General features: G+C 41.6%; 12 protein-coding genes across 20 annotated transcripts; 8 read left to right on the top strand and 4 right to left on the bottom strand.

The window, feature by feature from the left end:
• Positions 1-3,960: 3,960 nt before the first annotated feature.
• On the top strand, positions 3,961-9,484 carry LOC115037876 (adenylate kinase 7-like). The gene is made up of 19 exons (XM_029496637.1): positions 3,961-4,044; positions 4,124-4,219; positions 4,670-4,784; positions 4,956-5,050; positions 5,114-5,224; positions 5,376-5,459; positions 5,536-5,624; positions 5,780-5,870; positions 6,044-6,121; positions 6,342-6,491; positions 6,830-6,958; positions 7,131-7,230; positions 7,600-7,728; positions 7,815-7,880; positions 8,004-8,201; positions 8,330-8,547; positions 8,807-8,965; positions 9,055-9,118; positions 9,433-9,484. Exons 1-18 carry the CDS (start codon positions 3,961-3,963, stop codon positions 9,100-9,102), a joined length of 2,040 nt encoding a protein of 679 aa, XP_029352497.1. The 3' UTR covers positions 9,103-9,118; positions 9,433-9,484.
• A 12,240-nt stretch (positions 9,485-21,724) lies between these two features.
• Positions 21,725-36,893, bottom strand: scara3 (scavenger receptor class A, member 3). Its single transcript, XM_029496763.1, has 12 exons — positions 36,406-36,893; positions 30,040-30,075; positions 29,683-29,727; positions 29,113-29,232; positions 27,181-27,261; positions 26,599-26,717; positions 26,267-26,511; positions 24,756-24,975; positions 24,466-24,554; positions 24,140-24,332; positions 23,593-23,770; positions 21,725-23,518 (listed from the first exon to the last, which is right to left on the bottom strand). The coding sequence occupies exons 1-12, from the start codon at positions 36,410-36,412 to the stop codon at positions 23,028-23,030; spliced, it is 1,824 nt and encodes a 607-aa protein (XP_029352623.1). The 5' UTR covers positions 36,413-36,893; the 3' UTR covers positions 21,725-23,027.
• Positions 36,894-41,362: 4,469 nt separating this feature from the next.
• On the top strand, positions 41,363-48,472 carry clu (clusterin). Its single transcript, XM_029496098.1, has 10 exons — positions 41,363-41,427; positions 44,027-44,191; positions 44,682-44,830; positions 45,005-45,175; positions 45,264-45,434; positions 45,561-45,777; positions 45,987-46,127; positions 46,760-46,986; positions 47,372-47,556; positions 47,989-48,472. Exons 2-10 carry the CDS (start codon positions 44,074-44,076, stop codon positions 47,999-48,001), a joined length of 1,392 nt encoding a protein of 463 aa, XP_029351958.1. The 5' UTR covers positions 41,363-41,427; positions 44,027-44,073; the 3' UTR covers positions 48,002-48,472.
• Positions 48,473-50,919: 2,447 nt separating this feature from the next.
• reps1 (RALBP1 associated Eps domain containing 1) lies at positions 50,920-66,397 on the bottom strand. Of its 4 annotated transcripts, none has more exons than XM_029496094.1 (19): positions 65,691-66,397; positions 63,941-64,064; positions 61,535-61,764; positions 60,850-61,012; positions 59,652-59,782; positions 58,880-59,042; positions 58,732-58,795; positions 57,973-58,127; positions 56,730-56,851; positions 56,228-56,308; positions 55,173-55,260; positions 54,584-54,685; positions 54,232-54,292; positions 53,648-53,846; positions 53,360-53,554; positions 52,504-52,593; positions 52,194-52,351; positions 51,997-52,102; positions 50,920-51,887 (listed from the first exon to the last, which is right to left on the bottom strand). In XM_029496094.1, the coding sequence occupies exons 1-19, from the start codon at positions 65,841-65,843 to the stop codon at positions 51,819-51,821; spliced, it is 2,454 nt and encodes an 817-aa protein (XP_029351954.1). In that variant the 5' UTR covers positions 65,844-66,397; the 3' UTR covers positions 50,920-51,818. The 4 variants fall into 4 exon arrangements, with proteins under 4 accessions (XP_029351954.1, XP_029351955.1, XP_029351956.1 ...); XM_029496095.1 differs by having other exon boundaries at positions 52,194-52,348; XM_029496096.1 differs by having other exon boundaries at positions 56,228-56,305.
• Positions 66,398-68,086: 1,689 nt separating this feature from the next.
• abracl (ABRA C-terminal like) lies at positions 68,087-72,395 on the top strand. Of its 4 annotated transcripts, none has more exons than XM_029496345.1 (3): positions 68,087-68,176; positions 69,080-69,164; positions 69,792-72,395. In XM_029496345.1, the coding sequence occupies exons 2-3, from the start codon at positions 69,104-69,106 to the stop codon at positions 69,974-69,976; spliced, it is 246 nt and encodes an 81-aa protein (XP_029352205.1). In that variant the 5' UTR covers positions 68,087-68,176; positions 69,080-69,103; the 3' UTR covers positions 69,977-72,395. The 4 variants fall into 4 exon arrangements, with proteins under 4 accessions (XP_029352205.1, XP_029352204.1, XP_029352207.1 ...); XM_029496344.1 differs by having other exon boundaries at positions 68,095-68,180; XM_029496347.1 differs by having other exon boundaries at positions 68,101-68,176; positions 69,093-69,164.
• Positions 72,396-73,821: 1,426 nt separating this feature from the next.
• heca (hdc homolog, cell cycle regulator) lies at positions 73,822-83,077 on the top strand. The gene is made up of 6 exons (XM_029497053.1): positions 73,822-74,318; positions 76,735-77,809; positions 78,854-79,020; positions 79,976-80,130; positions 80,324-82,287; positions 82,460-83,077. The coding sequence occupies exons 1-5, from the start codon at positions 74,180-74,182 to the stop codon at positions 80,486-80,488; spliced, it is 1,701 nt and encodes a 566-aa protein (XP_029352913.1). The 5' UTR covers positions 73,822-74,179; the 3' UTR covers positions 80,489-82,287; positions 82,460-83,077.
• Positions 80,654-83,349, bottom strand: mtif3 (mitochondrial translational initiation factor 3). The gene is made up of 4 exons (XM_029497054.1): positions 83,305-83,349; positions 82,432-82,881; positions 82,120-82,271; positions 80,654-81,722 (listed from the first exon to the last, which is right to left on the bottom strand). Exons 1-4 carry the CDS (start codon positions 83,315-83,317, stop codon positions 81,477-81,479), a joined length of 861 nt encoding a protein of 286 aa, XP_029352914.1. The 5' UTR covers positions 83,318-83,349; the 3' UTR covers positions 80,654-81,476.
• Positions 83,350-85,058: 1,709 nt separating this feature from the next.
• Positions 85,059-94,463, top strand: LOC115038204 (adhesion G-protein coupled receptor G2-like). Its single transcript, XM_029497076.1, has 19 exons — positions 85,059-85,133; positions 85,226-85,300; positions 85,551-85,679; positions 86,543-86,581; positions 87,024-87,068; positions 87,154-87,282; positions 87,458-87,502; positions 87,769-87,852; positions 88,687-88,834; positions 89,209-89,371; positions 89,652-89,786; positions 89,880-89,990; positions 90,086-90,122; positions 90,416-90,516; positions 90,676-90,797; positions 91,493-91,761; positions 91,842-91,935; positions 92,006-92,289; positions 92,988-94,463. Exons 2-19 carry the CDS (start codon positions 85,237-85,239, stop codon positions 93,140-93,142), a joined length of 2,154 nt encoding a protein of 717 aa, XP_029352936.1. The 5' UTR covers positions 85,059-85,133; positions 85,226-85,236; the 3' UTR covers positions 93,143-94,463.
• Positions 93,090-95,739, bottom strand: knstrn (kinetochore localized astrin (SPAG5) binding protein). 2 transcript variants are annotated; one of them, XM_029497077.1, is made up of 9 exons: positions 95,682-95,739; positions 95,275-95,348; positions 95,037-95,172; positions 94,837-94,866; positions 94,636-94,735; positions 94,369-94,483; positions 94,226-94,287; positions 93,826-93,900; positions 93,090-93,683 (listed from the first exon to the last, which is right to left on the bottom strand). In XM_029497077.1, exons 2-9 carry the CDS (start codon positions 95,294-95,296, stop codon positions 93,555-93,557), a joined length of 669 nt encoding a protein of 222 aa, XP_029352937.1. In that variant the 5' UTR covers positions 95,297-95,348; positions 95,682-95,739; the 3' UTR covers positions 93,090-93,554. The 2 variants fall into 2 exon arrangements, with proteins under 2 accessions (XP_029352937.1, XP_029352938.1); XM_029497078.1 differs by having other exon boundaries at positions 93,092-93,683; positions 95,037-95,154; positions 95,682-95,734.
• Positions 95,740-95,992: 253 nt separating this feature from the next.
• On the top strand, positions 95,993-108,376 carry knl1 (kinetochore scaffold 1). The gene is made up of 32 exons (XM_029496318.1): positions 95,993-96,125; positions 96,804-96,846; positions 96,978-97,014; positions 97,099-97,158; positions 97,237-97,319; positions 97,403-97,458; positions 97,540-97,561; positions 97,673-97,716; positions 97,802-97,854; positions 98,007-98,751; positions 99,046-99,098; positions 99,398-99,893; positions 100,055-100,107; positions 100,284-100,830; positions 100,980-101,032; positions 101,339-103,804; positions 103,946-104,075; positions 104,210-104,268; positions 104,351-104,449; positions 104,606-104,721; positions 105,010-105,100; positions 105,256-105,372; positions 105,448-105,535; positions 105,710-105,772; positions 105,854-105,893; positions 105,981-106,085; positions 106,293-106,393; positions 106,507-106,566; positions 106,861-106,970; positions 107,110-107,231; positions 107,518-107,643; positions 107,766-108,376. Exons 2-32 carry the CDS (start codon positions 96,818-96,820, stop codon positions 107,860-107,862), a joined length of 6,321 nt encoding a protein of 2,106 aa, XP_029352178.1. The 5' UTR covers positions 95,993-96,125; positions 96,804-96,817; the 3' UTR covers positions 107,863-108,376.
• Positions 108,377-117,689: 9,313 nt separating this feature from the next.
• Positions 117,690-133,000, top strand: nudt14 (nudix (nucleoside diphosphate linked moiety X)-type motif 14). The gene is made up of 5 exons (XM_029495822.1): positions 117,690-117,828; positions 125,534-125,577; positions 129,495-129,559; positions 130,395-130,689; positions 131,547-133,000. The coding sequence occupies exons 1-5, from the start codon at positions 117,748-117,750 to the stop codon at positions 131,794-131,796; spliced, it is 735 nt and encodes a 244-aa protein (XP_029351682.1). The 5' UTR covers positions 117,690-117,747; the 3' UTR covers positions 131,797-133,000.
• Positions 133,001-145,920: 12,920 nt separating this feature from the next.
• On the top strand, positions 145,921-181,679 carry jag2b (jagged canonical Notch ligand 2b). Of its 2 annotated transcripts, XM_029495820.1 has the most exons (25): positions 145,921-146,350; positions 147,076-147,396; positions 161,118-161,172; positions 165,825-166,085; positions 166,934-166,994; positions 169,275-169,405; positions 170,545-170,664; positions 170,916-171,029; positions 172,106-172,219; positions 172,686-172,732; positions 172,833-173,006; positions 175,493-175,655; positions 175,735-175,896; positions 176,114-176,227; positions 176,361-176,474; positions 176,569-176,682; positions 177,005-177,121; positions 177,597-177,624; positions 178,192-178,277; positions 179,041-179,154; positions 179,272-179,387; positions 179,698-179,955; positions 180,043-180,174; positions 180,693-180,849; positions 180,975-181,679. In XM_029495820.1, the coding sequence occupies exons 1-25, from the start codon at positions 146,282-146,284 to the stop codon at positions 181,487-181,489; spliced, it is 3,657 nt and encodes a 1,218-aa protein (XP_029351680.1). In that variant the 5' UTR covers positions 145,921-146,281; the 3' UTR covers positions 181,490-181,679. The 2 variants fall into 2 exon arrangements, with proteins under 2 accessions (XP_029351680.1, XP_029351681.1); XM_029495821.1 differs by lacking the exon at positions 172,106-172,219.
• The last annotated feature ends 22,436 nt before the right edge of the window (positions 181,680-204,115 follow it).

Below are 204,115 nucleotides of genomic sequence, written 5' to 3'. Positions count from 1 at the left end.
ATGAAAATATGGTTTTTATATTTGAGTGCTTCATCTTAATTCTATATAACATGTTAAAACTCGAGACAGCAGTGTGTTATTGGTATTGTATTATTCTCAGATGATTCATGTGTCTCCCTTAATAATGAAATTCTGCCCTTTAGAGCAACTCACGCTCCTTTAATTCAAAGCTGCAGCGGGTCAAGGACAGTTATGGAAATCATTAACTGTATCATCATCAATAATACATTCAGATTCCTGCTTCATACAGCATCTCTCCTCCACTCATTTTTTTTTTTTCTGGAGCTGCTCTTCATGTCCCGGATGAGTTAATATGACTAAGCTCAAACAGGGCACCAGGGATGTGATGGTAATCTGAGATCCCGTCTGAGCAATCTGGTTAAGGAGCCGTCGAAGGGAACCCGCTTGAGTGGGCCTGCCAGTGTCGTGGCATGAGACAGCTGAGAACCAATGTTGTAAGACAAGTGCCCAGACCTCCGGCAGACGACAGATCCCCAGGACCGCCTGTGCAGGGAGCAACGAGCGACCGTTCTCAGCTCTGATTGGCTCCAGTGTCTCCTTTTAGGGGAATGGAGTGTAGCAGGTGCCAGTGGCTGCATGTTGCTGCACACCCATGGTAGGATGACGGGGGCTCGGGCTCCTTATTCGTCACCTTATACTGCCCCCGCAGCACCTAGATCTCCATGCTGGAGCCCTATCAGGCCACTGTGAGTGCAGTAAGAATGTAAATACCCCCCACCCCCCCACCCCACCTCATGCCATCAACACTTTGAAATATTCCATTTGTAGCCATGTGCTGTAATGGACCTCAGAGAGAGACGCTACTAACCTACTTGTCTCTTTCTATTCCAAGCTTTTACATAACAGACACCTCAGATACATTCAAACCAAACCTCCTGCTAATTTGAATATAATATATATTTTAGAATATGTTGTCCCTGATCAGTATGTCTTCACCTACTGTGGAGGAGTAGTGGCCTGATTAAAACTCAGTAAGCGTGAGTTTGGACAAACTTTCAAAGGCTTTTTTGCAGCAGAAACCGTTTTATTATTTTATATTAAACTTCTAATGAAAGACACAATCGATCCTTTTAGATATTGAAAAGAATAAAATATAAAGTAAGTGTCCTCGGTCCAATAGTAGTCTATAGTAGGCGAACCTGAGGTTACTGTTAGGTGGTCACATTTGAACTCAGTGTTGTCCTTCTGGCTAAGTAAAGCTTCAGCATATCCTCTTTTTTTTTTTTTTCAGCGGCAGCAGTAGAGATAGTGAGGTTGGCTTTGACCTCTGATGCTCTGCAGCAACAACTGAACCACAGCCATTTCCTCCACGTCAATACAGCTCTCTCCGTACTTGGAGACAGTTTGATCCAAAATTCTTCACATCATTCACTTTCCAAGTTTGGTAGCATTTACACAAAAACTAATTAACTCCATAAGTGTGGAGAGTGTTGCCAGGTCCAGTAAAAGAACAACCTCTGCGCGTTGTTGAGCATAAAGTGTGAGGCCGGGACATCCCGTTGGATTTTTGAGGGGTGAAGCTGGTGCTGTGTTTTGTCAACAGCTCCCTTCGAGTCAAAGAATCACTTTTTGGCTGAGCGCTATCTTTATCACCAGGTCTTTATCAGGATGAAGCAGTTTGGTCTTAAATGGGTCACGGTTTTGAGGGACATTCATCCTTATAAGGGCACGTAGGAAGCACACAGTTTGTCTGTCTTGACAGCTGCCCCCTGTTCTGCCCCCCCCCCAACCCTAACCTCTAACACACACACACATATGCACACATATGCACACACTTCAGCAGTTGTTAGCAACAACTGCTTCTTTACAGCCAGTCCACCTTAGACAGTCTTGTTTATCATTTGAAGAACAATAAGGTATTTTTAAAGAGACTTGGAGTTGAAGAGATGTACCATAAAAGAAGTAGGACTTCTGTGTCAAATAAATAAATAGACAAATAAATGTTGTGCAAAATATTCAGACATATAACTGCAAATGATAAAATGAAACAAAAGTAAGACAAAACAAAATTACTCACATCATCATTTACATATAATGTTGTATCTCTCAATGCCAAGCTGTTTTGTTTTGTTTAATTTTTTTCATGCCAAAAAATTGCTCCAAACCAATGAAAGTTAAATGTCTGTAACCTGAGTAAATTTATTTCTGGTAGAACTAAATGAAAAATCAGGTTCTGTATGTTATCTTGTGGGTTTTGGAAATATTCTCTGGTCACACCATCCACACCAACCCAGTGTAGGATGCCGTCACATCTACTTCCTGCCCCTTCGTCTGTTCCTGGATAATTAGGAAATATTCGTATACTCCTAATATTTTAGGGTTTGGCTTTGTTGGTAACTTATGCTTCAATGTGGGATAATTTTCTCATCATATATATGTTGTATGTGTCTCTCTTAAAGTTTATGAAGAGCACATAGTGTAGTTGTCAGTCTTCTTCAAAATAAAGGCTTTAAGCTTGCTGCCTAAACTAGCTGCCCAGAGCAGTGGATGACTATTGATGCCAAACCTTTGGCACTCCCGAGGGGTGAATTATGGAAAACAGCCCCTGACAAATAACAATGTCCTATTATCGGTTCTGCGATGTTGCTGTTGGCACCAACAGCTGTACCTCCTAATGTGCCACATGCTGGCTGTAAACAGCTGACGGCTGTGAAATGTTTAAGAAGCTGTGTGTTGGTGGACATGTTAATCAGTACAATCACACAAGGAGCTATTAAGTTCTGTGAACAGTCAAATGTTTTAATCGTAATAATATGACTTACACTGTTTTTCTCAGACTAACCCAACACAGCACAAAGAAGTATGACACCTTACTGTATAGTTATGCACTTAGTAAATGACTCATTCTAGGATTTTTCCACTATAATGCTGTCAAACATACTGTAGTAGGTGAGGTTGGCCAGAGCTGCTGTATGTGCTATGGTTAAAAATGTCCTTGTAAAATATGCTATGCCAAATTATCAACGTGTGACATTTGCAGAATAGAGTATGCTGGTTAAGATAAAAAAAAAAAAGAAAAAAGAAAGGAGATTACAAGTAAATTTAAATTAAGGGATTTGCTATACAAGGCAAGAACCAAACATCACCCCTGTAGCAGCTCACTGGTATCACTCAGCTTTGAATAAATAGCAGTGTGTGTTACTGATTGCTGAGAATGCGTAGAGCAAGCATTGTCAAGTACCACAAGCAGTTTCCCAGATAATGTCAGCTCTATAAATAAATGGGGTGCTTTGAAAGTTTCCATGTCAGCACTCTATTGTTGTGTGCCACAACGGATCTACAGAGGTGTGTGTGGTTTGTTTGGATGATCCTTGTTTAAGGGTACAGCTATTGCATGATGGGCGCATCAGCAGAGTGAAGGTGGGTGAAGTTTGTGGTGCTCTTGGACTTGATCAAGTTTTAGAGATGTTTTTTGTGTGTGTCTTCACTGATGCAAACTATGTCCTCCAAAGTGACCATCAAGTCAAATCAACAGCTCTGTAAAAACCGAATAATTTGAACTTAATGAAGCTTGGAGCCGTTTGCAGAGCTGCTGTTATAGAGCATTTAATTAATTATTAATAAATAATACAAATTCACATTTTGCATGTATATTTCGTTAAAACTGATCACATTTGTATTTGAAATTATACTGTTGAAAGAAAATTGTTATTTTGCCACAATTTAGTACATTAAAAAGCCAAATAATATATATATAAAGCATTTTTCGAAAATAAAATTCACATTAATTTTGGCACCCACTTCCGGGATGACGTCACAGCACGTTTCAACATTTATTGGCCGAGCCTTAGCAACCGGACTGAGGCCGTAGCAACGGAGCGAGCTGTGTTTGTCAACACTGTAGCTAGGCTACCGGCTAAAGCCTTAATTCACTTATTTTAGCGATAAAGTTGAAGTTTTCACAACAACAGCTCCGAGTCTGAATCAACTTTAAAACAAATGGCCGACGAAAAGCAACAGACTCGTCCCAAACGTGTCTTTGTCAGCGACGTCGACAGCTTTTCCTCCCGGCACGTCGCCGAGGTAAAGCAGAGTAAAGTCGGGCTGTTCTGTGGAGGATGTCCGTAAGATGCTTCACCGTCATCTGTCTGAAATATTCCAGCTCCTGTCGACCTGTGAGGCTTCAGCTTTTCTCTTCGTGGGAACCGTCTCTGCCCCCGAAGATGGTACAGCAGCCTTTCTGCTGGAGAAATATTTGGTGAGTGTGAGAAAATACCTTTGGAAACAGTCTTTACTTCTTCTTTTGGTTGAGCTGTTTCCATTTATCCTTTTGCAGCCTTCTTTTACTTCACATCATTCAAAAAGTACATATTATTTATTATTTCGTCACTCAAAGCTATAAATAGGTCGTGCAATATGTTTTTATTGCTATAAATTAAGCTGTACTACGATGTACTGCTTTTTGAGGTAAGCATTAGTAGTCTACTCATATAATAGGTTCTTCTGAGTACTTATACTTGAATAATTTTAAATGAATACTTACTTGAGCAAACATGAATAACGGATTCAACTTGAAATCGATGTAAGAGTAATGAACTTTTTTAATTGATGCAACTCTTTTCCTAATTGGACTATCTGGCTGTGTTAACAGATTTAAGCCATGTCTGTTTCTGTATAATACAAACAAAAGGCTAAATTTATTTGGTAGTCACCCAGTCGAGACGAGCTCCTTGAGCGCCTGCTGCAGTGTGATGTGGTGGTGTACAACATCTCAGAAAACGCAACACCACAGCTGCTTGAAGAGGCAACATGGGCAATCACATGTAAGGGAATCGTTATTTGGTCTCACAGCTTTATTATGCCTTGACCTTGGATTTAAGATATTTCATCATACCCTGTTATCCAAAAATGTGATTAAAATGTAAGATACATTTTGTTTCCTTAGATTTTTCTGTAAGCCCCCTTTTCCCTTTTCTTCTTTTTTGTGCAAACAGCCCTTCATGCTGAGATGCAAAACTTCAAGTCTCGGAAAATGTTCATCTTGATCTCAACAGTGATGACTTGGGCCATGACCAAGCCACAGAGTTCGGTGAGCCTGAAGAAAATTGTGCGTAAAAGAAACAGCCAGCGTTATCAAACTTTCTCTCCACAGCACGAAACAGATGTTCTGCTTACGGAGGAAGAGTTCAGAAGGAGAAGGCCTCATCCCAATTTCAAAAACCACAACAATTTGGAGAAACTTGTACTCAAATTGGGTAGAGGGGTAAGTAAATGATAATCAAGATAATGGAAACAATTTATGGCATAAAAGTATTTTTGTGGAATCTTAGTTTGAAAAACCAGAAATACTTTTGACCTATATTGATACAACTGTCCTCTGACTTCATAATCATAATCACATGCTCTGATTGCAGAAGAAGTCCAAACTTAGTGGCTATGTTGTAGGTAGTGGTCTTCAGTATGGAAAGGGGGAAAGCCTCTTTCACTACTTTTTCAAGGTAGATATAAACATCACAATACACTGTAAGTCTGTATTTGTACTGTATGCAAAATTTACAATATGTTTTTTTAAAGGTGTCTTGGTTGATGCAGTCTCCAGAGGTTCCCTTGTTTGGAGAGGGAACAAATTACATCCCCATGATTCACATATATGACCTTGCAAGGTAATTTTTTATTAATTGTACTTCAGGAAATGTTCAAACCACTCCACATTTTCATATTTTTGATAAGTTGCAGTGTCATGCTGAAATTAAATTAAATCCACTCAGTACTCTGTGACAACAACGTGAAAACAGAACAATGGATGTTCCTTTTTCAGAGTGATTCAAAATATCATTGAACTGAGGCCGAAGTCCAAGTACATCCTTGCTGTTGATGATTCCAAAAACACTTTGGAGGATATAGTGAAGGTAACTATGGAAGTATAGCTCTATATCAAAGAAAAGGGTCGATACATTTGTAGTAAAAATGCTGCTGTATTCTCCATGAGAGTTAAACTGCAACCTAAACCTCACTCTGCTGTGAAAAGTTAAAAAGATCCCAAACTCATCTCTTTCACTCTCTCTCGCTGTCCCTTAACAAGATGATAAGTAACTCTCTTGGGCCAGGGAAAATTAAGAAAGTCCCAGAGCAGGAAGCCATCGCCATGAAGGCTTTTACGGTAAAGTGTTTTTTACTAAAAATGTTGAATGTTGCTTTCCTTCGTTTGCTTTAGTAATGCCTACTGTCTGACACAGTTTCAGCAGGTTTCAGGTTGTCGCACACATTGTATCTAAGTTGTTTTTACAGTAGGGAAGAAACCACCTGATGTTGTTTATATTTGCCATGAAACTTTACAGAATCATCATCAAGTTTATTAAAGCGCCTTTTTGCCATTTCAGCCAGAGGAGATGGAGTACCTAAATATCAACCTCCGCCTGGATGCTTTCATTATAAAAGACACCTTCAGCCTCACATGGACGTCTGAGTCAGGGATTGTTGAGAACATGGAGACCATTGTGGAGGAATACAAAGACACCCGGCAGCTACTTGTGAGTGCTCGACTCAGAGAAGGATCTCAAATCCTGTTTTTGACGAGATTTACACAAGACTTCAATGCTACCACTGATTCATCGTAAAACTTTCAGCAACACTGAAGGACAAGAACGTTGGAGAGATGAAATTTTGTTTTTATAGATAGCAGGCAATTTTTTACATTTTAAATATGTTCTTACTCTGATCTACAGTATAAACAGACTCCATAGTCCAGTAAAGCAGCCCACAACAATACAACTCAGAGGGGTATAAAGGGTGTGAAAATATAGTTTGACACCAGATAAAATCTTCCATGATTTGTTCAGGCAAGTTTCTTTCTCCTCCATCTTTGTAGCCCATCAGAATCTGCCTGGTTGGACCTCCATCTGTGGGTAAAACCACAGTTTCAGAGAAACTCTGCAATCATTACCAGATACACCACATCAAGCTCAAAGAGGTCATTGAGGAAAAGATTACACAACTGGTAAGTGGAAGCCAAGAATTTCATTTGCCAATCTTTTTTTTTTTTTTTTTTTTAGGTGGGGAGCAGTCATGCAACTAAAGGAAATATATACTGCCCTCTTGTGGAAGTTTAAGATAAAATGTTGGTGTGATGTGAAGGTCTTAATCAGAAAGCATCTTCCTGTATGTTTCAGAAGGACATGGTGAATGGAAGCGACTCTGTCAGTGGAGAGGGAGCAGCTGCTGCCCACAAACAACTGGACAATATTAACACAAGCATGAACATGAACGCTGGTGAGAAAGATAATAACCAAAGTGCCAGTGTGTCCACTGTTACTGTAAAGATCACCACTTTTCTTTTTTGTTTTGGTTTATTAAACACTGGATTGGATAGTGTCACATAATGTAAAAGTGAAAGAACTGTATAAATAACCTGTTAAAACACTTCCAGAAACAAGTGAAATGTTGAATCAGAGGCAACATAACATCAGATTTGTTCATTAGGAGCGACATTTCATTCTGACAGTTCAAACATTTTCTTTTCTTGGAAGCTTAAACAAAGATTTTGTCACATGATACCGTTGTTGTGGAGGAAAGTAAATTACAGGGTTGTGAAAAAGCTGCTTTTAGTTTCCTCCTTTTTAAAAGCACCATCCTGATCAGGTCGACTGGAAGATCATCTACTTTTTGACATCTTACAAGAAAAGCTGAATTCAAAGCCATGCAGCAACCAAGGTTTTGTTCTTGATGGCTTCCCTAAGACCTATGAGCAAGCAAAGATGATTTTCACGGGTAAGTTTCATCCATGCATTTAACTGCACTGTTCCTCTGTAAAACATTTGTTCCTCACAGTTGTGTGATGTACTTTTGTTGCTCAGGGCAGGACTCAGAGGACCAGGATTTGACAGTTAAAAGGCCTGTGTACAACAAGACGATCACTCCAGGTTAGTAAAATACTTTACTACACTGCAAACCTATAATATATATAAATAAAACTTGCATATTAATCTCATTACCAACAGACTGAGCTCATTAAAACACGTTGTCCCCTTTCTTGTGTTTTGCAGAGCATGTTATTGCCTTAGATGCATCTGATGATTTCCTGATAAAAAGAGTACAAGGCCTTCCAGAAGCTGTAGCACAAAAAATGCGATACACTCAAGATGACTTTCCTTCTCGCCTGATGAGATACAGACAACTCAGTACTGCTGAGGAAACCCTGCTGGACTACTTTGATGAGCTGGAGATCCACCCGGAACGTATCGGTACTAACCTCAAAGCCACATCATACAAGAATGGCTCACATCAGGAAAATGAAGTTGTTGAAAAGCTAAAGGTGTGGTCACTTGGGTTTGTGTGAGTTGAGATGTGGTCATGTCTTGTTCCTCTCCAGAGGTCAATACAGACGATCCAGAGTACACAAAAGTTGTGAAGAAAATCACTGAGATGGTTGGGATTCCCAAAAACTACGGCCTGAGTCCAGAGGAGCAGGAGGAGGAGGACAGAAAGAAGGAAGAGGAGAGGAAGCAGAACCTGGCTGCAGAGGCCACTGAGAAGAAACACAGGAATGAGGCTGCACTGGCTGAGATGGTGGCCCAGTATGAGGAGTGGGTAAGATGATAGGAACAACAAAAAGGAACAAATAAAACTGGTGAATATCTCCAAATCACAAACTCAGCAAACAGATATTTGGAAGACATTGTTGCAAAAATGAATGAGTAGATGATTACCTTAATCAAATAAATGTTGTTATGCAAAATGTATTTCATATATTACTGGAAACTTTTTGGGAACTTCGACTCCAAAATTCAAGGAAGCAAATATGAATATGTGAAGTAACCACAAATTTAATTTTTCTACAATGTATTAGCAGAAGAATTTGTCCGAGGTGAAAAAACAGGAAGGCGAGCGGATGGAAGCTCAGTCTCTCCCTCTGAGGAACTACCTGATGAAGTATGTGATGCCCTCACTCACTGAGGCCATGTTAGAGTGCTCTAAAATCAAACCAGACGACCCTGTCGACTTCTTGGTATTCCTCAGCGTTTATCATCACATCATCACACACCAGTGAAATAAAACAAAAGTTACTTACTTTATATTGGTTCTTTGTTTTTCCAGGCTGAATATCTTCTGCAGAGCATCCAACAATATTCCTCCAACGGCTGATGGTATGCTTGTTTTGGTATGTGTATGCATGTTTAACTAACATAATGAAACCATAAAGCCACTAAGCCAGTAATAAAAATCTTTCAGATACCAGGTTGTCTAAAAAAACAAACAAACCAAAAAAGAAACGTGTGTATTAAGAGTGAATACACATCAACAGAGCTTAACAATGCCTTAAAATAATCAAAGATCTTCATAAAACAGCAGCAAGTAGTAACTAACTTAATATTTTGGCTTAGAAATGATACTGGAGTGCAACAGTGACAAGCAAAACATTCAAAATGGAAAAAAAAAAAAAAAAAAAAAACTTTTACTGGCTCTTTTTCACAGAAAAATCAGAGGAGTCCTGAACAGTTCAGTGATTTCATCACACAGGAAGAGCTACATTAAGTTTAAATGGATGAAACAACATTCAAAGCTCATTAAATGTGCAACACACATTTGAATACACACACAGTGTAAAAAATTCATCACACTTTGTGATTGGCTCAGTTTTTGTGAGATATATCACTCAGCCAGGTTTCCACACATTACAAATCAGAGGCCTCATCTGGTGCGTGACTCAGCTCCCGCTGTGTTTTAGAGTCAACACTTACTGGAAGAAGCATTCCGACATCCGCCACATCTTAATCCACCAAAGATGTAAGCAGCTGTCATCAGAAACACTGAAATCTTTTGCAGTGCTTTTTGGCTACTGGTGATAAATTGTTTAAAAAATGTGTTTATGAGTTTTACCACAAAGCATCGCTTCACTCAGGAACATGTTGCACATGCACAACGAAAGCAAAACTCTGTTTTTGGCACTGCACAAGATTAAATTAGTTAACAATAGTTCATTGTACATGCTATCACACAGACATAGAGGCTTCAACCTTTTTATTATTATTTTTTTAATGCCTGCTCTGTCAACACCAGGTGGCACTGCGATTCTGTCTAGAAGCTTCACAGAGAAATAAGCCTGAAGGTCTCTGTGTCTGTTTGAATTTGTATATGCTGTGCTCCGGGTGTGAAATGCATTGAATAGCATCTATGCAGAAAATGTCTGGCTGTGGTGAAGGCCTTTGCTCTAATATGGTTGTAAAATACATCATAAAGTGAGAATGTCACTTCAGTTTGATGTGGATTATTAAAACTGTCTGGAGTTTACTTTGTAGTTTGTTTGGAACTGAAGAACCTAAATACAGACTGTCTGCAAGTTTACTGAGTATATTTTTTGTATGTACTATTCCGTGCCACAATAAATTCCTCTGGCGGTAAATGAACGCTCCATCTGGAATGCCAATCTCTGTGACTGCCCCCATAGTTTTACATTGACTTTACCATCCATATTGTTAAACAACATCTTCTTTGTTTTATAATTAACAGTCATTTTCATACTCTTTTATACAAGCTTTGAATTGAAGCTCAGGAGATTTATGTCTGTAAAGGACAAGTGTCATCATCAGGTTCTTTGTCTGATGCTGATGAATACTTTGGCTCTTTTACATCATTCAAAGTAGCAACTCAAACCATGGAAACCTCCACATGTTTTTCTCACTCAGGTGTTCTGCTCTTGAATAAGTGAAAACAGCTGTGGAGGCGTGCTGGGCTTTTAAATTTACTGAGTGACTAAGCTGAACCCTGACATTTACAGAACATTGTATTTAATACTTCATATTATTTATGTCGCAGCAGTTTACATTGTAGGTTTAGGTGGATTTACCTCCAGGAGCTTCTTCGCCAGCAGTTTTTTGTATTTCTCCAGGGGCCCACAAACCAACAGCACTTGATTCTTAGCGGACATAAATAAATAAATAAATAAACAAACTGGCAAGAGTTGATCACACTTGAACCAATGCCCAAACTTAACTTGTTCCATTTCCTTCAATTGTTAAAGTGTCCTAATTTTGAAGTTTTTCTCTGATAGTTAACGTCTTCGGTCAATTTGAAGAATTAATCAGTAAGCGATTAACTAAGAATATAACTATCAAGTGATTTAAGACTAAAAACTATTTTCAGACATTCATTAGTGGGAGGAAGAGGACAATGTCGGGGCTACGACATGGAAGACAGAGGGCCTGCTATAGCTGACACCATCTTTATCTTTGTCCAGCTGGTAGATCGGCCTTAATGTGAAGAGTGACTTCAGTATTGCCTGTGAAAGTAGCTGGATTGCTGTTGATTAAATTTTTAGTGTTGTTCCATTTTAGTCTGACGCTGGTCTGTATTTAATGTGAGGTTTGTTGATGAATTATGTTGCGAATTGGCTGCATTTGTTCATGTTGTTTGTGCAGCGTACCATGAAAGAGGTGCTGTTAGTAAGTTTTGCTGAAATTGTTCCAGTGATGGAGGGAATGACGGTGTTATTTGCAGGAGAGCAAAAGGTCGCCTCAGTCAGCCACAGTACACGTGTTGGTGGAGACTGAGAGCCACAGTGGTTTGGCCCGACGAGCTGCTTCCCCGGCAGGAAGCAGGCCCAGCTCTGTCGCTGACACTTAATTTCATATTTATGCGCGAGAAATGACGAGATGTTCCAGCCGAACGCCCACCGTTCCCGTTTTTCATGCCCGCACTGAAAGTATAATTGTCATTTATGTTCTATCCTGTCCGCCGACATCTGACAGCTTCTTCCTCATATCCTGCATTTTACTGCTGAAAGATGAAGATGTCATTTTGCCAGCGCTCTTGCTTATTATCCACTCAGGCAGGTTGGAGGTTAGCCAAGTCTACATTTTGATAGCTGTGGCAGAAGCCTTTAGTTATTGCAAACTGATCCCTCGTAGTATTAGCACACACTGATGGATACAAAGCAGTGAACTCTGCTCATCTGGCACGGCAAAATAAATGAACTAGTTGTATTTGTATCCATCTGGAAAGCCTGAGTCATCATCCCAAAGGTCTCCTCTGTGCCGATACTCCTGACCTGCTCCAAAGCTTCTCAGGTGATAATGTCAGGCTGCTGATTTAGGCTGCGCTGTCTCAGCTATCAGCTAACGAATACCATCCACTTGCACAGTTTCCCTCAATTACATTGTGAGCTGTTGTCAGGATGTCTCAGGACCCCCAGCAGATTCCTCTAGAGCAAATTAAATAGTGTATAAAAAGATTCCCCTCAGTAAAAGTCTCTAAACCCCAACATCAGTGAGAGCCAGAGGTCACTGTGTAGTCTGCCACGGTGGCTGCTCTCCAGTGGAAAACCTCTGATCCAGGAGAGCAGAAATAGTGAAGTAGTGAGGACTTTCACCTGGACAAGCGAAGAAGAAGAAAGGTCTCTTTCTGTGGTGCAGGGCGTCAGCTTGGCCAGCCGAAACACAGAAATCAAATCTCTGTCTTTTTTACATTATTCATCTTTATATTCGTCACTTTTCCTCCTTTGCGCTTCATCCTGTTATCCGCTCTTATGAATGTGTTACTGTGAGCTGTTTTTTTTTTTTTTCCTCTCCTTCTCATTAATATGTGCGTCTTCCTATAAACAGGAAACATGCTGTCACCCTCTCCACCCTGCAGTCCATCCTCCACCTGCAACAAACAGAAAAGAAAAGGAAAACATTCAAGCAGTACAGTTAGCCGCGGTGCCAAAGGGTCTGCGCTCAGTGCTGTGTGTGACAGAGCAGTCGGTGTGAGGTCTGTGGTGGTCTCCGTCAGCCATTTGTTGTTCCACTCACAATAACCTCTCCCACACTTGTAGTGGTCTCTCTCCCAGACACACACACACAGGATGGAAATAGCACGCACTGGTGGTAACCCTAACATCTGCGGCTGGGTGCAAACGTTAGAGGACCACACACACATCTACATACCACGGCGCAAAGTGGACAGGTATGTGTAGTGAAGCGTGTCAGTGTTTCTCTTCACACACACACACAAACGCACATAAATGCCACGGATGCCAAGAGTAGCTCTGCATATGTTGTCTTCACATTTCAAGGAAGAAATTATTGATTCCTGCCCCCCCATGTGTTGGCCAGATTGACCTAACTCACACCAGAACATGGTGTGTTTGCTTTTGTTGGATAATGCGACTGACATGGCATCTCGAGGGTGCGTGTTTGCGTGCATGCGTGCGTGTGTGACATGCTTCATTGTGCGTGCAAACCACTCAGCTCATCTGGCGTCCAAAAAGATCAGCCTCCATTTGTTTCAAGCAGCACATTGTTTCTGTGTGTTTCTGCTAAAGATTTCTGATTTTTTTTTTCCCTCCAGTTCTGCAGACAACTTTGTCCACAGCGAGTCAGATTAAAGGTCAGCAACAGGAACAATTACTGCAATATCTCGTAAACAGCTGAGGAGGAGACGCTGTGTCCTGGAAAATCACGGAACATGATCACAGTCCATTCCCTTTGAAAGTTTTCTCGCACTGGTCTGCCACAGGAGCTTCAAAGAAGATGCAGATAAACCTCAAAGGGGCTCTCTGACACGATGGGGGAGATTTGCACACAGTGATGATGTCACCGGAGTCAATGCAGCTGAATCTCAGACTGAGTTTCAGCAACTGAGCTGCACTGAGGATAATGCAGGAGCCAGGTTTTGACAAATAGCTCTGGGATACAGATGTGAAACGGCAAAAGAGACTAAAGAGTATAATTACCGTTATGTCATTAAGCAGTCCTACGTATAAAACAACAGCACATATTCCTAAAGTTCCCGAAAGTGAGGCGAAAGCAAAGTGGGGAACTTTAGCCCCACACTAAAACCTGACAATCTGGGCTCTAAAACAATTCTTAGTTCACCCTTTGACCATGTGCTTCTAATTTTTAATCATGACAATGATCCAGACTCCAGTCAAAAATCATCACCTTTAAAACAGCCATACAGTATTACAACATGTGGAACCACTAAATACGGCTGACTTTATCTCCCCACAGCTAACACGAAATGACCCAGAGGTGCAGATTATAAATAATATCCATAATTGTTTCAACAACTCGTCACACCCTTAAAGAGGATACGATGATTAAACCGGTCTGGGGAGTCACATCGTTGAGGTTCATCCTTGGTTGGAAGTGTCTGAATGACTAATAAATAATGACAGTGGGTTAAACACCTCTCCCTCTCCCCCCCTTGAAAAGTGACCGCAGTGACTCTGCATCGTTATTTTTTTTGTTCTCAGTTTAGCTCAAAATTAAGATCAGACGACGTGGAGCCAACACGAACCATGTGATGTTCTGCAGCTGAGCCGTGTGTACTCCTTCTGTTCGATCTGGCTGCTGTTTATGTATTTGTGCTCGTTGGAGTGAATTTACCGTAAGAGCACCGGGAGATGTTTAGCAAAAACAGCGTCGACCCCCTGACCCCCCCTCCCCCTCCTCCTTTTTTTTTTTGACAGCCTAATAAAACCGATCTGGGTCAGGAAATGGGCTGAAAAGCGTGGCCAACATTTGCTCTAAATCTCTTGGAGTGTCGGTTCGAATTGAGGAAGTGTCAGCAGTTTGACTCATGACTTGTCGGGGGTGAACACAGCCTCTCGCTCAATCACAGACATCTGAAGGGTTTCCAGATCCATAATGGGAGCCAGGTCCTCCGAGTCCGTACGAGGAATGTTTGGACGGCGAGGAAACCACGTTCAGATATGAAGGTAGATGTGAAGTGTGACAGCGCAGAAAGAATTTCCTGCAGAAAAACGGACATCCATCATCCCAATGAAGCAGGATAGGGATCAAAAACCAGGATCAGACTTTAACTCTGTTTACATGTGTGTGTGTGTGTGCAAGAATGTGTTGTGTAGGTGTGTGGTTGCGTGAGCGTGCATGTTTGTGACATTGTGAACATCCCATAATTATCTCTGATTGCCAGGGGGACCCCTGACTCCTACGTGCCACAGCTTTTCACGGCCCTCGGGGCCTCATCTGCTCCCCATGCAAATAATTCTCTCTGTTGATCTGGATTTGTTTACGTCCCGTCTTGTTTGTCTCGTTTCATCTTTTCACCCAAAAATAGGATTTTTTTTTCAACACACAGCACGAACATCACATCTGGCTCTACAGCCGATTATCCCAAACACAACTTTTTATTTTATCCTCAATTTGTAGTGAAGTTTCCTGTTTTCTTTCCTTCTTTTCTTCCTGTCAGGTCACATCTGATTGGCTCTTGGAGACCACACCCCCCCTTTAGCTGATTGAGTTCACCTGGTCACCACGAGGGTATTTAAGGAGTTCCCTCAGGGTCGTTCTGGCTTTCGCTAAGAGATGTTTGTCAAGATGTTTTTCTCCTTAAAGGTAACAATTAGAGGTATTCACTGATCTTTGGCATCAGTGACAAACAAAAAGCATTAAATGCAGCGTGGATGTCTGTCAGTACAGTCAGTGTGAGGACAGTCTGTCTGGTGTTAGCAGCAGCCAAGTGGATTTTGTAGCACAAGTCACTTCCACTGTGATCATGATGGGCTTATTTGGGCTGCACGTGTCTCAGATCTATCTGTTGAAGAGGCTCTTATTATTATTGTTATCATGTTTTTTGTCGTGGAGACAGAGTGAAGAGTCTGAAGTTAGCGGTTTCCATTTGGAGCAGCTGGACTCGTGTTATTCTGAACGCGGGGAGGGAAATGAAGAGATGCTTTTTCTGCACACCGCTGCCGTTTCAGGCTAAAAGTTAGATCATAAATGGAAGAGCTGTTGTCACTGATGGTGATTATATAAACTATACTTAATTAGAGCAAGCAGCTGCAGCCTCATGCTCCATGTTTGAAATATTTTAGATATTTATCTTGTTATTTTTAAGCATTTCATGTTGGAAGGCTTCAAAGTTTAAATGGAAAAACTTTTGTAAACACAATTAGGCCGAAGCCTTTTTACTTCAGCTGCTGGAATAATTATCTACTATAAAATTGAATCGTGAGCTTCAAGACAAACATCAGGCAGCATCAAGAACATTTTTATTGCTGAATGTTGTTGAATGAGGTAATGATAATTATTCCTGTGCATCGTCATCAGAAATCCTCGTTGTCTGATAAATCTGTCCACTGACGAGCATCAAACGAGATAATGCCAAATAGAAACATATTTTGACCTCAATGACCAAATTACGGTTCTTTAACGTTGGTACTGTCGTGACTCATCCACTCAGTCACCACAGCTGTCCTCCATGTGGGTGCTGCATGATTCATGCACAGTTTGGCCCGTTTCACCAAACAGGAAAAAGCAATGAGAGAAAACCCACCAACCCACAAGACCACCATCGTGTTGCCGGTTAATTGAAATGATCATATCCAGGACTCAGAGCTTTGGTGATCTGATGCATGTTGGTTGTTCGGCAAAAAGAAGAAGGGAGAAAAGCAAAACAAAAAATGGGATCATATTTTCTCCAGATTTTTTTTTTTTTTTTGGTCATTTGACAGTTGTTTTTTAGAAGAAACGTGCCAAAATGAAACCACGCACTTGTTGTGTGACGTCCTGTTTACGAGCCGCCAGGTTTCGGTAGACGGTGATCTAACTCAACCATTTCATGAGAGCCAGTATGGGACACGTTGGATCAATGTGCCAGAATTAAAACGAAGGAAAGCTAATCAGTCTGTATTCTCCAACCAGTGAGTGCAATTTGGCTGCAGATTCACTCCAAACTCCGAACACGTGCTTACGATAGTACGATAATACGCTCTACCCCCCCACACCTCCTGCCATGCAGAGCAAACAAACCTATAATTCTTTCAGTCTCTGTATTAAATGTTAGGTTACTTATTGGAATAGCTTGACCTCAGAGCAGCGTCTGGAGGAAGCTGTTCTGCAGGCGTGTCAGTTTCCTCTGGTGGAGAGAGAGGATTAAGAACTGGGCCGCTGGTCAAGGTAAACAGGTGGATGACGTGAAAACTGTAAGTCTGTTTTTTCACACATGATGCTCTCTCTTTCTGCATACTTGGGTGTTTTTTTTTATTTTTTTTTTCTTCCTTTGATCACGATCGTATTCACTCAGTCTTTCCATACAGATTTATGCTTGTACACAATATATTCTATTATATGTGTAGGACTCAGTGTAAATAGACACTCAGCCAGACCTGAAAAGAAAACAGACCTGACCGAAGCAGCATCAGCTCGTCTGCAGGAAAGAGTCCCGCCACAGAGGTTTCCGTGTGCTGTGGACTGTGGCAGCAGACCAGGGAGCACTGATGCCTGCTGCTGCACCTTCAGCATTCAGCCGGACGTCATAAAATGATGGCACGAAAATGTCTGAAGCAAACGCTGGTTTCAAGAAGTCATTGTTTGGGACATGCACGTGGAAGCTTTCTTTCTGAGACTTCGATAGAAGCATCGATACCACTCTGGTGTTTGTGAGCGTGGAGCTAAGGCACAACAGCAATTAGCTTAGCTTAGCATAAAGACTGGAAATATTGGGAAACTGCTAGCCTGGCTTTGTTGAAAATGTGAATTTTTTAATTATACATGAACAGAAATGTCAAAACTAAACTTTACGTAACTTTTCCAGGATAATCGTTGAGTTTGTTTCGTGCAACATTATGACAGCGACGTCATTCTTCTCATTTGAATCCAAGTAAAATCAGCACAGTTCCTGAAGTTTTGGACGACCCCAGCTGGCCACAGCTGGCTGAGATGCCTTCCAATGATGGCCCGCAGCTTTTTCTCAAATTCACAGAAACTGTGGCTGCTCGTGTCTGGGTCGAGCCTGCAGCGCTCCAGCCCTCCTCGATGCCATCGCCGCCTCCAGCTGGATGTCTCGGGGGCTTTGAAAGCTCTGTGCAGGCTTTTCCTCAAGTCCAACAGACACTCGTAAAATGCCAGTGTCAGTTCCCAACTCCAGTCTGATAACAAATATTTAGGAGTCAGTGGTGGCTTCCTCAGTCTGTATCCAAACACCTGAGGAGAGAGACCTGGTTGATGGATTAAAGCAGATTTAGTACAGCCCCATGCACACACGTCAGGTGATTAACAACCTGTGACTAAACACAAGGTGACTCATAACACATCGGTTTATTTTCAGAGCTCGTTGCTGACTTACTACTCAGGGTGCAGCAGGTGTGATCCCTGTTCTCACACACATACACAGTAACAGTCACCTGAGCCAAAGTGAAAGGCCAAGTGTGTTTTTACAGCTGCCAGCGTAATGAGCTCTTTGGGGGCCTGTCAAGTCAACGGTTAGCTAACGTCTCAAAATGTATGTGTGTGTGTTGGGGAAGGTTAGGTAACGTCTCCCTGTGTCACCTCCCACTCCAGGCAGATTTAATGTCATAATGGCTGACATTACATAACCTAGCCTGAGAGTGAGAGAGACAGCGGGGACGTTTGAATAATTAGAGAAATCGGTTGTTTTTTCAGTGTCATCGAACATCCTGTCAGGAAAAGACTCCTTTAAGCTGATTCTCTCACAGCATCTATGTATAATGAAAGAGTTGATTCGTTGGTCTTCTCACGTCAAGGTCCATTTCCCTTCAGCTTCACCTCACCGGCACAAGTTTGCTCAGCTGTCACCGTGAACTAAGTGTGGAAAGTCAGTGACGGCAGGTTTTTGTCCAAAGATGAGGATGTCAAAGATGTCTTCAGTTTGGAAAAAAAGTCTGCACAGAATAAGTGAGTCATTGACTGTTCTTGGCATGCATCTAACAGTTGTTGACATATTTAACTCAGAACCGTGAACATCCACCTCCGTGTGGAGAAAAACTGGGCCGCAACACGTCTGAAATAATGGCCACACAGGCATACAGTTTAAATATGAGGTGAACGGCGCACATTTTCTCCGTCCGCCCTGAAAGGCATTCAGAACTCAAAAAGCAAATCCCCAAAAAAATTGAGCAAAGAATGAAACGCAACCACCGACCGGTTGGTGCTGCTGTTTCGAAGTAAACTTCCCGCTGAAAACCATTGACACCATAAAGTCATCGTTAAAATGTTTACTGAGGTGATAAATCAAGTGAGAAGGATTTCAACACAAACAGCAAAACGATCATCGCCACCTCACGGTCATAAAAGGGATCCCTCGTTGGTCTTCAACTTACAGACCTCGTGTCTAAGTTCATGAAAATCAGCCAAATGTCTCTGAATGTCACATTGTCGGTTAATTAAAGCCTGTTCTTTTTCACAGAGGATGTTTCTGACGTCACCTTCGTCCAACGCCAGCTGGGAGAAGAGCGGGAAAGTCCAAAAACAACCATCTTCCTCACCTCTAAACAGCTGGACGCTCCCTCTCCGTTCAGACTTACAGATCAGATCACAAAGTGATTCAACCATCCAACAAGCAGTTTTGATGCTGAAGCTGAGGATGATGTTGATGATGGATTTATTACCTGGAAACCACGAATGTCTGGAAGGAATTTGCAGCCATTTTTATTTTTATTTTTTATTTTTTTGCAGCTGAAGCAAAGTAAAGTTAGAGAGTCTTCAGAGCCATTCTGGACCACAGTGCAGACGTCTCGCTTAGATCTCAGCCCTGCGTGGCCATGACGTCACTTGGCTGAGTCAGCAGTAAGCCATTACTCTGCTACAGCACATCACAGCTACTCAATCCACTTCACAGCCAATCGGGCCTGAGGCGTTCATGCGGAGGAAGGGAGGTGTTAAATCACATAGTTAGTGATTTACAGAAGAAGAATGACAGGAAAATTATGAAGTTATAGCTGTTGGGCTGAAGAAATGACACATATATGAATTAGTGAAATATATTCCACCAGGGGAAAGTCGGACCTGGCAGAGGTTTTCCGAAAACACATCTGGCTGCAGCGTTTATGCTGGCCTAACCTGGTGTTTTTCACCACAGCCTCAGCACGCCCCTCCCTCCCCGCACTTCACACTTCCTTTAGCGTAGCAATGAGCTGCGCCTCGGACGTAAAATTATGAACTTGAGGGTGCAAAGCAAAGACGGTTCTGTTATTCTCACTCACCAAAGAAGGTTTTCATCCCTCAACTCCTGACGAACATTTGTGGTGGTTTTTCTTGTCGAGGCAGTATGTTTACAGGAGTCTAGGATTAGAGATACAGAGCTACTATAATATGTAGAAAAACAATAATTAAGCTCTTCCAAAAATCCCCCTCCGGTGACCTCTGACAATATTAAAGTTCTCAAATGTACCTTTGCAAGTAAGCATGCGGTGTACAGGGCAAACCAAAATTAATGAGTGATTCCTGCCAGTTTAAACAGGCCTCTGTCCCCTGCCCCTTTTCCCACATTTCTCAAGTTAACTTCAGTTCACTTGTGGCCGACTGACAATGTGAAAGATAAACTGCTTCTCAGTCTAGATGGTGCTGAGGCTGGTAAAGGCTGAGGGATTGACTGAAGAGATGGTTTCTGTGTCTTTTGCTCTGCCTCATTCTGGGTCAGTGGGATTAGCCAAACTAAAATTTAATTTCACTGTCGTGGTAAAGCTTCTGTAGTTTAAGGTTTCATCCAGAAGACACGGATCCGCGTTAGAGACTGTCCTCCCAAGAAGGAAATGTCTCAAAACAACATCTGTTTGAGTTCAAGTGACAAAGCCTTGTAGCAGCTGGAGCAACTATGATGGGAGTAAAGAAGGAAGTCAAACGATGGTATTACACAGTGAAGCCTGTGGAGTCCGACTAACGGCATAAAAGAGAAAAAATAAACGTGGAGAGAAGAATAAAAATGGTCAACAGATATCTGCAGTTAGACCGTTTTAGAGTTGCTTCCAGTAAAAGTACTCGAAGGGTTCCTCCTGTCTTTAATCTTTCATGGTTGTGTGTTTAGAGGCTGCTTCATCGTTATGCATCCATGTGCATAGACAGGTTGGATGGATATGGACTGACCCCCCCCCCCCCCCCCCCCCCCCAGGCCATAGGTACATTTGGTCCCTTTTCCTTTTCACCCCTTCTGTTATTTTCTTTCTGTGTTTCTGTTTGTGTGATGTGGTGACATCTGTGGTACTGTGCCCTCCAACCATTTAACAGCAGTCCTGGTGATTTATGGCTCCACATGTGGAAATATTTGTCTGCTGGAGGTCCCGCAAGACAAATGCAGACAAACTGTGCCGGTCAGACTGACGGAAGACTAAAAAGGCCAAATACGCAACAAGTAAATCTGACATATGGGAGGCCGCGTTATTTTCTCGCTCCATAGATCAGAAACAGCGGTGATGTTAGTTTCAGGGCACCGAGGTGAAAACAGCCAGTGATTTAGAACAAATGTTCCATACTTATAACCAGCAGCCATGAAGACTCAAGGAATCAGGGATTTTGGGTGGATTCCTGAAGGAAGTTTTTGTTGGAGATCAGGTTTCTAACATCCCACAAGGCCTGTTATGTTCCAGCCCCAAGTAAGAGAGAAAGTGCTGCAAAAGTACCACTCAGCAGGAGATCTGGGCTGTCGCCACAACCTGCAGCACAGAGGTCAGCTGTTTCACGCACCAACCCATCTGCTCACGTCTGTGTCACATATTCATTTCACAGATGGTGATTTTCATTAAGCCGTGACTCTCAGTATTCATTTTTGCGTGCCCTATACTTTCCTATAGTCCACTATCAACCACAAAATGTAAATTACGGCCCACATTTTTGGTGGAGTGCTTCTATTAAAGCAAAAGGGCAAATCTAGACAATCGAATATCTTTGAGTCAGTGGTTAGAAACCTCAAAAATGTAATGGGAGGGGTTGACATGTGTTTTGAATTAATGATAAAAAACCGCTCCCTTTTTCTCCACAGGGCCAAAACAGCAATCTGCTTTGGTACAGTAGGACACTGACAAGATGGAGACTTTTCAAAAACAAATTTATTGAAGTTTGATGCAAGCCAGTCGCATTTCATCACAACACATAGGTTTACAAAAATAATGTTTCCATTTCAGAAAAGCTTTTTTTTTTTTTAATGAGCTATAATGATTGTTTATGTGTGTTATAAGACCTAAACACCGTCAAAACTAATTTCTCTGCTGCTGCTATCACTGAATGTTTAAACATGGGGGTGTCTAAATGGTGCTGGAAAAATGCTACAATAGTTCAACATTTTGATATCACGCTCATTTTAGTGAACAAAGTATTGAGCTAGATTGGAGGCTATTAGCTTATCATAGCTTAGCTTAGCATAAAAACTGGAACAAGCCCGGCTCAGTCTGATTAAAAATACATCTACTCTATCAAGATATCAAGAAATGAGATTTCAGCAGAGCCAGGCTAACCCTCACTTCCAGTGTTTATGCTAAGATAGGCTAAGTGCTTCCTGGCTCCGTGTCCAAGGTCAATTTTTCTACTTTAGTTTGTCAAACTCAGATATTTCTTTCTTCTGCCTCATGTTGAAGAAAAGGGTCTTCAGAGAACCCGCTCTGAAAAAGAAAATTAAAGCCAATTGACCTTAATTTTTACACTTGAAGAACCAATAAAGTGCTATCCACCAAAAAACAGATGTATCCTTGTATAAACTTTTTATTTTCTGTCCCCAGATAGCAGTGCATGGGAATATCAACCTTTGAGGAGTCTGCATGGGAAAGCACCACTTTGATCCAAATCTGTGGTTAAGATCCACAACGACAAACTCAAACACATTCTTCTCTACCAGTACATTCATCAAGGCAACAGTTAGTAATTCAATAGTGGATTTGTTTTTCTTCCTACTAATCTCATCATCCACGGTGAGTTTCTTGTGCAGACTCATGCTGAACTTTGTTACCTGTACGTGGACTAACAGGTGGGAAAGTCTGTTGGATTTGGGTCTAATAGAAGAGCGACACAATAACATTAGTTACAGTATAAGATCCATGCGTTGTATGAAGAACACAAAAGTCAGTTGTCAGCTTGTAATACTCTCACTCCTCTCTGCTCAGCAGCTCTTCAGTCTGTGGCTGAAAATTTTCAACCTTTTCTTGGTTCATTTCTTGTGGCCTCATCGTCTCTCAATCATCTCCAGTTGGTTTGTAGAGTTCTCCGCTGTCTTAGACAATCCCATACATGAACTATTGTGCGTCCAGTCACAATGGAAGACTTCAGTTCGTATCAGACTATGAATCTTGAGCTTCTCAGCGCTGGACTGATCAGCTCTGGTCTTTGTTTCCAGCCAGCTCTCTATTGTCTCTTGGACCCAGTAGCAGCCATCGGGGGTTGCTGGGTGATCCTGACTTGGCCATGGTTGTACGGAAGCCCTGGAGGCCCAGGGATCCCTGGTGGTCCAGGTGGCCCTGGTGGCCCTGGTTTTCCCCTTGGTCCTATTGGTCCAATGGTGCCCGGATATCCTGGCTGACCCTGGAACCCTGGAGGCCCTGCAGGTCCCGGCACTCCGTCTTTACCAGGGAGTCCTGTATCTCCTTTCTGGCCCATCTCACCCCGGAGTCCTGGATTGCCAAGAGACCCTTTGGCTCCTTTGACCCCGACTACCCCTCTATTGCCGTTGGGGCCTCGTTCACCTGGTGCCCCTTTGGGCCCAACAGACCCCTTCTCTCCAGCAGATCCACGGCTCCCTATAGGGCCGCGGTCACCTTTGTTCCCAGTGAGCCCCAAAGGCCCCTTTGGACCAGTTTCACCTCGGTTCCCTTTCGGCCCTGGAGGTCCAGGAGCACCTGTTGGCAAAAGAGAGCAAGGTTCAGGTGAATGAGCACACAGTCAGATTTTATCTTTAATATATCCGCACAACCTTTTAGTATAGTGAAGTTCTTAATGAGCTGCGTATGGTGAACGTCTACAAGCTTCAGCTCCTCCATCACCATGGACAAGTTCCTGACATCCACATCGAGTCGCACATTTAACAACATATTCCGCTGCCTCAGCGTGTCGGCTAAGTTGAGGAGTAACAGGACTGTGTTGTTCAGGTTCTGAGAGGACACAAAGAAGAGATGGTGACGTGAGAAGGCTTTGCTGTTGTTTCGAGGCGTAAGTCAGAAATATCCATTACTGTGCCAGCGACAACACCCAACAGTGATGTCATGCTGTACAAACACAGCCTGGAGAACACCGGAAGAAAACAAAAACAAGATGTTCAGCTGCTGTTTTAATAGGATACAAATGAAAGAATCAACCCAGTGGTGTAATAAGGCACTTTACAGCAGATGCCATCACATTGGGAGCCCAGACAGACGCAGAGGTGAGTTGGCTGCTTTGGTTGGTAAAAATGTGTTCTTATGAAGAACTACAGCTCTAATCTGCCTTTCATGAAGTTATTGTTGCTCTTGTTTGTTCCCCACCTGTAGGTCTTCTGTGTGTCTGCCCATGCGACTCTGGCAGGATGAGCTCTCGATGTTGATGTATTTGTACATGCTCTGAACGTGGCTGACGGTGGCGTTGATGCTGGAGGAGACGGTGTCGATCTCCATCTCGATGGAGTTCAGACGGCCATCCAAGGCGGAGAAACGTTCCCCCGTGCGGTTCTCGTAGTACCTGAAGATGACCGATGGGGACGGCCACAGCGTGAGTGTTGTACTCTTTTTGAGGACTAACCTCCAGTATGAGGACAAAATGCTGGTCCCCTCCTGTTTTTCTGTAAATCAGATGACTGTTCTTTAACGGTTACCTGGAGTGGTAGTGAAGGTCATGCATGTTCTCCTCGTGCTCATCCATGAAAGACGTGACGTTGTCGAGCTGCATCTGGAGGTTCATCACCTGCAGGACATGCAGACTCGTGTTGTGGTTTTTACGAAGAGGAAACTCGGTGAGATGTGTTAACCAGTCTTTGAGCCGATCCACGACTCCTCAGTTAACTTTGATCATGCTACGTGTCTAATAACATGTGATATCAGTCAAACAACCCTAATTTTCGTTTTCATTCAGCATTTTTCATAATAATGAACTTGGCAAACGCACCTGCTGAGTGAGGTCGTAGTACACCTCGGTGGACATGGCAATCCTCTGGTGATCTGCTACGATGTTGTTTTGGAGGAAGCGCACAGTTTGAGCCGTGCTGCTCGCGTTGGATTTGATAGCACTTAGGACTCGGCTGTAGTTCTGCCAGTCGCTGGTCAACCTCTGCAGGACCAGAGTCTCCTCATCAGCTTTCCTCTGCAGGGCGTCAATCCACATCGTACTAAAGAGCAGGGGGAAACAAGCCAAAGGTTCATTTGTGTTCACATCGTTCTGCTTTTTTTCAGTCATGGTACGGTGACCTGGCTCAGTCCGTCGGTCTGCTGCAGACCGTGCTTACGATTTCTTTGTAATTTTGGGCACTTTTGTGATGTTCTGAAATTTCTTTTAGCACCAAAAACAATTTGGCATTTTGGGTTTTCAGTGAAATGTTGCAACAATTACCATAATTTGGTACCAACTGTCTTCTGCCCTTCAGACTGAATTCTAATCACATGTAAGACACTTTGAATTTTCATCTAGTGTCCGCTGTATGTCAAAATCTTATTTTCTTCAGCTCTTAACAAAGGCAGTGTCAGCAGCATCACCTGGACATTGTTGTGTGGAACTGTTTTTCTTTTACAAACCATTCAGGCTCAGCTAATAAACGTTTGCTGAAAAATACTTGAATATCTCACTGACGTGCCCTCTGCCATTAAAAGCAAATAATAATGGAAGGGTGTGTTTTTCTTGTTACTTAATCATGTACACATTGCAAAAGATACCACTCGTTTAATTTTTCGGTTTAAATCAGCATTGAGTCCTGCAACTGAGCCCCAGCTGGGCCTTTTTTGAACAGGAAATCCCAGTTGTTGTTCTTTTTTTCCCACCCTGTACTTGCTTTCATACATAATGGCTTGCATATGAGGATTGTAAAATAACAGTACACTTTTGGCCATTAGACTGGCGTCTCGCCTGCTGTCATCTATTGATTAAGTTCCCGCTGAGCCGGTTCCCTCAGCGTTAACGTTGTGGCGATGCGGCCGATGAGAAATGATAATAATCCGTTTGGCCTGTCAGACTGGGCTGATAGAAGTTACTTTAAGTGGATTGATGATTGGAAAAGGGTTTGGATTTGGATTTGGATTATGACTTCAGGTAATCCGTTCCAGGTTCCTCTCTCTTCTGCCACGTGCTCCTGCTCAACACCTGCTGCTAACACGATTACCAGCTTTTATTTTCCTGTATTATTATATGTTCCTGTTTTTGCACATGATCTCCCTCTCGTGCTCTTCTCTCCCTTTTTCCAACCCGTCCAGTCGATGCAGATGGTCGCCCACCCAGAGTTTGATTCTGCCCGAGGTTTCTGCCTCTCAAGCTGTTCTGCTGCCAAATTGTTTCCTCTTAGTGGGAATTGTTGAACTTTAGATCTGTTCTATTTGGAAAGAGATTTGAGATGCACTTTCTGTGTGAAAATGAATCCAACATTCAGTGGATATCTATATTTTTAACCCCCCCACCCGCCTCTCATTCACCTGAGAGCCACTGTTGTGTTAACTTGCTGTGCCGTGGCTTTAATGTCGTACTGATCCTCTGTCAGAGTCTTCATCTTCTCCTCGGTTTCCTCGATCACGTCCTTCCAGCCCTCCACCCGATCCATGTATCTCTCCAGGGACTGATTAAGAAGTTTGATCGACATGAGGTGGTTTTGCATGTCGCGCATCAGCCGGCTGCTGGTGGCCTTGAGGGTGGCCTGGGCCTGGGACGCCTGGTCCAGGACCTGGAGGCACGATGACATAAATGAATTGCGTTCTAGCGGACCGTTGGTTGACGCCATCCGTCTCTCAGAGCTTGTGATCCACCGTACCTGCTCTTGAACCAGTATCATTCTCTGGATGTCTTCGAACTCTGTCTTCAGCCTGCGGATGTCTTCGGTGTACAGAGTCACATCCAGACATCCTGAACAGTTGGAGCTGGAGCTCAGGTCTGTGAGACAGAGGAGAGATGGTAAAACAGTGGATGTTAAATATCAAAGCTTTCAGCTTTCCTTGGCCTCTCCTTAAAAAGTTTTGGGGGTAAGAAAGTTCATTTGGCTTCAGAATAACTCCCCAGTGTAGCTCGCAGTGAAATAATTATGGTCAAGAATAAACTGCTGAGCGAAGTATTTTTTGGCCATCTTTCACAGAAAACAACAGTTTTTACGCTCATTTGATGCGATAAAGGAATCAAGAATAATAACTTTTTTCTTTTCAAATTATGCAAGAATATAAATATAAATATAATTTTTCATTTCATTTCATCAAAGTATTGAAGTTATTACACAAGGGTCCCTTTTTGTTGCCTTTAGATGTCTTTTTATTGCCTACGTCCTCATCTCCAGTTTTATTCTTCAAAATTGTGGACATCATATGAAATGTAAACTGTTTGCACGTCAAAGCGGCTGCTTTACCATCTATTCCTTGTTCGACTCTGGTGATCTTCTTGTGGTAAACGGATTCCTCATTGGACAGACTGTCAACCTTCCTGAACACTGGAAACACAGCGATGTGCGATAAAGTTAAAACATTGTGTTAATCATTTTGGATAAATCAGGCGTCGTGTTTCAGTGAAGGAATGAGATGAATACTCTGCTGAACGTGTTCCAGCCGACTGAACCCTGATAGAAAAACATCAGGGATGGGGGGAATGTAAACACCTGGAAGATGGCCCTGAATGTTTCTGCTATAATTAACATCGGCAGCACCGAGTTGTTGACAGGAAATAGGAAGTATTTAAAGAAGTCAAAACAGGAAATTGTAACGTAAGCCCCAATAACAAAACACATCAAGTTTTCATTAGCTAATAAATACTGATGAATGGCGGTCCTGCCTATGTCCTGCTCTCCCGACATATTTCCCCAGAGAGCAACAACAATTTAGCGTGTGTGAGTTTGCACAATGCGTGTTTTCAGCCTTTTTCAGCGTGACTCAGGAGACTAATGCTGGTCACAGCGTGTTTGCATATAAAAATACTTCCACATGCTTTCTGCAGGAACTCCTGCTCTGCTGGATTAGCTGCTGTGACAGTGACACTGAACATGCTTCTGGTGTAAAGAAAGCTTCAGCAGGATTTCATAAAACGCTACAATCACTTTGAAAACCAGCAGTACTGTATGAATACTGTGACGCAAAGAGCTGAGACATAAGTCACTTCAGTGGCTTGTTATCTCCCAGATCTGAGCAGAAGAACATGTTTGTTGTAAAACAGATGTTCAGCGGAGAATGGAGAATCAGAGATTTGTGTTTTTCCCTGAGCGCATGCACAGTTAGCTGCTGCAGCCAAGTTCAATATTTTTGCTGTTGATACTGAGGTTTTCGGTGCTTTGGTGTCGAGCAGCTGTGCTCCAATTTGAGAAAAACATGCGAGAAGTGCTGTTTCAATGTAAGGTTGGAGCATGAGGAAAGGCGCAGTAAAGCGGTGTGTTTATAAATGATGTCGGTTCATAAATGCTTTGCAGTTGATTTGTGTTTGGTTCAATTTCAACTCTGACACAATTGTCTTTATTTACATTTAGACAAAACTACCATCTTTTGTTTTTCCAACCACGTCCGGGAATTGCAATTACCTCCTGCAACTAAATGTAGCGCTTAATTGGCTTGAAAAACGTTGCCACTGAACATAATCCAGCTGGGGATCATGGTGCCTCCGCAATGTGGTTCATTTCCAAATCCAGACAATGTTTACAAGAGTGAGTAAATACGAAAGTCAGAGTTACTGAAAGCTGATTTACCAACACACGAGCCTCAGACGGTCGAGTTTGTTGGCTTAGATTTAGAAGTTAAATCTCTTATATGGCCAACAAGAGTCAAATAGAGCCAACTAATGGAGCCAACAAAGGTGTTTATGGGTAAAAAGGTGCGTCCATATATATATTTGGTTGGTGACAGATTTGACAAAATGTTGGATGTGAGAAACTGCAGTGAACATGAACAGCACGTCTACACGTTTCCAGCCAGTGCAGCTCGCAGGCGGCCTACAATAAACCGGACTTTATCACCTTTCCTCTACATGCATACCTGAATACAAGCGTGTGTGTGTGTGTGTCTCACTCTCTGAGATCCCTGGATGGCAGTAAAAGATACAGATTTATGATTTTCCAAACCCATTAAAAAAACTCATGCTAATGTGAAAAGTGCCTGTTGGTGCAGAGCAGCTGTCAGGTGAAACACAATCATCGGATCTGTGGGAGTTAATGGGCACACAAGCGTTCAGAGCAGAGTGTGATTTCTCTTGGACTCTTTTCAAGGTAACATCCTGGAAAGTGCAGCTCCTTTGTGATGATTGCTGGAACATCTGTGGCAGTTATTATATTAGAGGCTGGGAAGTGAAAAAATGAGCTCACCAAGTGACGCCAGCACGGCCACTGTGATGATGAGGAACACAACAAATCCATACAGGACTTTGACAGCCAGCTGCAGAGAGTGACTCTGCTGGCACCTCACACAGCCGCCTCTGGTTCGCCCTGCAAACACAGGGAGCGCATATTAACACGTGTTTCACAGTGTGTGCCTCACTGATCAATGAACTAGAGCCTTAATAAAAAGGAGTAGATGGGTACACGTGGCCCTTCTTCTGTTGCTTCAGCTGTTTAGGGCCTTTTCCACCTTTAGCCAAACAGCAGTGATTTAATAATATAATAAACACACCACTTCACTTTGACAGTAAACCACTTTTCTTTTTTTTTTTTCTTTTTTTTTTTGGATGTTAGGTTTAAAGCCACATTCGTCATTTTCTTTATTATTAACAACACCACATTTAGGTGAATGTTTCTTTATGTTCTTGGATCATTCGACCGCTAACATGTTTGTCTTTGGACAAATCTTTGAAGATAAGAAGAACGTGCAAAGGGTGTGTACATACCATGTCACCGTTGATACAAAATGAGTTGTGTGCATGTGCATGTGGCCTTCACCTCTAAATGAAGGAATTTCCTCTTCCTCTCCGGTGAAGTCCTCATCTGGAAACAAGAAAATGATAGATGACACACAAACTGGACTTGTTGAAGCTGTCAATTCAAAGTATCATAAATCGTTCTCTTGGTCGAGGTGATATGGATTTAATCAGCTTTGGGTGGGCTACCGTGGCATGAATGATTTAATGATTTAATGATTTAATGTGTTGGGTTTGAAGGCACTTTGGCATTGAGAGTGTTTTGTGGATTACTGGATAAAAATGTTGTGAAAGGAAGGTTGCGGAGATTCAACACGCACAGACAATATTGAGTGACAATCATGTATGATGAGCTGGTTGATGTGAACGTGGTCGTTACCTTTGAAAAGCTGGTTCTCGTATCCACCATAGTTATCTGCCAAAAAAAAAAAAAGAAATAAAAAGAAAGAAGACGTACAATACGAGAAACAACCGACAACTTTTATCCCTCCTGTCATTAATCATAGGAACCAGCTGCCCCCCCCAATGTGTTCAGTATGAGGCTGCTATCTCAGAAAAACACAACAAAAAATGCCTGTTTTTGTTCCACTTGAATGTTTTCTCTGAGCCGATCCTCCTCTTCAGGAGAAACAGCCCCGCAGTTGTTGGTTTTGTTTTGTTTTGTTTTGTGCTGCTTCTAGTGGGGAGTATTTGTGTGTGATTTGTGTGTCCAAGGAGGTCGCCAACACACACGAGCTGGGGAAAAAAAAAAAAAAAAGAAAAAAAAAAGGTCCCAGTAAGCGTGACTGAAAAGCAGAGGGCTTCGTGATTTATTTTAAAGGCCCAGAATGCATTCAGCGTCATGTTTTTCTAAGTGGCTTTATACAACACCACACCTGAGGGACGGGGAAATGGAAACGCTCGGCGGGACTGCAGGGGAGGTGTTTTGTGAAATAAAAGCTCTGGGAGTCTCAGCCCGGCGCGGGGAAAGAGGAAGTTTGGCAGGTTGGTGACAAGCCGAAGACAGACAGTTGAAATGCGGCCTGGCGTCTTTTCAGCCTTGAAGCAAAAAGCTGTGCGACGTAACGGACGCAGACACTTTTGCCTTTGCGGCTGTACTTGCTCAACTTTGCGCTGAATTCCTGCGATTGTGGAAAATGTGGAAAGTGTTTTGGCTGACTCCAGATAGATGTGGTGGAATTTAAAGGAATAGTCCAACAAACATCTCCGGTTTGACTTTGGTAAAGATGCTTCAACCTTCTGACGTCCTTTTCCACCTTTTGTTGGACTCAACTGTGGCTGAGCACCAAACTCACATCTGTTTCTCCGTTAATGCAACAGAGTGTTGGCGCTGCAAAATGCCAATGAGCAGGATTATAAAACCGCTTTTGCTGTCTGTCTTTAGTGCGTTTTCCGTATCTGTTGAAACTGTGAACGTGGATTTCGAGTTGTAAGAAGATTTTAATTTTTGCTCTATTCCAGGTTCCTTTCTGAAACCAAAACGTCTGCAGCGGTTTAGCCGCATAATCAGCTCAACACAAACAGGGAAAATGCGTTGTAGCAATTCTACACAAAGTGTGTGAGTCAGCAACACAACTGAACATGTATGTTCAGGTGTGTAATTCAAACCTTGACTCACTGAAGCAAATAACAGTGCACACGTAGCGCGATGGTGACCGATAAGAAGGGTTTGGTTTTAACAAGTGAGCTTTTTGTTTATTATTTGGCTCGAACCAAATAAAGACATTGTAATTCCAAAAACAATGTTAGCAAAATGCTGTTTAAGATATCAAAGTACAGCTGCCTTGCAGACGCTGCTGTGAGGGGAATGTTTACATGAGTCAGTGGCTGACATAATGATGGAGGAAGGAGAGGTGGAGGCAGTTATCGGCAAAAAATAAACTAAAATACAGCCACGACACAAGAGAGAGAGTATAACAACACCGTGCTCGACGTCGCAAAGAAAACCTCCTCTAGACACGTAAGACATCGTAATGTTAATAACGGAGAAGAAAAACTGTAATTTCTGACCTTACACACCCAACTAGAACCTGTGAATTCAAGTTTTTTTGCTTCTCTGAAATGTTGATCTGTGCTAAGGTGCGTTTTTTGTGTTGACAGTCGATAAAATGGTTCAACTCAGCCGTCTCCCTTCAGCTCTGCAGAGCACTTCAGCTTTCATCACTGTTTAGTGCAACTTTAACCCATTTAGCTTGTTTAGAGCAGCTGGACAAGTTCAGATAAATCCACTGCACACAACAAACCATGGATGGACGAATTTCAAACGATGCCAGTGAACATCGTGGGGCGATTAGTGGGTGAACACGCAGCTAAAAGCAGACTAAATACTGAATTCAAGTTTGCTCACAGCCCCCCCCCCCGCCCTCAAAAAAAAAAGACTTTTGTTTATTAAATTTTCAAGCAACTTTTGTAAAAGTTGTTTTTTTTTTTTTTTTTATCTTTTGTTCTGCTGCCCCAAGAGTTTGTTTCCCTGCTGCTTTAAAGGCGGAGCAGACCAAACTGTTGTGTTTTCAAAGAGCAGAATGACATATAGAAAAGGCAGAGTAACAAAATCAAACCTCAACAGGCTGTTTTTCCGTCTCTCAGTTGTCCCACCCTGATTACCACCCCGTTTCTGTGGGAAAACTGAGTTTGTGTCTTTTTTTTTTTTTTTGGACTCTTGTGACACGATCAGATTCAGACATTTCAGAGAGGAAATTCCAAAAATATCACAACCAATATCTCCCCCTCAAATATCCATTGGCTCTTTGATTATACTTCTTCTCTTCCCTTGCTGCTCGTTTCTCCGCTGTCTCTCCTGCGCTCTGTGGAAAAAACCCTCAGGTCTGTCTCGTTAGAGAGGAAGTTGACCTCACACACACACACACAAATGTGCAGGAGTAATGAGTCGATGTGACACAGCCCCACCAGGTCATACCTACACAGTCAGGTCATGGCACAACCGAGTGGAGCCACTAAATATGCATCTGTTTAGTCTGAATCAGCAGGTAAACTTGTTGTTGTTTTTGGTTTGACTTTGTTTGTGAATTTAAGTAAAGCAAATTGGTGAGTTAGACGGTTCGGCACGTCATTTTATCTCCGATTAGACATCGGCATCATCATAAACCGTTCACGAGGTGTTTAGCAGATCATTTAAAACCAAGAAAAAAAAAAAAACAAAACAAAACCAACAACAACAGCAAAAAAACCCCACCATGAATAAGCTTCAATTTGTGACAGATGCTCAAACTGAAGCCAGCCTGCCAGTCTGGATCCAAACACCAAACAGGATTAATAGCTCGTGTTTCGGGTATCGTTAAGGCCGGGCAAACACGCGGTTAGGATCGGGGAAAGCTTGTGGTCACAGTCGATGCAAAAGCAATTAATTAGAGATCTGTGATGGGAAACGAACCCTGAGCAAGAATGTCAGATGCACTACACCCCCCCCACCACCACCACCACCACCCCCCGACCCCAACTTTCCGCCTCACCACGTTAAAGGAACCTCTGCTCTGCAAACACAGATTTCTTATGATGTGAACTTAGCTGAGGAAAAGTAAAAAGCTGGACTGATTTTATAGGTCTATAGGTTTAGTCATGTCCTCGTCCTGTAAACGCACAACTCCAGACCAGGAGTCTTGTTGTTCTGTATCCAGATGGAGGACAAAGGTTGGTTTTAGTTTGAATGCACGCAGTCCACTTAACTGTAAGGAGCAAAATTTGTGGCACGGGCAGGTGTCGAATGGAGGAGAGGGCTTACAAAACCAAACATTTCCAACAGTTTTTACAATGATGATCAGTTAATAATCCAATAAAAGCAGAATAATGCCAGAGAAATATTGTCGTAATCAGCCAGGAAAACTCTTTTAGACGAGCTGGATCTTTCAGCTGTTAAATCTTGTTTTGACAACTGCTCCTTTTGTTTGGTAACTAATTGGAAAGGAGCGGCCAAATCTGCTCAGGTCAGAGTTACTGGACTGAAAAGACACGGCTGCTCTCTTTTGTTTGGATTTTTATCAGTGCACGCTCTCGCCTGTGTCAAATTAAACACTAATAAGAAATAAGGAGGCTGCACGCACGTCACCATGCTGCATACGTGATTGTTGAGTGTTTTATTCAAATATCTCGACCTTTAATCTGCTCTTTTGAACAGGTCTGACACTGGCTTTCACTTTTATCCCAAAAAGTCAAGTTCTCCCACAACAAGAAAGCCAGTTCTGTTATGGCCATCGTGTCGGGAAAGTAGGAAATCTCTTCCTTAGACAGCGGATTTACATTTAAACCAGCGCATCAGCAATAGAAGATTTCCTCCTGTTTGGATCCGAGTGTGGCAGCAAACGAGTACTAACATTTTCCCTGAAGTGAACAACTTGGCTAACTGCTACGTGTAGTACAGACCTTTGTAATTTCATTCAACCTTTTCCTGACTGCTGTTCGCCACGTTCACCAAATCCTCCGTCCCCTTCAGCTCCCTCAATGCAGAGCGGCCCGGCACCAGTTTCACCATTTATTTCTGCCTTTTGAGGATGTAAAGCATTAAACACAGGGTTACGGCCCAGGGAAGATAAACTGTCCGCAGTAAAGGAAAATAAATACAGTAAATATCAGGATGTTTGTTTTTCGACCACATGGAGTCAATCAGCCCTCCCTCCATCCATCAGGGCTCTGGAGGTTTGAAACACAGTGCCAGGCAGCTAACCATCAGTGCCACTTTATGTTTGTGGTTGTGTCTTTCCGGAGGGGAGGGGGTGTTTAGACTTTCCAAACCAGATTCCCCGACCTCTCCCTCTCTTCATTCTCATTCCGGACTACACTTTGTGTGTCATCTTCAGTGAGTAACACGCCTCGAGTTTCCTCTAACCTCACCAGGTGGCTCCAAGATGGGATGCCCTCGTAAACAGAAAGTCCTTCTCCACCAGATCCAAGCACGAATGAAAAGCAGGAGTCGGAGGTCACCGACTCTCTTCGGCCCGGTATGTGCTGCTGCTGTGAAAGACGAGCCATTACGGGTGAACGCTCGTTTAATGTGGTTCGGCAGTGAAACGGGATCTTTTCAGAGTCACGATCCCACAAACGTATCATGTTTTCTCTGGACAGAACCACTTTGGACAGCCAGGCTGAGACAGAGAAGGAAAGTCCTGATTGGGTTTACAGGACTGTGAGGCCGAAGGGTGTGGGCCGTCTCCTCTAACGCTTTATTTGAAGGCTTCCTGTTATTTTTTTCAGCACAAACGTGTTGATCTAAATGATCGAACTGCTGTAGTTACGACTTTGCTAAAGCCTTCCGTGGCCTTAGATTGTCTGAAAACTCTTCTAAATTTCATCGACATGCAGAGATTCAGTCTCTTGTTTTGGTCTTTTCACCTTCACTCATTCTTTCCTTGTCCCCTGCCAACCATACACCTGCCTCCTACTCCTTCACCAGCCCCGGCAGGAATGTATGAGGCAGCATGTTTTGTTCTGGTTGGGCTGGGCTGGAATGGTTTCTCAGCAAGACTGGAAACCACATCGACAGACCTCCTGCACTGTGTACATTCTGGGAGTTAACTCACTGTGTCGTCCTGCGGCTCGCGGCAGCTTCATTCATCTCAGAAAGAGCAGAGAGAGAGAGAGCACCAAAGTAACCAGCGATTTGTCACATGAACGATTTGTGACATCAGTTTGACCAGAAACTGCCGTTTGGTTTCCAATAATAAAACTCCGTGGCTTGTCGAGGAATTATTTTATTTTTCAGTGAGTAAAATGAATTTAAAAGCAGTAGTATCCTGAGAAAGCAGTCAAACTTTCTCAGTGTGAGACAAAACTGACTTCTGGTTTTATGGCAACAACTAACATTGAGACGAGACAGGTAGCTGAGCAAACTTCAGAAAAGGGTTTGAAATGGCTTTTTTTCTTCTTTACATCTTCATTTTGAAATTTCAGCTTGATGATGCTTAAAGCTGAGCCGAAAGTTAAGCTCTTGCATTGCATTGTAGCACGAGTTAATGTTGTAATAGGAAAAGTGTGATGTCATTATATTTGGATGTGTGGATGAGCGGATGATTAATTTGGTGAACGTAATGCGATCTCGTGCAACATTGGCAGAGTGTGCCAACCTCAACAATAGCTCCTGAGGAAAGAGGTTTCGTTAATGATCAATAAAAATGAGACAGACAGAAGCAGATCAGATATTATTTCGATTTTGAAGCAATAACGGTAAACACCATACAGGTAAAAATCCCTCATAAGCAAATTGCTGCTAATAAATACGACAACATCTTCCCAAGCTGTTAATCCACATGAGCTTCCTCTCTCAGCCCTTCACGTCTCCCACTGTAAGTCCGGGAAACATGTTCGAGTCAGTTCAAAGCCACGGGCAGCTCTCATGTTGTGAAAAGTGCTCAAATTCACATGCTGTGTTTTCACTCTGCCTCTTTTTAAATGGGTATTAAGTCCATCTGCAGCAGGTCGGCAGGGCGAGGGAACATTTTATGTTTTATGAAACAGGGCACGCACTCACACACACATCGACACTTAAAGCTGACTGATCAAAGTCTCGCGTCCAAGACCAACAAGCCGACACTTTCTCAGGATCCGCAGATGAGAAACACATGTGCTTGCTGTGCCCTGCGCAGGTGCCTGCCTGCATGCCACCTCCTGTATTTTCTGTTATTGATGAGATATGTTCTGTTTTTTTGATTAGGAGATAGCAGGACGAAGGAAATTAGTAGTAGTAGTAGTTGCTTTTTCAGAAATAACACAAAAGAAATCAGAAAAATTGCCCCACCTTTCATGATTCCCAGCTCAAGAGTGTCAAAAACAAAACAAAACGAAAAACTTTCCCAGCTTTGGTGAAGGTCAGCTTGACGAAGGTGATGCTGCAGTCTTCACTCTTTTCCCCCCACAAGGCAAATGTCCAGGGAGTGCAAAAAGTGGTCAGAAAGTTACCTTCCAACCGCCAGCAAAATCACTCCTGAGGCATTTTCCATTTGTCTCCAAACTTTTCCCAAGAAAAGAAAAGAAAGTCCCAAAATGACTTCCACAGGTTTAAAAGTGGAGAGGAACGCCTCAGGATGTCAGCCCATATGAGCAGAAGCATGCACAGATTATTACAAGTGTTGTGCTAAGTCTAACAGTGCCACAGCAAACGGGACAAAGCTTGGAACGTGTGTGTTTGCCTGCAGCAGTCTGGCATCATCCCGCTCCCATCCAGAGCCTGAGAAAACTGAAAACCCCTCAGACAGAAACCATTTGCAACTTTAGGGAGGGAGGGAGGAAGAGTGGCAAGAAAGAAAGAGCAGAGCAGAGTGAGAGAGATGGGAGGGGGAACAAAGAAACTGGAAAAGGAGGGAGGGACTGGAAAAGGGACAGGATGAAACAGAAAGAGAGAGGGAGGGAGCGAGGGGTCTGTGTTTTGTTGAGTTGGTTTTGTGGCGGAGGCTAATTGCTAACAAATGTTGGAACACTGCGGAGTGAGCACCTTGGATATCCGTGGCCTTGGCCTGCGAGACGACAAAATATGCCCTTCCAACACACACCTACGCACACAAATGTCAACGCCATAATCCCTCTCTGGCACCGGCCGGCAGTCTCCTGAGCTCGCTCCCACTAACCCCAGCTACCAGCGGCTCACACTGACAGCAGGTGTAACTCAGAATATACGCCGGTCCTGTCTGCAGACAGTTAGATACGCAGAGGTTGTATCCATCCACCCATCGTCTATCCTGAGACAAACAGACCTCCATTCTCTCACCGAAGCTGTTTAAAGCCAGCAGCTGACCTGAAGGTGTCTGCAGGTTTTATTATTATTTTTATTCTTCACATCCACGAGCCTCGTCTGAACAGGCAAGAATCAGCTGCCTTTGGTTTTGTTGGCGACACTTTGACCAACCACCGATGTAACTAATGGGTCTTCTGACGGGGAGAAAACATTTCTGATCGACCATCTTATCACATTCATACCAGTGAAGCTGACTTATTGCTGAGATGTACATCTTATGATTCCCTGATTGGGACCGGGTACGTTAATAATCTCCGCTGCGGCTCCTCGTGGTTTCGGGGAAGGCGAAGGGCTTGACAGCACTGAACTGACGTAATGCTCGGCCAATTAAGGAAATCTATTTAGACAAAGATTTTCCAGAACCGAGAAGGATATTCCTCTCTGCGATTACTCTTCCACTGTCACCAGGACATTTCAGCGCTGCCAGACTCCTTCAGAGCAGCACTAAATGCCCTTTTGAGCTTTATTTCGATGCCCCTGAAGAGTTTTGAAGGCACGTTCTTCTTGCTGTTACAGCCCTGAGCCTTCAGTTTGTAAAAAAAAAAAAAAAAAAAGAATCAGAGAAGTCATTTAATTAGCGATATTGCCGGGCTGGTCTTTGATCATGAAGCCACCAGCCTTAATCAGCTCAGTTCACATTCCAACGTGGTCGCATGTACGCACGCAGAGACATAATTTCCCCCAAATTGATACCAGAATCATCCAAATGTTTGAAGTTCATCTATGGCCCATCGGCCCCCGGGTCGGTCCGTACCACCAATGGGACCAATTAAATCTGTTGATTGCTGCGTTTGGCGTGAGAGGCCGGCGGAGCGGCTCAGTCGGAGCCCTGTGTTTCCACGTGTGTGCTGAAATGTTGGGAATTAACGCCACCCGTTGAGGATTGGCTGCAGAGCTGCGTGGTTTCAGATGAAAAGCTGGCTAACTCGGCTAAACTCGAGCCACTTGGCACATGTTGGAGTCGCACTCGCTCACAACAGACACGCACATTCCTACCTGACTAACAAGGACTCAGGCTCCGTCGACCGAGCGGCTCATTTCTTTCATAAGAAGATTGCAAAACCTCAGCTGGCACACATTGTAGTGCTCCAGCAGCTTCAGGTCTTATGTTGCTAATTGATATCAGTAACTGGAACAAAGTCTTAAAATTAACAACAAGCTACTTTCAGGAGCTTTTAGGAATTTCCCTTTTTGTGGATGACCTTTAATGGGAAACTAACAAGGCTGTAAAGATTGCAACTTTTCCAGCAGTTTTGCAAAAGCATCCATCTTGGCTGGATGAAACTTGTGAAACAAACACGTGTACGAAAGCAGAGACAGCAAGTGAGGAGGAACAAATGACAGACAGAGACAGAATAATATGTAATGAACGCCGCTCCACGACATCTGGAGAGTATCAATCGAGTGTCAGATTATTTCCAAGTGTTTTGAACTTGCTGTTTAATGAGGGATGCTGCGTCACAGCTGACAACGGCCATAATGGATATGTCCATTATCATTATCATTACTGATGTGTGCAATTAATTCAGAATTTCATGTTACGCTTTTAGTAAATACAAAGAAAAAAATCACTGGGTGCTTCGTAACAGCCAGAGAAGGAGAAGTTGGTCATCTTACTGAAGTAAATGTGTATCTAAAAAAAAAAAAAAAAAAAGCCTATAAGCAAAAAAGGACAATTAAAAAGTCATATTATTGTCAGTAATGAGAACATGACAGAGTTCACAGGCTCAAAAAGGAATTTACTCAGTCATATTTGTGCTGATTTGTGGTGATTTGGGTTTGTGGACACCCCCTCAGTCAGCAGATGGCCCTGAACAAAATGAACAGGGAAAGATAAGAATGAGGTTCCTGCCATCTAGTGTTGGATTTGACTTTTACACCGACGGAGCAAATCAAATTCCTGAAGAGTCATGACATGAAAGTGAACACGTTTGAAACATCATGGAGCTGCACTGTCATGGAACAAAGTGCTTCGTCGGATACTGGCCTAATTTTTTACCTTAAATGCACCAAATCAGTGTCATTTTAAAATAAATGTATCATGTGATATCAGACATATCATAGATTTTTTTTTTGTACTTTTGTAATTGTGAGGGCACAAACACAGGTCAAAGATGATCTGATTAATAAAACATTTAACAATAGCAAAGAAAAGAGGAAAGTCTCGTAGATGGATAATTATAACTACAAGGATGGAAACACAACCAGATAAATAACAAAACTATCTACTATTAGATTTATCAGGAATGATTGTTAATCTGTCATTGTACTGCTATCCGTACCCGTGACTTGCATTAATAACAGCACGTCTGTGTTCACATCTGCAGAGGCGCTTCACTCACCTACCAAACAGCCCTGTTGTGTGTGTGTGTGTGTGTGTGTGTGTGTGTGAGTTCATGTCCACGTTCAGCATCCTTGTCCTACTGTTTTAGATTCCTGAAAGCTTTCTCACTCCCTCTTACGGAAAGTGCTGCTTGTTGGGACAAGCTGCCTTTTGTCCGTCAAAACAACTGGAGGATCTAAAGTGATGGATCTCTCAGTGATCTTAACAATGAAACAGTCTTCATGGCCGTGATAACCAGAGACTTCAGTTTTATTTCAAAGTTGATAAAACCTGGTTTGTGAGTCTTTTAGTTGTAATTTAAACATTTTTCTGTTGACATTGTCCAGCAGTTTTGTTCCCAAAACAAAAGCGTGTAATTCTTCAGAGGCTGTGATGCATTTAGGTGCCTCCGTGTCAGAGCTTCGAAGTCGTGCAGCTCATTGGCCGAGCTCACTCAGAACTCTGAATGTTTTAGTTACATCTGCGCTTGTCTTAAGTCAAAGTCTGTGCTGTGAGGAAAAAATGCACAAAAATCACTTTATTAAATAAAAATAAGCATTGCAACAAAGATATTGAGAATCCTACATGTTTAAGAAAGGACAGTGGCTGTAATGTAGACGTGACGATGAATTGAAATATTTGAATTTGAATTCTCTACAGCAATGAAACTATCAAAGTGTGTGTGAGTAAGTGGCTTTAAAGGTTTGTATGTAAAATTTATGCTGTAACAAAGAGCAGATGATTCACATGCAACCATGACAGGGTTGCATGCTTTTGCGGTTGTTTTGCACATTTTGTAGCCCTACATAGACCTACATACATCCATTAGCTGTTCCTGCTCCACCTCCTTGTGGTTGTTTTTCTGTCAAATTTTTATTGTGTGGTGTTTTTGTGTTTCTTTGTGGTTGTTGCATCCCCTCCAGGATTATAAATCCAAGGCCCAGTAAAAAAAAAATAATTGACAGCCGTCCCAAAAATATTTATTATTCCATTATGGTTATATTCAACATCACATTCCAAAGGTTTGCTTAATCCCTTAATCACAGACTCTTTTTTGTCGTTGTAATAATTATTATTATTTGTGTCTGCCTTAATCTTTCTCGCTCCCTAAAACAGAATATAATGTGGTGATTCACTGAATGTGCTGATAGTGACAGATGAGAGCGAAGTTAGTAAATGTTGAGTCACGCTCAGGATGAATCAAATGTTTGTCTCTTTGCTCAGAAGCTCTGAGAGCTGCTGCCAATAAATTACAAAACTTCTGGAAAAGTCCTCAGGTTCAGAAGCTGTCAAGCCACCGAGTCAAACGCCACATCGACAGGAAAACAGATTCTCATTTCCAAACAAAAGCTGGAGGAGTAACTTATTTATATTTATATTTGAACCCCAAAAACCTTTTTTTTTTCACGCCAAACTTTGACTGCATTATTGTATTTCTACATGCTGAGCTAAATATTGTGAAGCATTAAAAGTAAAATCTTTTTTTAGGCTGATCAAGGTGGCTTGAAAAGTGCTCTGTGCTGGTTTTATTTTGAAGAGGCAGGCAGGATGTTGTCCCGTCTGTCACAGCAGTTTGACAGAAAGATGGCTGTTCAGTGAATCACATGGTCCATCTGCACCGGCCCCGTTATCCAGAGGTATAAATAGGAGCAGCAGTGAGCCTGGAGCAGCTTCAGACAGTCTGGAGTCTCAGAAAACAAGCAGAGGTGAGTCAGAAGGCTTTTATTTTTCACAGTCTGCTGCTCTGTCATGCTCACAGATAGATCAATTTAACTTTAAGACTTAATGTGCACGTATGTCAATATATGTGTCATCCTGATGTGATTTCAGACAGCTAAGGTCTTCCTGATGTGCATCTCCTTTAAGTGATGCTGGTGCCTGCAGTTGTTTTTCTTCCTGCAGAAACACTGACCTCATGTCTGACCGCTCTGGGTGCTGTTTGTGTTGCTTACTCATGGGTGTGACCTCCATCTCTGGATCAAAACAACTGGATTAGGGCAGATGACGTCATCACACTGTGGCCGCTTCACTTGTAAACACTCTGTACTTGTAAATAGTTATTGTAGTGATGAACAGTTGCCAGCGGAGGATTCAGTTCGTGTCAAATGTGGGCAGCCATGCAGGATTCAAGGGTCATTTGTCATTTACAAACACCGTAGAATAACTTCAAAGCATCAGAAGATGGATTTGAGGGAATTTATTAGTTTTAGGACTGATCTGAATTTAGCAGAACTGTATGACAAGTGAACCCTCTGGGTGAGAAAAAGTCCCCGATCACTTAAAATGAGGCCAAATGTCCCAGTGTCCCATTCGCTGGGATGATCCAGATTAGTTCTGTGTTCCTTCTTCTTTTTCTGACGTTGTGTAGATATTTCTGTTTTCAAAACTTCTAACGGAGAGAATGAGACAGAAACGGCAAGATTGTTACAGAAATTATGGCTGAAATCCCTGAAGTATATCGGACAGAGCAGTTTAAAAAGATGAAATAAGAGAACTACTGAGTCAGATGAAGACAAATGATATTAAATTAATGTCCAATGTATGTATGAAACTGAATCATCACTTTAGTTTCGACTGCACCGATTCGAACACAGCGGTGATATTGTGTTGATATGTAAGTGACATAATGCAAAGCAAAAGAAAAACACTGCCAGGAGGAGAAAATGAATCAGAAATTGCTCTCTAATCTGGCGCAGGGCTGGAGGTGACCTTTCTGGACGGCCATCTGGAGGGCTGGTGGACAGTTTGTATTCTTTCTGTTGTGTAACCAGAGTCCCTGCAGCTGCTATTCAGCAAATACCGTCTGATTGTAAAATAGTTTCTCCTTTTTCATTTCCGCCTGTTTACCTTTCCTTCTCTTCCCTCCTCCTCACTCTCTCTTCGTCAGACCTTACTCATTGATGTTTGTTTTTATTTGCCTGTTTGCAACCCTTCCACTTCCTGGCATGCCGTAATGAAGTGAGGGGTTGATTGTCGCATGAAGAACGACCTCATTGTGCCAGCGGCCGCAAGTGTTGCAATCAGCAAAACATGAGCTCATATGGAGCAGAGAAAGTGGGACGTTTTCTGAGCTCCCAGGTGGGCGTGCGGTCCTGCTGGGTTTGGAACAGTTGGCGACATTTTTCTGATTGAAATAAGGAGCAGAGATTCAGAGAACTCGGAGCAGGTCATTATTTAGATGAAAGATTATCGTCTCGTGCATTTGCCTGACTTTGGTTTCTTTTCATAAATTCAGAAGTTTTTTTGCAGGTTGGTTGACTGTAGAAGAAAACCACACAGTGGTTTCCATAGGAACAGGAGATTGTGGGCGAGCACACATAATATAGTTGCATAAGATTTTTTTTTTTTCTTTTACTTTAACTGTTCAAAATTTTGACAGGTTTGCACATAAAATACTTCTGTGGCATCTTATTACCATCTAAAACAAATCAGATCTGATACAACTGAATTCTGCAGAATAGCCAAAAGTTTGTGGACACTTGATCACCTTATTATTATTATTATAATTTTTTTTTTTTTATGTACCAAAGCTCTGGAGGAGTTTTTCCTTTTTCTTTCACACCTGGAGTTTGATTCATTTGGACCAATATGGTGAAACAATAGCGCAGTGTGTTAAGTTAAGTTCATTCTTCCGACACTGTGGGAACAGTTTGGACGAGAATCTGTCCAGTTTCAAAAGCCTCCTCCACAAATCTGGCCTCGTCATCATCATCAGTGTAATATTTCATTTAGAATTATTTCTTATTTTATTCCTGCTGTCTCTTTAATGGCTCATCGTGGCATGACAAACATTTGTATGTATATTGTCTGAGGTATTCCAGATAAATTAGAGTTAATAGAGTCTCACTCGTGTGACTACAGATTATTTACTGCTTTTGAGTCTGACCCTTTAGTCCCTCTGTCATCACAGACTCAGCTGTTTGGCTGCAGGATCTATGCACAGAGATTAGACTCACTGTCTGATGACTGTGAGGAGGAGGCACAAGAAAAGAAACCAAAACAGTCACTTTCTGCTGAATCTATCATGGTTGAGTTTACTGGCAGCCGACCAGGCGCACATCGGAAGAAAAGGGCCTGCTGTTCTCTTTATGTAAGCTCACAGGAAACATTGATCCGAGGTCATATCCGTGATAAAGTCCTTTGCTGGTGTTTTGTTTGCAGCGCCAGTGACTTTGAATTATTTATCTGCATTGATTGGGACGACTATTTTTAACGCCGTGCTGTCAGTTGAGAGAACTGCTGAGCGGGTCGGCGCTCTCTAGGGGAGCTTCAGGGACATTACAACAACACTGATGTTTCCTGCAGGTTTTTTCTGTCATCATTGCCTGCTGGCCCCCTGAGAGTCAGAGAGGATGTTAATGATGATGATGATGATGATGAAGAAGAAGGGCTTGAAGTCTCTGGCTGTGGTGGCGCTCTTCCTGGCTTCGGCCAACTGCATCCTGCTTCCATCCAAAGATGATCTGTACAGTAAGTTTCAGTGCACGAGAGTCAGAAAAAATTTTAAAAAATTATTTATTGTGTTTTTTTTTTTGTTTGTTTTTTTTAACATCATTTTTTCTGTAAAATTTACATTAAAATTCTAATTTTTAATACTTTCAAAACAAAAAAATTGCCTACAATATATTTTGGCAACTGAACCTCAAACACCAATAATTTTAAAAAGATGCACAAATATAATAAAAATTTCACAATTTCAAATGCTGCATATCAGAAGAGGTAATTAAAAATATGATGTACAGAAAAAAAAACATCAAGTGACTAATAAGTAGCAATTATGAAGTGATGTTTCAATGGAAATGCTGGAAATAGTTAAAATATGAAACATAATTCTCATATATATTTATACATATATTATTTTATTTTATTTTTATTAATATTATAATTTTTTTTAAACAGCTTCAGTTTGATCAGTGACTTGGTGACTTTAGACTCTCAGTGTGAATGTGGGTCTTTTCAGAGCTTTCCCAGGAGGGAGAGAAGTATCTGGACAAACAGATTGAAAACGCCATCAGTGGTGTGAAGGAGATGAAGAATCTGATGCAGAAATCTTCAGAAGACCACAAGAGGTTTTTGGACGACCTGGAGAAGACCAAGCAGCAGAAAGATGTAGGTGACTGCGGTAACTGAGGCCGCAGTCAGACAGCAAACCTAAAACTTAGAAAATCCAAATAGTGTTCTTTCTTCTACTCTTTTTTTTTTTTTTTTTCCAACATGTGACCAAAAGGGGTAATGATATTAATGACTTATAACAATCAGTTTGAATTGTGCGTTTCATGGCAGGAGGCGATGCGTTCGGCTCAGGAGATGGAGGCCAAGCTGGAGCAGGAGGAGGAGGTCTGCAACGAGACCATGAGGGCTCTGTGGGAGGAGTGTAAGCCCTGTCTGAAGAACACCTGTGTCAAATACTACTCCAGGACCTGCAGCAGCGGATCAGGACTGGTGGGACGCCAGGTGAGAGACAGACATGTCAGGTTTACTGGATATGGATGAGATAATCCATCAGTGACAGGAGATTTAAAAGGTTGTGTGTTGTCTTTAGCTGGAGGACGTGCTGAACCGAACATCTCCTTTCTCCATCTGGATCAACGGGGAGAAAATAGACGTCCTGGAGCAGGAGGGCCAGAGACAGCACGCAGAGTTCAAGAACCTGGAGGAGAAGTACTCTGAGATGGCCAGCGACGTGGACGGCATTTTCTCCGACAGCATGAAGGTCACAGACGCACACTCAGATCTACGTTACTGTGTGCTCACATGGATATAAAACATCTGAGTGATGGTTGTATTCCTTCACGTTAATCAGACGACACCACCTTTGGCTCTGTGTCTCTGTCTGCAGGTGGCCGAACAGGTCCAGTTTTCCCCTGAAATCAACCTCCCTCCCATGTACGATAACCGCTGGGAGCCACTTAAGATCTCCAAACCAATACCATTGCGTTTCAGCAATCCTTTCCACCACTTCGAGAATTTGTTCTCCCCCATGATTGGAATGGGCAGCAACTTCTTCGGATCTATGGGCTCCATGATGGACTTTGATGGCGGCTCTCCTAATGAAGGTAAGATTTCTGACATCTGGAGCACAAACCTCCACCCGCCCTGTCAAAGTCAAAGGATCTATTTTATATCAAAAATAGTTCAATGTGATCTGGGTGAAATGCTAAAAAACCGTTTGCTGTTTAAATTAATTTGAATTCTTATTATTTTTTTTTTTTTTTGTCTGAAATGAACACTGAACTGTTTTGTTTGTTTGTTTTCTTGGTTGCAGATGGCAGCGTGAACGAAGACGTGGTGATCACCAAACCTTTTGGCAACGGCAAGATGACCTGCAGAGAGATTCGCCGCAACTCCGCCGGCTGCCTCAAGTTCCGCAACGAGTGTCAGAAATGCAAGGACATTCAACATATCGGTGAGTTCCCAAGTGTTCCTCTTTCTTTGGCGCTTTTATTGATCCAAGACACAAACACGAATATCGGTGGTGATACAGAATTTAGAATAATAAAGTTATGAACATCCAAGCAGCATTAGGTAAACATGAAGAATTAGGAATTAAGTATTATTTAATAAAACAAATAATAACAGCTGTTCAAACTGTTAATCATTTAGACTGAGAGATGATTTCATTCAACCAACAGTAGAATGGACTCAAACAGCAATTGTGTGTCCGTCGGCTGGTTGAACCATAATGTGAATAAGAACCATCATGAAAGACAAAAGAGCTTAAAATAAAGTGACAAACAATGAGCGATTCTTATTTTTAGACTGCAGCAGCTCAGAATAGTACAAAGAGACTTTGATGATAATTGGAAAAGAAAACGCTCTTCGTTGGATTTTTCTGCTGATTGAATGTTTATGACCCTTTCATGTCATCTCATATGAAGTTCATCCTTCATGAGTCTGATGACACTTTTAATTAACAACTGATGGCAGTAAAAGCTCAGAGCTGAGCAGGTTACGTCCTCAGAGGCCAATGTTAGCCAGACAGCCTCATGAGAGCCAGGTCAGGTCGAACCGGCACCATGATGATGTGTTTCTCCGCAGACTGCTCCGGGAAAAGGCCTCTGGAGGGCCCCCTGAAGGCGGAGCTGGAGGAGGCGCTGGCCATGGCCGAGCGGTTCACCAAGGAGTACAACGGCCTCCTGCAGCACTTCGAGGAGAAGATGTTCAACACCTCCTCCATCCTGGACCTGTTCAACAGGCAGTTCGGCTGGGTGTCCTCTCTGGCGAACAACACAGACAGCAGGGACGGCATCTTCCGCTTTGAGACGGTGCGCAGGCCGGCTTTGTTCACCTGCCAGCCGAATCCAGATGAAGAGAAAGTGATAAATGTTGAGCGTTATCTGCCCTTTCATACCTTCAGGACACTTCAGTCAGGTCTTTGCTCTAAAGGCAGACATGTTTGTTCACAGCAGGCCTACAAATAATTTACTATTATTTAATTTGGTCAATCATCTGGAGCTATTCATCGAGAGAAAATGGTAAAAGCGTCCATCCAGATTTCCTCAAATGTGATGTTTGGTTCATTGTATTGACAGAAAACAGAGAAAAGCTGCAAGTCGTTCAGTTTAAGTGAAAGAATATTCAAATGATTCATCGGTTATGAGTCACTTCAGCTTTAGTTTGGGTGATGTGAACTTCCTGTCTCTGCGGCAGGTGATCTGCAAGGACGGCGAGGAGAGAGCAGGTGAAGAGACGCAGCCCAACCAGACAGACGTGTCCGTGCAGCTGTTCGACTCCCCCATGAACTTCAGCGTGCCGGGCAACATCCCCTGGACTGACCCCAAGTTCTCTGAGGTGGTGGCCCAGGAGGCTCTGGACCGCTACAAGGAGACCAGCGTGTGAGTAAAGAGCACATCTGTTCTCATCTGAAGGACGGGAAATGTGTTTGCTCTCTTGTTGATTGTTTGGCGTTCACCCATGAAAGTGGCATCTAAGCCAATAAACAAATTTCCCAAAATGTCAAATAAGTTCAACTGTATAAAATTATAAATATTTTTCTTTTAAATCCACATTTCAGATGGAAATGTTTTTTTTTCCCCCCTTATTCTTTTTGTCGTCTTACATAAGTTTACTTCCTTTATTCCTGTTCTTTTCTTACTTTCTTCATCTTATCTGAAAAGATATAAACAAAGAATAAAAGAAAAATATCTAAAATAGGATGTTATATTTCCACCTCATGATGAAAGATTTAACTTTTACTGTGTGCTTGTGCACACAAGGGAGTTTAAAGAATCTATTTTAATCTATGATCTTTTTTTTTTTCTTTACAGTGTGGTTAAATAAATTCAGTCAGCCGTGCTTCAAGAATATTTTGGATTCATCAACACGCACCTGGAACAACTAAAACACACAAAAAAAAAACAACAACCTTGAATCCAAGCCATCAATCTTGTTGTAAATCGTCTCAAAGTCCTGCTTTTGCAAATGACACAGTTCTCAGAGGTCACGTTGTTGTTACAACATGATGGTTTATTTTCTGCAGTCAGTTAAGATCAAACACTAAAGCAATACTCTGATTTGTTGCTAAAACTGAATTTGGGCTGTTTCAGTGGCTTCAATGAGCTCACCGACCCCTCTGCAGATCTCCGATAGCTCTTATTGGAGTTGGCTGACTCGGTTGCTGGAGTTGAAGTCACTGATCGGGGAGATTTGATTGTGAGAAAATAGATGTTAGTTCAGGAATGCTTTGAGTCCTTCTGTAAACCGGCCTAGCAATGAAGCAATACATAGAGATTTAATAAAAATCTGCTCAAACCGGCTGTCTCTGTTTTCTTCTTTCTAAATCCTTCACATCACCGAGCAGTTTTAAGAGTTTAATTTTTGGTCTATTAAATTAAAAACATTCAAAATAATGTGATTGTGAACATCGAAATATGAGCGCAACATCTGCTGGCAGAAATACTGCAGACATTACAGTTAAGGCCCCTGCAGAGGCAAAACTAAGGACCCCGTCTTTGGTAAAGTCTCTCTGTTCCTAATTTAGACCTGTCCACCCACTTTTCCTGCAGATCACTGCTGGCTGAGATATTTTTGGGCTGCCTGCAGACGCAGCGTGTTTCTATATCCAACAGACTGTGGGTGATCAGGCCAGACAACCCTGAGGGCCGCTCAAAAGCTTCAGATCGTTGTCTTGCTGTAAACCAGCCTGTTTAGTTTAGTTGAACCAATTCTTCAAGAACCAAGTGGCCAGTGAGTGTGTGTGTGTGTGTATATAAACACACAGGAGGAAATCAGTAAGGAGAGCGGAGTTTAAAATATTGTGCCGTTTTTATTTTTGTGTAAAAATCACACAGCTGCTAGTTGACTCTGCAGAGATACAGTACATCCATGCAGTTAAACATCTAGGATCCCACAGCCAAGAGAGAAGGAATTAAATAGAATATTCTTTCGCTGTTAGTCAGCAAATAATGCAAATTTACATATGAGTCCAAAAGTGTGTATCATTTACAATATACAACACAGCTCTGGGAGCGAATAGCATTCAAAATCCCATCAAAGACTTCTTAGATGACTGATTGCTTCTGCCTGGATTGCCTTTTGGGTTGAGGGATGAGGAGAGAGCTATTGTGCTAGCAAACATAAATCAATCCCACACGAAGGTGTTTAATAGGGTTTTAAATGGTATTAGTTCCAGGTCAGGAAACAATATAACACACACGCACACACACCTGGCTGCACACTTACACACACCAAGTTATCATCGTCCTCAACAGCAGAAAAAAGAAGGCGGGCCTTGATACGACAAGGTAGAGAGGTCAGTCAGCCACCGTGGAAACCTGAATGCCAGTCAGGGGAGTAAGGCTTTAGAAGAGGACAGATTCTTCACCTACACACAGAAAGATCCAGGGACAAAACTTTTCTAGCAAAAGAAAAGAATCAACCAAGCAGGATGTTTGAAGGTACTGGCAAAGTTTCCAGGTTAAAACTCAAGTGGTTCAAGATTTCTTTTTTTGTCTTAAAGCATAGACTTTAAATATACGTGACGGACAAAAACAACATGCAGGGTTTAAAAAGAAGAAGGAAAAAAAAAAAAAAAAGTGGGAGCGACGGTAACAAATAAAAATACAAACGAGGTCAAAGTGCTGTCGGGTCATTCAGGTCTTCCATTCTGTTGACTGGTCTCTGTTTTTAATGCTTTTAAGTTTCATCTTACAGTTTTCAGGTGGATCTGCTCTGATAAAACACTGATCTGGAGTTTATTTCCCTCTAGAGCTGAAAGCAGGGGACTGTCTGTCAGCACCAGAAGGAGAAAAAAAAAAAAAAAAAAGGCAAAATGAATCACAAAACATACAGTAGATGGTTTTCTGGAAGATCTACGATACAAAATTATTACTGTTCACACAGTTGCTACTATCACAGTACAAACAGCTAAGTATCGTCGGTCTGTGGAGATGTATCGCCTGTACTTGCATAGTGTCGACTGCCCAGGTGGAATACGGTTGAACTCCCAAATCAGTATCGACTATTTGCACCGTCGGTTATCAACGGTGCACACGTGTTTGCTGAGCAGGGAAACTTCTTCATCAGCAACACAATTCTTCATAAATGCCGCTCCGCACAGTCAAGCGGTGGGGGGGGGGGGGAGAAAAAAAAACAAAGCCTTCAGGTGAACGTCTTGTTTCAACTAATGCGTTCCCATCCAGGTGAGATGGAGAATAACCTCAGGTATGAACAGGCATGAACAAAAAATAAACAAAAAGAAAAATCAAGAGGTTTGAAGAAAAGTTGAAATGTGGAGCCACAACTTTGTTGGAGAGGGAAAAATGTGAAGTGTTTTTTTTTTTTCCTCTCTCTCTTTAAAATAGCTGAAGTAGAGAGCAGAGTGAGAGTTCAGTCATTTGGCATTAACGTTAAACCATTCAGTCACATCAATCTGCACTGTAACAGAAAAAGGGAAGGAGGGGGAGAAAAAAAGAAGCAGCAGATAAAAGCGTTCATTCATCCGTCATGGTCACACCATCACACACACACACACACACAGACTTCAAGCGGCAGTAAGGAGATGGATGTGGGCTGAATTAATGTCACAGATGAGTCAAAAAGCCTTCACCATGAAGATGACACCATCAAAGGCATCGCAAAAACACACACACACACACACGTCCTGTGCAGAGGTAGCCTAATATGTCTTATGGGGAGACCAACCACACCAAATTCCAGTCAAAAACAAGCCGACTTTACATCCCAAGCTTCCTGGCTCCATCTTTTTCACGTTTGAAAATGTTGCCAGCGATTCAGGAAATGTTCAGTGAAGGATTATATTTCAAACATTTTTTTTTTTATTAGAGTTGAATGAAATATGTTGGCATGTAGCTAAAACCACAGTTTTTTTTACATTTCTTTTGTGAAGGATTGAACTAGAGTGAATCATTGTGTTTCTTAGTGGATTTTAAAAGTGCATTTTTGAGCTTTGTAGTGAGCGAGGCTAGCCGTCTCCCCTTGCTTCCATCCTTTATGCTAAGCTAGGCTAACGGCAGATTAAATTTCTGTACTTAATTCACATAGATTTTCCTGTTTCAATCACGAATAGCTAGCATTTTTGCTTACTTCCAATTTTTTTTGCCTGATTTTTAAATTTGGTGTGGCAGAGTCTATAGCCCACGAGAGAACATGCTCGCCCCAAGTTAGTCACAAAGCAGGAACACAGATACACAGCAGCCACACAAACACCCGAGTCTCACACTCTGCCTTTCTTCTTCCGTCGCTCAGAGAGTAAAGTAATCAGACAGCAGCGTTCGCAGCGGCTGTCTGCCCTCCTAACCATTTCTCAATTCACCGTCGTCCTCACCTTCACCTCTCTTCGGAGAAAAAGTGCCAGTTTGTAAACCCCGCCCACTCCCCGTGCTCCCGTCACCTCCTCCCTCTTTCTTAAGACTACGCTCTCAGGTCCTTACAGGCTGATGAGCAATGATTGTGTGACTGAGCATGAGTTTTAACGGGACACCTCGCTGCAGGTCGGAGCCTCAAGTGAAAGCCGGGAGGGCAGAAGAGGGGTAGAAAAGGTTGGCGGGGGGCTAAGGAGGGATGGAGGGGGGAGTCACGCCAAGGCCCACGGCCTTGCTTCAGATGAACTACAGCCAAGTTTCCCTCTTTGCGTTGGTTAAAGATGAGAGAAAGGTCTGAGCTGCTCCAGCTGGACCTCCAGAGATATTCTCTCCTCGAGCAGATCCTGGAAAAGGATGCGACAAGTCATTTTTTATTTTTATTTATTTATTTATTTTTTATTGCAGAAGCAAATGAATCAAGCAAAAAACTTAATAAGTTCATATCCTCCATACCTTCAGCTGTTGCTGCAGTTCACTGTTAAGTCTTGCCAAAACTGTGTTAGTCTCCTTGTTTCTTCTGATTGAAGCTTGTATTGCCTTTTTGTCTTTTCCTACTGACCTGAAGACAAAAAAAAAAAAAACACGTTTTACTATCCGTACACAAAAACAACTCCAAAAAGCCTCATTAGCCGGCTGGCTGCGGGTCCCACCTGGGGATGGATGGCTGAGTGGCCAGAACAGCAGCTATGACGTTTGATTTCTGCGGACCGTGCTGCTCGTCCTCCGGCCTCAGCTCATCTTCCGATTTCAGCCTCCGACGTACAGGTTTAGGGGGAGGAGCTAGTGGACCGGACGAACCTTTGGCCTGCTGAGAAAACATGCGTGCAAATGACTGAATGGACAATTTTGTTGAGCTTTCAGGCTTCTAACTGCAAAAGATATTGCGTGCATTTCTTGAAATTTCCCCCTCACTCAACTTTATCAGGGCTTAAATAATGTGTTTAGCTGATGTTTACATACAGAGTTGACTGTAGTTGGGACTCTCTCATCTGCTTGGCCATCACTCTTCACTGTTCGCAATGGACCAGCTCCCTCTGGTGCCTTATCTGCCTGTGGACACAAAAACATAAAAAAAAAAAAAAAATAAAAAAAAAAAAAGCAATGGCATGTTGGACTCCAAACTTCCAAACAGCTACTCACACACAGAATGTGTGTTAGTGAATCAAAATGGTACCTCCTCCTCAAAGGGACTGCGAGCTTCAGCTGTTGTTGAATATTTCATACAAGATGTTATGATACATCTGCTGCCAGACAGAGACCGGCAGGTTAGCTTGCTAACTTTAGCAGAGGAAATTAAGTGATAAGAAGATTTCTGCTTTCCACCAACTGGAAGCGGATCTCCGTGTCTTCAGGGCTTCTTACAACTTGCTAAGTAAATAGCGACTTAGTCAACGTGCCACACTAGTGAAAACTGCAGACAGGACAGTTTTTTTTTTTTTTTTTTTTTTTTACTGTTTTATAGTTTGAATAGCTTTGAAAACCGAGCCAGCCTCTCACATCATCATGATGAGTGGCAGTTTGGATCAGATAAAAACACTTTCAGTTTCCAGCTAGTAAAGAGCATACATTTGGCTTTTACAGGCTCAGTGTTTGCATCATGCTCTTGGTTGTGAAGCCTTTGATCATAAGCTGGCAGTAAAGACGTTAGTAGATCTGTGTGAAAACACCTTCAGGGTGCTGGCTGTGCATTTCTCACCGTGTTGTCAAGTATCAAGACTCATCTGGCTTGCAAAGCTCTGAAATGATTTTTCTTTTTACATTTATCATGTAGAAGCACAGAGAAACTCTGACAAGCAGAGGCTGGGTAAATACTTACTTGTCCTGCCTCACTGTGTTTGTCTACCTCCGGCAAACTGGAAGGCTGTTCTGAGGCAGCGAAGGCTTGAAACTGACTGAAGTCTGCAAAATTGGGCTGCTGAGGGATCTGCTGAGGGGAGGTGGTGGTGAGCACTGTCCCGCCTCCTGGTACAGCCTCTGCCTCAACACGATGCCCAGTGTGTGGTACTGATGTCTGCAGAGAGAAGGTCATCGCTCCTGACATCGCTATTCGTAAATACATTGTAAAAAAAGCCATATCAAGTTTCTCTGTTGGTGTCTGTCTGACCTGTGTCGGTAGCGGTCGAGGAGGCACAGCAGGCGGGTAAGCTATTGTAGAGGGCTGCGGTTGCCCTGTGGCTGATGCGGCAGCGAAGGTGCGATTCATGTCCAGAGATGAAGAGCGAGAGTGAGAGGCATGAGGACGAGGTGGTGGGGGAGGAGGGGCGACCACCTTCAGAGCCTCTGGAGAGGTGCCCGACTGAGACCTGGGCACAAACAGTTTCTGAAATAACGGCTTGAACACAGACATTTACCAAGTGTGGTTTTTCCAGACAAAATCCCACTAAGGAAAAGTAATCTAAGACAGACTTGACAAAATGACCTACTGATAACAGAGACAAATAATAGTGAGAGCAAATATATAAAATGCTACATGTAAAGAAGGGATCATCTATTCATCCCAATCTGGGATGAAAAGTTCAAAAGACATTCACTTTAGTTATTATATATATACACGACAGTGACTTAAACATTTAAACAATTATCAAACTAGTTGCTTATTTCCAGTTACTGCTGGATTAATAGATAAATAGTTGTAGCTTTAAATATGAGCAAGATAAAAACTAAATCACTGAAAAGGCAGCTACTAACCTTTGTCTTGTAATTGGCTCCTGGTCTGACGTGAAGGAGTCTGAACTGCTATAACCATCACCTCCAAGGAGACAAAAAGACAAAACAACCAAACAACTTAGTCAACCCAATGGAATACAAACCTAATTATGTTTTACTTCCCGCATAAAGTCCAAAGAAATAAAACAGCACAGAGCAATATTACAAGACAACACTGAGCTGTTGGAACAATTTATGATGCATTTTCAACATTTATATAAAAACACATCTCTCCTATTCTATAGTTCTTTTTGGATTATTTTTTATTTTGGCACACTTAAAAAAGTTGAGTGGGAATTAGCCTTTGATTCAGCGTGTCCTCTCTGGTACTCACCTACAGTGTTGGCAGCTACAAACTTCATGGAGGCAGGTAATTTGGCTTCTTCTGAGAGGTCTGGAGGTTTGGCAAGCAGCGGACTGGTGGGGTGATTGTGGTCTAAAGGTTTGAGAAATACCAGGGAAGGAAGACGTGCTGAGTCACCATAATAACAGGTAGCAGACACACTATCAGTTCGACCACGAAACACTTACAAGTCGTCTTTATAAATAAAATACCTGTTGGCTGATTATGTTTAATGACAGTTTCTGTTTACTTTGACCTAATAGCAGCCTTTTGAGGTGTCACCTTCCCGATGCTGCAAACTCAGCAAGGCATAGAGTTTTAAGGTATTAAACACACACGCCCATACTGACTGTACTGTTGGAGGTATTTTTTAATACTGATGTTCATACATACTTATGAAATGTGTTGATATGTCTTCTAATGCAGGTTTCAATTCTTTTTCTTATTGGATTGAAATCATATTCATACGTGCGCTTCTAAAAGCCTGTGTTATAAAGCTACACACATGGAATGATAAAAACATTTATGAGATAGGAGTCAGGATGGCGTCAGCTAAATGTGAGGACGCATGGTGTCTCACCACTGCCAGTCCTCTTCAGCTCCATCTCCTGCATGTGGATCTTACTGGGTGTCATTCGGATGGGAACCGGGTGAACAATGGCTGTGTCCTGGAGGAGAGACCGATAAAAGCGTCAGTGAGACGTGAGGTGAAACGGGCGGATTAATGGAGGGAGACAGAAAGAGATGTGATCATCACTTGATTTGGTTTGATGAGTAACAACCCTGCTGCCTGTACCATGTAGAAATAAGTAATTATTTTCATCGAAAGGTCATCGTGGGTCTACGTTTGTCAATTATATGACTTTGGCTGTTGTGAAGATAATACTGACTTTGCACAATGACCTTGCTTTATTTTATATGTTGATGCGTAGTTAAAGTGTAACTAGTCATATAATAATATAATGTTTTGTATATTTGTCGTTCCGGATTGTGAGGAAAAAAGGAAAAGTTATAAATTAAATGTTTCAAAGGTTTTATGTCATTGTTAAAGTTCTGCTAGGTGATTTTTATGTTGGGATTTCTGCCCAGAATTACTGAAAAAAAGATGCACGCTTGCAAATTGTGGTAGTCAATAATGCACTTTTCATCAGATTAATTGTGCAGAGCCATTCCAGAGCCAGTTATTGCTCAAAGGGGAAGAAATTCAGCCTGTGCGGCCAACCCCCCCCCCCCCCCAAAAAAAAAACAAACAAACAAAAAAGAAACTTCACAAAGTACTTTGACAGTTCAATGGTAAATGACAAAGCACCGCACAATTTTAAATACTTACAGCAATGACCATAAACAGAAACATTTATTTGTCACAATCTGCAAATGCACTAGTGATTGGTGGATGTCACTGTAGAAAAAACAAAGGGTGATGTCCAATAGAAGCTAAGCCAGCCAAAATCACAACATACAGTATCCACTGCTGATGCAGTGGGCTGCATTTGGAAAGAATATCATGCATGGACAGAGAGAGTGAAAGAAGAAGAAGAGCAGTAGAGAAAAACAGAGTGAGAAAGAAAGAGATCCAGAGGGGGTTAATGTCTGTCCATTAATGGTGAAACCATGCATACTAAGTGATTGACTTACAGGGTCAGCTGGTGCAATGTTAGAGTCAAATTGGGTCAGAGTTTGTGAGCTGGAGGAGCGCTCGCTAAACGTCTCCCACTGCTGCAGGAGACAGACAGGACAGACAGTGAGAAAAAACATGTCAGTCAGCCAGTGCAGTGACATCACACAATTACATCATCAGTTTGAACCGCTAGCATCCTGACTGTGGCGTCACCAGTCACAGAGAGATGGCACGGTGACGTTACATCGCCGGCCTGGCGTGGAAACTTGAACACACGGAACCACCACAGTTCAGGAAGTGAGAGAAAAGGTGGTGAAATGTCAGGAATTATGTTTGATGATGAAGAGGATGGAGGGGGCAATCAAATCATGATGGATGGATAAAGAAAAAGGAAAAGTCACCTAATTAACCCTGGGCAATTATTTCAGATGAGTCAAACACAAACAAGCAAAAGCAAACAGATGTACGCGCTTACAATATATGTGAATCTACTATTAATAATCATGTGTATGTTGGAACCTCATTGCTCTGGTTCATCTCTGGCCAGGCCTGGTTCAGTGAAGGCATTGAGGGAGATTTGTTGGGCGTGACCTCCACTGGGGAGCCCGAGTATCCGACATCGGCCGTTGGCTCCGGGACCTCTGTGAGAGAAAAGTCTGAGAGTTTCAATTCAGATCACTCACAAATGTGGTAGATAAACTGCAAAAAACAACTCTAAAATATTATGCCAGTCAATTACACTAATTACATGGATCTGCATCTTTAAAAAAACGCTTGTGTCCTTTTTGTCTTTAATGGAAGTTAGTTTCTTCAGTTATTTGGTAATGCAATAATTCCCCTCCTGCTTAGTTTAGAGCACAGAATGGAATAAGTTGGAATCAGCTAACCTGGTTCTGACCAAAGAAAACAAAATCTGTCTGCCCAAAACACAACGCTTTGCTATTCAACAGGATTTAACTGGTTTCTTTGATCCACACAAAAATTAAGTGTAGAAACAACATGCTGAGGTTATCCACTGGACCATTTTGTGGCTGAGCATAACGGTGTGACGGAGTTTTCTCAACCAAAATGTCAAACTGTTCCTGGAAATACAAACTGAGGTACGACAGACAACCTTGGAAACTCATCAGCATGGCAGGGGAATACTGACGGCTCAGGCAGCCATGGGCAGCTTTATTTACGACTGAAGCTGCTGATCCAGTTGCATCAACATTCACGGTGATGATCTGCACTTTCTCTGCTATTATAACCTTTGCTCATCTGAAGTTAAAATATTAAGCAGCAGCAGTTGTCGCAGGCACTCTAAATTGAAACAAACACTTTGCACCATATTTGGAAAATTCAATGCTAGAAAGCAGCATAAGGAATGCAAGGCAGCATCAACTAAAATACAGAACACAATGTTCCTCTACAAAGGCTTATTACGCTTTCTTTTCTAATCTGACATTATCTATCTTTTAATATATCAACATGATGATAATTAATGTGCGATAATAACCAGTGGCTAGTGAGTGGCTGTCATGTTAAAAAAGGCAGCAGAGCATGCAGCTTCATAATGGAAATTGCAGCCAAGTTAAATAAATGAGCCACAACCAAAGACAAGCAGGTTCTGCACACTGCAATGTCGTCACCTGACAGGTTTTATGAGGCCTGATGCTGAAAAATTAGGGGAGGGAGCAACAGAGAGAAAAACAGAGAGAGCGAGTGTGTTTTTGTGTTTGTCTGTGTGTGTGTGTGTGTGTGTGTGTGTGTGTGTGTGTACCTGCTGAGTCATCCAGGTCAATCAGCTTTGGCATCAGGCTCTCGGGCAGCTTTTCGGGGAGGTCGTAGCCATTCTTCCGGGCCACAACCAGGTGGAAAGCGGCGCAGAACTCATCCAGGGTCAGTGCTCCATCTTTATCAAAGTCTGACAGCTCCCTTCAAAGCACATCATTACAAACTAGTAAGTCTCCAGTGCTGACAAAATGCAGAGAGCTTATTCATATTCTGACTGGATCTGTCTTACAATATCCAAAAAGCTGACTTCTGATTTGAGTGCAGTTTTATTGGCTGCATGAAGATCACCCGTTTATACACAAAAAGCTGGCTCCACACAACTTAGCGCAAGATACTAGAGGTAACTAGCTGCGCTCAAAAAAAGCTGCGACAGCTGAAGTTTAGGTTTTTTCCTACGTAAACAAACCTGTAAAGACGGTAATGTGAGCTGACAACAGTTTTTTTACATATGCTAATTACCAGAGTAATTATGCATTATTCTGTTACAAAACAAAGGCGTGTTGGCAGACTGCAGTATCAGACAGTCATCGGTTCCTGTCCAATGTACTAAAGCCTTAGGCAGCTTTCTGTATCGTATTCCCATTATCCTCCTCCAACCCACCATGTTATAAAAGAAATGAACTGTTAAAATTATGATGGTCAACAAGCTCTTTAATCGGTGGCCAGACGGTTCCACATTGACAACATACTAAGTCTCTTCAAGACAAACACAACAGAGACCGTGACAGTCAGAGTCACAACTCACCAAATGTGCGACAGTTCTAAAATCGGTAGTTTTGATTTGGTGAAGAACTCTTTTGCTGCTGAACCTGGAAACAGAAAAGGAGATGATTCAGTCTATTTATGTCTTAGAGGGAGATGATTGTGCATTCTGCTTTTATGCATTTTCCTACCAGGTATGAAACCGGTGAGGTCTGGCTGGATGGTTTTGAACTGGTTAATATAATACTGTCTCTGCTCATCCGTGATCTTCCACGGATCATCGTAGCCACTGGACTGTCGCTGGATCTCATTGGTTGTTGCTGCTGAGGCCACCGTTCGTATCGTTGTGCTTTCCTGTGTTTAAAGGGAAATGACTCAATATATTATTCATTAAAGTGGGTTCAGATCAAATCATTTGTGCGTAGGTTCTTTAGTAACTGAGGGTAATGGTTGCATTTTCCTGCAAACAGTTTGGTTTTAAAGACATTTCAAGTCTTCAAGAATGTGACACAGCAAAAGTTTTCCCTTTTTTATACTGAAGACAAAGGACAGACAATAATAGCATTACTTAGCTCTGAATAACAACTCAAGAAATATAACAGAATGATCTGAGAAGCTAAAAGTCTGAACTCTAAAATTAGCAACTGGGTGCTGAGGCCTTTGCAGCTTCTAGATTTGTCTGAGCGATGTCACACAAGCTGTGTGAGATTCAAGCTAGCAGCACTGGCAGACAGAGCGCTCATAGAAAATGTTGGCTGGCATCTGAGGCACCACTGCGGTTGGAGTGATAGCTCATGCTTTATGTTTGCAGTGTCTGACGGCCTCTTTCCACCTGTGTCGTGATTCCTGTAGATCACTGCTCCGTTGAGGCTATAAATGCATCCCTCTCCAATATGAAAACATATTTTATAGATGAAAACTGAGGAATGACAGATGTGTGATAAAACCATCACGCTGCCTTACCTGAACTGACGAGGGGTGCATTGCTGGAAGGGTGCTGGATGGCGGGGTGTCTGCTGTGAAACTGACCCAACTTTCCTGACCTGGAGGAGGAGGCGAGTGTGATGACCACATACCGTCACCAGGCACTGAACCTGGAGGATGTGCATAGTCAAATCTCATGCAAAACTAAATTACACTGCAAGCGTTGTTAGAAAAAGATGGGGGCATGCAACTGATGATTATTTTCAGTACCAATGTGTGCAGGTTTCTGTCACAGATAACAAAGAAAAGCTTCAAATTCTCCCATTTCATAAGGTGGAATCAGTTGGTGGTGATGTATAAGCTTTCACCCATTTCTTTTCTTAAGGTGACCTAATTCATTAGCAGTGGAATAGCTAAAAAAAAAATAATTTTCACATATTTGATGGGATTTTACCAACACATTTTGACAGAGGTGTACCAAACTTTGATGACACTGTGTTCCTATAATGACTAACTGCAGTAACAGCCACTCTCAGCAAGCATTGTTAACAGTGCGTACAAGCAGCAAAAACAAACTGCAAACAAACAAGCAGCATGATTCGAGTGCTCACTCCTTGTTCACTATAATCACAGCTAGTGGGGAATTTTCTGCCACTTGTCTCGCACTTTTTAATTTTTGGTGTCACCTTTTGTGTGTGTATGTCATCCCCTTCTTTCCCCCCCTGACTTTCATCTCTCTTTCACTGCAGCTTTTACAAGAAACTAAAAACTTTGACATTTAAAACATCCAAAAAAGAAAAAAAAATGTCCATCTGAGTAAATTTGAAACAATGGAGAAACTAACAAAGTATGAAATTATGTTCCTTACAAAAATGATTGGAAGATATCAAAGAAAGGACTAAAGCTTAACAAAAACCTTTCAGAGTATTTGGGTTTCCTTATTTTCATTTTTATATATTCCACAAGTGCACCTACAACACAAGCTGAGGAATATACATATGAAGATGATAATAAAAACCTGTTGTAACTCTGCCAGTCCTCAGTTACTGGTGTTTCTTCTACCTACGTCTACAATCTCAAAATGATCAGTTTTAAATTATGTATCTGGAAAATGCTGACACCACGAAGAACCATGAATCAGAATCAACCCATGGTTGAAGTTGACAACAACTCACTAATAACACTGTCAATGCAGCACAAAACTGCTGTTGAGCAGCAGCGGGTCAACGGATGGTACCTGTTTGTGGTTCTCTAAACTGCGTCCACACCGCTCCGGCTGCAGCCACCACCGGCTGTCTGTCTGCGTTCCCTCCACTGTGCTGTCGCTTGTGTTTCCTCCAGGAGGGAGGGGAGGTGGGGGGAGACTGGTGAGGGGAGACCACCGGGGACGTCGGTTCCGGCTGGTGATGGATAGAAATACAACCAAACACATGAGATACACCACCAGATTGTTTTTAAAAGCTTTCTGTTAAGAATAAAAAACTAAACTGAGTAAGGAGGAAAAAACATGCAATAAGCCTTCGCTCTCTTATTGGTCATGTAAAAAAAAAGTTCAGAGTGCAAAAGCTGCCGCTGTCTTACCACAAGGCTTCAGCCAATAAATGCTTATTCCAAAGATTTTTATCTGATATGGGACGATCAAGCAACCATTATATGAGCTATATATATCTATATAGATATATATAAAGATATGTCAGTCTATGGAACTGACAGGAAAAGGAAATCAGCAGCAGAAAACTTTTGACGCTATCAGTTGAAACGTGTCAAACATACACAGGAAATGCAATAGTGTACTAGTGTTATATCTGTCACTCTTGCTCTCAAGAAAGATGACAATAATGTCCACTTTTAATGCAGCTACTGCAGCACAGATGGGGGAGAAATGAAGCATGCCCAACCCTGAACTGATACTTCCAACACACCTGTGGTTCTATGCTGGGAGCCATGGGCTGGATGACCTCATGGACAGGAAGTGAAGTAGTGGATGGGGGACCTTTCTTGTTCTGTAGTCCCCTGCCTGGTGGTCTGGGTATTACTGCAGTGGCAGAGGCTGGGTACAAACCCTGGCTGTCTGTGTCCTGGTACAGCGCTGCATGCCTCGCCTCTGCCTCGTTCTTCCCCACCACGAACCTGGGCAGCGGCAAGTCTTTGACTGGCGAGACAGGAAGCCATCCAGAAGATTAGAGTAAAGATTTAATTTATATTGATTTTAGGAAAGTAACTTGAGGAGGATCATAATCATTCTTCGCTGCACTAAAACGGTCAGAATTTCATCAGCCTGTGAATTTTACTTTTTCAGTTGGAAAATTCATACACTGTCCCCCTCCATAAGAAGGGGCATGGACTTCGTGCAATCAACTGAATTATAAGTGTTTATGCAATCAGTGACAGCTGCATAATGACAACAACGTGACACTATCTCTCTAAGAGAGTTGTGCAGCTTCCTCAAAATGAACAAAGGCTGAATTCTGGTCGACTAGAGATAATGGTTGCAATGTTGAACCTACTGTGTATCTTTATGATGCTTCATGTCAGAGGCTTCTTCAATATTGCAGCAATGGAAGTTTATTATTCTTTAACCAATTTACAGAGTCTGTTGGGATCTCTTAATTTGCCCATATCAAAGTGATTTTTTTTTTTTTTTTGGCAACTGGAACAGTTTCTTCTCACTTCATACCAATCTTAACTCAGATTTCAGACATTTATAGTTAAATAGTTTCTGGTAGAAAAACTATAAGGTGAACTATTTGTCATTTCAGCAACAATTTTTATTCATTATTGACAAATTCACACACCTAAATTAATATATTGGCAACCAGCTAGTATTGCATTAAAAACAAACAAACAAACATAAAAACAATTTTCAGATCAATCTGTAATGATAATTTTCATTATCTTTGTAAAGGGTGAGTAGCATGACAGCACAGCTCAGCCCTGTGTGCTTCACTGAACTGAAAGAGTCAATGTGTGGTCCAACAGAGTTTAATGCAAGCAGCACAAAACAGAGGGCCAACATAGAACTGCGTCTTTTATCGACTGCACACAGTAACTGAGCCAACATTATATACATATTCTAGATATAAATAATGTTTTGAACTCTCAATAGTCTCCTGTGAAAGCTTAAGCTTAAAATGGTTTAACTTTCACTTTGAAACTGTAGCTCAGCTTGACTACGGTGACTGTATTTTTAATGGCGAAGAAAGTGTATGATTTTAACACATTTTGACCTATAATCCACTGTGTTTATGTCTGAGACAGCATCAACTTTAAGAGGGAAGGTTTTCAGAGGCAAACATTCTCATATGCAATAACGATCAAATTGTACACTGTGTCCATTTTGCTTGAGGGAAGTTGCTGGTCTCTGTGGTTCCTTATATTTTTTCTATCAAATTATGAAATCATTCCCACAACTTCGTGTTTCAACATTTCAACCCAAACAAGTAACTTCATGCAGCGGGTGGCATCTTCTCTGGTGTTTTTGATACAAGTCACACCAAAGGCAAACAAGACAAAAGGCAATTTTGCAGATCAGCCCTCAAGAGTTTACACATCAAACTGTACTTGGTTAATAAATGAAAATTATGAGAAGCGGCTCAAACAGTGGGTAACTGAACTGCAGTGCCGGGTAAGCTGACATTAAAGGTGGGAAATGGTTTCTGATGAGATTTTCTTGCCTGAAGGGATCAATATTTGTTTTCTCATTTATAATGAGCTATTTGAGTTTGCTCTGGGGTATGTGGAAAGGAGAAACTCCGGATCACACAACTAACTGTACAATTAATGACCAACTGATTAAACAAGGGATGATGTGATGTTTCCATTGTTCGCTTTCTTTTTTCCCCAATGTGTCGGGCTAATTTTGCTCTGATATAACAAAGACTGCTTTATTTGGTGCTTGAAAGATTTATGTGCAAATCGTCAAATAAATTAGAGCAAAAAGTAAGTGCTTCAAGAATTCATTTCATGCTGTTAAACCCTGGTAATTCCCTGTAAATGGCTTTAAGTGATTCAAATGTGAACAGCCAAATCAGTCTTTGAGAACATTATATGTTTTCAAAATATAAAAACACAATATCTGTTTGCTTCCTGCCCAATGATTTCCAAGAAGTAAAACATAATGAGCACATTTCACCAGTAAGGATAAGCAAAAAGAGAAAAACAACTTTACAGACCCAAAGATTTCAATGAAAAGAAAAGTCCGCCAGTGAACATAGTGTGATGGTGTTTTTGGGAATCTGTCCTTTGTGTTAAAAAGGGGGTCTGAAGAGAAGAGGCCAAAAGAAAAAGTGCCAAACAGTGACAGTGATTGAATTCAACTGCGGACTCACCCGAGTTGAGACTTTCCACCCTCAGGGGCAGGCCGGACTGAGCGATGGCTATGAGCTTGAGAGCAATGTAGAACTGGCTCCTCCCGAAGTGACCCAGACGAGTGGCTCCACACAGCTCTGTGATCTAAACCCACACACAAGGACAGGGAGGAACACTTAGCAACACTGTGCTCGTCTACAACCCTGATATAAACTGTTACCGATAATGAAAGAACTGTTTGTCTCTTTAATATTAACATTTTAAAACATTTAAGAGACATTATCCACAAGAGTAGGAATACTGTAAAGGTGGAATATGATGCACTGAAGTTCTTCCAAGGCTTGCTGACCATGATAAACAAGCACACACACAATTTATGTAGGAAATTTCATAAAAACAGCAGAAGATACAACTCTCAATTGGCAGATATTCAGTGGGCCTCACCAAAAAAAAAAAAGGCTTCTTATTACATATTCTGTCGCACTTGACTTAATATTGGATGGGCTTTGTGCAAAATGGAAGCCTACGCTGTGAAACAGAATATGTGAAATGCTTGAAATATGTAAACTTTGAAGGCATGGGTATTTCCTAGTGACAGTGTGCTGACATTATTGATATGTGGACACTATGAAACAGTGGATGATTAAAACCCAGGGAGTTAAACTTCATAACATTAGGATGATTCCTCATATGTGAGTCCTTTGGCATACTAAGTCACGGCACCAGCAGCCCACCAACAGCTGACCGATCCCTTTCTTGCTGACAAAGAACTTCTTCTCATTATGAGTGGATACAAAGCACAAGGCACTTTCCTCAGCCTGTTACAACATGACATGGTAGCTGAATGCGTCTCACGGGCCACAGCAGTGTTTGGTGCACAATTTGAAAGTGGAGTATTACAACACTGCCTAATTCTTCCACCACACAGCTCCCCTTGTTGACCTTGAAAAGGATGCTGACTCACAAACTGCAAATATTGGCCTGCTGAGAGACCTGAAATCACAAGAATGGGCTGCTGCTGTTTAACCCAAAACTCACAGTTAACACACACAGCAGGGAAAAGGTCTGTATGGGATTATTCATGGGGTAAAGACAAGGTGAATATTTTGACATGACACAACACATATATATTTGTCAGGACATATTTACAAAGTCTGTGAGAAACAGACTCATCTGTCAGAAAAGCTGTTTGTGTTAAGTGACACCTTCTAGAAATCACATATAGAAATGGAGGCTGGAACATTTCCAGCATGTCAGCTCTGCCTGGTAACAAACCAAAAAAAAAAAAAAAAAAGAAGAAGATGTTGATGGCGTGAAAAGACAGAAGAGAGTGGGCAGCAATATGAAGCAAAGGGCTGCAAAGAACGTGATTAGCTGCCATATGTTGCTGCTCAGCACATGTACACAAGCAGCAGAGAGACAGCAGCTTGTGATACATGAGCTGCATGTTAATGGGGGACATAATTTTCAAACTGGGACTCGCTGTGTGACTTGGCTGCCTACTCTCTTTTGGCTAAATGCTAACATTAGCCAGAAGAAGGTGTGTCTCTTTTGCTGCGCAGCATTGCTAACCAGCGAGGCTAACGATAGCTGACAGGTCAGCCCTGACAGCCTGGCAAGTTTGTTTCAATAATAAAAAAAAAGAAAGAAAGGGAAAGAAAAGCAAACAAAAAACAAAAAAAATGTGCACGGACAGATGTGGATTTCGTGGCCGGTCTCAGAGTGCCATGGTGAGACTTTGAAAACTGGCAGTCGCTAACGCTAGCTTACCTGCAGGACAACTTCGCTGGGTAGCTGGGCCGCCCGGAAAAGGTCAAGAACTCTCCCGTAGGAAGCGACTTTCTTCGTGTTGTCCGTGTCGCAGTAAACGAACAAATCCGAGTAATATTTCTGCTCGACATCACTGAGCGTTAGACTTTCCATCGTAGTGCCAGACGGACCCGAAAGCTAGACTAGTTCGTTGATTAGCCCCGAAAGCCAGCGGCTGGGGCAGGATCCAAAAAATGGGCGAGACTCCGGGATCCCAACTTAGCTAGCTAACGCGGAGGTTAGCGGGGGTGGTCAGGTTCAACAGCGCGCCGGGTCGGAGAAGTAGTATCTGTGGGTGAAGGGAGCCGATCCCCGCAGCTTTCGTGCAGTTAATCACTGAGTTAGTTTGTTGGGGCCAGCCGAGCCGAGCCGAGCCGAGCCGAGCCGAGCAGCCGACAGCTGGCTAGCAGCGCGGCGGAGCTAACAGCTACCTCGATTCAAAGTCAGCGGCAACTAACGTTGAGCTAACTGGCGAGTCGCTCCGGCCGGAACATCCGCCGTCTTCACGTCGCCTTAAAAAAGCGCCCCCTCTCCCCGCAAACCGCCGCCGGACGGTGTCTGAGCGTTTCGACGGTCACGAATTCCTCTGCGGGGCCGCTAGACGTAAAGTTTGGGGCTCTTTGGGTTCCTTCCTCCGCCGAGCAAAGCCGCCATTCCTGCTGCCAGCGTCAAGCCGCTCAGAGCTAACCGACAACATCCGGTACGGGTCTTCAAATTAAAAGACCTGTTTCATATGCACTTCAAACAGTGCTGATGAGACCTTCATTTTGAAAAGCATTTTTTTAATTTGACCTATTAAAGAAGAAATAATTTACATATTATTATAATTATTATTTTATATGTAATATACCACAGGGCGGCAGCGTGGCAGGATAGTGGTTAGCACTGTTGCCTCACAACAAGAAAGTTGCAGGTTCAGTTCCCAGGCCTGGGGCCTTTCTGTGTGGAGTACTCCGGTTTCCTCCCACCATCCAAAGACATCATGTTTGAGTTAACTGGTGACTCTAAACCTTTCCGTAGGTCTGAGTGTGAGTGGTTGTTGGTCTCTGTCTGTCTCTGTGTGTTGGCCCTGTGATGGACTGACGACCTGTCCAGGGTGACCCTGTCCTCACCCAGTGTGAGCTGGGATTGGCTCTGGCACTCCCCACTTCCTGGAAACAAATAAACTGTAGAAGATGGATGAATGAATGAAAGAACACCAGACGGCAGAAATCAGGTGTCATTAATGAGATCGAGGTCTCAGAAACTCATGTATCAAATATCTTACAATTGACTTTACAGGGTGAGTCACACTAACTTAGTTAAATACAATATTGAGTCCCATATCAACCAGTCTTGTAGAGGGACATTCTAGTTTTTATAGTTAGCTGTATTAGTTTATAATTAAATTAAGTATTATTAAATACGTTATTTTGCTCTCTGAGCCAAATGATTATCACAGAATATCTCAAGTGGTTGGATTCTTGTGTCAGATTTTAATGACCAAAAATATATTTTAACAGCATATTTGAACACCATCCCAACAGGAGTCTCTGATAGTTAAAAAAAAACGAATACTAAATAAATAAATAAAAACTCTTTATTTTAAAGTCAAATCCAACTGGCTTCCGGTCTAATCTCGTGTGTTTTGTGGAGAATTTATGTCTCGTGACGTCACCGGGCTAAGGTCCGAATCAGCGCGAGAGCTTGCTCGGCCAGCAGGGTCCCGGATGATTGATTTCAAAATAAAGCCCATGACTATGATTTTATAGTCCCAATAACAATTCGTCAGCTAAAACAATCACTAAAGAAATCGAACTCTACTGTTTTCATCTCAGTTTGGGAAAATATGTTGACAACATCAGGGCAAAAATGTGATAAATACATCACAATGTTTTAAGATAAAAAGTTACAATTTCAAAAGAAACAGTGAAAACAGCATAATGGAAAAGTAGGCAGCCCTATTTTCACAGAAATAAAAAAAATAAGTTTGTGGAGAGACGTGTGAGTCACTTTTTGACCGGCTTGCCTGGGATGACTAGAAAAGGTAAACCCTCATGTGGAGGCAGAAAAACAGGCACAAGGCATTTTTACCTCTTCTTTTCCATATATGGGGCCGTGAACGTCTCATGATGGATTCAAGAGAGCTGTGATGCGTTCAGGCGTATGGGATAGTTTAAGATTTGAGTATATGAAATATTAAAGCCAAAAAAAAACCCAAAAAATGTGTAAGTTTATGTGACACACACACACACACACACACACACACAAAAGCATAAAACAGTATTGAATGGAAAATGTCCGGACTACGTCGACCGGACAATTTGGACTATTTCATTTCTAAAATGAGAGTGAGGTGTGAAAATTTCCCAGCCGACAGTGAACGCGGTCAAATCAACCAGCGGAGGTGCCGATTCATCAGAAAGTGCATCAGCTCGTTACAAACAGGAAGAGTCGGAGAAAACGAGGCAGGTGTGCTCATTTTTTCTCATTTATAGTCTCCTTTTGTGTGTTTGTTTAGTTAGTTTTATTTCACCAACACATTCAGTGATCTCCGCCGATCATTGGGCTAAAAGCTAATGTTACCGGCCAGCTCATGTCTGCTGCCGGACACAGAGATATTTTTAATGAATGAAGTCGTTTAAAACATCACCGGGTACTGAATATAAACCGGAACATCTGAGTTAGTAACACACGCTGGTATTTCTGAGTTAAATCCTGTATTTGTGTCTAGTTGTAGCTAGCTCGGGATGCTAACTGTCCATTTCCGCATTGGCAGCACTTCCTGTTCGTGCTCCGGCTCGTCACTCATTCGTCCCAATAAATGTTGTTTTTTGTTTTTTGTGCTCCACCTTTTGTCCATTTTGATTCAATTGCTCCGAAACTGAATTTGCACCATTTCCCCAGTTACAAGTCCCCGTTTTCTTTTTTCAGGAGAAAACCACACTTCCAAACTCCGTTTTACAAATCGCCTAAAATTAGAAATGCCTTGTTGTCAATGCAAATTTGTCAGACAGAGAAATAAAGTAAAAAGTGTGACCAGAATCAGTCCCTTATTTTGGATTATTCATCTTCTAAATTATCATAGAAAAGCTAAATCAGCACGTCTAAAATAGTTCACTGGCCATGATGTCAATTAGAAAACGTTTTAAATGAAAAACGGGTTGTTGGATTTAGTCTATGGAGATTTGGTGAATAGCAAATTTAATAAGAAATCATAGTTTCAGAAAAACAAAGCAGCCTTTAAGTAGCACAATCTTGAGTAGCGTTTGGCACAACAACAGCGACAATCGCTCCAGTCCCATACACTGTACTGAGCTTTTAAAGAAATTAAAGGATTTATTCCAAATAAATGTGTTGTGTTCGTTAAGTTTTGTTTTACAGGTCCAGCAACAATGAACGTCTCTCATGAAGTAAATCTGCTGGTGGAGGAGATTCAGCGGCTCGGCAGTAAAAGTGAGTCCGGAGTGAGATTGTGTGTTTAATTTTTCTGTATTCCTTAAATACTTGGCCAGAGCTGAACTGCGGTGAAGTCTTGTCGCTGCATGACTTTTAATTACACACAGTCATGTGGTGATCAGTGGTTGTAGCCCACCAGCCTTAATGCAGACGAGTCAAGGCATTCACTCCGTTTTCCTTACCAACCAGTGTTGCTCTGTTTTGACCCTGAATTTTTGCTAATGCCAAAAACTCTGGGCCAAAATTGCTGCAAAGTCACTTTATCAATTAATTTATCAACAGTAACATAGTTAAAAGTTTGACTGTGAAGATTTAGATTTTTTTCTGTTATTTCATAAAAACAAGCAATTTGAAATCTGTTATGAACATATGCATCATCTCCTGATTTTAGTTTTGTGTCTAAATTTCAGCTTTTAAACAAACTAATCAATGCAAGCTTCCTTTACTGTTAGCACACTGCCACTGCACAACAGGTACAACTATTATAGCGGCTTTGTGTGACTTCCTGTAACACTATTGAGGTATTAATTATTCCAAATCGTCCAGTTTGATATTCAGGAGTATAATTTAAAGGATTGTTGGGAAATCAACCCTTTAACCGTTGCTGCTCACTTCTCATCTCAGATGCTGACGGTCAAACCAGCGTGAAGTTTGGCGTGTTGTTTAATGACGACCGTTGTGCGAACATCTTCGAAGCTCTGGTGGGCACGCTGAAGGCTGCCAAGAAGAAGAAGGTGATCGACTTTCAGGGGGAGCTGCTCCTGCAAGGCGTCCACGACAACGTCGATATCATCCTGCTCCAAGAATAAGAGTGATTTTTGGGGCTGTCAGTCTCACTGAATCTTTCCAAATACTGAGCTTCTGTAGTGTACCGGCTTGTCACCGAGCTTCTGTTTTCATCCATCATCTTCCATGTAAAAGCCTCAGTATTTGAAGTCCAAACAAATTACACCTAACAGTATATTAACGCACCTATCTGGCATGTCTGCATACGAATTCATTTGGTTTCAGTGTGCCAGATTTGAGAATATCCACCGGCTGAAGAACAGCCGTGTTCATAGTTTCAGATGACAAGGAAAAGTAGTGTTTCTCTCTTTCTCATGGCCGCTGCCATTTTAATCAACCACGGGTCTGAAATGCTGTTTTGATACACTTTTGACTATAAGACTATAATCGCACAAATCAGGAAAATAATGGTTTCTTTAACACATTAGCTTCAAAGTTTTTGGTAATATTTGGGAAAAGTGTAAGATTACTGTCACAACCAAATGCCTCGATTGATGGTGTCATTGTCATAATAATGGACACGCAGATTAGATTAGATTAGATTTAGCAACTTGAACAGAATTCTTTAAAGGCTTGATTGGAGCACTCTGATCTTTACAACTTGTTTGTAAGGGATACTTGTTTTTAAAGCTGCACTAGTAAATTCTTCATTTATCGGTTGGAGAATAAGGCCTCATCGTCAAAAAAATCATGTACGGTAATGATTTTTCTTTTTCTTCATATATTCGCCTAGTGCAGCTTTAAAACAGTGTTTTGTGTCTTCACCAACAGTGTCACTAAATGGCTGTTGCATTTACGTTTACATGAGCCATTTATACTACCTCTTGTGGACTTTTTAGAAATATGTTATTAGACCAGTGCTTTTGGAAATACGACAGCAATTCCTTCATACAAACTATGAAGACAAGTACAAGTGCATTTTAAATATCACTTTTGCACCTTTTTGTACTCATTCCAATGTCCAGGAGTGATTTTTAATCCATCTTTTTATATGTGGTCATTAATGAATTTTCTCTGCTGAACAAATTCCAAAACCTGCCTTTCGTAAGGAATCGTTGGTGAGCAAATGGCGAATGTATTTCTTGTGCAATTTCTATTGATGCATCTTTGCAGGGTGATTGGTGCCAAATCCGAAAGATGAATTTGTAACAATTCTCAGGACCAAACGCAACCAAAATATGTCAAATAGCTGTCCTATGAATTAAATTAGTTGTCTTACTTGTGAGACAAGATGTGGATTTATAGTTTTATAGTTTGTTTGTTTTACATTCGACACTTTTTTGTTCTGTACTGTAAATCCAATGAAACTTGCAGATCAGGTGTGACCACTTTGTAAGCAAAAATATCAGAAAAAACTGTTATCATTTCTTAGTATGGAAGCCCACAACTGTCAGAATTGAATAAATGTGTAAAACATTACAAATTAACAGTGACTGTATATTTAATAAAACAAGAAATAGTTAAATAATTTAACGTATTTTTGAACACAGCAGAACTATGTTCAATGTAACCTGTGTCTTTAGACAATAACTTTATTAAATGTCAAAATATTCCTTCTTGTAAGGTCCATTTCTATTTCAAAATGCTGTATTTCCGACCATTTGATTTCACATTATTGCTTTTCGTTTTTCATTTTACAGTATTTGCCTCAGAAGATTTCTTAATGTCATTTATCGAACAATGATTTATTTAATTTTGACCGTTTGGGTTTCCATAACTTTGATAACATCTACAAGCAGGAGGAAAAAAATCATTATTCTTGGCTGCTTTTATTTTGAGCTGCATGATCTCACATACTCATATATAACTTTCTCATAACATGTCGGTTCATTTTCATGTGACCTGATGCGATCCCTGTGAAGTGACACCTGGCCTGCAGGTTTTCTGTGGCCTCTTCCACGTTTATTGCTGTTTCACCAAACTAGCTAAATCTTAGTGTTGGTGGTTTTGATGGAGTTTGACTTGAGATGTTTTTTCTTAACCGCATAAGAGACCACTCACTTGATTGTTCTGTTAACTGTGCAGATGGACCAAAACGTGGTGAAATTAAGAGAATGAGTTTTTATCATATTCTAATTATTAATAAAAATCTATCTGGCAACGGAAAAGAGCAGTTAGGTGAAATGCAAACGTCAGTGGTCTGAGTTCAGGAAGGGACGGGGGTGCGAGAGAGGAAGAAACATGCTGCTTGCATCACTGTCATATTGGATTATAAGCTTATCCTGCTTTTGTTGCATTCACTGTGTCTCCCTGGTGTGAGTTTCAGATGGCTTTTGAAAAGTGCCAGTTCCTGAACTTACTAAACTAATGGGATGCCTGCATGATGTGCTCAAGTCCGTCAGTACTGTCTTTTCGTATTGGCAATAACACATTCCTAAAAGAACAGAGGTGTCTGTTACTGTGGAATACACTCTGAAAAATAAAACCTTTATTAATAATTTAGCTAAATCTGTGTTGTGGTGTGTTTCCTGATCTAAAAATAAGCTATGACTCACATTTTGTTATTCAGCTCACTGTCATAAAAGAAAAGGTTATGGTAATATTTGTAGCTATTACTCAAACGCAGTTTAATTTCAGAAGTCTCTTGGTGTCTTAACCAAATTAGAGATTTTTATTTGCATTTTCACAGGTTTCAAAAATACGTAAATAAGTAAGGAATCTTAAAATTGGCAGATTGAAATCTTGCCCCACATTTTGCTGGGGTTGGCCAAACTTTTAGTTGGTTCTTGTCTATTTGTGCGTAGGTGCTGCACTGACATTTGAATATTGTGTTTAAATTGCATATATAACCTGCAACTACAGTCAGTCGGGTCGATTTACTGCAATGCAGCAGCCGGAAAATGAGATTTCGCCACCCAGGCTGATGGAATCTCTGCAGTCTTAAGTGTTGAATAAGACACATACTTCCCACACAGGTGTGTTGCTCTGAGTACTTTTCATCAATCTGTTGTCTCCAGTCTCCTTGCTGAGTCTGCTGCTGCATTAAGGGACTGCAGGAATATCTGACACAGCAGATTTTAGTAGACTGAAATTATTCAACACCACCCACAACCTGCATTGTAGTGTCATCATGCTTATCTTTACTTCTATGTTCAGCGTGTCTCACTTAGAGAGCTGTGGTTATATATATGTGGTGTTTTTATGTATGAATTAAGTACATTTATTTGTAACAATGGTGCGCACAATGTGATGACAACCACAAAGTCAGAGTGTGGAGAAATGTCACATCACTAAACAACTGTTGTTGATTTTGTGGGCCATTATTTACAGAAAAACATAATGTTAGTTGAATTCCATGAGGATGAGAAGTTAAATGTTCCTTTAAGATTAATTTGATTCACATTTTCTTACAAAAGAAATGACAGTCAGTCAACATTTTACCATTCACTGAAACGCTATTTCATAATTTAAACTACATAAAATGAACCAGGTAAACTATATTAAAATTAAATAATAGGTTTCAAACTATTGTTGTGCTTTGGACATTATCATGCAATAGTTTCAACTGTTATTAGAATCAGAATCAGAAATACTTTATCAATCCCAAAGGGAAGTGAGGTTTGTTTCAGAAGCTCCATAATATAAATAGAAATATTACTAGGAATATGTACATAACTTAAAAGTTAATGTAAAATATAAAAATATGCTTTTTTCATTAATTCAAACTATTGATGTAAAAACATTTCATGGTGTCTTTGGTACATTTATCAAAAATTTGGTAAAACGGTAAAAACAAAAAAAAAAAAAACTAAACTAAAAAATACGAGCTTTCCCACGGACCGCGAAAGCGGCATAAGTCAATCGGCGGCGGCGAAGGGGGGCGGGGCCCCGTGACGTCAGAGGGTGGAAGAAAACAGCAGAGCAGGAATCAAAACAAGAGACGGACACGCCTTCAGGAGCCTAAAGGTTAAAGCTGCTTTCTCTGTGCAAACATCCGCCGGTCCATCCAGGAGGAGAGCAAAACAACAACAACAGCAACAACAACAACAAAGAGAAATCACTGCACAAAAGCAGCCCGAGCACGCTGCAGAAATAATGGAGTCCACAGAAATGTCAGGCAGCGCTGACAGCAGCTGCTGCTGATAGCTGCTGCTGCTTTCTTTTTTATTTCCCATACATATCATACACAGGAAGAAACAGAGCAAGCACAGTCCGAGCCGGGTTGGTGGGGTGGGGGGGACGACAACAACAACAACAACAACAACAAACAAACAAACAAAAAAAAAATGCCCAACCAGAAGAACAACAAGGGCAAGAAAAGCAAACGCACCAACAGCAGCGGAGATGAGCAGGAAAATGGAGCCTGTGCGGCCGCAACAGGAGGAGCGGCCGCGGCGGCTGCGCCCAGAAACGAGCGCTCCAGCGGTAAGAGAGAGAGAGGGGGGAGGAGGAGGGGAGCGGACTGAGATGTGGGGAAGTTTTCCTTTCCTTTTCTTTTCTTTTTTTTTTTTTTTTGTTGGTTTGTTTGTTTGTTTTAGGGCTTGGGGGTGCTGCCTGCCTTCCTGCCAGGGGGGGCCAGCTGTGTCTCTGTCTGTGCGACTGTGACATGCATGCACTGCGACGTCGGTTCATCTCTCCTTCTTTCACTTTGTACTCACCTACCTGCACACAAGTGTGCACCAAACTTCAGTCCGAAATGTTTAAATAGTTACTGACAAGCTGCAAATACTGATGCATACGTTACAGTCAGCTGCACTGAAATCTCGGATTTCTTTTTTCGTAGAGGCGCCCTGGCTGGTTTTTGGTGTGAAAGATTGTTGGAGCAGTAGGCAAATAAGTTGGGGTTTTATTTCAGCTGCTGGTTGCATGGTGTCTCTAATGTTCGCCGAAGTGTGCAGCGACTGATTTTGCACGGTTGAAAGCAGAAAAAGACTCAGTTAAATCATTTTAACAACTCCACGAAGCAACAAATCCTTAAATTGCAAAATCTGACAATGGAGTTTGGAGCCTCGCGGTCATCTTGCAAAAAAAAAAACAAAAAAACTAAAGACAAATAAATCCGATTAGCAGCCAATGAAGACAACATTTCATGTTGACTCATGTACTGTGAAGGCGTCTCGGTGAGCCGATGGTGCGTTTGTGTGAGTGCTGCAGCGCTCAGTGTGCAGGCCTCAGCTGTGTTTTCCTAACGCGCACCTTGACCACACAGCTTTTGGTCGTGGCCTTCTTCCTCCTCCTCCTCCTCCTTAAAGGCAATTCTGACACCTCGCCGCTTGTCTGCGCACTCAAATTCAACTTCATCCCAAACACACGCCACAGTTCTTGAAGGAAGTCACCCTGTTTTCCTCTTGTGCTCTTACAAACCATAGAAATACAGTTCAAATCTGCAGGTCACTGGTAAAGATGGCTCTTCTTCTTGATCTCCAGATACAGTGCTACATTACAGACCGAGTCTGCTCTTTACATTATAATAAAACTTATAAATGTCACAGTTGAACCCCAAATTTGAGAAAAAAATCACACATCAGTGCACTTCGCTGTTTAATTCAGCGGCGTAGTTACGTTTATTTATTCCCCTATGAGGAAGTCTGCTGCTTAATTCAGTTTATTAAATGACCAAGGATCAAATTGTAATTTTGAAGTTAATATGCATTTTAATTGAAGCTGCTTATCAACATCCCACATTCCCACTTTTTTTTTTTTTTTTTTTTAATGCAATCACTGACCAACAATGAATTAGTTCATTTAGAGAATAGCTGCAGTGTTGTCTTTTCAGGGCAGACAAATAAGATGAACTTAAACATGAATGAATGGTGAAGTCTGTCCCACCTTATCGTTTTTTTATCAAGCAAAGTGATTCATGGAAATAGGAATAAAAATAGAAATGCACACATCTGTATTTTTTTTTTCCTCCACTGTGGGGTGACTTGCTCTGTAACGGAAAAGGAAGGAGGAAACTGTCCTCCCCACACATGCCCACGCTGTTATCATGAGCTGCTCCTTGTGCAGACTGTGTGCCCACATTTGCTTGATACACATCCAGACTTGACAATTGGCAAGGCTTGAATAGAGCTGCTCACAGGCTTGGATGGCCTAGTTTGAATTTATAAAACGATGCCCATGCAGCAGAAAGGACGCTGAAATGAGCCTTTTTAACGTGTTGTGATTTTGCTGCGTGATCACGTTAATGTAACTTATGGTGGCGACGCACTGCTCTAACAATTTTGTGTCTCTGGAAATGTTTGTGAGTTTGTTCGGGCTGAAGATGTTGTTCTCTTGTTCAGTCGGTCAAAATATAGAAAATTACATGGAGGGGGGGAAAGCTATTTTAGGGCTGAAAGTCGTGTGTGGAAATGACAGTAAGCCCAAAGTGACAAACCCACATTGGAGAAGCTGGAGCTATCAGATATTTAGAAAAGCGGCTTCAAATGTGACTGCAATTTATTCAGTTTTAGCTCTGAATTTATTATCAAGAACTCTTATCGTCAACTGGTTCCAGCTTCTTAGACATGAGGATGTTTAGATTTTCCCTGATTTCTGTCAGTGCAAACAGCTTATCTTTGGATTTTTGGGCTGGTTTGCTGATTTAAATAAAAAAGGATGTGTCACTCACGAGTATTGTTCCCTAGATCGTTGTCAAGCTTCTGCCTAAGTTATTCAAATCGCTGCGTGTACTAAATCAGGATTTTCTGTCAGTTTTACAGAGACGGAAATTGAATTACAGCTGAGACTATTTGAAAACAATATGTTGCAAGATTGACTGGTGTGATAGTACAATGTTTTCTTGATCTAAATTTGAGGAGACGCTGTGATGACCTCATTGTGTCCTTTTCTCTTTCAGAGGTCCAGTGTGCGACCCCTCTGGGCTGCAGCCTCAGCCGGCCCATCGACCTGGAGAAGGACGACTACCAGCGGGTGCTCTGCAACAACGAGCTCTGCCCTCACGGCAACTGGATGCACCTCCAGTGCTTCTACGAGTGGGAGAGCTCCATCCTCGTCCAGTTCAACTGCATCGGCCGGGCGAGGTCCTGGAACGAGAAGCAGTGCCGGCAGAACATGTGGACCAAGAAGGGCTACGACCTGGCCTTCAGGTTCTGCTCCTGCCGCTGCGGCCAGGGCCACCTGAAGAAGGACACCGACTGGTATCAGGTGAAGCGCATGCAGGACGAGCGCAAGAAGAAGCCGTCCGAGAGGAGCGCGGGCAGGACTGGGGCCTGTGGAGGGGCTGTGGGGGCCGGGGATGGGCTTTTTGAGGAGACTAAGAAAAGTAAGACGTCTGGAGGAGCAGGAGGAGGTAAACTGTCCCACCGAGCCTCCAGTCAGGAGTTACCCCGTAGACAATCAGTGGATCGACAGAACTCCACAGAAAGAGGAGCAGCAGCGGGAGGTGGAGGCGGGGCACATGCTGCCGGAGCATCCTTTCCTCTGGGGCTTCCTCAGAAATCTCCATGTGACTCTCCTGGACAATCTCCCCCGACCGGCTTCTCCTTCTCCCCCTCCGCTGCCCTGGGATCAGCGGGCGGAGGAGCAGGTCTGCGGGGTTCCCGTCAGCTGGGTGAGTTCCTCAAATCCGCCGTCCACATGGACCCGCAGAGGAAACACCTTCTGGTCGGGGGAGTCCTCAGCAGCAGGGGCGGCGGTGGCAGCTGCTCGGTGGGGGCCTCTGGCGGTGGAGCTGCCGGCCCTCACCTCGACCCCGGGTCCGTTCTCCCCCTGCCGCTGTCCCTCGCCCTCCCCCTCCACCACCGCCTCACCTCCGGCAGCATGGGTGACGGCGCCCATCCTCACCCAGTGCAGTTCCTGAGGAGGCTGGACCTCTCAGAGCTCCTCACCCACATCCCCCGACACAAACTCAACACCTACCACGTCCGCATGGAGGACGACGCGCAGGCCGGCCAGGGGGAGGAGCTGCGCAGGTAGACACATTTGTCTTCTAACGCTCAGTGCAATCATGACATGAATTGCTCCGTTTGTTTTTAAGCGTTTTAATGTAGCTCATCTTCTACAAATGAATATAAAACCTGATTTATCTGCAGCGTATTAGACCATCAGAAATATGCAAGATGATTTAAAATATTTAATATTTTAAAAGGAACTTCAAATGTTGTGTAGAAAAAAAGGTTTCGATTTATTCTGCGACTTTTTGAATACATTCAAGTGTATTTGCAAAAGACATTTCAACAAAGTGCCTTAAAAGCTACACAAGCATGTAAGTGGAAACCAAATGCAGGTAACAAATAAAGCTGATACGAAAACAGTAGCGCTCAAAAAACCTCCAGAACCGGAGCAGATCTTCATTTTCCTCAGAGTTGATGTGAAAGAAGTGTAAGGATATTGTGAAACGCAGACACGTGTGTTCAGCTGCTAATTATTTCACCTAATTTAAGGAAGCAGATCCCCCAAGATTTCACAACAACCATCTCCAGCATCTTTTCTTAGAATAGTTGTCAAAGATGGTGCAGTTGGATCATTATGTTGTGCATGTGGTGATGGCAGTTTCATCCGACAGGTCAGCTGTTTATTCTTTGGATTTTAACTTTAATAATAAAGGAAACACACATTGTATGTAAAGGGGCTCAGTGACGAAGCTGGTGGAGACAAAAAAACAGGTGAAAGAGCGGAAATATTTGACTTCATACTGAATGCAAGATGCTATTCAGTGTTGTCACATAGCTTTAGTGGTAGCACGACATATACAGCAGACTATTAAAGCCAAAAAAGCAAACGTATATAACATACTGTTATCTAAAAGGAAGTTCATCACTGTATTAGGGGTTTTTAATTTGGCCAGTATCAGGTAAATGATATATGCCTCACGGATTAAAAGAAAGAAAAAACAGTTTTTAGTAAATTGTTCAGTTTAAGCACAACCATGAAGACATTTCAGCTGAAACTGTATGAGGATGGGCAGGGCACTTTTTACCTGAATCCTTTTTTCGTCTGTCGGTGTCGTCATGCAGGTTCATCCTGTCAGCCCTCAGTGCCAGCCAGAGAAACGTGGTAAACTGTGCGTTGTGCCACCGGGCCCTGCCAGTGTTCGAACAGTTCCCTTTGGTGGACGGGACTCTGTTTCTCAGCCCCTCACGCCACGACGAGATCGAGTATGACGTGCCCTGTCACCTTCAAGGTCAGACCGGCTTTCAGGCTTGTGGCAAGAGACCTGAGATTTAACAATAAAACCGCTCCCTATTTAAGTCACCTTTTCAAATGATATTCTGCTACTAAAAACATGCATATAAAGGAGCAATATTCATATTTTCATTTGAATACTTATATTACACATATTTATTTATTTGCAGAGGCACTCAAAGTAAGTAAACTTTATTCCTATGGCCCTTTAAACGCAAAGCGCGTCACATGATGGAACTAGTTATTCATATTTAAACTGAATAAAAGAATACACAAAAAAGAAAACAAAATATCCAGAAATAAAACAGCAAAAAGAATAATGGGCTCTGAGATATCACTGCGCTATGATTTAGAAACATCAATCTGCAGCAGCTCATCTGATCCAACTCCATATACAACAGACAAAAGCAACCGAAACAAGCTCTGTTTTCAAGCTCAGCCGCATGTCCCACATCCAAGTTCGTTGGGAGGGGGTCAAATAAACCACGTTATTTTTCCTCAATCACTTCTTCGAGCTGCTGGACCACAAGCTTTGATGTGCAGGCGCCTCAATATAGATCAGTGAAAAAGTGATTTGGTGAGCATTGGTCTGAAAACACATCAGGAGATCCATTATCACGACTCTGGTGTGATTAATGTGGACTGAATGCATTCAGACAGGCAGTTCACGTATACATAGATGAAATGTCTCATTTCTCATATGTGGCCTTTTTGGTTATTCACAGAGGATGTGCAGATGTGCACAGCTGGAACAGTTTGGTTTTTGCTTTTTCTAGACGAATATTTAGAAACTTAAATCACAATGGTGGGGAAATGTTGCATGATGGGAGCTGGCAGTATCCGTATCTGTGCCTCTCTTTGTAGTTTTGTTGCCTTCAGTAGCTGATATTTTATCCAGCATGATAAGTGTGACTTTTGTTCCTTCACTAGCTAATTGTGTTTGTCTCTAACAGGCAGGTTAATGCACCTGTACGCCATCTGTGTGGACTGTCTAGAGGGCGTCCACAAGATCGTCTGCATTAAGTGCAAGTCGCGGTGGGACGGCAGCTGGCACCAACTGGGCACCATGTACACCTACGATATACTGGCTGCTTCGCCGTGCTGCCAGGTAGAAACATCGATCAGTTTATGTTTAAACTGGGTCCATGTTCAGGGTTCGAACCCAGAACCCTGTCATAATGAAAATACAAGCTGTCGGTTCAGTCCCTTGTCCTGTGGCTATCACTTTCAGACTGAAGGAAGTTTTTAAGATGGACATCCCGTTAACTGACCCGTGTGTCCCCCCCCCGGTGTCTCCACAGGCTCGTCTCAACTGTAAGCACTGCGGGAAGCCGGTGGTGGACGTCCGAGTCGGGATGCAGTATTTCTCTGAGTACAGCAACGTCCAGCAGTGCCCTCACTGCGGCAACCTGGACTATCACTTTGTCAAACCCTTCTCCTCCTACAAAGTTCTTGAGGCTTATTGACAAATGTTGTTCATGCATGCTAGTCAAGCTGCTCCTGTTCTCATTGTTGTTTTTTTTTTTCTAACACAATATAGGAGAGATTTTATTTTTTTGCGCCTTAAGTTGGTTTTATGTTGTTGTTTCCCCCCGCCCCCTCCCCCCCTCGGTTTTATATTTTATGTACAGTAAAAGAAAAAAAAGAATCTAGTTTTAAACAATAAATAAATAAAATAATAAAGAAAAGTTTCGGGACAGTATCTCTGCTGTTAGAGAAAGGTGTGGAGCTGACATTCAAGTCCAGCAAACACATATCTGTGACAAGTGAATGTATCTGTACGGCAAAACTTGCTTTTATTTTTATTTTTTACCAAAAAACAAAAACGTGAATATAAATCTCAAATAAAGCAGAGAAAGCTACACGCCGGCGTGGGCTCGATATGTTCATCACACTTTCCTCAGTAAAACGGGGCCATGTTTTCACAGCCGTGTAGGCGCAAACACAAAATGCAGCTCACTGCTGGGTGATCCATCGTGTTGGCCGAATCGAAGTCTCCCTCTGTGATAGTGAAGACGTCGGCAGCTAGCTGACTCGTTAATGGTTGTTTATGTGATGATTGGCTGCTGTAGAACTGAATACAACGTTCAAACACATGAGATGGCTCCAGAAATTGGAATTTATTTAGATTACCTCAATCTGCGACCTTCATAAGTAGCAAAGTGACAGACTGCTTTTGACTGTTTGGCTCGTGGGATTTGAATACAGCATCTAAAGCTAAAAATCTTTTCAAAGGGGGGTCTGTGCTCTGAAACGTCTCAGTTCTGGGGTCCTTGTGTCAGAAAGTTTCAGAGGCAGAGCTTTAAAGTACTAATGGACAGGATTCATTCTCATTAAATAATCAGCTTTGTTAAATACTGTCACAGTAAAGTCTGTCGAAGATTTACAGACAAATCTTGATATTTAAGCACCAACTTTTGCTTGTTATTGTGAAAAGGTTTCACTTCGATCAGTTCACTGCTGTATAGACTGTCCTTCGGCCTCTGTGGTGCCAACAGGCGTCGTGCTGCTCTGAGCGGTCTTTGGCTTGGAGTCAGCAGACTGTGACGCTGCAGCGTTATTCCTTTTCAGCGCGAGTTCCTTCGCTGAAGGCGGACGGACGATACACATGGCTGCCTTTCCGTCGCGTATGACTTTCGGTGTGGCGACAAATCCCACCATTACTTCCATTTGTTGGACCATCTGCTCCAAAGCTTTGTCCTGAAGAGCGAGATATTGACAAGAGAAGGTTACACGCAAGAAAAAGACAATGACAAAAGGCACAACTTCTGTTATTTGCATTCAAAAGTTGTTTTTGAACAAATCCATTAACTCTGTGATTTAGGAGAGAATTGCCTGTTGCGGACCAACTGATGCTTTCTCATATTTCTTTTTGTGAATTTCATACTCAGCAGACAGTAAATGTAAGATTTATGTTTCACTTTCCAATATATATTTTTCATTTCAGTTTGAGCTATTTCTTTATGTGTAGCTGTGTAAATTGTTTATGATTACTGACGTGTAGTAAATCCCCTGTATCCAAACATCCTGCAGTTCCAAATACTATTCAACATCACTTTTTTTTTTTCTTCTGGCAGGACAGTGCGTTCTTCCTCACCAGGTCGACCGCAGAGTCTTTGCGTCCCGATCGGAGTGTAATCCTGACGTGGTGCTTCTTCTCCAGCCAGCTCTCCACTTGTTTCAGCTTGGTGCTCAGGTCATGTGATGAGATACCAGATGAAAAGACGAGTTCTTTCACCTGTACGGTAGCTGTGGGAAAAAAATTGTACGTACATTTGTGTTTCAGTAGATATTCACATGTTTTGAGCTCCAACTCCTCAATTTCTCTTAAAAATCTCAAATCTGATGACAGGTTGATCTTCAGAAGGCGTTTGTATGAAACTGAGGTGTGATTGAGGTCACCACACACCTGGTTTGACTTTCTGCTTCTCCCTCAGTTTCATCTGCTCTTGGTGGATCTGTTTGCCGGTCATCAGCTGGTAGACCGGAGGGTCTTTGTTTGCATTGAGCAGCACCAATCTCAGACCCTGCTCGTCCATCATCCTGATCACTTTCCCCCGCTGCATCGTGCCGAGGTCCTCGCCCGTCTCGCCCAACAGCTGTATCAGGCGCTGGGGGATCTTGTGGCCAACGTTGCTGTAGGTGGCGTGAGTTCTGGCATCCTGCTGCTTCTTCTTCTTCGGTGTGGGTGTCCGCTCCGTGTCATCTGCTGCTGTTGAGAAAGGACACCGGCTCCAGGAGGCAGGAATCACGTTTGAGCTTTCTCTGTGGCTGAGAAGCCTTGAAGCTGGAGTCCGGCAGGCAGGATGGAGCCCACACACAGCTGTCAGGGCTCGGCTCAGCACCCACCTCACACAACCTGCAGACACGAGGTTTTAAAGAACAGTCATCATTCATATCTCACAGGGCTGAAAACTGACATTACACCCTGAAGAAATGGATGTAAACCTAATAAAGCATCCTGCTTTAAATTCAAACTGTGACAGTCTCAGCTCCGGCCTGTTGTCTTCGTTTCATTAACATCAGAGTTAGCTGATAATAAATCCTGTGTGATTTTTTTAAAAACAATGAAGCAGATGAATAAACTCTCAGTGGTTTGTGTACAAACATGTCAACATTAAGCTGGACGGAGCTAGAAAGTAACGTTAATGAACGTAATCACACACACAAACATCAGATGGGTTGGTTAGTGATCAATGCAAAAGAAAAATAACAGCAGGAATTAAACTAAATAGTCTTAATGTGTGTGTCTATATAAATGCATTCATTTATTTCTACTCACTGTGAGTCAACATGGTTTACTTTTTCTGTCTCTCCTTCCGCCGTCACAACTTCTTCCTTTGTGGTGTTGAAGAGCTGTGACTGAAGGATCCTGCTGCCCCCTTCAGGCCTTCAGCCCAAACGACAGCACCCTTCTTCTCCCAAAGCATGATTAATAAAGATTAAAACCAATTTAATTCATCCGGTGGGAATAAAGCACATTTTGACGAGTCCGAGGCTGAAGGGAAATCCTCCTCCTCAAAGCCACGCCCACCGGAAGAGTGGCACAATCGGCGCCATCATTAAAAAAAAAAAAAAAAAAACATCCAGGTGTAAGATTAAAACATTATTTTAATAGCTGTACCGGGGAAAATACGGTACAATGAAAAACTCAAATATCCTCATCGCCCCTTCATTTTTATGGAGAAATGATCGAAGTACCAACTACCTGTAACCTGGTGGATAAAAAGTTAGTCTACATCCACAATACAAATTTTTTTTATAATCCAACCGTTTCAAATCTGCCCCACTTTATGGAGTTATGGGGTAAAAACCCTAACCCTAACCCTAACCCGAATGTAGGTTCTCACCGTTTCTTCACCGAGTCATGTTTTTTTTATATACAATAAATATGACACCTTCTGATCAACCCATTTCACTTTTGGGCTTAAAGATACAACTTTCGTATAAACCGCGCCCACTTCCGGTGTAAGCCCCGCCCCTTCTCATTATGAATACGGACGCATGATTTCACCGGCCCTGCTTGACCAGGCCGGACCAGGCCTGAGCTGTTCGAGTGTTCGAGCCCTTCTAAATGAATTTAATTATTTATTGAAGTTATTTTTAAGTTATTAATTATTTCAGTGGCTCAGCCTTCAAACAGCGCAGAAAGTATCACAGAACAAGGTCTGTAGCCTGAATGAGTTGAACAAACACAAATTGAGCAGGGGCAAAAATCAAGAAAGAAACTCTTGCAGGAAATGGAAATTTTTACTGAAATATGTATACATGTACGTTTGTGTCAATATTTAGAACTTATCAGCTGAAAAAAACCAGAGGGTACTTTGTTCAGCAGGAGAGACCAGAAGAATTCACGTCTGAGGATTCAGCTGCTTCCTCGTTTGTGCTGGATAATAAACCAAAGGACCAACATTAATATTGATACGTATTTATTTCAACTTTAGAAAATCCAGCTTTCTTTCAGCTGACTTTTCAACTAGCCAGTTTGTTTTGGTTTTCACATCAGCTTTCTTTGACCCTGAAATCATTTTCAGCTGTTTCTGCTGCATACTGACGCTTTAGACCCAACCAATTTTCCATTTTTTACCATTTGGCTGAGTCTGTAATTTGTATTGTTTCAGAAGGATTACATAATGTTGATCATAAAGGTTCATTTAATTGCAGTAAACATAGATTAAAGTCTCAATATGTTTTATTTTTATTAAGTAACTTCATTATAGTAACTTTAAATCTACAGTGAATATCTTTACTCTTTATTATTTACCAATTAATTTACATTTGAAAACTACAATAAAAGATTTTACTTTTTTTTTACATTCTACAATCACTTTTGTGTTTAACTTCTACATAAATCCATGTACATCTAAGTAGCATATTATTTTTATTTTTATTTATTTATTTATTTTTATTTTCTTTTTTTTTTTTTTTGCATAGTTAAACGTCACAGCGATGAATTCTTCTCGGGACTCTCGGGAACTCAGAATTTGCAAGACAAATTCTTTTGCAGGAGGCAGCTATGCAAAGTCAGCTGGGTAACATTAATTATCTGGTTCAGTTGCTCTTGTTTATTGCTGCATTTCAGTGCTTTGACATTACTTTGTCCTGAGAAAGGTAGGAACTAAAATAGCTAGTTTTTTTTTTTTGTTGTTAATAATTTCTGAAAGATGAGGTTAAGTACAATAATTGCTAGTCTTCTTCCACAGCAGTGAGAAAAATGAAGCAAAGACGTTGGGTAGCGTGGATTTTTCTGGCCAGCCTTCTGTGCATTCCTCCTGTTTGTAAGTAGACCCGAGTCCTGCATACATGAAGGCTGTTTTGATTTCCAAGTGTATGTGTTTTATCTTTATGTCATTCAGTAATAGAAAGGCATTCTTAGAAAATTAAAATAGACAACAGTAAAACTCATAACCTAAACAGTGGTTACAATAACCTGTAAGCACATTGCCTGAAGCATGCTGCATTTTTCATTTGGTATCTGATGTTATAATGTTTTTTCTTTTTTCTTTTTTCTTTTTTTTTTTTTTTTAGCTGGAAAAGTCTTAAAACGAAAACAAAAAAAGGCAAACAGTGAAGAATTTTGGGATGGAGGTGTCAGAATACTTGTGCCTGATAACTACAACGGCATATTGACAAATGAAACAATCTGGAGTGGAAACGGTGAGTCAAAACCATATTATTTATTTAAATGACAATAATTTCGGATTCATCTTAAACTATAATGTACATGGGTTGTGTCATATTTTAGAGAATCTCTTGTTGTATCGAGGGGGTATGTTTGTGTGGAGCTAATGAAAACCTGACTTCTATTTAATGAGGAATGGGGATGTAAACCCGCCAGCTGAGAGGAGTCCAGTTGTATTGAAGTCTTGAAGTCTATGGGAAAAGGGGTGTGTGTGTGTGCAGTCACTAGTCCTAATTTTTGCTGTCTTGCAGGAGTTTGTTACATTTTTGTGTCCACAGTGTTTGAATCTGAGATAGAAGATAGCTGTTTTTGTGTGTCTGGTCTGTGTCGATGGCTGTTTTCATTGTACATAACCTGTCCTGTTGTGTGTGTGCACGCGCTCAAGGTTCCGATGAAACAGAAAGGTCCAAATGACGTGACTTTAACTCCCACAGTAGGTTAACCAGAAGCCCATGAAAAAGCCAGACCGTTCCTGAATCCTCAGCTGTGTCTTGTTTGGTCTGAAAAGTAACTGTGTTCGTTTTTAGTCATAGATTATATGACCAATCTAAAAGGAGAGCTGAATGTATGTAGTGCCAAATTACGTATATCAACAATGATTCATGCTTGCTTCTAGACAGCAAAGCTACCATTATGGGATGAATTTGTTCTGTAAAAGAAATAACTAAAAAGTTAATGAACTGTTATCAAATATGATATGATATATAAAAGCCACATTCATATATTTTTTATGTGGCTCCTTATCATGACCTGTGCATTGTGACAGGATACACAGCAGACTAAATCTATAATCTGATTTCTACAGTAATTGCATAGAAATGTTTGAAATTCCTTTCAGAAATGATTTCGGAAGGATTTTGGCCAAGACAAGCTGACAGTGAGTACAACTTATCAAAGTTTTGTAAAACTTTTGTAGAGCTATTGGACCAACGCTAATGTCAGAATACTTGTGCCTGATAACTACAAAGGCATATTGACAAATGAAACAATCTGGAGTGGAAACGGTGAGTCAAAACCATATTATTTATTTAAATGACAATAATTTCAGATTCATCTTAAACTATAATGTACATGGGTTGTGTCATATTTTAGAGAATCTCTTGTTGTATTGAGGGGTGTGTTTGTGTGGAGGAATGGGGATGTAAGCCCGCCAGCTGAGAGGAATCCAGTTGTATTGACGTCTTGAATTCTATGGGAAAAGGGGTGTGTGTGTGTGTGTCTGTGTGTGTGTGTGTGCATTGTGACGGGATACACAGCAGACTAAATCTATTATCTGATTTCTACAGTAATTGCATAGAAATGTTTGAAATTCCTTTCAGAAATTATTAAAATAGGATTTCTGCAAAAAGACGGCAAAGCTGACAGTGAGTACAACCTATCAAAGCTTTTGTAAAGCTTTCATAAGCAACTGAATAAAAATCAAACTATATTTGTATTCTCAATTAACAGACAACACAGATGTAAACTGGCCGAAATGGATGGACAATATTAATGGCTCTAAATTTCTATACTTACGCAAACAACGTCTAAGGCGTGTGTACGTCCTGTTTGGGGAAAATTGCAGTGCTAAACTGGAAGGTGATTTCACATGAACTTATTTTATATTTTCACTTGTCAGTGTAAAATGTTACAATTTAAGTTACACTATACTGTAATTAGGCTGGTATCAGAAAAGTCCAGTTAATGTATTTAAAAAGGTTTTGTTAAAGAATGAAACTGACGACACTGTTACTTTTATGTATTTATAATCCAGGTAAAAAATGTGACAACAATCCTGAATGTAACTGCAATTCTAAAGGTAAGTTCATACGTCTAATGATGTATGTTACATTATATATGTATTATGTGTTGTTAATTATTGTTGTATCTAAATATAATTTTGAAATTGGAAACAAAAAAATAATGAGAATAAGAATAATCTCTGATTGAGTTCAGTAAAAACTAGTTTGTTTTTAATTGAATATTCCTCATAAAACCAGCTATTTTCATCTAGCTAAGTCTATTTTATGTTTCCTCTTTACTGTGGATGCAACATTTTAATAGTGTTTCCATTCATGTGTCCAGGTCAATGCCAGGTTAGATGCTTGAAAGGAAAATTCCTAAGACAATGTCAAGAAAAAGGCTATGATGACAATTTCTGCACACCTGGTAAGTTTTCTTTAAATAATAGATATGTTCTATTATTGTATTGTATGTACTGAGAGGTGCATCTCACCAAAAAACTATATTGTGGAAAAGTGCATTTTCTTGCATTTCAAAAAATTTTAATATCAAATCGTAAAGTGAAATGTTTCAAAACTTTTTTGTTGGTTTGTCATGAAAAGCAAAAATTGAGTATCTCAAAATAATTGAATATTTAATTTTGAGTTACAATATAAATGCTAAGGTACGAATCAAGGGAATCACCGAGAGGGCTGGCTGACAGGAAAAAGGTGCAAAAGCAGCCTCAACAGGATTGTCAGGCAAAGCTGAAGAGGTCAGAGAGCAGTGAATTAACAGTTAGCTCTGTTGCCTCACAACCAGAAGGGTGCAGGTTCTGTTCCCAGCCTGGGGCCACGTTCTCCACGTGCCTGTGTGGGTTTCCTCTCATGTTTGTGTTAACTAGTCTAGGTCTGAGTGTGAGTGGTTGTTGGTCTCTGTCTCTGTGTGTTGGCCCTGTGATGGACTGGTGACCGACGGGAGAGAACCTGAGAACCTGGGACACTGCAGTAACCTCTCAACCACACAGTTCTTGATCGACTGGCCTGACCTTAAACTTCTTGAGAAGATTTAGAACACTGTCAGGAGCTGAAAACCGCCTTCAAGGCAGCCCGGACTTCAGTCAGGCCTCAGCAGGGCCACAGATGCAACCATCAACGATTTCTTAAAACTCAGAACTTTTCCACAATATTCTGATTTGGGGAGCATCACCTGTGTACCTTAAACACCAAATGTTGACATGATGAAAATAACCCACTAAATTTTGATGCCCCTTCCTTTCAGAGCTGGAAGACAGAGTTATCATCAACGTTTCAGCCCCAGAAATAAACTGTTTCAGCTGTGTGAAATCGGTGAAAAAACCTGAAACGGTGATGGCCCTGGATAAACCAGCTCCATCCAAAGAAGGAAAAATTGATCCAGTTGAAGCTATGTAGGAAACAAATCATGACCCTAACCCTAACTGAACGTATTTAAGGGATGTACAGTTTAATTTGGCATTAAGATGTGGAATCAGGGAGAAACAGCAAACTAGGCTGTGACTAAAGTCTAAAAAAGACTTTTTCACTAGGAAACTACAGAAGGTCACTTTAATTAAGAGGAAGAAATAGAAAATGCGATTTGGTTACAAACTTAATTACGTTTTCTGTGAACTTCCTGAGGGCAAATGTATTTGTGCAGTCATGTACTTGCCAAAACGATGGCAACAACACAAATGATGAATTGTATTCATGTTGTAACGTGTTACTGTTCCACACATGATACCTCATATCCAGAAGGCCTTAATATTCTTTCATCTCTCAACAGCAAAGTAATGGATCAAATGTCGAATATAGCATCAAATCTCAATGGGTCCTCAGTTGCATTGTCAGCAGGAGAGGGAATCACCGGCATCCTTGTGAAGGAAACAGAGAGTGAGCCGATAGAGGAAGTCTCCTTTGCTTATTCGTCTCCAGATGAAAACATAAATGTGGGTGCATTACTCTGATTTGACCTTTATTCATTCATCGTTCTTTATCATTCCACTTAATTTCTTGACAATTAGTCCTCATTATAAGATATATTTTGGACAGAAAAATGCTGGATCCAAGTGATTGAAAAATAAAAACAAAACAGTTTCACTGGTACTTTGCTGGTGATGCTGGTGTAATCATAATGAAAGAATACCACGTAATGCTAGATGCTAGATGTATATTAACCAAAAGTTCAAATAATGCATTTCATTACAGACTGTGCATTCTTTTCTACAGATCATACAAAATAAAAAGACTCTGGATGACTTTTCAAGATCTGTTACAGTGTCAAAAGAAGCTTTTGATCAAGCTAGGAGTTCAAAGGGTAGCGGACCCTTTGCAGCTGTTTTCCGATTCTTGAATATGGCTGAGGTAAGACTATGCACTTTCACTTTCACTGATGGATACATAATGAACGATAAAGATTGTGTCAATATCTTGTGGAAATCACAATTTTTTTTCCAGGATGAGATGAATAGCAATATCTTAGAAAATGAAGTCATGGCCATTGAAATGGGAAGCACCATCAAGAATCTGACTGATAAAATAAAAATCAATTTCTGGAAAATGAAATATGTAAGAAAGTGCACAATCATTATTCACATCCCTTTGAGTTAAGTTCGGTTTAGCTAATGAAGCAGATTCTTAGTGGAGCTTTGTTCGATTTACAGACAGGGCTGCCACAATGTCACTCATGGAACGGTACCGGTATGTAAGGTTCAGCTATTAATGTGAAATAATGAAATTCTTGCATTTGTACGTTTTGGATACCTGAAACTGTAACGTAGATTCCTGTCATTCATTACAAAATGGCATAAAAATTAAGTAGAAACTTGACAAAATGTTTTATCTCCATCCCATTTTCTCCATTATGTTTCACATTTGAAGTTAAACCAATGTCTAAAATTTACCCTCAAAACAATCAGAAATTTGCGATGAGGAATACAAAAAACTTGACTCTCCACTTTCTGCACTGTTGACATGTACCGCTTATCTCACAGGAACTAAACCCCTTTGGACCAATGATGGATGCGAGACAGTGACAAATGGAACCAACATAACATGCCAGTGCTCACATCTGACGTTCTTTGCCATCTTGCTGGTGTGACTTCTTTTGTGATATCATGACTTTATGCTAAGCTTCACTCCTTTAATTGCCAGTTTAATAGAAATGTGTATTCCTCTGTAAGCCGACTGGACCGATTTGGACTCTTAAGTAATTAAGATTAATCATTTTTATCTTTTTATTTTACTTTTGCAGGCTCCCCTAAATGAAACGATCTCTAGTGGTGACCTGGCCAGGCTGACCACCATCACCCAAGTTGGCTGTGGCCTCTCCATGTTCTTCCTCAGCATTGCCCTCTTTATGCATTTCCTTTTTAGGTAAAAACAACTGTATTCTCTCTATTGCTATTTTATTCACTTTAATTTATTTTATACAGCACTTTCTGCTCAAGTAGATGCGATACACCGTGTTTCATAAGATTAAATGCACATGAAAAAAAAAAAAAACATACCGAAATGCAGAGGGTAGGCAAGGGCAAAAGGATTAATTAGATTAATCAGAATTTTTTTTCTTATAAATACATGCCTGTCAATTAGATTTTATACACTTCTATATTTAAGGAGGATTTAAGGAGGATCTGAGCTTACAAAAACAGATAAACTGTCTCAGATGGGTTCAGTCTTACTTTCAAAATAGAACATCACTTAACCCTGTATAGTGGAAAGAACATACGTCAAACACTCGACATACGAGGAGACCTAATAAAAGTTTTGCGTGTCGCAGTGGCTGATATGTTGAAAGGTCATGTAAATAAGGTTGACCTGCAGAAGAGCAGAACACTGTGGCTGTTTATATATCGCATTCTTCCCAAAAGCAAAATAGCATTGGTGAATAGCAGCTTGTTGGGGAGGTTATGTTATTTAAAATGCACTGACCAAGTAAATGCCTTATGCAAATAAAATGCTATCATGCCATCGCACCAGTTCGTGCAGCTCACCATGTACGGTCACATTTCTATAACTACAAACCTCTAAAAAGCAATACATCAACGCTGTTTTATCTCTCCTCATAGGAGGACCAAGGCCAACAAATCCACTAGGATCCTGATCCACATCGTCTTAGCCATGTTCTGGCTTAACTTCACTTTCCTGATCAACAACTTTGTGGCCAAAATGAAGAGCGATGTGAGCTGTAAGATCATGGCAGCTGCCATGCACTATTTCATGCTGGCCACCTTCACTTGGTTTGCCACGCAGGCCTTCCACCTCTGCCTGCAGCTGTACAATGCTGGCAAAATTCAAATCCCTCATTACATACTCAAGGTCTCCGTCACCAGCTGGGGTAAGTTCACGTCGGTCTGTTAACCTGCCTTTGCTGTTTGATCTGACACTTTAATTGCTCATCGACTTCGCCATTTCCAGCAATACCCAGTATAGTTGTGATTCTCCTGCTCATCATTGGAAAATACGGTGAACAAATCATCCACACCGAAAACGTTGAAGACAACGTGTCCATGTGAGTGTTTCATATGTTGACACTCAGAAATTTGCTGTTTTGCAGTACTGACACGTGCTTCTGTCCCAAGGTGCTGGATAACAGACAGCGACGTCCACTACATCGTCAACATCGGCTACTATGCGTCGGTCTTCCTCGTCACCTTCACGACCTTCATCGTCGTGCTGTTCTGGCTCTATCGTCTCAGGAGAGCTGACCTTGCCAAGACAAAAGTGCAAAGAAACGGCATCAGTATGGCAACAGTCTTGGGACTGTGTTGCATGCTGGGAATCACATGGGGTTTTGCCTTTTTCGCCTACGGTGCCCTACGGATCCCCTCCTATTACATTTTCACAGTCCTAAACTCTTTTCAAGGTAAACACATCTGAATCCGATCCTGTTGTCAAACCCACAACCAGTAAGTTTTACTCATATCGGTGTGTTAAACATTAACAATCACAGTACAAAGACTGTGTCTTTTTTTTTGTGAACAGGTTAGATGTGCTAAGTGAATAGAGCCGTTCCTGGTTAGAAAAGTTGTCATCTGTGTCATTTGCATAGTTTCCACCTGCTCCAGAGAACAGTAGCATATTTAGAAGGCATATATACATATTTCCCTCAGCAGCTGGCAGAAGCAGACAAAGAGCTATCAAAGAAGAGTTTCATTCGCACGATCGGTGTGCAGAGGAATGACTCCACAGTCGTGTTTACCTTCATCTCCTGCACAACTCGCATATCAGAAACAGAGTATCAGTTAATTCATTTAAAGACCAAAATGAAACGTATTTACTTTTATTTATTGAAAAGTTTTCAGTACGACCTAACGACTGCTACAGATCTGATAGTGATAAATAAACAGCCGCAATGAAAATAATTAGTAATATATAATCTATTTTGCTCTGAGCCTACTTAGTTGTTAATAATCCCCCAACAAATCAACCTGTCAATCAGACCTAGGACTTATATACACATAATGTATTTGTTTTAAAGCCCCAAAACCACACGGCAACAAAAAATAGAATGAAAAAAAAAAAAACCCAGTCTATTCTGACTATGTGTGTTTGTTTTGGCAGGTTTCTTCCTGTTCATCTACTATTACAGGACCAGCAAGTCAAACACAAACACTGCTACTACTACGGATTCCAGTAAAACGTCAAGCGTCAGCACGCTGAAAACTGGCCTTGATGTCCTCGAGAACCCATACAGCAATACGGGAAACAAAAAATGAAGCCTTGAAAGATGGATGATGAAGAGTTCACGCTCAATGTGAACAAAGGACAACCAAGTGCAAGGAATTAACAGGATATCATTTTATATCATATCATTATATATATATCATATTAATATAGTGCTGCAAAAACAATATGCCAATAATATTTTTCCTATTTTTTCAAGTATATACAATTGTAATAATAATATTAGTTGTAGTTGTTCTGCTTGAATTAACATGTCATAAATATGTCTGTCAGCTGGTGAAGTTACACACAGAAATGTGTTTTGAGTGAAATATGAAGATGAAGATGAGTAACATGAGGATTTTTTTTTTTATTGTTTTTCAATCACATTTAAAAAACCAAAACAAGCAAATTAATATAGACAAATTTTGTTTCCATTTTCAATTGAGAGATTACGGCGCACTTTTACAGTAAGAGAGCCTCAGCTTCCTTTAAAGCTTCTTCCATTTCTGCAGTTTCCAGACAGAAGTTCTCCCTTTCCTGGATCATGCGTTCTCGTGCCTTAGTGAGGTCTGTCATTGTTGTTCGGATTTCCTGCAAGTGCGTAAAACAAGGCAGGTTTAAATTTTCACTCCAAGCATCACTAAAATTGTCTCCATCTAATGAGAAAAATAAATAGATAGAAAAAAGAAAAAATCTGTCAAAACAAAAGTTTCAATCACAACTTTTGACTCACCTCCAGACGAGCACGTTGCCGTGACGCAGTATCACCAAATGTCCTTAATTCATTTAGCAGGTCCGAGGAGACTCTCTAAACAGAGACAAGGAAAGATGTGCAGAGTAAATGGCCTTGTCTATGACATCCAAATACCTGTGTGTGTTGACTGAGTTTATTGTGTATTTTGAAAAAGGGAAGTTGCTTCTTTGGTGGGACGGGTGGGGTTATGAAGTATGGAACAAATTCATCTATTTTTTTCTATATATCCATTTGAAGGATTTTTATTTGTGGAAGTTAAATTTAAACGTACCGTCATTTTAAGTTTGATCAAGAATTTCATATATATATATATATATACACACTAACACACATATATATACATAACACGACATAAGTAAACTCAAATAAATATATGTACCACAGCTTCTTTCCTTTGAGCTTCATTTTGTTCTGCAGCTTCTCCAACTCTTTCTCCTAATACTAACAATGAATGACAATTAATGTTAGTATTCATCCAGCACACATTGAAATCACCTTTGAAAACCAAGGATACTTATTCACCTGGGTCTATTTTTGCTGCAACAAGGAGAACATGGCAGTCCTTCAGCTGTTTATGTACCTCTGTATTCTCCTTTTCAAGGTCGCTAAACTGCAGCTCCAAATCAGCTAACCTTTGCTACAACAGAAGAAGAGCTTTTGTAAAGCACATTTTAAAGACAAAACAAAAATAAATGCTGCATTATTGACATTTCATCTACCAGGAGCTTCACTATTCATAAATAAAGTATTAAAGTATTAATACAAGAACTTATTCTGTTTTCAACTCACCTGTGTCTCCATGAGGTTTTTCTGCAGCTCCTCATTGACAGCGATTAAATGCTGATTTTGCTCCTTAAGCTCTGCCTGCTGCCCATACCTGGTGGAGACCCTATGGCATCGAGCAAGATAAAGCTATCAAACAAGCGCAGAGCCCACTCCATCATGTCGATGTGTTGTACCATGTATGACTCTGTATCGTTTAGGTCTTACCCTTTGTGAACTTTGGGTGGAATATTTTTCCTGAAAGACAAAAGAACGTAATACTATAACTGTGAGGGAAACGTGCGGCACGTAAGCAGGTGTATCGCCTGGTGTCTTAAATTTTGTAATATCTGTCGAGTTAAACACAGAGTGAAACTAATACCTGAATAAAACCATCTTATTGAGTGGCACACAGCTTTTTTTCTTACCTCTGTACATTTTCCCTCTGAGCTTTGAGGATGCCGTCTGATTTCTGGGCACCATTTGCTGTAGCAGATGCGGTTGCAGTGTCTTTGGATTCAACTTTATGACCCATTTTCTTCATTTCTGCAGGCAAATGCGTACCTGGGGGAAAAAAATTATAAAAATATCAATGAATAACTTCAGTAAATCAAGATTAAAAGTCATAAGAAGTGAAACTAATAATAATAAAATACTCCTGCTCACCTCTTGGAATTTTTGAAGACATTTTTCTTCCTCCAAAGCCAGAAATGTAAAGGATTCCTGCGTTACTCACAAAACTGCATACAGAATGATGAGTTTATTATATAAGACATTCATTTATTTATTTGTTTGAACAAGATGGATTAGTTAGGGAAAGAGATTGTGTTTATATGGATTGTAAATATCCGACAGTCGAGCTTGTGTGAAGACCTTCGTGTTTGTATTTAAGCTGATAATAAAGTTTGACATATTTTGAATGTCGTTTCTCGTTCACCACAAAAACACACACACGCACAAAACTAACGACACAAAGTCTACTTAGAAGTGCTTAGGAGTGAGTTGAGAGTTCATCATATCTGAAACATAACACAATGTGCGACACAGTACAGTGATATAACTTTAGTTCTTACCTTTTTGGACACGATTAATAGGAAACTTGTCAACAGTCAATTTTTTGAAAACGTCCCGCCCTCTGGGGTCAGTTCCGGTCGCATGACGTTATTTCCGGTGTAAACCCATTTACTATAACTCCATCTGGGATGTTTAATCAACGCATTTGTGACATTGGAAAGACATCAACTTTGTTTCCTAAAGCGTTTTGGGTTTTTTTTTTTTTTTTGGTGTTTTTTTTTAATCAAATTAAAAGTGAAATAAAACCGCTCAAGGCTACAACGCGCATGCGCCGGGGCGGCTAAATTCAAAACTGGACGTTAGCATCAAACGCTCGTTGACGTTAGCTCCCTGCTCAGGCACGAATAAACGACATGAAAAGGGATTTTGAGTCATTTAAAGACTAATAACAAACACCGCATTCCATTTAAAACGTGGAAAGAGTTGTTTGTAACGACTGAAAGGTATGTGCTGTAATGTATTTTGGTTTTTAATCGTTTCTTTGTTTCGCTAACATTAGCTTTATTCGAATAAATGCGCTTTCAGTCTGTTTCTTTTTTTTCCTGCCAGCAATGTTGAGTTTGTTTTCTACATCAACCAAGTCTAATACGAACTTATCAGCGATTTTAGGATGAAGTGGGTTTTTCTGTTCAGTAGATCAGGTTTGTTGAGAAGGGTCAAAGTCAGAGTATTTGCATGTTTACGAGGTGGTCATTTCAGCATCTTTTACTGTGAAGTATGTTTCCATGAAACTCAAGTAAGACACTTTCCTCTGATGTTTACATGAAGCTGGCTGAAACACAAGAGAGGAAACTTTATTTTCTGTCCACTGACACACAAAAATATGCCTTGTTATTAATTTGATGGAGTGCACTAAAAGTTAAGAACCTCTTCAAACTTGAGGTCGTGGACAATTTTTATTTATTGAATAACTTCGTGCAAACCACTTTAAGCAAAAGCCAGTGTTTGCTGTGTGTAAACCTTTAACTTTAAAATGGCTACAGTTTTCACTTCTCCTGTGCTCTCACAGAAGATACAGAGCTGAGACACACAGTTGTCATCATTTTATTAATTCAACATCAACTGTAGACCACTAAAGCTTATAAGCTTAGTTACTAACTAATAAAACCTTGTTTTCATAGTGTCGCAGTTCAAGATGGACCCCCAGGAACCCGTAAAGAATGAGTGAGTAAAAACAATGTCATTGAAAATACACCTTTGTTTCCCATTTTCCTTCCAAAACATTACCTGCAGGCCATTGCATTAAAGTCTTGCAGTGATTGTATTCACTTAACAACATACTTACTGTGTTGCAGTGAAGGCAGTGGAGTCTCCAAGCGGCGCATTTCCTCGGTTAGTGTTACAAAAACTTTGACTAACATACAAATATCTGTGCTTTTCTTTAATATAACTGACAAATGCCCACTGCCCTGCCAGATTTTGAAAGCACCACGGAAATCAGCCAGATTCCCAGATCCAGAGCAACAGGAAAATGTGGTAAAGGATTGCTTGATTTGAGACTTTTGCCTGCTAACCATAAGATATATAACTATCACATTAAACCTTTTTGTTAAGGTGGAATCTGCAAGACCTATGGAAAAAAGGAATTCAAGAAGAGTCAGCTTTGCCCCTGCCAATGATGTTCTTCTGTTTTCAAAGTGAGACACTTGTTGAGCCAAATAAATTTCATTCAACATAAACAAATAGATAATTCATCCCAATCAATACTTTATAATTACAGGGATGTGAAAAATGATCCTCCTGCCCGGAGTCCTTTACTAGAGTTAATGACAGCAGGTATGTTTCGTATTTCCAAATACATTTTTTAATTATTCATTCATATTTCAAATTTAAGCACCTTTTAATGTTATTCCACAGTAGGAGCAACCACACAGAATAGGTAAGGTGACTTAATCCTCTCAAGCTCTACCCATTCAGCTGTATTCCAAAATATGATTTCTTTATTTATTTTTAATTTTTCTTAACATTACTGTTTGTTTTACTACATAAGGGTCCAGTTGGCAGCTACTGAAGATGGGACTCAACAGATCATGGGTAGGGATATTCTTTTTTATTACTAAATGTTCAGACAATGTGTTGCAATTACCCTCCATTACTAAATTCAAGTGTCCAAATTTAGGAATGGCAACTCTTTTGAATGCGCCCCTACACGCTTCTCAGCAACAACATAAGGTGAGATTGAAGTTGCTTTGCAATATTGTCTCTCTTAATTATAATTCGATCACATAAATTGATACATTTCTATGTTATAATCACATTTATCATATAAATCACATAGATTTTCTATTTCATGACACTTACTAAAAGTAATTCAACTTCACCAGGTCAGCTTCGATAACGCTTGGGAGTTTGGAGAGAAAACAATGATATTTTCTACAGATGATGCATTTATGGATGTGACCCACAGTCACACTATAAACATTGCCAGTGATGCAAGTATTGCAGATATTTCACTCCGAAACTTTGATGTTTTACCCACTGGTGGAGAAAAAGCAGTGATGTTCGCTGCGGGTGATGCATCCATGGATACACCCCTAAGTCGTACTATAAACATGACCAAAGTGTCAGTGTCACTACCGACTGGCAGAAACGTGGAATCAAGTGTTGAGAAGAGAAACCTTGCTTCATCAATACCAAGTTTGGATCCTGGATTTGGAAACTTCCTTGCAAGTCTTTCTAAACCCAGTGGACCCACTTCTTCAGCCACCACTGAGACAAACCGCACCACTGGCCATATTAAAACACAAAATGCTGATTTGGACAAAGAGAATCAGATACCATCACAAGTTTCAGCTATGACAAAGAAGTCACTAAATACATCCGGGAGAACCAGGGAATCATTTCATGGAAGTGTCCTGTGTCCAGAAGTTGATGTTAGCATGGATATGACTGAGGCCCAAACTGGCCTTATCCTGGGACACACAGATGACGACGATGACCCTTTTCGGTGTCTTTTTCCCACACAAGACATGTACGCCCACTCTGAGAGGAGAGCATCAGAAACAACAGAGGTGTTGAAAACCAAACAGCAGCAGAGCGATAAAATGTTGGGATATTCTGAGCCCAAAGGTACCGAAGTCTCTGTCATTTAAATTACTATTTAAATGTCTGCTACACTTTTCTATTTACAATATGTGGAAAAGAAAGAAGATTTGTTTCCTCCATAAAATGTCAGATTTTCTTTATTATCTTAGTTAGTTATTTCAGACCCAAAAATGTTTATTTTGGTATAATTTACAGCAAATATTTGCTAAGTTGAAAGCAATTACTAGATGATTAAATCAAATTTTTATCTAATGAATCATTATTCCAGCTCTAATTGTTTTACTTAACTTATCCTTTTATTTAATTTTCCATATTTAGGTACAGCATCCTTGAAGGATTCTTCTGTACATATTCCTCATCCAGGACGCAAGGTAAATTTTCTAATTAGTCTGTCTGGAAATAATAATTCATTCTGAACTGACATCAACTGAAATGTATGAACATATGAAAAAAGTACCATCATAAAATTGAACTATATGCATGAGATGACTTTAATTTGTTATTGTATTGTTATTGTTATTTATCAGAAATATTATTATTAATATTAAATTAAATATTTAAATATTATAATTTCAATCCCCATTAAATATCATTATACCTAGTTCAGAGTAAGTTTTCAGTTATGTGGTAACAAGATGCCTTTTTTTTTTTTTTTTTTTTTTTTTTGCAGGTGAACTTTGTCACAGGAGATGAATGCAGAGAGAAGACAATAATATTTACAGCAGAAGATGAATTTATGGATATGACTCAGAGTCACACCATTAATATTGCCCATGGTCCATTAGCTTCTCCTCCTTCATCAGCAGAGGGTTTCGATCTAGGATTTAAGAATTTCCTTGCAAGACTCTCTGATGCAAATGTCCCCAGTGTTAACCCTGTGATCGAAAGAATCGTACCATCGACTGCAACATCCTCTAAAGATAATACCAATACAGTTAGTTCCCTGTCCTACATTGAAAAACCAATGGCTGATGTCTGTGAAGATGACATGAGCATGGACATGACTGCAGTCCACACAGGGCACATCACAGGAATCTCTGCTTCAGATGATCCTTTTCAGTTTCTCTTACCCACACAAGACCTGTACGTCCACAGTGAAAGTCAGAGGAAAGCAGAAGTGACCTCGGGGCAGAAGAGCAAACAAGCACCGGGCTCTCACCATGCAGGTATGGAAAACAGTGTTATGGCTTATTTTCATTTAAACAGAATCAAACACCAGACTAAAATTGTAACATTGTGATGATGTTGGTGAAAAGACCAACTTCACAAGAGCCAGAATTTCTATTGTTAAATGATTTGATGATTTAATTTCTTCCCTCCACATCAGGCATGGAAACCTCAATGAAGCCATCTTTAAAACCAAAGTTGCAAACGCATCAGGTGGGGTTAACTTTTCACTTACTCTGATTATTCATATATATTTATACTTGAATCATCACACTTTTTAGAAATGGTAGCATACTTTGTTTGTATGGTGTCTTTGCTTTGTTAAAATGTAATGATAGAACATTGATATCTTAAATCATATAAAGTGATTCTATTATCCTCATCACTAGGACAAGTTTGAGGATGACTGCAGAGAGAAAACAGTGAGGTTCTCTGCAGATGATGCCTGTATGGATGTGACACGAAGCCACACAGTCAACATTGCTACTGAATTCAAAGTGCAGTCACGCCAAAGTCTGGGCTTTTCATCTCCATGTAGAGAAAAAACCGTGAGGTTCAATGCAAACGATGCAGCAATGGACATGACCGAGTGCCTCACCGTAAATATAGACAGCCACTTAGCGTCAGAATCTGTTCACCCTGTGAAGAAACAAGAAGGTGAGATTTGTGGTCCACCTATAGATGGATCATCATCAGCACATGGTTTGGATAACATTAGAGATTCACCTAATGGGGATTTAATCGGTCCTGAAGATGATGTAAGAATGAATATGGAGGCTCAAACAGGAAAGATTTTAGGAATTCTAAATACAGGTGATGCTCCGCTGGGTCTTTTTCCCACACAAGCCAAATATTCCCAAAGTGGTCATTTGAAGGAAATGGAGATGCCTTCACAACTGCAGCACAGCAAAGTATCCAGATCATCTAACTATAAAGGTATGGAAACAACAATACTTACAAATTGTATAGTCAGTAACAAGCTAAAATCTTATTTTTTTAGACAATTAGAAGAATAAGAACACAAACTGAAGAATAATTGTCATCTAACCCTTAATAATTTAAAAAAATCTAATGTTCACATTTAGGTATAGAGAACTCAATGAAGACTTCTTGGAAGATGAAAATGGAAAGAGACCAGGTACCTTTTCAGATTCAGATTTTTGGGAGCATTAATTTATTACTGTGAAAGCTGATTCAGCAACATTGTTATTTTTAAATGTTTTCATGGAAGAGAAACAAACATGATTCTAAATGTCTGCTAGTGTTTATTGAATGTGTATGTGTAGTTGTTGGTCAACGGAGTCATTTACTATTTTATTGTCTTGTGTTTATAAAAGCGCTATATTATTAAAAAGGTGCTCTGATAATGACATTTTGATGGGACATCATAGTCATACTATAAAAGTCATACATGTTTCTTTTTTTTCATGACTATCTTCACCAGGCCGAGTTTGATGCTAAAGATGACCACGTAGAGAAAACTGTGAGGTTCTCTGCAGATGATGCCCCCATGGAAGTTACACAAAGTCACACTGTCAACATTGCCACTCATTTCGAAGAACCATCCCACCCGAATTTGGGCTCTTTACCTACATATGGAGAGAAGACCGCCACATTCCCTGCAGATAATGCCCATATGGGTGTGATGGGAAGCCATTCTGTAAACATGGCATCTGAGTTTGAACTGTTATCACACCACCATGTTGACCATCTGCCCAGTTATGGAGAAAAAACTGTGAAGTTTACTGCAGATGATGCAGCCATTGATTTGACACGCAGTCACACTGTGAACATAAGTCATCTGGTACCACACTCACAACAAAACAGGGACCCTTTTCCTGCTTCTGGAGAGAAAACCATGAGATTCAATGAAAATGATGCAGCCATGGATGTGACGCGCAGTCACACTGTGGCCATAAGTCATCTGGTACCACAGTCACAACAAAACAGGGACCCTTTTCCTGCTTCTGGAGAGAAAACCATGAGATTCAATGAAAATGATGCAGCCATGGATGTGACGCGCAGTCACACTGTGGCCATAAGTCATCTGGTACCACAGTCACAACAAAACAGGGACCCTTTTCCTGCTTCTGGAGAGAAAACCATGAGATTCAATGAAAATGATGCAGCCATGGATGTGATGCGCAGTCACACTGTGGCCATAAGTCATCTGGTACCACAGTCACAACAAAACAGGGACCCTTTTCCTGCTTCTGGAGAGAAAACCGTGAGATTCAATGAAAATGATGCAGCCATGGATGTGACGCGCAGTCACACTGTGGCCATAAGCCATCTGGTACCACAGTCACAACAAAACAGGGACACTTTTCCTGCTTCTGGAGAGAAAACCGTGAGATTCAATGCAAATGAAGCCGGTATGGATGTGACACATAGCCACACAGTAAACATTGCCTCTAACTTTGTACTGACATCGCACCAAAATTTGGACTTTGGACCATCTGAGAAAACAACGAGGTTCAATTCAAATTATGCAGCTATGGATATGACACAATGCCTCACAGTTAATATTGCCAGCAATGCAGTATCAGACTCAGCTCTGCCACACCAGGAATCAAACATCCCATCCACTCATGGCGATGCAGATTTATCGTTAATTTTGAAGAAGGGAGCGAGAAGCAGATCCTCTTTAGCACATGGTCTGGATCCAGGAATTAAAAACTGTCAATCTAAGATGAGTGACCCCCTGGCTGAACCAGTGATCACAGAAATGGTTACTCCACCTGCACCATCCTCTCTGGGAGGTGTCAGTAAAAATAGCTACATTAGCGAGCTTCATATGCAGAAGCCTGATATGAACACAAAGAATGTGGCTCCAGGTTTTGTTCCAGCTCCTATGGAGAAGCCACAGTATGAAGCCACGACAGACTGCCCAGAAAACAATGTAACAATGGATATGACTGAAGCTCAAACTGGACACAATTTGTGGCAAACCTGCAGTGATGGCCTCCCTCAGCATGCATCTTCAGCACAAGACTCATCACCCCAAACGGAGGCAATTTCTCAACTGAACAATGAAGCGCTGGGCTCATCCAGTCCGAATGATGTGGAAGTCACGAACTGCCCAGATTCCTCTGACGTAAATGAAATTGCAAACAGGAAAGAACCTGCTGAACCAAGAAATGATGTGTCTTCGTCACTAAAGCTGGAAAGTTCTCCCAGTGCTGCTGATCAAGATGCTGACATGCCAGATTCACAAAAGTCTAGACGAATGAGTTTAGCTGACATTGAGTCCAAAGTCAGGCGATTGAGCTACATGATAAATACAGCTCCTTACATTACGGCCGAGGAAAGCTGCACTCCACCTTTGGTTCAGCTGGACCACAACTTGGACGAAACCGCAAAAGATGAAGCCAAATCTCTGCCAGTAGAGGAGCCTGAACTTGAAATGGGTTTAGCAAATAGAGATAGCCAAGATAATACACAAGCTCAGTGTCTTAACCAAGGAGAAGAAGCCTCAGTCACTGCTACTCCTTTCAACTTGAAGACAAAACAACTTATGTCAAGACTCTCAGTGGGAGGCTTTAAGCCAAAGCTGCCCCAGAGAGCCAAAGCTGGTGATCCAAAGAAGGGGAACTCTGTGGGAGAGCAAACAAAGACTATGACTCTCAACTTGAAAAATCAAATGAGCAGCTTTGACAATGATGTGAGTGATATTTACGACGAAGAGCTCGGCAGCTGTGAAGACATGTCAGAAATGCTGGACACACGGAGTCCCCAAAAAGTGTCTGAAAAATTGAGTCATTTTGAGTTTGACATTGAGCTTTTAGAGGAAGATGTCTTTGAAGGGGACTGTATGAGCTCAGCCCAAGGAAAGAAGAGACCTCTGCCGGAAGATGAAGGCAAAATGGAGGATGAGAAGAGAATGAAAGCATCTGACACCACTGAAATGGTAAGTCAAGTTACAGTGCTGCAAATTCTCTAACCGTTATTGACTAATAACGTTTTGTTAACTGGCAGACAAATGCTTTCATTTTTGATTGGCAATATTTTACGTGTATTTTTACCTGCCTGTGTGTGTGTGTTTGACAAGGAATTACACTCTCATTTTGTGGAGGGTGATGGCAACATCAGCGCAGCTCCAAACATGACAGCACACACGGCTGATAGCTCCAGCGGCTGTCACACAACCAGCATCAGATGTGAAACTGCATATGAGTCAAGTAAGTTGTTAATTGTTTCGCAAAGATGGGATTAAGCTCATTGATTACCCTATTTTACTGATATAATTGTGCTTTTTGTCATGCAATGTTATTTTTTTCCTGTGTCTTCTTAAATCCCTGTCTTTGTTTTTCAGCTTTGAAGCACAGCTTGTTTGAATCTCAGCTCGAAGATTATGCAAGTGATGTACAGAAGGTGTGCTATTTCACAAAGATGTCAGGGACATTTAAACACCTTAATGCTGGTTACTAAGCTGCCTTCAATGTTTTCATTCCAGAAATTGGATGATGGCACCATTACAGTGTTGGAGTTCTTTAAACTGTTCAACATAGACTTTGTCATCCATAACCCTAGGCAAAGCGTCCTTCCAGGAAAAGTAGGTTAATTTTTTATTATTATTATTATTATTATTATTATTATTATTATTTTATATATTTTTTTATTTTTATTTAAATTGTTTTTGTTATTTTATAATACCATTCTTTAATTTAAAAAACATGTAATGATACGACATTTCCTTTTGTTTTTGCAGCTTTTGTCAGACAAAGATCGCACACCGATGGATTTATTAAAAGACAAGCATATCAGCCGTCCTAAGCAGATGGTATATGAGACGGATGTCCGAAGCCTCACAGAAAAGGTGGAAGGGTATGTAAGCTTCAGATTAAAGCTATTTCTACGAATTCACACAATTCGTTCAGTTTGTCAAATGAACTGTTTATCCTTAGGTCAAACTTCCAAGAGGGGACTTTATGTTTATGTCCTCCAAGGGGAAGAAAACTGGGGATACTTTTTAGTCACAACTTCTGAAATCTGGAAAGCTTTTCTTTTTTTTCCCCCACAAAATGAAAGAAGTTCACCGTGGCACTTCAACTGCTCTCTGGAAACTCAGATATTATGAACTGAACCTCTAAATCGGGCCTTTTCCTTCCACAGGTTGAAGGTGCGAATGCGAGACCTAGAAAAACCCCTGAAGATTGTCAGCAGACCTTTGTGGGAGGAGATGAGGAATTCTTCAGAGAAAGAGGTATTATGGTATAATCAAATTCCTATACTGAAGTTTGTTTTCCTAATTCTTACCTTAATGAGTGTGAATATTTCCCATAAATAACTGCATACAATAGAAATGCCATTTTTATTGTATCAATATTTCTACCCCTCACTGTTTGTTTGAATCCACAGCTAAAAGCTTTCGGTGCAAAACTGAAAGAGAGAAATAACGTCTTCAGAAAGATGAGCAAAGCTCAGTCACATGAAATGAAGGAGGTCCTGTACTCAGTTCTTGTACAGGCTAATCTGGTAAGAGCCGCCACCATTTGGAGCTCTTTGTTGTGTTTTCATGCTGAACATAATCGCCATTCGACACCTTTTCAGGAGGAGCAACAGAAGTTGAGAGGAATAATTGAGAAAGCTGATGAAATGAGAAAAAGTCTGGATGACTGTATTCGTGACTTAGAAACAGGTATGGCCACAGTGAGAAAATGTTTCCTTCTCCGTTCACTCATTGTGAATGGAATAAATAGCTCGGATCATAACAGAGTGACAGTTAAGGAAAGCTTTGGACTGGACCTGTTGCGCAGATGGAGCAGTAGATTAAACAGCTGCACCACCTTAACTGTGTTTTCTCCTCCTTTAGAACTTGCTGCAGTTGAAGAAAAGGGCTCTGTAGACAAACGAAGCCTGAAATCGTGCCAGGAAGGTAAACACAACTAACTTTTTATTAGAAATTTTATCAGGTTTATTTTCTTGCTTTAAATGATCATGCTTGTTTTTTGTACAGAGATGAGGAAAGTCACTGAAACTTTAGCTGACAGCGAGAGGTGAGTTGAGAACGTTGGTTTGGATCTATTTTGTGTAACATCTGACAGGAATATAGTTTCTTATTGCTCTCTTTGTTCCTGCTACAGACAAATATCCGAACTGGAGCTGCAGAAGAAGCAGAATTTAACTAAAATCAAAAGACTGAAAGCAGAAACAAAGAACCTGGAGAGTCATGTGGCTGTGCTGGAAATGTAGGTTAATGTTTAAAACATGTATAAACGTAAGACTGCATTTGCAAAAAGCTGTCATTTATCTTTTCTTTGTAGTACAAACGTTGTCCACTATCCATTTATTTAAAAATACTGTCCTCAGCTGCTCATTAATGACTCGTCTGCTTTATTTATGGCAATATTACAGAAACAAATTCAAGTTGTGATGTTGTACAATTCTTACTTTAGATTGAATGAATGGAAGTTTGGAGAGAAGAAGGACAACTGCACAGTTTATACTTTTCTCCATGACACCATGCATCTACAGTTAATATATGACACATACAAAGGTGAGATTAAAAACGTTGAGATTTCATCCTATTTGAATACTTTTTTTTGTTTTGTGTGTAAATGTTTGTTTTAATCAGTATTGTTTTCCCCTTTTGCTCTTTTGAATGAACAGATGATGATAATCAGGATGAGAGGAAAATATCTGACATCACCTTCAAACTCCAGCTTGATGGTGAGAAAAGAAAAAATTATTTAACAAATGACATATTTTTTCCAAACTACTTTTATTCATGTTTGAGTTAGCAGGGCTTTAAATCCTCATTCATGTCTATTTCTCATTGTCCTACTTTTCTGGCTGCTTCCATTTCCTTTTTGTATTAATTAAATCTTTGGTGGTTAATTGTTCGTCATGCCTCATCTTAATTGTTGAAACATTAAATTTCCACTTGTATTTGAAGTGCCAAAGGTTTTGCTTTAACTAGAAATTTGTGGAAACGAATTTATGTTTTTTTTGTTTTCCAACTAGATGAAAAGTCACAATGCCATTCACGCCTTGTTCACAAACTGGTCTCTCAGTACGTTGAGGGTGAAACCTCATGGGTGGAGAAGTATCCAACAAGCAGACATGTGCCAAAGGTAAGACAACTTTGCATGCAGAATGTTATATTTTCTTCATGACTGACCTTGTTGAAGTTTTTATTGTGCTTCCTGGAAATACCAGTGAAGAGCAGAGGCGGTCGTATCTTTCCGCTGACGTTTGTCTCCTGTTATGCAGCTGCTCCATGACGTCAGCCTGGTCGTGAGCCGCTGTCGTCTGCTGGGAGAGGAGCTGCGTCTGCTGAAAATGTGGGGAGGTCTCAGGCTGGACATCCTGGACGTCAGCTGTGTCCACACACAGTAAGATCTTTTCATTTGAAAGATGTTTTGCCCGTTTGCAGTATTTTAAAGGTGAAATGGAACAGAATGATGAGGATGACGGTTTGAATCATCAGACACATTTTGATTCAAAGCGCTAAGGTACCAAATTCCAAAGCTGACAGAACGGTCTTCATGAGTCACTATGCAGCAGATTGTTAACAACCATTAATGACTTAAACATATCATCAGCTGAAAAATCTGTTTTTGACCTTAATTTTTTTTAAAATACATTTTCACACTATAACGTCCTGTTTTCTTCTTCTAGAGTGCACATCATCTTCAGCAGTCTCAAGAAATTTTCCAAGTTTGAGGTGGTTTTCTCTGTCAGCTTGATCAACCACCTCTGTGTCCTTCAAATAGAGAGCTTTAAAAATGTGATTGGAAGCACAGAGTAAGTATGACCTTTTAGGGGTGCATGAAACATTAACATCTACTTAAAGCCTTTAATCACTGAATGGTTATAAAGAGCTATGTAAAGTGACTGTGATATTTATTGTTTTACTGCATTTCCAGGCTCAAGCAGATTGAAGATATTGTGGCTTCGTACAGTCCGGCCAAGAATGTCTTAACAAAGATTGTCAAAAAAATCCACAACGATCTACTCCGCTGAACATTTTAAATATCACAATATCAAATGTACTTTTCTTTCATTCCTACCTGCAGACTGAGGTTTTTCTTGTGCAGTTTACAAAGTCACCTCCAGATGGGGAGCATGGAATGATTTAGCAGGACTTTGACTTGCCTGCAGATTCATTCATGCACTTATAAATATATCAGATGGATCCTGAATTAGATATAATTCAGCAGGTGGTTAAATATCTGTCATGCTTACGTAGCTTTTGTCCAGAACTGCACATATGTAAATATATTTCACCTTATTGTCTCTATTGTAAATTGGTTTCTTTCTCATCTGAAGGTTTTTTTTCTTTCAGTCATTAGAAAATAAGAAATGTAAAATATATGTTCTTAGATTTCCATTTAAAAAAAAATCTTCCTCTTTTTTTTCTGTGCCGTGTTTTTTTTTACAGGGAATGGGATGTTTTGTAATATGATAAATAAGCATATGTAAAGTGTTGAAGTATTTCAGTAATGTGTCATTAACATTAAAGACCAATCTGCTGAATCTGAAATATGATTAGATGTGAGGTTTATTTTGATGTTGTACATTTACATGATCAGCTCTGACTTCTATCTTACCTTTTGTCTTTCTCTTGCTGTATTGCGGTTAGACTTCAGGTGGCGCTATGGGCTTGTGAAAAATAACATTTATTCAGACACTCCTGCTGCCTACCACCTTCCACTGTTGTTCCCATCACAGTGATGACCTTTTCATTCAAAGAGAAACAAACCGTGTCCATTTACCTCCACGTGTCACAGGTGGATTTTAAGCAGGTTCTCACATCGTTTCAGTTTACGGACTGGAGATACGTTTTCGTGACAGCTTGTTGTTGAATTGACTCATGACCCCTCAGACTCTGGGGGGTTTTTCCACATTTGTTCAATATAGTTTCTTGATTTAAAAATATGTTGTTGGTTTTTTTTTCTCCCCCATTTTTAAGGATGGCTGAAAAAACACCTCCATCACGTTTCTTTTGAAGAAGCTGATTATTTTGCTGAAAACGTTTTCAGGATGTTACTGTGTCCAAACCTGCTCTGAGACAGCCAGCACATGACTGACATGGACAGTGTCCAGGGGCCGTCTGGTGGGGGGGGCAACGACTGTCCACTCCTGAAGGGCTGACGTCAAAGGTCAAAGTGGACTTTCCAAACCGTCACCCTTGAGTGAGCCATCAGGGGAGACAAGTTCCTGCCTCCCTCCCCAGGGAGCCACAGCCGCTGTCAAACCAGATCGAGGACACATGGGGGTGTCCTGGCAGCGGTTACGTTTGACTGAAGTGACATTTGGGTCCCCCTGACCTCAGCCAGGGGGTCAACTTCATTTCATTTCAATCGATCCACTGAAGGATTTTTTCATTACTTACATGAAACTTGTATGAAACTCATTCTTTGATTAGCTCGTAATACAACAGGACAAATTGGAATTAGATTTTTCCCCCCTTCTGGTTTAAAGTAAATTTAAAGTGATGGTTTTGCTCACTGTGTGTGATTGAATTTCTAATTTTGAAAATCGTTTGGCATGAAGATGAGTCGTTGCCAGTGAGAATAAACTCAATCCCAACGTTATTAGCTGATTATAAAACCTTATTTCAGCTGCACAATTTCTGGCTTTCTTCAGTATGTTATTATATTTACCAAGTGCTGTCTACTTTATCCCGACAACAGGATTTCATATTGCACAAATATGAAAAATGCTCCTCACAAATCATGTGCACGCCCACAGCAGGTACCTCGTAAACGCATAAATAACGTGTTATGATGATAACAACTGTAGTTATCTCCAACTGCAATCACTGTAATTTCTGAGTAATTCACACGTCGATAGAAAATACCGGCTACAAAATGTGAAAGTAGCATTTAGCAAAATTGGATGGAAAGCTGATTCAATGCGGATTAAACCACTTGAGGGGAAATATTCCACATCCTGTTGGGGAGTTGTTGAGACATTTCAATCAAAAATCATAAATGTCAACCTTCAAAGCGGTGACAGATGAAAAGCTTTAGAGGATTCATCTGGAAATCACAAATGTCTGCAAGAGACGTCTCAACAAAACATCAGCAGCTGCTGGTTTAGCCTTGAATCCATTAACATTTTTCAAAAACATAAATTAGTCCGTGAATCAAATAAATGTACTAATCTTTTTTCTTTTTTTTTTTTAAGAGAGCAGATGTTCAGATTTGGCTGCTAGAATAATTTCAATCTGTAAATTTAACTCCAATACAATTAATGCAAGTGACTTTAAACAAAACAGCAATTACTGGATGTGAATACGAACAAAAATACAAATTAAAAACAGACACATTTTAAGCATTTCAACAAAGACTATTCCGTTGCTTTATGTAAAAACAGGCACAGATATTATACAGTTATAGTTTAATTACTTTACACTTTTACGTTTTTATCTAGCATTGTATTTTATCACGTTTGAGTCGATGATGTAAAGATCATAAAAGCATCATCACATGTGAGAGCTGCACTGAATCACGGTTTCCCCCTCTGGCTGACGAATGCAACAGTTAATTGAAACCTGGATGAAATTAGGTGGCGACACATTGTCACCATAACAAAGGCATTATTCTACAAAGTGGAACATTTGGCTTCAGGCAACCTGGTTATAATTTCTTTATCCCCAGATCCAGGGGCCGTATTTCACCTTCATAACCTCATCAGTATCATTACCGACATCAGCAAGGAGGGAGGTTGAAGATGGCAAACCGGATTGAGCTCCATTTATCCAGCCAGACACACTTCTACTTTCTCTAAGAAAGAAAGGGTTAGAATAGAATATTCATTGTTTATAACCCTAAAATAATATTAAAGAGGTCAAAACGTTTTGTCTATTTATCCAGAATCCCAATTATGATACAGATGTCACAAATAAATATGTCTGCATTTATTTAATATCTATAAAACTTTTTTTTTTTTTTTTGACAATTACATATGATAATAAAAAGGACAATATTAATCCATGTGATTATATTGCGGGGTCTCCCAAGGCTCCGCTTTGGGACCTTCCTAGTTTTGGTTGGATGCCCAGTTGGTTGGATGAGGTGTCAAAGCTTCCCACACTAGAAAGAAAAACATAATAGTGGTTTTATTATAACACTGCTGCATGGTGCAGTTAGTGACTGAATAAATAGCTTTTAGACCATAATGTAGATGGTTTTCAGCATTTCACAGTTTGTACCTCATTCCTGATTTAAAGGAGGTCAAAGTTCAACACTGAGATCATTTGCAATGAACCAAGAACCCGCCGCTGTAAGTGCACTGACAGCCTGCCAACACTTTCACTCTGCAGTAACTCTCCTCCATTGTCCTTCCCTTCCTTTGGCCCTGGTGGCCATGTTTGTTCATACGTCTTATCATAATTATCAAACCCACACGCCGGAGTCTAGCTGCGACGTACAGTCAGAGAACGATAACGTCGGCACAGTTTCGACCGAGCTGGGCATTTTCTGCAAGTCCCCGGGGAGGGGTTGTATTGAAGCCCAAACACAATCTCTCTGCTCTGAAGGCATTGCTGTATGTTCACAACACGTAACACTGTCGATAGGAACTGTCTGAGAAGCCCCAGGGTGGAGTTGTACTGTTGGTCAAACTAAAAACATTATGTCAGTGTTCTTAATATATTTCATAGAAATTACAGTGATCCCACAGGTCAGTATGTGTTAATGTAACAGGCCGAGATCCAACAGATAAAGGCTTTAATGCATTATATATACGGATGCACACACATAATCTGATTTTAGAGCACATGAGTCATTCGTCATTTAAATCAATCCATGCTGTAGTTTCACAACAATAGAGTTGTTATCTCCGTTTTATATGTTCGCTGAAAATTTTCTCCAGGCAGAATTATGATCATCACACAAAAGAGCAGCCTCCTGTTGATTTGATAACATCCCTGTCACTCCATCATTCAAAGCTGAGATGCACTTTCAGATGACAGAAACACAGCGGATGTCTGGTATTTATGGCCCTGTGCCTGAAATAATGGGACTCTTTAAAATAAAGGGCAGACACGTGTGGAGGCTGCTCTGCCGTTCGTCCGTCTGGGGACAGAGACGGAGGGAGCCCTTCGTCCACACAGTTGACTTCAAGCGTCACTGTTGGTGTCACCATCGTGCCCCACTTCCCTCTCACAGTCCCGCTGCACCACTGCAGGCCTTCTGCAGAGTGGAGGTTATTTTGTTAGGGGGCATTAGAGGGCATCTTAATTGGTCCTTCCAGGCAGGTAATTAGCTCTGATGGCATGCGCTCCCATAGTGATGTGAATGACAAGGACACAGTCTCGTCCCACCCCTCACCCTAATCACCAGCACACACACACACATAAAGACTGACCACATTCCCTGGTCATTCTTGGGTAAAAGACAATAGGTCTGGCTTGTTAAAATAGGCTCCCTCTCAGCAGGGGGGGCAGAGGAGCGGCAGCAGCTGTCCCATGTTATCAGGCTTCAATAGTCCCAGCAGCCTCAGAAAGCCTGCAATCTAGAGAAAAAAAAACTTATTAATCATAAAAAAAGGTTCCCTTCATCTCTTTTTTGTTCTGTGTTCAAAGCCTGTTGGAAATTTCCTTTTAGCAAATGAAAAATTACACATACAGGCACGCTAGTTAAACTTGAGGAGTAGTGTCAGTGTAAAAAAATAAGAAAATCATCCTGCCGTCACTGAATGTATTTCTGTGATCTAGCTATACAACCAGGTCCATACCTGAGGAGCAAATCAAATTTATTTAGAGCGCCAAATTACAGCGAAGTTCCATGAAGGCCCTTTGCACATAGAGGTCCAGACCAAACTATTCATGGAGTCATCGCAGGGTCCATCCCATAGTAATACTGATGGATTCATTCCTTTCTGCACATATTATATGTATCACATTAGATTTCATGAGTGTGGTTGGAGTAAAAAATCTGAAATCTCTGAAAATAAGAGATTGGTTTTCACGTGCTTGGGAAGACTTGAACACAACATTTACACCCGAAGAAAACATACCAAGTTAAATCTAAATTCATCCAGCAAGTCCCAGTTGTATGAATGAATAAAATGTCAAGGTGGTTTATTTCTTTTTAAAGTAGTCCTTCGCTTTACAAGGAAGTGATGTGAAATATCCAAAAACAGAATCATAGTGAGATTAGTGGAACTGGAAGTGCATTTAAAAACGCATTTCTGTCTCCTGAATCCCAGCTCCTGCTACAGAAAATGACTTGGATGCAACTTTCAGCTGTGTTTGACTGAATCCAACCATTCTCCTTCAACCGAATGCCATTTCAAGTCTATTTGTATCCGTGGAAGACAAACAAGTGGCAGGAACCCCAGCGGACTGAGAGCACGGTGGGTGAGGTGCCTATTCTCTGGTAGAATAATGATGACAAAACAGGAATTCTGACCTTGTTTAGGGGAACACATCCTGGGGCACGCAAGCAACAAGGGAGCAGAACAATAATAGCTTTTCCTAAAAATATACACGGCTGACAGATGAGGTTTTCCATTACAATGGCCTTCAGAGTAGCAAAGGAGGAGGGAATTTCTTTTCATGAGACAGTCTGACATGGATCAGATTTATTTATTTGAGGCCCTGCCTGGTCCTGATGGAGCTAGGGGGCAGACATGTGCTGCACACCTGGCCACAATGCTTCGCTGTACCTACTGCATCGTTGGAAATAAGGATTTCATTCGTATCTCTGGCTAGAAGAACTGCAAGTAAATAACAAACAATGCAAATTAGCAGGGCTACGATCAATCAGAAGCCACAGAGTTCCACAATCAAATTCAAGATAACATTGTTTTCTAAATGCCATTCCAATTCCGCCTCAAGTCAGACTGGTCGAATCGAGATAACAGAGACATAAAAAGCTGACTGGAGTTGTGTTTCTGAGCTTCTGATGAACTGGAGTCCGGTTTTCACCCACCGCTCGGGCGTATATCGGTTGTTTTAGCTGCGCAATGTTCACACTATGTTCACCAGTTACGTCTTTAGCTGTCTGTCTGCTGTTTGATCCAGTTGCCTGCTGCTAGAAATAGATGTGGTGAGAGCAGCGAGACTAAATCCAGACGGGTGATTTGTGAGGTGCACAATCAAAATGACACGAAAACTTAAAAGCCCCGACAGAGCTGAGGGGAACTTTAGTGTTTCCGTAGGTTTGACACAACCAGTGCTGCTTTAAATTTAACTCAGGTTCAAGGCCCAAGTGTAAAATAAAACCATGTGTCTGATGTGTTTGTGTGGATAACGCCTGTGCTGTCAACATTGTGTCTTCAGCGTGGATCCTCTATCAACACATCACACACCTCAGTCACACAGCCCACAGATGTCTTGGCTGAGATATTCAGTGCCCTTTTGATACGTGGCGCTATTTTGAAGTCCGGGCCTGCATGGGAGGACTCGGGAGCGCGTCCTGGAGGAGGCGAGTGGCGGCTGAACGTCCAGACTCCTGAACGGGAGGTTAGCGGCCATCTTCACCAGCACCCTGAGCCTGCTGAGAGAGGTGAGCAGCCACCGAGGTTAAGTGCATTCCCCGATGTCCTGTCCCCAATCCCTGCTTGACCCTGGCTGATAAACTATGCTATGGATAGACCGCTGACTCTTTCCTTTTAAAACAAAAGCAAATTCAAAGTTTCCACAACAACAGACGCTTCTTTCAGCTCATGCAGCTCATCTTATGTTCATGGTTTGATCTATAAAGTTTTTTGATGCACAATAGCGCCGTATCACTCCTATCAGCATGGTTATACGTATTTCATCAATTTATGAGTAAATGAATATGAATTTACACACGTTCTTTAGTCAACCAAAAAGAAAAAAAGTTTTAAAATAAGAATCAACAACTGTTGCATTAAAGTACATGAACAACCAATCAAATGGATGGCACTGATAATTAAATACAATAAACTTGAATCAAGCTGCTCTTTGTCAAAATATTAAAGGTATCTAAAGCTGGAGACAAGTAGTTCACACAAGGTTTACAAAAGTTACTGAAAGTCTTGCATGTGAACCCCTCAAGGTTTTGATTTCATGCAGCAAAAGGATGAAAAGTGAATCTTAAAAAAGAGACAGCAAGAGATTTAAAGATGGAGCAGGATCAAAAATAAGGGCAGACGGGTAGAGAAGGTTTGGCGGCTTCAGGAGGCTCCAGGTTTGACGTTGCACTAAGCCCATGGAAGTCTGGCCCACGTCAGAGAGCGCAGAAGATAATTGGTCACGACTGCCAGGACGCTGCTCTCGCATGGTCATGGTCAGATGGGATTAACACGTTATATGGGGGAGGCCAGACCAGGCCAAGAAGCTGATAAGAATTTGTGGGTGAAGCGCTGGAGAGGCTCCAGTGTGAGGAAAGTTCACCATGTTCAGTTTCTTTCGCTGACGGAGGACACAAAGATGTGATGCCTGAACGGTTCAGACGCTGTTTTGATGTCGTCTCTTCAGGACAATGGGACTGTTGTTGTAAAGCAGAAATGATGCACTTCTCTTGCACATTTGCATCACTTGAAGGTGTCAGTGCAGGCATCTCTTTGTCACCAGAAAGCCCTCTCTGATGTGAACCCTCCACCGTATTTCTTCTGTTTCTGCCTTCCACAAAGAAAAATCCTGAGAATTAATAACTTCTTTCGTCTGTTTGGAACTCATGTCTCTAACATTTTAAGCGTTTTTCTATAAATGGTAATCAGACAGGACACAAAACTAAGAGTTTCACTGCACAAAAGATGGTGTGGAGGCACATCGATGTCGAGTTCCTGTGTATTTTCTCTCAGGATTGCGCCCATTTACTTTTTTGCTGTGTCATTTTATTTCCATATTTTCAGTTTTGTATTTTTTGCAGCAGTTTCTTTTAGATCGTTTCTGAGATTGGCAATAAACCAGAGTGGGGTGACTCCTGTACAATACTTCAGCTCAGCAGTCCCTCCCGTCTTATCGTCCACTGCAGCTTGGCCGGATTGGGCAATATAAATTGGACTTGCCCAGAAGAGAGACGCCGGTTCCTCTTTTGGGTCTACACATTGTTTGGTCTAGGCCTGTATTTATTTAGATGTAAATCAGCTTGCAAAAGTGTTACGTCCTGTCCTTGTGTAGTGGGCGGAGGACTGGTCCTCATTTGTTGGAGGAAGTCAGCTCCATCGAGATTGGAGCTCTGTAGATTGTTTTCCCATTATAAGGCTGTTTTTGATGTGAGACGGTGAGATCACGCAGCCTCACCCTTCAAGGTCAGGTCGGTGAGAGAGAGCTCCCACATTCAATCTCTGATTCATTACTCAGCAGCATCAGGAGGATGCTGGGCTTCTCAGCATGCTGCAGTGAATTTGAAGCAGGTAGAGATTTTAAAGGAAACTTGGTTGTCTGTGGAAAAAGCTCATTTTAACAAACTCCAAAATAAATTAAAGGAATGAAACGAAATTTCCCCTCAACTGGGAACCATAATGCTCACAATTTCTAATTTGTTCAATTTATACAAACGATCTTGTCAAGAAAGTGTGATAAATATCCAAAAATATTAGAAATGTATTTTAATGTTTTCTGAACCAGCTGGTTCACTCCTGAGTTTGGGGGAAATGCTTTGAAATCTGACCAACACATTTATTCTTGAGCTTTTGAAAATGTCTAAAATCAAAATCAGTTTCAGTTTAGAAATATTACTAATGCATATTTTCATGGCTAAAAAGGCTTTCAGTATCAACAATGCATGTATAACACATAAAGATTTCATCTGCACAGAAATCTTGCTCATATATGTTCTCTAAAAGGTTAAAAGTGCAGATTAAAATAATTTTATGGCTTCCTCTCAAAAACAATAATGCACAAAAACACCAAACATTATGCCCTTGATGAGTAATGCGTTCCAGCTCCAGGACAATAAGTAACAATTACGTCACTTTTATTTGACCCACTGCTGGTGCTTCCCCTGAGCCAATCAGTGGGATGTTAAAAATACCAAAACACAATGGTATGATGCAGCATCCATTATACAAGGGTTTGTCTTTGTCTTTCTTTATCAACATCTGTGTGTCCTGTTTGGTGAAGATTTTCAACATTTTTGTGATTGTTTCATGGGATGGACACTGGGAGGGCTGATGCTTATGTGGTTTGTGCCCTTTGGTATTTTGTCTGCATAAAATGAATAATGATGAAGGAACCATATAATCCTACACAATGTGTTCTCTTTATCAGCAGCTTTTCAACATTTACAACATTTATGGAAAAATGATGGCAACCAGGTTAAAGGATAGATTTGTTCTAGAAATGTTTTTATGACCTGAGCCATAATAATAAATTAGAACATATTTTCTGCATAATAAAAATGATATTAGGAATAACAGTAATAATTTCCCTAAATTCATCTTGGACATTTTATCACAGAACAAATGACAAATGATGAACATTTTTATAGACAATTCAGTGATGTATGCACAAGCAAACACTCTCAACCACTTTATACTGCTGACTGGTGGTCAAACTACAGAAAGGCAAGCTTACAGAGACCTCAAGCAGTTTATAATAAGAATATTACTTTAGAGACCTGGATGATGTGGTGCTCCTGAGATGTCTGTGGCTGCTGGAGTGAATACTTTAGAAACTGTTTAAGTAGATTTTTCTTTTCTTATCAGACATAAGGTTTAGCACTACTCACCACCAGCTGCAGAGACATTGGGACAAGTTTATTTTTAAGCCATAATTATTATTTTTTAAGTCTTTTGCCTTTGTGTTTTTAATTAATTCTGCCTCTTTCATCAGGACCCTGAGGCTGTAATAAATATTTTTTTGGAGTTATCCCCGCAGGTTTGACTCTCATGTCCTCTCCGGGCTTCCGTAGACATTCCTTCGCCGTCAGTTAGCGCTCGGTGACGGACGACCATCGCTGAGCCGCCGACCCGGGCTGAACTATGGAGGAGATCAACAACGTGGAGGTGGTTCCGTGCACAGAGTCCGACTACCTGAAGCCGTTCAGGGTGCTGTATAACCAGGTGAGAGATTTGAGAGGTAACGGCTGTCACAGGCTGCCGGTAGCTGTATGCTAACCCCCCCCCCCCTCCTCCGCTCCCATTCATTATGCTAGCAGCCTAGCATAACATGGACGAATTCGGACCTTGAAAACAAACTTTGACAGCAACAATTAGATCACATGAAGCCGCAGTGACACGGCCGGTGGTTTTTGTTTTTATTTCCATTTTCATCACACTCGGTGGTTCAGCTGAAGCCTCCGTGTTGGACATCAACCCGAGAAAGCTAAGAGGTAGCCGGGAGCTAACAGTGCTAACGTTAGCTCCGCCGCGAAGGGACTTTTTTTTTTTTTTAATTCTGTTATTTGTTTTGTTTCCTTTATTTGGGAAAACATTAGCACATGATCCACGTCAGTGTGAGGCGGCGGGGACACAGCGGGTCAGCTGTGTTATGTGCCAAAGAGATGTTTTTTTCCGCTGGTTGATCAAAGTGGTTAATGTCATCTCTTAAATTGGCCTTTTAGTGGATGCAGTCTGGTCGATGTTGGGTCTGCAGGTCAGGGGTCTTTGAAATCAGGTTTACACCGAGCTGAATCCTATAATTATCTCTTTATTCCACTCTGCACACTGCAGGGAAACGTGCATGCATCCCATGACAGGTGCAGGCTTTTCGACACTGATCTCCTTTAATTCAGATGTTTGATTGTCTTTCTCAGAAAGACTGCAGCTGCAACAATAAGTTGATCAACACAAATAGAATCAGCAGCTGTTATTCTTATTTTCTTTAACCGTACATTTGTGTGCTCTTACTTCTCACGTATCGTTTTATGTTTGATTGGTTTCCATAATATTCTTGATATGGATATAAACATTTTTAGAAATCTCTTATGTTCTTGCAGCACTTCAGGAGTTGGAGCGGCAGGCTGTCCCCTTATCAGAGGCTTTGGATGTTCCATCCTCGGCTCCTGTAGTCTGCCTGGTAAAGTGTCTGTGGTTGAGACACTGGACTTCTCTGAGGTCTCCGTTTATTAATGTGTGTTGAGGCACATAGGAGTAGATGTAAGCCCTGCATTCATGTCTGTGAGTGTGGCTTACATTTTAAAACACTTTGAGTGACCACTAAGACGAGAAGCTCTATAAAAGAAAGCTATTTACCATTTATCATTCTGTAGGCTTCTATGTCTACTTACTCTCTATACTGAGCATGCTGGTATATTTAGTTAATTTAAAGGACTTGTGGCAGCAGGTCTAGTCACTATCCATCCTCTCCTTCGTCTGTTCACTTTTGGCTGCTTGTGCAGGCCATGTTGGCAAACTGGATGAGCAGAGTGGATCTTCTGTGTTCAAAAGCTTTCATATTTCAGTCACTTCCCAACAGTTTAGCGGTAAATAAAAGCATCAGCCCAATTAATTCAGTCACAGTGGTTAGTTTGTCTGATTTGTTTTTTTTTTTCTCCTACATTTCTTTTTTTCACAGGATTGTCATGTAAAATGTTTCTTTGAACTCCCAAGAAAAGCAAAGTTTGACGACTGCGTCCTGATCCTGAGAGAATCACTGCTTTACCCAAACATAGGCAGCAGTCCAAGATGAAATTATTTTTAGTTTTCAAAATATTTGTGCAGTTTCTCCGTTCCTGGGGTATAGAGTTGGCTTCTGCTCTGTGAAATCCGAGTAGTCTGCATTAATGAGATATCAGTAAAATCAGAAAATGCACAGGGCAGTTTATTATTTCCATTTTAGCTGATTAAAGTTGTTAGTTTTGCTTTTTAAGTTGTTCTTGAAGTTTTTGTTTTAAAGTATGAAAACACAAAGAAACTGTACATCTATGATTTGACGATGCTCTTTTATGATGTTGCTTTCGATTTAATTAAAAAACTACAAAGTACCAAGAGTCACACCTGTGACAAGGCAGGAATTGTGTTTGGGGTGGGGGGGAGTTAAGCTTGTCAGGAGAATGGCGGAACGGGTTAAGACAGCAGATGGACCACAAAAGAGATGAAGGTGGACTCCCTCTCCGTCCTGCCCTTCCTTTCATCCTTGTCGTCTCTCCTCCACAGCTCAGGAGGGGTTTGTTCAGAGACTCCCCACAAAGGCTTTTCAGTCACACTGAGGGAGCATCTCTTCCCCAAACCTTTTAATGTTCACGGATACATCTGCAGTCCAGCCACTGGTCACTAACTAAAATCTACTCCCACTCAGAAATAGGCTCTTAAAGTAGATGTCATGCGTAAGAGGCCCTCTTGATCATTATTGTGTGTTTGCGTTTTGTCTCCGCTCCTTTGCCTCACTCCACAAAGCAGGTGATTGTCCCTTGTTGACTCTGGGAAACCGCTCTTATCTCTGTTGCCTGGTGCTTATGTTGAATCACTGGTTGATACTTAGAGCAGGATAATTGCCTTCCATTTATTCATTATGATCATGTGAATTATTCATCTGTAATTATGTACCTCGTGTAGCTTACAATCAGTGGCCCCTTACTCCCCCAATAAATAAGAGCTCTATTATTTAAAGACCCAATTCCTTGTGTGAGTAGTTATTTATTGGCTTGGGCTTGAATTGTGCCAGTAAAATGACACTTATGGGTATGAGTAAGTTTTTGCTCTGCAGTTAGATGAGGTCATTTCGCATTATTTAATGTATCTAATTTTACAAATTGTGATTGAAAATGAACAAAATTAGTCATTGAACTTATTGTTTTAAGTAGTTTTGTCAGAATAGTGGAACCTTTTTATAGTGCATTGTATGTTAAGATTGATTTTAAATTTCCCATATCATGTCATACTTTGACATGGCAGAAGTAATTTTAGTAATTTTGTGATTCCAAGTTTGCGCCTCATCTATCAGTTACAGTGAAGTAATGATTTTTTTCATTATAATTAATCTGTTCATGTACTATAACTATTTTATTTACTTAATTAGTTAAGTAGACTAATTGTCCATAATGTGGAGAGTCTGTCAATAATCAAGCTTTTGGTCGAGATACTAGATACTAGTGGTTCTCAAAGTCGGGTCTGGGAAACCCACATGGGTCCATTATTTTCACTATAATTCCACTCAAACCAAGTTCACCATATTATAAGCTCAAGAAAAGCAGAAAAGTCTCACATTTCAGAATCTGCAAACTTTTTTTGTTGCCATTTTGGCTTGAAACATTTAGTCAATCATTTGATTTTGCCCGTCCATTCACCAAAAAATGGACGAAATGATGCAGCCTGTGACTCATGACTGATAAATGATCTTTTTAGCCCTAATATGCTGTGATAAGGCTGTGTGAAATTGAAGCAGCTGATTTATTTTTTGTAAAGAAGGTTAAAAGACAAAGGCTGTCGGATAGCTTGATTCGGAGAGATGTGAACGTGTAAAATGACTATTTGCTTAATGTGGATTTTGCTGGAGGACACAGTCGTGTTGTGGGTGTGTGCTTGAAGAGTGTGTCCTTGACAGTGGATTTGGCACTTACCCACAGGTCCCACTAACAGGGCTGCTTTAATGCTGCATATCCTCTAATTCAGCTTGATCGGTTTATGCAGGTGCAGATGCTTTTTGTCATCGCTGCTGGACCTTGCTGATCATTAGTTCAGTGGCCGTAATGATACTCTTGTCTTTGTTCAAGCAGGTGAGAAGACGGAGAGCGGAGCCACATCCAGAAAAAAAAAAAAAAAAAACTGGAGAGCGAATCAAAGAGTGCTATTGTGTTTGAGGAGGTAGTTGATTTTTTTTCCCTTCCTGCTGCAGCTGCCAGCTTTATAGTGTAGTCAGCAAAGGAGGTGTGTGTGTGTGAGAGAGAGATGGTTATTAGACTTTAAGTACCTAAAAGATCAAGACCATACATCCCTCCCTACAATAGCCATTCACACAGGAGCATTTCTGATGCCCAAAGCCAGAGGGACCACATTAATTTCAAGGTCTTGTGTTGCCTGTTCCTGCTTCCCTTCCTCTTTCTCTCATTCCCTGTCTATGTCTCTCTCTCCCCCTCTCTCTCTCTCTCCCCATGGGCTAATCTCTCTGTCGTAATCCATGTCGGCCATGATTTCCCGTCTCCCCTGGGCCATTCAAGCTGTACCCGCCCCCCCTCTCAGCAAGTGGCCTGAGTAATGAGGAGAACCCCACCATCTGTGAGCGGTGACAGGACACCAGGGAGGGAAGTGTGTGTGTGTGTGTGTGTGTGTGTGGTGCAGGTTTTTAAAAATAAAGCCCAACAATCTTTTTTTACTCTGCAACTTTATTTTGGCAGGACAACACCCCCCCCCCCCTCCTTAGATTTCTCTGTTAATTGAGTTTTTGTTTCGTCTACAAAATATCTCTGCTGTTCTAAGAGGTTTTAACATTTGGGCTGGTGGTGTGGGGAGATGTTTAGCCTTGTCTAAAATGAACGTTAGCAGTAGCCACAGAGGGGGAGAAAACATCCCAGAAAACCCGAAACAAGATGGCAGTGACTCCATCCATCGAGCACATGGCGTCGCTGACTGGTTTGATGAAGATGAAAATGAGATCTAAACCCGAAACAATATTTTACACGGACATGTTCGTCGCCGTAATACTCCCAGTGAGAGAATATCTTCCTGAATGATGGCGTTCATCCGTCCAGTAGAGCAGAGCCAAGGTTCATTGAAGCCGCTCTGACAGCCACTTACTTTAATTTGTTACCTGCCTTTTATGTTTCCATAGAATCCCGTTAAATGACTGCAGTGCAACCAAGAGTTGAATGCATCATAACCATTATCATTATCAAGTGGCAACTTTTAAGTGGAAGATTTTGTGATGTAAAAATCCATTCATTGACAGGAAAAATGCTCCCCCTCATAAATTATTCAATAACCACTCCTTACAAAGCATCAAGACACGAGAAGTGCATCCCCGCCTCAGTAATGACAAGTAATTTATCACACGCACGCCCTCGCACTCATTTTGCTTTCATCGATGAAAAGTGAGAGGGGTGTGGCCGGCTCGGCCTCACGGAGGAATGACATGCGTGTAACACACTTGCACTCTTCTGTTGACATGACAGGACTTTTGTGAGGGCGTTTACTGCGACGCACCCAGAGCATCTTTCATGACATGACTGCACGCCGCAGGGTTTTGATAATGTCAGTGCTAATGGCTGACAGTGAAAGAAAAGACGGCAGGTACCACATCTGCCACTTTCATCTGGATTTGTCAAGTTTATTATTTATTTATTTATTTTAACAAACCGTTTCGGGCTGCAGGTTTTATTCATTCATTGTACATTTAAACTCTGTTATTGTTTGATTCTTTTCAATTCATACTATTTGTGTGTTATTTTACTGTGAAGCACATCTATTGTTTGCATCCAATTATTTAGACTGTTTCAGAGAGTCTTACCTAAGATTGAACATACAGAGGTTAATTAGAGCTGCTGGGCCTCGTCGTTGAATCTCCAAATCTTGCAAAAGATATTCCCCCAGTTATTCCTTTAATGATGGCTGTGAACATGTTGGTTCAAAATACCCTACTGGTGTTCAACAGGGTTCAGATCTGGTGACTGTGCTTTGTCATCGTGCTTCTCCACTCACTTTGCAGATTTTCCATATCATTCATCACTCAGCCACAGCGTTTACGCTGCAGAAAGATGACGCCGTAGTAATATCATAGCTAAACCTGCACAAACTTTGGCTTTCTGCTCTCATTACACATTACAACGTGAAAATTAATGATGCATGAGCAGCATTATGTTAGCTTGGCTTCACATTGAGGTCCTGTGGTTGTGACGTGTTTGGGCCATTTGACTAGTGAAAATGGGAATTAGTGGCCGTTTCTATGGACGGAAACAAAGTTTGCCTGATGAATAGATGAAAAAAAAAAAAAAGCCTTGCGTGTCTGTCCTCAGCTGTTCGCCTTAGATTCCTGTCTCTGTATTATATTATTATCATCTCTATAATTTTTGCGTTGATCATGATATTTTGTCAAAAATTATATTTAATGAACCTGTAGGAGGTGAACACAAAAGCAGCAGCCATAAATATGACACTGACTCCGCTAGAAGGTGTGAATTTAAGTATAGAGCTGAAATTATTGGGCAGTTAGCCAAACTTGCCAGTCAAGAATTTCATCGTCATCCAAATAAATAGTTCCTTAGATAAAAATCATAATCAGATAACATGATAATGGTCTTTTTTCAATTTTGAGGCCTTGGTTTGTTGGGGCCTTTGATTATACGTTATTTCAGGTGTGGTGCCCCCTTTTTTTTTTATTTATTTATTTTTTTTTTTATTAACAACATAGATTTCTGTATTTCTAAAGCAATATGAGATTATCCACATTCATAGCATCATACATCATGAGATACATTTTTAGCTAGACCTTAGCCTGTAAAAGTCTTCAGATTATGTATATTATGATTTGGAACTGTATAAAATTAAACGTTATTTAATTGGTTGTTTGACAAAAAAAATATTTGCAGACAAGGAGGAAGTCCCACTAAATGAGTCAGTTGTGTTTAAAGCTGCATGTCAGAGTTTTACTCCCCTTAGATAGAAATATGAAAGTACATCTCTGGCACAGAAGCACATCCTTACCTGGATCCTGTTGCCACAATAGTAGATTTATTATGTTTGATTCAGTGAAATTAACTCACCATTTCACCTCCTCCCTTGTCTTGGGCGGTACTGAAATGTGCTCACCCACAGGGCACCTCTATTGTAGGTGAGATAAGCCTTTTCTTATAAAGCTGTCATCGTCTGTCTGACGGCGCTCATGGGTGGAAATGAGAGATGTAGCCTAAATTTGAATCAAGGCCATATTTCTTCAGGCATTGAAAATGTGGGACAACTTTACCATATTGATACAGAATGTAACTCATCTGTGCAGATTTGATGCTAACAAAAAAAGTGAAAGTAAAATGAAGTTGAATGGGATTTTGGTTTTGGTCTCTGACTTTCCCTTCTCAGCTCAAAGCCCGCTGGTTCCTACCGATGTAAATCTTTACATATATATACAATTATATGTTTTTCTTTTTTTTTTTTTAAATGGTAAATTTAAGCCAGTCCAATGCAGGGCTGATTAGAATCGCCAGTCACCACCCCCCTTCCCCCCACAGAAACAGTTTAATTGAATAAGGACTTAATGCAAAAATCCCTCCATGTTCACATTGTAGTGTTTATAACTAAAAACAAATAGGTCTTGAGGTCCTGAGACAATCGTCTTGAGGGCTTCACATGTTGTTACGATGAGCCGAGGGCATAAAAACATTATGTTGACAACCACTTCTGTCATTTAGCTCCTTTAATTGCAGGACTTGTTTCAGCATTTAGTCATCAGGACTCCCCTTCCTGAAGGACACCTCATGTTTACAGTTTCACTTACCATTATTATGAAACTCATGCAATTCAATACTCTTGAATTAATAATTTCTTTTGTCGTTTTCTTGTTGAGGCACAGTTCATAAAGTTTAAAGATGCCATCTGATGCCGGGACAGCAACTTTCTTTTGCTTTGCATCTGCAGATGTTTTCATAAGGCGTGGTGTGTGTGATATTCCTTTAACATGCTCAAGCAAGCATCGCTCCTGATCCAGCTGTTCCCTTTTACAGTAAATCACATTAAATAAATCACATGATTTGGCTTCCTGCCATACAAGCCACATGCAACAAAATGACTGAGCAATTGTGGGACACTGAAGGCAATTTATCTAACCGCTGTCAAACTACAATATTGTTAGGGCTGAAATATTATTTATTGTGTTCTAAATTTTGTTTTTATTCCTTCACAGAACGGCACAAAGAAATCCTGGGACTTCATGCGAACCCATGACAGGTAAACAATATTTTATTCGTCGGCAGTGGCCCTTTCCCCAAACAAATACTGTCAAAATAATTCTTATTGGGATGTGGTAGACAATAAAACCAGACTGGGTCAGAAGCACTGATTGTGAATAGGCCTAAAACACAGTGGCGTTCACTTCCAAAGAACGTCTGCCAATGAAATGGCTGAGATTTAAACTCACCAGTTCATCGTGCTCATCATGTCACTCGACATATTGCAATCGGAAGAGCTTGTCCCCAACATTTCAATTTGATCCAGCTCTCAGAGATCAACGAATGAATGTCCTAAGAAGCTTGATTTGCACCAATCCTGACCCAAACTCTCTATGTAGTTCATAAATCTTATTCCTTCCTTCCATCTCCTGCCTTCTTTATTTATTTATTTATTTATTTTTGCACATTTCAATCCAAGTCCTGTCTCCTGCAGCCCTGTAAAGGTTTCTGCTGCAGTATGAAATCTATAAATTCAACAATAAAGCACCGTGTTCATGGTGTGTGGGCATTTGGACAGAAATGCAGTCAAAGAGGGCAACTTGTGTGTTATCAGCTGTTGCTGCAATTAGCATCTCCTGCCCTTCACTGGGAGGATGTTTTTTTTTTTTTTTGAGATCTCGCCCCTTGTTATTCTACATGGAAATGGTTATAAATGTCTGAGCTTCACAGGGGACCCTGTAAGAGAAATATCACACATTTGTGTCAATGCCTGTGTTCCCAGTCTCTGTTTATGCTCAGGGTACCACAGCGCCCTAAGGTACGTTTCAGGTCATTTAAGCTCTTCTTCCTCCACCTCTGACCCCGCAAAAAAATAGTACCACTGGGACAAAAGCAGTAAAGAGGAAAGCAGCCCGTGGGAACATCCAGCTATTCCTCAGGTGGAAGCTTTGTCACAGTGCGTGTTTTGATTGGGCACAGGACTGTTTTGCATTTTTGTGTAAGTGTGCGGAAAATTTCCGTCTCAACAGGAGTCACATTTGCACTTTTCATTTAGACCAGCAAGTGATGTGAAAGACAAATCCTGTCAAAGGTCACAGACATAGTTCCAAACATTTTAATCAGCTTCATTTGTACGTGTATTACTGTAATAAAGGCGTGCTACAGTCACTTGAGTTGAGCTTCAGTCGTCGTCTAACACAGGTGTTCAGATTGTGACCGTTGCTTTGACGCATCAGTCCTTTTAACCTCATGAGCGAGGTGATCCCTCTTCCATGGGAGTCCGAGGTGTTCCCTAATATAAATGAGTGAAGTTGTCATTCTGGGGTTCTCCTCACCATGACAGTCCTGCACATCATCTGCCCCTCGGACAGAGATACATTTAATCCCTCTGTACGGGGCTGGGCACGAGGTCCTGGCTCTCCATTGCACATGTTTACTCAGTCTGATCAAGCCAAAAGCAGAGATGCAATCTGGAAGTCTTAGTACTGGACACTGATCAGTTCTTGGCTCTGCTTCCATGATGTGTTCCATGAAATGGGATTAATAACAAGGCGGAATACTCACCAGGGTGTCCAGCAGGTCGCAGTCAGAAGCGTTTTCTTTACTAAATTTACAAAAACACATATAGACCTTGTTATTTCGACACCTCTGTGTTTATGGGAATGTTTGCATAGTGCTTCTTGTTTATTACTGGAAGTGCCTTTAAATGGGAACCCGAGTGTTTGTCAGTGCAAGACATTTTAGAAACTGCGGGCAGGAAGATCAAGTCACCGGCAAGCTTTTCTGCCTGCAGGTGTATCTGTGGCATCGCATCTGATTGTTAATCCATCTCCAGACGGCTAATACAAGTGAAGGATACACATCATTATGTGTTTGAGACAAGTTTAGGTCAGTTTAGTTTCCCTCCACTTGTTGTAGGATAAAATAATGTAAAACATAATTTAATTACGATCATAGAATTAACATCATCAGCACCTTTTGATAATGAACTTGTTTTGGTTTTTTAGTATTCTTTAGTAAATTGATTAACTTTGGGTTCATCAATTTTCAACTGATGGGCAACACAAGCAAACTGAGCAGACTCAGATTCAAACCATGGCAGTCAAGACTTTTTTTGTTTTTGTTTTTTTTCACCATCCAGCCAGCAGCCCATGCAGCTTAACAGAGCATGAAAAGTCCTGAACGTCCATTTAACCTGCTTCTTGATTTAACCATTATATAATTTTTTTTTTGTCAGCAGGAAGTTGTAGAACAGCAGTAATGGTGTGGAACAGCACTACAAAATTCAGACCTCAAGGGACAGCTCTCATGCCTCAGGCTTGTGTGGCCCACTTTTTGGGCTAAATCTTCCATATTACCTTCTCCATTCTTATGCTGTCTCTGTTCCAGCTGGAGACTGACACTGAATGTGTTTGGTAGATACCTTCATGAGATTTTTGGAGAAAGGAATCAAAATTATTAGTTATAATTAATGCACTATTAAAACGTGAATGTAGGTTTCTTTACTGGTTGGTCCGTGTGATACTCTTTTTAAAATTGAGTAGTACTGCCTCATTTTGCACACATTGCATTCACTTGTTGGCAAGGCAAAGCAGCAGTGTCATGACTTCAGCGTCACTTGTAGCTGTTTGTGTGACTGTGTGAATTACGTTTTCATTTGCATGAACACAGTACTTTTACTGGAGGTGAAACGCCACATGGAACTTGGTGAGACAGTAAAAATAGAAGAAGTTTTTAAACTGGCTGTAACTGCAGATGGAGAGCACCAACAAGACATTCTTCACCACGGGTAAACCGGGTCAGCTGACATTCTCACATGCTGTTTAGTTTCATATATGTGAATGGTAAACATATCAAATCGGTGTTCCTGGCGCTGCAGCGGGGATCAAGCCGTAGTACAGCATGGGAAAGACAGGGCAGGGCTTCCTGCTGCTTCAGACACATCCGCTTTTCCCAACACTGACCCCAGGACTCAAGTCTCCACTGTCAGCGACACACACATATATACACTTGCACATGCACAGTTGCACTCCCATGTAGCATTGAACCACGTGTGTGTCCCCCATGCTGCTCATTAAGGCGCATCGTTTCAATCTGAAGTGATGTGGTTTTGTTTTTCACTTCACCACTAAGGAATTCACAAGTGTCGGGCCGTATTTGAACGAGATTATGCTCAAAAACATGGATTTTACCTGAGAAACATAAAGTTTAAATTTTAAGGACTAACCCGCATTATTTGATGACAGTAGCACACACTTACCTGCTGTACACAAACTTGTGAATGACACAGTAGCATTCATGTGTGTGAATTATGGGTCAAGTGTTTGTGCTTTATGTTTTTGATAAAAGTTTCCTTCCATTTTAGCAGAAATTTTAGACCAGATTCAACTTTGCACATTTTTTGTGGCAATGAAAGTCCATCAGATGTAGATTTTGTCCCAGGGTCCCAGCTGGCTTTGGGCGAGAGGCGGAGTCACCCTGGTGCAGTCTTATCAATGTGCTGACGTATCACAATCATTCATGCCACATTCACACCAAGAGCCAAGTCCGAGTCGCCAACTAACCAAACCTGCAGGGAACCCCCGACAGGCACAGGGAGAACATTGTGGAGCGTATTACACCTTTCCACTGTCAGGTGACGGTGCTAACCACTGAACCACCCTGCTGCCCTCATGTCCAGCACTCCTTAAGATTGTGTGGAATATTATTTTTAAAGGGGGAGGGGAACAAAAAGTGCTTTTCAGAGAAAATATGTCTGAAAATGTTGGGTATTCCCTCAAGCAAGCGGCACTTTGAATCCAGGGACCTTTTTGATGAGTAATATTTCCATTATAAGGAATTTAAAATGTGGTCTAGCCGCCTAAATCTTAAATTTCAGATTTTCACACCAGTGATGGATATTTTAAGACGGCGATATGTTTTAAGAAAAGGTTGTCTGAGCATGATATTTATCGTGCATCTTTCTCTTTTCCTCAGTGTATCAGTGCTGATCTTCAACACCACCTCACACTGTTTTGTCCTCGTCAAGCAGTTCCGTCCAGGTATGATATCACCGCACAAAGCAACAGACCCAATAACGTTCTACAGCACAGCCTTCTTGTCACCAGATCTAGTTTGTCATATATCCCGTGGGCACTTTCACTAAAAAAGCAGAACATTACAATCCCTGTTTATTCAACTGGATCTTAGTAACAATGCAGACTCAGAAATAGACCACAAGAGGCCCCGTTACAAAGAAGCCTAACCTCCTTTGTTAGAAGTCGCTGGGGACTGTTCCACACCGCAGTGTGCTAAATTCAAGGAAGTCTGGGCACTGATATATTTTTTTCCCTCTCCTCTCACATTGCTGTAGAAGGGGAAATCAATTTGTCTCCAACCAAGAATGCTGTTCGTTTTGAAACAAGGGGCATACAATATTATTAGCTTACTGACATGAAAAAATAAATGTATAGAAACTGACTGGCCTGAATGCTGAGGTCCACATTATTATGTTTCAGGCGAGGCAGGAAGGGATGGGATGGTATAAAAATGTAATGACGGGATTATCTGGAGAGTTGCAATATGCAACATTAGTGCAATCTAAATAAAAATGTACTTTAAACAGGACTGGGCAGGATTAAAGTTAAGAGGCTTTTAAATAATTGAAATATCTGCTGATGTGCTAAACTTAACAGTCAAAGTACAGTCAAATAGCTAAATGCCATTAGAGGAAACTACACTGCTTAGTTCATTTAAAATCACGTGAAGAAACAATCAGAAGAATTTACTGTTCAGTCTCTAAGTTATTTATGTTTTTGTAAATAGAAGAATTGTGATGTCTGTTTTTGATGATATGGATAAAACAAAAGTTCATATTCCCTATTTTCTAACCACTAGCTGTATACATGAATGAGTGGGAACGGACCAAAACGCAGCTGCCTCAGTCTGCAGAGACAACCGAGAAGAGCAACCCTGAAGCCTCAGCCCCAGAGTCTCAGGAGGCCCAGTCAGCCTCAGAGGGGGAGAGCTCTTCTCAGTGGCCCCCGGCCTCAGCGGGGGTCACCTACGAACTCTGCGCCGGGTTGGTGGACAAACCCGACCTCTCCTTGGAGGAGATCGCCCGGCAGGAGGTGCTGGAGGAGTGTGGCTACGATGTGCCCGCCTCAAAGCTGAAGAGGATTACTTCTTACAGGTTAGCAGGTTAACTTCACAAAGGCTTTTTACTCATGGACCAATCTATTCCCAACACAAAGAAGTTTCATTTTTTTATCCGACTCAAAAAATATCTTTCTTCAAAAATAGGCCCTAAAGTCAGCTCCTGACAATTGTTTGGAGGACGTCACAGTGAAAGTGCTGAGTTTGTGTGTGTGAGATGAAAGGAAGCTTGATGAAAACCATCCATCTTTGTGAGTTTGTATTATTAAGCAGCTACAGTGAGACGCAGCAGTTGAAAGTGTCAGGAGATGGAAAGTCCCACATCAGGCGGCAGCACCTGGACAGCTTTGACTGATGCTTCTCATAACTGTGCTTTTGATTTGACTCGCACACCTCCTCCAGCTGTGTTGGTGTCGTCTATGGCCATTGTTATGTGTGGGCTGCACCTATTAAAGAGATGGGTATCGTCTTAACCCTCATGACCCCTATGAGGAGTGTTCTGGATGGGACGGTGAAGCTCTCTTCTAACAGCAGGCAACCTTCGGCCACAGACCTCTTCAGGAAACAAATGACTGAGCCAAGAAGCTCTGAGAAATAATGCTGGTCTGTGTAAATTTAAAAAAAAAAGGATGTAGGATTACAGCTTTCATATGTGGCTGTCTCAGAAAGTTTTTAGGGAAAGTGAAAGTTTTTAAAACGACTTCCTGCCTATAAAGCACTAAATGTGCTTTTTGGCCCAAATACATCTCTGATCTGTGAAAACAAGCAGTTTCCTGTAAATTATCAGAAACTCTCAGTTCCTTCAGAGCCTTCCTATTGATGCAACTTAGCGGTAAAATGCTGTTTCAGTGTTTATAATGCTATATAAATAAACTTTCCTTCTTTTCTCATCAGGTCAGGCGTAGGTGTAACGGGCGCCAAGCAGACCATGTTTTACGCCGAGGTCTCTGACGACAACTGTGTGGGCGCAGGTGGAGGTGAGCCCCGAGAGGGAGAGCTTATCGAGGTGGTCAAAGTCCCGCTCCACGAGGCCATGACGTTCGCCTACAACGAGCGCATACAAAAAACCATGGGCGTCATCTTTAGCTTCATCTGGTTCCATAATAACATGTCTCCCAAGTACAAGATCTCCACTAATGTGTAACTAGTTCTAACCAACCCGCTTTCTACCATGTGTTCCAAATCAAATCAAACACCGGCCCAGCACATCCTCTCTTCCCCCTCCGGCTCCTCATCCTGTGTTGCCTTTTTTGCTTCTTGGTGTATGATGAAGGGTGAGGCCCTTATCGTGCCACCAGCAGGAATCTTTTAAGTTTTGTCTTGTTTACCTTTTTAAATCTTATGTGGTCTTAATATTTCTCCTAAATACAAAACAACAAAAAAAAAAAAAAAAAAAACTTGCCATAGCTGGTTGCCACTGGCACTTTGTTTCATTTACTGTGCCATCCGTTACAAATGGCTGGATATCACTGATTTCATTTGCCTGCCCTTGATTAAAGGAATGCTCCACTGGTTTTATTGTAGATGTTGAATGTGGCCTTCAACATATGCTACCGGCTGTGGGGGGAAAGCAAACAAAAAAAAAAAAATATTTACCATACCTATAAACCTTCCTGCTACCGTTCACTGCAAACTGTGTTGTGCTGCGTTCGTGTCACAACAGACTTATTATTTCAAGTTTGCTCCTTTTACTTTGACTTTAACAGCCAGATTCTAACTTCAAGAGGGGAAACTTTGAATCCAGCTCCACGTCTGGTAGATGACCAAAGCCCCTCTGCCTTTCTTTCACTATAATAAAATCCAAAATCCTCCAAAAATACCCTTTAAAAAAAAAAAAATCAGAGAAATAAAATGAAACGCAGTTTTGATGTCGAGATTTGGTTTTAAATTGACACAGCTTCCTTCCCCACAGGGATAACTGTCATGATCAAAAGCCGCTAACTGCTCTATGTGAGGTGAACTCACCGTGTCTGAAAGCCTGTAAAAAATGTTTGCATCGCAAATGAGAAACAGCTCCTAAAGACACAGATGTAAGGTAAACAACAAAAACAGTGGAGCATTTGTTTAAGCCATGATCCAGTTATGCAAAAACTAGTTATTCAATTGTGGGGCCTTGTAAGGACGGAGGTGTAAGGAGTGTTTTAACCACCCCTTGTTCTGGCATGCCTCAATTAATTTCTTTGATCCACAGCCTTTAAGCAATACTTATCACAGTACCCCGCTAAACAATCACTCAGTGTCGCTCAATTCAACTCTCACGCTGTTGAAAATCCTTCATTCATGTATTATCAGATTTCATTCACTGCACAATATAAAAAAAAAAAATAATGGAAAAAAAAAAAAAAAAAGCATATACCTACCTCTGCACCGAGGGCCTAATTTCAGTTTTCAACGTCTCATTGTACTCGAGCACAATCCAGCTTTGATTTGAAGCGTACTATACTCAGTTAGTGGAAGACGTAACTCACTGAAATCCACTTCAAATAGCATCCTCACACATTGGAAGGGATTCAAAACGCTGCAGTGGCTTCACAGTTTGTTTTCTGAACGGGACATTATAGCTCAATATTATCAGTGAACAACTGAAAATGACATGGAAATTAGTTTTTGTTTTTTTGGGGGGCAGATTTTTCCCTTTTTTTTTTTTTTTTTTATGTCTGTCGGCGCTGAAACAATGTGGGAATACAGTTCAGTCCTCCACTTGTTTATTCTTTTTCCATTTTTAAATTCATTTTCCTCACAACTCTGTAATTTCTAGGGAGTTAATGTTATCCCTCGGATATTTGGGTTATACTTTAAACACAATGCAGGTTTAACAGACTGCCTTTAATCATAATTCATCCGGGAGGTCCAGTGTAATACACAAAGTTAATCTCAACAGCAGTTTGCCAAAATCTCAGGTCCAAATCATCAAACTTTTGGTCATATTCAGGGAAAAATCTCAGAATGTGACGATGACCAGCATGTTATAACAGTATTATATTTCAAAAATGACTTGCGACTTCCAGGCAATGAAGTTCTTACTCTTCTTATTAAACTACATATTAGTATTTTTCTTCATAAAAAAAAAAGGGCTGGTACTTTTATCATTTGATATGTGATAAGAAAAAAATCTTTCTCCCTCCTTTTTGCTTTGTTAGACGTATGCAAGTACTGAAGCAAAACCTGGAGCTCACAGAAAAAAAGAAATCCTCTCATTTATGTGTTGCTATAGTTAGATAGTAAAAACGGAGAACTATGCTGCAAGGGATTTTAAATGAAGTTGTTGAGGACTATCCTAAATAATGTGTGCTAATGATATTTGATTATTATTAGTCATAATTTTAAGTGCAATGGTGAAATTAAATTAAATTAAACCTGAATATGTCTTATTAAACAAAAACAAATGTCTTCACCCAGATTACCTGATTATATTCTCTGGTGTGAAAACTGTGAAACACTTGAGATTAATATTAGAATCAGTCTAGGATTCATTTGTTCCTTTCTGATTTTTGACCCTGAGAAACAGCTGACAATCAATTTTCCCTCATTTGTTTGTTTGTTTGTTTTTGTGGATGTCTTTGTCCCAACGGAGTCTCACAGCTGGTCTCTTGAGCCTGATCATCATTTTCCCACATCTGGTACCATCTGAGCTCAGAATTTATCATTCTCATCTGCACAAATAAACAAAGTCAAAAGAATTTCAGCAGACCAAACTAAATATGTTTGGTTTCACACACTGAGTCAAATTTTTCAGGAGCAATTTCTACCCAAACCATGTAGGAAAATATGCACATGACCCTGAAGCCATATTCATCTCACCCTGCGCCCAATTACTGAGGATCATTTCCCGATGTAGGATTGTTTAGCTTCTTGTCACTGCTTGAACTGTTTTTATTACTTATTTTGGAAATCAAAATATCTTTGGAAATGTGAAATGGATTCACGTTCTCTCAGGAGTAGCGAGATGCCCAGACCTGATCGGTAACAACACTGCTTTGGATTCTGCTCGTGTTGTCGGTAGAGTTACATTCAAACTACGGGATGTATCCACTTTAATGGGCTTAATGTCCGGACGCTTTGGAAAAATGTGGAAGGCACCTTTGGAAAATCATGAAGCAGAGCTGTCATACAACACTCTTCTTAAACGGCACACTACGTCATGATAACCAGCCACTATAATATCTTTTGATATTTTTTTGTAGCTCTTAGAAACTCATTTATTTGGCACCTTATCCTCGTTGAACCTCTTCTGTTTGTTTAGTTCATCCACCTTCTTCCACGTGACAATCTTTTCTTTAGTCTTCAGGTGAACAAGGTCCACCTGGATCTCGGTAGTTTCATGGAAAACCTCACTGAAAGATTTCCAATGGTGCTCACAGTTTTCCATCATTCAGTTCTCGTCTGGTATGAGATGAACCAATCGTGAAAACGATGGACTGTATTATTTGTTTCACAGTTATTTTTTTGTTGTTGTTGTTTTTTTTCCCCAGTGGTTAGCCATAATCAGTGAAAAGTTGGAGAAGAAAAATATGGATATTTGATGTTATGAGGCCATCTTCATCTGATTTGGCTCGACCTAAAATGTGACAAACAAAAGCCATTTTAACTTTGAAGGCCAGTCTGTAACTTGATGTGCCTGTCAGGTGTGGAGGGCTGCGTTCAGGTTTATGTTGGCTGCGTGTTTCTCCACAGCTTCCCTCCCGCTACGACCAGAAACCCGAGTGCATTTAGTGAACGTTACAAAAGATGCACAGTAGCATTCATGATTGAAAGCCTGGAAGCAGCAGTGACTGAATCTGGAGTGTTGCAACACAACCAGTGTGGCAGCGCTTCAGGTTCAGCTGGTTCAGCCGGGTTCTTCATCTGGGCGGATGAATATGTGATGGAAGCGAAAATGAATCGTAGGCCTGTATTTTATTTTTGCTCAGCGCGTGGAGTCCAGCTTCACAAGGTGATCTACTTTATCAGACCTTCAGCCGATTTTGTACTTTAGCATTTTTTTATGAGTTTTATAAGCTGTTTAAAAGTGGCTGGCTGCGTCTGTATCTTATTCAGTTCAAACATTTCTATGTTTTTCTTCACGAAATAATGAAACATGAGTCGAAAGGCAAACTTTGCACTCTGGTGGTGTTGGATTTAGTCTAACGGGAGCTGCGTAAACGTCGGTTCTGAGTGGAGTTAGATGATTAGATTGCTACCACTCATGTTTGTACAGGAAACAAACATCTCTGTACTTTTAAGGATTAAACAGATGTGATGTATTATAAACACGTTAGCTGTGAATAAGTGTTTCCACTCTTTTCACAGTGTGTATGCGAAGCTAAACGGTCGCAGAGACAACAGAGTGGTGGCGATCCTCCTGTCTAACTCTAAATTTCCCAAAATGTCGAACCACTTCTCTGAAGTTTTCCTCCTCAGCAGGCCGAGCTTTCCCCCTCCGAGACGAAAGCCAAAGCACTTTTGACAGTTTAGAGTGAAGTTGCAGACTGCGCCACTGCTAAGCCATACGCTCCTTCTGTGGAATACACAGCGAGATAAACGTGAGGTAAATAAATGGTTGCATAATTCATTCCTGCCGATGCTGGATATTAACCGTTAGCCCAGCATCGGACGTTTCTACCTCCATCGCTCAGGCACACGACGGTGTGATATTTTGCATCTGTTTTCTTGCTTGCTGAAGGCATTGACATATCAAATTCTCAGCCACATGTCAGAAATGTCAACACTCAGTGGTTCTTGGTGACAGAAAACTTAATCCATCACAACCATATTTTTTATAGATGTAAGCCCCCCCACTCCTCCTCCTCCTCCTCGTCCTCACTGCTATGCTGTAGTTGCTTCTTCAACTGTGACAGTTTTTTGTTTTTCTTTTTTTGTTTATTTTCTTTTGTCAATGGTTTGTGCACAATTTCTTAATTTCATCAGTGATCACGAGTTGAGCTGCAGTTTGTCATGAAAATGGAAAACGTAGGTCTTTAAAGGTGCTATGTGTAGTATTCCTGAACTGAAGACAACGTATTGCTGGTGATCTACTCAATATTTATTTGTTTCATGAAATATTTAATGCTTTAACTTGATTTGCTCATGAATTATTAAAAAAAACTACAAATAGCTGAATACTTAGAAGCAACAGGGAGAAGCTAATCTGATTTTCTGCAACAAAGCAGTTTCGACGGTTTTTAAAGCGTACCATATGTAATTCTATTAGGTGGTGTAATAACTAGTGAAAATCCTACACATAATACCTTTAAGTGAAAAATTATTTAGAATTTTCTCACGGAAAAGACGTAAAGAAATTTGTCCCATTGTGATCTTCTTTATTTATTATTTTTTTTATTTCTTGGGGTGTCTTACACTGAATTTGTGTTTAAAAAAAAAAAAAATGTAAAAAAGATTTTCTGGGGAAAAAGTACAAACACAGATCATTGCAGTTTTCTGAATTTATCATGTATTTGAGCTTTATTAAAAGTGTATAGTTGTGGGCAGTGTTTTCAGTAATGTTTGGGTTTTGTTAATTTATTACCTAATTGTTGAAATATCTGACTTTTAAAACATGAGACTTGGTACATACATACAGTATATATATTTAACCATGGTACTTTGCATGTGCACTAACTGTCTTGGATTAAACTGCATTAAGTTGAAATAAAATGGGTTCAATGCCAAACTAAATATATTTTCTCTTCTCTCGGGTGCAGTTATTATCACAGCCCTGAGCGAGGCTGCGCTATTAATGTCTTTTCTTTTGCATTATTGTCCTCCGGCAGTGACAATTTACAGGTGAGCTGTCAAAAAATAAGTAAATAAATAAATAATAATAATAATAATGTAGGTTGTCTTTGAGGAAATATATGAAAAAAACAAGCGGAAGTACTGAAGATGTGACATTCCTCAGCATTATGAAATTCCAACCGGGAGTAAGATCACGACTTGACTTGCTCAGTGTGAGATGTTTTACATTTTTTCTGTGAATATGAAAAAGACTCATTTTCAACATTTTTAACTGATTCTTGCTGCAGTTGGTTCCCAAACTTGTTCACACCAAGGAGCCCCGGAGTTGGATTTCTGCTTTTAGAGCTTTTATCACAGAAGGTGTTTGAAACTTCCTTGTTGTTCTGTAATGCTCTACAGTTTCACAAATGGCTCATTAGTTTCTAAATTTAAAAACTATTAGGAGTGTTTTAAACCATTAAATCTTCTGGCGGGGGTGTACACACTCCTTTTATTAACAGTTGTATGTATATTTAGCAACACTTGGTACCTAAATTCCTCCTATTTATTATTTATAAGCATTAAAAGCGCACTGACATGTAGAAACATCATCAACAGTAACTGGTGAATATTTCTACATGTTTTTGTTTATGAAAGCTGACTGCTGAGGCTTGAAGTGATATGCTACAGTTTCCTTTACCTGAATAGGAAAATCCAAAGAGAGAAGAAAATCAGCAAGTTTTTTTGTGATTTGACTCGAAATCTGCTGCGTAGATAAATCTGTCGTCACCTCTCCGGAGCCAACGCATCCTCATCAGACCAGACTAGATGAAGATCAGGAAATGGGACGGCACATTTCTGCGGGATCCCTCAGTGGAGATGAGCCTCAGTCCGATCCAGATGGGCATCTTGATTAAGTCTCCCAGCAGTGAAATCAGACTTCTCGCATTTGGTCATCGGCAAAATAAAAAAAAATAAAAAAAAAAACAGCTGTTGGCCTGAGGAGAAGATTTTATCTGAGTGATTCAGAAGATGTGTGACTGTGTGGGGGAGCAGGAAAAACATTTATTATCATTTTTAAAAATGATTTTTTGTCCTGTATCAGCACGGCTCTTTGTCTTTTTCCGCTTTTGCTTTGAATCCTTGCTTCTTCGTCTATTTTGTTTTTTATTTTTTTTCAAATGCCAGCAGCACTCCGTAAAAGCACGTTGCTTGGGAACAAAATGGCAACAGGTCACGGTCACGCTCCCTCATGCTTCAGTATCACGCCGTGCACGAACTGCACTGCTCACACACATCACCTCTATGTTTCATTTTACTCTGGAGCTTTTGACCTTGATAACATGAAGCCTGAAAGAGAAATGTTCCAGCTCCACCTCTGTGTCCTCCTCCGGCTTCTACGTCCTTCTGTTGTTGCTGGGTGGATTTTAAACAAGAACCTTTGGCTTGTTTTTGAGATTTACACTCTGAATCTACATAATAACAATGAAGTCAGTGTTAATTATATTAACAAATTTGATGTATATAATACGTATGAGGCACATTTCAGACTCGTTAAAGATTTATTACATACCAGAAATCTGTTGAATAGATAACTTCTATTTTTACTTCCTCTCATTAGTTGGGCACAAAATGTCAAGATGAGCCAAGAGACAAAGAGAAACCCAAACTTCTGGGTTTTTAGACAGATTACAGCTAAAGCAGTGGATAAAAGGCTTCCATAGAAGACAGGCACATTTTTTGGATATGGACAAAATGGCAGGATTAATCAAGCTCACAAAGAAGTCACTTTAAATGTCGGTTTCAAATGGCAGTAGAAGATTTGGCAAAGAATCTGGAAAGTGAACCTGAGGAACAGCCTAAATCTGCTGACACGGAGACGAGCTCGGACGTGACTTCCTGGCGCTCTGCGAGGACAGCTCGACTGTACATCCCCAAAGTTGGCTCGATTTCGCATGAGGAGTTTTTCCTCCTTGGGCTAACATGCCCAAGCTTTGAATGTTTTCCTCCAGCTCCGCGGTAGACATTTGACTCTTTAGCTGTTAAATGCTGCCTGTGTGTGTTCAATCACAAGTTGCTGATGGGAGCAGGTTTAGGACTAAGTGTGGTTGAGTTTGGTCATAATTCACTTTTCCAATTAAAGTTCACAAAGAAAAAAAAAAAAACTTTATTGCAGCAGCTTCAACGTTAGCATGTAAAGATATGTAGAGTTTGCATTTTTGTACCAAAACTCTGGACCATCAGTCTGTTAGATTTCATTCTAAGCCAAACTGCCGAAGTGACACCGACAGAATGACATTTCCAAAGCTGGAGAGAAGATCGAGGTGCTTGTAGTGGGAAGTTCATTTGCTCCTGTTCAAATTTATTCCAGATTGTGTGTGTGAGCCACCAGTTCAGTAAATAAACGCTCCCTTCGCCACCGCCCAGGCGTCTTATGCAAGGCGTTGGGAACGGGCGGATGGACGGCTGCTTAAATTGCGTCCCTGCTGCTTTCATGTTGTAACTGGACACATGGGATGTCTCTGTTCTCCAAAGACCATCTGGATGTGTGTGTGTGTCACCGCAGCAGATGGATTACCATCCCTCTTTCTCTGAATGCAGTCCATTCACAGGTGGGAGCTAAAACCTGCCCTTTGAAGGAAAGACAAGATCCACCTCTGCAGTGAGAGGGCCAGTGTGATTCCAACACACTCTCCATCTGTATGCAAATAGACTCCAAACATATGGGAAGAACGTGTGTTTTTACGCTTTCGTCAGGCTCCTTGTTTTATTCTTTACAAATGTAGACGACACAAGAGAAAAGGTCAAAAATGCCTCCAAGGATTCATCCCCTGGGCACCACGAATGTCTGAAATTCAGTGGCAGTCCATCCAGTACCAGCTGGGATACTTGGATTGGTGGTCTCAAACGTGACTGACCTCGAGGTCAGGAGCAAACGGCAAACACAACTCAGTTCAAGTGACACATCGAGTCTCATCTTTACCGAAATCACTGCAAGATGTTGGGCTACTCTGGCCTGAATTTCTCAACCGTGAGGTCATGACTTTGGATTAACGTGGCGTTGGGGTGGGGGGGGGGTCCTCAGACTGATAAACAGAAAACCTGTTTCTGCTTTGAAGGGATAATATCGAGCTGGTCATAAAGCTTTTGCTGCTGTATTTCTTCAACCTTGTGAGTTCTTATCAGCCGTGAGATCCTGCATGGATCCAAACGTGGATGAGTCTAAACAACATGCCGTCTTTCATCGTATCTCATCTGCTACAGAAGCAAAACAAAAGAGCATTTAGGTTCAAAGAGCTTGTTAGAGGCGATCCGAGTGTTGCTATCAGAGCAAATACACAACACAAAATGTGTCCTGATCCTAAAAGGTTAAGCAGGGACCGACAGTCACAAAGTATGAACAAGAAAAGCAGCGTGTCTCATTAACCCGTCCAACTGGTTAACATTGTAACCGTAGTTTTCCATTGTAAACCGTTCATTGTCAAGGATGTGTGTGTGCGTGTGTGTGGGTTTGTGGGGTTGCTTCCCTGTTTGTGTAACTGAAACCACACAATGCATTTTCAGATAGTTTAGAAAGGCCTGTCACTATAACTCTCCCCTGAACAGCAACATGTCACACACAGACACACACACAGACACACACTGGCATGTACAGTACGAAATCTGAGCCCAGCACCATCAGCAGAGCAGAACATGAGGGTGTGAGCGAGGTACGCTTTGGTGCCATCAGTGACCGCCTGTCTCATCTTATCGCAGCAGGAGAAACCTTTTCCACGCTCCCGATAGAGAAGTGACGGGAAAACTAAAGACAGAGAGGCACCAAAAAATCTGGATGAAGTTGGCATTTCTGGTGTTTGGTTTTGGTAAACCACAGTTTGATCCAGTTTATTTGTAGAAGGAAGGTTAAATCGTCACTTAGCTATGTCAAAAATGTCTTCAAAGGGAACTCGTGAGCTCGTGTTTCCGTGTACGGGAAGTTGTTGTGCTCAGTCCTCAGATGGTCGAGAGCTGTGATCTCTAACCTTTTCCAAATCTCAGCCCACTTAGAGATGTTGACATCCCACAATCAACCCCGTAACAAAACAGGAAACAGTTTTGTTTTTTTTTTCTGTCTGATTCGATTCAAAGTCTTTCCTTTTCACTCCTTCCTTGTCATTTTCACTTTCTTTCGCTCTTTTTCTTTTTTTTTTTTTCTTTTGCCCTGAAAGTTTCAGCACCAACACGGATGACACGGAAGTTCACCATCACAGACTTCAATATGAGAGAAAGCGCAGTAACATTACTTTGCATTAAAAAAGTATTTCAAACATTACTTAAATTCGCAGTTTGCAGTTCAAGTGGAGCCTCGGATAAACGACCTCCCATGAAAGCACCAACGGTTACTCCTGGATCATCACAGAGCTGCAGAGCCGGATCAACATTCATCTCCCTCTTAAACTACTTTCTGGAAGTTTCATGGCACTTTTAACAAAAACGAAAAATGGCTTTCTGCCTAAAAAAAATTTGCCACCCAGCTACCGTGCTAATTCAGAGCTATAAAGAGGCGCGGTTTCCATGGTGACGGCCAGTGACACAGCATCAAATCACAAAAAAAAAAAAAGAAAAATTTGTCACATCCTTTGCTGTTTTCTGACATTTGACCGCAAGTGATGGAAAATTAGTATTTATTTATATTTTATATATTTTATATTTATTTATATTACCTGTAACTTTACTGTTGTTCTGCTGTTTCTGTTTGGTCACCAGCCAACAACAACATCACTGAGGATAATAATGTAGTTGATTTTTTTTTTTTTTTGGACTGGACTCACCGGCTTCTCAGGACTGCCACACAGTTACAGTTTTTATCAGCCAATGTGCTGGAAAAGCTTCATTCCTTCGCCAGTTTCCCTGTTCCTTTTTCCTCAGTTTAACTTTTTTTTTTCAGAGCTTTTCTATTCTAAACACACATCTTTTATATAAATAGGGAGAATTAGAAGCTGATTGCTAATGCCCAATATCTTGATTTGTTAAAACTGTAAAAGACAAAAAAAAAAAAAAAAAGATCCCCAAGTCAATTCTTGCCAACAATTTCACTCTCAGTGATAAATAAATAAATAAATAAATAGATTGTTGGGGCCACATTTTGAAATCTAAATATTGTAGGAGCAATTCTACAATAGTCTTAAAAGAAAAGGTAAATACTTGCCATTTGCACAACTGGAGGACATTTTCAAAGTTGTTCACCTTCGTCTGGATGCATCTAAAAAAGGGTAAAGCGTCACTGATCGTTTTTGTGGAAGTTTAATGACTTCCTTTGCAAGAAACTCCTGACCAGGTCACTGATGTTCAGCCCAAGAGGTCGTCGATTGAGGTCATTAATTATTCGTGTGTGCTTGAATGAATCCACCCAGGAAATAAACTGCTATTTAACAGTACTGTTTATACGCAGTCCACAACGACACCCCTCGATAATATTGCTTCACATTTATCCACCTCCATATTCAGAATTCAGTGTGCTGTAGTTCAACCATCAGTTAAAACCCAGAAGACATCAGCAAATGAGCGTCATCTTGCTATCCAGTGCAGCGAGATCAGTCATTATAGCTTCATGAAAAACAGTATGTCTCAACCGTGACCCGCGCCGTCACCATCAACCCCCCCTACACCACCATCACCACCAAACACACACACACACACACGCTGAGTCGGCCGAAAGATGCTTGAAGATAAAAGCGAGTGGACCCGTCAGCCGTATGTACAGAGCCTGGAGATCTGAAAGGAGAAAAGCCATGAAAAATGGATGAGAGAAGAAATCCACTTCACCTCCCCCCTGGAGGCTTGCAAACCCCCACAGCGCTCCCGCTCATAATCCCCTCTCCTCCTGCACACACACTCCTCTCTCTGCGCCTCACACACACATGCATGTGGCGTATGCAAACAGGAAGACAAGGTAGGCACACACCACCCGAGGGCCTTCGGTCCACGGTATATCCAAGAGATATCAGATTAGCATCAGTCTTTCATGGCACGTTAGATATCGTCCGTGGCTAATGTGAAAAGGCAGAGCTTCACAAGACTGTCCAAAAAATACATTTTAATTTGCCAGCGTTTGCTGTAGCTGCATACATTTTCGGGTTTAGGATGATTAATTTCTCATATAGAAAGAAAAATGTACCCAGGTTCCCCCGGTGGAACACTCAGGCTTAGAGAAGCTTAACAAATGTCATTATCCGTTGTTTCAATGGAGAGGCTCTTATTAGAGAACCATTACGGTCTAAATGCTTGTTGTGCCTCAACGTGTTTTCACCTCAACGTGAAAACACAGAGGAAAAATAAAATAAAAGAGTCAACACAAAAACAGATTTTTACTATCAGGCGGACCAAGACGGACCGGATCGGCCGTTTTAGCATTTCTGTGTCGCTAACTAATTAGCACTAAATACAACGCACAGCTGGCGCTGAAGGGAAACGCATTAGAAAAGCTAGAAATACAGAAAAAGGTCTGATAAATGCCTTTTCAGAAACATTTTGATGCGGTGAGGTTCATCCTCTGGACACCATGAATGTGTGTACAAGATTTAATGCCAATCCTTTACAAAAGGTTTGAAGACATCTCAGCCAGGGCCAAAGTGGTGGACTGACCGACTGACCAACATTACTGTTCCTGGAGGCACCATGCTAGAGTGGCCCAAAACTCGTGTCTGACCCACAAACACACACACACAGACACACATAATATATATATACTCTTACACATTGTTCCTTCACCACCTGAGGCCCTTTACAAGGTGCGATCCAACTTAGGGCACTCACATGTACTCATGACAGCGTGTGAAATGTTCCAGCCGAAGCAGTTGCAGCGGCTCAGGCTATCGGCCGCCTCCTTCAGGGCCTATCTGACGGGCTGGCAGTCGCCTGATGGGAAGGAGACAGAGACATGAAGACAGGCTGGGGGGGCTGAGGGGAGCTGCTGCTGTCAAACACACTTTGATTGGCAGCGTCTCTCTCTTGTTGTTCTTGGCACGCAGCGAGCGAGGTGTCTCCTGCTGGCGTGTTAAACTTCTCTTACACCTCGGCAGGATGCTGAAGGAAAAAAAATCGGTTATATATTATCTTATATATTCCTGCCCAACTTTCTATTTCAGTTTAAAGATGTTTACAGGAGCAAAATACAACCGGAGGTGAGATGAATTCGTGTTTTTCCTCTGATGATGTTAAAGCACACTTTTTATTAACTGTTATCAAACAAAACCTGTTATCATAGAAATGAAAAATACTTTTTTACGTTTTACAAAAGCTTAAAGTTTCTGTACTTTGAAACAAATACTTCTTCTACTCGGCTCCTGATTTTACTTTTTAATGCAGCTTCTGTATTTCCATGAAGTTGTGTGAGGGCTGGCTAATGCCCACGTCCAGATCTGGCCAGTGTTCATAATTTATGGGGTCTCTGTCCAGAAATATTTAGTCAAAGTATGTTGGCTCAATAGCTCATCGAGCTCTGGCGCAGATGTGGACGAAGGTTAGATCCAAGGATCAGAGAAAGCTGAGCGGTAGGCAGACATTACTTTTCAAGAGCTGCAGTACAGTTCTGTAAACTTCCACTAAAACGAGAATGTCAGAATGAAGATGACTGGAGTGACGTGAGCGACGGTTTAATATAGACACGCTGCACGTTGTGTGTCAGACAGACACAACAAACTGTGTTTCTCTGGGAAGCCTCAAGAAAAAAAAAAAAATGCTGCATTGAGTCTTACATTTATACCAAATGTGACACACATTTCAGATTTAAGGTGGACACAGACGGTAGAGGGCGCTCTGACCTGCTGCAAAGATCCGGGTGAAGTGCGGACAGCCTCGGCTGGTGGATCAATGGGAGCCTCGATGGTGGGGGGGGCACTTTTTTATTTTATTTTATTTATTTATTTATTTATTTTTACTTTTAACAGCCAGTAATTCTGCAAACAAACAAACAAATCAATAAACACAAACTTCAAATGCATTCATATTATTCTAAAATGTCATCACAGCATCGACAATGAGCCCAAACTAAATCTAGTTTTAACCATAAAAAATACAGATGAATAATGTAAATTAAAAATATAATGTATTGATTGAAATAGAACACATTGGTAGGATCCTAAAGTCGGTGTCCCATGTCTCCTGATAATTTCATGTAAAGCATGATTACATTATCAGGAATTAGTCCGCTTTAACCACAAAGATGTGCTGTTGTATTTCTTTTTCCTTTTTTTTTTATTTGACTTTTTCTGACAAATCCTACTTATATCCAAAAAAAAAAAAAAACCACAACCAAAAAAAAAAATAATTCCTCATAACTCCAACCACCAAATTACTAATTAAAGTAATGCTGTTTATCCAGAGATGAAGAACAGAATAAATATATATATATTTTGGAGGAGGAGGAGGAGGGTTGGTGGGGTTATTATACTATTGTCCGCCCCTTAATCCGGTTGGCTCACAGACTGCCCGCAGGCCAATTTGTAAGTGGTTTGCGTAGCTGCCAATCAAAGCAGACATCCTCTCCTCAGGCTGTGGCTACGAAACATCTCAGTTGCTGTGTGGAGAGATTTGACGGAGGGATCCTCCGGTGCATGGACCGTCTCTGCGCTGCAATCCGCCTGCTCTCTCTCTCTCTCTCTATCTCTCCACACACACTGACACACACACACACACACACACACACACCACGCCACGCCACGCCACGCACGCACACGCATGTAACGCCTCGGTGAAATCTGGACGCGGACGGCGGAGAAAAGACGCATGTGATTATTTTATTTTTGCATGTCAGGAGAGGAGGAACTAGTCGCCGGCTCCGCGGCTGTTTGTCTTTTCCTATCGTCCCCCCCCTCCTCCTCTTCTCCTCTCCTCCCTCCTTCCCTCTCTCTCTCTCTCTCTCTCTCTCCTCTATGTCTCTCTAATTAATCGGAGGCATGTGGAATCGCACCAGGATTAGGAATTGCTTCCCAATAGTGTGCCTGCTGTTGACGTTATGGACGGAGGTAAGAAGGCTGATATTTCTAAATTAAAAAAAAAAATGCACCACATGAATAAATTCAGTTTTTTTTTTTTTATTTTATTTGTATTTATTTTTTTCTTATGATAGTGAAAAGTTGGTGGGCGTGGGCGGCTCCATTTGCTCTCTGGCTCCGCAGACTCGCAGCACATTAATCGATAATTGAATTACGTAGCCGTCAGTTGTGGAGCATGTGATCATGTTACCATGACAAGGTTTGAAGTGTGAGCAATTACTGTCCATTTTGACTACAACCCTTTCTTTAAAAGCCCCCCAAACAGCCCACATATACACACATTATTTCTCTCTCCCGAGGGGAGAGGGGGGGGGGGGTTAAAAATGACGCCCGAACCAAACCCAAAGTTGGAAGTTGCATTGGATCCAGTTCAATGGCTCCTTAATTTGCTCGCCCTCAAAGTGTGGGCTGGTCACGTGCTTCATTCATGATGCATAAATAAATAAATAAATAAATAAATAACATTTGTGGCACATCCATCCCGCCTGCGTTCTCCTCTGTAACGCTTTTTACTTGAGACTTGTGCCACTTGGCCACCTTTACGCACGGCTTTGGTTCTCTGTGCAGCCAGTTTTCACTGATTTTATTTTTCTTTTTTTTTTTTTTTAGGGGGTTGGGGTGTCTGTTTGTAATTCAGTTGTTTTCTTTGTTTTTGTTTGTTTGTTTGTTTGTTTTTTTAAACCTCTTGTTTCCAGGTGTCCCAGTCAACCGGCTATTTCGAGCTGCAGCTGATCTCCGTGGAAAATGTAAACGGCGAGCTGGCGAGCGGGGAGTGCTGCGACGGCTCCCGGAGCCCGCAGGACCTGCGCTGCCCCCGGGACGAGTGCGACACCTACTTCCGAGTGTGCCTGAAGGAGTACCAGACCGAGGTGGCCACCTCCGGGCCCTGCACCTTTGGATCCGGATCTACGCAAGTTCTCGGTGGAAATATGTTGTCTTTTAAAAGCGCGAAGAGCCATCCCAATAAAATCGACGAGGCTGGCAAGATCTTGATCCCCTTCCAGTTTGCGTGGCCGGTGAGTGTGATTTTTTTCTTTCTTTCTTTCAGTCCAAGTGTTTGTACTCTGGTCTTCTCTGCCTTTAAAATTGGAGCAGTTTAATGTTCACTTTTTGGCTGGGATTTGTCACACAGACATGAAAGAATGAATAAATGAATGAATGAATGAATGAATGCATCCGGTTCACTACAACACCTGTGATTGGGATAAAAGTGAACCCTTTCAAAATAAGGTTAATGAGTTCCTCAGTTTTGAAACGTAGCTAAATGTGATTGGAGAATCTGGAATTGGCCTGAAAACCGATGAAGCATTTTGAAATACTGCAGGTGACTCTGATTTCTTCTTTTAACCTGCAGAGGCTCCACCAGTTTTTATCCAAACAGACTGCCCCCCCCCCCTCGGGTGAAGGCCTCAGGTGCCCTCGCTGAGAAGACAGACCTCATTAAAGCAGCATCCTCTCCTTTTGAGAATTGACACATATCACAGCTAAACGATTGCGTGCTTCCCGAGGATCGGGTTGCAGCTACAGTGGTTCAGTGTCATCTGGGTCATCTTTTAAAGTTGCCCTGATATACGACGGCTGGCTTTGTTCCAATCTGCCCAGCTTGCACCTGCCAGGGCCATGATAGGGTAATTAGACTGGGGGAAATGCTTTGATATGGGGGGGGGTCTAAAACTGTAGGAGTGTAGAAATGGTCACACCAAACAGGTTCACTTCATCCAAATATGGCCATTGGCAGATTCAGGAGAAGAAATTTCTTGCAGTGCAGTCCATGAAAATAGGAGTGCTGTTGGATGGTCGTGTAAAATACTATGAAAGCGCAGAAAGTTGATTCGGCCTGGAAAACGGGGTTTTCATTTTGAACTCCTACAGATTGGAGACAAATGACGTGTGCTGTGTTAGCGGTCGCAGCCTGGTTGTTGGACGGGGGCTCCGATTCATTCTCTATTATAATGATGAATGAGCGACATTATTCTGCGAGTGTGAAAGATGTGCTGAGCTGAAGTGAACGACGCCTCGGGGCAGCGTGGCGCTGGTGGCTGGTTTTTACACCTCTCGTCCTCCCCCTCCTCCTCCTCCTCCTGCTGTGGGTGCCAGGTGGCCCCCGGTGGCCCCTCCAGGGCAATTAAGCTTGTTGGACTGCAGATGAGTGATATCTGATGGATTAGGGCGCGTGAATAAGTTGTGCAGGCGGGACAAATATGCTAAACACACCGCTTTCGCATGGATGCTCTTGTTGTTTTGGTGACATCCAGCTCTTGGTCAGGTTTTGTGGTGAGATGGAAGGACCTGGACTATAATATGAATCAGACTGCTTTCATTTTAATACATGGATTTCTTTTTTTTTAATATAAATAGTCTCTTTTGAACTGTTAGGATATTTTTCCCCTGAGCTGTTTTTTCTTTGTCTTCTGCGACAGTTTACTGAGTATCTAAGCTAAGCTGCTTTATTGGAACCTGAGTGGTAGAAAAATTTGAAGATAAAGACCAAATTGCTGAAATGAGGCGACGCCAGGTTTCCACAGTAGCTCCGTCCTGATAACTGATGGTGTTTCCAGTCCGCTGTGTTGGATTCAGGATTCGTCTTTGTTGTACTTAGCGACTTCAGGGTTTCCTGCAGCTGTGTATTGCTTCAAGTCAATTATAAACCACCTTTGCTAACGTTTTCGAGCTTCAGGCTGTTTCCACCATCAGGTGGGCCGGCGGTTTGGGGAAACGTTTGTCACCTGAGCAAATAAATCATCTGTGGAGATCCCGGTGTATATATATATTTTTTTAAGTTGTATGTACAGAAAACATCAGCATCTAATATTTACCAGCACTGACTGTTTGGAGTAGCCGGAGTCTCTTATTTCAAGCACTGACTGACACCTCGAGGCAGAGGTGAAGAGGGCCTTTCTGGTGTGTTGTCTTGCTGTGAAGTGGCCCGGGCTGATAACAGTGCACTATTCCAGTGCCAGATGTCACAAACAAGCCTGCGGGGTCAGCGGCCGTGGCGTTGTCACTTTCCTCGCTGAAGAAACAAAGATGCAGTGTGCTATTGGCTGGGTCATCTGGCCAACTGCCCTCTTTAAGCCCCATGAAAGCCAGCGAGGGCCGGGGCTCTTCTGTCGTCCCCGACCCAGCCTCTGAAACAAAACGAAAATGAAAGTCTTGGAATTATTCAGAAAAATGGATCCCTTATCATTTGGTAGGTCATCGGAAGTAGAAGGAAAATCTGCACGATGAATGTGCCGCTCAGTCATATCTGAGTAGTCTACTTCTGAAGAAGCAGACATCTTGGCTGTGCAACTGCGTACAAGCCTAGTCAGGTTGGGCATCAAGGAGAGATCTCTTTTCAGACTTAATTTTACTGGAATGTCTTCAAATAGTCAGAATTATAGCTGGCATCATCAGAGCACTTCTGAGTTATGATCATTCCTTTGTGGATGCCTTCAATTGGCAGCACAGCCGCTCTGTAACGATGAATACCATCCGTGCATTTCTGGGAATGCCTGCTGCTTCTGTGAAGAGACAGTGAGTCCAGTTATCACACCATTGTGATGCAGTCGCTAATGGCTCATTTTACTCAGATTGCATGATGCTTATCCTTCCTTTGGAAATCTGCCGCGCTTAAACTTGCCAACGTGCCAGTAAAGACACGACTACTGATGCTGCTGCCACTTCTGAGCTCGGCCTACTCTGTTTTTCTCTGCGGCTCTGAATTTACAGTAAATCTTCACTGCTGCCTCTTTCTCTCCTCACGGGGGTTTTTAGTCTATTATTAAGTTGTCATCGATATTGTAATCCAAACTTTGCAGAGAGAAATACATGTGAATTTTATTTTAATGGCTTAGTTGCACATCCAGTGGTCACATGGCAGCTTCACCTTTTTTCTCTATTTTTGGTCTCTACCAACTCCTAGTGTTTGACTATTAAAAGCTAAATTCTCCACCTCAGTTGTTTACTGTTTGATGGCAGTAGTTTGCATTTGGTTCTACAAAAAATGGCTACCTGCTAATGAAACTGAGACTCATGAGAACGAACCGAATCAGACGGCGAGGTGACGTCTCTATGAAGTAGGTGTAGATTTGATGTAGATTTGTTATTGGGAGTAACTTTGTTCTCTTTATTGTTACGATTTAATGGGGAGGAAAAAAATTATTCCAGATGCTTAAAGAAATTCAGATTATGTTTGTCAAACACTGACGGGCAGCTGACCAAGTTAAGATCTCGTTTGGCCCATTTTGATTGTGTTTCCATTTTGTTGGTTCGTGCTGTGTGTGCACTTCAGGAGAGGAGAAGAGAGACACGTCTCACTTCCATTTAATCACTAATGAAATTGCTGGTGGAATTTCTCTGCCTTTCTCTCTCTCTCTCCCTCTCTCTCCCTCTCTCTCTCTCTCTCTCTCTCTCTCTCTCGCTGCTTTGCCTCCAGCTACATCAGCCGGATGTCCGTCTGATGCGAGCCGGCCTGTAACTGTATCTGCTTTCAGCTTGGATATCTATCAGACGTCCGTTTTCACTCAACTACTAAATGGATGCATGCTGTTAGCCAGACCTGTGGATGAGCTGCATCAGTCACCGGTTGCGTGAAGTCGCTTGTTATATCTTTTTGATACACAGTGAAAACAACTCTAACACATCCCTGCAAAATGAAGCCTCTCCGTCGATAAAGTGTTTGTGTTCTGGATCTCGAACACTCCTTTTGCCTGCGGTCATTCTCACAAGACAGATCATCTCAAAAGCTTTAGACATCATGCTAATCTGCTCAGACCTGCTGAAAGTTGTTTTTCCTGGAACAAGCTCAAACTATCTGAATGGCGTTGGCTCGCACCGCTGGCCACGTGCACATTAAGCGCACACAAGTGTTGCTATGATAACATTTTATTATTTTTTTATTTTGTGTTACTCTCAAGTACTGACGTGCACCTCCTTTTCTTTTTGAGTGCAATGTCAACAAAAAGCTGCATCAAGTATTTCTTTCTTATTCAGCAAAGGTCAGGTCTGACCTTCCACTTTGACAGTCTTTCATTGTTTGTTCTTTCTTTAGTTAATTTACGCACTGAAACAACAACAGATCCTGGATTCCTAAGTAGCATCTGAATGAAACCAACCATGACTGGGCTGTGTGGCTGAGCTCAAAATGAATTTGTCTAACCAACATATTGTTTGACATTTGAAGATTGAGGTATTTCTAGCTGCCACACCTGGAGGTGAGTCTAAAAGCCAGCAGTCATCGCGTCTTCCTGACTGTGCTGCTCACTTCCTCCCTGATACATCTGTTTTTACACAATGAATCACATCACGCGTCACGCTTTGTCCACAAGCCAATAATGGCTTTGACACCAATCTGCACACAGCAAATATTTGTGTAAATATTAACTGGAGGGCAAGAGGGAGGAATTAAAATCGCATGCATCACAACGTCCGAAAGAGTCGGCTGCTGTTTGACAGTTAAACGGTAAGTTAGGAGTGTTTACTCCAAACCTTTTATCAAAGAGGAAGTCTCACTGAGATTGGGTGACTAATTCTGGACAGTCATCTGCCTTGAAAGGACAAGTCACATAAAGCAAAATGTAAAAAAAACCCCAAAACATCAGAATAAATTTATTTTAGTGCGGTTATCTTCCATGCTGATGAGAGAAGATCTGAGCTTCAGGAGACGGCAGAGAAATCAGGAGTGGGACAGTCGGATACGGAGAGGAGAGGCAGAGGCTGATCCCTGAGGGTTTCTGTCGTCCCCTCCCCGTCCTTAAAGCAGGAGCTGTATTTTGGATGCACTCTCGGGCCGACCGAGGCTGCCATGGTTAGCCACACCTGATATGGAGCTGGTCAGAGCTGTTGCTAGGAGATGGTCACATAGGCCTCCAGTAAACAATTATCCTCCATCTCCATCCTCCCTCCCCCTCCGGTCCCAGGGCTGCAGCGTGGAAAGTAGGTCTCACCTGTGATTCAGCTCAGCTCTGTATTGATTATGCAATTAGCCACTCAGCCCTGAACTCCCCACGGTGAAATTTTCTAACAGCTCCCCCCATTCTGGAAGTGGAGCACAATGTCCGATCTTATCTTATTTAATTTTCTCTGTTTGCGTATTTCCAGGCTGCAATTGCTCTGTGAAAGATGATGTAAGTGCAGAGTTTCACAGCTTTGTCTCTCTATGTGTTGCAGAGAGGGTTTGCTGTGAAGTTGGCATCCCTCTCTCTGGTGGCGCGAGCTCTTGGAGAAGATCCGTTTGCTGCAACAGTAAAAATGAGTACATGGTGCTTTTGTGCTGGTTTCTAAGTGGCTCTCTGGCTCTTTAGGTTACGTTCTGCATACGATGCGTGTCTCTTGCTAAATGTTTGAACAGCTAAAGCTGAGGCTTTCTGAAACACTGTTAGTTTTAGCGTCGGACAGCTGATTTCTGATTGGCTCTACCAGGTGCCACAGACCTCGTTGTGCTTGTGTGAATGTTTGAATATCAGGTGTCACTGTATGGTGACTGTTTCTGATTTGTCGATGAGACTCTGATTTAAATAAAATGTTTGCATTGCGGACTTGGACCTTTAGAGTTGAGAGGAGGATGTCTGTGTTCTTGGTGAGCAGGAAAAACTCCTGAGGTTCGGAGTGCAACAGTCAAAATCACAGACATCACCACGGACTGTATTTTGAAGAATTGGAGTTGTTGATGCACCAGGTGATGAATAGCTAACCTTGAAATTTCACAAGATGTCATCGGGAGATTCCTTTCATTGTACATGCAGCCCAGTTTTACAAAGAAGGGCCTGCTTTTGCAGCCATTTTTCTTTGTTTGTATTTTTATTTTTATTCATTTCTTTACTGTCCCATTTAATCAAAATGCCAGACGGATCCTGCATCACTTAGCTGTGGTGTCTGATCATAATGCCTCATCACTAACGAGATGATTTCAACATCCGTGTGACAAAAATCTGAATTCATCGCATTGCTGAATAAGATTATTCCACAATTTTAATCTCTAATTCCATTTTAAAATATAATTGTCCTGCATTGTAGCTTTCTTCTAATTGAGAGTGCTTGTTATGGCTCGGTGTCTTGAAATAAGCTTTTCATTGAATGCAGTCTTATTGAATTATTCACTCTCTGGCACAGTTGAGGACATTTTGGCCTCTGATCTCAAATCAGACTTCCTGATTTTCTCCTGTAAAAGGAACGGGCTGAAATTTGTAGTGAAATTTACTTATGAATTAAACTCAAACGAGAACGTTGGTCATGAAAAACAACGAGCTGTTGACTGAACCAGGTCGTTTTCCTCTTTCTCTGTTGGGTTGAAGTAGAAGCAGTAATGAACATGCCCTTCCCCTCCACACGCTGCACATCTTTATCTTGTGTACTGTTGCCCATTGCCTGACAGACGTCCGTGTGGTTGGTTCGCTCATTAACAAAGATGCAGTGTGCCGTTGACTGCGGTATCTGGACAGCTGCCCCGTGGAAATCCATGTAGACTGAGCTCTGTCATCACCATCTGACTTGACTCCATTCTTAATATTAAAAGCTTTTGTGTTTTGGTGTCGGGAGAGGACGCAACAGGGATTTCCGCTGAGAACACTTTTTGTTCGTTCTGTGATTTCACATTTGGCAGGCGGGCCGCAGCAGCTTTCAGGGGCCATCGCTATTTGTCTTGTGACATGTGTTAACTTGAATCCTGATTTGGGTTGAGTTTTTTTTTTTTTTTTTTTTTTGGGGGGGGGGGGGGGCTGGGCAGTGTTAAGGAGGTGTCTCAGCTCTTGCTTGGAGAAGCTTCAGTGCTCGTGAATGTTCAGATTCAGACTTTTCTTCTAATTGTGGTAATATTTCTGTCTGGGCCAAAGTGCCCCAGTTTCCCTCAGGTACTGTCCTCCTCACCTACTTAACAAACGGAGCTGTTAGTCCAAATTGCATCTCAAAGTTCATTTAAATCAACAGTTGTTTTTAGGATTAGATGTTACATCATCGGACTGATTGTCTCACCTCATCAACCAGTCGTGTCATTGTGAGGGTAAGGTGCTGATGAGGATGGTGCTTGTTGGAACACGTAACCCACTTTGGTCTGTTGCAACACAACAATCATGACATGAGTGCCTGATTTTAGAGGTTTGCCACTGTAAGAAAGTGATTTTTGTGTAGCTCTCAGCACATTTTCACAGATGCAGTCTCTCCAGTCAGACAGTTGGTGTTTGTCCAAGGCGATGCCTCCATCACAATAACTAGCAGCTTGTCAGCTTGTCGTTAAGATGCTGCCGACTGTGCTTTGTGATGCTGTATATCCGACTAAAAAGTTGCTGACATATTTCCTTTTTTATACAAAAAGAGAAAATTGACCTGAATCTGCCTGTGATGTTGACTGTTGTGCGTTGCGAAGAGAACAGCGTGTCTTGTGCACTCCAGCAAAAACAGAGAGCGTGTTATGATGTTGCTGTATTCCTGTGGGTGCAGCCATGGGCGTTTTAGAGACACCTGACTGTGTTGCCTCTCTTGAGTCTGAACTCGGGCGAGTGTTTTTCTGATGACAACAGGCTAGAATATTTATTTTTTTATTTTTATTCTTTATTTATTTCTTACATTGCATCTTTTTCTTTTTTTTATGATACCAGACTGCTGTGAGACTGGGGAAGGTTTAGCATAATGCTGATGTCTCCAGTTCCAGCACTAGTGCACCGTGACGTGTATATTTAATCGGTAAACTGAGGCAGCCTCCAAAGCTTAATGTTGGCTGGGGAGTAAATCTGCTTGCAACAGAACTAAAGATGGGTGGATGTCACAGAAAACGCACAACCTGCTCTAATTTAAGAGGCAGAATTTTAACATATTTGCTAAAATAATGCATATTGGCTGCTCTTTGCTATAGTTTCTGTGTTGTTTAGGAAGCAGACGAAACAGAATACCGGCCTCCAAGAGAGGCTTTCTCAAGTTTGAGCTTGTGCGTCGGTTTGTGTCGCAGTGTCGATTTGTCTCTTTAAACCGGCTGTATGTGTTGCGTTGCTGTGGCCCGCTGCGTCCCCTGCCTCTTGTTAAATGGATGGTGTGCAGGTGCTGGAGGCTCCTTGTGGGGGTAATTAAAGCATGTCATTGCACGGGCAGTTAAAGTGTCACCGCACCGTTGAACCTGTTTGAAATGATAATGGCCTCGGCTAGAGGCGGTGCTGTATTGCTCTGCAGTCAGGCGCCCTGTTGCTTTGAATCAGGAATTAGCCTGTTAATGTTTCTGAAGCGGGTCTATTGCGGCAATCGCTCCTGGACATCTTAAGGCAAATTAACACCCGACTAAGTCATTGACAAATATCTGAGAGTCCACGAGAACGGAGCGTCGCCCTTTAATGTTGTCTGTCAGCGCACAGGATGATATAATGTGTGTGTGTAAAAGGTTTTAAGGCGCTTTATCGTTGTTGACCAACCTTATCAGGTTCTCAGAATATGCATAAAATTGCATAATACATTTTCATTTAACTTTGTTTAATGATGCTGGAAATGAAGTTCAGTCCAGCTTTGTCTGTTACCACCAAACGGTGAACGACACAATGCCAACTCTGACAGCTCTCTGCTTTGCATGTGGAGTAATTTAGTCTTTCTATGCAAATGTGCGTGTGTTTGTGTTTGTTTTTGTGTGTTGCGTAGTCTTGGATCATGCTGGTTAATTAGCACAAGGAGGGGAAGGGGTTTGTTGAATTGGAGGTGCATGGGTAATGACCCTGTTGGCATAGTAGCAGCGTGCTCAATGGGCCGTGTGTGTGTGCGTGTGTGCGCACAGCCGATACACACCAGCCAGCCAGCCAAATGCCTTGCCTTCAGTGTGACATCTCTTGGCACACGGCTCTGGCAAACAGCTTGTGTGCAGAACCTCTCGCTCTCCACCCAGCAGAGATATGCCTGTAACCTGCCACCACGGCCACACCGGAGTGTAGATGAACATTGTGTTGTAACGACGCGAGCCGCAGGCCAGCGGCGCTTAAAACCGTCTGCAGAGGTTTGTTAACACGGCGGCACTAGCCGATGTGTTTAGTTTGGTGCATACCTGCGAGCCACTGTTTGTTTGGCTGGAGGCAGCCTTCTCTCACTGAACTGCTGAAATGAATCATTTGGTTTATCCGTAAAGGATAAATACACGTGTACTGTCGCACACTCCTGGATGATGGGATGTGTGTTTTTTTTTTTTTTTTTTTTTTTTTTTTTAAGTTCAAGTCAAATATTTGAGCGATATTTTTGGAATAATACTGACGTGAGGGGAAAAAAATCAGCGAACCCGGCCTTGCTGAGTGTCAGGAAGGGTCAAAACCATCAAACTTGTATCTGTCTGCCAACACCACCGCCACATTTTGCAGAGGATTTTGCCACCGGAGGTCTTTGATCCTCGCCTCTGAACAGATTGAGGGGCTCGACCAGGAGAGATTTAAGCCACTCCCCAGGCTGAAGGACCGGGAAGCTGGTCCAGTTCACCTCCACTTTTTAGCCTGAAACCGCTCAGAGCTTCTCGGCCGTCGAAACCTTTCTGCGCCTTTTGTTCTCTTTGAGGGAGTTTAGGTTTTGTGACATTCAGCCTGTTCCTGGTCTTATTCATTAATAATCCTCGGGATCATTAGGAGTTAATGGTAGCTAATTATTTCACTTCCACTTAGCCTTAATGACTAATTCAGATAAAAGATGCCATTGGACATGTCACATTTGATTAACTAATTCATTTTATGGGTATATCTTTCATTTTATTTTCCCTCCTACCAAGACAGTTATCCATTAATCCCCATTCATTTTACCGCTCATAGCAGCTCGGTGTCTGAAGGAGGTGGATGCCTTTGTACCCGACGGCCTGTCCTCTTCAGCAGAGACGGCACAGCTTGATTCCCTCTCTGGTATAGCGTAGACCCAGCCCTAGTAAAACCAAAAGCTGGGATTGACATCACAGATTAATGAAGATTACATGCAATGATTACTGGCCACGGGATGAAGCGTGATGACCTCATGTCCCATCAGAAGGCAATAAATCAGGAGATGTCAGGGGGAGATCCCTGCGGAGGAGCTGGGAACGGGGAGGTGGACATTCAGGTCACCTCTCAGTGACGTGGGAAACAAATGGCTGGAGTTTACTCACACGGTTTTCATCATTTTAGGGCATCCAAAAAAAAAAAAAAAAAAAAGCACAGCTGAAAGATCCAATTCCCAAAGTTAACAACCGAGATCCTGACTTTCCACAAGAGGTTAGCAATGAGTCGATCAAACCTGAGTCCATCAACGCATCTGCGGCCCTCCGTTGATGGCGAGCTGTTGCCAGGCTGGGATCTGACATGGGATCACACTCCAGGGCTGGATCTCACATTCTCAGTATTCTTCAAATGCAAACGTGCACATCGCCCCACATACAGAGGGCTGACCCCTCTTTTGAAAAAGAAGCGTGCAGATCCCATGCTTAGTGACCCCGACCTGCCCCGGCTTCCACTCCCCACCGCCACTTCTCCCTGTTCCCCCCGTCGCTTTTCCTTTCAATGACCACCTTCCGCTCGCTCATCCACTACTCATCTGGCGTGGGAACCTACACCTGTGGCTCTCCCCAAGGCATCGCCGCCGTCACATCCTCACAAGAATGGCTTTTTTTTTTTTTTTTTTTTTGTGATGAATGATTTGCCGACTTGGATTCAATTAGAGAGATGAGATTTGGTGCGTTTTGCACCACGTGACGTGGGGATGGCGTTGGGCGTTACATCATTTCAAGCAGACAGATTCACTGACTGCATGACAAATAAACATCCAGTTTGTTTGTTTGTTTTTCCACCATGCCCCCCTTCTTGACTTGAAAACTGGGATTTCTCTGAGTAAATCCTCTAATCCATTCAGGGTAGGGGCAGGTTGGGCAGATTTGACTGACGGAGGATTCTTCGTGTGCTCTGTAGTATCTGACGTCGTGAACTGATGGACCACGTGTGTTTTTTGGGTCACGATAAAGGTCAGGTTAATAAAGTTAGGTAGCACAGGTAGGACGCCTACGAGAACTTGCTGCCTGCTCTTTCTCCCGACTTCAGCCATGTAGCTGCTGTCTCCGGGCTCGGCAGCACACATGCTGACACTAATTGTCCTCGTGCTGACTGTGTCTCTTCGTGGACAATGGTTTTGATTGGGATGGGGGGTGAGTTACGGTGTTGGGGACAAGGGTCTTTGTTCAGTAGCCCCCCTCCCTCCTTCCCTCCCCCACTCCTCCCCCTGCCCATCCATCTATCTTGTTCCAACCATTTGGGCAGCTGTCACTTAATCCAGCTAATCACAGGCTGGGATGGTCTGTGGGAAACCAGACTAGTCCGTGGCTTTGCTCTAGGCCAGCACACACTGACTCAGGGGACTATTTAACCAAACATTTACAACATGGAAGCATGCAGGCAAGCTTTGGTGTTTGGGTAAACCCGAAAGGTGCAGGTCACAACGTGGCCACCTGTTCTCTCTTTGGTCTTGGAGATTTGTTCAGAACACTTGTGCTGCTTCACATTTTCACAGCGCAGGCAGACATCATCCTGAGATCGAGATTTCCGGTCGCTAATGCATGCGTCGCCGCTCGTAGTTCCTCTGGTGTGCGTTGGCATACGCAACACACCCACATGCCCAGACTGGGGCAGCCAGCCAACCAGCCAGCCCACCCTTTTGTGGCGGGGGGATGGTGGAAAGGTCAGAAGCCGAGCTACATATCGTGGGATGATCCACGTTCATGTCAAATAATCCATCTTTGAGGCTGCATCTGTTGTGCGTCTGCAGTTGGAAGGGTTGACGAGCAGAGCGAGCATCATGACCCGTCGACTGGCTGCCTCCACCTCTCTCCCTCACCCCTTTTCCCTCCCCTCTGCCTCAGCCATCATCTTGGCCTCCCAGGTCTTGCCGACAGCTACAGTCTCATGCAGAGCGAACACCCGTTGTCCAAACTCTGACCCGAGCCCCTTTAGCTCACCCCAGTCCTGCCATCTTCCTTCCCCTTCTCTTGTCACCCATGGTCTTCCACAATAACACTCCCTCCCCTTCCTCCCGCCACCACCCACAGCCAGACAAGCCTACTTAATCCCACAGCCCAGCAGCAACCAGCCTACCAGCTTGTTGGTCCCCCAGATCAACAACACAGACACACACAGACATTTTCCAACCACCTCCTCCCTCCCTGCGATTTCTCTCTGCCACTTCATTCAAGCAACCGCAGTTCCCGCAAATATGCGTCTGCTTTTTTTTTTTTTTTTTTTTTTAACCCCCCCCCCTCCAGACTGTCGTCCTATCTGTGACTTTACAGTAGAGGTCACAGCAGTCACACTGTGGCTACTACAACTGTCCCTGGTGATGACGTAATGAATGCTATTTAGGTCAGCTGGTTGCCTAGCAGTGTGCAGCACACCAGCTAGATTACCCCGTGATGCTGGTTAGTTTAGTTAGTTTCCATCTGTGTGTGTGTGTGTGTGTGTGTGTGTGTCAAATCAGAAGTGTTGGATTTGTGGTGGAGCTGCAAGCCACAAGAGCTTCAACAATCAGTTTATTGATTTGACTGATTGACTAGTCCAGAGGAAAATAACCAGCGGGGATTTTGATCATTTGAGTTGGTCCAAGCTTCCAGATTTGGTTCTTTATGCCCAATGAGATTTGAAATCTTGTGCTTTTAGTGGTCAACACTGAAGCACAACTTGGTGTGAAACCGGATAATCCCCTTTGCTACTGATTTACCTCGCTGTCTGACAGACAAGGACAAAGCCAGACAGTTTGTGTCACACGGCCGATGTTGGCCGAGTGATCACATCCTCTGAGGTTTTATTGGTCCTTTTGCAACATCTCTTGTTCTATTTTTGGTATATTTATATATGTGTTTTTTTTTTTTTTTAAGTGGAGTCAGTGTAAACCGTCAAGTCTGGATCTGGAAGAGACACATTGCAGAAGATCAGTAAAAATGCCCAGAACCCGCTCAGCTTAACAAAGCAAAGAGTAAAAACATCAGTATGAATTTTTTTTTTTTTTTTTTTTTTTTTTTTTTTAACCCCCCCTTTCCAATGACCTGTACCTTCAACACGACTCTCTCGACTTGCGACCTGCTCCCGTGCAGGTTTCCCTGCATCCTCTCAGACCTGCAGCTTCTTTTGGCATCTTGACTCGTTGGGTTTCATTGTCAGCGTGATGTTTCAGCGCTTCCCGGTTGCAGGGCCAAGTTACAAGCCTGCGAGACTCAGTAGAAGCAATGAAATTGATTTTCGCATCACGATGTGTGTGTCTGCTGATGCCTGTAGAGGAGATGTTTAACTACGGCTGAAAACAATCTCCCGTCCTTTATAGCACAGACATACTGCAGTAGAAATTAATTTGAAGTTGTAAGTTGTTTTTGGAATTTGCCAATTTATAAAACAGCAACTACTAAAATCTCTGCATCGTCCAGACTGATTTTGTCTTTTGTGGAAATTATATGCTTCCTGTTTGACTTTTTTCTTTTTTTTTTTTTTAAAGCACTCGTACTGAGATTCCTCCTATTCCTCACTGAATGTTTACAACTGTTGTAGGGTGAAGTTTGGCGCTTTTTGTCCAGCCGAGCTTATTTTTCACACAATTTGAGGACATGGGTTTAAGAATAAAGAGAGCGATTGTCTTGCTGCGAGCCGTTTCATGCAGTGCTGCGTTGCAGCAGCATGTTGACTCAGTTGTTTGTTCACACCATCTTACATGGCTGAAGGGTCCCAGACGCTGCAGACCGCGGCAGTGATAAACGAAGAAGCGCTTCAGTGTTCAGAATGTCCCCTGACTCTCTGCTGTCTTTGCTTTCCAGCGGACGTTCACGTTGATTGTGGAGGCCTTGGACTGGGACAACGACACGCGCAGCAGTAAGTCTGAACTTCACACCTATAATGTATAACAACACTGTGAGTGAACTGAACAGCATATTCATTAACAAATATTTGTGCACAGCAAAGTTTTTCAGTCTTACTACACATCACATGACGCTTCTGAGCCATATGTGAACTGTATTTAGAGAAATGAGCATCTTCCTAAGGATTTGTCATGAGTCTTGAGGATGTGTGTCTGCCTGTTGAGGTCTTCAGTTACACACGACTTCTGTCTTAATGTTTTATTTGGTAGCTGGAAGCTTTATTGAACTTGCTCATTAAAGCTGTGAGCAGCAGGTTGAAAAAGGTGATTTTTCTGTACATTCTTCTATAGAAGAGAAGCCTCGGCCCCTCTCAGATACAGTGGCTGCCGTACTCAGCGCTGACCAGCTGTATCCTGTTTTCCTTTGGCTATGTCCGCTGGGTGGACTCCTGTACAACCCCTTTTTCCCGTCTGAGCAGTAGCTCTGTCTGGGAGGAAGAGGACCAATTCAGGACTAAAATGACCGTGTGTTTGTGGATATGCAGCTTTGATCTGTGGGGGACGGTGCCTTTTTTATTTATTTATTTTTTTTTTCAAATGCCTTTCTGTTCATGCAGACATGAGCATGAATGGGTCTGAGCACTCTACCGTACTATCTGTTTCTCCCCCATCATCCAAAATTGTGCGGCTATTTATATGAGGTCATCACATCCTGTTTTGTCCATAACATCAAACGCATTTCCACTCGCGCATTAAGACAATGGAGAAGAAATAGAGTTTGACATCACAGCTCCTTTGATTAGACTGTTGTGCGCCTTGTGTAGTCTCCTCTTCCTCCAGCAATTGTGCACATTTACAGTAATTAGCTGTGATGTTTCTGGTTGATATGCTGCAAGTAACCCGTCCAGTTGATTTCCTGCCAGCAAGAAGCACTTAAGTCTCAGCCAAATGGCTATAAAGAAGAAAAATGTATGTGTTTTGGGTGTAAGGATGTGAGAGGTACACAAGGAACACATTTTCAGCTTATTTTGTCAGGCTCAGTTTATCAAGTTAAGGGCAGAGCTTTTCCAGTTTAGTGCCAAAATGCTGGAATTTGATAAAGGTGACCTTTTCAGGCGAGTTTGTTTTGTTCTGTGTCGAAGCTGAATTGAGCCTGCTGTTGGGCCACAGGACTCAGCTGACTTCAACCTTAATGTCACGGGTTCAAGGAACAGAAACGTCTGGAACAAATGTTCCTTTCAACCCCGGTGGAGGATGATGACCATGGAAATCTGCTGGTCGTGGCAAACTTCCGAAAAGGTCACAGTGAGCTACAGTAGTGACTGAACTGTTGACTGGCAGGTGTGTGTGTGTTGGGCAGGTCATTGTGTTCATTCTTACTCGATGCATCACAACACAAATTTTACGTTGGTAGAAATCAGCACTGGGCCAATAAGAGAGCGTTGTTAATGTTAAATGGTCTTTTTGAAACTAAACCAGTCTGAGGATTTCTAACAGTTGTTCCTGAGGTGGTCTCCCCTCCCCCACCTCCTCTCAAACCACCGGTATAGGTGGACTCCTTTGAGATAATTAATGTAACGGTTTGTAAATAAGCAAATGGACAAAATGAAGTGAATCAGAATTGCGGCTGCTGTTTTTAGACCTGACACGATACTGGATTGGCACCAATGCTCATAAAATACAGCTTCGCGTTCAATGCTGCAATTAAAATGTTCGGTTTCTGCTATAATCATGTCAGGCTGCACGCTGTGTTTGTTGTGACGTCATGGACTTGGTCCGGGCAATGCTACTTCTTTAATAGATGGAATACTTCACACTTAAATCAATGTGATCTACTGCGCCGGAGCTTTACGGATTTACTGATGCCCCTCATTTGTAAATCACTTTGAATAACGGCGTCTACAAAATGAGTAAATGTAGATTATGAGATGTAGGTTTCAGGTGTCAGAAGGGAAAAATTCAAATGGCTCTGAGCTGTATTTTGACTAATTTGAGTTATTAAAGGGGGATGTTGGTAAGGCTAAAAGTTAAGTATGCACTGATAGAGCTGCTGCATTTTTATTTTATGCTATGATGCTTCAGTCATGTTCATTTACTATCCACTGGCCCCAAAGTTGAAATATCCACTAATTCCTCTTCGTCAAACTGAGATTGAACTGATCGCTGCGTGTTTTAGAGTCCATCGTTCTTTAGATGTCTGCTAATAGGTTATGTGGTGACACGGATTCTTTCTAAATGTCTCTCCAAATGAGTTTTTGTCATGCCCCTGTTGTCGATTTCTGTTGTTGACTACTGACTGAAAGAATGTAACTTCCCGTTGAATTAAATCTCTGAGGCCTTCTTTCGTACACAAAGCGATACAAGTGATGTAAAATGCTGAAATGCATGACTGTGTATCTGTAAGACACTGGATTTTTTTTTTTTTTTTTTGGACCTGAGTCAGCAGCTGCAGTCGCAGCAGCAGCAGCCTCGTGTCTTGTCCTACGTAAGATTGGTGTGGAGGTCTGTCAGTGAGATTCCTCACCTCCAGCGTCATCTCCTCCGGTGTGCCTCTCTTCCCTTCCCTCTGTGTCCTCAGGAAAGGCAGCCGGCTGTTTTCCTTGTGTTTATCGAGCAGGAAGTGGAGTGGACTCGGTGGCCGGGCTCAGTGTTTAGACACCGAGGTAGCAGAGCCCAGCTTGGGCCCGGGGCCCATTGTTCTCTATCTGGCAACTGCCGGGGGTTATTTCTGTTATTGTTGCTTAATTCTGTCTGACATTGTGTCAGTCCCCAGCAGTGGAAAGTGTGTGTGTGTGTGTGTGTGTGTGTGTGTGTTTGTGTGTGTTCCTGCTCACTTCAAAATGTCCATGGTGCATTGCAGCCCAAAGCTATGGAGAAAAGGAAATCACAGACTCCCTATTTCCACAGAGATTGTTTCGGTCCCACTGTGATAAATATTGCTTTTCTTTCTGTGAGTCGACGCCGCAGCGAGCTCCACGGAGGCGGCGTGTTTAATGCGCGCGCTGACGCTAGAGGGGCTAAATGGTAGCATCCTCCCAACGTGACGGTGCACCGTCCAAACTGAGGGGAGCGCTTCTAATGTGTGCCATCACCAGAAAATGGATCAATTTGCAGACAATGAATTTTAATCGCCTGCTTAAAATTCAGCGGGTACTTTCCACACACACACAGGCAAGGTGATATAAAAGCGTCTGTCTGCTGAATAACAATGCATTGCTTTTTTTTTTCTCTTTCCCCAGTCAGGGAGTGACTTAACAGCAGAGTAAAAGATTTCACATCATTGTCCAGTGTTGCTGTTTCAGATCACCTCATTGAAAACGGTGGCTGCAGGGAGGCAGATGTATGGACTGATTGTTGATAGCTGCATGTGAATTACAGTGGGGTCAGTTGAACACTGATATCTACGGTTCCATATTTTAATCCTGAGTGAAGACGGTATCAGTATTTCACCAATTTCAAGGTTAACATGGAGAAACATGCAGCTTTTAATGACCAGCTCCTGGGAAGATAAATCTGTTTATCTGCTCCTTTTTTGTTTGAGCTGAGAAAGCTCCCAGAGTTGTTGGGAGGAGTTGTTGTTTTTTTTATTTATTTATTTTTTTTGTCTGGAAACAGCCAAATCAACCAGCAGTTGGTGTCCGAGTGAAATGTCTCATTACGTGTCGTTATTTCCTGGTTGCCATTTGTGAGACTGTCTGTTTCTGTGTGTCATCGTGGCGAAATGTGGTAATAGAGACACCCCCACCGTGAAGATAACTACCCCTGAGGTGGTTTTAAATATTTCTGTCTGTGGTCACTGTGAGAGCATCGTGACTGCGCATTACAGTTTTGCAACTGAGTAGCAAATGAAGGCCTGGTTTGAAGTTGAGTGAGTATATCTGTCATAAAAAGGCAACATCAGCATGTTGCAACGCATCACGGCTGATGTGATCCAACTGTCAGTGTTTCTTTTTTTTTTTTTTTCTTATTACTGTCTTCAGACGTTGTGTATTAAACTCCAGCGAGATGGAGGGTTGACATCAAGACATCAGTCAGTTTATCATGTCATCCAAATATAATAAAAACTGTTTACGCTCAGTCTCACTTTTACATTCGGGCCACCAATCGTGTCTTTGTACTGAGGGAGGAGGTTGTGAACCCAGGCCTAGGATTCAAACCCACAACCTTATTGTACCACCATACCACCAGTTAGTTCGCAGGGTGGTCGAGCACTTCAAACTCAGCCCAGCTCAGCGACTAAAATATTTAATGTGCATTCTCCATTGTTGCCAAACCGTCCACAAACATGTACCAAGCTATTAGAGGGGAGAAAAAGCACTTTTGGTTTGGCGGCACATCAACATGCAAATTAAGACAAATCAGCGTAACCAAGTCATTTTAATTTGTATAGACTGATATTGTGAATCACAAATACTCCTGCAATGGCTGTGCGATCTTTACATTAGACTCCAGCCGGGTTGAAGGAAGTCTTCAAAAATCCTCGGGGAAAATATGGAAGGAAATTCAGGAAGCAACAGAAGGTGGAGGCTTGTTTGACGGTGGTGGAAACATTTTTTTATTTTATTTATTTTTATTTTTTTTCTCATTCGTCAGTGTTTCTCATTGTGGTCAGATCAGAACACAATACTCTCAACTTTACGAAACCTATCTGTCGTGTCCATTTCAGAAGAAGAGGAGGAGCTTCTGATCGAGCGCAGCATCCACACGGGCATGATCAACCCCGGCGACCCCTGGCAGAACATCCCGTACGTCGGGCCGACGGCTCGCCTGACGTACCGAATCCGTGTGCGCTGTGACGAGAACTACTACAGCAACAAGTGCAACAAGCTGTGCGTTCCCCGCGATGACTACTTCGGACACTATCGCTGCGAGCCCTCGGGCGCTCAGGTGTGTCTGGATGGCTGGATGGGCCCAGACTGCCGCACAGGTGAGCCACGCCGCGAGGTTCAGCTTCTCTGTAGAGCCGTGATGATTAATCAATGTGTCAATTAGCTGATAGATTCATATTTAATGCAGAAATTTACTGGTTCCAGTTTCTTTAATGTGAAAGTTTGGTACTTTTCTACGATGTACACGACAAGAAGTGACCTAGTTGTACAAAATGATATTATGCATGATTATGCACTTTATTTCAAGACATCAGTAGATTATCTAATTAAAGTGATCATTAGTTCCGTTTATTAAATCTAAAGTGAGCAAACGGATTATTTGCTGAATTTTTAAGATCTCAAATCAAACATCAGGTGTGTTAAGTTAAATGAACCTGAAGCTCGGTCGTTGTCGAAGTCCCGTTTAAAAGCATGGCGGTCATGCAGCCTGCTAATGGTAATGTGCAAGCAACATGGGGGTCATGGCTGCATGTGGGGGGGGGGGGCACTCCATAAATCACCCAACTGACCTTAGAGAATGGTGGGGGTGGAAAGAGGAGGGGGAGCAAAGAGGGACTGGGTTGTTTTTTAAGAGGGTGGGTGGGTGCTGGGGTGTTGTACATGCCGGCTATAAAGTTGCCCCCACCACCCCACCCCACCCCACCCCACCCCACCCCCACCCCTGCTGACCTACCCTTTCCTCAACCCAGGTCAGGCTGCCGTGAATTCTCACGTCTTGTTGCACTTGTTAGAAAAGATGGCAGATAAACAAGCGTCTCCTCCTCCCACCTTTCTCTTCTCACTTGCTCTGTTTTATGATGAATATGAAATGACGCTTGCCTCCTAACGGGATTTAAATGTCACCCATAAATAATTTTCTTTCTTTCTTTCTTTTATGTTTTGTCAGCAATATGCAAGCAAGGCTGCAACCTGTTACACGGCATCTGCACCGTCCCAGGAGAATGCAAGTAAGTCGTATATATTTCTGTACAACAGAGAAGAGATTTTAATGTACTGATTTTTTTATTTATTTATTTTTTTTAAATCATCTTGTCAAGTGCTGCCTTGTGTATATCGATCAGTCATATTGGTAATGTATGATTGTTGTGGTGCAAAACTGATGGATTTCTGCAGCACTGGCACCTTCGCTTGTCGGAGCCTGTTGTGTTTTTGTGTCAGCCTTTGCTTCCCTCGTGGGCATCTTCACCTCATTTGAAGAAGGAAAGGGCAAAGCTGTGCCTTCCTCCTCGTATTTTTAGCCACCCAAAAATCCTCCACAGAATACCAAGCATCTCGTCAGCTCAGGCCAAAAAGAAAGGGAGTTGTCTTCGTGTGAATTTGACCACCGTAAACGTGCCGGGAATTGTCATATCCCCGCCCAATCCGCATTGCAGTCCACCCTTGAAGGGCAGGGGGCAGGAGAGGAAATGAATATCCCACTGTGTTATGTACATTTCCCAAAGTGGAAAGAGTTGAGATAAAGTGACTAGGAATGGCCCCATTGCTCAACGTTTTCAGGATGTGCTACATCCCGTCATCATTTGTAAACCCCCCACCTGCCGGATGCAAAGAGACACTAGACTGCCATTATTGGGAAAGCGGTTTTGACTCAGAAGAGCAAAGGGATGACCAGTTTTAGGAAACTGCTCCACATATTTTTCTTTTTTCTTTTTCTTGCGTCAGACTGGATCAGCAGGCTGCATCCTTATTCCAGTTGTCAGAAAGGGACCAGAGGGAAGCACCTTATTCTTATGAAATGCCAAGATCTCGTCAACAGGAAAAGTGCCATGAATAGAGGAGTGCTTCCTGCAGTGGCATGAATTTAATGAAGCCTCAGGTCACACAGAACTGGCTTTAAATCCCTGACCGTCTCCTTTCATTGCTTTTCTTTCCTCACGGTTTTATGGGCTGAGCCCCATCCGCCACCGGCTTTTTAAGAAACACAAAAGCCGGTACATGCCTGTTGTTGGGACTCAGCGTTGAGGCTTTTTATTAGCAGTCATTCGACTTGTTCTTGCATATTTGTCAGAGGCTTGCCGTGTCCCAAGGAAGGATGAGGGATGAACATTTTGCACCTTTGACACACCAAGGTACTGGAATTTGACTCAAAAGAAGCATCATGCTGCTACATGCTAAGGGTTTGATGAGTCACCATGAATCGGTTCAGCCAAGAATTAAACAACAGAAGGACTTTTTGATTCCTCCTTTAAAAAGGTAGAAACGGGGTTTCCTCTTCAAAGTTCTGTCAGGGTAAACGCCGCAGGGCTCTCAGACCCCCAAAGATAATCATATACAGTGAAGGAAGCATGACAAGTATTCCCCGCTGAACCCTCCCACCCTCTGGCCCGAGATTTCCGAAGGCTCTGGTCTCTCAGAGAGGCAGCGGTGCCGTCTGCAGGAGCCTCAAAATAGCCGTCAATTGACAAGACAGCTGGCTCGACGACACCGCAGCCCTGGAATAGCCGGCTGCTGTCATGAAGCTGCAGGCGCGTGCACATACACACTGTAAACACACAGCCGTCTCCAGCACTCAGAGCCGCCGTGCCACCCTCGTAGCCAACCCCCGCCCCCTCCTTCTCAAGCCAGGGACTCTAACCAAAGCACGGAAGCCCCTGGAAGTATTCTTAACCCCTCCTGCCCTGGAATGTCACCCTCCACTAAAGCCCCCTTTTATATCGCCTGTACAAGGCGGGAATGTTGTGTGCCGTTATTCCACCTCGCTGTTCTCTGTGAAAGGTACCAGCGTGGGCTGAGCGGGCTGGAACAAAGATATTTACACCACCACCACCCATCCACTCGGAAGAAAAACCGGGGTGATCCACCTCCAGAAAACTGGGGAGGGGGATGTGACTGTTTATGTTTTGCTGATTATAAAATAGCGTCACAAATCATTTTCCCTGGCAGGATTTATAAACCTCTCTGGTTTGCATCTTCACCTGCAGCAGAAATGGGACACTGAGGCTTTTTAAAGATATTGTACTGAGGAGATTGTGCATAACGGGGAAATTCTGATATTTGAATATATTCTCCTTTAAAGCTTGTTCAGTAAAGACCTTTAAAGATTTCCTTTGGTAGACAATAATGCAGGGATGATGAACTGTCAACCTTTTGCATTGAGCTGTCTGTTGGAAATAATCTTGAGTGAGAGAGACATGAGACGACAGCCGGTGACAGAAAGAGGGCAGGTAAAAGGATTAGAAAAAGGGAAAATGATTTATGGGGGCTTTTTTGGCTTCTGTGTTTGACAGGTGTAACTATGGCTGGCAGGGCCAATTCTGTGACGACTGTGAGCTTTATCCTGGATGCGTTCATGGGACCTGTAAACTCCCCTGGCAGTGCAACTGTGAAAGGAACTGGGGAGGCCTGCTGTGTGATAAAGGTATGGGAAAGGTTCTTTTTTGTTTGTTTGTTTGTTTGTTTGTTTTTTTTCCTCCCTCTTCTTGTAATTTCATCACCTCCTACACAAGACGCTGGCACAGTCCTCCTCATTTTCGTCCTCCAGCTACAGTTGCCTGGATTTGATGAGTCATGAGTTAGAAAGCTAGTAGGAGCACAGATGCAAGAAAAATAAGTTTTGGAGAGGCAATATATCACTGCAAAAAAAAAAAAAGCTCAGGCTGTCATTAGCTTTATCTTTTTTGGTTGAAGAAGCAGGAGTTTTCACCTCCAGCTTTGCTCTCCGTTGTTGAGCACAAGAAGTCTTCGCTTGGTTTTTAAAGTTGTTGTTTTAAGTTTGACAGACACAACAGGAGGCAAATAATTTACTGGCTAAAAATAATTATCAAATGAAAATAGGCACGTTATCTTTCAGCTGTAGACGTGATTTGGTACGTAAAAATAAATTCCCAATAAACGTCATATAAATCACTATGTTCCAATTTCAACGAAGTCAGGAAAACCTTCATCTGAAAGGTCTTCTCTCCTCATCCTCCCCCTGAGACGGAGAAGAGGAGCAGCTGGATAGTTTTACTGCCCGTGTGATCCGAGCAGCGGCGTGGACACTCGATCCCCCCACATCCCTTCGTCACCAAGGGCTCTTCGGGGGATGAGAACGGGTCCTAAGATCCCAAGTGGAGACAGATCCCTGCTCATTTATTTACTAGCCTTTAGGGCAACCTGGCCTTTAGCCTGAGCGATGGTGTGCCGAGATCAAATGGGGTTCAGTTGGAGCTCCGTGTGCACGGCATGGAAAAAAACTGCAGGTAATGAAGGCGGAGTGTTTCGTGGCATATTTATAGTAAGAAATTCCTCATAGGTGGCAGTCCGTAGCTGAATAATCACTGAAAGTGAGATTGGCTGTATCCCGTAAATACCTAAACGCCATGATGCAGCGCAGCAGAGTGAGAAAACTCCCTCTGCTTCCTGTCATGGCTGACAGCTGGGGGTCTGGGAAAACCTAAGGCGAACCCCCCCGACGCAAACGGGATTACCTGTGAACTGAGGCCACAGTAGCATTTTAAGGCAGAATATTAGAGATTTCCAGCCTCGTGCTGATCACTACGCATCTTCCTCCTCCAGATCTGAACTACTGCGGCCGCCACCAGCCGTGCGTTAACGGAGGAACCTGCATGAACACGGAGCCAGACGAGTACTACTGCGCCTGTCCGCAGGGCTTCTCCGGCAAGACCTGCGAGATTGGTGAGAGAGAGCTCACAGGAGAACTTTCCCCGTCATTGAGACGGTGATTCTTGTGGGGCCCATTTGGAGCTCGCAGGAAAGCATAAGAGTAATAATCAGATATGAAAATCTACCGGTGTTGTGACGTTTTTCATTGTGCTCGCGCCCCCTCCATCCGGCCATCAGCCGAACACGCCTGTGTGTCACTTTTCCCTCCTGAATGTTTATGTGGGGCCCCTCATGTGTTGAAGTGTGTGTGTGTGTTTTCTCAGACTTGGACGACTGTGCATCCAGTCCATGCGCTCAGGGTGGAACCTGCATCGACCGGGAGGATGACTTTGAGTGCATCTGCCCCCCACAGTGGGAAGGAAAGACCTGCCAGAGAGGCGAGTTTTTAGCCTGAACACATGCACATACACAAAAGTAATATTTAAGTTTTTAGCGTGCCCGATCTCTTGATTCAAACTTTGTTTTGTTTTTCTGGGGCACACACAGTGTTACTCACTGCTCTGGATAACTGTATTTTGGGATTAAAATTGGCAGCCAGCAACCTGAGCCCCGTGGCCAGAGTACATGTTGTCAGTATCCTGGACGAGCCAGCAGCTGCCCACGGCGCAGTGCCCCTTTTTTTTTTTTTTTTAATATCCCCTCCCCAATCTCAATGACCTTATGAGCTACTCGTGCGTCTCTATCAGTCTGGTGGTGGTGCTTGTTTTTGTATCGTGCCCAGACATGGCCAGTGCAAAGGCAGGAAATGGATTACAACTGGTTGGTTGGTTGGCTGTGGGGGGGGGGGGTTGGAAAGAGATCCCAAGAGTACAGTGTCATCTTACCAGCTCAGATCTCAGCTTACAAGCAGCTATTGGCCTCCTGTCTTACCTGGCGATCGGTTTGTGGGGGTGTTGGGTTTCAGAGAGAGGGGACAGGTGTGTGAGGGAGCACAGCAGGACTCCCTGCAGAGTAACACCCCCCCTCCGCAGACACACACACACACACCAACCACCCTCCCCTTGAATATTTGAGCAGCAATGGTTTTCTTTGATGTCCTTAAAGTTTGTGCTCATATCAAGCAGGTTTGTATTTGTCTGAAACTTTGGGTGTTTTTATTTTGACAAAAATTTGAAAATCGTTTTGATTTTGTTGGATTCTGTTGTTTTCCAGAAAAATGTCTACACATTACACATCACTTTGTACGACATATGAAAAGATCATTGAAACCGTTTTAATGAGTGATCAAATTCTTCACAGGCAGGAATGCCAACCTGACTCTGTTTTCTTCTTCTGATTCAAACAAAAGAAGCAGAGTGAAGATATAACTTTTTTTTTTTTTCCCTTTCATTTATTTCACTTTTGTTTTTTTTGTTCCTCAATGGCTGACTGTGGTCTCTGTTGTTTCCTCCCTGCATTTCCTTGGTTGGTTTGAACTGATGGACTGGGTCTTCCTCTACCTCTGCCTTCACAGATGCAAATGAGTGTGCAGAAAACCCCTGCGTGAACGCTAACTCTTGCAAAAATTTGATTGGCGGCTATTACTGCAGCTGTTTTCGGGGATGGGCCGGACAAAACTGTGACATCAGTCAGTATTTCCGTCCGCAAAGTCACTTTATAAACTTCTGCCCAGCTGGCGTCCTCTTCCTCCTGGCTTCTTTTAACTGCCCCCTGATTTCCTGGACACACAGAATAGGTGTATTTTAGCGCCACTTCCCCACATGTGGTAACCCGTTCCTTTCTCGACTTGGCCTACTGAAGCTCCAGCTCTGATATCATGACTGAACTTGCATGCCCAATTCCTCCCTCTGGATCCACTGCATGCCCAGTTACCAGCTGCAAGGTCTATCAGGCACTTCTCTTGGTCTCACTACTTATTTCTTTTCCGAATTTTGACTTAATCTGTGCACACCCCACATTGTAGATTTTAACCTCCAATAATGGTTGAGGTCATGTGTAGCCCACAATTTCATTCCTGTAAGGGAACTCTTCGAGTTTTCCTGATGATGATAAACAATGAGAAATAATGTTAAATGTTTTGTTGTCCTCTTCAGACAAGAAAGGCTGCCACGGCCAATGCCAGAATGGAGCAACATGCAAGGTAAGGATGGTTTCATTTCGCTACCTTATTTGCTAATTTCTTGCTTTTTTAGTTGCATCCTTGAACTGGTTATTTTTCTTTGCTCTTTTTCTCTCTGCAGGAGATTGCGGGGCATTACCACTGTCAGTGTCCTCCGGGGTTTGTGGGCACCCACTGTGAGATTCAGAGGAATAAATGTGTAAGCAGACCGTGCCAGAATGGCGGCCAGTGCCACACGGTGTTGGACAGCTTTGTGTGTGAATGCCCACTAGAGTTTGGTGGACAGCTGTGTGAGGTGAGTCTCATGTTCTGCATTTCCCAGCATTAGACAGTTGTTGACGCAGTGGCAGTATATGGCCTGGCGGTGGCTGCGGGATTAAAGTAGGGACACGTTAGACATCTGAGCGCCTTCTTTACTCGCACACTTTTTTGGCCGCAGACAGCTCTGCAAGAACTTCCTCTTGTTGATGTTTTGATGTTTTCCTCTTTTTTTTTTTTTTACCCCCCCATGCAGTTTTTTTGCAATGATTGTTACAACATATTTGTTTTCACATATTTATTCTGTATTTTGAAGATTCTGTTCAAGTTCACCGGACTCATTTAACTAGTCCTGCAGCACACGATACAAGATTGTGTCAAAGCAGCTGTCGTAATTTCCCTGCCAGTCGCTGTGGCAAAACTAGCCAGTAACACAATCTAAAGAAAGCCTTGTTGAACAACTTGGCAGGCCATGGAGATGATGGCATTGTGAGAAGAATATTACCACTTACACAGCCATTTGGATTCTGGAAAACATACGCAAAGTGCCATGCTAATGCACAAACTGCAGCAGCTATTACAACACTGATCGGCGCCAACTGTCCATCGCAGCCTCCCCACTGTGCCAAATCATTGCCAGGTTGTGTAATACTGTACCAACCTGATAAACCGAGCTCAGGTTCGATTGCAAACATCTGTTGTGAATAAAATGTTTAGCTCCTACAGTCATTATATCAGTGTCCCTGTTGCTGCCTTTTATGTTTGAAGTGTGTGTTTGAAGTTAAAGTAGGTTAGCAGTGAGGAAACCGACACTCCGCTGCATCTCTAGGGCCCTGAATGGAGGACATTGCTGGTCAGGAGCCAATCCTGATTTAGCATCTCTACTATAAATATGAGCCTCTTTGAATGAGGTGACGCTGGATTTCTGCCCACATACTACAGAACTCCGATACCTGCTATGGCACGGTGTACATTCCTGCAGTGCAGTGCCAAAACTATGACGCCTCCAGCATCATATTTCTCTGATTAGATCGATAAAAGTTTGATTGTGTAATGGTGTTCCTGCCCGTTCTAGAGTTTGATTCAGGTGTTCAGGAGAAATAAGGACACTGTAGGTCCCAATGGCAAAAAAAAAAGAAAGAAAAATATACGGTGTTCTTGTGTGAAATTTGATTTTAACATTTTGGGGTCAGAGTTGGCCGTTTGCTGAACTTCAGGATGTTCATACCATCAAATTAGCTTAAAATTTTCATGTCCCCATTCTAATTCATACAGTTGTGGCCAAAACTCTATTTTCATTATGAAGTTCAAGAGATAAAACAAAAAGCTCCAGGGCAGCTTCTAAATGAGCCTAACTGCTGCTAAGCACACAGCTTGAAGCTCGCGTTAGAGGCCATTTTTACAATCAATTCAAGGCATAGAAAATTCTGTTATGTTGTAAAATTGGCATGAAAATGACCAGAATCAGTTTTAAATGAAAGCAAAACACTTCACAACACCTCAGTCCTCCCTGTGAGCTCCATTGTGAGAATGTTCTCATTGAGTTACACTTAATAATACTTTTTCTTTTAATATTTTGCAATATCTGTGCCGTGAATGACAACCGACGTCTGTTTTACTGCTGAATTTATTAAACAACTACTACATTCTGTGATGGATTTTAAATTTCCAACGACGGCTAAACTCTGCTGAAGTGAAAAATGCCTCCGCGGCGCTGAATAGTGCAAACGGGTCCATTTAATGTGCTAAAGATTTATAGCTACTCTTGGACCTGAGGCACGAGCCCCCTGACCACACACATACAAATGGTAAAGAAAAAAAAATGGCACTTGGGGTAAAATAAACGGTGTGCGTGACCACAGACTTCACCACCATGTTGTCCTCCTCTAACTCCCCTGTTCATCACCTTAAATGGCAAAGGGGTGCAACCCACAGTTTATGCCCACTGGGCTTCTGTTTACGTAAAGTGGGAGATTTTCACTCCAACCTCTACATTGCAGCACAAAGAAATGGCACAGGTTGTCCCCATGGCCTGTAGTCCAGTTTTCTCTGTCTTGCGGTGGTATGACAGATGATTTATCTTTATTATATTCTCTGTAGCTTTGTATAATGTTGGACCAGAGTCAATATTTGTCCTCACACAGGCTTATCATTCTCTTGCCTGCTCAGTTTCTCTTCCCCAATTCTCTGCCAGGTTTCTGTCTCAGAATAATCTTTCAAGATTAACCAGGACTGAGATGTAAAACCAAAAGCATGGATCCCCTTGATGAGCTTAGGGAAAGTTTCTGAGGCTTACTTCGCCCGTGTTCTTACCTTTCGTTTTGTTCTGAGCGGCCCTGCTGGCTTGAGCCAAGCTAAGCCTCTCACCTACACAGACTTGAGCTCTTTTTTCCCCACTTGCTTAATTGTCCTCCTAATCGCCAGAGAACCAATTTAGCGAAATGATATTTGGTTCCAAACAGCAGCTCACGCATGGGCCGTCTGTAAGCTTCGGTTTACATCGGCTCTTCTTGGTTTCTGCAGATTCCTAGCTGGTCCCCCTCGGACGCTTGTGATCCGAACCCTTGTGAGAATGACGCCAAGTGTCACAGCATCAACCACGACTTCTACTGCGCCTGTCCCGAAGGCTACGAGGGGAAAACCTGCGAACGGCTTAAAGAGAACTGCAGAACCCCCCCGTGTCAAGGTGATTGGAGCTGTGTGCAATGTGGAGACTGCCGTCGTATGTGAGCAATGAATTTCAACCAACCTTTATTTCCTCACAGTGATTGACAGCTGCACCGTGGCGGTGGCGACCAACGACTCGGCCGGAGTGCGGGAGATCTCCTCCAACGTCTGCGGCCCACGAGGACGCTGCATCAGCCAGCCGAAGGGGAACTTCACCTGCGTCTGCGATCCGGGTTTCAGTGGCATCTACTGCCACGAGAGTAAGTGGAGCAGGTTTTTGCATTTGGGATCTCAGTCAGCCGAAATTTAAAAAAGTAAAATAAAATGTAATCATTTTATATATACAACAAGTTATTGAATTATTTAATAAGGCATCCTAAATTTTGTTAAGCAATCTGTAACACTGTTTATAACATTAATTCAAAAGAAATCCTGCCAAATGTGTTTTGTCCATCTAATCTTTCCCCTGATTTTCAGATATTAACGATTGCATCAACAACCCCTGTGGAAATGGCGGGACCTGCATCGACGGCATAAACTCCTTTCAGTGCCTCTGTCCAGACGGCTGGGAGGGTCAGTTGTGTGACCACAGTGAGTTCATTGCCTCCTCCTCTGACCCCTGTTTTTGCAACATTTTAAACAAGCACAAATAAATCATGTCTGCGCTACAGCTGCTCCTTCTCACTAAATAAAAGACCCTGCTTAAATCTTCCCTCTCCGTCAGATGTCAACGAGTGCAGACACAACCCCTGTAAGAACGGCGGCCGCTGCGTCGACCTGGTGAACGACTTCTACTGCGAGTGCGCCAACAACTGGAAGGGCAAGACCTGCCATTCCCGTGAGTTATGTCGAATCCCCGTCGTCTCTCACATGGGGGGGGCAGATGTGGGTGTTTGACTGTGAGCTCAGTGCTGGTGTGTTTTGTTTGCCAGGTGAGAGTCAGTGTGACGCAACCACCTGCAGTAACGGAGGCACCTGCTACGACCACGGCGACACCTTCCGCTGCGCCTGTCTGCCGGGGTGGGGAGGAAACACCTGCAACATCGGTGAGGCTCAGGATGATGCGAAGCGCATCTGGTGATCAATCATGTCACTCAGTTTTGTTTTTAGAGTACCTGATCGTATTTAAAAGTAGAAGTATCTGAAGTAGTTTCCACTCATTCTCTTTAAATGGATAAACTGAAAGAACTTATATTATAATAAGTTTGTGGGACAAGAGGCCATTTTTTGTTGTGGCAGATTTTGAAACTTTCCCGGGATGTCTAAGGTTAAACAAATTTTAAGGTGACATGAGGCCAGAAAATGACCAGCAAAGTTTACGTTGCATGTTTTCCTGCAAAAGCATCAAGTTTCTCTTGCTTCTTACAGCCAAGAACAGCACTTGTACCTCCAGTCCTTGCTCCAACGGTGGGACCTGTGTGGGAGGGGGAGACGCCTTCACCTGCATCTGCAAAGAAGGCTGGGAGGGCCCCACCTGTGGCCATAGTCAGTTTTACTCCCTTTGCACATTACGGATACACATGCTCTCACCTACGATGATTTTTATGTTTTTTTTTTTTTTTTTTTTACGGTGTTGAGTATTAACAAGATCTTTAATTATTGTTTTCACATCTCTGGTTTGAGTCGATTCTTTTTTTTTTTTTTTTTTTTTTTTTTTTTTTTGTAACTCGTGTAATCAGGGTGGCGCAGATCTTGAGGTATATGAGTTCGGTACCAAATGACTCATTATTATAAAGATACTGAAGGATATTATCTGTCATATTTTCCTAGTGCTTCTAATGTATTTAATGTGATAAATCTTTGGTATGTTAATATCTGAAAATATGCAATATGCATGAAGACTACATGGAGGGTACATTTGAAGAAAAGTCAAACTATCAAACATTTTCCTTTGGGGAAGAAATATTAAATATATCGCTCTCTCAGATAAACACTGATATCTTCTGCTTCTTCCCAACAGATACAAACGACTGCAACCCTCATCCATGGTAGGTACCATTTCCTGCACTCCTCTTCACCCCTGAACCCCCCCCCCCCCACACACACACACACACACACACACACACACACACCAAATATCTGCCTCCGTTGTCTCCACACTTCACGCAGACCTCCGGGGTGAAGGGCTGCTAAAAGCAGTGGAAGTTGTTCTTAAATCAAGCCTCAAAGGGGCATTTCTCAGTAGAGGGGCTCATATGTTGAATAGGGCAGAGAGAGGTTTTGGTAGGGGGGTCCCACCTACCCCATGGTGAATGGAGGTGGGGGGTGGAGTTCTGAGGAGGGGGCTGCATGTTCATTCTTCCCATGCGACCTGTGGCGGGGGGGGGCTGGGCTTTGAGGAGGGATGATGAGAGGAGGGGAGGGGAGGGACTGGACATGCCTATTAGCATCTGAAAGGTGGAGGCTGGTATTGATGAGATGAATTGAGCCTTGTGACCCCCGCCATCACCACACACACATACACACACACAAAAATGATGCAGCTTTGTTAGAACTGCAGAGGATGTAACTCTTGTGCAGCGCCATCTTACAGTGTTTTTTTTTTTTTTTCCTAGCTACAATGGCGGTATCTGCGTGGATGGCATCAACTGGTTTCGATGCGAGTGCGCTCCTGGGTTTGCTGGGCCTGACTGCAGAATCAGTGAGTCATGACAAAAGGTTACTTAGTCGTGTACCTTGCTTTTGTGTTGTTGCTTTTTTTCCTTTTAATGTAAGGCAAACATGCAACAACCCCCCGGACTCGTACATTATAAATCAAGGTTGCTTCGCATTTATCATGTCGCTAATGTAGTCATGGAGCCTAGTAAGAGGATGTAAAGATGGCACAAGGAAAAGTGGGTGGGGGGATGAGGATGAGATGGACACATTGACACCTAAATGCAGGACCGGGACACCGCCCTCTCCCTTTTTCTCTGTCCTTTAACGCCTCAAGGGTCAGAGGTCGTCCCTCCTCCATACTCACACAGTCTCACAAACACACACTGAAGACAAATTACCCAGTGACCCTGAAATTCTTCTTCTCTACTCCTTTGTTTCGGCCAGATAGTGTCCACCTTTGCTGTCAGGCTTGAATTTGAGAATTCTCATCCAGACCGTGTTCATGTGAAATCTGGATGACAATGGCGGGGGTGGGGCACCACAAAGCCACAATTGATGCATGTCTTCCAAAGACATGGGGCTTATAACAGGATGGTTGATAATTAAACATGAGCACTGTTTACATATAGTTCTTTTCATGAAATGTTGTGAAAGAATAGATTCTGCGATTACTTTATTGCCTTGATCAGCTGCTCTTTCCTCCACGGTTTGTTTGAATAGACTGGGTGGACATGTTACAGAGAATACTGAAAGGAAAGTCACCTACTTTCCAGTGCCAAACTAACCTTGGCGCTTCTGCCCTTCAGACATTAATGAATGCCAGTCGTCACCCTGTGCCTACGGAGCCACATGCGTCGACGAAATCAACGGTTTCAGATGCATCTGTCCGCTTGGTCGAACGGGAACGCGATGCCAAGAGTGTAAATATATCATTATGCCATACCTCATTCAAGATAAATTCAGTCTGTCTTGTAAGTTTACGTCCTCAAAGCTTGTCTTCAGTTCGTTCTTCAGCTGGGGTCTTTCTGTGTGGGCAGTCATAGGTATTGGGAAGGTTTGCCACTACGGTGGGCTGCAGTTTCCCCACGGCAGCCGCTGGGAGGAAGAATGCAACAACTGCCACTGCATCAACGGCAGAGTGGACTGTACGAAGGTAACGTCGCCTTTCTGAACACACTGGAACTAAAAACCTGCTGCTCACAGGTGGAGCAAAAGAAACCAGCTACTGGTCCAACTGAGCTGGCTCAATCAACAAACTGAAAGTCATTTAACTGGGCGAAAAAGAGTGTCTGAATATAAGAGATTTTATTCAGTCAGTCAGAATCAATTAGATGATTTTACAGATTATATTATAACAGGAGACAAGGTAAAGCGGAAACATTTCAAAATAAAATTCTTTTAATACATGCATGAGTGCTTTGTAGGATGACATGTCGGTGAATACTTTGACCCTGTGACACCAGGTGCTGTGTGGTCGTCGTCCCTGCCAGCTCCAGTCCTCAGGCCAGCAGCAGAGAGAGCAGGCCTGCCCAGCTGGACGGGAGTGCCTGAAGCACAGCTACCTCACCTGCTTCTCCCCCCCTTGCCACCAGTGGGGGGTTTGTGCCATGGCTGGACCCCCACGTCCACAAGTCACCACCAAGTGCCAGCCAAACAGCAGGCATTTGGACAACAGCTGTGTCCGTATAACACTTGTTTTCAACAGAGACAAAGTGCCACCAGTGAGTCATGTCTTCACATGTAATATTTCTTGTTCAGAAGTGCAGTTGTATTGTCGCTGATTAGTGTGTATTTTCTTTTGTGCGCAGGGAACGACGGTGGAGAATATCTGCTACGAGCTGAGGTATCTCCGTGACATCCGAAGCTTGGCAAAAGACCACGCCCTTCTCCTGCTCTGTGACGTGTCTCATTCAGATCAGGATGCTGTAGAGGTGGCTATAGTAAGTGAACAATCCAAACTTTGTTTCTGCCAAATGAGTTTTGCTGGACGTTTGTCATGTCCATTATACTGTTAATGAGTGTAGTATCTTTAAAAGTGCCCCATTTGAGCGGAGTGCTGTAGGTCATTGGTTCTTACTCCCAGTTTGGCTGGCACAGATTTAGTTGGCTGAGATCCAAACACCCCAACAGCGAGTCCTGCTCTTGGGTCACATGTACAAGGCCAACCACTCGGCAGTTGCTCACACAAGCTGTTGGATAAACCAAATGTGAAAAGAGACTTACTTGTTTTGTCATTGTTGGCTGTACAATCATAAATTAATATGTCTCTTATTCTCGAAGTACAAGAAAATAGGAAAGGTTTTTCTCACATTGACTAATCGTACATACTTCATAAGTTGAAGTGACAAAATGCCAAGAACAAGCTGTAAATATTGCGGCTTTTATGATGCAGCTTGATACCTGTGCCTGGCTTCTATGTCTTCTCTCACTGGCTCCTGTTCTTTGGCTTGGTTCTCAGTCTTTCCAGCCAGAAGATCTACCAGACCACAGTCTGATCCAGAAGGTAGCCAGCGCCATAGAGGGCACCTTGTCAAGGCGGCACACCAGCAACAGCACAACGATGTTGGCAGTCACTGAGGTCAAAGTGGAAACACAGGTCATGTCCCCCTCAGTTGGTGAGTAATAATAAACAAAGGTGTCCCACAGGGCTTTGTTATGGACCCTTTTTACTTCCTGATTGACTTTCTGATTTTCTGTATTTGTCTTTAATATCTTTTTGTGTGCATAATTATGTCAACAGACTACCTGGTGCCTTTAGTATGTGTGGTCTTCTGCTTGCTCTGCCTCTTCTGCATCATTGTATGCGTTTGGTGGACGCGCAAACGGAGAAAAGAACGTGAGAGGAACGCACGATCTGCCACAGATGAGAACGTGAACAACCAGTGGGAGCCGCTTCGACTCGTCGTGGGACGTCAGCAGCAGCAGCAGCTGAAAGAAAGCAACAGGGAGGCCGAGCAGGAGCGCAAAAAGCTCATGGGTCCCTCCTATCGGACGTGTGACGAGGAGGAGGAGGAGACTGAAGGTGAGGATGAGTGTGGTGGAGCTGAGGCGGAAAAGCAGCCAGCTTCTAAGTACTCTAAAACTGCAGTGCAGTCCAGCGGGGGAGTGATATGTACCCTGCACAGCTCCAGTTCACCCCTCAAAGCCCCCCACCGGACCCCAGGCTACAGCCTCAAAGACAACCGCTGGAAAAATGTCAGTGCCGTCTTGAATGGTCAAAAAGACCCCAGAGACCACTGTGTGCAAGAAATTTAAGCAGAGGACTCACAATGTGAAAGCGAGAGAAGCTGCGAGGCAGCCACTATTATTTTGGGACTACTTTTGGCAAGAAAAAAGGCTTTTTGTTTCAATGAGCCATTCTTTGCTTTGTTTTTCCTGTTTTTTGTCACTGTCACCTGAAACTTTTTTTGTTTTGTTTTTTGTTTTTTTTGTTTTTTCAGGAGGCTACAGCACAGTGAACATCCTTTTTTTTTTTTTTTTTTTTTTTTTTTTTGCTTCTGTTCACTTATTTTTTCTTTAATTATGTACAGGAAGAGCTGAAATATAATTTTTTTTTTTAAGGCAAAGAAGCTCTACATTTTTTGTTAATGGAATTGTACCATTTAAGAAATGATGAATCACTTAAAAGGAGAAAAAAACAACTTGTACAAAGATAATTTTTGTTGTTTTGTTTGTTTACAGATGGTTATGATTTTGTTAAACGTTCAGCGGGCTCCTGTTCAGTGTCTGTGTGGGGGCACATTCACAGTAAAGGGACAGTAAAGGAAGGGCTTTGAGGGAAGTGGACTGTTGCAGCCGTAGCAGCAGAGAAAAACCCTCTCTTTGCTTCTCGTCTCTATCCAGCTTTGCCCACCGATCCACCTGCGGCCGCCATGCGCCAGCCTTACCAAAACATTTGGCCTGGAGGGGAGAGGGGACAGAAACCCCAGTGCCTACTATGTGGCCTTCCATTTTTTTTCTCCTGTCTCTCAGTTGTCTTGGCTGAAAACTCTGTTAGAGGATTTTTTGCAGTATTTGAGTTGGTAGCAAGTGCCTTTCTAAGAGCTGCATCGAGGCTCCAAGTCGCGCTGCCCAATTTGACCTCCTTGTTCTCAAATCTCAAAGGGATATAAGTGTACATTTAGAGAGTTCATTTTCACAGCAACGCCATAAAAGGTATTTGATCAAAAACAGAAATGAATACTCTGTACATACATGTAAATACTAAAGGAGTCGCTGTGTATATTTGAAATAAGTAACTTAAAGACAAGTCACACATTTTTATTATTATTATGATTAATATTATTTTTATTTTATTTTTTTTTTTTTACAATGCCATTCCTTTTATTTATGCCAGTCAAAATAGGCAGGTTTTATAACACTTCATATCCAGAGTCCCACAGTTAAGAACATTTACAATGAGGTACCACCTATGAAGGAATTTCTGAAGGGTTTATAAATGGTTTGGCATGGGGATGCATCTTTGGGTGTTTTTTTTTGTTTGTTTGTTTTGTTTTGTTTTTTTGTGACAAACCTTAGCAATGTTTTCATTTCATACATAAAGATCCTGTTTTCATAGAATAACCATTATCAAGTTCAACTATGCTATTGCAGTCACAAGAATTACATCCAAGTTTGCAAATCAGTCATTTTTCTTTTTCTTTTTAGAATTGTCTTGAAAAACAGATTGAACATATTGGTCATATTTAAAGGGGAGGTCAAAGCTGTATGACTGCTCTCTAACAAATTTCTGTTGATGCTCCTCTCCGAAGTGGGTGACATCACTGTGCGTGGTCAGCCTGTACACGTGACATCACAAAAGGGCGTGTGGCCAACAGCTGTACAGGAAAACATTTTGGATCCCGGTCTTTCCTTGCCAGCCATCTTTAGTTCAATCTTTACTAGTTCCCTGTTTTCAGCTGTTCAGGATTTGCTCAAAAAGATTTCAGCAGACAGACTGAAAGCTCCTGATATTACAGCCTTTAAAGCATTTTCCCCCTGCAACACTTCAAACCATTTCTAAACCCATCACAAAACCTTTTGATTTAGGTGCCTTAATGTAACGAGTAATACATTATTTGTGTAATCACTGGTCATCTTGTGGTGTTGTTTGTTTTCACTATTAAGGAAAGTAACTCTTTAAAACATTGTGTGGTGTATTGTGGCGTGTTTTATTCGCCTAAGTAAAACGCTCTCCTTGTTTCACTTTGCTATCATGGAGATCTGTGGAATAAAACACTGACGGAGGATTAAAAACAAAAACAAAAAAAAAAACAACAATCCACTGTCGCTCTTGAGTCTCACAAATGTGGATATCAGTAGGTCAAATGCAGACATCATGCATTAGCTTCATGTTTGGTTTAAAGGCTTTAATAATGGGAACAATATTTGCCGATCCAGAATTTCTTTTTTCAACCATGCAAATGTGGGGTTTCTTTCTTTTCGTTTTTTTTTGGGGGGGGGGGTTGTTGTTGTATTTTTTTTTTTTTTTTTTTGGTGTTAAGTTACCAACTCATTTCAAAAGGACAAAGTTTTACCCCCTTTCCATATCATGTCATTTTCTCAGAACGCCATTGTATTTTCTGTAAATGGGACACAGCAAAATAAAGAATTAAAGATGCGTCATTGCTGGTGTTAAAAGTTGAAAAATACATATTGTATACATTTTATTCTTCAATGGACATAAGGTAATTTTGTACAAAGCCCAAAAAAAAGTTTCTTTTAGCGGATGTTTAATTGCCCTAAATAATCATCCCAGGTATTTATTAAAACAGTTTTGACACATCATGATCATGCTTGTAATATTTGGTTTTGCTAAAGATCCACTTATCAGTGCTGGGAATCTTTACCACATCCCTAACGATGTTTAAAATGATCTTCATTGTCATGGCAACAGTCATTACCATGCAAACAATCAACAATGTCTGGAAATCTGTGGTTCAAAAACAAACTTGCAATTACCACTAATCACCGTAGGTGTCGCCAATGATGAGGAAATGTTCAAGATTATGTTTAAGCACAAAAACTTCTGGGTTAGATCTGAGAAAGAACTAGTTTGAGTTAAAATAAGGAAATGTTTAAGATCAGACGACTCTCATTGTCCCGGTTACAATAATAAACCGGCCGAAGGCCTCTAACTTTAAGGACATAATTACCTCAACCCAAACGTGAGAAATGATGGAAAGTTTACACCATCTACACCATCAAATGAGTCAGCTGGGGGAAATTCAAATGTAATTGGTTTATAGTGTTAATTTGCATAACAGAATTGCATGTAATGAAAACATACCTTTATCTGATTACCATTGGACCAATAAACGCCATGTCACCATGCTTTAAAACTGCTGTGATCAATATTTCTATACAACAAGGGATCAAATGACAATGCAAAAGTGGAGTCAGACACAGGCCACCTGACACTTCTGAATACGACGATGTGCTTTTTAGCACCTTTCAGTTTGATATTTGGTTTTTAAGGCCACATCTTGTTTGGTTGAGCCTTCATTACAGCTCAAGGTAAATGTTTTCAGTGGAAAGGCTCTGGTTCACAAAATAGCAGGCTGCTAACAAAATGAGCAGCTTTCATTTATCAACTCAGTCCAATTGAGTCAAATCAAATGTTGACAATCATTTAAGAACAGACGGATATTGCAAAACCTGTGCAAATGAAACTTAAACTACCTGCATCCATACAGGTAGTTTGCACTACTTTAAGTTGTTAAACATAAACTGCAAGATGAATTTGCTCGTCTTAGTAGTGTTGTTCCAAATGCGTTCATTCTGCTGAGAAGAAACTTTTTAAATGCAAGTCAGATGAAGAATTACTTTCAACCTTTGACTGTCATCACTCACACAAAAATAACAGTCCTCTCAATCCCTGCAGCACTTGCCCTTGCCCTCATCTATGTGGGCTGATCGATCGATCCAGTTTCCTCACCAGCCTCCTCACAGTCCTGCCATCAGTTCGGCCCCCACCACACCAATAGAACCTCATCTCCCGTTCTGGGCCGATCCGGTCTCCGCCAATGGGAGGCTGGCGTGATCATCCTGGCCACATAAAGATGTGAATGTTTCATGAGTAATGTTATGATGTTGGGTAGAGAGGGGGGTGGGACAGTTTTCCTCCCGACTCCCATGGGTGCCCATGGCTGGCGCTAATGGGACCGCCCGTTGTCGGAAAGGCAGATCGACTTACACAGCCTGGTGGAAATGCTGGAGTCATGGACGGAAAGAGGAAGGGAGCTGATAATGTTAAGGGATATATTAATATACGGATGACTGTAAAATCAATTTAAGAGGGGGTTGGCCACATTGTCTGTGCCTCGTTTGATCATATTAAGGAAAAATTTGGCCAAATTCCTTTTTGGTTCTTGTATGTGTATTTGTATAATATCATTTTCTGATGGCTGGAGCCCCCTTCCTGTTTTTGCATACAGAGTTATTAAAAAATGTCTTCCACACAGTTTGGCTTAAATCTCACCCCTCATCTAGCACCTTTGTGATAAACTGGAATGCAAACTGTGAGTCATGCTGTGCAACGCCCTTACATCAGGGGTCAACCACTCTGATGCCCTTGTGGCTGAATGGAAGAAATCCCTGGAGCAATGCTCCAAAATGTCATTGAAATCTTTCGCGGAAGAGTGGAGGTTGGAAGAACAGCATGTCACTGGCCATGGTTTTGCTGTTAGTTGTTAAACAGACATATGTGGGGTTGCATACTCTTTGTTCTTGTTTCTAACCACTCACAACATCCACATTTCAAGTGGATGTTGTGAGTTTAATTTGTTAAAAGAATGTGTACGTAGAGTTTAGTGTTGTATAGGTGCAGCCCAAAACAAAATGTAATATCCAGAGACTCAAGAAAGATGAATTTAACCTAATTTTCTAAAGCTCATCATCAGTCCTTCTAGTTAAAAATTGTAAGCTAATACTTTTGGTGTCGTCTTCCTCTCCTAATCGAATAAAAACCTGTATCTTTTGACAAATGCTGATACAAGGTGGTTGCAGTAGTAGTAGTAGTAGTAGTAGTAGTCGTGCAATGCCAAGTTGCCTTTGTGCCTGTCAGCATCAATACACCCCCCACTGATCCCAGACTGCATCAGTAAACTGACACCAGATTCCAAAAGGGGCTCCTTGCAACAGCCAAGGACATCTTAGTACACCGCATTTGTAAACACGTAGTACTACCACACAGCTCAAAATGGCTGAAAGCATTCAGCTACGCTATGAAGGCGTCGTTTATCTGACTGTATTCAAGCAAAGAGGGTTGTAGGCTGTTCTATACTCACATGTGCCTTCTGTACATTCAGGCACACTGAAGCGGACTGACTGTGAGATGGTATTTTGTGTGTGCTCTGCTCCCCATGGCTGCTCTGTACATCTGTTGATGTGGGTCTTTGGGACCATCTGACAGTGGAGGCAGCTGGGTGACAGGATTTTAGGCTAAGCCCTTCGTCCCTTTAAACACGCACATACACTCACACACACACACACACGCACACACAGCAAACATGGCCCTTACGGGATATCAAGCTGGCACGTGCTGGTGGACAGCGGGCTGCAGCTGGCACTGTGGCCTGACTGAGGCAGGAAAAAAGCCACAGTGTCCTGACTGTGTCTCTGTGTGTTTGTACACTGTTGGCTGGCACTGCAGGTCTGTTTTGCCTCTGCAGTAACCCCCACATGTACCCTCTGCACCAGGAGGTGGAAGGGGGGTGGGGGGGCAACAACTTGGCAGAGGGGAGGGAACGGCTGGGGCGGGGGGAGTGCAACAGTGTCTTGCAATGCCATGGCAGCTTTTCTGGGACAACTGTTCAGTGTATGTGTGTGTGTGTGTGTGTCTTTGTGCGCATGTACATGTGTTTACACACATAAATGTGTTGTGATAACAGTTAAATAATTTGTTGGTAAACATGGCAGATACGCACCAGAAGAACATAATTGGATATAGACAGTAAATGTAAATTTGAATTCATTCAAATTTATATTTAAATACATTTAATTTCCAATTCAAATTTGAAGCCATGTATCATACAGTATTATATATATCTGCAGGAAACATGAAAAGGACCAACTAAAAAAATATATTTAATAAGCTTGAATCTGTGTTTCTAGAAAATCAAAATAATTATTTTGGTTTAAAGTTATTAATTGATTACCCAAATAGTTGTAAATCATTTTATGGCTTAAGGTTTCCTAAACATGTCAACCATAAATAATGAATTTGTTCTTCTTTTACCTCCATGCTGCCCAGTTAATTAACACCCAAATGTATTTTTGGAGGTTCTGCCATAAACACAATATCGCCGCTCTGAAGCGGAGGCATAGCAACAATATTTTTAGACAAATTTTTGTGGCACATTGATGTTAAAATAACTACCATTAGGACTTTTCAATGGACTGTGCTTTGGTCCCCCAAATTGATGACATTGCAGCCATGGGCATCATATAAAACACATATTTTGGATTTTGCAGGTTATGGAGAAAGGTCAAAGGGCCAAGGAGGGTAAACAAACTGTGAATTTGTGTCTACTTTGAAACCTCAACCAGGAGCCTTTGTGCACATGAACAGACAGATGGCAAGATGGTGTGCTTCAGATTGAGTTTTTTTGTAACCTTGTAGTTTCCCTTGCTTTGCTTGCTTCCACATATTCCAAGCATGTCTGTTTGTAAACGCTCAAGTGACAGTGTGCAGTGCAACCCAATACCATGTACAGTGATATGGAAGGTCAATTTGCACCTCTCCCAACCTGAGTGACACTAAAGAGTGCGAGATAACCTCAGGAGCTACTGAGTGGTCATTACAAAATGTGGAGTACAACAAAATTTAAATTTACTGAAACTGTGTGGAGCCAATGGGCTAGACTAAATGTATCTATGTATTCGGCCAACTGTTAACCCATCAACTAAAGAAAGACCTGGTACTATATTCCTCTAAAAGTGTTTACGTTTTCAAGTCAAGACAAAAAGAGCAGTATTACGTAGGACATACGACACAAGGGTTTAAAAGCATACACAGTAAGACAGGCTTATTATTTTATTAAATGTACTTCAGTGAAATTCAATGCTTCCTTCTCAGTGCATAAGGAAAACAGACAAAAGACGATAAGACAGCAAAAGACAGTAATAGCCTATTAGAATAAAAAAAACAAAACAGTTAAGATTTATATTGCTATTTTATTATCTTGCTAAGTCTTTGCATTGCTTGGGACAAATACATCAGTTAGCATTTAGTTTTGTGTTGCCATTCAATAAAAGGCTGTACTGCCGATAACACTCCCGTACTTTCAGTTAAGCAGCACATTGAGTAGTTTTTTATTTGCAATTGAGTGTTTTTATTTTGTTGTATGAGTATGTTTATTGACTGTAAATTAATAAATGAATGAATGAATAAAGACCTGTGTCGTCTATTACCGAGCGCGGGGACTCGGTCACGTGACAAACGCCAGTCGCTGTAACGTGTAACGGACGCGCTTTTAAAAATGGCGGCCAATTTAAACTTAGATACTGGAGGCTCCCCCCCCACCCCCATCGTAACCTTCCTGTTAGGTTTCTGTGTAAAATAGCCCTTTCTACAGCCACTGCTAATGTTTCTGTAGCATCTTAAAGCTAAAATGTCTACATCACGACCGCCTCTGTGGAGGAAAATCGTTCCTTTGACACCGTGTTTGCTGTTAGCTAGCTAGCATAAGCTAACTAACAGCAGCTAGCATAAGCTAACTAGCTAGCTGGGTCTTGCCTGAGCCGTTCTGCTCAGATGAGGAGGACAACAGCTTCCCTTCACCGGCTGTGAGTACACACTGCTTTCGTTAAAGCATATTTCTAATTGTTATGCAATTTTTCTGGGTCTCTTTCAGTTGTGTTTATGGGCTGCTTGTTACTCGGCATCTCCTGATTGCAGTGACTGCTGTTTACTCTGGGTGCTATTCACATTTGCATTGTGGTTTTATGGTGTTTATTTAAAACATAGTCATATAAACTAGTCCAGATTGTACCAGGACATGGTCTGCTGCTGGGTAGTTTAATTGTTAAAGTGTAGCCTGCTGGTTTGTCTTGGAATGAAATATGTATGAGACCTTGTGTAAAAAAAGTAATAAAATTATTTTCTGTGTTTTACAAGACGGTACAATGGAAGGCCTCACATTTATGTTTTCAGCTCTGTTAATATGAAACTTTCTCGGTGTAAGATCATATCTTTACTATACTCATTCTGAAGCTCTTAATTATGTGACAAAAGCTCCAAAACAACGACTAAATGGATCTTGGCTGTGTTATCGATTAAAGGAAGTTTATGAACCTCAACTTTGGAACACCAGTAGAGGAGAGGTTTTTTAATTGCTTTTCAAAGTGGTGATGAACAATTGGGTAACTGGAGCTTAAGTGGAGGTAATTTTGATAAAATTCAGAGGAGTGTGAATGTTAATGTGGGTTAGCTTAGGCCATTTACTGGCACTCCTGTATGACTCAGCCGTGACTCACTTTGTTCATTATGAATGAAGAAATAATGAATGAGCGATTTTGTACAGTCAGACATTCCTCAGTCAGTTTGGGCATGCTGCTGAAACACATTGCCTTGAGACATGTCAAGTGAGCAAGTTAAGGTGTTTGAAAATACTGCCTGAGAGAACACGATTGAGTGTGTTAAACAAAGTGAAACTCAAAACTTAATCTGAGTCATGCATCAAACTTTCACAGTAAATGAGCCTCTGCATCATGAAATGGAGAGAATGAAAAGATATTATTTGCAGTTTAAAGCAATGACAAGTTTCCCTGAATTGTTATTATATAAAGGAGTGAGCGGCCAAACATCAGCGTGTGAGGGCTTGGTGCCTTTCTCAAGGGTATTTCATTGATAGCGATGATTCTTCAACTTCCCTCTTTCCCTTTTCTCCAAATTGTTGTTGACTCCCTTAGGGTTCAGTTAACAAACACGTTGTCATGAATGAAGCAAGGGCTTCTATGAAACCCTTTTCCTACCCTCAATTCCTTGGTCTTTTTTTTGTTCTGTAAAAAGGCAGATCAGGGTGGGGCAGTAACTCATCCCTCATTTTTAATAATCAACAAATCTGTCATGTTAGTGTTTTCTGTATGTGTCTATATGTTATGATTCTGCATTCCACCATTTCATTTTTCAAACATCCACTGATCCTTCAGTCAGTTAGTGCCCCTCCTGTTATCCGTGGAGAAACCCAATTTGGCCTTTCTCTCTGACGTCAAGGCATCCAGCAAAAGTGAGAAAGAAGACCCATCTTCCCCGACAATGAGACTGGATATATATATATATATAGCTGTGTAAACAGCCAAAAAAAAAAAACTGCTTAAATCACAAAGAACGTTTTGAAAAGTGGAATATTATGTTGTGCATGTGCTCAGTAAAAACAGCAAATGACTGTTTTTTAAGGATGTGAATGTTTTCTTTTAATTGATGGCCAAATAGTGGCAAATTATTTTTCCTGATGTTGGACTGATCTTTTAACCTAAAATATGACATTTTCCTGCTTTTCCCTGGCAGCTGGACGCTTCAGGGGACCAGACCATTGTCAATGGCGCAATTCCCAACTTTAGCAGTGCCTTTGAGCAACATACTGTTGCTTCTACATCAGTTATTTTGCAGGCCCGGGAAGAACTCCCAAGTTATTGCTGAGGTAAGACTCATATTTGACTTCAATGCATGCTATTTCTGGTTTGGATTGGCCATATATCTACATGGAGGTATGGCCAACTGGCTAATTTTGAATAACTATAAAAAAAAAAAGGAAAAATAGAAAATAAAAAAATCCAGAATATGTTCCAGATCTTGATCTCAAAGAGAAATGCAGTTACCAACCTCAGACTGATTAATGTTTAAATGTCTCTCCTTGCTAGTTGATGGTGAAAGGGACACTCTCCAGAAGGAAAAAAAAATCAATTAATCAGAAACCCATTCGATCTTTTAATCAATTCCCACAACTTGACACTTGACAGGCGTGACCTTAGATAGCTGATCAGAGGTCAACTCCATCTGTACTCAATCAATTCAATGACTTAATGAAAGGATAATTGAAAGTTATGCGGAGAGTCCCACATGAAGATAATTGATTGCATTCTTTGAGGGCAATGATCCTTTTAATTAATTAAGACTCTTGTGCTGAAGTTGCATTTGGTTGCAACTATTGTCAAAAATTCATGTAGGATTAGTGAAAATGCACAATAATTTGACTTTTTCCCTCAAATGTATTAGTGTAGATATTTAGGCACTCATAGCCAGATGAGGGGAACTGTTTGAACACCTGTCCAAGTGGAAAAATATAATGAGACTAGAAAAAACCTCTTTAATCGAGGTTGTTTGAGGTCATGCTAGGATTCGGCAGTTGGCGTAGCAATAAGGGCACAGCTGGGAATAGCAAGTGGATGGATGTGCCGCTTGGCAAGGTGCCCGATGTGACAGCTGACTTAATAAGGAAGACCTTTTATCCAGACGAACATGTCGTCGAAGCTGCAGCAGCCTTTCTAACAGACAGACGGTTTCTCTGCTGCTGGACCGGGGGGGAGGGAAATGTGACCTCCCGTGGACCAGCCATCCCTTAAAGATCAGTGGCTGTCAGTAAAGCTGATTGTGCTGACTCTCAACTGCTCATCCTAATTAATCAGACCTAGTTTTTGTTCCAAAAGAAAGTGTAAACTGATCAGTTTTCTGTCGTTGAGTAGTTGAATAATTAAAATTGATGATAGATTCCACTCTGTCATAGACCAATGTATCAATAAACTTATTATTTTACCTATAATGTCAGTTAGGTGAAAACAAGAAAGACACGCCCCCCCAGAATATCTGATGCTTTTTCTCCTCTAACCCCATTCATTAAAGCCCTACCCTTAAAGCTTAACCTAATTTATTTTTGATTCACATCCTTATTATAACCCATAACCCGACTCTTAATCCTAAACAAGCTAATGAACAGATGAGGGCTAACAAAAAATGTCCTTACCCAGGAGGATTTTCCTTGTCTTTCTATTATCAGGAGGACTGCACACACATGCAAACCACCAGAGTCGATCACTGCTCCCCCTTTCCTCCCCTGTCTGTCTGGGTTCCCGTTCCCAGAGAGCCCAGCCACTGGAGATTCTAAGGGAAGAAAAACATACTTTGTTTTTTTTTTTTTTTTTTTTATATGACATTAAAAGCAGGCAGCCTTGTCACACTGGGGCTGTGTGCGCGTTGCCTTGTTTGATAGGGAAATTGGATCTAGACTTGAGAGGGGAGTGTAATGCAGTTAAAGGCATCATGAAAAGCCAGCTGTAACAGGATTTCATCCTCTGTGGAGCTCCAAGTGACTGCTGCCGTGAGGGAAGTCATTAGGGAAAATCCATGTGTGGGAGTGTGTTTGGGTGTGCGTGTTTGTGTTCTTCTCTGCTGAAACTGTAGGTAGGTTGGTTTATACTTTCAAGAGTCTGTTGTCAATCTGTGCAGTTATTCCACAGTACATGGTGGACGGTCATAAACTCCTGTTCATAACACACTGCAGTACCTGTGTCCTGATGTCAATGAGCCAATGAATTGATTAAATAAATAAGATGCATATGGTTGAGAGATAATGACAAATCAGTGGATCTGAATGGTTGGTGCAGTGTAATAGATGGATGTTTAGTTTTAAGGCTGACACTTTGGTAGGGTAATTTTTTTTTTTTTAAATTCCAAATTTGGCTTTAAAATAAACTTGCAGCAAATGCAGCTGATTCGAGAAATGCGTGGCGAAGACATTGATGGCGAGGTAAATGATTTTGTTTGTAACTTTTCAGGGGAAAAAGCCAAAATAAATCACTTTATCCAGACAAATTAATGCTCTTTCTTGTCTTGTTTGCCATTAAACCAAATATCTTTAGGATTTATCAGAATTTTGTTGATGATAAATTCAGCCATTAGCAGACCAGAAATAGATCAGCTTCAGCTTTCAGAAAGCACTAAGTCTAAATTTAGAAATTAATGAATGATACAAATAAGTCTGAGTTAAAGCTGTTGATAAAATGTTACATAAATAAACACAGAGCTGTGTAGATCAACAAAATCTACCTTTTAGTCTTCTTTGTCTTTCCAAATGTTTGTTTTTAAGATGGAAGCTAGTAGTAAAACATGTTTTGCTGCATACAGGAGTGTGGTTTCATGTGCCAAGGTGACTGTGCACATGTGTGTTTGGTGGAGAACTATTTTAATAGCCTCTTGCCAAGGTCAGCGCCTTCGCCGTGCTATGCAAGGAATGACTGAAGGTCTTCGCTTGCAGTGCCTTCAGCTGACTCCAGAGAGTCGCGCTCATTGTGTGGCAGCCGAGAGGGAACAAAGACATTTCCACTGGAGGAACTTTGGGTTCCTGTCGATAAGGAGGGCAGTGTTGTGAGCCCGGACCGTGTTTATATGCTTGAGTACAGTGGGGATCTATGCTGCAGCAGAGACTTGCACTCTCCAGTCACCAAGTGGTCGCTGTATAAATAGTCACCATGGGAGAAACATCAAAGCTAGGGAGAAAATTCCACCCGATGATCATGATTCCCAGGCTGAATGAAGCGTGTGTGTGTGTAACAAGGTTTAGGGGTTTAGAGCGAGTGTGTCACATTTTCAAATAAAACGTGAAATCAAATCTGAGTTTCAAACCACATGAAAGCTTCCAGGATTCAAAAATGTTAATGTGATAGTACTCAGAGCAAGTAGGAAAAATACACAAAAGCTAAAAATGGAACAAATGATAGCTTAAGACTCCACTCCATTAAATGGCTGACATTTAATTTAATTCTTATTAAAATCACAGTTTCAATGCTTGTTAGCGATAGTGTCCCTATAAAATATGTAGGTACTTTCACTCAGTACGTTGACTGAACTCCATACTGTTGGAAATATTGTCATGTCATCCACTATGTTTATCTAAAAGCCATAGGTACCACTCTGAAGATAAACAGTGTGATTTTTTTTTTTTTTTTTTTTTTTTATATATATATATATAAAATAAGACGTTATCGATTTAAAATGGCTGTAAAATAGTAACAGATTTCTCTTGGACTTGTAAACAAACATTCATATGTTCCATAGAAAAAAAATATTCAGTAGCTTACAATTGGAATAAATAACAGTAAATTTGAACTCAAGGCCATATGGGCTCTGTTGCCCTCTGCAGACATCTCTCTGTAGAAGTTTGTGTCCTGTGTTTGTCCATTTGATAACAGAGCATTGGATTTTTCATGGCTGTGTCCTTAGTTGATTGGAGGTGTCTACAAACCCATAGATTTAATGCATTTGAGCTGCCTCAGTCATATGACGGATACTGTTATTCTCCAGTTACCATCAGAGTCTTTAGCTTCTTGTGTCCTGCACAGTTCTGCCTATATGTAATTTTATATATATATAATATACCTTTTTATCCTGAATTGTCTTTGCTTGGCCCTGAACTGGAAAATCAATTGGTTCTTGATATTCAGCAGGCCTCAGTCACAGTCTTGGATTTCTGTTTAACTGACTTTACAATGAGCTCTGTCTTTGTGTTTTCTTCCTGTGGTTGTCTATCAATGAAGCTGGTGACTAAAGAGTTTTTATTTTTATCACAAATTTTGTTTATTGTTTTCTGGGTGCCTACATGGTGTATATTGAGTTGGGGTTTGTATTTGATTTGACAACAGCAGCCACTTTCAACCTCTTTCTGGTGAAATCTCTTTACTTGAGTGGTCTAATGACATTCACACACTGTCTGCTGCCTTTCCTGTCCACTTATCAGCCACTAATTGCCAATAATGTTGAGCAGACAACATTGCATCTGAACTGTTTGATTTCCTTATCGTGCTGCTGTGCCACAGGCTTTCATGTCTTGTATTCCCACGGTTGGCTATGGGACTTTCCAAACTTTCAGACAGTTTAGGATGGGACATTTCAGTTTAACTACGCTAGCATCAGCTTCAAAGTACTGCTGTTGCCTCAAAGTCCATGCATTTGTCATGCAGTTCCTGCTGGAGGAAATGTGTTGCAATAGTTTAGACTTGGAAAAAGTTTGTTCAACCCTGATTTGGCGTTTATATGGGCAGGTGTGTACCATCCAAATCTGATCCTATTAATTTAATTGTCCAGTGGACTCGGCTCACTGGTCAAGGTGCAGAAACATCTCAGGTGTGATCAAGAGAAACATGTCGTAGTGTCAAAGGAAAGGGTCTGAGTACTGTTATTTAATTTGCCAGTTTTAATATATTTTCAAACATGATGATTGCACTTGTCATTGGTGTAGATGAAGGGGAAAACATTTTTTGTTTTATTTTAGAATAAGACAGGAACAAAGGGGTGTGAATACTTTCCAAATGCACTCAGGGACAAAAGCATCAAATTGTAACATTCAAGCTGCTGAAACCAGCAGATAGCTCAGTTTCAAGAATAAATTACAATTAAACGAAATTGATCTAGGCATGAGATCAATTAATCCTATGTGAAGCTTTAAAATACAGCCATAGTCCTGAATGAGCATACCACCATCCAAATTGATTTTGTTGCTCCACTTCGAGAAAAACAAGGCTGCGGCTGTCACTTCCCCTCCACCAAAAAGCGGTCAGTGCTATTTGTGCCTTTGTTGTGCTACTTTGGTCCATGTAATAAAGCTTAAAAAGCAGGGTGTGAGGGGAAATGGACAAGGCTTCAGTGGCACCAAACCTACATCCGACACCTGATAAGGAGCATGAGCACTGCACGGACACCAGCAGGCGCGGAGCCAAAGATACTCCGTGGCAGCACATTGATGACGAGGGCTGAGAGTGCTGAGAGGTGAGAGATGTGTGGAAAGGAGAAAGGCTGATGTCTTCACATTCAGCCTATCAGAGGTTCCCTGCGTGTGTGAGCTTTGTGTGAATTTGCTCCAATTAGATATATTCCGATCCTCATATTTATTTTGTATCTTTTTTTTTTTAACTATTTTGAACGTTTTACTTTTATTTGATCTCGATGATGATCATTATCACACAGCAGGAATACCAAACAGATCATTGCAAAACAGCTGTGCCGATCAATAATCACACAGGAAACACCAAAATCCATAGGTAAAACAAATAACATGCTCTAAAATATGAGTGCGCAATCTCTATCAGCAGAATCGGTCTTTATTTGGTTACAACAGTAAAGGAGAGCCTGTAACGCTGTGCTTATTTTGGATATCCTGTAACTGTGGTGCGAAGAGAGGGTGACAAACTCTTTGTGTGGAGGGTGTTTGGGCCTATTCAGAGAAAAATGAGCCTAACTGATGATCCTTAAAAGCATTACAACAGCTTGGAAGAATTCATTTTTCGTGGAGAGAACAACTGCTGCCGGACCTTCTTCCAGACATCAGCATTTCAATAGAGACGGTGCTTGCACCCAAGTACTTGGACTATGTACATTTAAACATGGATATAAGTAAAAACAAACCAAGGCTGAATCTTTGTGTTCAGTCCACGGCTACATCCTCCGTAAATCCTGTGCTGACGGTTTTATAGTGTTAAGAATACTCCTTCCTTCAGTGGCTGTTTTGACCCGTGATTATTGATTTTTCTCCATTGAGGGAGTCAATGCAGAGATGAGCACTACTGCTGCAGCAAAGAGGGTCAGTAAGTTTATAGCCAAAGGAGGGAGGGAAGGATTTCTGCTTTACTCACACAAACAGAGAGGAGCAAAGAGCCGGTTTATTTTTAAACTGTGGCCTGGGATAACATTTTAGAATATGATAATATCTGTGTTTTGGGTTTCAGTGAGGAAATCGGTCATCTAATGTAATGTTTCTGAAGGACTTTTGCTTCATCAGTCTGGTTTGTAATCTCTCCCTGTAGATGTGGTTAAAAGGGCATCCTGGCTTTTATATTCTCTCCTGCAGGTGGTAAAAATGCACACCCACCACGTATTAGTGACTGGTGTCAGATTAAGATTAGCTCAGATTAAGAAGAAGAAAAGGCTTAGTGTTTATCATGGCCCATGGCATTTTAGGTATACTAAATAGTGTGTATATAGTTACTGTAATTCTGAACAACCAGGTTAGAGTCTTGAGTGTTAAGAATTTGTCTTGTCTAACACAATTTGACAGATGGCACACTAACATTTTATATATTTAAAAATTATATATGTATTTAAGTATTAGTTTGGGTTTTTTTTTTTTCTCCCCCCCAGCACAACAACCACATCTCTTGACCTTTATATTAGCTGCTAGATTGCCAGCAGTTGTTGGCCTGAAACTCAGTCATCACTGAGCATTAGTGGCAAATAATCCATCTGACAGCTTTGACATACAGTTGTCACTTTATTGAGTACACCTGCCCGATGTGACAGCAATAAATTCTACCCCTGTGAAAGTTATGAGCGCTTTTTTTTTTTTTTTTTTGGTAACTGTTTTAGGGAAGTGTTGATTTAACTGTCTTTTATGGGGCTGCAGATTGTTCTTCCTATTGTTTTGTCCACCCTGTTTATATCTGAGTGAGGGCAGGTGGAGTAAAACCGTTTTATTAGCACCACACAGTTCTGACCTGCAAAATCAGCACAGTCGAAGCAGGAGAGTGCACAAAAAAGACGATACTACAATATTCTGTAATAATGCCGTTGGGGGAGTAAAGTTCAAAAGATCGTTTATTTGTGGGGGGCAGTCAGTTCCTGGCTCCACTGGCTGTTTGTTAAGCAAAAGCACAATATGAATGCATCACCCCATTTAAGGATTGTATAAATATTACACTAAACAAAGGGTCAAAAAGATACTTGCATTTGGTTCTGAATTTGAAACCATAACTTCACTGTGCAGCAGATTTTTACTATGCACCTATGTTGTGTATGCGTTCACCACCAAATCCACTTTTGACTGGTGGTGTGATTGGCCACAACAAAGCACATGAAGGTGAGCAGGTCATCTGACAGAAGGAGAGACAGCTATGTAGACATAACTCCAATATCAGTATAGAGAGGACTGTCAACATACAGCCAGGGAACTGATGGTGCAAGTGTGTAAAACAGCCAGTGTGTTCAGATTAAAATTTTAGTACAAGCTCTTGGTACTGTGCTGTATTTATTTTGGCTACATGTGCTTATATTGACCCCTACTGTCGGACTGTGGCCTCTACAACTTTACTTTACACATTTATAGCAGGAGTTGCCCCCTGCTGTGATGCGGCAGAAAGGTCTCTCCAGGATTCAAGGATGACCAGAACCCAAAATTTAAGTACAATGAAATGAGTTTAACTGCTCATGACACTATATGACCAATTGTGCTACTATTTCTGATTATGCCTAAGCAAGCAAGGAGGATTTTATTTCAGCCTGTGCTCCAGGTTTCTTTTTTGCTTAGTCTTGCATCTTCATTTGACTAAAGGTACTAAATGCTGCTCTTCCAACGTCCTGAAGTGCTGTGACTGTTATTTTCGTGTTCCCATCTATCCATATCTTGGAGTTGGGGCTGTGAATGTGAGTTTGGTGAAAGGTGAATAGTTTTACTTAATAATTAACAGTTGTCCTATGCCGTTTTCAAAATTATGCCAAAAAAACAAAAACAAAGCCACTACAGTGCGCAGCTACGGGGTTCTTTAATCATTACCAGAGTATGCAAAAGCACAACAAACCACCTAATTAATGGGCCATCCAAACGTTCCTGGCTTTTATACTGGGACACAAAGGAAGCTGCTTCTTTTTCTGTGGCTCAGTAATAAATCAATGACACACAGGCACAATGTAAGTGTGATGTTTCTACAGCTTCCACAGCCACATAGGCGATTTCGGCACACATTTCTCACCTCCTTAGTGAATTAGAGCTAACCGTGAAACCAAGCATGAAAGAAGGTTAACTGTTAACCAGCAGTCACATTAGCCAATCAGCTAACAACTGGAGAGTTTTCAAATGGTGCCTTCACTGAGGAGTCAGAGATGGATGTGCCAGCGTACACCAGATAGTGTGTGTGTGTGTGTGTGTGGAGATTTTTCTTGTATTCTTTTTTTTTTTTTTTTTTTTGTTAAATATTTTAGGCTAAAAAGTTTGTTTTTTAAAATGATGAAAACGAGCGGTAAATGCACTCCAGACTTTTACATCACGGCTCTATTTTTCATTGGAGCTCACACAGATAGCGCAGCTCAGTATGCAGTGAATTAGTTGATGAATTGAGTCAGTTAATTGACTGGATGATCAGCAGAAACATAATTGCCAACTGTTTTAATAAGAAATTAATCATTGTAACATTTATCTGAGCCAAATTCACAAACATTTTCTCCTTCCAGCCTTTTTAAATTTGCTGTTTTCCTAATGTTGAAATAATTGAAAATGGAATATAACCAGTTGTTTAAACCATTGGTCCACTATGAAATTACTATATTTATTGCATTTCTACTTAGATAACTCTGGCTTATTCAATATTAGCCATTTAAATTAAACCAGGCTCTCAAAATTGATTCAATTTTAATGAAATGTTTTTAAAAAGAAAACTCATGAACACACACAAAGCATACTCAGTGTTTGAGAGAGCAGCAGCAGATGTAGGTGGGGGCTGGTGGTGGTTGGAGGGTTTGGGTGGAGGAGGGTAATGTGGGGAACAGGAGTGAGGGTGTCTGGTGACAGAGAGCTGTCATTTCCATCAGCCTCATTAGTTAATTATATTGTCAGAGATCCCATTAGTGTTTTTACACCTCACTGAACTCCTCCTTTTGTATCAGCATCTGGTGGGTGTGTGTGTGTGTGTGTGTTAGCGTGCGTGCATGCATGTGTGTATACATAATGTAGATGTACTTGACAGGAAAAGACAGGAATGTCTTGGAACACCTTTTTTTTTTTTTTTAAGAATTTTTATAATCGAAATTTTCTTTCTTTGCGTCTTGTCATCAGTTTCTATTTGGGCCCTTAATTAAAATATAAATGAAATTGCAGGATGGCGACGTGTAATATCCGAATAATACAGATAAAATGTGCCCCAACAGGTGAAAAACTAATTCTCCAGACATAAGTTTGTTCATCGCTGTTTGTGGACATATCTGCCCTGTTTTGGCAGCTTTATCACATTTATCAGGAAAAAAGGTAAAAAGATTTCTATTTAGTTTAGGGGAGGGAAATGACCACTAGAGAGCGTTGTCAACCCACATGAAAACATTTTGTTCCTGACAAATACATTCGTGTGCACTGCAAGCCCAACAATATTCTTTATGGATCAGACTGAACCAATATTTACAAGAAGCGACGTAAACACGAGATCAAACATTCATGGTAAATTTGAAAAGAGATGTTTGTTGATGTTTGTTTTTGCTTTTCAATTATAATATTACATTTATTTTTCTTTTTTTCTTTTTTTTTTAGGAATTTCCAGTAAAACCACTTAAACATTCCATGGACAGAAATGTAAGAGCAGTAAGAGCATAGACCGGCATGCACTGGGGAGGGGTCCACACTATTCAGAGACTTTTTTCAGCTTGGAAAATCAACAACAAAACTTTGCCACTCTGCCATTTGTCGTAGTGTGTGTTTCTGACCAATAATCAGTCTCTCTTTAGTGCTACTCTCGACAAAGCCTTCCTCTTGAGGGAAATTTCTGGATCTGATCTTCCCACCAGCTCAGTGTTCATCAGCTCATCTCTATCTTTATTTGTGGTCTGTTTTAGCTTTTGTCATATAACGTACCATGGAGTTTGTTGTACCAAATAACTAAAACAATGAGATGGCAGAGACTGAAATCTTTTTACATCACCCTTATCCATGTGATCCATTGTTAGTATAAGAATGTAGCTAGAATTATAGCTCCTTTTTTTTTTTTTTTTTTTTTTTTTGTCGGAAAGAAACTTAGGTGTACTTCACTGGTCATTTCACCAACGCTTTAGATTGAAAATACGCAAAGTTTTTCATGTTAAAACTAAGTTGACTAATGTCTACCCTCAAATATATAATGCCTTATCCTGTCTCTGCTGGGAGCGGCTGATCTATTTTGTGGGTTCACACAAATATAAACAAAACCTTTGCCAATAAGCTTTTAGTCTGTCAAACAGCAACAAATCAGTGTGTCAGACTCCTCCTCAGTTGTCAGGGTAGTGCTGTTCATTTTTTTACAGTGAAACTTAAACTCATTAAATAGCTTTTAGCAAAATACCCTCAGGACAAATCTTACCAGTTGAATAAAAATCTATTCCAGGTGAATCAGATTTGGACCAGTTGATTTTGTTGGTTAAGCATCGTAATTTTGAAGATTGAGATGTGTTGAAGTCTTTTTAAGATATGGATTGCATAAAATGGACAGATGTGGAGATTTCTTCTGTGGTTAAAATCTTGGCTACGCACCAAAAAAAAAAAAAAAAATTCTCTTTTTCCCCTGCATATTGAACATAAACATCAGCATATGCTTTAAATGGTAGATGTCCTGTAAAACCTGCTGAATATAAAAATCAATCCATCCGAAAGCCTGAAGGGTATTTTAGAATTAAGGCAGCAGTTTTGGTAAGATTTTGGTGACAGTGTAATCTTTCATTTAAGTAGATGCCCTGTTGCCGCATATAGTATGGAGACAAGAGATAATAATGTAAGCCTTGTCCCAAAGAAGAACATGTTTCACAACATCAGTTAAATCATTAACAATCATGAAATGCTAAAAGATTTTTTCCTAATTTACATATTGTAGAATAAATATTTTGTGTCCTTGCTGCAACTTTTGATTGCTTCACATGATCATCCTCAGAAAATGGAGTTGCCCACCTGCAAATGAGGCCGAAAACACTGACAAGAAGTCCTTTTAACACAGCTAACATCTGTGTTGCAACTTCATCCAATATTTGTGGATGAAGATGATTTGATCACATTTCCATTTATTTTTCTGGCTTTGTGTAATTCCTCTATAAAGCTGTCAAAATCAAGAAGGATGCATCAATATATAAAATCTATTAAATGGACCTTGTGGCGAGTACATTCCTTAAACTCTTTGGTTTTTGGAAATTTGTAGATTCAGCCATGAACCTGGTGGTAGTCTGGAAACAAATCAGTGTTGTCTGGCTCCTCTGATCAAAGAAATTGTCCTCTTCATTCTTCATTTTATCCTTTTATCTTTGTTTCAAGTTTATGAAGTACTGTGTGTTCATCCTTCACTACCTCTCTGTAACTTACAACAATATTTATTTCTAACCATGCATCATAAATCAGATTAATGGTTTGTCAATGATAACAGTAATCTTTAAAAAGTAAATCAGCAGCGATGGTAAAAACAAAACAAGCAGTACAATACAGTAAATTCAACTCATGAAATACCTTAAATTACAATTTAAGATTACACAGATACAAATATAAATGAAAGCTAATTGATCATAATTATGATCAATTTTGAGACATGATTTTAAAGGTCGGAACTATTCTAGTTTGTTTGTTTGTTTGTTTTTTCCATCCCATTTTTTTGAGCAGCAAGCACCAGAGCAAAAGTGAAGGCTAAAAGAATTTTTAATCCTCGGCCCACACACTCCTCCATATAAAAGTATAACTCTACTAAAACCAGCTGAATCATCTTACACTTCCTGTTCCATCTCTGCAGATCGCAGCAAATAAATGGTTCCCACACTGGTCAGCGTCCGAAAAACAAGCTGCCCAGAGTGCCCTCACTGTAACCTCATGTGCCAGGTTGCCACAATAAGCGAACAACTTCCCACTCTCACTTCTATAAAGCTGCCAGCATGTGATGCCTGTCCTATCCAGTGACTTCACAGGTCAACATGAACCTCTGATCTCCACAAGACCCTGCCAGCCTGGAGGTCAAGCAGTTTTGATTCCTTGTTTTTCATGCAAATTTTCTAGGGAAAGAAAGTAATTAACATGTTTGTTTATGATTACATACTTGTAGATATATTTTTAGCTCTAAAGCTTTTTAGTCAACACAGATTAAGGCTTATAATAGTGATCATGCAATATAGTGGATCAGGCTTTAGGTGTTTGGTGGCTTTATTTACATATAGAAGCCATAACGCTGTTTATGTAAAAACATAAACAAATGTAGTGAGACGGAGGGCAGATCTTTGGGGTTATGAGCTTTGAAGGGGACATAACCTTCTGTGTTCCTCTTACTGATGGATCCATCTCTTCCGGGTTACAGAGGACTTCTCCTTTCTTTGTACCAGCTGTTTCCGCACAAAAACACAGCCTTAAAAACATTTTCCTCATATATTGCCATACACACCATCACAGAGTTTATACTGTAGCTCATTATAATCACAGATGTGATTATATCTGTAGGGGCCAATTAAGGTACCAATCCCTGATTGGTATGATTATTAATACTGACAACAACACTGCCTGCTCACTTTTAAATGAGGATGATGTATCCCAGAGACTGATGCATGTTGGCTGACCCACCAGCGGAACACACTAGTATCTGCTGAAATCTGGACTCTGTTGGGATGTTTTTTTAACAGTGTTGTCACCATTACATTGCACATGATAGCAAAATGAAGTTTGCGGCCCAAATCAGTTGTCAGATGTCCCAGCTGTCGGTGTGTGCTGGACCATAAGTTTCATTTTGCTGAAGTATGGGCCACATACTTACCTTTTCAGCTGCTATGTAGGGAGTCATAATGGAAATTTCTAGGTGGCTGCTTTAAAATTACTGTTTTCAGCACCCACTCAGGTAAAAGTTTGACGTTTCAAATTACTTATATGGACACTCATCTTTCTCCTGTTTCTCTCTCTTTACAAAGTTGATCTGGTGTAGATTATGGTTACCGTTTTACTCTCACCTCTCTCTCTTCCTATGCACCTGGTGGTTGAGGCATATTTCCGATAGTAAATGCCTTTTTATAAAGGTTAGCATATATAATTTTTGGGCATTTGCAAAATAATTTTTTCTTGGGATGCCAATCTCCCCAAATTTTTCTTCATGGGGACTGATGGCAGGCAATGAGAGAAAACGAGGAGATTTGTAAAGAAGCACATCGAAGGTGCTTGTACTTAGAAGCACAAA

This window comes from Echeneis naucrates, chromosome 24, assembly GCF_900963305.1.
Source record: "Echeneis naucrates chromosome 24, fEcheNa1.1, whole genome shotgun sequence".
NCBI classification, from domain to species: Eukaryota; Metazoa; Chordata; class Actinopteri; order Carangiformes; family Echeneidae; genus Echeneis; species Echeneis naucrates.
This window is presented reverse-complemented; position numbering and strand designations above follow the sequence as displayed.

Bases quoted from the DNA above. Each gene is read 5' to 3' on its own strand.
- LOC115037876 (XM_029496637.1), top strand. From the start codon at position 3,961: ATGGCCGACGAAAAGCAACAGACTCGTCCCAAACGTGTCTTTGTCAGC. The intron at 5,051-5,113 runs GTGAGCCTGAAG...TTCTCTCCACAG, and splicing joins TGACCAAGCCACAGAGTTCG to CACGAAACAGATGTTCTGCT. The intron at 7,881-8,003 runs GTTAGTAAAATA...TGTGTTTTGCAG, and splicing joins CAACAAGACGATCACTCCAG to AGCATGTTATTGCCTTAGAT.
- scara3 (XM_029496763.1), bottom strand. The intron at 26,718-27,180 runs GTAAAGCAGCCG...TCTGTCTCACAG, and splicing joins AGTCGAACAAGGAATAGATG to ACCTGAGCTCCAGCTCCAAC. The intron at 23,771-24,139 runs GTGGGGAACAAA...GTGTCCTCTCAG, and splicing joins GACACACAGAAGACCTACAG to AACCTGAACAACACAGTCCT.
- clu (XM_029496098.1), top strand. From the start codon at position 44,074: ATGTTAATGATGATGATGATGATGATGAAGAAGAAGGGCTTGAAGTCT. The intron at 44,831-45,004 runs GTAGGTGACTGC...GTTTCATGGCAG, and splicing joins AGACCAAGCAGCAGAAAGAT to GAGGCGATGCGTTCGGCTCA. The intron at 46,128-46,759 runs GTGAGTTCCCAA...GTTTCTCCGCAG, and splicing joins CAAGGACATTCAACATATCG to ACTGCTCCGGGAAAAGGCCT.
- reps1 (XM_029496094.1), bottom strand. From the start codon at position 65,843: ATGGAAAGTCTAACGCTCAGTGATGTCGAGCAGAAATATTACTCGGAT. The intron at 56,309-56,729 runs GTTCCAACATAC...TGTCTCCTGCAG, and splicing joins AGATGAACCAGAGCAATGAG to CAGTGGGAGACGTTTAGCGA. The intron at 52,594-53,359 runs GTAAGTATTTAC...TTGTGTCCACAG, and splicing joins AACACAGTGAGGCAGGACAA to GCAGATAAGGCACCAGAGGG.
- abracl (XM_029496345.1), top strand. From the start codon at position 69,104: ATGAACGTCTCTCATGAAGTAAATCTGCTGGTGGAGGAGATTCAGCGG. The intron at 69,165-69,791 runs GTGAGTCCGGAG...TTCTCATCTCAG, and splicing joins TCAGCGGCTCGGCAGTAAAA to ATGCTGACGGTCAAACCAGC.
- heca (XM_029497053.1), top strand. From the start codon at position 74,180: ATGCCCAACCAGAAGAACAACAAGGGCAAGAAAAGCAAACGCACCAAC. The intron at 77,810-78,853 runs GTAGACACATTT...GTCGTCATGCAG, and splicing joins CAGGGGGAGGAGCTGCGCAG to GTTCATCCTGTCAGCCCTCA. The intron at 79,021-79,975 runs GTCAGACCGGCT...TGTCTCTAACAG, and splicing joins CGTGCCCTGTCACCTTCAAG to GCAGGTTAATGCACCTGTAC.
- mtif3 (XM_029497054.1), bottom strand. The intron at 82,272-82,431 runs GTGTGTGGTGAC...TTTTTCCCACAG, and splicing joins GAAGCAGAAAGTCAAACCAG to CTACCGTACAGGTGAAAGAA. The intron at 81,723-82,119 runs GTGAGGAAGAAC...CTCGCTCTTCAG, and splicing joins AAGACTCTGCGGTCGACCTG to GACAAAGCTTTGGAGCAGAT.
- LOC115038204 (XM_029497076.1), top strand. From the start codon at position 85,237: ATGAAGCAAAGACGTTGGGTAGCGTGGATTTTTCTGGCCAGCCTTCTG. The intron at 88,835-89,208 runs GTAGGAAACAAA...ATCTCTCAACAG, and splicing joins ATTGATCCAGTTGAAGCTAT to CAAAGTAATGGATCAAATGT. The intron at 90,517-90,675 runs GTGTGACTTCTT...TTACTTTTGCAG, and splicing joins CGTTCTTTGCCATCTTGCTG to GCTCCCCTAAATGAAACGAT.
- knstrn (XM_029497077.1), bottom strand. From the start codon at position 95,296: ATGTCTTCAAAAATTCCAAGAG. The intron at 94,736-94,836 runs GTAAGACCTAAA...TCGATGCCATAG, and splicing joins CCACCCAAAGTTCACAAAGG to GGTCTCCACCAGGTATGGGC. The intron at 94,484-94,635 runs GTGAGTTGAAAA...CTTCTGTTGTAG, and splicing joins AAAACCTCATGGAGACACAG to CAAAGGTTAGCTGATTTGGA.
- knl1 (XM_029496318.1), top strand. From the start codon at position 96,818: ATGGACCCCCAGGAACCCGTAAAGAATGA. The intron at 97,320-97,402 runs GTGAGACACTTG...TTATAATTACAG, and splicing joins GATGTTCTTCTGTTTTCAAA to GGATGTGAAAAATGATCCTC. The intron at 99,894-100,054 runs GTATGGAAAACA...CCTCCACATCAG, and splicing joins ACCGGGCTCTCACCATGCAG to GCATGGAAACCTCAATGAAG.
- nudt14 (XM_029495822.1), top strand. From the start codon at position 117,748: ATGGAGGAGATCAACAACGTGGAGGTGGTTCCGTGCACAGAGTCCGAC. The intron at 125,578-129,494 runs GTAAACAATATT...TCTTTTCCTCAG, and splicing joins TTCATGCGAACCCATGACAG to TGTATCAGTGCTGATCTTCA. The intron at 129,560-130,394 runs GTATGATATCAC...TCTAACCACTAG, and splicing joins CGTCAAGCAGTTCCGTCCAG to CTGTATACATGAATGAGTGG.
- jag2b (XM_029495820.1), top strand. From the start codon at position 146,282: ATGTGGAATCGCACCAGGATTAGGAATTGCTTCCCAATAGTGTGCCTG. The intron at 146,351-147,075 runs GTAAGAAGGCTG...TCTTGTTTCCAG, and splicing joins TGTTGACGTTATGGACGGAG to GTGTCCCAGTCAACCGGCTA. The intron at 161,173-165,824 runs GTAAGTCTGAAC...TGTCCATTTCAG, and splicing joins GGACAACGACACGCGCAGCA to AAGAAGAGGAGGAGCTTCTG.